The sequence below is a fragment of the Eleginops maclovinus genome, chromosome 13 (genome assembly GCF_036324505.1).
Source record: "Eleginops maclovinus isolate JMC-PN-2008 ecotype Puerto Natales chromosome 13, JC_Emac_rtc_rv5, whole genome shotgun sequence".
NCBI lineage: Eukaryota > Metazoa > Chordata > Actinopteri > Perciformes > Eleginopidae > Eleginops > Eleginops maclovinus.
This window is the reverse complement of record NC_086361.1, coordinates 9,447,072-9,732,132: the sequence shown is the minus strand read 5'-3', so window position 1 is coordinate 9,732,132 and position 285,061 is coordinate 9,447,072. Positions and strand designations below refer to the sequence as shown.

The 285,061-nt window shown below is 40.5% G+C and overlaps 8 protein-coding genes and 2 long non-coding RNA genes across 17 annotated transcripts; 3 read left to right on the top strand and 7 right to left on the bottom strand.

The window, feature by feature from the left end:
- Positions 1–59,994: 59,994 nt before the first annotated feature.
- Positions 59,995–102,733, bottom strand: sdc2 (syndecan 2). Its single transcript, XM_063899907.1, has 5 exons — positions 102,289–102,733; positions 67,882–67,996; positions 66,969–67,141; positions 64,800–64,929; positions 59,995–62,395 (listed from the first exon to the last, which is right to left on the bottom strand). Exons 1-5 carry the CDS (start codon positions 102,346–102,348, stop codon positions 62,232–62,234), a joined length of 642 nt encoding a protein of 213 aa, XP_063755977.1. The 5' UTR covers positions 102,349–102,733; the 3' UTR covers positions 59,995–62,231.
- A 3,015-nt stretch (positions 102,734–105,748) lies between these two features.
- LOC134875273 (protein phosphatase 1 regulatory subunit 36) lies at positions 105,749–119,801 on the bottom strand. Of its 3 annotated transcripts, none has more exons than XM_063899776.1 (11): positions 119,648–119,801; positions 119,356–119,420; positions 119,175–119,252; positions 118,313–118,449; positions 117,824–117,893; positions 117,636–117,734; positions 117,277–117,417; positions 115,160–115,202; positions 108,937–109,166; positions 107,292–107,492; positions 105,749–106,291 (listed from the first exon to the last, which is right to left on the bottom strand). In XM_063899776.1, exons 1-11 carry the CDS (start codon positions 119,675–119,677, stop codon positions 106,015–106,017), a joined length of 1,371 nt encoding a protein of 456 aa, XP_063755846.1. In that variant the 5' UTR covers positions 119,678–119,801; the 3' UTR covers positions 105,749–106,014. The 3 variants fall into 3 exon arrangements, with proteins under 3 accessions (XP_063755846.1, XP_063755847.1, XP_063755848.1); XM_063899777.1 differs by lacking the exon at positions 119,648–119,801 and adding an exon at positions 119,558–119,605; XM_063899778.1 differs by lacking the exons at positions 119,175–119,252; positions 119,356–119,420 and having other exon boundaries at positions 119,648–119,755.
- Positions 119,802–120,469: 668 nt separating this feature from the next.
- Positions 120,470–123,951, bottom strand: LOC134874994 (probable thiopurine S-methyltransferase). Its single transcript, XM_063899325.1, has 9 exons — positions 123,543–123,951; positions 122,750–122,876; positions 122,348–122,440; positions 122,046–122,178; positions 121,597–121,649; positions 121,437–121,511; positions 121,101–121,186; positions 120,947–120,991; positions 120,470–120,776 (listed from the first exon to the last, which is right to left on the bottom strand). The coding sequence occupies exons 2-9, from the start codon at positions 122,845–122,847 to the stop codon at positions 120,658–120,660; spliced, it is 702 nt and encodes a 233-aa protein (XP_063755395.1). The 5' UTR covers positions 122,848–122,876; positions 123,543–123,951; the 3' UTR covers positions 120,470–120,657.
- On the top strand, positions 122,864–207,460 carry LOC134874992 (exostosin-1c). 3 transcript variants are annotated; one of them, XM_063899324.1, is made up of 12 exons: positions 122,864–122,941; positions 137,130–138,515; positions 193,976–194,069; positions 196,485–196,592; positions 198,477–198,596; positions 200,687–200,819; positions 201,194–201,312; positions 201,737–201,832; positions 202,271–202,357; positions 202,454–202,614; positions 206,486–206,657; positions 206,755–207,460. In XM_063899324.1, the coding sequence occupies exons 2-12, from the start codon at positions 137,569–137,571 to the stop codon at positions 206,938–206,940; spliced, it is 2,223 nt and encodes a 740-aa protein (XP_063755394.1). In that variant the 5' UTR covers positions 122,864–122,941; positions 137,130–137,568; the 3' UTR covers positions 206,941–207,460. The 3 variants fall into 3 exon arrangements, with proteins under 3 accessions (XP_063755394.1, XP_063755392.1, XP_063755393.1); XM_063899322.1 differs by lacking the exon at positions 122,864–122,941 and adding an exon at positions 125,530–125,762; XM_063899323.1 differs by lacking the exon at positions 122,864–122,941 and adding an exon at positions 125,942–126,784.
- Positions 207,461–208,111: 651 nt separating this feature from the next.
- Positions 208,112–212,521, bottom strand: zgc:114119 (Mediator of RNA polymerase II transcription subunit 30-like). Its single transcript, XM_063898492.1, is given in 6 exon segments — positions 208,112–208,985; positions 209,760–209,794; positions 209,797–209,848; positions 210,011–210,169; positions 211,292–211,528; positions 212,399–212,521. Coding segments are annotated over 5 exon segments (567 nt in total). The 5' UTR covers positions 211,517–211,528; positions 212,399–212,521; the 3' UTR covers positions 208,112–208,889.
- Positions 212,522–219,111: 6,590 nt separating this feature from the next.
- LOC134874442 (uncharacterized) lies at positions 219,112–223,696 on the top strand. Of its 2 annotated transcripts, none has more exons than XR_010167062.1 (3): positions 219,112–219,202; positions 220,783–222,383; positions 222,740–223,696. It is a non-coding gene; the product is annotated as an uncharacterized LOC134874442 (long non-coding RNA). The 2 variants fall into 2 exon arrangements; XR_010167063.1 differs by having other exon boundaries at positions 219,119–219,202; positions 220,786–222,383.
- A 720-nt stretch (positions 223,697–224,416) lies between these two features.
- Positions 224,417–226,492, top strand: LOC134875054 (uncharacterized). Its single transcript, XR_010167161.1, has 2 exons — positions 224,417–224,584; positions 225,101–226,492. It is a non-coding gene; the product is annotated as an uncharacterized LOC134875054 (long non-coding RNA).
- anxa14 (annexin A14) lies at positions 226,481–232,817 on the bottom strand. Of its 3 annotated transcripts, XM_063899451.1 has the most exons (14): positions 232,713–232,731; positions 232,174–232,213; positions 231,667–231,902; positions 231,480–231,576; positions 231,254–231,342; positions 229,648–229,761; positions 229,466–229,556; positions 229,249–229,328; positions 228,162–228,200; positions 227,711–227,801; positions 227,503–227,598; positions 227,353–227,408; positions 226,819–226,926; positions 226,481–226,636 (listed from the first exon to the last, which is right to left on the bottom strand). In XM_063899451.1, the coding sequence occupies exons 4-14, from the start codon at positions 231,571–231,573 to the stop codon at positions 226,577–226,579; spliced, it is 918 nt and encodes a 305-aa protein (XP_063755521.1). In that variant the 5' UTR covers positions 231,574–231,576; positions 231,667–231,902; positions 232,174–232,213; positions 232,713–232,731; the 3' UTR covers positions 226,481–226,576. The 3 variants fall into 3 exon arrangements, with proteins under 3 accessions (XP_063755521.1, XP_063755520.1, XP_063755519.1); XM_063899450.1 differs by lacking the exon at positions 231,667–231,902 and having other exon boundaries at positions 231,254–231,336; positions 232,713–232,817; XM_063899449.1 differs by lacking the exon at positions 231,667–231,902 and having other exon boundaries at positions 232,713–232,816.
- Positions 232,818–242,417: 9,600 nt separating this feature from the next.
- On the bottom strand, positions 242,418–262,305 carry LOC134875130 (beta/gamma crystallin domain-containing protein 2-like). The gene is made up of 19 exons (XM_063899563.1): positions 261,606–262,305; positions 257,157–257,204; positions 255,054–255,172; positions 252,720–252,933; positions 249,838–249,977; positions 249,579–249,705; positions 249,420–249,455; positions 248,241–248,380; positions 247,977–248,103; positions 247,163–247,320; positions 246,941–247,067; positions 246,824–246,856; positions 246,112–246,224; positions 245,826–245,955; positions 245,604–245,743; positions 244,745–244,868; positions 243,950–244,108; positions 243,669–243,828; positions 242,418–243,459 (listed from the first exon to the last, which is right to left on the bottom strand). Exons 1-19 carry the CDS (start codon positions 262,101–262,103, stop codon positions 243,371–243,373), a joined length of 2,682 nt encoding a protein of 893 aa, XP_063755633.1. The 5' UTR covers positions 262,104–262,305; the 3' UTR covers positions 242,418–243,370.
- On the bottom strand, positions 262,093–284,790 carry LOC134875129 (uncharacterized). The gene is made up of 6 exons (XM_063899562.1): positions 284,466–284,790; positions 278,348–278,450; positions 273,475–273,627; positions 270,762–273,199; positions 262,642–263,797; positions 262,093–262,318 (listed from the first exon to the last, which is right to left on the bottom strand). The coding sequence occupies exons 1-6, from the start codon at positions 284,654–284,656 to the stop codon at positions 262,214–262,216; spliced, it is 4,146 nt and encodes a 1,381-aa protein (XP_063755632.1). The 5' UTR covers positions 284,657–284,790; the 3' UTR covers positions 262,093–262,213.
- Between the last annotated feature and the right edge of the window lie 271 nt (positions 284,791–285,061).

The window sequence follows — 285,061 nt, the reverse complement described above, 5'->3', positions numbered from 1 at the left end:
AACAAGTTGAAGGAAGAATGACAAAAGTAAAGCAGATGGAAGAGGCTGTGTTGAATGAACAGAGCAAAGGTTCAGCCCTGCTTGTTGATTTTCTTCCCGGCAGCAGAGACCACGCTATTGTCTCTTACAATGAGCACAGTTGGATTGTGACTGCTGCAACTTTTAAACCATACGTTCATTTAAAAGGCAAATTCTGCAGAATTGAATGTCATTGCTCCATACAAAACCTTGTCTTATTAGATTGCGCAGGCTTTGACTCACTTGCTCTGAGTATTTCACATGAAGTGCCATCATGTTGATAATATTGGGTAAATTAGGCTACGCTTTCAGATTGTGTCAACAAATACTGACTCTATTTGCTTATTAGAATAAAAATAATTGTGGGTTTTTTAAATGTTGAGCTATTGAACACGAAATAGTTTTGAGATGAAAACTCGGTTAAAGAAAGGAGGGTAAGGGTATGACAGTTTTATAATCTGTGTTCAATGTCGCTCCTTTTGTTTTAAACTCCATTACTTTGAATGAATGAGACTTGATGTGGTTTCAGCTGTTTTCTTAGAAACATACTGGCTATTTTTGGGTTGTTCTGTTGGTGTAATGCAGGAAACTTTGCATTTACATGCAAAGGATATAAACACACTGGTTCTAAAACTTTTATATGGGCAAATTATTAGTTTCAGTTTCTTAAATCTCTTATATTTTTATATTTCATGTATGCATGTTGAACTATTGGTTGGACAAACAAGCCAAGTAAAAGTGCCACTGTGGGCTCTAAATGATTACCCTCTGCATTTTACGCTATTTTAAGTTTTGTTATAAGAGAAAATTCAGTCCTCTAAAATATAAAATATTGAAGAAAAAAAAAACCTTTTCAGCCAACCATCCGAATACAAGAGTAAAATGCTTGATTGATATGATTATTCTAATAGTATTCTAATATATTTTTCATGTCATTACTCAAGTAAATATGCAATGCAGGACTTGCAATCATGTATTTGTAAAGCTTGTTATTAGTGCATTTATATACTGACACTTAAGTAAAGGTTCTTCCTCCAACACTAAGATCTCAGTCACAAATCTGCCATCCATATATAAAGCGCTTCACTGATTTTATTCCCTCCCTCCTGCAGGTGTAATGCTAATCATCACTTTATCAATTCAGTTGTTTAATATGTACTGCGGCAGAAGCTCCCTGAGGAGTGGTTTGCTTTCAAACAAGCCATCTGAAACTAACTTTCCTGTAATTTATATTCAGGCGCCGATGTTACCAAGTAGAGATCTACCTGAGATGACTCAGAGTAATTATGTAGCAATTATCTAGCCGGTGGAAGAGGCGGCACATTAAAACCATTATGAGACTTTGACAGCTTCTGTTAATTGATTGATGCACACCAACTAGCACGAGATTGCCATGCTGTGTGCTCACATGAAAATAAAATGCTCTATGCCACACATTGCACTTTAGAGAGCCGCTGGCATGACTATTTTCAAGTAGGTGGGATTATTAATGTACAGTATCCAAGAATGATGTAATATTATCATGACTGTGTGGGTGTGTATGCAGGTGTGTCTTTGTGAAAATTCTTGTCCTTAATGTACAATAACCACAGAGAGTCCTGTCGGTACATTTTCTGTCTTTGCTTGACTTCACACTATGACTATTTTATAAAGACATGCAATTTTCTTTGCGTTACTCTAAGAGGTTTTGTCTCGGAATACTGATTGAAGTGAGCTGAGCAGTAAATGATTACAGAGGCGCACCAAGCAAAGTTAAAATTGATGATTACATGCATAAAACAGGACATGACATGAAGATATTGCTTCAGAAGGTCCCCTCCTATTGCTGCTGAGTGTGCTATATCCCTTATAAGAGAATAAAATACGATTGTTTAAAATGTTATAAAATCTGACAAAAGGTCACAAGACTGTTTAAACTTTCGGAGGCCCGTCATCAGGATCCCCTACAGCTGACGGTTCAGCTTCAGTGCATGTGGTCAAACAGGTAAAAGTATCATCTGATACTGTGGCATTCTGCCGTTAAAGGAATAGTTCAACGAATAAAGTTACAGGCAGGAGATAGTTGGATCAATAAAAACAATAGATAGTGTTTCACGGGTAATAAGGTGCTTCTCTGCTGTACTTCTAGCTTTTTCCAGTCTTTATGCTGAGCTAGGCTAACATAGATGAGAGATGTAGCTTAAATCTTATACAATTCCTTTAAAAGCTGCAGAATAACATTTTATAACATAACAAATACACCATTTTGTGTTTGCAGTTCCTTAAAATGAAAAACCTGTAGGTCTAATAAATATTTATAGCCCATCAGGACAGAGTTAGATACAGCGGTGTACAGTAAGGAGCCATATCCCCGTCATTCATGTGCACTTTGTCCTACATATTTGTATGTTCCTCAGAAGACGCGGCTCCTCGGTGCTCAACTGTTTCCAGATGTGGAATGCCAGAGATAATCTGTCGCTTTGGATCTCAATGAGAGCAGGGTGTCTCGCAGAAGCTGGAGATCCTGCTCCCAGATTGTAGACATCCTACACGTGCATATGGCTAAGAAGAACACACACACACACACACACAGTCCCCAAACTCGGTTAGTATGTGAAAGTTATCAACTTTCTTTAACTTAATTAGGGGTTACCAAAAGAGGAACCATGGCTATTTACATTATCACAGGGATCTTGAAAATCCTCCAAAAAACGTCTTTTAAAATTGTATTTGTGATCATCAAGGTCTAAAAAAGATGTCTGAATTTGAGAAAGGACTTACACCAAATATTTTGATAAAGTACACAAACAAATAGTCATATAGGGACTGGGTCCAACTCACAGAAACATACACATACACATACGCATACACACTAAACACACACACACCAACATGGCATTCGTTCAGAACCAAACAAATGACTCCCTCGTGTTTTTCTTTGATAGCGAAAAAGCGAGACATTCTCCAAACACTGTCATGATGGTAAACAAGTATTCCTTTTCCCAGCTATTTTATGCTTTGATTGCTATTTATTCATTACAGTCTAAAGCTTTTGAAGTGTTGATGGTTAGCAGATGCTATGGGAAGGCCAGGGAAAGATAGGGAAGCTCTGGAAACTGGATTTGAAAATTCGAGATCACTGGCTGTTTAATGTGCATCATCAACACACACACATTACAGCCATGTCTCTGTGAGCGATGTGTTGGCCAGTGTTGTTCTACATTAAAGCAAACATCCAGAATGCAAAGTGACGCAGAGGAAGGATTTTTAGTTGTTTAATATTGACATACATTTTTACTTAATTTAAGGGGAAATATTTAGAGTAGCGTTTCATTACAGTTCCAGGGCCTGCCATGTCTCCCATAGCCTAAATAAACATCCAGTACTGTAAGTCGGGTGCCAGGCATCACAGCAACCCGAAATGTGTATGGCAACATAACAGAGCAAAGACCGAGCACTCGGGGCATCTCGTCATCCAATCAGAGTAACGGTTTCCAGACTGGAAAAAGTGTCCGAAACAATATTCGTAGTTTAGAGAAAAGCAATTTAGCAGCAAACTGAACAAGAATTCAAGAAAAAAAGTTCCTTTTGCAAACTTAAGCGAGGAGGGAATTAATGTCATTACTGTGTTTCTGCCCGCAAAAACAAAAGCTTGGCTTTGTATGAGGGATGTTTCATGTTCAAGTTTTCCCTGGCTCCAGAGCAGTCATTACAATATTTGGCAGCAGCCGGACTTTATGGACGAATGTTAAAGCAAGATCTAAAGATGGGAATACCACTCATCCCAAAAGAGCTGGAAACGTCCTAAAGTAGCTTCTCTAAAACAAGCTGTGCCTGAAAATGCATCTACGGCCTGGACCAGCTGTATACCTTTGAGGCTGCATGGGACGTTAGTTATTGAAAGGTTCTCTTGTGGTAGAGAAAGCAACGTGTCAATAGGACACCAGATTGCATAGCACAAACCATAATAATCTCACATTTCTCAAAACACTCTGCTCCTGCTCGAGGGGAAATGGAAGCGTTTAGAGACGGACGAAGGGGGAGAACATATTCTGTTGGATGTTGGATTCCAGACCTCATGGCTCATTGTTGTCTCTGCTAGAAAGCATAGCAAGTATGGGGCCCTGTTGCATAGTTACCTCCAAAAGACAAAGGCCAAATAGTTGGTGGGAAAGTGTGCAGAACCATACCAGAGTAGATGAGGTCTGACGTACAGTAAAAATTGCTTCCTTTACATTTTCCTGCAGTGAAGTTTACATGGTAGTTTTGACATGGCGCTTAGCAACTAACTCTCACCCTTCTTAGTTACCATTGCTATGCCTTTAATGCTTTCTCTTCTCCCAGGACACACTGTATGTTTTAAACAGTGGCAGATTAAACATTTACATTTGCATTTTTTTGCATTATCATTAATCATGCTGATTTCAGACCGATGGTAACACAGATGGCTTTGCATCAGCTGTAAACAGCTATTTAACCTTGATTAAACGCTTTGTTTTGTTGAATTTCTACTAATGCAAACTGAAACATGGGTTTTGGCTATACACTTGATTGCTCTATTATTATCTACATTAAATTGTGCTCAAAGACCAACGCTAAAGCTACATGTTAGAGACAAAATATCACCACAGCTGGTACACAGATGCTGAACCCATCAACCAGCCTTGTTGTTTCTCTAAAGCTGCTTGGTGTTATAAGTTATGGTAAGGAAAACAGAAATTACTTTATTCTATCAAATCTGTGTTTTGCTTCTCAGCTAGCTTTACAACTTCATTGTAAGTTTTGACTTTTAAAGAAGTCGTACATCAAAAAGACAACATTTTGGAAACTTTACACCATCTCGTAAACTTTACATTGTCCTTCCTGGTATTAATTCCCTGTTTTCACCCCCTTTCACCTTACTTATCCCTGCTGCAATATATTTCAAGCCGTCTTGTAGGTCTTCATATTTCCTCCCACTCTCCATGCAACCTCTCTTAGAACCCTTATCCTCAATCGTCCCTGCACTCTCACTTTATTTCCTCTTTTCTCGCTCCTGCCCTATATATTTCTTGTTCCCTCAACCCATTTTACATTCATGCTATCATGTCTAGTCTGGTCTCATTTCATTACTTGCTCTCCTCCCTTGCCTCCTTCTCTCTCGTCTCACAGAGATGTGAGGAGCGTTGCCCCGGGTTCTGGCCTTGGAACAAGCGGTTGCCTTGTGAGGCTCTGTTTGCTTTGCGAGGTGTTTTCTCACATAGCAGCGTTTCACCGCTGTGTGTGTGTGTGTGTGTGTGTGTGTGTGTGTGTGTGTGTGTGTGTGTGTGTGTGTGTGTGTGTGTGTGTGTGTGTGTGTGTGTGTGTGTGTGTGTGTGTGTGTGTGTGTGTGTGTGTGTGTGTGTGTGTGTGTGTGTGTGTGTGTGTGTGTGTGTGTGTGTGTGTGTGTGTGTGTGTGTGTGTGTGTGTGTGTGTGTGTGTGTGTGTGTGTGTGTGTGTTCCAAGCTGGTGAATTCATCTATAGTTTGTGCACATTCTTAACTGCCTCATGTGTGTGTGAGCATTTGTTTACCGTACTGAGTTGTGTATGTGCATTACCTAAAGCCTGGCTCAACGGGTAACTAATGAACCAAGGCATGCCAACATTCCTGTTTTCTTAATCAACAAACATTTAAGGGAAATCAACAGCTCTTTACAAGGCTTCATTAGAAAGACTGAGAGGAAAAACACCATCTACCTCTAAAGTGCTCTCACATGAATACCAGGAGAAAGTGCTCGGGGAGAGTGTGTGTGCTCCAAAAAGTGATCAAATCTCATGCTCTCAAAAACTGGCTTTTGTGCTAAAGACAGAACGAAATATTGGAATTGTTCTTTGCCATTGTAAATGAGTTTAGCTAGAGATGATAAATATATATTTCAAGCGGAGCTCCAGTGAATAGATAGGCTGCTACGTTTGGTCCTGCTGGAGTAGTTGATAAAGCTATGATTTAAAATTCAAAAATGAAAGAAATTCTCGCAGACCTCACAGCAGGAATTCAGTGAAGTCAGAAAAGTGTGGTTTTCACTCTGAGGTACAGCATGACCCCTGCTGTTCATGCTGAGGTGACCATTAATGATGTGAATAAGCATCATGAAAAGGTCTCTGGTATTAGACCATGTTCTTTAGTTGTACTATTTTCATTCTGTTTAATAAACTCATTTTCACAACGAAGTGCTGCAGGTCAAACAGACTTCTGTTAGCCACTGAGCAGCTCCACCTGAGCAATGGTGGGAGTTCTCATTTGACGTTACTGGACTCAAATGTTATTCTTGTTTTGATCATTCACCCTGAGCTTGTTGTTTGGTGAACTCATGGATAAGCCATAGTGTGTTGGGATTGACAAACACATTTTATTCTTTCTTACAGCCAGTTATAACACATATTCTGTCCCATATTTATTTAAATGTTTGGTCAGAGAGAGCTGTAACATTGATTTTGCTCTTTTTGCCAACCCCTGTCCAGTTGAAGGTCATGCTGCTCATTGATTGTGCCTCAAAATGTTGCCACAGGGTATTGAACAGTGACTCAGATGAAGATATACCGTGCTAATTATAAAAATTGACTTTTGTACTGTAAAGCACTGACCTCACCTTTGCCCTGGAATTGTGATAAAATGTAGATAATTCTTACAGGAAATTGAGGCTGTGTTTAACAGCAACAAGATTTCCATTTAAAATAAAATAAACTTCTTGGATATGAGCACTCATCTTGTGCAGTATAATACACTGTAGTAATTACACCACAAAACAGTATCGTTAAAATAGTAAAAGTGCATTGTTTTGGGAAGTAGTGAGCATATGAGAGAATAAATGACACTTGGATCATACTGCACAAGTTGTGTGAGAGTTTGAGTCCTGCGTGGGGTTATTAATTGATATACAAATGGTGACTTTGTTGGTGAAGTATTCCTTAATAGGCCACTGAAAAGGGTTGTCGAATCACAGACATTTTTCATCAGTCTGGACTACACATACCAGAGTCCCTGAGATAGACAGTCGTGTCAACAAACATATACTGTATATGTCTCATTGAGCATAAAGAATAACACATTACATCCTTCCCAAGTCAGGACTCGGCACCAAGGAGGCCTGTATCTGACAGAATAGCATTCCTATATTAAGTTTGTTTATCACACCTGAGCAATCGACAGCGCTGGCCTCTCCTGCGATGCATTCAGTGATGTTAGCATTCCCAGACTCCACTCAATCTCATGACGTTTAGCACGGAATGACCTGAGGGATGGGACTTCCCCAAGATAATTTTCGAAGCAGCAGTAGAGGATCCATGGAGGACCTCTACACCCAGCGGTGTAGGAAGAAGGCCGGTAGGATATTAAAGGACCCCCATCACCTCAGCAACAATCTGTTCTGTCTGCTACCTTCTGGCAGACGGTACCGCAGCATCCGGACCAAGACCACCAGACTCAGAGACAGTTTTATACCACAGGCTATAAGACTGCTGAACTCCTGAGCTCTGTGAATGTCTACTCACATCTGTTTATAGTACACGCATACATATATATATATATATATATATATATATTATACACATCTGCCATACATATCTGTTTATAATACACATATCTATATATTATACATATCTGCCATATACATCTGTTGATACGTAATATATGCATCTGTCCATACCTCCTCATTCAACAGTGTAAAGTATTTAAATACTCTCAATGTATTCCACATATGTATATATTTCACATCCTTAAATCTTTATTGTTGTTATTGTAAATATTCTTCTCTCTTTTTGCACTATTTTATTTATCTTATTTGCACCATGTATGTTGAGTTGTTGGAGGAGCATGGGATATAAGATTTCCATTGCCAACATATACGTTGTATATGCTGTGCATATGACCAATAAAACCTTGAAAGCTGAAACCTAGAAGAAAGTGCAAGGCTTTTGCTCATCTCCATAAATGTTAAACACCTCTTATGTCAAAACAATCCACTTACAAGTCTCAACTTAGATTTTTCTTATGGTAATCTTTCATAATTTTTGCATTTCAAAAGATCCAAATGGTTGTTCATCCCTGCACACAAAACCAGTTGCCCCCCCTAGACAATCCAGCAAGTTCTCCTCTGATGTTATCAGTGTAGCGGTAGAGTTCATTGAAAAAGATAAAATCACAGACACTCTGATGCAACTTGAATAACAGCACCTCACTACCACAACTTCCCTCACTCCTTTTCCATCTCCACAGAGAATGGCTAACCAGACAAAGAGGAATGTCAGCACTGCGTCAAAAATCTGAGACAGGAACAGAAATCACATTGTGTGTTTTTGAGCTTACGCCGATACCAGCTTCATGCTTAGTTGAAGGTTACAACAGATGGGCTAAAAAGTGCTTATGCAACGTGAAGTATAGACAACATTGACTGCAAACATTGACTGCTGCTCAAAGTCTGAGTACAAGCACTGTTGGTCATATTTCGAAAAGTTTGCATCATATATTAACCTTGTGTTTTGTCGATTTTGGCTTTACTTCCTCTCTGAGGAACCAGATAAAAAGGTTCTGACAGAACATGGGAATCCATTAAATCTAACGATGTTTACCAGCTGTCAATCCACAAAGTAAATTCCTATTTTCTTTAGCAGACCTTTTGAAAATACGTTTTTAAGCAAATTTCCATTGGAGAGGAGACATAGGCGTCTTTACAGAAACATCTCCAGCACATTTCTGATCCTGGCTCTGCACTGATCAACACATACACTAGATGTGACAGCCTACAGGTTCAGGCAGCACACGCTCCTGTTTTAGAAACTCCTGCCCACACATTTTCCTTCACCCCTTTTCCCACACCCTGAACCTCTGTTTTATGTCTCACACTCTTTCTGTCTGTCAGCTCTCTCCTTCAAGCCTCTCCCTCTCTTGAACACACTTATATACACAGGACTTTTCATGTACTCAACTCCCTTTCCCAGCAGAGTGATGCAGCTTTGCTTTTATGAGATACCAGAGTTGGAGCTTGCGGCAGGATGACTGACTGACTTGTAGAGGGGACAGAGGAACCATTTTGTGCCCGCCGCCCAGGGCTGAATCCCTTTTAAAATATTCATTCATAAACTCCAGGAGCCTTTTACTCCACATCAAACACTGGACCCATAGGAAAAACACTGAGCTGATGCATCCAGAGAGGAAAACTAAAATACAGGGTAAACAGGACAGAAATTATTCAAAATATATTCATGTGCTAAATATACTCTGATGTATTCATTGTGTTTTTAGGGAAATTGTTTTGATTAAAAGTGAGTCAACAGCATTTTAAATTGGGGCAAAACCTGTTAAAAACTGCATACTACATTTTTGAGTTAGCTACAGTCGTGTATGTGAAAGTGTCCCAAACAATAAGGTGTTTTCTTAGCAATAATTGTGTGCGTATCAAATAACCATATTGGTACACATACCTGCCCATCCTCCTTCTGGGTTGCTACAGTGTTTTATCAGCAAAAATAAGTTTAATTTGTGGTTTTCAACTAGTATTGCTGGTTGATTGGATAGAACTGGTAATGCTAACATTTAAGACCTGTTAAACTTAAAGAGGGTCAACTCTGTTGTGGCATTATTCCCTTCTCTGTATTTCAACTTCTGACGGACAAGGACACTTGCATAAATACATCAGGTTTTTGGGTACAATTTTTAATTATTAGATTATTATTATTATTATTTATTATTATTAGAACTAGTGGTTTGTTAAGATGGATTGTACCATTAAAAGTTGGGGAAAATCTTAGCTGCTGAAGACCCAGGTTTAGGGTTAGGGACTTTAGCATCACAACCTGAAGCATAACTTCCACAATGACGTTTCAGTGGGGGTAGGAAAAAAATGAACTACCAACACTTTGCAAACAGAAAAACCTTTATTTGTAAAGAGGAAAAAAATGTAATTAGTAATATTCATCCAGTTTCAAATGAGTGGGAAGTCTCAGATAATGCCACATTTAAAGTGTTATTTTGGTGAAATCAGTCGTCATCATTTTAGAGTACAGTGTTATCAAGTGTCTCCATATGAGCAGTTTTACTCCTTATTCTCGACCGATCATTTAGTAGCAGGTTTATAAATGTTTTGTCAATTGAGTCCACTGGCTCAGCAACACTTTGACATTTTATAAGCAAATGTTCCTGGGAAATAGTTTTCTTGGTGCTACTACATCATACAGCATTATGTGTATTACCTCTGGCTTCCCCGTTGTTTCAATTATTGATGCTAAACTATAAAATACTGGCTCCAACTTTACTGGTTTACTGTACCCATGATTAAGATTAGTGGTTAGATGATTTCACAGAAATTCCTTTTTATGCACCTGTGTATTGTGTATGTGCAGTCAATATAGCTACACCGTAGTAAATGTAGTCTCTGTAGACTCAAGCGTTTGTAAAATGAGAAAAGGAAAATATACAACAAATACAACCCACTCTTTTTTCTAAAATAGAACTACATCATTTAATCTACAGTGGGGAGAACAAGTATTTGATACACTGCCGATTTTGCAGGTTTTCCCACTTACAAATCATGTAGAGGTCTGTATTTTTTATCATAGGTACACTTCAACTGTGAGAGACGGAATCTAAAACAAAAATCCAGAAAATCCCATTGTATGATTTCTAAATAATACATTTGCATTTTATTGCATGACCTAAGTATTTGATCACCTACCAACTAGTAAGAATTACGGCTCTCACAGACCTGTTAGTTTTTCTTTAAGAAGCCCTCCTGTTCTCCACTCATAACCTGTATTAACTGCATCTGTTTGAACTTGTTACATGTATAAAAGACACCTGTCCACACACACTCAATCTAACAGACACCAACCTCTCCACAATGGCCAAGACCAGAGAGCTGTGTAAGGACATCAGGGATAAAATTGTAGACCTGCACAAGGCTGGGATGGGCTACAGGACAATAGGCAAGCAGCTTGGTGAGAAGGCAACAACTGTTGGCGCAATTATTAGAAAATGGAAGAAGTTCAAGATGACGGTCAATCTCCCTCGGTCTGGGGCTCCATACAAGATCTCACCTCGTGGGGCATCAATGATCATGAGGAAGGTGAGGGATCAGCCCAGAACTACACGGCAGGACCTGGTCAATGACCTGAAGAGAGCTGGGACCACAGTCTCAAAGAAAACCATTAGTAACACACTACGCCGTCATGGACCTCTACATGCTTTGTAAGTGGGAAAACCTGCAAAATCGGCAGTGTATCCAATACTTGTTCTCCCCACTGTATATCCATATTTTGGATACAGAAGCTTCTCTGACATCTCAATTGTCCCCAAACTATCTTCGCGGGTATGCAACTATAGCACCTGTGTGACAGTAGGACCTCTTCACTGGAAATATTACGATTTCTGTCCTGAATGTCACAACTAATAGACCTCGGCATGACAGATTTATGAGCATGAGAACGGGCCACAGAGAAAAGAAAGAAGGAAATGGAGAGGAAATTAGGAGTGATTGTAATTAAAGCAAGGCCTAAGATGAAAGGAAATAATGCATGAGTGAGGGGAGCACAGCAGGGTGGGCACTGAACCTGACTTTTAAAGCACATAAATTCAAGTGTGCATTAGCTAAATATGTTTTAAATTAACTGTGCATGTGATGGAGACTTGTTTAGAAGTAAATGTTACACTTTTATTATCGTGTAAGAAAGAAAAGTAGGATGCACCCTATATAAAATGTTCGATTTGGGGTTTTCTTACATTTCGTGTTCTTGAAAGCACCTTGGCCTATTTTTTTTATCCATGGCGTCAACAGAGTTTGTCACGGCAGGGGCACCAAACATGCAGGCTGCCAAAACATCCCATTCTGGATGGGGTGTTAGATGGCTCCCCCTCTCTGCACCCCTTCCTCATTCCATCCCCTCCCTCCTGCAGACACCATAAATCACTCTGCGAGGTTGACCTGCTGATGAACTATTCGCTTTTTTAAAAAGTCATTAAAATAGCTAAAGCTGGGGCCACACACACATATGTGCTGCACTTCTGAGACGTCTGAAGTTTAATATTTAATACCTTACTACTGTACACAATACTTAAATGGAATCAATTTAATGTGAAATTCTGGTAAAAGGGACAAAATGTATTAAGTCTAATTCACATTTCGATCATCATTCAGGCTTTGTTATGCAGACAATGTCTCGTAAAATGCTACATTATATCCATTCTTTTTTAATTTTGACTGTATTGTTGGTAGTCAGTAGGGATTAGAGAAGTTCAGCTGGGTCAGCATCAGTCTAAACAGGGAGCAGAGGAGTTACAAACAAAAAGTCAAAAAAGACACAGCAAGACACAGACAGAGAGCAACAAACACCAGAGTGACCAAGTGAGGAAAAGAGAAGGATTAGAAAACCAGAGGAGTGAAATAGCAGACATAAGTGTCCTGGGGCGAGGCCTGCAGGAAATGAAGTCAACAGTCTTAGAGAACTGAGAATGGGAAAAGCAGCTGTGGGGCCGCCATCCTCTGCTCCCCCAACCTGCAAGGCCTCGGAGGGCCAACTCCACTCACACCGCATAGGTAATGAGTAAAACCAAAAAATTCAACTATGGTGATGACAGACTGAAATTAAATTGTGATTAGAGTGTGATTCAGGCTCTCCTAGTGCTAAAAACTGCTATAGAAAGTCAACCATGTCAAGGACTGCAACATGTGACGTTTTCTAACAAACTATGGGAATGATTCTAAAAGAGAGGCTTTAAGGAATTTAAACAAGGTGTATATGTGTGGAACAAATAGATTTGTACACATTTCTGGATGGGATAATTGGAGTATTAGACTTTGTAGCTGTTAGTCCCTGTTTAGGAGTTTTCCTTAAACACATTCGGAGGCAAACACTTATGCAAAGTTCAAATGTTTTCCAATTAGATTAGAGAAAAATGGTCTGTCTCGTGATGTAAAGCAAACTTATTTATTATTGCAACATTCTCTGCCCTTGATTCAACATGTCCACAAGAGGATTTAAAAAAACAAGGTTTGTGACATGAAACTAAAAGCTGTAACAAAGAGTTGAGGGATGGCTGGATGGATGGATGGATGGATGGATGGATGGATGGATGGATGGATGGATGGATGGATGGATGGATGGATGGATGGATGGATGGATGGATGAATACGGTCTTTTTGGTTGAGGATGAGCACACCCAGGTGCTGGGACCGAGGGAGGACTGATTAATGATTAGTCTACCATGGCCACAACAGAGAAGATGCAAACATGGCACCGGAGGAGAGCCACTTCAAACTCTGGCAGAGAAAGGAGAAATACATCATTCAGCCTGCTCACTGGACCGTGTACACATTGTATCCTTAAGTGATGGACCAGTGAAAGAGAGAGCTATTTAAGGCTGTACAGAAACTGTGTGTGTGTGTGTGTGTGTGTGTGTGTGTGTGTGTGTGTGTGTGTGTGTGTGTGTGTGTGTGTGTGTGTGTGTGTGTGTGTGTGTGTGTGTGTGTGTGTGTGTGTGTGTGTGTGTGTGTGTGTGTGTGTGTGTGTGTGTGTGTGTGTGTGTGTGTGTGTGTGTGTGTGTGTGTGTGTGTGTCCGCCCGCCCAATGGGAACATGCATAACAGAGGAAAGTTGTGTTTTAATTATGCTTCCTCTGAGTTGCTTCCATTGATTTAGAGTCTGTAAATAAGACAATATTTTTAACGCCACTTTTAGATTTTAATGTGATAAAATGATACTCTACGGAATATCACATTTTAATTTTAATTGAAATAATACAACACTTATTATGTGCTTCTGTGGAGCTTTGTTATAATATAATCAATAAGAGTACATTAACACCCAGTAAACAAATATTCAATTACAATTAAAGGTCTGCATTCAAAACCCAACTTGCTCGCCTAATAGTAAAACTAATATAATATTGGAATATTATAATGGATGCATTTATATTTTCATCTCGTTGATGTTGCAGCTGGCATATGACCTTTGTATACTGCTGGATAGATTAACCTATTAATTATAATAAAATGTCTATGTGTTGAACCTTTTTAGTAGTATTAATCAATACATGCCAGTAACTGCTTGATAATCACCTAATGTCCCAGAGTAAAAAGTATAAAATATTGCTCAAAAGTGGCATAATATTGATATAATCACGTAAAGGAACATGTTTTTATTCAAGCTCCTCCCTCATCTCTTGTTTCTTGTTTGTGTAGTCGTTTGTAGTATCGTTGTAGTATTTGCTGCATTTCGTGGTCCACTAATATAACAATGGAATAAAATATAAGGCCTTTTGGAGTGTTGCAAGCTGTTGCTTTAGGTCAAGGTGCGGCCCTATAATATACTTTAATGTGCCCAGGTTGGCTCCTATTTCACCTGTAGGATAATCAAGCCACTGGTGCTATTTCCTGTTCCTGTATCACTCATCTGATCATGCTACTGCCGGGCAGAGGTGATATCCTGCCTTAGAGATGGACACAATCTGCAGATCATGTTGTGGCCCTGCCGGGTTAGGTTAGCAGCAGTGGGGAGTTGAGGGTGCTTTATGTGTGTGTTAACGCGGGGTGCCTCTACATGTGTGTTTATGTGAGGGCTGTGGCAGCAGGGGCTTTCATATAACAGATTAAAATCAAAACAGAAAGACATTCAAAATGAAGCCGAGAGGATCAGACTCCAGCGGGTGTTTGTGGTTTGATGGACTGTCAAAACATTTTTCGTGAGATTACCCACCTGTCACAGGAATCCTGTCATGGACATTACACAACACTGATAACATAATAGGATTCCTGTTATGAGTTATAGCTATTTCCTAAAAAAATAAAAGGATTTTCACCATTATTTAGGTCTCTGTTTGTGTGTTGAATGATACTGCCAGTGCAGCTCTTTCAGGACAAACAGCTAATGAGTCTCTCTGCTTACCTGCTTGAATGCCAACAAACTGCAGTCTATTCTTGCTGATTTATTGCACCTTTTAATTTATTAGATAACCACAGCTCTCAAAATATAACTGTAGCTTTTTTTCACCTTCTCCCTCTCCCTTTCCATCTGTTCTCACCAGTGGCTTTGATCAAACGGAGGGAAAAGCTGTTAAAACCAATATACTCGCTCCGTCAGCCCAGCGTTGAAAATGCCAGGAGCCAGCATCTCAACCCTCTATTAAGATAGCGTTGCAAGCAACTGTCACTCATAATAGTTTTACATCCTGACAGTAAAGGAGATGGATGTGAAACTGACGGATGTAAAAGTGGGACATTTTATGGTACTGAAAAAGATATAAACTGTGCTTGGTCGTCCCAAACAAACTAGAAAACATCTTTTTAAATTTTTGCTTTTGATTTATCATACTTATTCCCATAATCTGAATGTACAGCAGGGTCTGTAGCACATTTGTATTCCTTAACTTACAACTAAAAATGTTGCGTTCCTGCTAAGTAGAGAAATGTGTAATAAAAAGTGATGTGTGTTTTATTTTTTGTTCATGTTGTGGCCAAAACCCATCCGCTTAATAACGGCAGTTTCGACGATACATCCCTTAGAATCCCTTCTGTCATCTCAATCGGCTTTTCCAGCCTTCAGCAGGCCATTGCTAGTCTTCTGCTGCCTGGCATGTGCATTTCCTCCGGCTAGTATATTCCCAACCCACTCTACAACCCAACAAGCCGCTGGCATTTGGGCAACTAGCATAGGAACCAGACTATTCACACTATTCAGGCTCCATGTCAACCCGTCATCCCATGAGCTAAAAGATGCTATTAGGAGTATGAATAATAGTTTGAGGCTTCATTAATTACATTGTTATTGGCAGAGTTGCACACAGCGCCCCCTTTAACAAAAAGGTCAGATTCTGAGGCCTCAGCAGGTCCCTTTTCATTTCATCACTGCTCTGCATTTGAGATCCCCTACCTCTACCCTGTTAGCTGTTCTGCTTAACTTCTAATGATGTCCTACCTACATGAAAATGTTTGTTCACCACTTTGTCTAGGTCGTTATTTCAGCTGCCAGTAAGGGGTTATGGAAAACATTCTATATGGTGCATACATTATTTTTCTTTAGTCTGACCATCTCAGTCCTTATTTTTTCAGTGATTAATAAATAGAAAGAGCGCTAACTTAATTGAGTTGATATATTAACTATGAATACATGATGTGATCTTGAATCAGTTGCTTTCATTTTAAGTATTTTGTAAGCCATGGAGCACACTGGCCCTCATACAGTACTCCTGCTCGTCTGCAAGGTATCAGTAAGCAGACAGGATATTGGAAGTGACAGAAAGGTGTGTTTGAGTGTTTGCAGGACATTTTATCGATGTCAGACATGGAGCGAATAAATAGGGAGGCAGACATAGGCCCCTTGGGATCCATTTTTGGTGGTGTCGATTGAAGGAAGAGGAGAAATGGCAGATGTGTACACCAATACTGGAGTGTATGTGTGTGTGTGGTGGGGGGGGGTGTAGTAAACAGAAACTCTTAAGCCTCTAAACTCCCTTGGGGTCTAAAGGATCAAACAAAGGAAACCAATGGATACCAAGGATACACACACACACACACACACACACACACACACACACACACACACACACACACACAAACCTACAGTGACAGTACAGTTTCAGTTTTATTCCACAGATACAGACACACATGCACCTCCTCCTTTTCATGGCCATTGTAATATTGTCTTGATCAATAGCCTAATCCTCTATCTAGACTGTGCTCCTGCAACCAAGACAAAAATCCACGGTTTAATTTCAAACATTGTCTGCTGGTTTTAAAACCACTTTAATCAATAACTTTAGATTAACAATGGATCACATGACATGTCGGACCATGACCTTTTTGTTAAAGGGGGTGCTGTGTGCAACTGTGCCAATGACAGTGTTATGAATGAAGCCTCAAACTATTCCGTATAGTGCTAGTAGCATGTTGTTAACAGGCAGATGTTTTTAGTGAATACGTTCTCAAAACCCACGTCATGTTGGAAACCCAGAGCACAGCTAAAAAGAAAGAACATATTGGGTTTAAAGTTAATGAATAATTATGTGATAATGAAACCACATTTTGAAACATATTCTGCACCACTCATACTCGGCACATACCCTCGGAAGACCACCTCATATTATGTTTATGAAAAGACAAAAGCCTATTGAATTGCTTGAGGACAATACCCTCCATGTGGTGAACTCGTAAGCCAACCCCTGGCGGTGCAATAAGCCTACATCCAACTGTGGCACGAGTGGGTGGCATACAGATCAAATGGGGATTCTCCCTATTGAAATTCATAGATTCAATATCTTCTTTTCTCTCCATGCTGCACTAATAACAATACACTTTAATCATACTTTAGACACATTGTGCCACCCAGTGAGACATAAATAGAAGAAGAAAAATCAGATACAAAAAAGCTGTATTGGTGGTGAAGCAGCAAGTTGATGAGTCATGGGTCTGGGAGATTAGACAGGAGGTTCAGTGCCGCTCCAGAAGGGTTTATAGAGCATACATTATAAGTTAATGGTAAGAAACAAATGATCGTGAATAAAGCTACTAAGACAGGCCTCAGCACTCTCCGTCATGACCCTCGGAGCTGTTCGAAGTGTCACCTTCCTGACAGCATTCGCCTCTCCATGTGATTTACCTCACCCACCAAAACGTATTACACGGCAAAGTTCAGTTGGCGAAATTCAATCCTCCAAATCTCCCCTCTTCCTCAGCTGCGCAGGGACACCGATATGCATGTAGGACACGTATACAAACATCCATGTATGCACACATGCATGCACACAAATTTCACTTTCCAATCCCACACACATCTTTCACACAACTACTTATGCAAGCTAAGTGTTTGCGTCTGAAATTCAGATTAGCGTCGCTGCGAAATGTGCTACCACTGACCTATCACAGCTTATACTTGGTGGATGCCCCTCTCTGTTTTTAGCAACCAGCAGCACACCGACTGTAGACCGACAGCCCCGAGACAAAACAATCCCCTGTTATTAATGAGGACACTTTTCACCTCACTTCCAAAGGTAAATATACCCTCTGAGAGTTAAGCCATATGTGCTTCTTCAGAGAACTCAGACCAAAGAGGATTCAGTGATTCGGTTTGACATCAGGACAGCCCTAAAATAACAGCGAACTTGCAGAGAATAAACACCCACAAATTGTACTTGATTCAGTCTGCTCAACAGATTTCCCTTTGGCAGCTGCTAAACTATAACATTGTATTCATGGGAGTGTATGATTGTTTAAGGCAAACAAACTACAGTTCACATCGTCATGTCTTTAAATGTTCATGAACAGAATAAATGGTTCTTAGACCATTTACTCAGGCAATCTGGTGGGTTCTTAAAATGTAATGTACGTACTTTTATCATCATCGAGGACTTAGGATAATTGGTTTATATAATCTCATGAGATACCTTCTTATGATACCTGTGGTAATCCAATATTAAAAAGATTCTATTCTTTCTGGCTGAAGGTTGAGGGAGTATATTGTGAGAAAACCCCTCACAATATACTCTGACCTTTTGGTTTGTCCTGGGCTGACTGTCCTCTGTCTCATGGGACAGAAAGTAGAGAGCTCCAACATTTGACATTGCGTGAGGCCCTGACTGCACATTTGGATGCATCTGTTTTTTTCTGTTTAACCCAGAGACTCCAGTGCCGGGGCTACAGAGTTTCAAATTCAGGTCCCTTTATTGTATATTGTATTTCAATGAAATATGTCTCCCAGTAAAATATAAAATGTAGGCACCACGGGTAAAATGATACAAGAACTGAAATACAATATAAAAAGAGAAAAACATATTTTGCCAGAAGTCATAAGTTGACTGTGGACATTAAAGGCCCCAGACTCTGCAAGGAAAGGTGAAAATCTCCGGCAGAACAAGATGGTGATTGTTATCTATTCAGGACAAGTCACCCAATCTATTCTGAACATTTGCTTCACTGCACAACGTAGTAGAAAAAAGAAAAGATCGATTAAGAGTTGTCATACTTGTATTCTCTGAGGCTACTCCAAATGTTTTGCTGTTTGTCAAGGGCAGCACCACATTTAGCTAGCAAGTACCCTATTTTTCCTCTACTGAGTGTTTTAAAGGAAGCAAATTGCTCGAAGCACAATGCTCTATGAGAATGTGCCTTATGGAAAGAGCCAATATCATGTTTCAACAGAGCACAAAGGCATGATTGAAAAACTTTGATAGAATTGCTCATAAATCCACTTGTTATTTTTGATGAAACTAGTACATTTTATTGGCCTGTGAAATGAAAACAATATATGTACAAATAGTGTTGAGATACTTCTAGTGATGTCAGCTCCTAACTGTAGGTATAAGCTGAAGCTGAGAGCACAGTGTAGCTCCAGGCCACAGTGACATTTTCACAGACCAATGTAAGGAGACTATATTAACAGCACACATCAACCAGATCCATCTTTAACGCAGCCCACCATCCCCTCTAGCCCAAGGCCACATGGCTTCTCAACAATGAGACGCCTATTACAGCTGGGGACGGTAATAAAACCGTCATGGTTGTTAAATAGCTGGGCTAACAGAGAATACATGTTGGCTAAAAATCTGGTAATGATGATGGTTTTCACTGTTTTTATTATGTGCTCCGATAACTCCATGTAAATTGAATCAATTGAATTTGACAGTTGTGGACAATTACATCAATGAGTATTCCAGTGAAAATGCGGATGGAAAAATATGCAGACAAATTCTGTAAGGGGAGTTGGAGCCAGATCAGGAACAGACGATAACAGGCTTGTGTGTTAGGTCGCTTTGACATTTAAAATTGGAAAATGTAGATGGAGTTGAACTGCATTTGGATGCTTTGTGAAGAAAAGAAAGACACAACTTTAGGCGGCATATTTTTTCTTTTAGTTGAGGAATGTGTTCTTCTTTTGAGACAGCCTAACCCTTTGCCAAATTTTTTAATTTTCATTCAAAGCAAGTCCATGCTTAAAATAGGTCAGTTTTCATTGCCCTTCCAAATAACCCAAAACTGTTCCAAGGGTAACTTGTTCTCTTCTTATCTTATGTACCTTAACTGTTAAAAGGGCCCTATTATGCTCATTTTCAGGTTCATATATATATTTTGTGCCTCCACTTTGACCTGTTTACAGGCTTTAATGTTAAATAACAAGTGCTTCATTTTCCTCACACTGCCTCACACCTCTTTTTACCCTCTGTCTGAAACCAGAGCCCAGTCTGCTCTGATTGGTTACATGTACCGCCCCCTAGCGTATAACAAACTATGTGTTGGAGCAGTAGCGAATAGAAGTGCGCGTGTTACATAGTAATGTCACTAAGTTACAGAAGTTAAAGTGTGTGCGGTGGTGGCAAGTCCGTAGGGACTTGGCTTGGGAACTGAAAGGTCACCGTTTCAAATCCCCTAAAGACAAAGGTATACCGGTGTCCCTGAGCAAGGCTCCATTCCTTACACTGCTCACCGGTGGCCGTACATATGGCAGCCCACTACTCCTATAACTAGGATGGGTCAAATCCATTATGTAAATTTCCCCTCTGTGGGACGACTAATGGTTCCTTCTTCTTGTTCTAAACAAAGGAGTCCAATTGAGGCGGCTCAGGCGGGGTAGGGGGAGTGTGTGTGAGAGAAACTCCCTCTGTAGGGAACTTTGGGATTTTAGCCTTTGCAGACCATTCACATGCACAACAACTTGTATACCACAATACAGGAAAGGAAATAAAAACCCCAATAAGCATAATAGGGCCCCTTTGAAATGTGTAACTTTGTAGATCATTTTAAAGTCTTCCAGCTCATTGTTTTAGTTTTACAGCCGGTTTTGTTCCTAAACTGTGTTGAGTGCACATGCGGAGGGACTACTAATGCTTTTGTTTTTCTGGTTGGAGAAATCCAGTTAAGGATTTGTAATTCTTAGAGGCCAAAAATCTGACAGGATTTTACATCTCTGGAAAATGATCACAGCAGCAAATATTATATTTCCTATTTTAGATCAGAAATAAGAATTCTGCAGCGCCTTGCAGAATAACATCTTGTTGAGGGGGGGATCTACTTTTTCAGCAAAACCCCTGCTGGGTCATTGGACTTAGCTCATTTAAATACATTTCACGCAGCGTTAAGTCGGTCTGGAAGTGGCAGTCATGATGGCGACTGAGTAATGCGTTGCAACGACAGACACGTTCAAAGTAAATAACACTCTTCCTGTTCTCCGTCTCTGTCTCATGATCAAAAAGAATCCAACATCCTCTCATTGCTTGTGATGACTAATAAATATTTATACAAACAGCTGGTACCCACACAGAGTCAACCATGATGTCAAAGAGGTCAAAGTTCAAACCGGCTTGAGCCAAGAAGACACCCGGAGCCTGGGTCATCATTAGTCACAGCACAGGAAGGACTAATCCACATCAGCGAGTCATTTGTCAGTCTTCAGAGATGGGGTTATTGGAGGAAAAATGAGTTAAAGGCTTGTGTCAACACAATGATTTAATATGATGATAGATCACTCAGCCACACAATGACATCATTCCTCTAGTGTATCCAGGGGACAAAAAGATACAATTTGTTCTTAAGGCTTTTTTTCAAAGAGTGAACCATTTGCTTGTAATCATCTCAGGATTTCGCCTCGAACAGCTTTTGTAGTCAGATACCATTTCCGTGTTGCAATGATTTGTATGTATTTTGGGTTGTTTTAGTAAAAAAAATACCAGACACTACAGACACTCTCTTTTACTGTCTGAAGATGTGCCACGGCAAATCCAATAACCTAGTTTCTCCCAAGGCGCCACCCTGAGTTATGTTTAGATCATGAACTGAAGTCACTCAGAGGTCATGACCTCGGCAGACGGCGGGTCACAGCCTTTCGTGACCCGTCTTCATTTCCTCCATATACTTGTTATTATTCAGGTATGCGGAGAGGGGACGGCGTTCGGGTTACATTGGCCAGGCCATTCATCAAGACGGGCAGTGAAGAGAGAGAGAGTGAGACAGCTTTGGAGACAGAGAGACCACAGGATGATAAATATCAGCAGGAGCTATCCATAAACCACAACAGCAGTAGGGACCCAAAATACACAATATTAAACACACAGAGGAGAGGGAGGGAAGGACAAAAACAGGAGCTTGACAAGAAGTAAAAGGACATGAGAATGCGATGTGGTGAAACAAACACTGATACCCAGCAGAGAGCCTGTTGGACCTGAGACTTATTGGCACAAATCAGTGCTGTCAGCCTTGCACAAGACCTGCAAGCTAATTTATAGATCGGGTTGGGTTTCCTTCCATGCCTGGAACCTCAGTCTATTATAAATTCCTTTGGGAAGCAAGCAGTTGTGACTGGAAAGTTATCAGCCCACTTTTTTCTTCCGTTTGGGTTGAAGCCCTACATTGTTACAGGATTGTCCAAGCCACTATAGATGTACAAGTGATGAAACCCATGAAATAATCCTTAGAGTGGCAGCTTATCTTTAATGTTCATATGAAAATGCAATGAATTGAAGCAGTTTTTCTTCCTCTCCGACATTATTTCAGTGCCTTTGAAAAGCTCCCAAGCTGAAGATTTAGTTGCAGGTATATGAATATTCAAGATCTGAACAATAGAAGCACGAATAATGCTGGCTGGCTGACTCGCAGCCATTTGTCATACCCCCGCAAACCCCTCTGCATAGTGTTCTCTCCCTGCCTGCCTGTAGGGCAGATCCAGGGGACCGCTTCTTCAGGAAGAGAATAGACAGATTTAAACACCGCTCACTGTCCTGGCTCAGTGCCCAAGCCCCAGGATGACTTCAGGGGCTGGAATTCAAAATCCCATAATAAAGATAGAGAGCGAAAGGGAAGGGAGGAGGAATTAATTTCAGGTGCGAGATCAAGACAGGTGCGAGGCTTAAAACAAAAGGCTCTTAATGACACTTGTATTTTGACTGTAACAGTAGTTTCTAGTATAAGGAGGTGAATTTTGAATGCAGAGTTTTGGAGCACAGCAACACTTATGCTTGACTCTTTTTTTGTGAAAGACTTTGGTGAAAACTGACTAAGCTTAAAAAAAGGCAATAACGTCTTCTTCCTCTCTACTCAGTTTCATCTATCTCTGCATGAACAACGTGTAACAAATAACAATGCAACCATCTTTCTATTCTGAACCTTATTTCTCTTAACCTTTCTCTGCAGTTCATCCAAAACAATTGGAGTGGATGTAATAGAGTTTTGTTTCATTCAAAATTACCATTATTTTGTGGTTTTCTGAGGTTTTCCTCCCATGCTCAACTATGGTGTGGTGTGCTGTGAGCCTATCTTCAAAGTTCTCTAAACATTGCATTGTGGGGGAAAAGTATGTCCAGTAACACCAAATGTTCATTTTTGTACCTTTTCCATAGCAAACTCACAGATTCATAAGCTGCTTGGAACTGGTATATTGTTTGCTAGTACAGTAATGGTGTTACTTCATTTGAACGTCGTCCATGTTATTCTGGATAATCTCAAAACACATTCATTTTTATGGAATTTTTTATTTAGTCCAAAAATAGTTCGAAGTAGTTTGGCTGAACCAATACAGAAGGGAGCTCAGATGGATTTTATGACTCCACTTTTACATACTGCAGACAGAAACACTTCATGTGCATATGAATACATTACGAACTGTACTACAAACATAAACAGTCAAAAAAAATGACATGCTAGTGGAGACAGAGTTGCAGGGCTTTTTTACGTTGAACAAAAAGGATTACCCTACTATTTTCTTTAGAACAATATAAAGCACTTGAGATTGCAAGTGCTGCTTGATGTTCTTATTTATATGCTTAGCTCTGGGATGATAGTATTACGCTGTTTACACATGTGCTGTATGAATCCTATAGCAGCATACTTTGCACTACCTCTGTGCACAAGCGTTTCTATAGTGATGAGCATGCAGCGCCAAGTAATTATCCATTGGAGGAATTATGTAGGCCCTTAATGAACGTTTTTGTGTGTGTGTGTGTGTGTGTGTGTGTGTGTGTGTGTGTGTGTGTGTGTGTGTGTGTGTGTGTGTGTGTGTGTGTGTGTGTGTGTGTGTGTGTGTGTGTGTGTGTGTGTGTGTGTGTGTGCTGTCTCTCTAGGTACACTCTCTCTAGCGATTGGTCCCTTGCAGTCTCATTAAATGTGGTCTCTGGCATGGAGTGTAGTGCTGCACATTCTCAGGGTGTGGTGGTGCTGGCTTAAATTTCACATATCTCTGTGTGTGTGTGTGTGTGTGTGTGTGTGTGTGTGTGTGTGTGTGTGTGTGTGTGTGTGTGTGTGTGTGTGTGTGTGTGTGTGTGTGTGTGTGTGTGTGTGTGTGTGTGTGTGTGTGTGTGTGTGTGTGTGTGTGTGTGTGTGTGTGTGTGTGTGTGTGTGTGACTGCCGTAGATGCCATTCTAGGCTGTGATTGATTCCTTAATTGTCCACTGCTTGGCCTTTCACCAAACTCTGGTTTTAATAACATTCATTTGAAACTGACTGTGTGGATCTACAAGAGTGTGTCCAGCAAAGTGTTTATACAGTGTGGCAGGCACAGGTCTTTAGATAAAAATGTACAGCACAGTTAAAGGAAGCCAGGACATAAACGTGAAGCAATGCTGCCACAGTGAAATTGGAAAAGCAGCGAAGATAATTTGAGACTGGTGGCTTTGTGAAATGTTGGCAAGTGGGGAATTATTTAATACAATTCTCTTCCTGCTTGTGATCTCAATGCTTTCCTCTTCTGTTATTTTCCCACTTGTGTCTCGTAAAAACATTTCCCTCTTCTCTATGACTTTGTGTCCTCTCTTCATCTCTCCCTCTCCGCCTGGTGCACCTCAGTTGAAGTTTGTATTTCTTCATGTGTCGGTGTGGAGACTGCCACTCTGGCGCTACTTGTTGGGAGCATCTGACAAAATGGAGACACAGCTATGGGTGTCAACGTTCTGTGATGTCTGAAGCAGCAGAGTATAAAGCTCTCGGAGAGCAAGAAAATAGTTTGGCCTGTGACAGTGACACACTCAGATATACTCGGGTGGATAGGACAAAGTGACAAAGCTCATCCTGCTACAGCTGAATGAGAAAGTCAAAATGCACTTCTCCGAACACTTCGCTCAGTGTCTGCAAAAAGGTTTATAGCCATTCAGTCACTTAAGTCTGCAGGCACGAAGGTTAAAATGAGTGATTTAACAGGCAGCAGGGTTTTGTGCGATTTAGGTACTAAACCTCCCTTGTTAAGTATCATTGAGCAAGATGTTGAATCCCTGCCAGAGCCCTGTGCTGAAACCTCAAGCATGTATATGAATAATATGTTTTCTTTCCAATACAATAAAAAAAGTATCAAATGTCACAGAACTATGTTATTTTTGAAGCGTTTAACATCAACCAATTAAAACCAGTGTTCCATAGCACAGAATATCTTACCAATTACCTAACCTTTGTAAAAGAAGAAAAGCAAAACTTAACAAGCAGTGTATTTACATGGAAAACCAAATCATTAAATCTAAATATAGTCACAGTAATTTGTAATAGAATTCTGCATTGTGACTAGTGCAGATTTTCCCAAACTGTTTTTTGCAAAAAGCAATTTCCCACTGTGAGCCATTGTCATTAATTACTGAATTTCAGAGGGTTATGAACAGAATTTGTAAATAAAAAAATACAAAATCATTCTGTATTTCACAAGAAGGGAAGAAACTTTAAGAATAATAAATACAAAAAAGAATAAATCTGAATTCCAACCATGGTTTTAGAACCATAGATACAAACTTATCTATATATCATACATTAAAAAAATTGGCACTGAAAATAAAACATTACGGAATACACCAATAGTTAGTACTTTACACCCACTTAAATGTATCTACTATATAGATCTGAATATAACAACTTAGTGCTGTCCTTTCATTATACATTGCAATATATTTTTAACAACATGCTTTGTTTACAGTAAAAAACGACAACATATACAACTCTTATCTGTAATATTTCATTATAAGTCACTGTATATCCTGTGTACATCCGTGTGGGTGGTATGTACAGCTGTATATGTTTGCACCCTTGAACTAATATACACATATCTCATACATACCACGCATTCAATCCTTGGTTAATTAAGGCATAGCAGAGGGAGCATTCTCATTATGTAGGATGAAGCAGTTGAAAAAACACGTAAGAACAGGCTGGATTTGGTTCTGACCAAAGGAACAGCCAACGGCAAAAATTATTAAACGAGCAACTGCAAGCTCATTAGGTTGTCAAGGTCATATGTGAGTGAACCGTCTCTCTGTGTCTGGTACAAACTGATTTCTACGCAAATCAGTTTGTAACAGACACAGAGAGACTGGGTAGTCGACGGCAGGAGTGGTTTCAGTAGATTTACTTGACATTTATTCAAAATGACGGCCATGGTCTTTGAAGAAGCAACTTCTGTTTAAAACTTTAGAGGCAGATGTTTGGGGAGTGTCCCTATGAAAGGATTCCAAGTTGTGTTTATCAATCACCTCTATCTATAAGCACACTAAGTTGCAATTGTGTTAGTTACACTTAGCTAAACCTAATGCAGCCTAGCACACAGTGTTGCAACATTCATGAAGTCTCCCCTCATTGATATAAGTGGGGTCAAAATGTTACACTTCACATATAAAAGCAATGATCATACATTGAACATTGACAGTTCATGAAGGTAAGTCCTAATGCGCTTTTTCTGTTTAAACAAGGTGTACAATAAATGGCACTGTATGTTTTTTTCCTCAGTCTCTGTGCATCTATGGTATTATGACATTAAGACAGATACGGTGTCTGTGTGTGGCAGGAAATGCAGCACAGTTGAGTTGAGTAAGTACTGTACAGACAAGGTCAGTGAGCAGCTGTGGCCAAAAGCTAACATGTCTAAGAAGGTGAGGGAATGATGAGGTGAGACGACAGCATCAGGGCACATACACACAAATATAATTGGACACTCTAACCCTGAACAACCACACATACGTACACATGCTCATATCTGACGCGCACACTCACACACACATACCAGGTGTGCACTTGACACATGGTGATAATGGCGTGCAGGCATGACTAATACACAGAGCCATGCTGGTGAGAATAGGGCTAAGCCCGGGCATATGGAGATCATCAGTCACACCTACAGAGCTAGCGATAGAGGTGAGAGAAGATCTATGGTTTTCAATGAGGGCCTGGGGCACATCACAGGCAATCACTTACTTTAAATAAGCACACCAAGAGCTGATTAAAGGAGAGAGATTGGGAGGGAAAACTCTGATGGATATCTAAGAGCTAGAGGGAGTAAAACTCTGTGAGGATTGTTAGGAAAGAAACATCACTCCTTTCATTCGTGGCCGCTCACTCATCTGAACCAGGAATCGAAACGAAGCAGGTAGCGTCTGATGGGACCAGAGAGGTGTCGTCCCAATTTATTTGACAGCGCACAGAGTCACCAGCATTTTAAACTTGCCTTTTATCTTCGGATCCGTCCTTTTCACATTGAGGCCCTATCGCTCACGACCTCCCTGAATAAGATAAGCAAAGGAAGATCAGAGTCAGATGAACAAGGGAGAGGCGAGGATGAAAGGATTAAAGGAGGGGAAGCGTTGGATCTATCTGTATAGGAAAGGTGCTGTCACTACACAACAACCCCAGATAGGAATATTCAGGGAAGAGCGCTTTAACACCGCACTGACGTACAGGTCTAGCTTTGATTTCAAGGTATGAGATGTTATGAACTTTAACACAGCACTCAGCATACGAGCCCATTTTTGCATGCTCATCCTCACACACTGACATTATATCCCAAGAGGTCTGCTCATTTGTAAATATTTAGATCTGAGAAGATACGACACACACCCACTGTGTGAATGGTTTTAAAATAACCACTATCTGTGGTTACTGAGTTGGAGCTCATATTGATCGTATCCAGCAGTGTGGCTTTATGGATCTCCATCTCTCTCAGTACATCCATTACTTTGTTTAGACTGAGATATCTCAACAAGTATCAAATGGATTTCATATAATTATGATATATGGTACTATGATATACTTATGGTATATGGTAATGATTTCCTGACTCTTCCTCTTTTGCCATGAGCACATTTTGAGTAATTTTATATAATGCTTCAACATCTACTAAATGCTTTGGCACAAAATTGTATAAACCTATTGGTTTGTGAACTATGGTTTTGAAGTATCGAGTTTGTCATATTGTCCGTTGCCAGCTTGTTTTTTGAACAGACACGACAGAAGGGAGGTTAGAACAGAACAATAAATGGTAAATGGACTGCTGTTATATAGTTTTAGGACAAAAACACCCAGACCGGTAAATGCCATGCTAGTGACCTTTCAATCCCAATGTTGCCAGGCCCACCATCTTTTACACATTGAACATCAAGCTGTATTTAAAAAGACTAGATATTGCAATGCGTGGGTAAGTCCTCATAGACTTCTATACAATCGCCTGTTGGCTATTAGATAAAACTAACTAACTAACAAGGAGAGTGGGTGGGGAGCTCAATGTAATAGAAGGCTAATAGTGTCGTTCTGGTAAGTCAGACTACCATTCTTTTTTTTTGTCATGAGTTTTACAGGTGTGCAGGTTTGATTTTGAAATATGCTTAAAGTCAACGTGTTATGTTGACATTCTGAGCATGTGTTTGGGCAAGACAGTTCCGCATATGGACCACAAGGAAAGAGATGAGAGCTATAGAGAAAGCTAAAGTTTGTATTTATGATCATAATATCCCTGTTTTTATAGAATGAACTGCATCAAAGTTTTTTCAATACTGTACAAACACAATAGTTTCAACCAAAATAAGAACTCTTGAGTTAAGTTGAACACACAAAACACCACAGCCACTGCAAACAATGTGTGGGGGTACGTGTCTTGCCCAGGGGCCTAATGACTTAGATTTTCTGCAATAAGTTCAAAATGACATGGCATGTCATGACACCTCATGTCCTTACATAACTAAATCACATGCGTGTTCCTTAAAGTATACTGTAAATGATTGTATTAATAGCGGCCATGCTCCTGAGGGTTATAATGTGGGCGATTCACCATTTCCTCATTATCCGTTTAGCTTTCTGCTAGCCTTAATCTAATAGCACAGGCTTGTGAGTTTGTTCCGTACTAACTCCATTGCTTTAGTGTACATAACACATCATTCTTCGTTGTGACTCACAGTCTTGATTGGTGCCATAAACCAGATTTTAATTTGCAGGGTAAACCTGAGGTTGTCATGGCAGCAGCATAGGCCCTGAGACGACGGAGGTCTTAATAGGAAACATCATTCTCCATCCCCATGTTCAAGGGTATGGCCTTTGTAAGCCAGTAGGCTTTAATGGAGTAATTGCATTTCTCTGACTCTCTTAACAATCGACAAGTGAAATGGCAAACAAAAATCTGCTCTATTTGCTCTACTACTCACAGAACTACTGTTTGTTAGCAGTTGTGATTACACTTCTCATACTGTGAGTGAGTAGAGTATGAAAGAGAAATAATGGTAATGATAGTGCACTTATAGCTGCCAATTCCATCATTTTCAGTGACGTATTATTCAGACATCAATTGAGCTTATTCCAGTAACAGAAAATAGCAGCTGGTTTTTGTGTGTTTCATCTTGGCACATTATACAAATAATATACCTCATACTGTTTTTATCTCTGCACTCTTCCATGAGGCTGTAAATGGAATACTTCTAATGATGTCTGGGAGTGAGGATAAATAAAGTGTTTATTTTTTCACAGTGCACCCATTCAATGCAGTGTGTGTGAATATATATATATATATATACACACACAAAGACATATGCTTTACAACAGTTGTGTTCCAGTTGTAGCACTCTCTTCACTTTCTTTTTAGCCTGTTTTACTTGTTCACGTGTTGTCGTCCTGTCATGTTTCTCATAAACAACCTTTATGTGTTTGTTTCTGCTGTTACAATCTGTGCCACAATAACTAATTACAGGGGTTATGTTCTGTGTTTCTTGTAGAAGACTATTTCTGGCATTGCTACTATGGTAGCTGCACATCTCTTAGAGTCATGAGTGTATCACCAGGATAATTATAGAGTGTTTAATTATGAATAATCAGTAACATACAAAGACCAAATCTGAAATAAAACATTTAATTAAATCCAATTCTGTATCCTTAATTTCATTTTAAAATTAAATTGTGTTCTTACATGTTTTAACATTTGTCCAGCATGTAGTTCAGTGTTGACCCATCACTTCTCCTCTCAAAGTTGCTTTTCCAGTTTTTGCAGTATTGAGATTTAATATGAAAAACTAAGTAAATGAATAAAATGAGGCCTAACCCACAGAGTGAGTAATAATTCCAAAAATAGCATAACAAAAGTTTTGCATTTTAATATTCTACTATGTGTCTTATTGAATCTTTTAAACATGTTTAACTTGTGTAATGCTTGGCACTGCTGCTGGAACATAAATAATTTCCCAATTGGGGATAAATAAAGTATATATCTATCTAACCTGTTGACAGGAATTCTGAATTGTGTGTTTACCCACTGTATTGTTTCAAATGTTGAAGAAGTCAAATTCATAATAAGAAATGTAAGGAGAGTTTTTGATGTATACAAAACCACTCCTGATCAAACTCTAATTCCAGGTGATGGTCATGTCTATTCCTACAGGTTCATCACTGCAAACAGAGAGAGGGGCGCTGCTGGGGATTAATGTGCTCATTATGGGGAGGATTCACTTTATTACAGTTTTGACACTGATACATGTAATCCAGCATTCTGGTAATGAAGCTACAGCCATCCTGATTGGCTGTTTTTAATTGCTCTGACAACACTGTAAGTACATTGTGTCCTAAAGCCTGCTGCTGTGCGACAGCCCATATCTGGCATCTGTAAGAATTTAGCTATGAATTCAATGTGTATACTGTTGGCAAACCAAAAGACAATTATTGGGATTAGCTGCAGGAAATTATGAACCATAATGAACTAAATGGGGTAGATTCATGGTCAGAGTTTTTAGTTTAAGGAGAAAGAAAACACTTTATGGGTCAGTTGCTGATGGAGAAACTTTATTAGTCTAGGCAAGTTTATCATTGGTAACATAATAAACAAAAGGGCAATAGAAAAATGTACAATAAACACATATAAGATAACCTGTATGAGCAACGAGCAACCTTTGACAACATATTTTTAAATAAAACACCCCAAAAGGTGAGTTTTTTATGCAAAATATCTGTTGGAATTCGCTATAGACAAAAATAAGCTAATGCATGTTTAAGAAAAATGCGGTATTGAAGAAAAAGTCCAATACCGCACTGATTGTGCAGTTTAACAGCAGGGTGATAACAGGGTGACTGGTGAAGGGGAGAGCCAGCAGTAGTTTATCAAGGGTTGAGGGGGAACAGCGGCAGCGATACAGAGGTGGTGCTGAGATTTGGAAGACAGAGGAAGCAGTAGGAGTAAATGTACAACACGAGCACAAAGGCGAAGGAGGAGGAGTGTTGAGATAACAGCGGGGATGACGGTACGGTGGGAGCAGGACAAGAGTTTATCTGGGCTGCTGAATGTTCTCAATTGTTGGGCTCCTGGCTTTCTGGCCTCCGCATATGTGCCACGGAGAACAGAGTAGGGGGATAGGGGAGGAATTCAACAATCTGCAAAGCTATCTCTTAATCGTCCCGCAGCTGCTTCCAACCAGCAGCCCTCCTCCTGTCCTGTCACTCTCTGTGAGCCTGTGAAGCCATTTGAAGTGTCACTGCATTGATGTAGTTAAAACAAAGCAACCACCATAAAACTAAAAAACTATGGGTGCTCAGAGAGGTTAGAATTTCTTATTTCTATTAGCGTTTTTAAGAAATCTTTCTAATGTCAAAACATATTACATTCTTATAACCTGTTCACGCTACATGTGTTAAAATAAAGTGTTCATAAAGAGTTAGTTGAAAAACCTGCACTCCAAGCTAAAGAAGTAGGTTAGCGTATTACCATAACAAAGAAATAAAGTGCAACTCTGTAACTGCATCAATTTTGATTGTACAGGTTGTGTTTTATCTAGCTGTGTCCCCAGGCCTGGAGACGTGCTAAGCTAAGCTAATTCACAGTTGTAGCTGTAGCACCTACTTAAGACACAGACTTGAGAGTGGTTGTTTTTTCCTCCTTCGTTTGATTTCCAACATGAGCTTTTTGAAATGATAATATTTGTCAGCCAGCTGACATCTTGTCATTTTTGGGACTTCACACATGAACAAATCATATCCAAAATTATACAGTGATCAAAAAAATACTGCTGTTGTAAGATGCAGCATTATGTTGTCTTTGCTTTTTTAAGCTGAACCAAACAACTACGACATAACGGCAGGCATTCTGGGACCAAAGCAGCCAACATGTGCAACACAACAGCTTTATTTATAATTAATTTTTATAAAAAGCTTATTGTGTGTGTGTGTGTGTGTGTGTGTGTGTGTGTGTGTGTGTGTGTGTGTGTGTGTGTGTGTGTGTGTGTGTGTGTGTGTGTGTGTGTGTGTGTGTGTGTGTGTGTGTGTGTGTGTGTGTGTGTGTGTGTGTGTACCCACCCACCATGCTGTCTGTCTTAAACACAGACGTCAATTTGGATCTGTGACTACCTCCATTTTCGGCTTATCGATGCTGCAACTCTGTCCCTCCATTCTGTGCCTCTCTTGTATAAAGAATTACCTTGCAAAAGTCCTGCCATTAACATGTTTTGGAAAAGAGGATCATGAGTAAGCAGAAGTTTCAAAGAAACCACACAAAGTGAATATTCAAATATATTCAATATATGGTTGGTCTATTGTAGTTTCATTAACTAACAACCTTTGAAAACAACAATCCTCCTACTTTTGAGCACCAGGAAACAAATCATTTCTGTAAATGAAAAAAAAGAAAATTCAAATTTCCTAGAACTGGCAGCCTCAACCTCTGACTCCCTGTACCTCATATGCTGTCGACCTGTTTGGAAGAGGATATGACAAATCCCATTGAAAAACCACCTGCCAGCTGAGGCCCTGTCCTATAATGAGAGACGTATTTTGTCCAGTTGCTATGGACACAGATGGCAGAGAGCATGGCAATGGTAATAGACAGAAGAGGTTGGTGGGAATGTGAATCTATGTGTGGATAAAGGCCTCGCACTGTGACACTGCTGTGGTCACTGCTCTGCTAGCAAGAAGCAGGCTGGCTGCTACCAAACAACAAACACAGTGCTAGTCGAAGCTAGTCGAAAGACTCATTAAAAAGGAGAGGAGAGCTTGTTTGGCCAGCATCATAGTCAGAAAATAAATGTTTATTTAACAGAAAATGTAAACGTTGGGTCATGTGACATTAAAAGAAAAGTCACTGATAATTTACTACAAAAAAAGGAAATCATCAGACCTGATCATTTTAATGCAGATTTGTTACCAAAAGATTGTTATCATCACATTATTTGAACAAACCCCCAGTTCTCATTTTGCAAAAGAAGTTGAAGGAAAATAAAAATGATCCAAATGATGAATTGCCAATTTAACGGTAATTAGTAACACTTCCAGTAGTTTTCCCACCTATACCTACATTTGTTAGTTGGACTGGTATAGTATTTTACAAGAGTTTCTGTTCTGTGTTTGCATAGGAAGTATAATTTATTTAAATGTACAAAACAAAATACATTCATAGAAAGCTATTCCCTGCGCTACAAAACAATTCACTGTACAATAAGGGATTATCATCTACGTACAGTATTGGTTAGTTCACTTTGCAAATAAACTGATTAAGTAATCAGTTTGAACTGTTGACTTGTATGCAGCCTGTCTGGATGGCTTGCCTGTGTTCTGTCCCTTCAAGGACAAATGTGTGCACCCATCGGGAAATCATACTTTTAGCCCTATTCCACCTGCAATATCTGTGATTATTTGTAATTATGTTTAATTATCACAGGCTAAACTGTGTCACCCCCTGAGAAATTATAAATTCACCGCCTATGCTTTGTACCTTTTTTTTATTCTCTATTCTCTTCTCCTCTATTCTATTCTGAGCTTTATGTTAATTCACTCTGCATAGGAAACAGTGTGGTTGCAGCTGAACATTGTGTTCTCTGTACCATATTGTTGTTAACTGGAGGAAATGCTTGAAATGAATTGAGCATTTTGAGAAGTATGAGTGTTACCGAGTGTTATACTGCAGGGAGGATAGTGCCTCTCCTCTCTCTTATACATGTGAAGTGCTGCTGAGAGGATTGAGAGGAGGGAGCATAATGGCACAATGACAGAGTGTTGTTGTTTAATATTAACAAAAGTAATGAATATATACTAAAAATGTCAAGATTGTGTTTTCTTTTTCTATTTTTGCCTTTATGATCATTTTTACTGGTGAGAACAACTGCTCAAGGAGATAAAGAAAAAGAGGCATTGTTCTTGAACTAAGCAATGTGATTTAAATGTAAACCAGGAAGTGCTGGTGTTGCCTTGGTCCTGTGAGCCCGTCACATGGTGAGCACAGTTGTTCCGTTTACACGCTGTGGCCTCAGCGGAGGATTAGCTGTACAACAACAGACCCTGTGTTACGCACGCACATACACCCAGCAACACACACACACTGACATAGGCATATCCCATAATGAGAGGAAAGGACTGACAAAGCGTTGCCACCTGTTAAAGATAATTTCCAGTCACAGCCTCACTCTCCCAGCAGCCTCTCTTCCTTCTCTTTCTTCACATGGAGGAAAACAACTATTACCAAGTCACCTTGAGCTCTGACACTTTCATAGATTCTTCTCCTGTGATTTTAACGCTGACCTTGTGACAGCACAGCTACTGTTGAACAATCCACACAAGCAGGCACGCAGCGGCATACAGTACACATGCTGAAAATTGGAGAACGTGTTGCTTTCAGCTCCCAGCTGCTAAGCCTCGGTTTGTACACTACATTAGGGCTAAGCCATGTGAAGCATTATGTTTGTGTGTGAACATACATCCATGTGTGTGACGTGCCACTTGTTTTTAGCCATGTTGCCACAGCTTTCAGAAGCATTTGACTGCTACTATAGCATGTGAGAACATACACAAACTGACCACACGCACACAAAGTTAGAAAAACGAGAAATGGAGGACGATATGGGACAAAGAGAGGAGCAGATTGGGTGCATGAGGGGCTCGCTAAGCCTCGGCGTTCGGCTCTTTAAGGCATGTGGAAATGAATATGAGTCTGCCACGTAATCAGCTTATCCTGGGACCTTGCTCGGCGCCTCGCTTACGCAACGCTCACACCATCTGAGAGCCTTTCATTTAGTTTTCATTTAGCGGGCAGAGAGACTGATATACCACATCCACTGGCTGGCCCACCACAGCTGGGATCAGCCACATACATCCTGCTCTAATCACGCCCGCTGCTGTACAACTGTGCGTGTGTGGGAGGAATTGAGCCGGGCAGTGTGTGTGTGTGTGTGTGTGTGTGTGTGTGTGTGTGTGTGTGTGTGTGTGTGTGTGTGTGTGTGTGTGTGTGCGTGCGTGCGTGCGTGCGTGCGTGCGTGCGTGCGTGCGTGCGTGCGCTAAACTTTCCATCTTTTGTAAGGACTGAAGATACTACATGTTCCTTTGACTGCTTCACTGACTCGCTGTTTTAATAAATAACGAATCATTCATGCTCCTTATGTTTTTGTCTCTGCGTCTGCATTTATTCAGTTTAAAAATGTAATCATGTACCCCGTGCTTTGAATAAACAAAAAGTGAATCACAAGATAGCAAGTTAATTAAACACAGAAGACATCACATTTTCCCCAAATATTTGTTTTGGTGACAAGATGTCCCAAGACATTATAATCCTGCTTTAATTGTGTTGCTTATACCTTATTTAGAGCTGGCTATGCCAACTTTTTGACTGTCAGTCCATCGCTTCTTTTTGACAGCAGCCTGGGTAAAAGCGATCCTTTTGGGATCAGATTTATTCCTGGCTTCAGCTCCCTTTTTCACTTTATTTTTTAATGAATTTGCAGATACATGGTTTGCTCCTTAACCCACTGAGCCACCCTGATCTTTGCTTCTACTGCTTTTATGAAACTACTTTGAAGCTGTCTGGAGCCCTTTTTTCTCATCTCTATCTTTTATAAAATGTATCCCTCATAGCGCTGCCAACTCTGTAATTTCTACGGTTGAACAGAGGTAAAAATAGAGGAAGTACTTCAGCCAAACAACAGAGTGATGTTTATTTTGAAATTGGATTAAAATGTTTAGTCGTAAGGTTACAGTAAACAACTACACAATAAAATGCAGGCAGATGATGCGATGAATGTGCTCCGCCTCTTAGTTACAGTAGTGAAAACAAAGATGTTCCTGTTAGGCATAGGCCGTAACACAAGCCCTGAATTTGAGAGCCTCTTTTGTGGTAAATTCTGGAATGGATAGGCAGCATGCTGACATGGGGAAAACAAGTACCCTCGAACCTGTATTTATCCGGTTAAAATGTCTGAGTATATGCTCCTTCTTCACATTGCCCTGATTCATCAAATGCTGCCTCCTGCAAGCTCTGTGTTCTCCACTGCAGGAAATCATAATTTGTGCTTGGTTTGGTACCGTTACAGTGTGACCATGTGTCCTTCAAAATAAGTAGTAAAATAGTATTTCTCATACAAATGAAAAGTTAAATTGACATGCAACAATGTTTTGTTTCATTTCTTACTTGGCTGGTTTCAACACTAGCTAATGATTGCTAATTTTAGCAGCATCCAGATTTTTTGGGATTATATTCTGACAAAAAATTCAAGGATGGTAAATGAAAGGTCATCATGAAGGTTAAATGTTTCTAAATGCTTATTTTTCTCAAGGATCGATGGATTTTCATAACCTATTTAGGCCCTGCTGTGGTGCCCTTGAGCAAGGCACTGGACATCTCAAATCCCCCCTCCCCATTGCTCCCCGGGCGCTGCACAATAGCTGCCCACTGCTCCTAGTACTAGGATGGGTTAAATGCAGAGGACCAATTTCACTGTGTGTGCTCTGCTGTGTGCATGCATGTGACAAATAAAGAGGGTTTCATCCTCCGATTCTAACTCTAACCCCACCAGAAAATGTTGGCAAATATTGTATTTCAACATCAGATAAAACTACGGAAAACTAATATAAAAATACGACACTTTGTCGGTTACAGTTTACTGATATATTAACCATCAACGTTTTTGCATCTTGCCATATAAATCAAATAATTACATTAACATCTTAATTGGAAACATCCAGGCAGCATGATGTTTCCTTTAAAAGTTATTTTCTGCTGCAAATTAACTGTCTTTAAATGACAACTCCGAGACAGGGTTGTCATGTGTATGGAGGAGTGTGATGACACATATGAGACCATTAACTCTTTATTTAGAACATCCTGCCACTGACCGTTGGCTTCACTCCTCTCAAAACAAGCAACATTTTTAAACACTCAAGTCATACTTAATAATTATGGGAATTTTCCTGAAATAACAAAAACATGAAACAAATTCTCCGAACGAATCTGGTTGGTTTTGTTATAGTTTGAAAGTTACAGATTGTATTCACAAATAGAATAAGCTGCTATGTACGACCCATTTTGCATAATTTTTTCCCTTGATTTATTGTCCTTAAGAAAGGGGAGAAAACTTTTTATCAGACTAAACTTTTAGAGGAAAACTCCACTTCTAGGTACACCTACATACTTGTTTATGTATCTGCAATTTAAGATGCCGAGCACATTCCAGGACTTATTTTTGGATGTTCAAGTTAATCTTTCCCAGTACATCCACTTTTCTTTAACCCACCTCATTTTTCTCTCTACTTAAAGTTACATTTAGCAACATTTCCTTAAATGACTGTTCTGAGTCTCCAGAGACGGGGTGTGAACTCACTGCTTTCAATGAAACGTGGGTGTGAGTAAAACCAGCTTACCGCGCTCTTTCCTCAAAACATGTATACTATAGCTGCACAGCATTATGCTGTTTTGGCACTGCTGTCAGCAGATATTTTGGTCTCTGCTGCCACTAAAGTATGATGTACTTACAACAAGTGTAAAAGTGTAAAGCATTTGCTCTTTCTGTAATGAACTGAATCCTTCCTGCAGTATTTTAGATAAACAATGCAGCCCTTAATGCTAGAGAAGCACCTTCCAGTGCAACTGCAATGAAGATTTGTCTGCATGTGAGCCAGAAAAATACACCAAAACTACCCCAATAGATATAAAAATATGGGCAATAGTGCTAACAAATATATCTTTGGTATGAAAGAGTGAGGCGTAGATAGAAGTTCTTGCAGTATTTGAACATCCGCTGAAGTTACAAGACAACGAGGGAAAGGGATTATTATGGACATCCTGTGTTGTCACCTACAGTGTCCAGAAATAACCACACAGATTAGATTTTGCTGATGTCAGCCTTCATTAGTCTTTTATATTTCTATTTGATCCAAAGCGCGATCACATCCGTCCTCATTAGAAAGAGTCTCTCTGTGACATAACACATGTCACAAATCTGCTGCCCTAGCCCTGCCTGTCACACGCAGCAGTGATTATGAAACCCAGAGAGCCAACAGAGATATATGTGTGTATTTGTGAAGCACTGTGTCTGCTCACTATGTTTATCTTGATTAATGTGTGTCCCATCCTTGCATAGAGATATGAATACCAGCAATTCTCAATTACACACTTGAAGTCTTCCCTACCCTGGTGTGAAAACACAGCTGTTCTTCATGTGAAAGCACCCTGATAGATCAAGTAAACTGTTGTTCAGTCTGACACCTCCCCAACCACAGACCATTATAACACTTCTCTTCCAGTAAACAAAACTGCAACACTTACCAAAGGTGGTGTATACTGTACATAGGTTACTGCATTTTCAATTAGATAGTGATCTCCTCCTCTTACCACAAAGCGCCAACGCAAAACACAGATGAAAGAGGATTCATTTGAGTGGAATCTCCCTCTTGAAGCTAGAAAAAAGAAAAACCCAGACTCATCCTCCATCTTCCAAGTGTGTCTGAAACGTGCTCTCATGGTATGTTGATTGGGTGTAATTCAAAACCTGAGAGCTTTATTAGGGTCTGTTGGGTGTGCAGCCCAGACAAAGAGTGTTTCAAGTGATGACGGCGCACCCACGTCTCTTGTCTAGAGGAGAAACAAAGGCGCCTTTCTGTTTCTTGGGCAGTTTTTCCCCACTCTGGTAACAATAGCAACAACGCTCTTCATCTTTGTGTGTGTGTGTATATGAGGCCTGTTTCTCTACAGTGAGCCTCACAGCTGGTTGAAATGCATGAGGTAGTCTTGATGGAAGAATGGAGAGAGTAGGTATGACTCCAAAAGAAGCAACAAGAACACAAATTCATGCAGTCTAATAAATATGCAGTTCTATTTGTTTGTGTTATGATCCTGCTGGTGTGTTTGTGCATATGTATCAGGACGGAGGTTAACGAAGTACATTGTTGTTAGTGATCTACCCTAGAGGGGGTGAAAGCAAACCATCAAAGTACTGTTGACAGATTTTTTGAAATACCATCTGGAGTCAGATCAATATACGTATTTAATTAGGTTATCCATGAAAAATCATGTAGTTTTGTTCTGCTATTAGACGCCTTCAGTTATGATCAATCAAACCCAGTTTTTATCCTGTTTATGGATTCCAAATTAAGAAATTACCTGTCTTTATATTGGTATTGGGGCATTTCAAGTTGCCACACGCATAGGACTCCACTGGAAATGCTGCAGCATGTAATCCAGCATTACTGTTTCTTATGTTTTCTCATTGATAAATATGCCCCTAAAATTATGTGTCCTGTAGTATGAAATCACATTTTGGTTTGTTTAAATGTATTGTCACATCAAACAGAATTATTACTTGAAGCTTATTTTCATAATCAGTGAAATATCTGAAAGTAAAGCGCAAATGTATGAGCTGATTTTTGTCACGTTGACTTTTTTATTTTCACCCTAAACACCTTTTCAAATACAGATGCACAAATATATGTTGTTTAAAGAGTTTCCAATACAAATCAGGAGTTAAATTAGTTGACATAATCGAAAATACACAGTAAGGCATCCAAGACAAAACCAAACAGAAAAAAAACATTGATTTGAAAATGTGACGTTCTTTTGCGTGAAATAAAAAAGACCAGCACTCAAACAGATATAATATTTTGGGAGCAGATTTACACCATCACATTTTTTGAAGGCCTGCAGGCACATTTTGACAATATTTTTTAAACAAGCTTTTGTGTATGAATTGGGCTAGACAAGAATGGGCGTGAAGAGAAAATACCGTCAATGTGGTTGAATATCAATCACTGAAACACAATGGAGATGGGGAGAGAGAGCGAGAGCGAGAGCGAGAGAGAAAGAGAGGAAGGTTAAGAAGGATGAAAATAAAAAGAACAAGTTTCAGTGAAACACCAGTATGTTCTGTGACCACCATTTACCTGCCTAAATGTTGGCTTGCCATGCCAAAACTAAATAGGTGTACGGGACCCCCAATTTCACAACACTGTAAAAACCTAATTTGGTGCTAATAGGCCACTGTCTGTTTTTATAAGCAGTTGCAGGCAACCACTAAAACTTTACAAGGGCGTGGTTTTCTCTAAGTGCTTTTTGCAAGAAATGCAATTTTCTCTAAGAAGGGTATAGTTAGATGGGTGTGAGGGCGGTGGGGGTGAGGTGATTTGGTGCTACGGCTCAGGGTGGAGTCAAGGGCCAAACATAACAACTTAAGCGATTCTTGACTGAAAACAAACTGTAATCTGTAACTAGGCCCAAACATAACATTGAGAACATAAACAGAAATGCTGAACTCTTGATAGTCACTGTGTGAACTGACTTCAGCTTCGCAGTACTATGGAATTCTCCATTTCCGACACAACACTGGAACACATTGTCGGTGTGAGTAGTCCTGTATTTTTAGGGGGCCATATGTTTGGGGACTAAACTTTCCGAGCAACGAGCTTGGCATATTGGCCGTCGCCATCTTGTTATTTGTGTCTATACCTTGAGTGTGGAGCTAAGTACCATCTTATACTGAACAAGGCCTTTTTGTCTTGTTCAGTTATTCTGTAAAAAAAAATTCAACTGAACCAAACTGAATGACAATGTGCAAGGGTGAAGGGTGTAGGACCAAAACCTGGAAGGCACCCAAAACGAACATCATCCTGGTAGTGTCAATTGTCTATTTTACTCTAAATATAGTATGACCTTGATATACAAAATTAACATTTGAAGAAAATTTGGACTGGTGAATGAGAGTGTGTCTGATAACTAAATATTAACTTTGGTTAAAAAAAGATCATTTTATCATAGACTTCGATACAAACGGTTGTTTTTGGAACCAGTGTAGTACAACTGTCAAATTTAAGTCCAAGATTCACTCTTATTTAAGCTCTGTTTTGCCCAAGTCCAGAGGGATACATCCTACTTTTTAAGCTGCCAACTGCTCCATAATGTTCACCTGCTGTTTTAGGAGGTTTTTTTATGCTGGAAACAGCTGCCTTATATAGGGCCAAGAATGACGCTAAAGTTTTGGGCCGGAAAAACAAAACTCCATAAAGCCAAGGTTGAAATTCTCTGTGAGTTTTTCACAACTTGCCACTTATAATTTAAGTCATTTAATCCATTGTTAAAATGTATATATTCATTTTATCAGCTTTAAACATCAAAGAGGAATTTGTGAACTAAAAGCTACTCCACTTTTGAGAGACTTCTTAATAGTATGGTGAACCATTGATGATGAGGAAACGTCTGCAGTGTGATCACAAAATTATGCATCCATCACAGCGCTGTGATATCACACCAGCAGCTATTCCCCTGACAGCTCAGGCTGCTGTTTGAGGAATTATGGTAAACCAGTCTGTCAATGTTCTTCATGTATAGTGAGATGTTTTCTATATTTGGCCTCAAACAGATAATGCGAGATTATTACTTTCCATATCCATCTATGGTGGCATTCTTCAAACATTATGAGATGAAGAAAACAGAGTTTTACGACTCTAATATTGTTATTTAACTGCTTGAAAAACAACCTGGGATTTCTTTTATATTCTGAACCATGCCGCAAAATCCACTGCTAATAAAAGGACGACATCACTAGTCAGAGGTCTTTATAGTGCCGATCTTTTCTTTGAACAGCTTGGCTTCCTAAAATAGATTTGTTGAGTTTTAAACTTGCTCATTCTGCCTTGATTTTTCAACATAGAGAGAGAGAGAGAGAGAGAGAGAGAGAAAGAGAGAGAGAGGTTTTGAGGGAGACTGGGTAAGAAACAAAGAGTGAGGCAGACCATTAAAAGATAATCTGACATTCCTGTGAAATGAAAGAAAGAAAAAAATATTCATATTTTCACAGGAGTAGAGGAATAAAAGCGTATTCACATTTTACCACCCACTCTTTCTCACATCACAAATCTGATTTACAGTCAGTCGTTACCACTAGCGTCGGGTAATAAGAGAACTGGGGTGCTCAGAAACGCATTATCATAAATAGAAAAGCACTCGGTACCTGGAAACACCGAAAATGGCCATTAAAGAGCATGTAAAGTCTACTGCATATCTGAATAATTAGCATTACGGAAGCCAAAAGCACAATTAAGTCTCATTCTGTTTCGTTGTGAAATGTGTCCTTTGGTACCAATACTACTTCTCTTCAATGGAATTGTTGTAATAAAGAAGCAATGCACTTGGACACGAAGAGAAATGTGCAGGGCCCATCTTTAGCTCTCTGGATTATCAGCAGTCTTGGGCAAAAATGGACATATTTATATTTCATGATGTTTAGGAATTGAAAAGTACACTGCAAAGCAATACATCAAAACAGGAAAATAGCAGTGCTTGTGAGTGTGGGTTGGCCGTGTGGTTATGAGTGTAACAGTTTGTGTGTATGTGTGTGTGCTGGTAAGATGCTATATTTTCCGACTAGCCTCTACATTCTAAGATTTTGAAAAATCTATCTTACGCACCTTCTTCAACTTCAAAGACTAAACTAAAACAGGTTTGCCACTAAAAATAGGATCATATCCATATCTTTAATCATGACAGATGTTCTCTGCTCATTAGAAATTAAAGGTCTCCTATTATGCTCTTTTATGGCATATGCTATAGGTCTCAAATATATAGAAAAAACATGTCTCTGACGTGTTTTGCTCAAAATAGCAAACATCATGCATTTTAGCATGTCCTCTATCCCTCTGTTTCAGCCCCGTTTTCGAAAGTGCTGATTCTGTGACTTTCCCTTTCATGCAAATGAGCTGAAGCTGGCCACGCCCCTTTGAGCATCATGCAGCTCTCTCTCTGAAGAGAAGTTTCTAACGAAGACACTCAGCTAAACACTGCCATGATTAAACCCCAAATTATGTTCCAAACCACATCCAGCATTATTTCTGAAACACTTCTCGGTCTTTACCACTAGAACAGTGACATTATATGTATTATATTTACAACAACTCTAAGTCCCTCCTGCAGACATCCTGCTGAACACACAGACACACAGATGTGCTGTGGAGGGGAATCAGCTCGCGACTGTATATGGGGGACGATAGGTTGGGACGTGTCACGTGGGCGGGACGTTGCCAGGAGTGCAATGTAAAGCCAGCCCACATTTCGGTTATGACGTCATATCGGCAGCAAATCTGGATCAGCTCGTTTGTACCCCCGTTTTTAGAGATGTGGGTAAGGAGGAAAAGAGAGAGGGTTGTATTTTCTGACACTTTGTGAGTCTCCTTACACACCGGGGACACATAATGTATAAAAGACAGCAAAAAGTGAATTTTGCATATTAGGGGACCTTTAAAGTAAAGACAATGATGGTGTTTCAATGATAACATTGTAAAACTAAACTAAAACAGAACAAATTGAACAACTGATGTCGTTATCATCCTCATTGCTGCCCAGTGGTTCCTGAATCAAAAGTCTCATTTATTTTTCCCATTATGTGTTGTGTTTATCTGAGATGGTGCTGCACAGTTGAGATTGATGAAGAGAAGTTGTGCTCAAATCATCTAGTTTTAACAAACAAGCTCTGCAGTTTGTCAGCTATTCATTTGTTTCCTCATAATTGAAGCACTTCTATGGCTTGAATGGGGCATGCAACTCTCTGGGTTGAATCATCATTACAAAATATCAGCAACAAACATTTTGTTCTTTGTAGTGTAAATAAACTCTTGTACATAAAAAGTACAAGCTTTTGTTCATAAAACCTTAAAGAAGAAGTTAACGAAACCTCCCAAGGTGCATTTCAACATCCAATCACAGAGCATTATAGCAGTGTGCAATGCCAAACTGACTAACAAAACTCAAGGGCAAACTTTTACAGTATCAAACTATTGCAGACATCGTTAAAAGAAGATGTTAAAGAAAAACAGAATGGCTAAACAAACTTGAACCTGCAATTTGCAATTCTATTTAGCAGCAGTTAATCAATAAATAAAACTAGCTTTCTGACCTAGTAACATGTCATAAAAAGCAGGAAAGCTAAAAGCATTAGCTCCACTACAATACGAAACAACATTTCATTACAGCATCAATCTGACATTAAGCACTTTTAAACAGCTTGCATGTGCACTCAGGTCTAAGTTGTACTTTGGGAAACAGATGATAAAAACCCTGTAAACTTCTGAAATCAATTTGTATCAAGAAATGGCGCACAGGTACAATTTCAAAGACAGTAATGAACACAAAAGCTGAAAGCCCCAGCCTCTGTTTGGACAGGAAAGGTTCTTCGACAGTTCCTCTTCAACTAATCAATCTCTCATTGCACCATAATACCTTAGACATGAATGTCCTGCTGCCATTTTTTAAAAGACTGTTTAGATGTCAAATGTAACACCTGCCTCTTCAGAGTGAAACTCTCTAAACAAGAACACCTAACTTTTCCATCTATATCATGAGCCATACCTTTGTTTTTATTCACACAGACATCCATTCACAGAAAAAAATGTAAACTGAATGGCTTCGCTTTATCTTACGTGTCTACACATGTTCAGGTGTGTGTGCATCTGTGTGTGAAGCAGGTAATTGTGGTGTTTGTGCTGGAAGTCGTCCTTTTGACATCTGACTTCATTGTGGTCCATAGTTCTGGTGACAGGTACATTAGTGCCCACATACTGGCTCCTGGGTGGGAATCTAAACAAGTAACAGATCAATCGTTTGGCCTCTTTGTGTGCAGCTTTGGACAAATGGTGTTCCCCAGGTTGTCTTACCTTTGTAGATTACTCGATAAATCGCTCTATTCTTTGAAGTTTTCCTCAGAGAAACTTCCTGTCAAAAACAAGCCAACAATTATACAATGCGTCACGCAAGTTCTTTTCAACAAGGCCGAATATAATGCTGTACTACTACTGTCCCATTGAAAGCGAACAACTGGGCTTGCTAAGGTGAGCTAACGCAGCTTGCTAATGTTAGCACTGATCCCTTCATTACCTTCTCTATCAATTTATACATCTATTTATTAGTCATTTGCAGCCCGCACACACTCAATGTCAAGATGTTTCAGCTTTCTTCCATGGGTCCAGTTGTGATGATAGCAAATTATCAGACTTTTAAAAACTCAAAGCACTCAGAGATTTTCCCGTATTGTTGAAATTTGCCCTCGTGTCAAACAACACAGAACAACATTTTGAGAGATTTAATAAAAGATGGGACCACACAATGGCTAACATCAGCTATTAAGCTTGTTGAGTGCCCGTGCAAGTGATATTACAAACTATTTTTAGCTCCTTCCATTACCAACAATGCCAATAACCAAGATTACTCTTTGTCAACTATAGTCTTAAGAGAATCCAGTCAGAGATCGATACATAATACACAATAATAACATACAGATTCCTTCTTATACACCTCCTCCCTGCCAAAGTAAAGGATTATATATTCACCAAACAAAGGCAGTGAAAATAAATATTTGAAAACATTTTAAATCACCCAAAGTTAAAATCTCTTTGGTGGACACATTCATGCCATCTCGAATACGGACACATGCTGAACAGCTCACTTGATGAAGACATCATCCAAAATGACTCCAGTCTAAAAATATGAGTCATTGAATCATTTATGGTTTGACAATCAACGTTCTCTTCCAGGCATGTGGTAGCACGGCAGGACTCAAAACCTCAGACAACCGCCTGGGTGAGCAGCTGAGAGAGACGGAAAATAAAAAGGAGAAAAGCATTACAAAATATTTTGCTTAAGCCAGCCTGAAGATATTTTCACTAAATGGGCCATGTTTTTGCAATTTATGGTATTAGTGACCTGGTGTTTCATGATCTGAGACTTGTGAGGTGCCGGTGAGCCCGGATAACTGCTTAAAGTGGTTTTATTTGACTGATCTTCAGAAGTGGAAAGAGCTTTAATACTTTGCTGAATTTCTTGTGTATGGCACTTTCGCTTCATATTAAGACCTGGAGTGGTTGTGTCATTAAACTTCCTGCCTTGATCTCCTTCACACTGAAAGAGAGGTTCATCCAGGGTTGCTAACTTGAGTTAAAAGGAAAGATCAGAGGAGAGAAAAGAGCGAGGGTGGCACACTCGAGCAGGCAACAGCAGAGAGGTGAGCGTGAACCCTGGCGTTGCTGCGCTAATGTTTTCTTTCAACCCATTAATCTCTCGCTGGCCACACTGCAAAAACAGGGCCTAGATGAGAAGGCGGCTGTAATCACACAGACTAAGCTTGCCAGTGGCTGACTGACTGTCCCCGGCCTCCTGTCCGTTTCACCAATCCAGAATTAAATTCACGCATGCCACACTTGGACCCAACAATCACAAAAGCACATCTCAGTTGTGTCATGATATAATCCGTCACAACTTAAGCAATTTCAGAACTGTAAGTTCGATTTTTTTTTCAACCAAAACATTGTTTACATTCAGTGTTTCTGGTGGTGGATTTTAATTAAGTTTATCAACTCGTGTAGTGAATGTATAGTTGTGATGTACGTTCCTTGAGTATAGACATTACACTACATATCATACAGAAATATTGTACTTTTTCTCCACTACATTGTTGGAGTGTCTATCGTTACAAGTTTCTTTCCCGATTGATCATTTCAATATGAAGCCTGTGATCAGCTTGTAAGATGTTATGTATTCATAGGTTTGACAACCAAACCGTATACTATTAAACTACTTACAAGTTTTGCTCATATACAGGACCTTAGTACCTCAACTATAATGATTCATCGTATAATAATATACAGGGTTTTTTGGAGAAAAAAACAGTGTAAGTGCACTGATCTTGTATATAGGATACTATATCAATTCTCGCGAGAACATGAGGCCCGTATACAAGATGGCTGTCTATGCCGTGTGACGGTCTATGTCACCCGATTTTCATATTTTTTGAGTAATTATAACATTTTTGAAAAACAGAAATATTGTTTTCTGGCATCACTTTGAAATGTTACGGGGAAACTATGTATTTTTGGTATGATTGTGCAGAGTTAAGACAAAACCCTGATATAAGACTAATGTGGGCCATTCTGCATAAAGACTACTTTTAACATTAGACACTTCAGCAACTTGTAATAAATTATTTTCATAGTGTACTATTGCTTCACTTGTTAAGATTTCAACTGTAATGCAGCATCTTTCCAGGACTTTCACCCCGGACTATCAATATGTAAGACTGTATATTAAATAAATATTAGAATATTTTCATCAGCGACCCATAATCTCAGTCACCGTAGTTTTGCCTCCTTTGGCGATAGATGTAGACATTTGTTTTTAATAGAAAATCTTGGAGTGCAGCTTCAAGTAAATAATTATTTCACCACTCAGGAATTCCCAACAAACTCATCCTTGAGGCCACTTTTTGTTGTTGTTTACATCACTGTGTCCAAGCTAGTCATCTTTTCTTTTGTGCACATTGCTCTGTTTCTTGGCATAATTTTCACCACCAGCTGTCAACATGTTTGTGTGACTTCATATCAAAATAGTTTACATCACATTTCCTCTTATTCAAAATGCAAACCACGTGCAACGTAGTATATCGCTTTTGATAACACCTGACTCTTAATACATTGCTTCAGGCAGGCGTCATAATGTGTATGGCAGAGCCCACCACAGTGGAGTATAGATAAATTAGCCGGGGGAGGGGTAAATGGAAAGCCTCTGTAAAGGAGAAAGCATGAGATGAGGATGACCTGCAGAAAGAAGAGGAGGAAGAGCGTAGGAGTGTTGGATTGATGGGTGGACAGCGGCAAAAATCGCCCACGGAGCCACTTTGTTGAGATAACAGAGTAGTATCAGTGCTCGGGATGATGGGAGGGGGAATCTCTATCTCTTCCTGAATGCTGCAGGCACGCATGTGTGTTTCTGTATGAGTGTCTTTGATATATAAAGAAAGATACCACAACACACAGACACGCACACACACACACACACACACACACACACACACACACACACACACACACACACACACACACACACACACACACACACACACACACACACACACACACACACACACACACACACACACCAACACCACCCACTCTCAGTTTTTCTTTCAATACGTCCTTCAGTCACGGGCTTCAAAGTCCTGAAGCTAACGGGATGGGACCACCACGGTTAGTTCAGTAGAGACATGATCCATGTCCTGATCACAGAGGAGGACAGGAGGTGAAGGGGGGAGGTGGTAAAAGGAGGAAGTTGCAGGAGAGAGAGGAAAAAGAGGAGAAGGGGAATTGACAGAGAAAAAAGAAAGGAAATCAGGAGGGAGAGATGGAGGATGGGAAGAGAGAGGAAAGGACCGAAGGTCTTCGGAGAGATGTTGGTCCCTTTTGAAGAGGACACGGGTGCTGCTCAATCAAAGCAAAGTTCAAAGGCTCTTCAAGTCTTGCCTGGAGACGGCAGCCCTCCCCTCCTCTCTCCCCCCTCCATCCTCTTCCTCTTCATCCTTCTTTCCTTCACTGTCTGTCTGTCTGTCTCACTCCCTCTCTCCCCCTGCCTCCACTCAGCTGTTAAAAAACAGCAGGTAGAGAAGAGAGTGAATGAGAAGAAGACACAAAAGACGACGAAAAGGAGAAAGATCAGCCATGCAGGCGGCAGAAAGCCACGTCTGTCGAGTCGTATGGGCGATGTCTTTTCTTAGAATCTATCTTCTTTTGTTGTTGCTCATGATCAATCAGCGATGTTGTCTTGCTCTTTTTCTTCAAGGCTTGAATGGTTGAGTCAGAGACGGATGAAAAGGTGCGCACAGGCTTGAGTGAGGTATCAGAATAGAAACAGAGGCGAATGCTTCACTGTGTTTGAAGCCCACCGCGGCAGGGTGATGTGTCACATAACTTATCAGCTGTCACATGAAAAGGCCGTTCCCAAAAAGTCAATTTCAGGACGTAAATTAAAAAGATGATTACATAGATGATATCATATGTGTTTTTTGCTGATACGTTTGATTGTTTCCATTATACATTGAACACATCATGTCCAATCAATGTCATGACGGAATGTATACCATGCTGAGATGAAATTCAGTGAGCATCACAGCTGATCATTAGCAGGACTACATATATAGCACATCCTCCCCTGAGCACACACTTCAGATTGTGAAACAAAAGGAAAAAGAAAGCCTATCTTTTCTCTGACTGGTTATGGTGTCATGGACATCTGTCAGGTAAAATAACAAAAGAAATCAGGATTCCTTCACAGACGGAGATGCTGTCCGTCAAAAATGATTAAAACAAATCCATGATGGAAGCTCTGAGAGAGATGTAAGGAGAGATCATTTTTGCATCCCTAGATGAGTGTTTGCTCTGGCTCTGCTGTCACATGAGTGGCAATTTGGATTTATGATTCAAGAACTACAATAATCAGGAACATTGGCATCAAAGCTTGTGTCAACATATAATGTATAATTACAGTTTCTTCAAGGTGTATTCACTACAGCCACCCGTACTATCAGCTCGGGGCTACAAACCGAGCTTTACTGTGGGCAGGCACAGATCTAGTTTTATACTCATATGTTTCATTTAACATCTAATCAAATATGATCTCTAACATTAGGTAGTCAAGTGAATGTTTGGCAATCATTCAGGCTAGTCACTGAACCATTTATGCTATAAGCAAATGTAATTGAATCCACTTCAAATAGTTGTTTAGAGGTTTTTCAAGGTTAAATAAAAAGTCAAACTCCCTAACCCAAATGCTTCTGACTGTTTAAATAAATGCTTAAAACCAAATGCTATATATAACTTTTCATTAACCATATAACCCTGATAATAATATATTGCTTCTACAATTGTGAAGTAATTTGCTGTGCACATATATAATAACATGCCAAACTATTCATACAAAAGGTAAAAATGTATGTCCATGCATCAACATTATAGCTTGGACTGGCATAGATAATGTATAACACAAAGACACAAAGAGACATGACCAAATCAATGCACATTCTATCAAGAAAGGTTTGGGACAAAACTACCTCCAACCTTTATTTAAAGAGAGACAGGTGTGGGAATTCAGTTTGAGTCTTTCCAGCAGGTCCTTTGAAAAACCAAGGTTCATAATTAGACTCCTCACATGTGCCTTGTGGGTTATGGTTAGGGTTAGGGTCTAAAAGTGTAGGTATTTTGCACAATAACAAACTAAAAGCTTGTATACAGTGGTAACCAGTCTAAAGTGACCATGTACATTCAAATATAGCAGCGCTGCTTCCTGCACATTGCACAGATTGAACACTGCAGTGAAGAGTTCTATAGATGGAGTTTGAAATACATCTCAAAGCAGCATGATAATGTGGGTCAAGTAAGGCCAAAGTGCCAAGGCTAAGCTTTCATTTCTACGCTGAACTGAGAAAAAAGTTGGGACTACAGGAAAAGGCAAGGAATCAGCAAAGCACGGATTCATCGTGTGTGAATACAAATGGATATCTGTACAAACTTCATGTCGGTGTTGAGAAATGTCTGTGCGAACCAAAGTGTTGGACTGAAGGATTTCCTTCCATAGATCTGTGATAGTATGATGAACACAATTGACATATTTGCAAGTGTTCTCCTTGTGAGGTGCAAAAGCAAAAACACCTTTATTTTGATCCATAACATATCCACACTCCCACCCAAAATTTGGCTTATCACACCTGGATGCAGATGCTCATCGGATGCTAGTCTGTTTGCAGACATGACGTAAGCCGTGGTGCAACATGTTGCTTTTGACCACAGGGAGGGCTGGAGGGATCGTTAACACTTGGGAGGCTGCTGTTAATGATCTGTCCAGCCTGTCCTCACCAAACATCTCCTGCACCACTGTAGTGTCTTCAGTGTCGGACACGCATCACTGCATCCATCACCAGAAGATCAATGCGACGGAACTCCTCCGGAGCCCATCTGCCACCAACTGCTGTCGTCGCGACGGTTTCTTCACATCACTACAAATTTGTGATTAACTCAGTAATTTAAGCATGAACAAATATTTAGTCTGGCAGCTATGCTAGTGTACATCACCCCCTTCTGTTCTCCGTCCAGATGTGACTTCAAAGATGCATCCTCTTCCTTGCCCCCTGGTTTTAACATCCTGGAAAGATGATTTTTTTTTGGGAGATATGAAGCTTTCATCATAAGGCGCTGCAATGACTAAGAGAACAAAGGCAACAGTGCAAAGCCAGGTCTTCTAAAAGGTCCTCTGGAGTTCAGCAACAGAAAACTCTCCGCTTTCTGTGATGAATATATAATATAACAAAACAAAGGGCAAAATTAGATGGGATCAGCATGTTACGACTTCACTGAACTTCCTCATTGAGATGTATATGTGTTTCATTATAAAGGTAATCACGCATCTCAACATCAAACCTCAACTTTTCCTATCTGCTTTGATCTTTTACGACAACCTTATGGATGTGTCAGAACTCATCCACTATTCACTGTAAGGCGTATATATAGCCACACTGAATACTCAATGTAGCGAAACTTGAATGAATGCAGATGAAGTCTGTCACAGGGCCTTAACAATACTTAAAACCATAATTTAAACCATCACCAAAGTAAGTATTCCAGTCCCACAAAGCGGAGGGTTCCCATGGGCTCAGAGCACAAATCCATATGACTTTTCCTTCCCTAAGCTTCAGATCTAATTAGTATATAATGGTTATAAACGTTTCCATCATGGGCACTCTAATCAAAAACAAAACTTCCATTTCCCCTCAATGGACCTCCAACTAGCAGGCTGCATTTAAATGAAATGATGGTAATATCATGTTGCAGGCTATAGCTGGAAAAGATGAGAAGCTTTTGTGTGTGTGTGTGTGTGTGTGTGTGTGTGTGTGTGTGTGTGTGTGTGTGTGTGTGTGTGTGTGTGTGTGTGTGTGTGTGTGTGTGTGTGTGTGTGTGTGTGTGTGTGTGTGTGTTTGAGGGTGCTAAGGGAGTAGTTTGATTTCCAAATCCTATCAAGAGGAGGCAAGAGGAGGGGAGGCAAGGTGGCGCATTGGCATTCATTATCCGTCAGCGTTTAATCAAGAAACTCTGTGATTAAGTGGCAAAGTGAGCAGCTTGTCGTTTCTCTAAATTGAGTTTGTCGTGTGTGTGTGGAAGGTTATATTAGCCAATTCTACAGTTGCTTTTAGCAATCACCTTTTGTGTCTAGTAGTTTGTGAGAGCACATTTTCAGTGCTGGTCTATTGATTGATCCACAACTTGATCCAAAGTGGAATCTCTTAACAACTATGATTTGCCCAGAAAAATCAACCCTAATGGTTTTGGTGATACCTTGACTTTTACTCTAGCACCACCATAAGGTTTTTATTTTGGGTTTTAATTAAATATTCTCACTAACCATTGGATGGTTTGGAATACAATTTGATGCAGGAATTATAGTTCACAGGGAATAAATCCTACTGACAATGCCCTAACTTTTGATCATTTACGAATAGTTCAGCCACAATTCCAGTATCCAATGTATGCCCTGAATGTGTATAGACCTTCATGGTTCCCTTGTATCTTGATGACTTAATGATGTCCTGTTTTTTTTCTAGTGCAGCCATGAAGTTGAAGTTTGTGGTTTTGAGAGAAATATCTTTAAATTAGTGGGTGGATTGTCTTAACATTTGGTTCCAAAATACAAGTCCCTATTAGGATCAACTGTAATACCTTTAGTGACCATTGACCTTTACAATTAGGGCCACCATCAGGTCAAGAGTTTACTTTGTCCAATCTTTGTATTTAAAGCTAATTAGCAGTGCTGGGCAAAGATTCCAATGTAACTGCTATTTGCAGCATTAATGTTGTATCTAGTTTGCTACAGAAAAACGAGTTACCCTCAGAGTCCAGTGATAAGAAAATTCAATTTTGCAGTGGTTACAGATAACTCTGATTCTATCAATTCCGCCGTCTGGAAGATATTTAAAAATTCCACGTAAGAGTTCTGGTACATTTCTCCATTTTTCTGTCCCCTCCAGTTCTTTTCTGTTTCGGTTCCTGTGAGCGCTGAAAGAGTCTTAGCCCGCCCCAAATACTCTCATTGGCTGAGATGCATCGTGACGCCAATCCTTAGCTACTATTGATCAACCTCCCACCTGTCCTGTGACCCATGGTTTGTCTGTATGTGTATTCAGAGCCAGTGAGCAACGGACTTTCAAAATAATATTAATAATAAAATGAAACGGTTGAACACGCGATAAAATAATTATCACCTTTAATTAATTCATGCGTTAATGCAATAATGAGGCGTTAACTTGCCCAGTCCTACTCATTAGCAAATATTAGTATGATAACACCCAGAACTATGATAACTACCTTTAACATGCTACTTTTGCCATTGAGAGCATGTTAGCATGCAAAGCTTAGCCATAATACAGCCTCACAGAGCTGCTTGTTTGTGCCAAAATCTGATATTTAAGATGATTACAGGTTGAATTGGCTGTGTCTTCATTTAATGTTCTGCTATTAATGATAAATGGTGCAGGAGTCGAATATCTGTTGTGAGTTTTCCCATATTCATCAACATCGGCTGTGTACTTGCACCTCTGACTCATGCCAGTAACTCCAAACCATGTGAGAAAAAGTGGAGCAGCTGGAGGATTTGGAGCAGAATGTTTATATTTTATTGGCTCTCAATTTTATGAACATTGTTGAAAATAATACTCCTTCTTTGTTTTTTTAACCAAGCGAACATGTTTTGTCCTAGCTAGGGAGTGGTCATCCCTTGGGCTGATACATACTATCATATGATCGCAATTGGCTTTGTGAGCTCACAAGATGTAAAACTATAACGTTTAGCTTGATAAATGAATCTTAATCATTTCATTTGTCCTTATCAAAAGGCTGATTTAGTGTTTGGAGTCAACAAAGTACGAGGCTATTCAAATAAATCTGTGCTATCATGGAATTTAATCGAGCTGTGACGTGGGTGAAATTAGTTTAATTTGACAGAATGAGCTCAAAAGTACAATATAAAAAGAGGACATGAGGGCCAATCTTGTGAGCTCACAGCACCGTTTTGTTCCTTGCATCCTTCATCGTCCCTGTTAAATGACACTGACCTTCATGAAAGTGGACTAACAATTGAATGAAACTGAATCAAGATGTATTTTGCTCTTTGAAAAGGTTTCTTATGAATCACGATTTGGCTTACAGACACTAAGCCTTGATTGTTTTCAGCGCGTACAGTTTTTTTTAAATGAACAAAATTAACAATTATGTTTCAAACGGATGGAGGTGACTCACATATGATATTATATGGCTTTTAAGATATGATAAGATAAGAATGACTTTTATTAATCCCACACTGGGAAATGTATTATTATTATAAATGATTTCTGTATAATGTTAGCTTTCTATTTAACTTGAACCAAGTGCAGGTAAACCTCTTTTCTCATTATCTGAATGTGTTAGCAGTAGTCATTACACTCTTTTTCCATTCCAAATGTGTTGTTCTTTATGCAGCTGGGATGACTTAATTGCTTTAGGCTTGAAAAACTAGAAAAAATGAAAGTACAAAAGCAGCCAGGCATTGCACTCCTAACCTGGACCGGCTCTGTTTATACTTTCAACCAAGAAATTCAAATTATTCAAATTCCCCAGTGGATCATCCAAACTAAGCGGAATTGTTGCATAATTAGTTTATGCTTCCTTGCCTGATGTAAAAAGCATCATTAAGCTTTAAACATAAATTACCTTGTTTTTATACTTGACTCAAAGCTGTTACGGAATGATAATAGTGGAGATGGAGACTTAGCCCACACAAAATTGGTACAAATTCAACACATTGTAGCAGTTTCCTCCCAACAGTTAGACATGATTTACCTCCTAATCATCTTGGAGCACTAAAACCTCTGGTCCTAAGCAGTACTCAGCTGAGCTCATCTCCCTCACAGAGGTGAATTACATCAGCTCTGAGACTGCTTTGCTTTCAGGAAAGGTCAGGAAATGCTGTTCATGCCATTATTTCCTTTGCTCTCTGTCACCAGTCAAGTGTCTTAAAAGCAGAAACATTTATAATGAATTCATTTGCCAGCTTGAAATGTTTATATGCTAAGTGCACTTCCCTAACCTATACTGATCCATCCCATTTTGTGAGAACAGATCTATATTAAGTGATTCGACAGCTGGTATTTAGATTTAGCACGCTATAGGGATCGCAAGGCTAAATCGTATGGCTTACCCATCAACATCATCTGTAAGTGTTTAGTGCTACTCACCAAATATTAGCATGTTAACCCGCTAAACTAAGACCTCGAACTTGGCAAACATTAGAAATGCTAACCATCAGCATATTAGCGTTGAGAATTTAGCAAGTACCACCCCACAGAGCTGCTAGCATTTTTCTTCTTTGTTCAGTTAGTCTTTTTTTATTCTGTCAGAGCTTGTTTATGAATGAGAAGAAAATCCAAATGAAAATATATTTTGGTAATCATGTGTGAAAATGAGCAGCTTTTCTTGGGTATTATACACTAGCATGTTGCTATTTCCTCTTACCACATTGAGACGGATATAGCTTACTGTGCCTTATACAGGAAGTGAAACCCTATTTGATGTGACCTTGTACCGCTCTTCTCAGCCTGCTCTCTGCTCTGATACCGTCCTTCCACTCCCACTTCCACTTTACACATTTTAAGTGCAGTGCTACTGCTTTGTTGGAAGCTGTACTGCCTCGTTCAGAAGTGGCTGCAGCTGGTAGAGTTGAGACTGAGGCTTGTGGCCATGACAACTATGAACCCTAGGCAAAAATATAGACTTGAGGTCGGAGTTTGGACTGTAGACTTCAACTTCATCTTTCTATAATTATCACAGTTATGTTTGCCATGCTGGCTTGAGCTTGTGCATTGGCGGGGTGCGGTGCAGTGTTGTGTCTGCTAGCTTCGCTGCTGTACTCTGTGTTTGGGTCAGTGAGGTGCAACGTGTCCACTTTAGTCGGACCCAGGCTTAGTCTCCAGCCAGGAGATCTTATGGGGCCTGACAGCCTGTTTACCTTGGACGCCATTTCCTTGACGTTTCTGCATGGTTTGGCTCTGACTAGCAGTTGTGCCTGACAGCTTTATTGAATTAGCTCTGCTGCTACAAAGGAAAAGACAAAGAGAAAGAGAGAAAGAGAGTGAAAGAGGAGAATAGTAGTCTAAAAGCTGACCTTTATATTTAACTAAGTGTGGTTTACATTTCTTTCTCCTGCGTAAAAAGATACTGACCCCTCATATTAACCCAAACAATTCACAAACAGCATATCTTTCCTGGTTGCACTTTGACACAAACTGGAGACCAGAAGGGCTAACTCATGGAACATAGCTGCATAGAGCGGAGCAGACAGATTAGGAAATGGTGGTTACTGCATCAGCTTCAATATAAATGGCTTCTCCTATTGGTTCTCTGCCGCACCAGCCCCCTGAATGAGTCCTATCCTGGTGGGATGTCTTGTACAAACTGCCTCTGGGCAAATATCACATATGATATTCGAACATAGTGACCCGGATCCTTAGAAAAGAGTGGGAAGAGGTCTATTCACTTAAAACAACATATTAGGAAGCAGAGATAGCTTTATCCTGTCCCCAATTATCCGCTTCCCCTCAGGTTAGATACAAGACGTGATGCACATGGACACACACTCATGCACACACACACTTCTGATATATGCACCGATGCATGCATGTTGAGTTCCTCTCCTTCTTTCTCATCTTCAAAGAAAACATCACAAGGTGGTTTGTGCACACATGAAGGTCTTTCAGGGCTTTTGTTTTTGGTATGAATAACCCCATTGTGATGAAGCAGCCTGTGTAATCACGAGTCAGTATGGATCAAGTGTCAAAAAAGTGCAGATATATTATGCATGTTAGCTTTTCCTAACAAGCAGAGCCAAAACTCCTGAGAGGGAACACCACATTGTCTTTCTCAGCGCATTACGATACAAGCCCTGTGTTAAATGTGGTAACTCTAAATAAATAAACCTGTTAATGAGAATACACTTGGCCTCTTGGGAGTTTTGTGAGAGCTTCATTGCAGCCTCACCATAGACTGTATATATTGATGGACAGAGGTTCGTCCGTTAAAAGTGAAGCAAGCGCTAGTCCAGAGCCCCCTGGTGGCTGGCTGCAGTACAATGCGTAGCTCCGCCCATTCCCATGTATTTTCAATGGGCAAGTAACCAACTTTCTATGTCACTTTTCTCACCTAAAACAAATTTTGCATCCACAACTTTTTATTCGAAAAAATAGCTTTCAAGGTGCTTCACATCACACCATTTTTCTTTTTCCCGAGAAATTATTTTCTTTAATGTTATTTTAATAAATATAAAAGGGGCGTGGTTACACTTTGATTGACAGTGCAGCCGCTTGCAACCTCCTTAAACATTTCATTTCATTCAGAGTAGCTGTAGGCTCGGCTGTAGTGGTGTTCTTTTGTCAGGCAACTCATATTTGTTTTATTTGCTGTTATTACTTTACATTTATATATTGACAGTCATGTCGTGTTGTGCTGTTGATTGTACTAACAGGCCATCTCAGGGGAGCTCTGTGCAGTTTTTTCGGTAAGTGAATATTAACTTAATATTAGCTAGCAAACTCATTAAAATGACGGTAGCGATAGCTTAGCCGCTAACGTTAGAAAGTTAACTTAATTTGACAGTAATCTATAGATTTTCGGACATCCTTGAAAGGATTATGGTCATATACCAACGAAAAACAGATAGATTTGTATGTTGAAGACGATGTTGTATAGTTTCAGCCAGTTTAGCCCCAGAGAGTCGGACTCGGCCTGTGTGTGTGGTGGGGAACGGACGGAGAAGGGGGCGTGTTTCACTCGATAAGGGGCGTGTTTCACTCGATGAGTGGGCGGGGCTGATCGCGACCTCCTCTTCACTGCGCATGCTTCAGATTCTACTGCGCAAGCGTACTTCGAACTGGCTCCAAATTTTCAAAGATGGCGTCGCCTCGGTTGCTTCAATTCTATAGAACACAGCTGAATGGAGCCACTCTGTCCATCTATATATACAGTCTATGAGCCTCACCGATTCCTCATTCCACTCAAGATGTGCAATCCTGTGTGAGTTTAATCCCCACCCTTACTTTAATCTCTCTCTGTAACAGAGTGAGATTAGGGCACTAAAATGATATGGTGGAGCACATAACCACATAAAGATTACTCATCTGCACATTGATAATCCCCTTAGACTCAAAGTAATATCAAGAGAGCGTAAAATGCTGCAGAGTATTAATGGCAGCCCTACACTTTACATGTTGTATCTTCTATTTTTAGATATAGATACCCTTTTGAATGCAGTGTTGCTGCAGGGTGTTTTGGCTTTAGGGTAACCAAGAAAGGCTTACCTTAAAATAATTTACAGAATAAGCACTTTGTTGGAGACCACTTCTTTACAGCAGTTAATGAGCCGTAATGCAAGGCTCCCTGCTTTCAACGTTTTAGACAAAAGCACTTAGTATTGCATTAAATCCCAGGGGAGATCAATGTTTGAATGCGTCTTAATTGAATAGAAAATCATGTACGAAAGCCACACATTCCCTAGGTTTTTTCAAGTTCAAATTTCCTGAAATGCTCATTCACTTTCTGGTAGAGATCACGATGAAAAGATTGATACCACTCTCATGTCTGTTGGTGGAGTGTAGAGCTGGGGCCAGGAAGAGATTAGCTTAGTTTAGCATTCAGACTGGAAGCTACAGAAGCCAGCTGCCCAAAGCCAAACCTGCTTACCAGCATCTCTAAAGTTTAATTAACCTCGTTTTTTCAAAACAGAACAGTAAGAGTGAAGTTATTCATGAGACACGGAGCAAGAGGTCCCTGGACCTTAAATAAACTAAGAGCAGAACAGCATGACTGATACAGTTTTGAGAGTCATATTTATATGTTTAAGACATGTCGGGAAAAAAATGGATATGCTTTCTTGCTTGGAACTAACAAAGATGTGAAGAATGCTATCACTCTCATTTCTGAGCGGGCAACCCATAGCAGGAGATGAGAGTTGAGTGTAGCTTAGCCTCAGCCTATAGCATTAATACTGCAACTGCCTTCCAGCAACTGTAAATCTCATAATCTACATTTTTTTAGACTTTGTTTTTAGTCTGTATGCCAAAGCTTCAGCTATACCTTATGCACACACGTAAGGGTAAAATCAATCATCTCATTTCTCAGCATGAAAGCAAATAAGAATGTCCAAGCTACTTAACCAGTCAAATAAGGCTTGGAGGCTGAATAAAGTTTGATCTCATTTGTGCAAAACCAGTGATTTAAGTGATGCTAGAGCTGCTTCTATATATTGTATTCAATTCAGATCAAAATGTTGAATTTAGCAGTTATAGTATTTCCGAACATACTAACTTATAATTCCCTAAAGCCTATTGCAACACCTTAAAATTGCATGTTTTGTTTGACTGACAGATGAACATTTTGTAAGCGTATTTACAGTAAGAGAGAAACATACAGCGATCCCTCTCAGCTGCTACAAAGGAATAGATATTTCTAATCCATTGTAAAAACTATTGATTTATTACATTGATCTGGTCCCATATAGTAGCAGTTTTTTACTGGCTGGAAACAATAAACCACCAATGAGAGGTGAAATCACAGCAGAGGTTGCAAAAGGTTCAAGCTTTCTGCATCAGTGCCGATTCACCACGATACTTCATTGATTTCAAAGATCGACAGAGATAGGGAAACCAGGCGTGTTGATAAAAACATGACACAGGCGGCTGGATATTAGGCCACAATGTTTATTCAGTAGTGTTGTTTCAACTTATAGGTACAATACTGTCAGCTTTTGTAAGACTAAAAAAAAGTTACCATTACAGTCATCCATGCTCACAGAATGCCAGTCAAGTCGTTTACACCCCTCCTGTGTGTTCACACACCCGCCTCATGCTCACCTTGAGCAAGTACATTTCCAAATGGTAGGCACTTTGAAGGTTTAAAACATTTGTGAATATACATTTATATATATTTATATATCTTTTCATATACTAATAAGCAATTGGACTCAAAGGTCAGGTCTCCTACTAGAGAGAAAAACAACTAAAAGAGTGAAGAGAAAAAGAGGAAGAGGAAACAACATGATGTGGCCATGGTGGAGGGGCTGGGTCTGAGGGGATGGTGGGAGTAGAAATACTGTGAGTCTTTGGGTTTTTCAGTATAGTTCAGTACCATAGGTGCTAGGAGAAGAGCTGGAAACAGAACAGGAGAAGGGATAGTGGATGACAAGAGGATCACAGACAGATTTAAAGAAGAGAAGAAGAGATGAGATGAAGAGCTTCGTGTGGGAGATGTTAAGAGTTTAGACGTTTATGTGACACATCTACTTCACAAAACTGTACAGCTGAAAAAGGCAACTTCACAAACCTGCCGGACAACGCACGTGCGTCTCCTAAGAGCAAGTTCAAGTAGACGTAACATAAAAAAAACGACAGTAACTTGTTTTCAAGTGACCTTAACCCATGTGGTGTAGCTACGTGGCTATTTTGCAAGTAGCCTTATATGCGTTCAACCTCAGGTTTTAAACCTGGTAAACAAACTCTAAACAGAAGCTCTTTTGAAATGCTGCACTGACCACTAAATAAAAACACAGCCTTCAATGTGAGTGTCTTTTCAAAGACTATTCAGATGTAACACTGGAGTCTGTGTAGCCTTATTTATCAATCCCTGTGAGAGAAACTAGGTTTCTTGCACTGGGGGTGGGGGGGGGGGTGTTGTTTGCTGCAGAGGTATGTGCTCTGCATGTGGGGATTGGGCCCTGGCCGTGTGTGTTTGTGTCCAAGCAGGAGCAGGCCTACAGTGAGCAGATCTTTGGGCCTACAGCATCAACACTGGGACAGGGACAAAAAAACCAGGCTACACGGGTGGCTAAAGGAGAATGGGGGGAGAGTGGGGGGAATCAACTGGCCGTGCTCCAATCTGATTAAAAAGAAGGTGGTGGTGAAGGAGGCGAGGGTAAACAGAGAAGCAGGGGGAGATGTTAGGGTGCTAGCATGGTTTGGGTGCAGGGACTAAACTCAAGCGACAGATTGGGGAGGGAGGTGGCTATGGGCCAAAAACACCACAAGCCACAGAGAGAAAACGTCACCCCAAAACACTCCACATACACTCCAAGCTGCACGATAGCAGTGGGAAGCAGAAAGCAGTGAATGTGCGATCTGGGAGAGAATGCATTTAAATAGAAAAGAATTTCAGCGAGACATGAAACAGAAGCGAGAGTTGTGATTTTTCTCGAGCCTTGACACGCTTATTTTTATCTTTTAAAGACCTGTTCCTGGTTTGTAAATAAAACGCTGTTGAAAAAAAGAAGAGAAATAAAAGGCTACACTGAGAAGAGAACAAACAAAAAAAACAAGACAAAATGAAACGGTCACGGTTTGACTAAAAACTGATGTGAGAGCAAATAATAAACATTGTAACGTGAAGGGAGGACATTTACATTGACCGTTAACGGCGTTAATATGAAGACCAAAGAGCTTCATCAAAACTACAAAGGCATTTTTTTAACATCAGAGAAAAGATAAATTAATGTAATACACCTTTAGAGATCAACAACAGACATGCTAGGACAAAAGAAAAAGAAAAAAAGAAAGTTGGATTGACAGAATAATTCAATTCTATTATGTCCACGTTTACATTTTCTCCTTACAAATAACACACTGCTACAGTTAAAGTAGTCAGCGACCGGAAACCGCTCCTTTGACAGGAGACAGATGCGATACGTTTCCTCGCCTTTACAGATCCTGATTTTTTTGTTGTTTTTCAGCCTTTTCAAATAATACACAAAATGTTTAAATACACTTGAGATTTGCCATAAAATGAGAAATGCTTGGTTTTCATTTTTTTTTTAAGAACAAAGAAAAGGTCTTAATTACAATACTCTATGCCAAAGCTTTCCTTTATGCTATCTTTCCTTGATTTTCTTGTTTTTGTGTGAACAGGTTTGCTGAGGACTGTTGGTTGGTTTTATGCGTAAAACTCCTTGGTTGGGGCCTTCTGGTAGGCGGCGCCGGAGGGTTTCCTCTCCCCCAGATCGTAGCTGCCCTCGTCCTTCTTCCTCATGCGGTAGACCAGGAGGAGGATGAGGAAGATGGCGAACAGGAAGCCGATCACGCCGCCGGCAATAACAGCTGAGAGAGGAACAGACAGAAAGGTAAGGGAACTCTCAATGATCAGAAAGTCAAGATCAATGCATACTAAGGATGAGACTGTGAATAAACCCAGCCATCTCCTGATAGTCTAAAATAAACTCTGTGTTGTGCAATCGATTACCACACAGTTCATTTTAGCAACCGTCTCAATACTAACGCAATTCCCCGGCCAATTATCAAAATCGACGGGTTAAATGTTGTGAAACCAAGAGGCAATTGTCTGAGCTGAGTGTTGACATTAGTGCTGTTACTTCATGTCAGTGGGAAAACCCTTTCCTTCATCTTGCAAAGGTTCATTTCACTTCTTCCAGTGTGCGAGGGTATTAAGACTCCAATTCTTGATTGGTTCACAGAGCCAGGTTTTCCCAATGGTGGATGATTCAACTCAAGCTGTATTACAATAAGGGATTGGGTCTCAAGAGAAAGAAGCTAAAGGCTTGGTTCATTTGCTACATAGTCGGGCAAATAAAACCAATGGGGACAAACACACAGCAATCAGTCCACCATGTCATTAACTACATCCTAAAGTTGCTCATCAAATGGCTGATAATTCATCTCAAAACCTAAATATTGCCAAGGATCCAACCATAAGAAGACGTTGCACTAATTTACCTTATCTGATTTGTAATTTTCTAAGTGAATATTTGACATGTGACATTATTTGCATGATCTGTTGGCAAATTTACTTTCAACATTTTTCATGAAATGACCTGTTATAGTGATTTTACAGTGTTATAGCACGATAAGCCTTCTAGTTTGGATAATTCTCTTGTATTGGAAGAGATTGAAGCAGATTGTCACAGGAATGTGGGACAGGTGGGACTTGCTATTAGTTAATGATGCCACACCAGAGGAGCAAGTGTGAGATATTTGCTGTTTTGGACTCTTCTAACAATTGTGATGGTTATTTGAGATTTATGTGAGATTGAAATATTGTTGTACCCTACACTTTGTATCCAAACCTCCTGTTAAGAACACATTTTTTAACCAATAGGCCAACAGTGGTTTAACATGAGGTGTAATTTGAATAAAATGTGCCCCCCTGCTCCAGTTTCGACCCCCACTAATGCTCCTAATACGCCACATGGGCTTATTTCACTCTCCGTTTCCAATTATGCCCAGATCCTCGTCGCTTTCTAATCTGTTTAGGGTCTCTCCCGGTGCTACAATCCGCCCTCTGCTCCACTTTACGTTTCCACACACATGTTGACCGGCCCCATGGCCTCATGGGTAAACATCCTGGCAAACAACCAGCTGCTGAGCTACAAGAAGCAGTAATGCAATGCCGAGCAAATAAATGAAAATTAGATCAACGGCAATTCTTTTCATGGAAGTCATACAGGAGAGGAAGAGTAATGGTTATATAGTAAGAAGGGCAAAGAGAGCAGAGGAGAGATAATGGAGTTTAATTATTATACGTATTTACAGGCCATTATTTCACTGGCAATGCTCACTATCCTGGAACAATGTGCACTAAAACAAATGAGACTGTCAATAGGAGAGATGTTGTCTAACTGATGCTGTCCTGGTTTGTCCTCGCTGATGTTGTTCCTGCACGTTGCCAGCACCAGATGGATATCACAACAGTGAAAGTGAGGTGCCAATCAATGTTCTCCTCAGACACGTCGGGGAAGAGAGGCGGCACTACAGAGTCATCAGAGAGGAGTGTGATTTTCACTCGGATAATTTCCCTTCCTCCCTCTTTTATTTATTCAAAGCGACGCACACTTTAATTGCCCACAACACTGTGAACTCTGCCAGGTCCCGCAGAGGGACGCAGATGGAGTTTATTACAGATGATTATTTTGAGAAGTGTATAAGGTGGTAAACCTAAGGGGATTTATTGTGTTTGCCATTCACTCTAAATATGCTGACATTTTGTTACGAATAAGAATTTGAGAACGATAACATAGCAAGTTCAATAAACGCCCCCAAAATGCATCAAATAATGAATTGCTGGAACAGAAAAACACCTTAATTATGGGATAAAATATTAAGAAATAGTTTGACATTTTGGTAATAGGCTTTCTTGTTGAGTTAATTACACCCTGCTATGCAATAAATATAAAGCCAAGACTAATGTAGCTTAGCCTTAAGGCTGGAAACAGGAGAAACCTGGCTCTGACCACAATCATTTTGTCTGTTATAACTTAGCTATTCCCTCCTCCCTGGTGCTATCAATCATCCAATCAAAGTCATCAAATCTGTGCTCAGCTCCACATAAATCTGACCTGGGCATCGTCTCTGATGTAAACCTGATATACAATCTATTGTCCAAATGTTTAAAGAAATGCCTTTATTTAGAACACAAACCAGAGGCAAGCAAATAGTAGGAAATTCCCTACCTACTAAGGTACTTTTTGCGCTTCATTTTGACACATACCTGCCAACACCTCTGTCCTCTGGAAAAGGTTTTCAGTGCGGACCTCGACGGGCTCCTTGGGTGAGCCGGGGGCGCTAGTTGTACTAGTCATCTGGTTCCTCTGCACGTCCTCTGTAACTGGCACTGGTGCCTGAATGAGAACACATGGTTTAGTCTTCACTGGCAGCTGACGCTTATGTTCTGTGTTAAAAAGTGGACTTAGGTTTGCTGAAGTGTTATGGCATGATCCTTGAATTCCTGTAAGTATTTTAGAAATAGCTTGACATGTTTTGAAATATTCTTCTTTGCTTTTTAGTTTTTAAAGTAAGTTGATGCTACAATAAGCTCAGAAATGTACATCATATTGTAGTGATATGTAAGTTATATCTGGCCCGCATGTTTAATCTCTACAAATCTTACAGGAGGTTATATTGTGGACTATTTCTTAGCCGGGTTCAGTCATTTCTGTAATTGTTTTCTTCACCGCAAACTTAACAAGCAACCAGTGAAAGTTACGTTTCCCGCCAAGAAATATTCCCACAACAATAAATATATAAACAACAACATATAATGTGTCCAATACTAAGCTTTAGAGGTTAAGAGACATTTTAGGAGAAAAAAGCATTCACTTTTCAGTTTTTATGCTAAGCTAAGCTAACAGAACCCGGCCAGTAAATCCTATAGCGTCTGGTAAGGGAGAAAAAATGAAAAAAATCCAGATTGACAAAAATATCAGTTCAACACCTGAGTTTTTCTTGGGGTCAAGGAAAAGGAGCAAAGTATCTGGGCCCCTTGTGTCCTGTGGGCAGGGTGCAAAAGTCCCAAATGGAACTGGGCCAGTGTATTTGGCTAAGGAGGTAGTGGTGACAGAGGCAAGACGGGGAAAATGGAACTGGGCCAGTAAGGCTTGGCTTTGGGTTAGAGACCATGACGACTAATCCCGAACAGATGTACTATCCCGTACAGTGCAGTAAGAGTGCATCCCACAGAAGTGAGATCTAGGATGCTTCCAAAATATGTGATTATGTCGGAAAGGGATGTAATCCTCCACGATTTGCAATGGAGCGAAAACATTGAGAATTGACGTGACCACTTGATCTTTATTCTGAAAGCGACCTCATGGCTCTGTCATCACTGGGGATCTAATGACATACTGGGTCAGCTGAAGACACACTGAGTCGCTCTCTGCATTGTGTCTTAATACCTAAAGCATATGGCCAGAGGTAAACATGTTCCTTGATTCATGTAATGTTTCATATAATTTGAAAACGTTGCTCCTTTGCTTTGATAATCAATACAACCCTCATACGTTGATGCTAAAAACGAAACTAAAGCCAGGAGATGGTTATCCAAACTCGACATAAAGACTTATGCTAAGCTAACTTTCCCCTAGTTTCAGCTTCATATATAAGGGTTAGGGTTATTTTAAATAATTTAATGTTATCAATTGATTTCAAACTAGCTTTAACCAAAATCCTCAGCCATCTGATCGACCAAGCAGATAAAACAACAAACAATCTTTTCATTGACATCATATCTTCATCATTGTAGTTTTTAAAACGTATTTTTAACATGAGCCCTGCAAAAAACTTCAGTCAGCCTCATATCAGCTCATAACATATACAGCTCCGGAAAAAATCAAGAGACCAAATTGTTCTTAAATCTTATCTCTACATGTCTATAGTCTTTGAATTCCTTCCTGGTACTATTACAACTGTAAATATTTGAGAAATAACTTGATATGTTTTGAAATATTATTTTTTGCTTTTTAGTTTTTAGAGTTAGACAAGTAGTTAGGGTCCCCATTTAATAAGGACTTGCCACCAATTAGCTTAGCTTATCCTAAAGAGTGAAAATTGGGAAAAGATGAATAGACCATTTAAAAAAAACATCTATATCTCTACATGTATGGCAGCCATTCCAGTGTCTGTTGAATTCCAACAGAGAAACATTTTCAGTAGTTTATAGAATACAATAAAAAATAAACAACTCATTTAACTCAAAGACATATCTATAAATAATAAAACAAGTGAAACTGAGAATGCTGAAGTGGTCTGTAAATCATTATCAGGCTACAGAAATAAATGCTGACTACACGTTTGGAAACAAGTACATTTTTAAACTGTGGTCCCATTTGTTTTTGCTGGATCAGACTCAAAACTCCAGTATCAGTTGGGCTGTTCTCCTTACCTCTGTTCTGAACGGTTTCCTGGGTGTGAAGTCTCTTTCCCTGACCGTGGCTATCTCCACCCTGGGGGTGAAATCTTTGGTGGAGTCCTGGGTGGGTTCTGCTGCATTGGGCTCGATATAAACCATACTGACAGTCACTGTTTCCTCCTCTCTCACCACTTCTTCACCTCCACCTGGGAGAAAGAGGGGGACAGGGAAAACATTTCTCTTAATTTAAAGGCAAAGGGAAAAGTGTGTGTAGGGAGAGAATTTCAATAGATGCAAAAATTCAGTCAAAATGTAGAGATAATGTTGTGGATTTGTACAGATTGGCGTTCATGCTATCAAAATATAATACCAAACCTACTTTCAGAGTCTTTTGATCTAAATTTGATGCATTTTCTTTTTACAGTTTCATACTCATACATAATACAGAGTGGAGTACAAGGGGGATATTCACAGTAGTGGAAGGGCTATTGTCCTCTTTTTACCTAGCATGACCTTCTCTCAGTATAGTTACACAACTCTCTCAGAGAGCAGTTACATCTGACCAATGAATGACGGTTGTTAAGGTGCTTGAAGCCGGCACAGCAAAAGGAGCTAATAAAAAACGACATGTAAAATTTGCAGACTTCCCCATGGCAGTCTGGGTGACAAGGCAATCTCAATTAAAATCTAGTGAGAGAAAGACAGAGGCGGAGATGGAAAGAATAGACAAAGAGAATAAGAGACAGGGGAGAGATAAAGACGACGGAGGGGGGTAGTGACACTTCAGTCTGCTGCTGAAGGATGGAAAATTGCTACAGCTACCTGCAGTAGACTTGAAAATGAATGTCATAACGCTTCTGGGTAATTGCCTGCTGAGCTTGCAAATTTGTCTGTATCTTCACCCAAGACTGAGAGTATGTGCGAGTGTCCGGGGGATGGATCTTACCTGAGCCAGACCCTGAGTTAAAGTCATCGTCGTCTTCAGGGTAGTAACCTCCTGAGCCTGTGTCGTCAAGGTACAAGTCGTCAGCCTGAGAGGAAGTCTTGGCTGCGTCTGCTATCTGCGAAACCACAAGATAACAAGGAAGAGCGTGTTAATCCATAAGTCTGTTAACAGAAGGACTCGTGAAGTGTTTGATTCTGATCACATCCACTGAAGACCTTGACTATTTCCACTTCCAACGTCTGAATATTAATGAACAGTCTAGTGGTTAAGTTTGTATTTGTGCTACTAAATCCTTTATTGAAACATCTTTGCTTTCAGCAACACTTCACTACATGATTATCTTAAAAAACACTCTGTGTGTGGGTATGTCCTTTGCATATCTCAAGAACTGTTCTTCCAATATTTTTCACACTTGGCAGATTAATTGCTGACAATCCCAGAACTTGCAGATTCAAAGTTCACTTTCAGGTATTCATAATCAGTGCTCTGTGCAGCAGTTTCGACAGGCTTTGGGGCTCTGTTGATGCATGTTGTTCCCAGCTGGTCCGTTCAGGCTGCAGCTAATTGACAGCAGTTCATATCTGCTGCTGAAAGCTTGATAAAAGTACAACACAACTGTAGTTAAGATTCCTTTATTCAACTAGAACAAGCCTTCTGGAAAAAAGGCTGTTGGTGCAAAATGAAATGTCGTTGTGACTCAACGTGTAAATGTCACCTGCTGGTGCTGAAGAAACACCCAAGGGGGTTGAATACATTATATGGGGAATACAAATCAGATCAACAGAATTAATTCCAGAGCCACACAGCGCGTGGCTAAACACACCGTTTCATTTAATCTGACTTAAGTGATGCACAGCTCAGTGTTTTCTCTAAGCTGGGTAACGGGGGCGCTGTGCCCTCTTACTTTCGGCTTGGGCCCTCATACCAAAATGCAGATTTTCCCATATAATGCTCAAATGATGCCACTGATTATTTGTTGTTTGAGGTGCAATAAATGACTCAGCAGCTTCAAAACACGAAGGAAATATATTTTTTTGCGCTTCGCTCTAATAATGCATTATTTCCGTCTGGAAGTTGGCGGGGCTTTAATTTTGTCCGGAAGTGACGTAAGCACCTTCATATTATTCTAGTAAAAACCCTGCAGGTGACTGTCCAATCACAACATGTAACTCCTCCCACATCACTGTTGTCCAAACAACAAGCCTGAGTGGTGGGAATGTTTGTGTTCTGGCTCAATGGAGTGATTGGCTGAACAGCCCACCGTTTTAACAGAGCCTGTTTGTTTTAAAAACACTTCCTCTCACGGCGTGTAAGTCGAGACTTTAACGATAAATAAGATAAGAGCCGGATGTATGCTGGACACTAACGCATAGCAGCTGTTTTACTGAGTGTGTGTGGAGCATGTAACTATTTATATGTTGTGTTGAGTGTGTGTGAAGTTAGGCTGAGTGTGTGTGACCGGAATAGCTATAACGCATCCATGGCAACATCTATTCAACTCCTATTCACCAATCTGTAGCTGTACCCTTCTCTACTGATAGTCCTGCTTTAGAAAAAAAAGAGCATAAAGAGAGACCCCCCCCCCCCCCCCCCCCCCGCACACACAATATGTCATCCGTGTGTGTGTGTGTGTGTGTGTGTGTGTGTGTGTGGTGTGAGTGTGTGTGTGTGTGTGTGTGTGTGTGTGTTCCAGCTCTGTTTTGCAGATAAACCCCAGGCTGAATGAGGGTAGATTGGAGAAAGTAATCACTTGGCTTGACAGGAAATAAGAGGTTTTTTTTGTTGTTAAGGACAAGAAATACGCATCCTGTGAGAAAGCCAAGTAAACTGGAGAGTTAAGAAACATTATGGTTTGGGAATTCTTGTTTGGTATGGAAAAAAGAAGGTAAGGCTAACCATAAAATATATACTAACAAAATAAAATCCATCACACTTTTCAATAGCCTATAGATTCTTCTTAAAAGCGTGTTGTCTCAAAAATATCCAAATTAAAATCAAATCCATTTGTATAGAGCAGCTAATACTCTCAATACTAATACTTTTATACATGACTAAATAAATCAATTACGTTTGCAGGCAAGCTTCCTGTTAAATAATGTTAGCAATAAAATCAAAAACTGAGAAAAGGCCTCCCTGGTTTACGTCTCTGCCGCATTTCTGAAATGTAAATCACATTTGCTTTGTATTCTGATGTGAGTGTGTTCAGTCATTCTTTTAAGTCATTGTCTATGCATATGTGTGTTTGTCTGGAGTAATGAAAGAGAGGCCTTGCACTCTCCATTACAAAGAGGCAGGGAGAACACACAGCTAACAACAGAGTGAAAGAGCAAAAAAAAAAAAGGGAAGACAGAGGCGAGATGAAACAGAACAATACGCATCTCCAGCTCTGCTCTCCCAACTGCCTCTGACTTCTGGAAGAAAGGCCTTTCACCGCTGAACCCCCCTGATCAAAGGGAGAATTTGTTCAAAGCAACTTTATCTTAACCTCTGCTGCCTTCTTCTGCTCCAAACACAACCCCCCCCCCCCCACACACACACACACACTCCCCTGCCCCCCTTTCTATCATTGCAAACCAATTCACCGGTCCACAGGTCTTTATGCATTGGCGATACGAGGCACAATGGCCCGAAAGAAGGCAGGCCACAGATCAGCTGCTGACAAAGGACACTAATGAGATAGAGGCCACACACACGCATGCATGAGTGGATATGTTTTACAAATGTATGCAAGCATTCACTGATTCATTGATTATGCATACATTAGAGGGAGCAATTGAGCATGTAACAGGACACTGCGCGCACACACACACACACACACACACACACACACATATGCATGGAAACGTGTGAGGAAATGCTTAACGAGCTAAGGATTCACTATGAAGCTTCAACTCCCCTCTGGCCAATTTAACATAGATTAAATGAATAAATGAGGATACGCAAAATCAGGAAGCCAAACCTTTTTTGTTCTATAGCCAGGAATCCCTTAAGATAAAATATAAGATGTTCAAATTATTATTTATCTCATTATCGATTGATCTAGTGATTATTTTGTTGATGTAACAATGAATCATGTGTCCAAAAGTTAACAAAATGAGCCATGCTATCTGTTTCCAAACGTGTTCAGTCTTAATGCTAAGCTAAGCTAAGCTAAGCTAAGCTAACCGGCTACTTGTACTAAGGAGATGAACAATGTATCTAACCTATAACTCACTGCAACGGAAATGTGCAAATTCCCCACAATGTTTTAACCATTAAAATGAGGACTTATCAAACCAGAAGTCATGCTACTTTCAGATTAGCACCGAGGCACACCAGTGTCCACAGGCTGTTTATTTTAGACTTGCAAGTACACGGACTCACTGCAATCTTCACGTTTCAACACTTCGAACAAAGAGTTTGGATTAGAGAGGTTCAACTGCAAACACCAAATCAGTCCATATCTGAGAGGAGCAAATGGTCTGTTTGACCTCGATAAACTTTACTGACTTAACTTGCCACAAAGAGAAATCTAGCAAAGAGTTGTGTAAACTTGATAAAGTTGTCTTTTTTCTTCCACTTACACAGGTTTGTCTGTACACACAGCAGCTCCGATAAACTTCCTCTCCTTATCAATACATTGGCATTTACAGGTAGTCTCTGCCTTAGGCCCATATCGCAGAGTCTGAGCTGAACCAGACATCAGTCCAGCAACAAATAAAGCAGAGCGGCCGCCGGGAACCAGTCAGCTGACAGAGGCAGCCTCGCAGAAGTCCAGAGTTTGCATGGCCGATTGAGTCTAAGGAGCAATTATCTGGACAGATCCTGCGGTTCTCCATTCAGGGCAGTACGCTTGTAAGATTGATCCAGTTGGTCATTTTTAATCCAACAACTCATCTTTTTTTTCCCTCTGAATGTTGAATGAGAATCTCATCAATTCTACAACCACAATCTTTTGACTCTTCCCTCTTTAAGAAACACCAAAAAGGTATTTTTCTCCCTTCGTTGTCCGTCTAATGTCATATTTAAGTTTTGTGAGCCAGAGAAAATAGAACTTAATATCTGCAGCAACTTAATATTGAACCATAAACAGTTTTTTATAGCAGCAGGGATTAACAAACATTAACAAAGCTTTCTGAAGGATAGTAAAGTTACCTATTGCTGTATGACATTGGTGAGGGATGTATTCCGTTATATGTTATAATCACATTATGCACTCTTATTTTGGAAACATCTCTTGTATAACTAAACTGTATTAGTGAAACAAGCACACAGAACTCAATAATAATCCCGTTAGTTGCCTCCATGTTAAATCATCTAAAATAACACACTCCAGAGTAAAAGAGGTTGACTAATATTTCACTATGACAACCGGTAAAAAAAATGAAGAGCGTCTGCTGGGAATTTCACGCCTCAAAGACTCTCTCAGTATCTCTTAATAAATGAGGCGTAACTTTCCACTACTCTTGCTTTAACAAGTGTCATTTTTCGAGCTCAAGCTGCACACCTCGCAGTGGGTTCTGAAAAAACAGAGCATCGTTGAGAGGGAGGAGGCCTGGGAGCAGACCTGACTAACTGTGCATCAAACACACACAAAGGCACACATTCTCAATGGGACCACACACTGTAATCTGAACATCTTCTCCAGGTTAACTCACACCGTGTGCCAGGCTTCTGAGGCAATGTTCATATTTCACACTTAAGCTTTCTATGTGAAAACAAAGCGCATTCATTTGAATGAGGCCGCTGCCTGAGCGCTTGCCACAAAGCAATTCAATCTGTCAAAGCGCTGTGCTGGCCATCTCAGTTAATCACCATATTTCAAGAGCCATATTTACGCAGAAATTTGCACCAATGACATATAAGAAGATTTGGCAATGTGATACCTTTCCCTTCGCTTTGCGGATCATTCAGACTCATGGTTCTAATACCCACAGGGTTGTTTCTAAACCGGGTAACAGGGGCGCTGTGCTCTCTTACTGTCGGTGTGCGCCCTCATATCAAAATGCTGATTCTCTATGTAAAATGTTAAAGCAATGCCAGAAAACAATATTTCTGTTCGTCGAAAACTGTATAATTACTCCAAAAATATGAAAATCGTGTGAAATAGAGTGTCAGACGGCAGACACGGCTTCGTTTTTCTCCGAAGAAATAGGGGATGGATGTCCGGTGTGTCTGCCGGTGGACGAGAGGCAGTTAGCAGCCTTACACTGAAACTGAGATTTCTAAATTAGAAATTAGAATTCTTTTACTCTCCTTTTTTTCTGCAGAGGAAGTAAAGAAACCGTAACTCAGGATTCATTTGTTGTTTGAGGTACAATATATGACTCAGCAGCTTTAAGACATGAAGAAAGTATTGGATTTCATTTCGCTCTAATAATTTCCACCGGAAAAGTGGTCGGAAGTGACGTTAGTGCCCCCATACTATATATTCCCAGAGAAACCCTTGAATCATATGGGACATTCTGACCATATTAATGGTAGATGTTGTTTAACCCAGTTCCTTTCGTTTTTTATTTTGTGTTTTTATTCGTTCTGAATGTGCGGTGTGCTAATACAAACACATCATTGACCTTTTAAACCTCGAGCGCAAGTTAAATATGGGGTAATTTAACATCATGAAAGAATATTCTAGAGACCAAAGAGTGCTTGACCCCTATACTTTATTTGAAATGTGGATTCTAGTTACACTTAGAATTAGGGTGAATATATAGTGAATTCTCCCATGCACAGTCACACTCTGGGCACTTGCAGACACACCTACACACAGACACAGACACAGACACACACACAGACACAGACACACACACACACACACACACACACGGAAAAAGCCATTTTGACACCCTAACAAGCAGATCCTACATAGTCTGACTAAGCTCAGAGACAGTGAAAGGGACAGACACAGAGAGAGAAAGTGAGCAAGAAGGAGGGCGAGCTGCCATAATGAGCTAGTTGCTAGCCATGTATGCCCTCTATTAGCTGGGAGAAGAGCTGCTGTTACTGGCATGTCTGCCTGCTAATGAACTAATAAGAAGGGGGGGGGGGGTCTCTGTCTGTCCCTCTGGCACTGTCTCTGCTGGACATGTATCCTCGGAGAAGAGCTGCAGACCAGGACTGAACAAAACATCCATGGCAGAGAAGGATTGACTAAGAAGAGGAGAGTGTGAGATAAAGGAAAGAGTGGGGGTGGGCAAATAGTGTGAGAGGATGTAACAGAGAGAGGAGGGGAGGGGGGGAATAACCCACTGCTGCAGACAATCCCGTAGCCTGGAGGTTTCTCTGCTAAAAGCCTGTCAAAGTCTCACTGTCCGTGCAGCAGGGCTTGAAAAGCACTATGTTCAGTCAGGGCGAGTGTGTGTGTGTGTCAGGGTAGTGTTTGCGCACCTCCGTTCTTCCTGACAGAAGATGGATGGAGGTGACGAGGGGGATACGTTTGGAGGAAAATAGAGTCATCTGAACTAACCCTGGGCTCCTGACTTCCTCCTGTTGACACTCCGTTCTCCCTCTCTAACACAACAAATATTAGCTCAACTCCAAGTCACACCGAGGGGGGGGGGGGGGGTAGCGCTCCTCAAAAGGAGTGAAGACACACGAACATCTGCTTGGCCATGAAAGCACCCGCGGGATACATACTGTATGTGCCAACCTACACACACAAACACACGTGTGTGTGTGTGTACACACACACACACACACACACACACACACACACACACACACACACACACACACACACACACACACACAGCAACCGTTATCCAGCTCTCACATCTTAAGGCGTGAGATGAATACACATCATAACAGCAACTTCAGAGAGAGGGGAAATAAATGGGGGGGGGGGGCTGGCAAACAGACTGATCCTGCGTCGGCGGGCTGCCGTCGTCTACGGTTCTTAACCGTTTCCTTAAGCCTACCTCAGAAGTGCACTGTGCTAAGATAGAACAGAGAAATCTAAAACCACCCGTCTGTTTTTTAGGCATAGTGACTCACTGTATAAGTCGTGCTTCACTACCACCCTGCTTTATATTTAATAGTAATACATCTACAGTAGATTCACATTAGCCATTTTAATTCCAAAGATGCCACCTCTCTTTGATTCAAACAATCCTAGTAATTGATGCGATTAGTCCAAACGACACTGCAGTTTTTATAATTGCTTTATCATTCGACTCATTTATCAAGCAAAATGCCAAATATTCTTAAATAGATGCCAATATTTATGGACATTCTTTCGTCATGATAAGTTACATTAGGTGAGACGATTGCTACTGCTCTCATATCTGTACGCTAAAGCTACAGGACGGTTACTGAAAGCAAAGGGCTTTATTACTTGTAAATTCAAATGTTAAAGCAAAAACTTTAAAGAAGGGTTATTTGTCAACTTCTCTCGATTTCATTTTGCTTGGAATCGATTTTTCAGATGAATATAGCTGTTTGAAACTGTTATATAATATACAGAGGTACTTTAGTTTTTCCTGTTTCACTATCATTTATAATTGCATGTTATAGATTATTTTGCCTCTACTGTGTATGTGTTTTCAGTTTGCCAAAATCAAGGTTTTTGAAATGCATACTGTGAAAGCATTTGTCTGGATTGTCTGCCTTGCTCTGTCTTGAGAAATAAATTAGTTCTCATTATCACAATCAGGCAAACCTGCATCTATAAGAGAACTCAATATGTGAAGGGGTGTGTGTGTGTGTGTGTGTGTGTGTGTGAGAGAGAGAGAGCTTGTTAATCCCTAATTAACAAAGTAAAGGTGGCAGATTGGCCTGCTGTCCCTCACTTTATCTGTCCTACTTGGCGTGCTACGGATCCATACACAAGGTCAATACAGCGCCTGTGCTCGGCCCCTTCCCACTCTGCTGTCAACAAACCAAACTCCCTCTGCAGACCCATGCCGCCTCCTCCTCGACCTGGACTTTATCACTGCACCACAGACAGCACACTTAAAAACTGCAGAGAAGAGGAGGGGATATGGGCTGTGACAGGCATTAAAGATGTCCCCCCCCCCCTTACTCCAGAAGAAAAGGGATACAGTTTTCTAAAGTGGTGAACTGGAGTTGCCAAGTAGGCCAGGCTGTCCTGAAAGTATTTGTCCTCACTCTGAATTTCCTTTTTTTATTTCTTGGGTAATCCTAAAACATGTATTGTGTTGTTGTTACTGGATTCAATTAAGTGTAGTTTCTGAGATTTATGTCACATCCTTTTGCTATTGCTGAATTATAAGAAGTAGAGGTATGAAAAGCAGCTGGAAACATGATGGCGTTGTCATTAGAGACGGTGGAAATAAATCAGGATAGGAAGACATTCAAACATTAAATCTATGCCGGAACACCTGCTGATGGCTCTAGTGGCATGACAGAGAGAAAGAGAGGTCTCAGCATGTGTGTGGGGGGGGGAGTTGTTTGGAAAATGTAAATACGAGCAGAGCAGGCAGTAACAGCCACCTTGGAGAGGATGTCCAAACTGTAGGCCAGGGAAAAAAAGTCTGTGTGTGTCGGCCTTTGTGCTCTTTGAACCCACTCTAACTTTTATTGCCCTCCCAGGGATCATAATAAGGAACTAATTGATAGTCTTTGAGCCGTGGGCTAAGGACAGGGGGGAGTTCCTGCAGGAAGTCAACACAAATCAAACTCTCTCTCTGAGCCCTTAAGGTCTGGAGCTGCTCCAGACGAGTCGTGGTGGGTAACAATTGCTTGTGTGCAGAAGTGTGTGTGTGTTTATGTGTGTGTGGGTGGGACAGAGACAGACAGAGAGTAGGAGAGGAAGTGCAACGGAGAGAGAGACCAACTGAGACTGTGGTGTGGAGATTTACGGTTTAGACACCTGTAGGCTTCTACGCTATACAAAACATGAATACTCTCTACCTCACTTGTTAACGTAGAAATAGCTTACACTTATACTTCTCCAAACACTAGAAAACACTTTGCATGAAGTCAACACAAAACAGAGTTACAAACACTTACACCAAGATGGCAAGTTCCTTTTTTTCCAAGGCTCAACACTATACAATTACTTGGGAATGGGAATTTCATCCCGCCTCCCCCTGACTCTTGCCGTTTTCTCCTAAAGGATTAGATCACGTTGCCTCTGTAGGTGAACCCCCCCGGCTCCCCCCAGCTGAGCTTGTGGGTGTATTCGGCTCAGATTCATATCGTCTCCTATTCCAAAACAAACGGCCGTCTGACATCGAAAGGAATACGCCACATTCCAAAGGGCTCTAGCCCCCACCATAAGGCGGTTGGCAGGAGCTGGAGGGGTTTCCTGCTCAAACTTCCAGGGGTGCCTGCACCAACCTCTGCTGTGTGGCCCTTCTGAATCGGAGAGAGGACCAACATTAGACATGTAAATGATTTAAGGGTTCTAAATGTGTCTTATTGTCAGCAAATCCCGTCTATTTCTAAACACATAAATGAACCACACTTTCCAAAGAACATGGGATCTGTAGTTTATTCTGAGTCAATCCCACAAACACCATCCTGCTGCCGTAAATACTCTTAAGCACATCAAATGTGTATTTATCCGCAGCTTGAAATAGTCCCCAGCAAAAACACTGTTTACTACTGCTGGGAATTACAGCGCTGGGTTGTTTAGGGGAAGGCATTTAAAAATACATACAGTACATGAAGTATATATTCTTAGCCACTTTTAATGAGCTTGGGGTTCAGAACCACAGACGAGGGGGAGTCGGAGAACATTGAGAGACAGACATTGGTGGTTTGGGTCAGAAAAAAGTCACACCCTCTCATTATTAGATCAACTTATGAAATGATTTAGCATCCATGTTCACAAACACTTGCTACAGGATGTCTTGGTGACACTGAGCAACGAGGACTTCCCGTAGGAATCCTCTTTTACTTCCTGTCGAATGGAAGTCCAATTATAACTTGGCCCTAGTTTGATCTGCCAAAACCTGATGAAAAACATCTGGATCTCTTTGACGTGCTACTTTGGATGTCTTCACTACTAAGGTGCAGTCATGTGGTGTACGGTCAGTTGCATGCTGGAAGCTGTAGTTTTATATCATTGGGTCGGTGACGGACGCTATTGCTGAAACTGATATTAAATGCCGTCAAGTATTTCTCATAACAATTGAATGAACTCTTTACAATGATCCACAAAACTGATTTAGAGCTTTTCAAGATATGTTTTTACATGGGTTGAAGAAGAAAAGATGAGATATCCATTCGTTCCTCTGACACTGGCCTGCACACTATTAATAAAAGGATGGGAGCGGTCTTGAACGGGAACATTAGCACAACTTTATGTCCTAATAAAGATTAAGTAAACGGTCTGCAGGGCAATTAAATACAGCAGACCCTTCTACAACTGCTGCAGATCAAACGGACGTGCTGGCTCGCCAGCTCAGCCTTTCACTGTGCAGCTAACACATTGGCTTTCTGAAATGTGTATCGGATCATCAGCTTTCTCAATGTCAGAGCATTTTCTGCCCAAAGAACAATAACTCCAGGATTTAAGAGTTGATGGACAGAGCACAACAAAAAGTAGGACGTACAATGTTGAATCCACGTAATATTTTTGTTCGATTTTTGTGGCTCTGGGAATGACTACTATTTGAGGATTCTCGACAACTATTGGATGGATTATCAGTGCTCATCTCAATACTCCAAATTTAGCAATGTTTACGTTTATGACCAAAGGCTTTCAAATTAGCAAACAGTAGAATTGAAACTACATATAATACCTGCTTAAAATAAGCCACTGTCCTCGTTAGCATGTTAGCATTTAGCTCAAAGCGTTGCCTCACATGTATACTTATTTTAGCTTCTTGACACTTTTACTCGTTTTATCAGCTAAGAAGTAACTTAGTATAGCGTAAGAGGTGGTATCTGACTCCGCTCTAGTTGTATATTTCTTTAACTCCTATGTTAACAGTGTGCATGGGGCGATCCGTAACCCTGCCTACCGTAGCGTGCTGCTTTTGCACCAGCAGCACATGCTCCATTGTTTTTTGCTTCCCATAGGCCAGAAAGACACAACATGGAGTGTCTATGATTTCCTCCCATGCAGTATTGCTTCCCTACAGGATGAAAGTCAATTTCACGGTTTCCAAGAAAAGCAGATACATACTGACAGACCACTGACAGTGCCAGAGGGAACAATGGTGCTCGCCTCGCTCTCACCCCGACCTGTCTAGCTGTGTTTAGAAGCTAATGGAACAATAGGGAATGTTCAATTGAGTAAAATGACTGTGTAACGTTCTTATATCTTGCAGCAGCTTTGTGTTTTTCTAAGTAGGTCTCACGTGCTGCGAGACATAGCTGTTTTACTTCATCTGAGACCACGAAATATTTCACCGCTCTAATGAAAGGCTGTCTGCAGAGACTCTGTGGGGGCCCTGATCAGATTAAATGTAAAGTTAATGTAAACCTTCTCACTGTGAAGTTTTTCCTTGAGTGCAGCCAGGACTCATAAAGAGGGGAACAATGTGGAGCTCATGTGGCTCCAACATGGCCCTATTTAAAGAATACCTCAGAGCTGTGGTATCCAGCCCCGAAACTGGCTTTCTTTCTGAGTTAAGCACCAGAAGGAGCTCTGAAGATTCCTAGGCCGAGTCAACTCTGCTGCAGTCCCTCCATACGCCTCCATACGCCTCCCTGCTTGCCCCGTCCGCCGATCGGGAGCAAGGGGAAATTCCTCAGCACCGTTAAACTGCCTCTGATACGCTCGGGAAAGCCTAGATTCTTTGTCAGCTGTGAAACTCTAGACACTGGGAAATGGGCTACACCTTCTAGTCCTCTCTGAGGCTGACGAAGGGGGAAACAGGAAGATTTGGTGCAGCACGGTAGCTTTCTTCCCTCCAGACAGGGGAGAAATATGAAGCTTAAGAGAAACGCTGGAGCTGAGCAGTGTAGAGAGGAGCACACGCCGAAGGAGAGGGAGAGATTTAAGTGTGTTATATAAAACACGTTTCATATTCAGTATCTCAAAGACTTCAATAGCCTGAAAGCACTAAGGCGCAGCATGGGAACAATCTGGAGGTTCTCCATTTAGCTGGAAGTGATCAGCCCATATCATGAATACCACATATCAGAGGCTCAAAGCACTCGCAGTTACTCAAAATGGAGTCGAGTCGTGTACCCACAACTGGCAGCAGCTGTATGAATAACAAAAAGCGCTTGTTCAACAAGAGATGATAAACAGAAAGGAGTATCAACCTTCTGCTGGAGGAAGAGGAGATCCCTTACGATCCCCGACTGACCTATCACCTGTTGGATCTTAACTGTCCCTTCCTCTAGTCCACACCAGGTGTACTTAAGTCTAGAAAACTCTTCAACTCAACAAGTCATGTTCTTATCTCTTAATTGATGCCTCTTTAAACCTTAAATAACATGTATTGTCTAACAATGATATACAAGAAAGAGGGCTCACATTTCAGAAGCTTAAACCTGATAATATCTGGCTTTTTTGTCAAATTATTTTTGTATAAATCAATTAAATCAATTACTAAACGTATTGTATCAGCTCTAGTTTAGTTTTAAGAACAAAATGTAATGGCAGAATCCTAAAATATTGCTCAATTATTTTATGTAAACTATATTTTAAGGCCTTTTAATTACGTTTACAAAGACTTTGAGAGCCCAACAGTATATGGATGAGTGGAAGAAGAGAGCTAACAACAAAAGGAGTGGACGTATAAAAGCCTTAAGTAAGGCGATTACCGCTGATACAAACAGCAACTCTGGGAGACTGAATTGCCAACGACATCATTACTTTTCTCCTTTAATTAAAAGCCACCTCTGGCTCCCATGGCAACCTTTAGCTGCACTAAAAAAGCTCCTCTATTTCATTCCCTCTGGTGGCTGACAAATGACAAAGCCTGCAGTGCCCACTTAACCTGGGGAGAACATTAGCATTGTGACAAAAGCTTGTTCTGTCAAAAAGGTCTCGGTGACCCGCCGCCACTTCTAATAAAACATGAAACAAAGCGGGCATATGGCCCTTCATCGGGTCCACATTTTTACTTCTCTCCAGCCCCCAGAACAGCAGATTTTCAGCCCTTCACCTGTATCATATTAATACGCACTTAGCTTAACGTTAAGCCCACAGGTGCACATTATACAAGACCCCGGCCTTACGTCCATGCAAGAGCAGGAAATGAATAGTTGTGCTGCTAACTGAGGAAGGTATTCTCCCAGGAGCTGCAGTGCATATTAGAGAAGGTAGAATGAAGAGCCTGTATAACATCCCCCGTAGCTGCCTGAACAAGACTTCTCATCTTTCAGGCCTGCGATGTACTGCTCGGCTCAATGGGCAGGAATGTGTGCATGGACCCTCACCTCTAATTGAATGCATGTGTGACTGTTATCTACCTCTCTGCGCAAACAGGCCGCCCGCTCCCTTGATGCGAGGGGTTTGGTTGAGTAGCATGTGGCCAAGAACTGAAGCTCCGCTGTGCTCAGCTGCTGAACAGACAGACTCCTGGTTGAAAAAGCTGGGAAAGCGGAATACTAAGAGCGGGTGCCAAGACCATCTGTAAGGGAGTGTGAGAGAGAAAACAGGTCTCTCTTTATCTCATGTCCTTGGACCGGCCTGCTAAGAGGACAGGGGGCGGATGGATGGAAAAAAATCTTTCAACAATTATTTGTGGAAGCTTAACGTCAAGCTTATGGCACAGTCAGCTGTATATAATGAGTTTACACATAACTCACTGCCAACTATTTAATAATAAAGTCATCTTATAGGACACTCATCAGGCAAACGCCTCGAAGAAAAGCAATTTAAAGCGCCACTGGAATCTGGGAGGTATTGATGTATGTTTTTGGAGCAAAAATGAGTAAAGTGATGAAAAAAGAAAGACATTTACAGACAAATCAATATTAATATATCAAAATATACCTTATTAGTTGCGGCCCTTTGCTGACATCATTGGTGGATGATGTCAGCAAAGGTTAAGGGTATTTAAATAACCATGTGGAATTTTGCTTTGGCTTGTGTAAATATTGAATGCAGAAATACCAGGTGCATCATTGATATACTTTGAGCCACTGCACCTGCATAATATTGGGATGTTTTGTAAACAAAGTTGACAGTAAATGTGCATTCCTCTACGATACATTTGAGCCACGTATACAAACACTTCACCCTGGGACAAATATCCAGGCCTAGACAGTAATTTTGTTTCCGACAGAGCACATAAAAAAGATAAATGGCTAGTGAGATGTTTGTGAAAGACATGACGCAGTGATCTGTGTGCCTCCTGATGAGGAAGATGCCATTTATAGACACCAGACGCTCGTGTCCTCTGACCCCCCACCGGTGACATCGATGCTCTGCTGGTGGACGTGTCTGCACTTCTTGGTATTTGACTCTGATATCTGACCACTTCCTCTTCCTTTCTGGAAAGCTCCTGAAGCTGGCCGCACTGACTGTAACATACTGCCACCAGGACGCCTTAAAGGTCTCACCAGACCCACGGACACCAGAAATAACGCTTCCTGCCTCGACCTTATTCACACCCGGTTCCCTTTCTGGATTTGTGGTCTGACTTTTTGCTGCTTTGCAAGTAGATATTTTTGCAGTTTTATTTACAATTGTTAAAGCTAAGAAGCATAGCTTCAGTTTATGCAAAACATATCCTGTTCCGTGATATCCATCAAGTGCTTTGGAGGCTTTTCAAAATAAAGACATGTAGCGACAGATTAGGTGAATCATATTTTATTCGCGTTCCTTCTAAATAAATAGAGCGATCCATTATTTAACAGCTAATACTTCAAAGGCTTTTTTGGGGGGGGCTCCCACCTGAGATCCATCACGCTGTGTGTTATGTAAAGCTCTGCTGTGCATACATACACCTGTGCCACGGGCGAACACACATTTTCAGTGCCTTAGGTACACACACACACACACACACACACACACACACACACACACAAATGTGATATACATGTACAATTTAAATGCATGAGCTGCTCCCATTCACAAACACTCATTATAGAATGTGTTGCTATGACATGTGCATTGAACCGACCTCGTACACTGTGCACATACACAGCCTCCTCTCTGTCTCTCACACACACACACCCACCCACACACACACACACACACACACACACACACACACACACACACACACACACACACACACACACACACACACACACATACACACAGTTCCTCCATCAGGTTGTCAGTGTGTCAATCAGTTCGCTGGAAAGGGATGAATACAGTCTTTCAAGCCACAGAAGGCCTGCAATATCAACCATTCCTGCACTGCACACAGGTGCTCAATAGAAATGAATATCTGTGTGTGTGTGTGTGTGTGCATCAGATACACAAGTGTGTGTGTGTGTGTGTGTGTGTGTGTGTGTGTGTGTGTGTGTGTGTGGTTGTCCCTCTATGCTACACATTATATATACACACATACACTGTATCATTATCACCTGAGGCGCATGGGGTCAGTGAGAGTCCCGTGTTCGGCACCGCTGACTGAACTTTCATCAACAAAACACACACACACACACACACACACACACACACACACACACACACACACACACACACACACACACACACAGGAATGTGTTTGGTTTGAACCCTATCACTATAATTAGGCTCTGCGTATGTTTGTGCATTTGTTCCATGATGCCTGCGGATGCTTTGTACTTGCACTCTTTGTTCTTCAACTTAACCTTTGGTTCACGTACTGCCAAATGGCACTCACGTCAAAATGACATGCTGAAGGCTGCATTACACACCGTCGTGGTGCCCCCGAGTTCAGCTTGAGGGTAAAAAAAAAAAATACACCGTTTGGTCCTCAGGTTTGCCATTAGCAGCTCAAGATCAGGGGAACAGTGCCCATTACAAGGGTAAAATGTCTTGTGTGTGAGCATTCTGAAAAAGACGGTAAAAAGGGATTCAAACCTTGTGTCCTACACAAAGAAAGATACGCTTTTGGCAGGATTTTCTTTATGGCAGCGCCTTGTTGAACTGGACGAGGAGGGAGTCATGTGGATTCATTTTTGAAAATGGACAATAAGAGACACTATTTCTGTGTGGAAAAAGGACAATCTTTGTTTAGATTTGTTCATATTGATTTGTTTGAGTTTGTTATTTTGTTTACGTTCCTGAAATGATGTGTTTTTGTATATGGTAGTGTACTGTATTTGTTCTTATTTTATGTTTTGTCTGGTTTTCCCTGGTTTCAGGTTATGAAACTGTTAGGATTTGAATGTGTGTCTCCGTTTTGTGTTTGTGTATTTATGTGTGTGTGATACAATGTAAAATGTCTATTTTTGATAATAACATTTTTTTTTAAAAGCCGCTCTACCTCTGGCAGCACATTAGTCTAACATGAAGGGGAAGTGCTAAGTGTTTTAAACTCAGTGGCCTTAATCTTTGAAACAATGACATGCACATAGTTTAAGGCTCAAGAGGGGGACATTAATCATCGATCATGTGCTTCGGACTAAGAGCTAAGCTAATCAACACAGCCTTTAACAATCGAGATGCAGGGGCAGTTCACATTTAGATAGAGATTAAATAAAACATGTGTTGTCCAATACAAGAGAGGTCAATCGCTTTCTTTAAGTTCAACACCATATTTTTCTTCTTCTATTCTCAGTGGTCTCTGCTGTTAGGGGTCCCCTAGTGACCGGTGTCACATAACCAGTCTGTCACACCTCACAGAGTCTGGTTTTCTCTGTCACTTTGTCAATGGAATGGCATGGTTTCCATCCCCGCTGCCTTTTTAAAAGCCTGTTTTTTTCCTATGGCGAGGTGTGTGTGCGATGGTGTGTTCAGCATCACGTGTCTGCATTTGTGCTCACATACTGTATGAAAAAATACATGAAAGAGGGGGGGGCCTGCACGTTCGCTTGATGGATGAACTCAGTAACCAGTTATTAATGTAATAAAACCCAGCTTTTAGTCCACATTTAAGCGCCTCTGTGTCTCTGTATGCGTGTCTCTAACCAATCCAAAACCCAAAACCCTGAGCTCTTCATTCACAGATCATTAACACCACAACATGAAAGCTCTTAGGGACTATAGTGGTCAGAGTTCCCCCCCTCACCACATAAAATACAGCAGACATAGGATGGATTGGAGAAGGGAGAGGATTTGCTGGTTCTGAAAGCTTATAGGCCTACTTACTAAAAGGTCCACCAATACTTGATTGACCCTAATTTATACTTAATCTTTGGAGTTTTTGACCAATTGTTGTATCAATAAATGTCAGTTCAAGTTCAGAAAACATGTGGAACAGACAAACTTAAGCAAATGTATCTTTATAAATTCAACAAAGCAAAGGTTAGTGAATTTGGATGAGTTAACCATGCAGCTGGCGTCTTATAAACACTAACATTTTGCTCATGTTTGGTCTATTTGCATGTGTTTTCTTGAGTTAGTATATTAAGTGTTCAAAGCCACCATGAGAAAGACAAGCTAGGAGTTTAAATTCAGATAAATGTCTTTATTTTAATTCACCCAAAACATTTCCATTTTCAATCTGGTTTATGAATAGATAAACACTCTAAACGCAGAGTGGAAATCCAGATAACCAAAACAAATTTTCATGCCTGTAAAAACATGTGGCTATGTATGCACTTATCAGCGTGCAGGGGGGGGGAATATGATGTGCCACATTCCTCCATCCAGGACGCCAATCTCTCACTGCTGCAGCTCTGACAAATAGGCCTTTATCACCTGAGATGAAAGCTAGAGGGGAGAAAGAGGGGAGCAGATGGGGCTGAACTAAGAGAGGAGGGAGGGCGAGGAGGGAGGAGAGCGATTTTGACGCTCTGTTGGCTGATCTGGTTCAATCCTCGCGCTGCAGCGAATGAATTCCCATCCAAGCCTTTTCCTTAAGAGGATTTGGACTCAAGGGAGTGTGAGGGCAGTGTGAGGGCAGGATCCTGTGATGGGATGATGGAGGAAGAAAGACTGGGAAATTGCAGGAAAATAAATAAGGATGAAGAATAGAAAATAAAATGTCAGTAAGGTCAAGGACAAATCCTGCCTTCACTCGAGGAATATGTGTTATCACTTTGAGCAGGGTTAATGTGGAATAGCTATTTAAAGACAGGAAGAGAGCAGAGTTAATGAAAGAAGTCTAACCGTCAGAGAGCGAGGAAGCGTGAAAGAGAAAGGGGAGAGTAGCGGTTTAAGCGAAGAGGTAAACAGAAGGAATAGAGAGGCCTCGGATGGTAGGCGGAGGGAGAACGGCAGGTGGTGATCTCTGATCCCATTATCCAGGGCTAATCCTGACCAGCAGTGAGCCTGTTTGCATGTGCCGTAGTGTACATGTGTGTGTCGTTATTGTTGTTGGCATGCCACTCACTCACGCATTAGCGCTGTCTGTCAACCTGCAGCCGAATTGGAGGACGGAATGAGTGAGATGCTGCTGCCCTGGGTTCATTAAACATTTAAAATAGCACATGTGCAGAACGGATTAGACTATCCTTTGCTAAAGCATATTTTTATTATGTTTTAACAAGCTTTTCTGTCACTTCTTGCGTCTGTCTGCTCTCTGTCTCAGCACCAGACTTCAGACAGCTCGCTGCCTGTCACATGAAATAGAGTGCGTCTCAGCTTTCATCCGCAAAATAATAAAAAACCCGGGTATAAACTTTCCGGAGTTTGAGAAACAGCAGATAGAAATATGATTGGGTGAGTGAGAGTTGGCAACCTTGGAGTCCAAAGGGCCGTCACCTTCGGTACAGTATGCCCAGGGTTTATTAATAGGCAGCTAGACAGCATGTCTGGAGCACAATGTGTTTGTGTAACAAGATGTGCTGAGACTCATAAACACACTGGTGAAATGGGAATGGTTGCATAACGCACGTATGACTCAAATCGTCATAATTCAATTCTAGATACATTTGATCTTTTCTGACTCTGATCACAACCAAATAGTGTCAACATGAGAGCACGGATCTTTCTGCCCTTCTTACAGATGTGAAAATGCATCAAATAAAAATCCCAGTGACATTTATATTAATGCAAATGACTAAAGTCAAGCATTGGAACAGCTTTACTCATGTGGTTCACTTATTACATTGTAAAATAAACAAAAAAATCTAACCTTGAAGTATTATCTTTATTAATCCAGTCTTTCTGTATTGTAGCATGATTTCCCATAAGCCTTCGGAGAATAGCATACTGACAAAGAGGCAATTCCATGGGCCAGTTGTGTGTTTTTACAGAGGAAAAATAACTGCTTAAAAGTGAGAAAATACCATGAGAGGAGAGAGATGGTGGGATCCTTTTTTCGGAAGCAAACTGAATATTTAACCAATGCCAAACATGCTGGATGAGATTGAATTGAGTAGCAGATGCTAGTGAAAGCTAGCTGTGACGTCAGGACATCTGTGCAGTAGGACCTAAACACACAGTAGGTCACGAATCAACTGGCTTTAATACCGGTTCATAAACTCAGCAGTGTGTATTATTAGTTGAATGACCCCATGAGATCTGCTGCCATCGCTGCATCGTCATGTTTGGAGAGGGGTTTATCTTCCAGCTGCCTCTAATCCAGTCTGGGCCACCATGACCACATGACTTTCAGCTACAGATGTGCTGGTCATTATTGGTGTCATGTGAAGATGTTAAGCCTAAAAAAAAAACGGGTCTCTGCCGGGTAATCCGCCTTTTGTTCAAAGCAAAGACATCGTGTCATATGAAGCCCTGACAAATAAATTAGTGACGCATGATCCGAACAAACAGAGGCCTTCTATTCAGTGCCATAATGTAAGGAGCTGCCTTGAGTTTATTTTCTTGGGATAGTGAATCCTTTATTCATTCTTTATCACACTTTAAGTGTAGAGTGTATTTGGGGTGATGCTCAGAATAAGCATTGTGACTCCCCTAAAATAGTTTACACTTTATGATCCTCAAACTACAGGTATGCAGACCTCACGACTCTACAGCTCCAGAAAAAATTAAGAGACCACTTCAGCATTATCAGTTGAGTTAAAACATTATTTATTTTTGTATTGTATTCTATAAACTAAACAACAGAAACTGGAATTGCTGCTATTCAGAGATAAAGATTTAAGAAATATTTGGTCTCTTAATTCTTTCTGGAGCTGTGTAACTTATTTCAGGGTCTTCAAAACCATTTCATCCTTTCCAAATAAAAGCTCTCATGCTTTTAAAGAAAGAGCAAGCGGGCATGAGCATTTCAATGGCAGGGCATGTCTTTTCAAATGAGTTGAAAATCCTGACTTGCAGAAAAAGTGCAGCTCTCAGTGGGCTCCAGTATGACTACGCAACGTGGGCTAAGCATGAGTCATGTAATTGCACATTAATGATGTTAAATTATGGGGTGCATGAGCCTAGTTGTGTGCCAGATGCAGCGTAGGGTCCACACAACCAGACAGGCTTTTTAATCTCCAGTCTCCATCACTACATACACAAATATCTTTATTGTAATTCTCAGCAGTTTTATTACTGTAGGATTATTTCCTGAAGCAAGTTGTAACTAGTGTTAGGCCCACCATGATAGAACTAAATGTCTACTTACTGATTTTTGTCGTGATATTGCATACTATACATCTGTTGTAAACAGATACAACCTTGTAAAACCGTGCTTAGCTAAAAGGTCTCCTATTATGCTATATTTCAACAATATATTATAGGGCAATATCTATACAAAACTTGTCTGTGAAGTGCTTTGCTCAAAATACCAAACAGATCACCCATTGAAGCATGACTCATACCCCTCTATTTCAGCCCTGTTCCTGAAGTGCTGATTCTGTGACGATTTAAATTTGAGCTGAGCTGAAGCTGGCCACGCCCCTTTGAGCATCATGCAGCTCTGTCTCTGAAGAGAAGTTTCTAACGGAGACACTCAGCTAAACACTGCCTTGATTAAATGCCATATTATGTTCCAAACCACATTCAGCATTATTTCTGAAACACTTCTCGGTCTTTACCACTAGAACAGTGACATTATATGTATTATATTTACAACAACTCTAAGTCCCTCCTGCAGACATCCTGCTGAACACACAGACACACAGAGGTGCTGTGGAGGGGATTCAGCTCGCGACTGTATATGGGGGATGTTAGGTTGGGACGTGTCACGTGGGCGGGACGTTGCCAGGAGTGCAATGTAAAGCCAGCCCACATTTCGGTTATGACGTCATATCGGCAGCAAATCTGGATCAGCTCGTTTGTACCCCCGTTTTTAGAGATGTGGGTAAGGAGTCTCCTTACACACCGGGGACACATATATATGTATAAAAGACAGCAAAAAGTGCACTTTGCATAATAGGGGACCTTTAAACAATATAGTCATTGGCAATTTACGCACTGATTGTAGTCACACAAAAGTATCTGTATGTAGTGCATATCCAAAAACAAAAACCTCCAAGGGCGTTCCACAATAAACTGTTTACCTCTGTGGATTACCCGTGCTAAAGACTCACCTGAGGTTTAGCCAGCAGATGCTAAAGATTAGCCTGCTGTGGGCTACAGGGCGCTTCAGACTTCTTAGCAGTGTAGTTCAGACCTTAATTGAACCTGGCGCGGAAACACTCACTACAACAGGAGGTCTGTTTATTCAATGGAGGCCAGTTTAATTGCTTCTGTATTCCGAGAATTAGCTGATTAACATTCCACGGCGCCCGAATGAAAAAGCCATTGAGTCTTTAATGCGGTATCAATCATATCAAATCTGATCAAAATGTTGTACAACGCAGCGCGTATTAAATAGGAATCATGATTCTGTTACTGCCTCGTCTATTTGCAAAAATCAAATGTTTTCAAAACATGTTTAAGTATAGTACTGCGTGGCTGTAAAATAATCAAGCAACTGGCAGAAAACATCCCAATTTAAAAAGCTAAACACAGTATACTTTAAATATGTGTATTTTTTCTCGAAGCAACACCATCTGGAATCCGATTTGATCCATTCTGCCTAGTTTGACATAAGTGATTGACACTGGGTTAGAGACTCCTTGACTCTGATTGGTTGTTTTCTTTCTGTCAGGATGGAGTGAACGTTTTGTAAGTATAAAGTTACCAATCCTTTAATCAAATGAATCCCTGATTGTGTCTGTCACTTAAAAGAAAAAATGGTACAACCCCAACATTAACCACTCACAGATTTTGGTGTATACTGGTTTGGTGATCGGGGCATGATGGAGCCATCTAGGCACTTCCTTTTGTGCCCACCATTTCACCAGTGTGAAATAACAAATGTGATTTTGTTTGGAGAGTAAAGCCTGTGTTAGGGATGAAACACCAAATCTCTCAGAGGAAGCCGATGTGATCTGTGTATGAGTGCTGTTTGACGGAGACACCACAACCGTGTCGGCTCAGTTCCTGTGCTTACTGAGACAAACAACAAAATGAAAAATTGCCTCGTGTCTTCATATGGAGACCAGCTGCTTGATGCATTCTTCTCTTATCAACCAAACAACAGAGAACCCACAATAAGGCGCAAAAATATGAGCAAACAGCTCACATCATTCCAGATGAAATCCTCTGGGGTGCATTACATCCTGCTTTGATAAATGAAAAGACTCTTTGCTTTTTAAAAGCTGTTAATTATTTTAGATACATGCACTCTGTGCCCCTCATAAGGATGATGTGTGCATCTCTAATGTCAGAGCAAACTGTCATGCGTTGGTTTCCTGGGTTTGTGGGACTTGATTTTTTAAAGAAGTGTTCGAGACTCATCAGAAATGATGGGGCAATTCTTATTTATGCTCCTTCCAATGTAAATAATTGAATTCTGGCTACCAAAATAGGCCCAGCGCTCCAACCACAGCTAGGCTGCATTTTCAATCTTTAATGACTGTGTGGAACAGAATGCAAGGACTTTGAAAGAGTGCCAATTTCAAGACAAAAACAACGTTTCAACTGCAGGACCATACAATTAGAAAGAGCCCAGTCCTTCCTTTTTGTTGTTGGGCTGCTACCAACTTTAGCTGCAGGGCAAATATCACTAACAGAACTCCTGCAGCTAAAAATGGCTTTTATTGTGCCTGCCAAGCCCGTGGTCCTTTTCTCACTACGCAGCCTTTCCCCGATTCTTTCCCTGTGCAGTAATTCTACAAGAATGTGTGGTTTCTGAAGCGCGAACTCTGGCTTTCCTGAAAGGTCCTAAAACAACACATGAAGCTCGACGACTTGCGCTCCACCCTGTGCTTCAGGTTTTATTTTACCACCTTTTTAAATGATGCCTGTGTCTGCTGGGGTCTCAAGAGAGCCGTTTTTTTGTAAGAAAGTAAAAAATCAAAAGACACGTTAAGTGACGGCAAACAATGAGGGATGAAGCACTGAGAGTACTGATGGTAAGAACTATAAAAAGTCCTCCCTTGAGTAGAAACAGACTGAGATAAGCTGTGAAAGCTGAGGGGGGCAGAGGTTGTGGTGGTACATCCCACAGTAAAGAGGTGCCTCCATCAAAAACCCACCAAGCAACACATGTTTCCAGCAGCTTTTGCACTGCAGGTCTAACAAAACGTGTCATAAAAACCTCTCGTGGTCACAAAGTCACACACAGCAGGGTGCAACCAGAGCAGAGGCAAGCAGTCATCTTCAAAAGATGCTGCCAAGAGTGTTGATGCAGAGAATGTGTAGGCAGCTCTGTCTGCCACACGCAGATGTGGAGAGGTCGCTGGAGTTCATTAATGCTCGCTGTGGAATGGGATGTCACCATGAAGGGAGTCTCTGAAGTGGGAGAAAGCTCACCACAGTTTAGGAGGAAATTCAGCAAGTTGTGTATTCCCGTCATCAAGTCACAAAAAAAGCTTTGGTCCGGGGTGGAAGAGATACATTTTGAGCAGAGCATTAAGACCTTTCGTTCAATCAGGAACTTATTATAGCTGAACAAATTGTTGGGATAGCTTTAAAACGTAAAAAGATGAAGGTCGGTCGGTGTTTCCGGGGTTTTTCATCCCTCGATGTTACTCAGTAGCTCTATTTTTTACGGAATGATGACACTGAGAAAATGAAGAAATGTGTTTGTGCAACACCACTGGATATAGAAGAACGCTTAAGTTAGCCAAAATATTACAAGGCTCAAAGCTGTTTGAAGCTCCTGACGATCCCTCATTCTCTTTATATCCACTGTTTAATTCTTGACTGATGAATGTGGAAAGGAGACTCCCGCGCTGAGAGGATATCCTGCTGACTCCGGAGGACGGCGGTCATGCAGCCATTCCCCTCAGCCACCCAATCACTTGATTAAACAAATTATCATCATCAAAGTAATCAAGCTTTGCACCCTGCCGGCCTGATTACATTACACCATGAAACTCGGTTTAAGTGTAGCGCGGAAACCACGCAAATTATAAGTGAAGCTGTGACCTTGGCAGATGTCACTGTCAAAAGGGATTTTGTTTCTGTCGGGTGGAAGTAAGAGACGGAGGGAGAAATCCCAAAAGAGAGACGGACTTAAAGCTGTTTCATGTCTTCAGAAAAGTTTTTCCTTTGACACTTATAATGTGTTTTAAATCTCTTAGCACAATAGGGGGTGTGAACGCAAAGCTAAGAAATATATTTCCATTAAACGGGTCAAAGGTGGCATCATGTACCTGGCTGTGGACATGACACATTCTGACTGGCCGCCATTGTTTGTTTGGATACCTCTCCCTGAAGTTTTCCACCCACAAAAGAGCTGTGTGGTCTTCGCTCCATAAAGAGAGCACTGGCAATGAGCGTGTCAGCGGTATTTGCATTTAAAATCAAAATGGATTCCATCTGACATGCTTTTCCCTGGTCTAAAGCCTCTCCGGGCTGAATAATAAACCCAATCCCTCGGCGTAATGGAGGCCTTACTGCCGGGGCGCTGAGCGCGGCAGCATCCGGCTCCGCTGAAAGGCTTTGCAGTCGCAGTGCAGATCACAGATGGCTGTTAACAGAATGCATTAGTAAAGATTAACTCGCCTGGTAGAATCGACACATTACTGCCTGTGATCATGTTAACAGCTGAGGCAGAAACAGTGTGTGGTATAAGGCGTGCGGTTTGACCCCGAGCTGAGCATTTCATTGTGAACCTCACATTCACTGCCTGAAATGTGTTTTTATAGAGAATATTGGCAAAATCAAAATGTCACAATACAGGATATCCAACGGGGTTGCAAACAGCCAACCAGATGTTAGAGAACTGACAGTTGTAGTAGAGCTTGTGTCCTTAAATCCCGCACAATGTTCAATACTCATATTCCAATCCTGTAAGACAACATGGACTGGAACAATAAACTAATCTACCAGACGGAAATATAAAAAGGCTAATATTTTGACAGTGACATTTCTTTCAGAAGTTCTTTATGGTCTGTGCAGTTCTGCCATTTTTCTTGATCTTATATGACAGTAAAGTAAACCTGTTTATACATCTGAACAGGCCACTTTACAGGCTGTATAACTTCTTGACAGGAGTTTCTACTTTCATACAAAACATCAATTATTAAATTAATTAATTTGCCACTTGAATAAGTAACATGGGCTTACTTTAAAACTTTTCATACTAATTTTATACTTTTTGTGAGATAAAAAACACAGTTTAATTTTTAAATAAACAAGCAAAAAAACTAAAAGAAAATACTTTTATATGCAGGTATGTTGCTGATGATGTTCACTCTTAATGAGGTACTCTAAAAATGTTGAAGGACCAATCACTAGTACTAAAAATAAGCAGCAAAAAATCAATACAAATAAAATGAAGGTTACAGAGTTCTGGCCCCATTCACAGAGCACAGGACGACCTTTGTTTACAGCTTCTTTCCACTTCAAATCTTCTGTAAAATAAATAGTTTCATGTGCGTCAAAATGACAAGTGTTTTCTCAGATTACCGACTATAAATGAGTTTCAGACGTGGTGTGAAAGGCCCTCAGTTTGATCTTCAGGAGCAAATGGAACTCAACTCCAAGTGTTTTCTTTAATTTAGTACCCAGCTATGTCCCTTTATATATATATGCCCCCTTTTTCACCGCTGTTAGCTCATACAGTCTCACAGTGAGTCACTGTCTGGACCCGTTTGGTGATGCGGTCACAGTTTAGACTTTCAATCACCGGATGTCCACAACAGTACGCATGAACATCTGCATAGGGTCTTGATATCACGGTTTCTCCAAAACAAAATTTCAAAATGAAGCGGGAAAATCAGCTCTTTCCAATCGCCTTTAAAACTAAACTAGGTTTAAGAACTAGGACATAAAAGGACTGCTCAAGACTGTTTGTTTTTGCCAAGAATATGTAGTGTTGGAGCACATCCACATTTTTTCTAAGCATGCTATAAAAGTAGCCTATGATTGAATTACAGGTTATGTGCTCATGAGGAAATGATTAAAAGCTGGATGCATTCAGGGGTCTCCTGAGACTACCCACGTAGACACAGCGATGGAAACACTTCCTCTTTTTTAGGGATCCATTACAATGACGAACACATCTCAATAATGAATATTCATGAGTACTCAATTGCAGCCTTTAAAGTCACTGCTTTTCACTAAAAAAAGATGAGTTTACACACCAGCACGCACTCTGGGGGAGAAGTGTTTGTGCTATGTTGGGAGTTCACTAATGAATCCGCCTCTCCAGCTCATCACCCTCCCCAAATACCCTCCGGAGTCTTAGAGTTTTCTCATGAAAACAGCTCTAAATTAAGTGACTGCGTGGAGTATAATTTGCGGTTGGTAATACGCCCTGCATAGAAAGCATGATTTACATGCTTTAGCTCATTTGGTGCTGTTTTGATTCGAGACGGGGGGGGGGGGGACGGATAATGGAAACACCAGACATTAAAAGTACATTTTTCTGCTTGGAGGAACGCCAGTGCAGATATCAATTGGGCGCCTTTGAGAGACGATAAAGAGTGCTCGTAAATAGGGGTGAGCACAGATGTGTTAAATGTGCCGTGCCATTTTCCAAAGCAATCTCGGGAGTCAGACGGAAAAAACCTACAGGCGTCATTTTTTTGGGGATAGTGTACAGATGGAACACATTTGCCCCTAAGATCATTGTCTATTCAGCAGAAAGTTTCACAAGCAGCATTGATTTCATTCCATCTTCTGAACAGCCGACCAACAGAACCTGAACTGACCACAATCTGCACTATTGATATTTAATACGACTTTAAAGGATTTATTTTCTTAGTTGCAGTAGGGCGAGCTGTCTAATGTCTACCTCAGCTTTACAGTAAATTGCAGCGACCCAACACTGTACATTTATTATGAGGATTTTATGTGCTTTGACGTCCCTGGACAATACGAAATCCATCCAACAGCATCGCAATAAAGCGCCAGATTCAACAAAGCAAGGGCTGAATGTTTCGCACTGCTTGAAAAATGCGAACAGAATCAGAATACTTTATTTATCCCAGGGGAAATTGGGTATGGTGACAGTTGCTCCATTTTAGAAATAAATAAATAAAAACTGTCATAAAAATATTCATCAAATATCTAGTTCAAGTACAAAAAGTGTGATTAAAAGATGAAAAAAAATTAAGATATTTATAAAAAACATACAAAGTAAAATGTTCATTCAAAATAAATTAAATTAAATGTATAATTTATTTAAAGATAAGAAGTCAAAGTAAAACTGTACACGTTGTACTGTCTTTAACATTACAATATACTGAGTGTTGTATTAGTATTAAATAGATATTAATACATAAATGCCAAACATTTCCTATAAAAAATATATATGTATAGATTTATATTTAGTTAATTTCAATAGTGTTTAGTTGTCTGACAGTTTATGGATTATTTATCTTCATAGTCAACTGTATATCTTTTCTCCAGTTATTTATTTATATTTCTTCTTTTGTCTACACTTCTGCATTCTTTATTATTATTTATTCTAATTGTTTTCTACGCCTTGTATTGTATTATGCTGCTGCAACACAAACATTTCCCAAGTTAGGGATTAATAAAGTAATTCTTATCTTATCTCTCTTTCAAATGTGAGAATCTGGAATTTGAAAACATTGAAATGAATAAAAAGGTGAATGCACAAATGACCTCTTGCCATTATAACAAAGTAAGTTCTAAGAGTTGTTGACTTCTAAAACTCTTACAAACTGAAGTAAAAATGAAACCAGTCCCACACCATGTATCACTAGTATCACCCACCACCCCCCACCCCCCATCTCCCCCCACCCCCCAAGCTAGACAATTTTCACACCTCGGTCAGCAAACTGCAGACAGGTCCTGTCCTGGGAAAACCTGAGCAGCAAAAGGGAAGCAGGGATCACACTCTTCCCCCACTCCTTCTCCTTCATCTCCCTCCCAACTGGAACTGGAAGGCAGTAAAAAAAATAAAAACACACATGTCCCGACACAGGGTTTTCCCCATTTCTCTTTGTCACCACCACAATCCCCCTCCACTGCAGGCCGGCCAAGGAAGTTTCCATTTGCTAAGCCAATTAAGTAGAAGAAAGAGGCTGGGAACGGAGAAAAAAACTAATGTCCCAGATCTTCTATGTCTAAATATTACCACAAGCTCATGCAGAAAAGGCTTTTATTGTCCGATGTCCCAGCCTATGATGGTCTGCTGTAGCTAAGGTGGCTGTGGCCCAACATAAACCAGTTCTGCAGCAGCCACAGATCCCTAATGTGTTCTCCCCGTGCCGTGGTGGCAGCGATGACAGCGTATTTACAACACGTGGCTGTACCGGAGGGACACAAAAAGGCCCGGATGCACACACAAACACATGCACAGTCAACAGGGTTTGACTATAGAGTGGTGCAGGAACGAGTCCTAAATCCCAGAGTGAGTTAGCATTTTACCACTTCTGGTTCCATCCTCTCAGAGTCAATTGGATTTCTCCATAGGAAGTAATGTCACGTTTTGTTCTACGACATTCAATACATCAGCAGTGCAACACTGGTGATTTTAGAAGAGTTATGTGTCTGAAAAACGATGGTTGTTAACAAGTGGCTGAATAAGACTACAGAAGTGGTGGGGGACGATGTATGTCATCACGCCGAACACATAAACACTCCCGCTAAGTTTGTTTGCTCATCTTTGTAAAACAATATCAGCAATGACTTCTAGTTCATTCAGTGTGGCTAAGAAGAAAAGCTTTGTTAAAATATGCAAGCACGCAAAAGTCAGTTGAAAGGATCTTAAGTTGGCGTTGAAGTTGTGCGACCCTGCTGTACTCGTCTGTAGTTGGTTTACAGCATAACGTTAGCATTTTGCTTCTGGCGATTAGATTTATGATTCGAAAATGTTAAAAGTAGGGTAGACATACTTCCTGGTCGGCCTACAAAAATACGTCATCCCTGCACCACTCTATTTGAAAGTGTTCACAGTAGAGATGGGTCGTTCGCAAACGAATCAGTTCGAATGAACGAATCAGTTCGAACGAACGACTCTTTGAAACGAACGAACTGACCTGATTCGTCGATTCACCTTCCTCTCGTTCGTTCGTTCGTTCGTTCATTCGTTCATTCGTTCTCTCACGGACTAGTCGCTGAGCCAATCGTATGCTGTTGTCTGTTGAGTCTAGGACGCCCTCGTTGAATTTTAGCCAATGAGAGACAGGAATGCTTCTCGGTTATTCCTCTCGAGTCGTTCTCGTTCAGTCAGTCAGTCACTCAGTACCTACTGACTGAGTGAGTGACTGAACGAGAAACCTTTTCATCAATATAGTCTTTCTGCCAAGCTTTTAAACATGTTTGTCGGCATATTGAGTCGTTATTTCTTTATTTAGTAGCCCTTGATGAGAGAGAACAAAAAAAAGTAAGACAATAAATTCGCGGATCAAGCCGTAGTCTACTCTATTAGTATCAGACAACATAAGACCTGCAGATGTCGGCAAATTCAATGCAGGAACTTGACATCTTAAGGGGCAAAAAGGGGGGGGGGGGTGTATCTTGCGTGAAAGAAGTAAAAATATACTCTTGCCCCTTCATTGCTTCCAGATGCCTGAGAGGGAAATCTAACGCCACTGTTCTCCGCCTAATCCCAGACGCTGTGGTAATACCGCTGGCAGAGGGGCACAATTTACAGAGGGACGGAGAGAAACAACGCGGGGGAGGCAAGAGGCCATGTGTGTGCGAGTGTGTGTTGATCTACTTGTAGTGTGTGTGTGTGTGTGTGTGTGTGTGTGTGTGTGTGTGTGTGTGCCTGCATGGTGACAAAACAGGAGTTCATGCGTGGACACAGATGGATTCAGGGTAAAAGAGTGTGTGTGTGTGTGTGTGTGTGTGTGTGTGGGGGGGGGGGGGTTGTTGGTGGCGGTTGTGCTTTCAGTGGTCCAGCAGCCGCGGCCTTCTGTAGAGTCCATTAGTGATTGCATAATGCTTGGCAGGGCAGGGACCCATTGAACGCCCCCCCACCCCACCCCCGAAGGGACGCACATCAGCGAGGAGGCACAAGTCGGTCCGCAGAGGAAGAAACTCCGTACTCCCATGTGTGTCAGCGGCGGATTTATTTCGAAAATAAAATAAGAAAACACAGTTTATCCACAGTCAGACAAAACACAAGCATACAGGGGAAATAAAGAAGCATCATTAAGTATACAGCAGGAGAAGCTGCAGTCACTGCACAGCTTCTATGTGGCGCTACATTCTTTCATTTCTCAGGTTCCTTATAGAGTGGTGCAGGAACGAGTCCTAACACCCGGGAGTGAGTTAGCATTTTACCACTTCTGGTTCCCTCTTCTCAGAGTAAATTTCTCCATAGGATTTTGAAAAATAGCTCTAAATAATGTCTGTGGTTGACACAAATTAAAGACATGGATCAAGTTTTGTTCTACCACATTAAAAACATCAGCAGTGAAACACTGGTGATTTCAGCAGAGTTTACGTGTCTGAAAAACGATGTTAACAAGTGGCTGAAGAGAACAACAGAAGTGGTCGAGGACGTTGTACGTCATTACGCCGAACACGTAAACACTCCCTTCTAAGTTCGTTTGTCCTGTTCTGCTTGATAGCAAGTACCTGCGCTCCTGCAAACTCTGAAAACAGACGCTTCAACCTGTACAATTTTGAATCTGTATTCTTGAAAGTCAGTTGAAAGGATCTTAAGTTGGCGTTGAAGTCGTGCGACCCTGCTGTACTCGTCTGTAGTTGGTTAATAGCATAACGTTAGCATTTTGCTTCTGGTGATTAGATCTATGATTCGAAAATTATAAAAGTAGGGTAGACATGGAGATTATCCGGCTGAACAAAACGTGCATTTATCAAACATGTTTTCGTTTTCCACAGATCTTATTTTTTACAATATTCCAAAATCCTATGGAGAAATCACATTGCTTTTTTGTCGAGGGAACTCATGCGCAGCTTACTTCCGGGTCGGCCTACAAAAATACGTCATCCCTGCACCACTTTATTACCTCAACTTTTATTACATTCTTTATCTTTCTCAATTGTTTCCTTCCTTTTTTATATCTTTCTGCACTTCTCCCCTTGTTTTTCCCCTCTTGGTTACGGAATGGTAGAGGAAAAAGTGTGTAACTATTTTTTTCCACCCACGCCAGACAGGCATTTTTACTTATTCATTACTTTTAAAATGAAGTGCTGTAGAGGAAGCAGCCTGCTTTTATCGGTGGAGAATAAAGAGGAATTCATTCAGGTTCAACCCATAAAAAGAAGGTGATGGGTTGTGTTTAGCTCAGGCGAGGCAATAACATAATTTTCGGATTAATAAAGCCAACCTAGGCAAAAGGAAATAGAAGTGAGGGGTTGTTTTGTTCTTGGTGTATCTAGGTTGAATGACGTGAGCATGTTTTTGTGAATATTTGTCTGGGAAAATGCTCTTGCCAGCCTTAAGATGAGAGGAAGGTCAGCGTATGCGTCTGTGCTGATCTTTTCATTGCCAACAAATCGTCAGAAAACTTCCATTTTAAGCCAGAAAATGAGACTGGATTACTAGATAATACATCCCGCACAATACTCACTTTCCACTTTCATGAAAAGTAATCGAAGCTTTCAAGTTGAAGTCTTGCTGCCATGGCCTTTTTTTTAAAGACATTTTAAGCCAGAGGACAAATCCTGCATAGTATTTCAAGGGTGAGGCTTAAAATGACTTTTCTTTTCTAGCATTTGAGGATGGTTTATCAGTAATCTGACCTCACTTGCCCTATTTAGAAACAACTCAGACAGCTTTCACCCTGCATCATCTACATGAAGTCCATAATAAATGCCCATGAGAGAGAAAGTAAACAGATATGTGAAATCTTCAGAATCCCTTTGAACTTGAACAGAGACATTCCATGTCATTCCGAGTCTGTCTCCTCCATCCTCCCCATTTCCTTTTTCTCTCTGTTCCGCCATCCTGACACTAATTCCCGCCCTCTTCTGAAGTTATCCTTTAAATGCAGCATCAGAGAGCGAGACAGCACTCAGAACCCCCTTGTAAATCACAGATGTAAAAGGAGGTGAACAACACCCACGCTTCCCCACCGAAACATGACACAAATTACAGACCACAACATCTGGTGAGTGGCGCACACCAGAACACGACGAGGTGGCCTGAGCGCGTATTAGCCAAGCCAAACTGTTCCAAAAGTTTTTGAGAAAGAAATTGAGTAGAAGGTGACAAAAACAATGTGAGAGAAGAGAAGAAAGCACACAGTTCCACATTCACTTGGTTGACCTCATCTTATGAGAGATAGGATGATAACAACACACTCGCACAGCTCCAGTGAATCTTCCTTCAACATGTGCCGAGACCTCACATGTTGCATTACGATCAGAGTGTTACTGACCGAGGAAGCCAACACAAACAAAAACACAAGGGAGACACATAAATGGGTTTCTACACAAAAGAACAACTGTGTTAGCCCAGCAATGATTGTGGCTGATGAAAAAATTGGTCTCTCAACGGTGAAATAATTTGTTTTTTCAAAGCCAGGAGCAGTGAGGAGTTCTGTCTAAATGTTTTCAAAAGCAGCAGAGTGTCACACTGGGCCCCTGTGTGATGCGATGTGGTAATTAAACAGACAGATGTTCCTACAACACGTTATCAGACACTTGTGCCAATATTGAGAATCAATGTCATGTGTCCAGGGACAGTGAAGCCTTCAGGGGACTCAGATAAGGGAGGTAGATATCGATCATGTAAATGTGTGTTTGGTTTATGTTGTTTATAGTCATCTCAAACACAATAGTCAAGCATCCTGACATATTTTTGTGATTGATTACCTCATATTTTTGTAAAGATCTGTTGATTTGGGGTAGGAATTACAGTCTAAGAGAATATCCCCCTGTACATTGTACTGCAATCCAATGTAGTATTGCAATAAGTGCAACCTTGGTGAGACTTTTAATTGCCTTTGTCAAAAAAAGTACTGCACTCTCATATTTCCTTTTTTTACGGTCACTCTGTGCAAATTGGGCCCTTGCATACACAGGGTCGTTTTGAAGTTCAATGAGAACTTTAATTGCCGTGTCCAGAAAAACACAGCCCTGGTGTGGAAAACATGTAAAAAAAAAGCACTCTGAGGGTGACCACATGCAAAAACAATGAGTCATTAAAACAAGTGTCTGATTCAGCTAATCAGAGGCTCTAACAGGGGGCACTGCGCCAAGCGACAAGTCACAACCCACAGAGAAACAACAGGAGGGGACAATAATGACAGAGGCTGCACATGAAAGTGCCAAAATGTGTCATTCCAACAGTCCGGGCCAATTCTGCAGAGCCATGCACACACAGTGAGGAGGCTCGGCGCTGACTTAACCTGAAACTGGAACAAGGAAACAACAGGGATGAAAGGCAATATATGGGTTTGAGTAAACAAAAAAAAGGAAAGGACATTTGAGGATAGCATTGAGGTTATTCGATGCGTCAGACAATTGTCCAATGCTTGCCTCCAGAATGAAGACCCAGATACATAAGTTCATCTGTTTAGTAAGTGCCAATAATAATAAATCAGTGAGCATAGGAATCAAAGGCATACAAAAGCACTGCAACACAGCTGTAATGCTCATATAAAGGAGCTATCTGTTCCCTGACAGTGTGGTATATTTTATTTTAGATGTGTAATAGTTCCCATGTGATATTTTCAAAGCCCTTCTATAACATATGTCTTAATAGTTATTACCGTATTAATGTAAAAGAGTGTTTGTGGCAAAAATTAAAAGCATCCCTTTAAGTGTTGCTCCATGTTAAAATAAATAGGCTGAACACCTACAGGGAGGCTGTGAGAGAATCACATTGACCTCTACAGATTGTACTTAAGCTTCATGCATATTTCAGTATCTAATATGCTTTAAGGAAAATTGTCATGGGCTCGTGCAAAGTAGCAGCAATAAGCCTGTCTGCTTAGATGCCACGCTGAGATTCAATGGAAACTTCTCGGGAAATTACAAATGAAGCGTTGTTTTCATGTTTTAATCCTGCATAGTAAAGCAGTGCATTGCAAACACGATGAGTGGAAACGTGTAACTGTTTCCAAGGACCTGCCCAGATTTTTCTCAAACAAACTGTAAAAAAGAAGCAGCAAGTGGTAGGTAAAGTTGCCGTTCACCCCCACAGCTATCACCCCGTTCTAACAACTTACCCTTTCACCAGAGAGGAAGACGGTCAGCCCGAGAGTGAAAATTATCCAAACGTTCCTCATTATTCCTCTTTATGAATTAAAACGCGTTGTTGCGAGTGAAATGTCAAATCTTCCCCCCTCTGCTTCTGCTTCTGCTCCCTCTCGCTTTCTTTGCACCCTTCGCTCCAACTCCTGCCGCTTCTCTCTCTCAGGAGTGGATCCCACCGGATACGTGTTGCGTTTTGGTAATTCCTCCCCCCCTCTCTCTCCAGGCACTTCTTTTTTTTCCTCTCTTTTCTGTGTAAACCTGACAAAATATTTACAAATAAACACGGTTTCAATTGCAAAGTCCTCCCTGGCGCGTTGTGTTTGGTGAAATCCGCACGAGGAAGGTAGCTCGCTCTCCTCTCTCCTTCAGCGCTCACTTGAAATTACGACGACTAAATGCACGAGCCCGACTCACGCGCTACTGAGTGCGTGCGCTCTTTACGGCCATGTCACCGCGAGACAGAGAGAGAACTGGCGACAAAGTAGCTACAAAAACAGAGCCGATAATTAACTATGACTAGCATCATAGCAATCATGACAGACCAACCATGTTGTGCTCAGGGTTGCGAGAGTTACATAAATGTATTCTGTTACAGTAACTAAATACCAGTAAACATAAGTTTCATCACATAAAAGTATTGTAATCTGATTACTTTACGTCCACCGCTTTATACAAATGTTTTGATTTAGTCCTTGAGTTATCCCTTTATATGTAACCCCCACGCCTGATTTTGCTGTAAGTATATAGATTATCATCATTGTTAATTAATCTATTGTATTTTGTTTCTACTGGTGAGGTCGGATAACATACTAATTGAGCCATTTATTTCGAAGTCGAGATAACGATCTTTAATTGCACCCTAATGAGGATTCCATAATTTCACTCAGGCACTGCACTAAATTACAATCAATTCTGTTTATTATGCAGCATGTGGAATTATTAACATATCTGATTATTCCCTCATTGGTGCTGCAGGCATGTCGTGAAATGTATGCACCACTCTATATATTTGAATGAAAAGGTCCTCTACATCTGGTTAGATATACAACATACATGATACAGATTTAGTTTAACACTAAAGACAGTTACATCAGCTTGAAGTCCCCCTAGTTTCACAGTTCAGCCATGTATGGGCAAAGTCTCCCCCTGCTGGTATAGTGAACAACTTCTCCCTTAATATACAGAATAAAAAGTAAATCAACAAGTTTTGCCTGAAATACAATGAAGTCCGTAATCCTTGTTGTGTTTATTTTATTTTGCATCTTTAAACTGCAAACTTTATGTTCAGAAACATGCATAATTAGTTTAAACCTGAATAATCGTAATAATTCCCTTTTGTCTTTTTAAAGCGCTAAGTAACACAAGTGTGTTCAATTTAATTCATTCGCTTAGAATAAAAGTTCCATTTTTTTTTTCTACTGAGAACACATTTAATAGCTAAATCGTCCACCTCATAGTGAAATCTCATATAACTCAAATTCATTCAAAACAGCGCAAACAGCATTTCCGCAGTAACATTTAAAAACCTCTAGTCCCACCTGGAAACACTCTGCCCTTTGTGTAAACCCTACGACTCCCCCCCTCCCTTGATCACAAGTACTGCCAACCTAAATTCCTAAGGCACCAACTTAGCCACACATATTACCAGTGAGTTCTGCAGAGACAAGGAGAGGCCAGCAACATATAGATGTGTGAAACGCAGACGGTAGTAGAGAGGTCATTGTGAATTGTGTCAGTGTTACCTTAAAATCTCAAAATTACCCATAGTAATTTGGTTAAAATGTGAAACCACTCTGTTTGCCATTACCAGATGCAAGTATACAATAATACTGCAGAGCTTAATCACATGGTGTCACGTCCTTCACATGGCTACTCTTTATCACTCAGATGGAAATAATTGTGAGTCACAGACTAATTAGAAAACTTTACCAATTAGTGCCACTGCTGGTTCTTTTTTAGAAAACAGAAAAACTTTTGAAATGAATTTGAAAGGTCTTGAATCATTCTGACTGTTTACAAAGACTATTCTGGATGCAATGATTCATCAATTGCAGCTTTTATGTGAAGAATTAACTTGAAAGTTGTTTAACTTTAATTCAAAATCGACCAGAAATCCAGCCATTTTATCTTAATTATGAATCATCCTTTGTTGATTGTGATTTCCACAGCTAGAAGGAATGCAATCAAGAGATAATGACACTGATTTGGTTCAGTTTCCTGGAATATTTTGAAACCTAGCAGTTAAGTTTATAGCACCAGGTGGTACCTTTCAGGGAAAACATTGCTCTATTCAGAGTTTACTAGAATCCTGCTAAATCCTGCTGTATTTATGGATGAAGAATAGAGCAGTGCATTTTCTTTTGAGATCTTCACCGCTGATGTATGGAAGCATTTCTAATATATTCAAAAGGTCATTTAGTGCTTATTCTATTTTTCAGGAGATATAAATGAGAAGATAGATACCACTCTTAAATGTGTTCTGATGAGTTAAATATTCTTCTGGGAATGTATGTGGTGCTTAGCTTAGCTTAGCATTGAGACTGGCAGAAAGCTAGCCTGTCCAAAGGTAACAACAATATCAATAACACCACATCTTAGGCTCACTACACAATCTGAAGTGTAAAAGCAAATCCTGTTTTTATGAAGGATGTGTACAGGACCTTTTATTAGCACTGGTCAGTAATGCTATGGCATCCCAGCTGGATGCCTGACAAGTGGTTATGGCCAAGCTGCACCAAGTCCCTCTTAAAACTGTGAATTGTTGTTTTCCATTGAATTTTTTTTAACGGAGTAAACAAATGAGGTAAGCGTAACGAATTAGTATTTGTTGAACTGTTGGAAGGAGCCAGGTTAGCTTTTTAGTCTTTCTGCTGAACTAAGCTAACCGGCCGACTTTGATAAAACAGTGGAGCACTTTGATTAAAACCAGTGTAAACTTAAACCAAGAGCATTTAAAAAACCCAAAACTTTAGAATATAATTCGTCACCCATCCCCCACCGTGATGCACAAGATTCCCAGGCTGCCTCCTCCTCCTCCTCCTCCTCCTCCTCCTCCTCCTCCTCCTCAGAGGGCTCAACTTTACTCCTAGTGTCCAGGATTACGTAGCCAATTAGGGCAAAGGCAAAGCCCCTTCTGATAAAAAGCCTGGCTGATTGTAGTGTGCGCGTGTGTTTTTGTGTGTGTCAGTGTGTTGTGAGGAAGCACAAGGACACAGAATGACAAAACGGAAGCCTTCAAGTATCTAAAAGAAAAGTGAACACTGTTCTGGATGAACTCTGTGTGATAACTGTATAATTTGATTTCCCAAGTACACATTATCCAACGTGAATTATGCATACAATGTGCTGGACCTCCTTCATTTTCATATGTGAATTGAATATATTTCAGACTCTACAGAAATTGCAAACCGTCAAAGTTGTTATGGATTCCATTATATTTTATTCAACAGCACCTCCAGCTGGCAAATAAGAAACTGATATAAATTCAGGTGCAAATATGGGGTGTGTGTGTGTGTGTGTGTGTGTGTTGACAGTCCAGGGGTGTATTTCTGAAAATGAGCCACACACCCGCATAGCAGAAAGAAAACTTGAGTCATTCTCTTTTTGGACCCTGTAGGCTGTGCTGAGGAATGTCTTTGTTACACCAATAAAAATGCACGCTCGCACTCAAAACATTCTGCCACCTTCACACATACACATCATTCAGTATGTGAGGTCAGTGCCTCAACGGTAGCTGTAGAGCGTCTTGTGTTTGAGTGGGGGGTGCAGCCATATCTGGCACGGCCTGTGGACTTGGGTTCCATGAAGGATGACCTGCTACCTCCAACATGGATGACAGGCTGATCCTCACTGGTGTTACTAACATCACTCTCTGGTTCGTGGCTGTAATCCTCATCTGTGTTGTTCTCCTGCTCTCCATAGGGCATCAGGGTGCTGTGGCTGAACTCTCTCAAGGGCTTGCCGAGAATCCCAAAGCTGATTTAAGAAGGAAAGAAAGTCAGTTTCTGAAAGGTATATATGCACAAAACACACAGGAATTAAACTTAATATCTCCACATATGTGAAAAGTAATTTTCTATGAATAATTTCACTTTTTAGGTTGATTGATGATCTAGTCAGATGCCAATAAAGATTCCATTTACATATGAAATCAAAGCGCTTTTTAACACAATATGACCCCGGAGAGCTCTGATAATAGAGTCATGGGGAGTGGGTTTTCCGGCTCCTAATCACAAAAGGGTTTAGTTTTTCATACTACTTCCTAATTTCTAAAGGAGTTCAAACAAAACAGGCAGGAGAAAGGAAATACTTTTCTTATGAATAAAAAAAAAAGGAAGAAAATTAAAGCTCATTACAGCTAAATGTCCTTTAAACTAATCATTACTAGTATCCAAATAGAGCTACAAAGCTTCGCTATATTCTTTCATTTACACAGAATCAGATGAGTCCCTTTAATGCAACAAGAGTCACTGTTCACCCGCTGTGGCTTTATGAAAATGTAAGTGTATGTTTTTAGCCGCACATACATGGCTAATGGTATAAAATATTAAAACTTTGGAAACACTTGAAAGCAATCAAGAGACTGGTGAAAACAGTCAAGCATATAGTAGGGTGAAACACAGATCCTTCTTTTATGAGTTTTGTTGACCAAACCAGAATGCCAAATGCCAGATAAATGACACCGATAGCATCCACATGCAGATCTGCGTCCGCTGGATGACTGGTATTGCGTCTGGTGTGTACGCACCATAAGTGAATAAGTATTTGCTAACAAGTTTGCCACAAGCACTTGAGAAGGTAATGGCTTATCAGTGGTATGTATCCATGAGTTGTTTTGAAATATTTCAGGGCCAGTTGTGGTCTTTTATGCATCTGTACATATAGCAATAACCGTGATTTTACAAATATCCTTGATCAACCTACACAGATCACATCATGTGTTATATGGAGCATATTGGGTGATGTTGTGCACCACCTGAGAGTTGCCAGCTGCTGGTTGAGGTCCTCCATCAGGGCCTTCGTGTCACAGTGACCGGCCTGCAGCAGGATCTGCCTCCCGGCCCAGCTGCTGAGGAACAGATGGGGAGAGCGCTCTTTGGGCGAGGGCAGCAGAGACATCATCAGTGGGGATCGCTGATTAACTATACTGCTGAGGGCGGGACGCCTCTGTGGCACTCTGAGGGAACAAGTTTGTATATCAACAGTCAAACGGAAACATGCATAATGTAAAAAAGTTGTATCGGAAAACACACACAGGGCAACAAATGCATTCATACTGGCTTGACTGGTGGTAAGAGTGAGAAAAAACACTTGAACACCATTAAAGATCTGTCTGTGAGTAGTTCATTTACACAGCCAGCTGTATAAACATTAGACATTCCCCATGTCTTCCATTGTGTCATACAAACCCATAGTACTCATGGTTACGCTTAAGCAAATATCCCAAACTAATCAATCAGGTAAGCTTTAATGTGAGCCAAATTCTCAGAATCCAGGTGCAAACACCAAAATATATAGTGTATGTATTTTTTAGACCATTTTTTTTTTATGTCTGCAACATAGCTGGAAGCAGAGCTGATTCTGCTCCAAAATCCTTTTGTGTACAGCCACCCTCAGGAGGAGAGCGAGCTTCAAACTTAGCTTTTTGATCGTTTGGTCTCAACCTGACAGCAGGAGCGAGCTCTGATAGCTTACACTGCTGTCAATCTTGTTTCAGAAACAGCAGCAACATAAAACAGGCTGTCAGACATTCCCTCCGATCGGACAAAGCTATGAATCTGTCTACATCAATCATCAAGTTCCAGCTGGAGGTTCTGACAAGACATCCATCAGACAAAGACAACTTTACAGCCATGAAGATACTGTTCCATTAAATGTTGAATTTCTGAGGGACTGCTTACACAAATTGGTGATTAGACAATACATTGTATCCATTATAACTATATTTATATTAACAATGGATAATATGTTTACTTCTACAGTATAACAATATCATATCCAAATACTTGCATTATCCTGTGGGAAATCGGGTTTTATTGCAGTGTCTCCAGTTTAAAATAAAATAAAAGATACATAAATAATATATAAAATACAAAATATTATTATAAAGTTAATGGAATAAAATGTGAAATGCAATAAAAAGCTTATAAATATAGATACAAATATTTGTATAAACATAACAAGTCAATGAATAAAATATGAAATACATTAAAAATATGATTTATATATAATAGAAAAAATAAGAAGTTAAGAAGTTGTAGTAAAATGTTTAACAAAATGTACAATACATTGAATACAAATATTGATATAAACACATAAGAAGGTAAGGAAAAATGTGCACCTTGTAATAAAATATGCAACATGTATACTACAATAAAAACTATGGTGTGTAAGTAAAAATGCATGCTGTAACTCTCCAGTCACCTTCAGCTCTACAGGGTTCATACCTTTGTTGAAGCTTATTGATTTGGTGTTCAGGGCTGAAACTCTTTTGCTTCACCACTCTCATAAGAAATGTTATTGACAGCAGCAAGCAGCCGTTTTCAGCGACAAAAAAAAGCCATAAAAGCCCACAGCGTGTCACCTTTCCTTGACTCAACCTTTTCTTGGCTTTAACACACCTGTGCTTAAATGAGCTATTACATTCCGTCTCCTTGGGGTCAGCTTCTCCCGTCTCCACTGAACCATTAACGGCAGTGAAGGTCGTCCCTGAGTCCCCATCAGTCCTTTCTTGCACTGCCGTGTTAAAGGTGTCAGAGTACAGAAGACGCCCCACCTCCTCTTGGATGTCCCTCAGGTCCTTCCTGCCAAACGTCACCCATGCCGCATAACAGAAGAAGCTGTACAAGCACTAAAAACAAAGGGGGAGGGAAGAGTGGGGAAAAGATGAGGAGTTCTATACTCAAATAAATGTAGTCCTTAAACCAAAAGTTAGACAATCATGCCATTTCAACACCGCTTTTTCCTTCATTTGCCATGTATAAGACTGTGTCTGAAAAGGTCATAACAGCTTTGCCTGAAAAGGGGGTCATATACAGAGCACGCATTAAGCTGCTGCTGTTGTTTGTTTGATATTTCCCTCCCTGTCCACCCACCTGGTTACAGTAGAGAGCCTGTCAAAGCAAAGCACCTGTGTTGAGTCAACATCTCCTCCCTCTAACTAATTCATTAAGGCCAGCGGGCAGAACCGGCACTCAATGTCTGTCTGTTCTGCTCACTGCCGTCTGTATTCACAGATGGTGAGCCGGCCTCATGCTCACCAGCTGAAGGCTTCATTTATTTCCCTGTGCAGATGAGGCAATGCAGCTTCAGATGTTTCAACATGCTGGTTTGGGGAAGAGATTTCAGGTCGGTTACAAGTCAAATCAATCCTGGCATTAAGTTTTCATTTTTTCATTTGAGTTTCACATTTCCCTCTCTAACTGAGCAATTCAGCATTAATAATGTTATTGATATAGATAAACCACTGCATATATTGTATATTTACACATTATTTGTACATGTATTGTTACATATTATACCCTGGACACATTTTAAATGTAACTTCTTAGACCTTAGGTCCTAAGTGTTTTTGTAGCTTTTAAGGTTCTTTGTATATTTTAATTTCAATTTGGTGTAAATACTTGTCTTTAGCATTTTCTATTTTAATGCTAGAAAGTTCCTTAAAAATACTTCTTTTAATTATCTTTTTTTTTTTTTTTTTTTACCAATCTTTTTATTGCAAACAAGTCCTAATCCAGACAATGACAAAAAGTAAGAACAGTAATAGTCAATACAACACAGTACATGTGTATACAAATTACAAAATTAAGACAATGGGGAATCAAAATGATTTTAAAAAAAGGAGTGCATCATTTCAAAGGACCTCATTGAAAATAAAATAAGAAAGATGTTATGCTCCATAATCACTTCAGGGTCCGTAGAGAGTCCTTGTTTACAGTTTTATTTTTTATTTTTAACCCCCCAACCCCCCACCCACAGGTGTGGTTAGGCCACACATAATAAAATAACTGAATAAGTCAGATGAAATCATAAATATTTAAATTTTAAAAAATTAAATAAATAAAAAGAATAAAGTCAAGGCAAGCAAAAACAGTCTGTAAGAATCCGGTAAATCTCCATCTGAAGGCATTGTAAGACATCCCGTATCCACTGATTATGTGTTGGTGAGGAAACATGTATCCATTTAAAAAGAATACAGTGTCTAGCTAGTAGAGTGGGGAAGGCAATGACATGGCGTATAGTAGTGGGCACATTCTCAGATTGGGGGAGGCCGAACAATGCAGTCATAGGATTAAGGTCTATCTAAGGCCTGTTCAATGGTTCCAAATATGTCAGACGAAAATTTGTCCAGCTTCGGGCAAGTCCAGAACATGTGGAGATGATCAGCTGGGGATTGATGCATCAGTTACAGGCATCACTCTGATCCGGGAATATTTTAGCCAGCTTAGCGTTGGTAAAATGAGCTCTGTGGAGCACCTTGCACTGGAGTAGGCCATGTCTAGCACAGATAGATGATGTATGGACTAGGTTGAAAACATCACTCCATTGATCATCGGAAATGTTGCTACCTAGATCACGCTCCCAGAGCTCCTTAAGAGGTACCATAGGGTCCGGACTCAGAGAACAAATATGGCCATAGAGAACTGAAACCAAGCGGTTTTGATCAGGGTCGAGTGTGAGAAATGTATCAATTGGTTATTCGGGGGGGCGGTTAGGAAAATGGGGAAATTGCGTTTTGGATAAAGTGCCTGACTTGGAAAAAACGGAAGAGAAGACTGTTGGGCAGGTTGAATTTGACTGACAGGGACTCAAAGGATGAAAAGACTCCATCCTCGTAAAGGTCATCAAGCGTTGCGAGACCACTGTTCGACCAAACACGGAAGGCCGGGTCAGTACATGATGGGGAGAATAGGTAATTGTTTGAAATTGGGGCATGAACCGAAGCTCTATGTAACCTGTGCTGTTTCCTGAATTGGAGTCAAATGCTTATGGTGCTAGTAACAATCGGGTTACTCAAATTTGTATGGGTCGCTACAGGGAGCTGAGAGCAGATTATAGAGTTTAATGAAGCAGAAGTTGACAACTCGATATGTACCCAAGGTGGGCAGGGGCCTGAACGTTTACAGTTAGTCCAATAGAGGAATTTGTTAATGTTAGAGGCCCAGAAATAGTGGCGAAAGTTGGAGAGCACCAGGCCCCCCTTCTGATTTAGGGAGTTGGAGACACAACCTTCTAATACGCGCAGGCTTGTTGTTCCAGATGAACGCAGTCAACTGCTTATCAAGATCAGTGAAAAAAGATTTATTGATGCACACTGGGATGTGTTGGAAAAGGTAAAGAAACTTTGGCAGGATGACCATCTTTATAAGGTTGACGCAACCCGCAAGAGACAGGGGAAGGGAGGCCCACCTAGACATATCAGCTTTGCATTTATCTAGTAGTGGCTGAAAGTTTTTAGGGAAAAGGTCTTTAAAAGAGCTTGCAACACACACCCCCAGGTATATGAACCCCTCCACAACCCTTTTAAATGGGAATATGGATTGGGGAAGTGCCTTTGCCGTTTTATTTACAAAAAAATGCTTCGCTCTTTTGAATGTTTAGTTTGTAACCTGATACACGGTCAAATGGATCTAAAAATTGACAGTATGGGGGGGGGGGGGGGGGGGGGGGGATAAGGGGTTTGAGATCATAAGAAGAAGATCATCAGCGTAGAGAGACAGTTTATGAACCATGCCGTGACGCGTGATGCCTTCAAACCTATCATGGCTTCTGAGCCAGATAGCGAGAGGTTCAATGGCTATATTGAACAACAGCGGCAAAAGAGGACAGCCATGGCGCGTACCACGTTGGAGAGAGAAAGGGGAAAATCGAATGCCATTAGTGTGTACAGAGGCAGATGGAGAGGCATATAGGAGTTTAATCCAGGAAATAAATTGGGAATCAAAACCAATTTTATCAAGAATAAAAAATAAGTAACCCCACTCAACCTTATCGAAGGCCTTCTCTGCGTCAAGTGTCACTATGACATCGGAGATGTTAGTGGAAGGAGAGAAAATGATATTGAGCAACCTCCTTGTGTTAAAAGATGAGTGTCTCCCCACCATAAAGTCATTGGTCCAACAAAATTATATCTGGCAGTACACGTTGGAGGCAGATAGCCAGTATTTTGGCCAGTATCTGACAGTCCAAATTTAACAGTGAGATTGGTCTGTAACTGCCACATGAAGTAAGATCGTTGTCTTTCTTGAGAAGCAAGGATATAGAGGCAATGGACAATGTTTCCGGCAATCGGCCAGTCTGGAGAGTCATTGTACATTCTAGCCAAAATCGGTGCTAACTTGGAAGAATATGCCTCATAAAATTCGACTGTATAGCCGTCGGGCCCAGGAGACTTCCCACATTTTATTGCATCATGTATCTCAAGGGTGGAGATGGGGCTTCCCAATTAGCTAGTGATGTTCTCGTTGATTTTGGGGTATGTTAAGGAGTCGAGAGGATTGGGGGTCATGGCGGGGATCGGGGGACATTCGGAAGTGTAGAGATTGGTGTAAAATTCCAAGAAAGACCTGTTAATATCAGCTGGGTTAGAAGTAAGGTTGCCATCGGACAATCTGATTTGGGAATTCAATCTTATAGAGAGAAGGAGAGGGAGAGGAGGAGTATGTTTCATCGAGTAAGCGAAGCTCATCGCAGATTTCTGAAAGCCTTTTCTCTTACGTGCAGTGTACGAAATGACCTGTGTCCGCACAGTGGCCTTAAGAGCCTCCCAAAGAATACCTCAACTAACATCGGAAGTGTCATTAATTTCAATGTAGGAAGAAATCTGAGTGGAAACATAGTCTCTAATTTCACGGTCTGACAGCAGGGGAGAACTGAATTTCCATAATGGAGGGGGGGACATACCAAGAGGGAAATTAATGTCAACCGAGGTGGGAGAATGATCTGAGATGGCTATAGGATCGTATTCGCATGAATTGACCAGATGAATCAAATTGTTATCGAGTAAAAAGAAATCAATTCGTGAAAAAGTGTGGTGCCTGTGCGAGAAGAAGGGAAAGGCTCTACTTTGTGGGTTAATAAGTCTCCAGGGGTCTAAGAGTCCTAATTGTGATGCATTGTGCAGTGCTACCTTGGCCGATTTGGAGAGAGTAGATTGTGTGAGCGATGACCTGTCGAGACTCACGTTCTGGAACCAAATTCCAGTCCCCGGCCACAATAATACGATGGTTGTCGGCATTGGGAATTCGAGCGAAGAGGTTCACAAAAAAATGATCATCATCCCAGTTGGGAGCGTAGATAGAAGCTAGTATTACTGGTGTGTTCTGTAGCATGCCCGAAACTATGACATAGCAACCATTAGGATCTGATATTGAATTTGTCAATTCAAATCTGACATTCTTGTGAATAATAATTGCTGCCCCTCTGGCTTTGCTGGAGAATTTTGAGTGGAACAAGTGGCTCATCCATGCCCTCTTAATACGAAAGGATTTAAGATGAGTTTCCTGTAGTAATACTATATCTCCATTAAGATGTTGCAGCTGTCTCATTACCTTACCAATTTTAGTAGCGTTGTTCATGCCCTTAGTATTCCAGGAAACCAGGCGCACTCCTCTACCTGTCGTTGTCATGGCGGAAACCAGCTAGGAAGTTCCGGTACCAGAACAGTTGGCTGCAATAAAATCCTTGGCCTCAGAAACGGAGGAGAGTCTCTTCCTGGCTCCTTAAGTGTGATGTTAAACCTCGCAGGGAAAAGCAGTGCTGGCCTGAAGCCCCGTTGATAAAGTTCAGACATCACCTCTGGGTACTCCCTTGGTACTTCAACAGTGTAAAGTATTTAAATTTCTGTACAGTGTATTTAAATACTTCCCATGTATTCCACATATGTATATATTTCACATCCTTAAATCTTTATTGTTGTTATTGTAAATATTCTTCTCTCTTTTTGTGCTATTTTATTTATCTTATTCGCATCATGTGTGTTGAGTTGTTGGAGGAGCATGGGATATAAGATTTTCATTGCCAACATATACGTTGTATATGCTGTGCATATGACCAATAAAACCTTGAAAACCTGCGCTGCTCCACTATTTCAGAAGGATAATCCTCGTATATTGCAATGGGGGTCCCACGGTACTGAAGCTTGCCTCTCTCACAGATGATCTTATCTTTCTGCTGGAATCTGTGGAGCCTGATGACCACGGGTCTCGGTCTCTGACCCGGTCCTGGCTTGTTGGAGAGTGTACAGTGTGCTCTGTTGCACTCCGGTGGTGGCTCAAGAGCGCCGTCACCAAGGACCTCAGACAGAAGCTCAGAGAAGAAGATGGAGGGTTGAGGCCCTTAGATGGACTCAGGTAGGCCAACGATCCTGATATTGTTATGGCGGCTGCGAGACTCGAGGTCTGTGAGCTTAGCTTGTAGCTTGGTATTATGCTCAGCTAGCTTTGCACACGATTCAGAACGTTGTATGCGTCTGTCTTGTTCGTTAGCGTTGGATTCAAGCGAATTAATTGAGTGGGTATGGTCGGAGACTGTGGTTTGAATGCAGTCTAGTTTGGCTTCGAGCGTAGATATAGTAAGTAAGGAAGTCCTTCTTTTAATTATCTTTATATTTTTCTTAGATTGTTTATGTTCGCACCATCAGACACCAAAGCCAATTCCTTGTATGTGTTACGTACCTGGCAATAAACCTGATTCAGATTCTAATTGATTATATCCTAAAATGGAGTAACCCAATTTCTCCCCGGGATAAAAATAAAGTATTCAATCTATCTATTCAGATTCTGATTGAATTAAGGTGATTAGCACATTTTCAGCACATTGTTGGATTCTTATTGCACTTACCGCATGCAGCAGCCAGTCTGTGCTGTTTGATATCATCCGGCCCCTGCAGAAACATAAAAAGGGTTGGTATGTTGTGGTGAACTGTGATTGTTTGAGTTTTTTTGTGGTTGATGTGATGTTTTTAGGCACCGGGTCCCGTATCTGGTTTCGAATATGTTTGTTTTGCATGATTATGTGACTATATATATATATACAGTGGTATGCAAAAGTTTGGGCACCCCTTAGGAAAACCACTGCATCAGTTTGTCACTTGCTGAGCTTTTGAAGCAGCAACTTCATTTTAACATATGTTATACCTTATGGTAACAGAAACATCTCAGTAGTGAAATAACTTTTATTGGTCAAACAGAAACATGTTTATGTGCATTCAAACAAAAATAGGCATGTGCATAAATTTGGGCACCCCTAAGAAATAATTCCATTAATATTTAGTATTGCCTCCTTTTGCTGCAATAACGGCCTGTAGACGCCTCCTGTAGCCACAGACAAGTCCCTTAAGCCTGGCAGGTGGTATTTTGGCCCATTCTTCCACACAAAACGTCTCCAGTTCAGTCAGGTTTCTTGGCCTCCGTGCATGGACAGCCTTCTTCAAATAAATCCATACATTTTCAATGATGTTAAGGTCTGGGGACTGGGATGGCCATTCCAGAACATTGTACCTGTGCTTCTGCATGAATTCCTTGGTGGATTTTGATCGGTGCTTAGGATCATTGTCCTGCTGAAAAATCCAACCCCGGCGTAGCTTCAACTTTGTGACTGACTCTAGAACATTCTTGTCAAGAATCTCCTGGTACTGTAAGGAATTCATGTGGCCCTCAACTTTAACAAGTTTTCCAGTACCTGTGCTAGCCACACAGCCCCATAACATGATAGATCCTCCACCAAATTTTACAGTGGGCAACAAGTTCTTTTCATTGAATGCAGTGTGTTTTTTTCGCCATGCATACCTGTTCATGTTATGACCAAATAACTCAATCTTGGTCTCATCTGACCACAGTATTTTGTTCCAAAATGCTTCTGGCTTGTCCAGATGTGCTTTTGCATACCTCATGCGACTCTTCTTGTGATTAACACTCAGGAAAGGCTTTTTGCACATCACCCTTCCAATGAGCTCTTCCTGGTGCAAAGTACGCTGGATTGTGGAACGGTGAACAACTACACCATCAGCAGCCAGATGTTGTTGTAGTTCTCTGGAGGTGGTCTGTGGCTTCTCTGTGACCATTTTCACCATCCTTCGCCTGTGCCTTTCCCCTATTTTTGTCGGCCTACCACATCTTTCCTTCACACGGACTGTTCCTGTGGCCTTCCATTTCACAACTACGTTTCTGACTGTGGAGACAGACAGTTTAAACCTGTCAGATAATTTTTTGTACCCTTCTCCTAATTTATAATGTTGGATTATCTTAGCTTTCAGGTCAGTGGAGAGTTGTTTTGAGGTCCCCATCTTGCCACTCCCTAAGAAAGAACCTAGGCCAGGCACAGCCAGCTATTACCTATGTTAAATAGCCTTTTTCATGATTGGTTCCACCTGTCTTTGTAATTGAAGGTCTAATGAGCTAATCAAAGCAATTTTGTGCAGCAACCTGTCAGCTATAAATCCGTACAGGTGTTGAAATGAATGCTATTTATAAGGGTGCCCAAACTTTTGCACATCCCATTTTTTGCATTTTATTTTATTATAATAAAACTATGTAATGCTACCCTAAGAATTTTGGTCTGGAAAACACTAAAACGTCTACATCTTTGTAGGAAAACAAATGTTGTTGCTGTGATCTTCTATTATAAAGGAAAAGCAAATTGTCATGAAATCTCAGAGGGGTGCCCAAACTTTTGCATACCACTGTATATATATATATATATATATATTTTTTTGAATCCTCTGTGTTGTTGGAAACAATATTTCGATCTCTCTGTCTGTACACACAAACTGAAAGATTGACAAAAAAGTTGTGTTTGACTTGACCACAGAAGCCTGAGCAGAGCTTCTCAGTTATTTAGGTTTACTTTGGCTATGCATTGGTACCTAGAAGGTATTACGAGGGATGCACCCTGGTATCAATACAGTGAAAACATTGCAAAAGGGAATAGTTATTTTCTCAATCTGAACAAACACTCACTTTTGATATGCTGTGTGTAGATGCTGTTCCATCTCCAGGTCCATTATTAGGCTGAAGTAGCAGACTGCCAGCTTCTTTTTTGCCATCTCCTGTTTGGCCACAGCCTCTGCCATCATCTTGTGCTCTGTGATGAGGTCTACACTGGCAGATTGGTAAGAAAGAAGGGGTGAGGGTGTAAACATACAGGACAGATACAAAAGAAAAGTGAATATATAAAGAACATTGGTCAGAGGCACTGGTGGATAAAGAGAGGGAAAACCACAGATAGAGACACATACATTACAATACAGGCAATAAACACCAGCCTGTAGGACACATGATGGCAATATACCAAACAGACAACTTATTGTCACACGTACGCCATTGAAGACTTGGGTGTATTCTGCAGAGACTTGTGTTCAAAGAAACAGGATAGGTAAAGGAGAAGGGCAGTCAGGACGTCATCAAGAGCTTTGCACCTATAGGGCACAGTCAAGCAAATAGTATCAGTAAACAACTTATCTTGAAATCATAAATACAAAAATGATCATGTCTTTGTATTCCTTACTTTAATACAGCCATGAAGCTGAATGGAATTGGAAGCAAGTAATTCTCCTGTAGCAAACCCACAGCCACCTCTACAACACAGAGAGTAATGTCAGTAAAGGGTTAAAGGTCATCCAGCATGCAATGAGTATAAAAATATGTCACCTTTTAGCCGAATAACTCCATCATAGGGCAACGTTAGGTATAGTTTTGCATTAGATAGTAAGATCAATAATTCATAGATCAAACTTGATGTTGGATTACTAAATGTATTGTTTAAAAACGATGAGCAAATCTAGCAAAAAATATATATTTGTGTCCCCCAAAACTTCAACGTTCTTTGAGGGTTACTGTTGGGATAAAAGCACAAGCTCTGAGAGAAATGGAGCAAGTGATCTAATGCAAATCTGCATCTGTTCAGCAAATTACCAATGCTTTACACGAGAGAAGCGTAGCTGACCCAAATCATACAGTTTTATTGTTATGATTTCAACAACATATTGAAACTTGCGTTTAACATCATCAGTTGTAATGCAGTCTCCTCGCCGCTTCATCACAGAGGACCTGTATGCATACAGATGAGCAGGGCGCAGGCTCTTTCTAATGCTCTGGCGCCCTCTGTGGTTCAACGTGCAGATCTCAGCCAGCCTGAGCAATAAGAACATGAGCAAATGAGTGATGAACATGTGCAGGTTAGACTGTGAAAGTTAAAAGCAAAACATTGTATGCAGTTAACGATAGGTTATTATAAGGCTTCTTTTATTTTGCCTTTTGAACAACCATAAACAGTTATATAATGTAGGCAAATACTTATATTTATAAAGAGAAACTTTTGAAAGCTGCTTGTTGTTGACCAGTGGTGTCAACACTACGGTCAGGGGGCCAACTTCGGCCCTGGTTCAATTTTTAATTGGCCCTCAGTTAAGTATAACGGAATATGGCCCACTCCTGAAGCTTGTCTTATACTGTGCTTCTTAAATATATGTAAAACAAATATTACAGTGTCCATGTGTTAAGAAGCCTAATTGTCAATTAAATTCATTTAAAGTTGAAAACATTTTCTAACAAACTGTAGTTGATCAAAATAAAAGGCCAATAAGCAATCTGAGGTTTCTGTTTCAAGGGATAAGCAGTCAACACAATGTTTTGTAACAAAGTTAAAATAAGTCAACGTTCTTATGGAAAGCTGTGATGTAGCCTATTTAACCATGTTCAATTATAAAGAATAATTGATCTTAATTTGTTGATGTTGCTAACCCATAACTTAATTTATGAGGCGATATACCTCACCTCTAGTGAGTAGCCCAGCCCATCATATTTTTGTTTGTTGCCCTTAGTGAAAAAAGTTTGGCCACCCCTGTTGAAAACCTTACCACTCTGCTCGCTGTTGAAGCTCTTTGAAATTGACATTAGTTTGCTTCCTTTTTCTCAAAACACGCTCCGCTGCTGGACTGCAACAAAGAGAGAGATGTGCACGTTACAGTTCAATGACGTCTTGTGACTGTTAGCACGTGCATGCTACTGTAGCTAGTAATTAGGCCCCGCTGCACTCACTTGACAAACTCCACTGTTCGACTTTCATCCCTCCACACCCAGCGGCCTGAAGGCTGCACACTCACCTGAAAGGTATTTCCCAAAAGTCAGACCTTTAATATGCCACACATAATATGAATTGTAAATATTGACTATTGACATTACAATAAGATACTTTGACATGTTGGACGGTTAACGTGAAATAAAACTGAAGCACACACACCGGTAGGTAGTAGGGTTAGCTAGTTGTTGAGAGAGTTGCCTGCAAACGTGTAAACTGTTTAAGTGTGTCCATCTCAATGCGGCTACTTACGCTTTGTAGCTCCTCGGATTGTTTCGGCATTTTTGTGTGTCCCAAACTTTTTACAGGTTAGCTAGCATTTCTTCCTTAGCGTTTGCTAATGTTAGGTACTGTTTCCAGGCAACAACCAATCGTGGAAGAGGCTGCACTCTGACGTAATGTTACATGTTACCTTAAAACAAATGCTCAACATGAGCTTGATACCGAATGACTGTCTCATTTTATAAGTTTCTTACATGTTCTTCTGCAGTATGTGAAACATGACTTCTGTCTTGTGGGACTCACACATCACAGCTGTAGAGCATGGTTGAAAAACAATACAATGTCATGTGTGATTTTTATTTTTTTTTACATTTTGCAGCTCTACAACTCTAAGATCCCAAATAACTCTTACTACAAGTGATGATACTGGAGTTTTTATAACAAGGATTAAGTTTATAAAATTACAAATGTTTTTGTCTTTACTGAAATTTGATACTTTTTTGTAGAAGGTAATACTTTAATTCATCTTTTGTCTGTACCTACAATGAAATATTTGAGACTCATAACTCTTGATTTAAGCAAAGACTGTGTTATCATTGTGCATTATTAATGAATAATGCCTATGAATTAAAAACTGCATCATATCTGTTCCAGGATATTTTTAAACCAACTTCATTTATACTTAATATGTAAAACACTGTCTAATTCAATCTGTGACCCCCATCATCCCTTTTCCCCTTGCTTTGATTGGAGTTACATTCATAGCCTTTATAAAACATGCTATTTTGAACTGTTAATATAGTCAATAATACACAACAGCTACACAACTGCTTTAAATAAAGTCACAACATCTTGTCACAAAATATGTTTTATTTGATGAGGCATTCAAAATACTTTCTTGACATTATATTTCCTTGCAGCTTGATTCCCCCACCAAAATGGAATTTTATCAAAAAGGCGTGCAAGCATTAAAAAAAGTAACGGCTTTTGCAATTAAATGCCTTTGCCTTTCTAAGCTTTATGATCTAGCAAGTTAGTGTTTAAATGCTCTTTGGAGTGATGATGTGTACATGTTCATTCAGGTAGTCCAGCCCCCAGTCTCGCTGTCTGTCTGTCAGTGAATCGAAAGACTGCAGCCGTTCCACATCACAGCTGTTTCCTGAGGAAAAGAAAAGCACCATTAAAAGCTGCAAATTAATTTTGTCCGCAAAGTCTAACATGCATCAAATTAAGTACCACTTTTTACTGCACCTCTTTAATTGGCTAATTTATTTTGTGTTTAGTGATAGTACAGACACACTAAGCCTGATTGCTATTAATAATACTTACCAAACAGGCTGTTCACCTGCTCGTCAGGCACCAAAAAGGGAGGACCTGAAAGACGAACAAATGTATTTTTTTTTTTTCACCAAACGCATCCAAAACTTCATTTAAACATGAATCTATACACCGCCTGATGTTCAGACACAATGTGGACATTTACCTTTGTACAATTCAGGATTGTACAACAGAGTATCCAAAAGGTATCTGCAGTCTTTGGCCATAAGAGAAATGATGAGTGCAGCATACCTGTGTTATTGTGAGAGAGAATATAGTCAGACAACACTGAGCGTGTTCAGTTTTATTCAACATTTTAACAAACTATGTTTTCTATAATAAACTACCTGAGGTTTTATACATTTTTATTTGTGTAGAGTTATGTAAATTATAAAGTGATTTTAATGGGTTTCCAATTTAAAAGATCATAAGCTGTCACATTTTTCAAATACACAAACATTTTTTTAATAAATACAATCTGTTTTGTTTTGACTTAGCGTACTTTTCTCTGTCTCTTGGGTTGATGGCCACTAGAGCTCCCCTGTCCCAAATGGCCCCGAACTGACCTCCGATGGAACTGTACAATGGGGGGGAAAAAACATGTTAAATATTCACATTTACATACCATCTAACATCTTTAAATGTGACAAACACATACTAACCTTGAGAAGTTGTACAGGTCACATTGATACAGGGAGATGTTTTTCTCTGAGCCCTGTGGAAAAAGAAAGGTGGATTACTAATGTTGTCAATTTGTGTCGATAGAACATGTTTTTTTTCCCGGCAATGCTCCTACATTTTGGTCCTATAACTTGATTTGTACTGCCATGTGTCTTAGGCAAACACAAGATTATGAATTACTACATCTGCAAACACAATGGCTGCATTTTTTATGTCCCATATGCTTTTATTCTGTCAAAGTAACATTACTTTTTGTCCTTATGAAGCGCATAATTTTGTCAATGAATCTGTTCTTATTTCCCATGTGACAATAATGCACATTTTACCACATTAAAAGAAGACATGATGAATTGTAAATGCAGAGCTGTAATTAAATCCATTATTCTCTAACAATGTTTCAAAGAAATATGGATGTTTATTGAGACCCTACCTTGAAAACCTTTGCTCCAGGTATGGCAGGAACAGGCTCCTCGCTGTAGGTCATATTGTTGTCCTCAAAGAACTGTTTTATAGCCTTTTCAGATATCTCTACCCCTACCACTGAATGGCCCATGTCTGCTAGCCTGGGATTCAAACAGCAGAAGGAATTTAGGGTCATGCTGAGCAAAAGGTTTTCACTATAGTGTGTATGTACATTTTTAATAGGAGCTGCCTTTTTAATTTTTTTGCAAAAATGATAACCGAAAACACCATCTGTGATCTTTCTTATTGGATAGTACATTTGTTTCATACCACTTCATATCTACAGCTTTCCCACAGAGAGGAAAGAAGAAGCGAACTCCAGTTCGTCCTGCAAGGACTCTTTCGATGTTGCTCTCCAGCATCCTGTCAGAAGATAAACAACAGCTGTAAAGCCATACACAAGTCATTCCTGCATATGTCGTTTTTTAATAGTTAGGGTTACATCATCACTTGCTTTTATAAAAACAGAGATGTAATCTATGTAGGGATGGCGTGTTTGGACTAAATAAGCCTAGTTCATAGACCGTATGTGCTTCGGTGCAATCATCTTTATGGGATCAGTGAAATTGTGCATTTGCCAGTATATGTCATTTTGTAAAAACACATAAGCATTTAGAAGACTTGTGTTTTCCCTTATCCCACCAAATGGACAGATCAAAGTGTGGACTTTACTTGTGTACATGAGGCTGATGGAAACCAATTCTGTCATTCTGCCAGCGCTCCTCCCATTCTCCAAGTGCCATGACCCGATCCGCCTGTGGTGCCAGCATGATGCTTACGTGTGACAGACCACAACTAACTACATGGAGCACAGAGAGGGCAAAGAATGGAGAGAAACACATTAATATGTGGCTGGAGACAGGGGTGAGTGCCCATGATTCATACAGTCATATGTTCATGCACATAAATGCATTCCAAACAGGTGCACTGTGAATGCATGAGTGAAAACTGAAAATAACCAAGGTATTTGAGCAGTAAACAAGCTTGTAGGGTAATACAAGTCTGACCCTTCTGGTAAATAATACCAGCTGTAGTCAGAGCAGTTGGTTAAAGGTCATATTGGCTATAGAAGAACATGTTCCCTATAATGTGCTAACACATTGTAAAAATGAAAGGTTTCATCTTTTAGCAGGCCTAATTACATCTCAAAATGTGTTGATCCAGCTTCTTGCAATACAATCATGTTTAATATTCACGTGGCTTTTCAATCTGACGTCATGGGTGTCTTACAAAACATCCTGCATTACAGAAGTCTAATGTAAAAACATTGGAGTGCAATACTTTGGACCGATGAGTTGAGTCCATCCAATATGACTATGAGCAGAAGCGATATCATTGTAATGCATAACAATGTCATGCTAGTCCTCGCTTACCTAACAACAGCCTGATATAACACAAAACAAATAACTTTTTTTTTTAAAAGAACCTGAATCCCTCATTGTTGCAAGTTATAATGAAAGCGTACCTTTTGTTAATGAAGGCAGCTAATATTTGCACAGCAGCACACCAGCGATTCAACGATCGTGAGACTGATTCAATCAACACACGGCTATCTGTGTGGCAGATTTCCTGAGTAAGGTCTGTCAGGTGAGCCTTTGTCTCACTGCTCGGTCGACAGCCGTTGAGAAAATTACAGGATAGTTAAGTAAAAATGGTCTGACAAGCGAAGCCGTATACATCCAGTTCTTATAATACATCCATATGAGAAGCTCGTGGATTTCAAGTGCAAAATTCAACTGGTTTCACTTCTGGTTTGGGAGGAGCTTTATGATGCATTCAGGTACAGGGGACATATTGGATATCACAGTATGCGACTTGAAATCATTATCTCACTTTTGAATGCTTGCCCCAGGGCACATCAATATTGTTTATGATCACAATAATCACCAGGAGTTATTTCCTGTTGATGATATCCTCCTTGTATGTGCTTTGTTGTTCTCTATTGTTTTGTTTATGGATAGAATAACCTGCAAAATGCACTCATCCTCACAAGGCTTATAACCTCATATGTATAACTAACTACAAGGCTATGTATATTTGTTCATATTGTCTGAAGAGGACATCTGGGGCTGTTAGAGCTTGAGATATTAATTATTGACATTGGGAACTGTGTTATATTTAAAAATAAATCCTTACTCAGAGTACCTAAGTTATTATTTATCTCTCCTGTTCATACAAGAGAACTTTAACCAAAAGTAAACTAACAATGAGGCAAACAAAAACAAATAGTACAACATTAGAGGAACAAGAGGGATTTATAGTATACAGTGCCTCACGCAAAAAGTGTGTGTCTGATCTGTATAGGAGGAACAAAGGTTTCTTAATACTCACAGGGCTGCTGTGGAGATGCACGATGAAATGGATGCCCACTTGATACCAATTAATTCCAGAAATGTGTTTAGTAGAGCTGAACATATTGGCTATTTTTTCCATACAGAAAATAAAATAAAATCCAAAAGATATTATTTATTATTATTATTATTATTATTATTATTATTATTATTATTATTATTATTATTATTATTATTATTATTATTATTATTATAGGCAGACCTAAGCCTACTGTGTATGTAGCCCTCATTTATGTTGTCATGGATTGAAATGACTCATTTAATAATTAACAGTTGTGTCATCATGATTCTTATTCCACCGGGGTTTTCCCCCCCCCTTTCGCTTCTCTGTACTCTGCATGCTGAAAGCACACAGACTCTGACAGCTGTCACTAATCCTCGGAGAGCCTCTGTGCTGGTGCTCAGTGATCAGCCTCTTCTTCACTCTTGATTCGGTTCAGTGCTGAGCTGGAGCCAGGAGGCAAATCCACAGATAAGATATTCTTCCAAAGTTAGACAAAGTGAAATCTGGGGGAAGGAAAGAAAGGAGGATGACTTAATCCGCACACAGGGCGGCGCAAGAGTCTCAGACAGGTTTCACTGTTAGGCGCTCAGTCACCCTCCTCTGTTTCCCGTGGTGTACGTATATATGTTGTACGTATATATACAGTATATGGTTGTACCCCAGGTTGGCAGTTACACATTTAAAAAACTCTCACTACAAAAATATAAAATTGATTCCTAACATTCTTTTTGACTTGTTCAAATCTTTAATGTGGTGTTTGGGGCTTAATTGTAAGTTATATTAGATGAATAATGTGTTAAACTACGTATGCCTATCTATTGCCACCCCATAAGTGTGATCTTATAATCAAACTGCTAACAAACAAAACTCTCCCACATTGGTCTCCCTGATAGTAATCATATTCATGGCCCAGTGTTTACACTGATGTTATTGATTTGTTTCCGCAAAGGTGACACGATTTCTATCTTTAATCCAGCCGAATGAATATGCTACATTTTAAAGGGGCCATGAATGTGACGCCCATCCATTTCGGTTTAACTGTGCGTAATTCGGTGTTTCCAGAGCGGGTTGCGCGGGGTCGCATCCAGATGTGTGTGTGTTTTTCTTCACGCTGCAACGAAGACGTCGAGCAGCCTCTGGGCCAATCGCTGCCTCCCGGGGGCGGGTCGTGTTTGGACGGTTGTGGATATGGAAAATGGACAATTTAACCCGCACATTCATCATTCATATCCCGACGGGGAGACCTGCACGCTGAATTGATTCGCAAATGCCCGGCCGTGGTGTGAAAAGGAAAATTACCAGAGAGGGGAAGAGGCTGGTTCGCCACCCGGTAAGAGCGAGCTCTGTCGGGGGGAAGTCGGTGCGCATCGGGGATCGTAGCCTGCTGTGTTAATTCTGCTGTCTGTGTTTGGATTCTGTGTTTCTTGTAGATGTATATGATAAAGGAAATGATGAGCCTGCTGACATTATAGATTGTGTTTTTGTATTTATAGTTAAAGAGCATTCTAAAGGCATCAATAACAAGCATGCTCATAAAAATACAACTAAACGCTGAACTGCCGGCTGACACATGTCACAGGTTACTATTATAACATTAGAAATACAGTGCGTTTTCCCACCATAGGGTAACCTTAGGTGCTTCCATCTCCTGTTGTATTGTTTGCCTGTCCCCCAGCAGCAGCGCACCATGGTCACTCACGCTGCTCGGATGTTGAGGTGGAATTGCAAATGTTGGAGGCAGCCCTCGCGAACATACAAAGAGGCAAAACAAGAAAGAACCTTTTGTTATTATGTTGCTTGGCAAATAGATGGAATACTAAATATATAAGGTCACCATAACCTGAACTCAGTGTAGGTTCAACAGGGATACTTTAATTCGCCACTGGTTTATTTATCGTGAGGACTACGAAGTGACTGTTGGAGCAGCAGGGAGTGATGATTTGCGATTCATTGGGCTCTGAGGGAGAGAGGTGCATGCTGGATAATAAAAGAGAACCCGAAATATCTGCAAATGCGAGATCTGGGAAATGTTGATAACAGACACGAGGGGGCGGTGGGACTATCTGCCTCATTAGTTGTTGTAGACGCGCCCGGACAGTGGGTATATGTTTGCGCTTGGTCAGCCTTGTAGGATCGTAAATCGAGAGTGTAGGGGTCGCCCCATGAGGAGGAGAAGTTGGTGTTTTGATCCTCTGCAGCTGGTGTCAGCGGCGAAGTGAGCGGTCGCAGCTCAACAGATCAGTGCGCAACTGTTCTGCTTCAGCGGGACTGGAGGGCCGGAACCTCCCTGCCCACAGCTCCATGAACCTGCTGCCGCCACCTGCATCGGAACTTTCTAGCATTTTGTAACAGGTAGGCTGAACAGCTTGACAGAGAGACTGTCACATATGTAACGTCCAAAGACTGTGGTTGTGTTCATTCATGGACCTAACATTACTGTTATTCTAATGCTATTCGAGATAATTATTCATTATCTGGGTCCGTTCAAAGCCTCACATCTACTCTCTGAGCTTTTGGAAAATATTCAGAACACGTTTGAATCTTTTGGCAGAGGATCATCTTCTCCCACTGCTCAGATGGGCTGTGGGCTGCACATTACTCTGCCACATCGAAGAATATTAAATAATGTTGCCACTTGTTCAGCTGTCATGCTGTTTCTGAGTGCAACCAACTGAATTTAACGTTAACTGAATGGAAAGTCTACTTTGCAGAGATATGTACTGATGAATATGGTGAACAGAAGACAGAGGTACTGACAGTATATGGCATCCAGGGAACATATGGATTGTATACAAAGTGTCATGGCTTCGCTTTAAAGTCAGTCAGAGCAGTAGGGAATTCCATTTACAGGAAAGTATTTGGAAACACCTGACTTAATAGCTTAGTTTCATGTAACAAAAGAAACACACCACAGGGCTATATCTCCACGCAGTCCAAATAAAGACTGCTTTGTTCTGGCTTCTGTTGGTCTTGGATGCCTCTCTTGCTTTCAATACATTAGCCACTAGCTCAGGGAAGAGACAAACATTACATTATTTCCTACTAAGTGCTCCATGTATTAATAAATCCCAAAATAAACAAACAAGGCTTTGAGGGTTCACTGCTGCAATTAATTACAGCTCTCTAGTTATATTCTTTTGATAGAAAAAGACTGCAACTTCATTCAGTGATCCTAAATAAAGTGTTGCTATTATCAGGGATGCGGGGAAAAGGCTCTCTGGGGAGGCTGAATCCTGATGGCGAGCAGTACATGGATCTCATCTGATTTATGAAATGACTTTATTGTAATGGCGACCCCCTCGTCTTAATAGGATTTTGCATTCGTGACGGTTCTCTAATACCCTCCCCGGTGATTAAGAGAAGCACCAATCTTATCTTGTCAAAGCATTTGGCCAGTACAGAGAATATTCATAACCCAGATGTGGTGGGCACTTCCATTATCAAGGCTTTTAATAAGTGGGTGAGGATGTCAGTGTGTGACCTTTTAAAAGCTATTAACCTTGATGGGTCAATGTGCATAGTGATTATCTATTTGCATGCAGTTTTGTGTAATAATCAAGATTGGGAGGAAAGACGTGGTGTTAAGGACAAAATAAGACAGTGTAAGTATACAGTATAGTAGTATATAGTATAGTAGTATGGATATATACATACAGTGATATGTCAAGAGGGAGAAATAAGAGTGTGAAATCCATTATTTTCCTGAATCTTTTAAAGCCAGATTCTGCAAAAACTCCTGTTTTAATCTCCCATGTCAGAGATACTCTACTAATTAAGCACCGGTCTGGAATGTGCACCTTCTTCCTTATCCCAGGGTCAGATCATATATCATCCCCTTGTTGTCAAGGTCGGATTGTTTACAGGTCGATCTGTTCCGAGTCCTGCGATAGGAATGCCTTCAGCCCGATGCTCCGGAGATAAGATGAGTTGCAGGGTGCATGCACTGCGAGCAGGAACAGTTAATAAGGCAGATGGATTTCACTACATGCTGTGTGTGTTGTCAGGTGCACAGCCGGGCACCCTGAACACAGAGAGGTCCACTTACTGTATCAGAAGATTTCTCACTCCATAAGCTCGGAGCTTTGTGCCACTGTTTTGTGTCATGTATTCTGGTCTGCCTTTTATCACACTTTTATGGGAATATACACTCCTTTGCCAAATTCCGAGCCCCCCCTAATAACGGTTCCTACCCATCTTGTTCATTCTGTTAATTAGCCCTTGTGGCATTGGAGTGCAGCATATTGTTGAGACATAATTAATCAACCCGGCTTGTAATTATGCTGGGTTTGGAATGTGAGCGCGGTTGGGAGGCCGGTTGCATCGCAGGGCGTTCAGCTTGAGGTAAACATCTTATTAACCGTGTCAGAGTCCCTCTGCCCACACGGAGCAAGTATTTTTATGGTGCTTTATTAAGGTGAAGGAGAATGTGCTGTTATACACATTATGAAAATGGCCTCGTTAAAGAACCACTTTTATGGTCATTGTGGTTCTGAGGTGGTCGATCTAATGGAAATATGCTCCAGTAGGTGGACAGAGAGTGTTTTTTTTTTATCCAGTAAAAGGCAATTTCATAAGCAAAGACCAAAATGCACATATGGGCTTGTGTATGCTTCTGCTTATATATGCATATGCTGTGTGGGAGTGTAAAGAGCATCTCAATTTCAAAGGGCAACTAGTAGGTGAGGACAGAAAATAGAACATGGATCACAAACCGGTTGTAAGTCTTTAATGCAGATCTGTCAGCACGGACAGAACTTTTATTTTGATGCCTACAGGCTTCATTGGCAGTCAGTGACTCCTGCACAGGATCTACTCTAAGATAGAAATGCAACCCTGCTTTAATGATGGCATTCACACTCGCACTAAAAACACACATACATTCTTCAATAGCCTTGCCACTAAGGTCACTAAAACAAGAGTGCAATAGTTTCCAAGCTGAGGAATCAAAACCTAGCATTAGATTTCAGCTGGGGATGTAGATTATTCTCTTTTAAACTTTTAAAGTGAGGATCTATAAGATATTCATAAATCAAGTCCACATTTACCACAATGTCCTTCACATGCATAACATAAAAATGCAGCATGGAACCCGTTGTAATTTCATCTTATTGATAACCCTGATCATCTCTTTAAACCTAATTGGAGCTGTATTAAGATATCGCTAATGCAATCCCCACATTTCTTACTGCTGCTGCTTTTCATTATAAGCATTCAACTGGAAAATCATGGAGTGGCTCCATTAAAACAATGTGAGTTTGTTTGGCTGCACAGACACACCAGTGACTCTTGTTGTCTTTCTGTGTAGCAGCTCTCTCAGCGTTTACTGCTTCAATAAACCTGGGACCTGTAATAACAAACTGCACTTGACTGTACGAACTTCCTTCCAATCAGAGACATATTCCACCTAAATTGAGGGGGTCACAACTAGAAAAAGATTCATTTTGAGGGGTCGCAAGCGAAAAAGATTTGGAACTGCAATAACACAAAAAATGCAATGCAGCTATCTTCTGGTCCCAGGTCACGCTGTCACATCTCTCAGGCCCGTAATGACAGAGTCCGGGATTTAATTTTAGCCTGACTGAGGCTTTCACCTCACCACGAAATTTGTGTTTTTCTTCAGAACACTTCATTTTACTGAACTAATATGTCGCCAGCAAAAACACACATGCCAGATGTGTGTATAAGTATAGTGCAGACACACTCAAGCACACTCGGCCATAAAAAGTCACTGAAAGGCCTTGCTACCACCAAACAATGGTAATTGTAAATGCAGGGCATCACCCAGGAGTTATCAGCGTATCAGCTTCCGTCATTCTTTACAAGCTAAATTTGAATTGAGAAGGAAAACGGATACATCGTTTTACCAGACATTTGGCCCATCCAGTGTCAATTTACAACCTGCTCTATGATACTACCCAAACAATTTCAGACATAGTAATGCTGTTGCTGCTGCTTCTCATGCAGTATCAGTAGCTCAAACCGGAAAAATGACTTCAATAGCAGTGGATTTTATTTTGAGCATTAACCATATTATGCTCAGAACTGGTGCTGTGGCCAGAAAACCGCCAATTGAACAAATAAGAGGAAAGACAATCTGTCTCCGAAAGGCAAAATCTCGTAATAAAAAATATCCCATTTGGTAGAAGAGAAATGCAAATTGACAAATACTGAATTTGCTGCAGAACGCCATCGCCGGTGACATCCATTTCAAAACACGTCAGTTTTCATTTGCTGTCAAAGCCTGCCTAACCACAGTTGAATAAGCTGCTGTGTAAACACGATTCGGGGGAGACAGATGGGATGACAAAATTCTATTCCATATCCCCAAATGGCTTTAATAGTGTAGTTCTGTGGTAAACTCGCAGCAGGTAGAAACAGTTGAGGGAAGTCCTTGGTGCCCACAGAGAGGAAAAGATCTAGGGCAGGAAGTGAAGGGACTGGGTCCAGCTGTCATCCATGAAATAAGGATCATTAATTCCCTCTCTTGTCATTCTCTCCCTCCATGCCTCTTAAATGTCCTTCATCCTCACCTTTTTTTCCCCTTGACTTCTTCCTTTCCTTTCCTTTAATTAATGACTCTCCGTTGCTTGATTTGGGACACTCGCGGTTACTAGTGGCTACGGAAAGAACGTTTTAATACTACACCTTTACAGCAAAACAAACACTGTATTATAATAAAATGAGTCAATAGTAATAGTACCTGTGATCTGATTTACACTATACAAGGTGTAAGTAGCTTCCATACAAGAGGTCAACAGAGGATGCCATTTCCACAGCACTCCACTCTGCACTGACCCAACTGGACAGCCCCAACTCATACGTCAAAATGCTGACATTGACTTCAGTTCTGCATTCAACACCGTGATTCCCTCCAAACTGATCTCCAAGCTTAGCCAGCTTGGTATCAACCCATCCCTCTGCAACTGGACGCTGCACTTTCTGACTAACAGACCCCAGTCTCTTAGGATAGACAACCTGTCCTCTGCCACTATCACCCTGAACACCGGTGTGCCACAAGGCTGCATGCTGAGTCCCCTCCTGTATTCCCTGTTCACCCACGACTGTGTACCTGTTTATGGCTCCAACACCATAATCAAGTTCACAGATGACACTACGGTGGTAGGCCTGATCAGAGGCGATGACGAGACGGCCTACAGGGAAGTACGGCACCTGGCTACGTGGTGTGCTGATAACAACCTGGCGCTCAACACCGAGAAGACCAAGGAGATTATCGTGGACTTCAGGCGGGCTGGGAGCCATGCACACCCCCCTATCTGCATCAACGGAGCTGCAGTGGCGCGTGTGTCTAGCTTCAAGTTCCTTGGCATCCACATCTCCGATGATCTCACCTGGGCCCTAAACTCCTCCACCCTGGTCAAAAGGCGCAGCAGCGACTGTACTTTCTAAGAAGCCTTAAGAAAGCTCACCTCTGTCCCAGGATACTGGTGGACTTCTACCGCTGTACCATTGAGAGCATACTTACAAACTGCATCACAGTATGGTACGGCAACTGCTCCGCATCAGACCGCAAAGCACTCCAGCGGGTGGTGAAAACCGCCCAACGGATCACCGGTACACAGCTAACCACCATTGAGAACATTTTTTCGAAAACGCTGTCTGGGCAAGACCAGAGGCATCATTAAGGATGCCTCACACCCTAACAACAGACTTTTCACCTTACTCCCATCCGGTTGGCGTTACAGAAGCCTCCGCTCCCGCACCAGTAGGCAGAGAAAAGCTTCTTTCATGAGGCTGTGCCCCTGTTGAACTCCACTCCCTCACTCCATTAGCATCATTGCACTCACTACTGTACTGTTTGCTACTTGTAGAACTCATTAATTGCACTATTCATATCTCCATTGACTGAATAACTTCACTGCTCATATGTTACTGTACACATAACCATCTGTACATGTTGCTTAAACTGTTTACACTGCTTATACTGTTTATACTGTTTACTGTTGCTGGTTGCACATATAATCCATATCGCATCATGTGTATGCTGTCTATACTGTGCATATACAATCTGTAGATACTGCATATACAATCCTTGAATACTTACTGGTATAACATATGTATATAGTAATTTATTTTTTCTCTGTATATATTATAGTACATCTTTGCAATTCTGGTTGGATGCTAACTGCATTTCATTGGCTTGTACGTCGACTTTGCACAATGACAATAAAGTTGAATCTAGTCTAAAGTTGTTCAAATGCTATTGATATTGGGGTGTGCAGCATGTTTGTTTTTTTTTAAATAAAATAATGCTTACCCTACATATCATCGAAAATTGAGCTTGAGTTCGTGAACATTGGGGATTCTAATTTAAATCCAGTGTGTTCACTAGGAGCGATTATCCAAATGGAACCATTTTAGAGAGGTAAAGTGAGCAAGCAATCTGAGAGGTTCCGCCCATTGCAGTAAGATTGTGAAACACTCTCCTGCTCTGCTTGTACAGTACATGATTCACCTGCCACTTTCAAATGTAGCTGATTTGAATGCAGCATGCATTATTGGCTCTCCATTTGCAGTGTTCACACATTTTCATTGCTTGCTCAGTAAACTCGAAATGAACCTGCCTGGAAGTTTCTTTGCACCGAAGGTAAACGTAGGATCAAAGAATTGTTGGCCTTGCTGAGGGTGTTCCTCATGTCTGCTAAGTGTTTGGTGCTCACCTCCCCCAGCCCTATTTGAAGCAGGAATAATTAAAACAGGAAAACAAAATGCTATTGTTTCTAAAAACCCTCCAGACAGGTTAGGTAAGAAAGGAAAAGGAGGGTAAAGGACTGGAATGCAGGAAAAATAATAGAAGAAGTTATAGAGGGGAAACACATGAAGAACAGTGGAATTGTAGAGCTCTGAATCCTGCTCTCACCTTTCCTTGAACCCTTTCCTCAGGCACCTCAATTCAATGAGCCTTGTGGCTTTTTCCAGTGCTAGTCACCCAACCATAATGATCCATCATTGATCCATGACAGAGGGACTTCTCTCACCACTTAAAGCCACTTATGTGTGTGTGTGTGTGTGTGTATGTGTGCATCCATACAAGTGTGTCACCTTGCTGATTTGTATCTCCAAGGTTGTTGTCAAGTCGAGGCATGCCCGAGAGTTTCTCTGAGTTACATTTATCATTATCGCTTGTTGTTAACGGCCACACACGAACCATTGTACAGGCTGTCCTTGCACACACAAATTAGGATGGCAGGGATCAGCTCAACAGTTTTAAACAGGAGCTGTTGAGAAGTGAGAGAAGGGTATTAAAACATATATTTTCATTGCTCAATTGATGTGTTCTTTTGCTTCAATGATAATGTTGATTTCACATATTATCCTCCTCTAAGCCTGAAATGCTTCATGGCCTCGGAAATATCTGTATAATTTTGAAATCAATTCAAATTTGAGCTGCTATTATTCGATAAATTAAGTCGAATAAAGCCTGTAAAGTGAAGGTGTTTAAAAAGATTGTGTCTTATGGTGTTATTGCAGCTTAAGTGTGGAAATGGAAGCTCCTATTGTTGATCCTGCAGTAATGGAGAGACCTCGGTACTCTCAAATCAATGAGGATATCTATACAGGACAACTGCGGGAGGACGAACAAAAGCAAAGGATTGCAATGGCATTGGATTAGACAGAATAAATTCTGCATGCCCATCATCATTACTATCATCATAATGATACCCTCCATCACTTCTGTATTACACCTTCTTGCCAACACCATCAATTATCCCCACAACCACAAATCATCAGGACCCAGCTCGTACTGATCACATACCAGAGTGTTCCCTGAAGAACATTGAGGTATAATTGTGCGCGTTGGTGGCAGGGGATATAAAGCATGAAAAGAAATTAAGAAAGGAAAAAAATCAATGCCTTAACTAAAGGAGCAAGTGAATTATTGATGAGCAGTATGTAATGGGATCCCAAGTGTCTATTTCTCCCCAACTTGGACTGCTTGCTGCTCAGGCTGCTACAGTCACAGCCAGAGAAGCAGAAACAAGAAAAGTGCCAAAACCACCCACTTACATCTCCTCTGGCAGATTAGCTAGCCTGAAGTATCTGGTCCGGTTTGGCTGACACTACCAGCTGTATTGTTCACAATCTGGCAGTGTAAGAAGCTCATGTACCTAGATGCTTCTGCTACAGCCAACCTACTGTACAGTCAAGTTAAGCGCCTGTCACTTTTTGAATAAATCTGAACGAGCATGTCTTCGAATGCTGCCCACGTTGCCTAAACATAACCTCTGTAGAGTGACTGTTGCTCCATTTATTTGTAGTGACTCCTCTGCGGTTCTGTAAGGCAGTTGCATTTCAATTCAGCATTACCCATGATTTTTTTCCTATCAATGGGATCAAATCGAGAGTCCTTCCACACTTGAATTCTCAGTTGTTTTGTTGACAGGATTATCTGTTTAGCACAGCTTGCTAGTTTTTCTCCGTTTTGCGTTAGCGAAGAGAACAACAACATATCAGAGTGTGAGAACATTGAGGGATGAATGCACAATGAATGCATGGCAGCCGCGGTCATTATCAGGAATTGCACATCATTGCAACAGCAATATGACCTGTCTTGAGTTCCTATTGTTAAAATGAAGCTAATGAAACACAGCCATAAGGTTCTGCAGCTGAGTCCCCTTTTTGTTTTGCATGTGACTGCATGTGGCAAAAAATAAATACGCTTGAGGCCTTTATGTTGGTTATGAGGGTCAGAGCAAGCCTGAGATAGAGTTCTTGTTAGGAGACTCACTTCCCAAAGCATAAAGAGAGAGACAACAAAAAAGTAACTTCAACTAGGAGCAATAATATCTTTGAGTTTTGCAATCAGGCTCATTAGAGATGGGCTGCTTTTGTGCCTAATGCATTTTACGTTATTTTAATTCATTCAAATAGCAAAAGATTTTTTCGAATTGCAGTAAGGGATGTTAGAGAATGAAGCAGTTCTGGAAACGCTTAGCGGCCACAAAATCAAATTATTTATTTGTGAATTCCGCCCTAGAATGATGAGTTGATAAAAGAAGATAATAACAGTCTGAGTATTTTTTTTTTATGGTGATCCATTTGTCTGACTTTCAAAAAGTTACAGCCAAAAGCTCTTCTTTTACTGATAAATCAGTAACCTTTTAAGTTTAAGGGATTCTGTTTGAAACCAGTTATAGTAGTAGTAGTGTTCATGCTGTTTGTCTTAATTTCTCTGAAGCTGAGGTTTTCACTATACAAACCAAAGTATAAACCTTACAATCATGAGTACAAGCCGTTCAATTCACACGTTAATCCTCATTTCCTGTAACCCTATCAGGCGGGAAAATCCGAATGTGCATTGTTTACACACATTGCTGGTGTGCTGTTTGTTTTATTGCAAGCAGAGAAGGCAGGCATCACTTCTGCTTGGCTGGAGAAGAGGCAGACACGGGGAATGTGAATGAGAGGTAGAGAGCGAGAGCGGCCAGGTGAGACCTGAAAGCTGCCTTTGTTTGGCAGCTGGCAGCACAAACATTGCCCTTCACTGTGAGACGATCTCCCCCTACACACACTACGGTATACTGTACATGTTGGGGAGTTATAGGGGGGATGTTTGGCAGAAAATACGAGGCTGAAAAACCGTTACAAGTTTTGGAGATATAACACAGAAAGCCTTTACTCTCCAAGGTGAACGGACGTTTTATAGCCATAAAGTTGCTCTGTTTTCACTTTTCCAACATCTCCATTTTAGATGCTGAACACTCTCTTATTTTCTCCTTCACTTCACCTCAACTGTATCTGTCTTGGTTGAACTGGAGCTTGAAGAGCATAATAATATCTAGTTCTGTCTACATACGTATACATCTTTTTACTGGAATGTGGAGGCCAGAGAGAGACGGAGATAGGGAAAAGTTGGAAGAAATTAATCTGAGTAATACTTTTTCTCTTTATGAGCTCGAGATGTGGGATTTTAACAGTTTTTCATTCTCTGCTGCATGTTGAACATTACCCAAATGTTCTGATTTGTTGCTATTCGATTACATGTATTGGGCAATGCAGCCCGAAATGAAAAACAAATTAAATCTAATACCCATTGGACAAGGTGTAAGTTGTTAGGGAATACTTTGCTTAGGTATTTAACCTTTGAAACACTTCATCATTTCCCCATTCCTTTGTCTTATTTCCCAGGGCATAGGTCTATCCGGCCTTGGGGTTGCTGTAATCTCCCTTAAAGAGGGGCAGCTTGGCCGCTTTGTTGATGCCAGTTTCTGACTGAGCACAAGCTGACATGAGATAGTTTATGGTTCAGGGATGTCTAGAAGCCCTTCTTATCCGGAAACATAGGTTCCCTGGCGTACATTCTTTTGCCATGGCCGACAGCTTTAGCTATATTTAGGATCCATACTTGTTTAGTCTCGCTAATGAGGAATGTTGATAATACACTCTGAACTAGGTAAACCCTGGGACTGCAGAAGAGATGTTCAGAAATGGTCAGGCAACCGATGTGTCATCTCAAATGTCTTGTCAATTCTCTGGCCGTTAACTTCATAATAAACCTTCAGTGTTTGCCATCCAGCTCTCCCATGTCTCTCTGAGTTGCGTCTCCATTGCTTCAGAAAGTTTCTATCAAATAAGTTATGGTATCTCTCGAAACAGCAGTTTTATGATGTACGTCTCCGTGTTTGTTGAGGGGCAGCAACTGTACTGATCTGTATTGTTTTTGTTTACTTCTCCCAAGGAGGGGCCCTGCAGAAAGCGCCAGGCACCATGAGGCAGCAAGCTTGGCCCGAGAGAGTGCAGAAATCACCCTTCATGACTCTCAACCCGGCTGGGCAGCGGAGGAAGTGCACACAGGAGCAGCAGCGCATGCCACAACAGACACAGGCTAATTCACAAATCTGAGAGGACAGTGGAGAGTAAATGGGGGAGGCAGGAAGAGACTGAGAGAGGGGAGTCAGTTACTCGGATTGCGTCATCCTAAATGGCAAAGTGGACTGGGCCACCCTCAGAGGCAGTAATGTCCTTGTTAACACATTGTCCTTCGTTAGACCCTCCTTGTTAAAAAAATCACAAGTCAGTCCCCCCCCCGCCCCTGTGAGGCTACAGAGCTGAGGGGCAGAGAAAATCAGAGGACGAGAGAGAGACAGAGCGGAATAAAGAGACAGTGACAGGCCCCCATGCAGGCCCGTAAGAAGTATGTTCTGCTGGGCTTGTGTGCGTGCTGCTGGCTGGTCCTCTTTTACTGCGGTGGAGGAGTCCAGCTACGTGTGCTCCGGCTGCTGACACGCCAGCGGGGTGAAGTGGTGCGCCCTTGGCCCAACTGGACTGACAGGGCCTTCCTGCCCAGCTATGCCCACCTGGATGAGCTCCAGATGGACCCCGGGACGGCTGAGTCGCCCCGCCAGCGCCGCCAGTCGTGGTCGGCCATTTATAAGGACAGTCGTTGCCGTATGGAGACCTGTTTTGACTTCTCGCGGTGTCGGCGTAGAGGAAGAGAAGGGTTCAGGGTGTATATATATCCGACAGAGAAAAATGATCATGTGTCAGAAAGCTACAGGAAGATCCTGACATCCATAGGTGAGTCCCGGTATTTCACATCAGACCCCAGAGAAGCATGCCTGTTCGTGCTCGGGATAGACACCTTAGATAGGGACCAGCTATCAGGACAGTTTGTGCCCAATGTGGACGAACGTATCCGGGGTTACCCGCTCTGGAATGACGGTAGGAACCACCTTATCTTCAACCTGTACTCAGGCACGTGGCCTAACTACACAGAGGACCTGGGCTTCAACATCGGCCAGGCCATCTTAGCCAAAGCCAGCCTCAACACGGAACATTTCAGGCCAGGCTTCGATGTGTCCATCCCGCTGTTCTCAAAGGAACACCCGCAGAAAGGTGGAGAGCGAGGCTGGCTGGTGAGGAACGCCACACCGCCACGAAGGAAGTACCTGCTGATGTTCAAGGGGAAGCGTTATCTGACGGGCATCGGTTCAGACACCAGAAACGCTCTTCATCACATCCACAACGGAAAGGACATTGTGTCGTTGACGACGTGCCGCCATGGGAAGGACTGGGAGAAGCATAAGGATGCCCGTTGTGACCATGACAACCTGGAATATGAAAGGTAAGACATGGGGCTACACGTCCAGCAGGGTGGGCAGTACTGAGGATTAAATGAGAAGGAAGGCATGAGTGAGGCTCTGTACTACACAGGGAGGTATGGGAAAAGTGTTATTCTTTTATAGGAAATTCACAGTGGTGTTTTTCCTTTTGACTTTGAATTTGAACTTTTTATGCTGTTTTATTGGTCTTTTATTACTGTGTATACCACTGGTCTTTTGTCCCAGGGGTCATTTTCATGACGGCAAAAGTTTGACTCTTTAAGTTTATGATGTTTGTGAAGATCTAAGGTTTTGGAGAAAGACTCAAGTCTCTGGACATTAACATTCAGGTCACTATATACAGCAATAATTGTATTAAATGTACATAATAATTGCTCAGCTTGTAGTAACTGACCTTGAGCTGCTCCATTATTCTAAGTGTTAAACATTTTACCGGATGATAGATGAATAAACAACACACTCACACATTTTGAATTTGGGTGTGTACTTCTATACGACACATAGATTAACAGCCACAGCTAATTTATAACAACTGAAATTACATTGCGTAAAGAGCCAAAGCAAAGGTCACCACAAAGAATGGCTTTGTGAAATCTGTGATTACCTCAGAGAATAACCGCTGCTGGCTGTTAAGTGTGAATAATTATTCTTTCTTTAACTCAGCCCCTTGTTTCTCCAGGTTTTCTCGCTGTTGTTATTGCGTGGGGAGATAGCCTTGCCATTTCAACTTTGGTTTTAAATTAGCTTACTGATTAGACGGGGGTTGAAGTGGATAAAAAAGAACTGGAAAATTCTCCAGCAACATCTGCAAAACTTAGAGCGATGATTTATTATTTAAAGCAACTCGTTTAAGCCTTATGACCTTAGCTGCCGTTTGAAAACATTTTGTATAAAGGCACATATATATTTCCGCTTCAGCCCTATGTGCTTTACAGGCTTTTTTACTGAGTGGTTTTCAAGTATGTGAGCGCCATTGTTGAGTTAATAATGAAAAGCTTTATGAAACACACCCATCTGCCTATTACATGTCGCAGCAGCAGCTTGGTAAACATGTCTCATCCTCCCAGCACTTTTCTGCTGCTGGCTTATTCGAGCTCAGACAGTGATTTAAAAAACAGATTGAAATGGACGCATGACCTCGAAACACTCAAACCATTTGATTGTACAATTGTCTTTTCAATTCTCAGAGGATTAATATAAGTAGTACAATATCTCTTTAATCTTTTATCTAATTGCAAATGTTAAGAGATTGTTAAAGGGGTCGAGGTAGTGAGAAAAGGGATGTGAGAGGAAGTAAAATTTTCAGGCAAAGTTATCATCTATAGTATAGTTTTTACAGAGCAGCCCCTCTGTACTTGCTTAACTTACACTTTGCAATAAAACTCTCTGAAGCTGAAGTGCTGACAGAGCTCCTCATTATGGAGTCAGTGTCTGTCCATTCAGACACCGTTACCAAGGATAGTCATGGTGCAGAACATCCTCACAGAGGACAAGATGCATATCAGGGAAAGAGAGATTGGCTGGGTTCCAATACTAACGTACTGCACACTAACATTCTACCTACTTACGACATACTCAATTTATATATTGAATACTACCTACTAAATAAAGGTTTAAATCGCATGTCATAATTTCTGTCTGTCAATCTAGCTTCCTACCTATCGCCCATCCATCCACCCATCCGTTGTAGGTTAGCAAGCTGGTTTGCCCGGTCGCTAACGCCACAATAACTTTAAAAAGACATATTATAATTACTATTGTCTTAAAGGTTTCAAATTAACTTGGGCTCTGATTTTCTTTTACTAACAATTAATTTGCTATTTTTACTTGTCCAGTCTTTGTCAAGCTAAGGCCGTAACCACAACATTTTATGTCCAAAGTGATTCAAATGATAATTGGATTATAGTTCAAGATTCATTTTGTCAGTCCATTAATTCATTAATTGAATAGATATTTCAGTCCTACTAAGCAAAGTTACTTGTCAGGACTCATGGAATACTTCTAAGTGAAATAAAAGCTAGAAATGTTAAGTTAAATAAATAGAAATGTGTTTAATGATGGTAGAGCAGTTCGTTTTTGATAAATTCCTGTACAATATTTAGCAGAGCACTCGTTCTGAACCACCTGCATCATTGAATCGCCTTTCCTCTGTTGGACTGACCCAACGGCCTAACCACATTTAAATCTAAAGCAGCAGGAGTTGGAAGTTGTTTTCATTTGAATGAATGCTCAAAGCGAGTATCTATACAATAGGACTTTTCAAATATCATTTTCCCCGGGAGCAGCAGTTAGATGATGGTTCTGATCCAGACACACTCCTTGCTCCTGTGGCGGATGACTGGCCACCTCAGGCTTGTTTACATTGGGCCGGGCAGCTATGGGATGGAGCTGCTCAACACTGTATGAATGAGCTCATTTATTCCAAACAGCCCGCTACTCACATACCCGGGTGGGCAAGGGGTGTTTGGGGTTGGGGAGGATAGCGGGGGAGGTCCCATGTGTTATTTCTCGGTAGGTATGGCTACAGCAACGGCTCTGAGGGTGTAAGGGTGTGAATGGGGGAGGCAACGTGAGAGACAGCTGCCGTTTGTAAGAAAAACACAAAAAGCTGGATGTTTTTTTTCCCCTCGCTCCCCTAGTGTATGACATTTCTTTCTCTGGAAATAGGAGGCCTATAGCCTTGGAGATAGAGGTGTGAAGCAGCATTGTGGGGAGGGAAGGTGAGGGACTCTTTTTGCATCCTTTGAACCTTCCTTTGTGGGGAGAACAAGGGGACTTCAGAGGAGACACAGCCTCACCTCTCCATCTGTCTGCTGGTATATCCCCCCTGTGTCTGTTCTTCCATCTTTCTATCCTTTTCTTTCCCTCATTCCTCTTGTCTTTCTGCCAAAAACCTTGCACCTGAAGTATGCTAATAATAATACCGCCCTGTGTCTATCTGGGTGTGACCGTCCCGGCTATATATGCATGAGATTGTTTCTGTGTTTTAGACTGTGGCACGGTCTGTGAGGCTCTTAGAAGGTGGCATGAGGTTAATGAGCGCATGCATCTGGTACACCAGCAGATTAGCCCGGAGGGACCCCGACAAGCCGACAACAAACGGACAAAGGGCACGAGGAGGAGGAAGAGGAGGAGGAGGAGGAGGAGAAGGAGGAGGGGGAGGGGGGAGGGGGGGAGGGGCAGCAGGAGCAAGGTGGAGGAAGACGGACAAATCAATAGACCGTCGTGACATCATTTTTCTCCCCAAGTAAAACCCTTAACACTCCCTCACCCATAATAAATGAATTGTGTGTAGGGTGATTTCTCCAAGTTGGACAATAATAATAATAACTTTCGTGAGTTTAATGTCAGAATCAGAATCAGAATATTTTTATTCGTCCCACAGAGGGGACATTTTCATTAGTTACAGCAAAAAGAGCCAAAGACAGCTTAATATTACACCCAAGATACAAAATATATACAAGAAGTACACAATTTCACAAAATACACAAAAATACAAATATACAAAAACAGACCTATGCAATAAAAGAAATATTAGAACCCACTTGTATATGTATTGCACATAATTGGTTTATTACAACAAGGGGTTTTATAGTTTGTGTTGTTATATGTGTGGGGGTCTACCGGGGGCCATGATGGTTATAGAGTCTGACCACTGCAGGAAGGAAGGACCTATCTCTCTGTGAGACACCACGGGTGCAGCAGCCTGTCACTGAAGGAGCTGCACAGCGTGGGAAGGGTGTCCTGGAGGCGGTGGTACAATAAAATAAAGTATAAAGTAAATAAAAATAAGCTGTTTAACTAATAAAATACTAATTCACCAATCATCAAAATAGTTTTTAATGAGGATGCATTAAAGTAACTTATACTGCAACTCAAAACAACATCATCCAGCATCCTCTGTCCAATCAAAAATGAGCAAGCGCACTCCTGCTTTATGCTGAAAACAGCCAATTCCTGATTTTACCTGTGCAGTGTCAGATACGCCTTCAGAAACTGGTGTTCTGTCCTTGTTCTTGGGATGACAGACATTGATCCAAAAACACATTTTCTTCCCTTTGGTTGTATCTAGCCAGATACACACATGCAGAAAGTGATGGGTTTATTTGCAGAGGTTTTGATGTATTTTATACCTCGCATTTCTGCCTGTATTTCAAAACAACGCATGAGAATGGGACCTTGTCACAGCATTGAAGAAAATAAATAAATAACTAAGAAACAGCATCCCGGTTGCTGTATCACACCATGCTATCAGCAGGCTTCCTTGTCCGTATTTCTTTGGGGGAAAAAGATCAAATATCTTTCTCAGTGGGGTCTCTGGATGATCCTGAATCATCTTTAACAAAGACGCCTGTTCACGAAAAGAAAATATTCTGCAACTTGTGTTACTATCTGTTGGCAGGAAGACAGACATTCACCCATTTAGACTGACGGTTGCAGGTTCAGACCACATGACTGCCACAGTGTAAAGCATTGTGACTGCTGCAGTACGAATACTCTGATCTATGAAACAATGATAATACCTCTATGGTTATCATCAGAATGTATTTCTTTTTTACAGATTAAGTTTAAATACTTTTGTCCCCGCGCCATTTCTATTAACTTAATTTTACTCTTTTAAAACATGGAATGATTGGTAAAGGGCACGCGAAAAATCCCATTAAAATACGCCAAAGGGAAAAAGAAATCTGAATAGGAACAGAAGGTGCCTGGAAATACTTTTCTCGGGTCTATTGAATTTGGTGTGTAATTTCTGTGTGTGTGTGTGTGTGTGTGTGTGTGTGTGTGTGTGTGTGTGTGTGTGTGTGTGTGTGTGTGTGTGTGTGTGTGTGTGTGTGTGTGTGTGTGTGTGTGTGTGTGTGTGTGTGTGTGTGTGTGTGTGTGTGTGTGTGTGTGTGTGTGTGTGTGTGTGTGCGTGTGCATGGATTATGTATGATAGGGGAGTAAAACAAAACAAAGTAGCAAAGAGCCAAGTTGGAGGTAAGACACAGTGGTACCAAAGGCAATAAGAGCAGCAAGACAGAAAGGAAGAAAAGGCGAATGTCATGTGATAAAGATTACAAAAAATGGAGGAAAAGAGCGAAGGATACCGCAGGCAACTTTAGGAAAGAGCGCGAACGAAACAGGGGCAGGAAGGAGGGTGACAAAGTGGGAGAGAAAGACAGAGCAGGGAAAGAAAGAGTCGGGAGAGAGGGGATACTTGAAGCAAAGGAGAAGCTGTGCTGCAGCCTAATGGCCTAGTTTCCCTCACTTTAGAGAATTCTCTAAGAAAGGGAAGAGAAACGTACATTGTACAGTGAATGTAAATGAGCAAGAGTGTGAAAAACAGAAAGGGGGTGGAAAAAAGAGAGGGATACTTAGGAGATACAAAGATACCAAAGAAAACGTTCTCAGTTCTCAGGTTCCTTTCCACCACGAACCGAGAGTGTTTGTTCATAGAGATGGACAGGATGGGAGGGAGGGTTTGAAGTGACAGGGAGGACGTGTAATGGCCAAACGCTTTTCCTCTCTGTTTATCTGAAATGGCCTCGGCCTCGGTGTATTAGGGCCGGTGCAGGAAACCGATGGGTCATTATTCATGACCCTCCTTGAAGGAACTCAAGGTTGCTGAAAGAGAAAGCAAACCTGGGTAACAGTTCAGGATGAAGGCAGCATACTAATCAGAGAAAAAACAACTGCAACAGAGACCTGCTTTAATAATATATTGGATAAGTAAAAGTTTGAAGGAATTGCTTTTGAAATGCTCTCATGCATATGTTATTCCAACAGGAAATTTGCAGACTTTTTTGCCGTCCAAAATTTGTTTAGTAATTCAGATTTTAATTTGGGTTGGAAAGGAAAACAGCTCATTGTTATCAGCTGGCAGACATAAAAAAAAGCCCCCCCCCCCCATTGGTGTGTACTCTGCTTCCGCACATGCACGGTTTGTTTTAGTTTGTGTGTGTTTGTGTGTGTGTCTGTCTCTGTAATAGCTGTACGAGTGTGTGTGCGACTTGAAATTTTGGCAAACCAAGTAAGAAAACTGCAGCCCACGGTAATTAGGGCCTGTGCAATTGTACCTCTGAAGATGCTGTGGTGTGTGTGTGTGTGTGTGTGTGTGTGTGTGTGTGTGTGTGTGTGTGTGTGTGTGTGTATGTGTGTGGTTTGAGAGGCCTGTCTCTGCTGTCTCTGTTTAGAATACTTAGAAAAAAAGAGGCGGCCTTCTCTGTCCATTTTACACTTCGCTCTTTTTCCTCCTCTCCTCGTATCTTTCCGCTGTATTTCTACACATCAGTAAATCTCATTTCCACTGCTCCAACGTATCAAACATATTCATAAAGTCACAGAGTGCTCCAACAGTTCTTCAGAGGTTGAACCGAGGGCATGAAATCAACCTGATTTCTCACCAGCCTGTGTAGCTGATTGATTTAGTTCTTCTTTAAAGTTGCTCTTATCAAAAACGTTATATCAGCAATGGGTCAAACCAAAGCATGCATTGTGGAGGGGGCGCTCATCGTGATAAACCCTCTGATGAATATCACGCTATTATCGGTTCCTCTCAGCCATTTGAAGCTGTCATTTCAGAGCACATTTGTATCAGTTTTACATCAAGATCCAGACCACAGTTTTATGTTGCTTTGGTGTTGCTGACTTCTAGGAATTCTGGTTGAAGAAAGATACTCGGGCCAAGGAATTTTGGGTTTGCCTTTATCTGAAATTCCAAGTTTTCCATTATTGTTTTAACCGCAACAACGACAGAGACTTGATTTACAATCCCAAAGTTGTATTTTCAAGGTCACAAAATAAATGTTATCTTCACTTCAACTGGGAATGATTACTTTGGACGAAACATTCTTCTTCTGTAGGCAAATAAAGGAGTGAACAGAGTTGGCAGAGGGTTCTTACAATCTCTGTGAGTCCTCCCTGCAGCTTCTCAGACTGCAACAGCTTCATTCCTTAGTCTTGAGAAACACAATATTCTTAGTAAAAAAACAAAACCAGTGGCAACCCACTCATCATTCTTATTATATGGTTGTGGTCAAATCTCCATTCCTTCAGTGTTCTCTCAACCTTCTTACTGTTCGAAAGCTACAGTCATATTTGAGGGCCTCCCACTGCCTAGATTCTTCTTTTCAGTTACTCGTCAGTCTTGTTCATCTATTTAAAATAAAGAAAAGTCTGTTGGCATCTAGAGGGACAAAAGTTTACAAGTCACACGACCTAATGAGTCAATAAAGGTCTCAACGGCTTTTTTATTTTGAACAGACTCCAGACAGTGTTTGTCCCACTGGAACTAAATTGGAAAATGCGACATGACAAAAAGCCTGCTTGACACACCCAGGCTTAACTACATTAAGGATGTCTTAACTCTAATCCCTGCATTGAAAACAACTGCAAATCTAATTGCTGTAGTAGATGCACAGCACAGCTTCCAATATTTATTGTTTTTCAACTCGCCCATTAGCATGTTTCTCTCCACAACCCTGTAACTCTTCTTGTCCACCTCCTACTTGCACTTTTTTTAATACGGTACTTTCCATTCCTACAGTTGAGTGCAAGCCTCCTACCATTTTTCAGTGCTCCAGTATGCATAATGGTATGCATAATTTATCTACATGTCCCTGCTTCTACATAAAGACAAACTTTTTTAGACAGCACAGCTTTGTCTGTAGTGTTGCAACACAATTGTCTGGCACGCCATTGTGGGATGCACATATGCCTTCTCACAGTCCCTTCCCTGCTCTCACCTGTTAATCTACAGATCACTGCTCTGACAACGCCTCTCCCCTCCTCCCAGCGCTCACCCTTCACGCGTGTTTTGATCAGCCGGACAGCATGCGGAAGGTGAAAAGATTTTAGGCTCAGAGTGTTAAATAAGGTTACATCTAATCCAGTCCGTAAGAAGTGATAAATTAGGAGTCCTGACCACTGGCTTTGCCAAAGCATGTTAGGCTCGATAATCACCTGCACTTTTGATCTAGTCTCACACTGTTTAGGGATGGATTGATGGCGTAACCATAACATTTGAACAATTGCCAATAAGGCGCCTTAGAAGAGGACGTGATAAAGTTACATAAATCATTTTATAAAACGTCAAATAGATCTGTAATAAAAGTACTTCCGATTTGCAGTTTGTGAAAAAATGATTTGACTGTTTGACCTTTCGGCACTTGGTCTCTGGAGAAGTGTTGCAGAGGATCTGGATGAAATATGGTTATGACAAATGTCATTTTAATCAATTTAACAAACCTTTATAACTGCCTTTTGCAAACAGAACAGATGGAGACATGCCAAGAGGATTATGTTGATGATTTTGGCAATATATTAATTAATGCTTTAAGGGTTAGATTGACGTGTTGGCAAATATCGAACAATTTCTTGTCTTTGAGCAGTTTCCAGGCAACCAGCAGAGACTCCAGGAAGTTAATACACAGAGGCAAATATTTTGCCACATTACCAATTCAAAAACCATCACTTTTCATTTTAAACAAAAACTATTAATGAGTGACCTTGAAAGGGTGGAGGTAGCTGGTTAGTGTTCCCGCTTGTTTTTCTGTTCAAGGCTATGCTCCCATGCTGGTATTTGTTCTGTATTGAATGGACCATTATAAAACACATTTCAATCTTCCTCTCTCAAAAAGAAAGGTATAAAGCTTAGTTGTAGTAGTTTTATTTTAGCGTTTGTAGAACTATTTATTTAAAAGTCTGCAATAAAAGAAATATTAGAACTCACTTGTTTCTTATGAGTAGCTTTTTACTGACTTTTAACAATGCATTCACCACTCACAAAGCCATTAGTTACAATTTATAAGGCCAGTATAAAAGTGTTCCTATTAGCAAGTGGCATCCTTAGCCAGAATCCTCAGTGCTTAAACTAGACCCAACCATTTTCAGTATTCAGTGCGTGATGTATTATTTTGAGATGAGACATTTGATTTGCCAGGAGAGTCCGACCTTCATTTTTGAATTCTTTCCATTCTAAATAAAAATCATAAAATCTAGTCATACAGCGAAGCTAATGCAGTCCAGCTGCTTCAAAGGAGATCACCTTCCCTGTAATATCCTCTGTCTGTCGGTTGACCTTGCCGTGTTCACTTATGACAGACATATGTGAAAACAGTGATGATTTAAAAATACATATTTTTCGACTGATCTTCTCAAGGAATGTAGAGGCAATGGCCACTCAAAGGTCACAGAAGTACAAACCAAGTAACACGGCAGGCAAAAAAAAGACAATCTAAATGGTGCCGTGCAGTAACAGTAGGGTATTAGCGTGTCACTGATAACGTGGGAGATTTGGTTCAAAGTTATGACGGTTGTCATGGCGTTATGTGTGAGTATTAGCAATTTTCACCAGAAAGAGTGTTGGAAATCTAACAAGAGCCAAATGTAATAACACACAGGACAAGGTCTTTATAAAAGCTTGGAGATTGAATCAATTTCCCAGGATTTTATCATTTTTGGGATCAAATGCAGACACCATATTGACATAAAAGTATGACTTTTGTGTTCTGAGATTTTTCAGTAAAGGAAAAGTTGTGATGGTCCAAATTTGGTTTGTGAGCTTGTGAGGAAATTCTGAAAATAAATATGCAATCTGTCCCCGGCTCATGGTCTGTGGGGTCAGGTTGGGTTCATGTTGTGGGTTTACAGTGAATATAAAAGAAATGGTGCCAGTAATAGTTGCCAGTCTATCAGGGTCTGGGTGTTCTGTTCTTCTCCGTGAAGATTTGCAGTACAGTTTGTGAACTTCCTCTTCATTGTGTTCTTGTCACATCCGTGTAAAGTGATAAGTCAATTTTGATGACTGATTGATTGTTTAGAACGCAAAAAAATATTGGCTTAAGGCCGGCTAGCTTTGGGCCAAGAAATTGTGTTAGCAATGACTCAGGCATGAATCCCTCCTTCTGGTGTTGGAATCGGGGGGGCCTGCTTTGGAAAATGTACAACCGACAACCTGACACCCACTTTACAAAGCAATTGGCCAGGTGTGCGGATCATGTGAAATTCCCTCTCCGGAGCTCCTTTATTTGTTTTTTTTTTAACATCACATCTTCTTTCCTGGCTAATATTTCGGCCACACACAGTATTATTGAAAAATATGTTGAAAATAATTAAATATAGGGTTTGGGTCATCATTTCACAGACCTCACACTCTGAACAGTGTTCAGTCACATTCAGCATGTTTGGGTTTCTGAGGATAAGATAAGGTTTCAGCGTACTATTTGCTGACTGCACTGTTTCATACGGGTGAAAGCCAGCTCCTATCTGTCCTTTGTTTTCTCTTTTTAAAATATGGGCGGCTCCAGTCCGTCAGGTGCTTATCAGTTTTCCTAGGAAGGCCGTTTGGCCCTGGGGCTCTCTCAGTCGTGTGGATGTCCTCTTAATGGGTGCCCATTCAGCGCCCTAATGGGCCCTTTATGAACCCAGCTAACACCACAGCGATCATAGCAGGAAAAGCCTCTGGCGACCTTGCTTGCTATTGTCCAGGCCAACTGGAGCGTAAACGCTTTGACAATGACAATGAATGAGAGAAACATAGAGAGGAGGGGGGAGACATTTCCCATACCTTATGCAGTTAAGGAGCTGGCCTGGATTTCAACTGTTTACTGGTTTTTGATAGTATCTAGTTCACCTTTGACCTCCCCACATGCTGTAAGAAGAGGTTTAGAGATTATGGAGCTGAGAAAGATGAGAGATTAGTGTTATCTCTGCACCTTTCTTGAGATAATACATTCAGGGGGAAAGTGGAAGGCTTGACTGTTAACGGATAATTAACTTTTTGGATATTTTTTTATCTAATGCCCTACCTTATCAGAAGGAAAGAAATGCATAAACTTAGAAGTTCAAAGCATTAATGTGGAGACAAATCCAGAAGCCAGACACACAGCACTCTTCAATTGCTTCAATTAGGCTGTCCCAAACACATTCCCGAGATGTTTCTCTAGACCTCCTCACAGGACCCCCAATTTGCCTGCGATTTATGGGGTAAAATTAGGTCACAAAATATTGTGTAGTAAGTTTGCAATAAGATGAAAAGGCTTTTTAATAATGGCTTTTTTTTACTCTCTTTGATGTACAAAGGAGCCCTCCGATTGGCCAATCTTCAGATGAATGACTGATACATATTGATAATCCCCACCACTGCAGGGTTCAAAGGATTCACTAATATATGCTGCACTATCAGCATTACATTGATCTACGTACCCTGGTTTTTAATATCGCAGTGGGTATTGGGGTTAAACTGGGATTTGGATCAGAGCACGTCTAAGCAACCTCAAGTATTTTTTAAATGCAAACTATTTAATAACCTTCCATGTATGTTGCTTCATTATTACCTTCATACATTCTTCTTTTATGGAGTTTCTGTGCGATGAATGTGTGTGTTTCTCTCATTTGTGAAGCACGTATCTTTATGTATAATAACCCTGATTGAGGTTTTTGGGGCATTAAAAAAAAAAGCTGGTGTACCTTTTCAGAATCTGTGTTCTGCTTTCTCAGAGTCCCACTTCATCGCACTTCAGGTGTTTGAAATGGCATTAATGATGGTTAGCAGGTTGCTCAGAGACTTTTTTGGAGCCTGTTTTCCGTGCCATTATTAAAGAGTATTTATTGTGCTACTTATTTTAGTATAAGCCTGGGAAGGGCACCTGTTGTAGCAAACATGGAGCACACACTTTTTCTGAGTTGTGCAATGTCAGAAAGGTTTTTAAATCAGACCTATTGTGTTATCTTCTGCTGTGCTTTTAAGCCAACACCTCTTGATCCAATAGGGTTGCTTAGAGAGGGTGGAAACAACTGCCTGAACTGAACAAAGTGGACCTAACAAATAACAAAATCCTCATCCTGTTTATCTTGTAGTTTTGCCTACGTGTCTGGCAGAGAAACAGTAATTCTTGATTTCTCCAGGAACCCCACCTTATTTCTTGTTTCATTTGAAATGTTATACCCTCATCAAGAGCTGGAAAGTTTGTGCAAGTGTGTGTATGTGTGCGTCACTGTTGCCCAGCCCAACAGCAGAAAATATGATATGTGTGTCCCAGATAAGGGGCTTTTATTGTTCTACCTAGCAAATGAAGAATGTGTGGAAGATCATGAATTACTCATGAGCTCTGGTGTCGAACTCTTATTTAATGATAGCTGTGCCGGGACCGCTCTGTACCTCGCGCCTGTCTCCCTTTCTCATCACCTTTGATGAATGAGAAACAAGTTGAGTGGGAAAGAGGGAGTCAAAATTTCCCCCTTAGTTGCTCTCAAAATGTATTTCGCTGTAGTCTCTTTGAAAGTGCTCCATAGACACAAACCTGAGCGGCCACAGACGCACTTCAGAGTGTATGATGTATGGCCTGCTGCACTGCCTTGTCAGATGGCCTACTACACCCAACTCACCTACAACACGCTACAAAACAGCTTTCCTCAAAATGGAACTGCACCAAATATACACACACTGGCAGGTCTGTGTGTTGTGTGAAAAATGGGCTCTATGTTGCATCCGCCTGCTCAGCCTAAAAGTCTCCTCTCTAGATTAAAACCTCAGCAAGCCGAGCTCCTTCACTCTACAGCAGGCCCTGATTCATTCCAATCCAGCACTCATTTCAGTCCTCATTTCCTTTACATTTTACACACCATTAGGCATATTAAGTTCATGCCGTTGCGCTGTTCCTTGCTTATAATGATGAAGCTGTCTGTGTGCATCTCTGATCCTCAGCTAGATGGTACGTCAGGGCAGGTGAGTGTGAAAAATGGCACGGTTCAATAGTTTAGAATGTAATGTGATTTAAAAAGATTACAATAAATGAGTCTACACTGCCAATGCTAAGCAGCTCTGTGAAGCACAGCGGTGCTAAATGCTAACATCAGCAACATGCTCAAAGCTGAGACGCTAATAAGCTGATGTTTAGCTTAGTGTGGTAGCATGCTGAAGCTGGCTAACAAACAAAAAGTACAGTCAACTCTGATGAGAAAGTCCTTGGTTTTGCAGATTTGAGACAAAAAAATCTAGATGAAAAGTTAGGGATCATCCCCGTTTTGACTTATCCTGGTAGTGTGGAGATGTGTTCAGCTTGTTCCCCCTCAACCTCTTTTTTTGTATTTCTATGACCAATACCAATACAGCACTGAATGGGCTCCTTGCAAAAGAAGAAAGGTTTATACAACATTTTATTCAATTTCACTCACACATTAAAATAGGTCACATACTATTTCAAAACCTGCTGTCCGGGATGGTAGATATGAAGTAAGGAGTATCACCAAAGCCTTTAGGGTAAATCATCTGGGAACCATACATGTCAGTACCAAAGTTTATATGAAAATATCCAATGAAAGTTGAGATGTATAAAAGTGAAAGTTTTGACCAACTAGGGGTGCCAGATGAAAGTAAGTCTAAATAAATCTAAGTCTAGATAAATGTCTGTATAAACTTTAATCGCAATATAGCTTAGAGATCCAATACGGACCAGAGTGGTGGACTTACAGTAATTCCTATATCCTTGCTGCGTCTCCCCCATGTTGTAGCTTTCATTCTGCCAATACCAAGGAGTCGTCGATCCTTAGCCTGGTTTATTTATTGCCTGCAGTGATATCCTTATACCATAACTACTATTAGCTGCTGTTGGCATCTACTATAACGACCTCTAAGAGTCCAGTATTGGCATCCAGCGACACTTCCAACCTTTCACCCAGTGCCAACACACATACCCAACCCTCATATGTCCCTACGATCTCTTCCTCTATTTCCTGTCTCCGCTGCTCATCTTTCGTCGACTCTCAACACGATGCATGTAGGCACACACGCCCCTGCTCATGTTTCCCGCCGTGTGCCCGGCCAGGAGTGCCCTGTGCTGTCAGCCCTGCTGCTGTGTTTCCAGCTGTCCCCTGGTTCTCACTCTCTCTGTCCACTGGCTGCCAGTAACCAGAGCGCTCTGTCTCTGTCCCCATGTATTGACCTTCCCTTACTGTAAGACGAGTCTTCACGTACTTCCTTCCCTTTGTTGCCTCACCCCCCCCCCCCCCACTCTCTACTTCTGTTTTATATCCTTAAGGAAAAGTGATTTACTTTCTCTGCCTCTTTTACATTTATTCCTAGGATTTATTCTTTTGCTCCTCTGTTGTCTTTTATTCAGCTGCTTCCCCGTCCCTCTTGCCTCTCTGCCCAAAAGGATGTAATGTGATCAGGTGCAGTGTGAGTGTGAACCCTCTTGGTTATATTCACTTCAAAAAGTAGACATCTCCCTTTTTCCCTATTCCCTCATGTAATTTTCTCAATCTTCCACTGCTGGAAGGAAAACAGTCAAGTGGTGGAAGCAGTATTCAGATCCTGTACCGTGTAAAAGTATCCTATAGAGGTAAAACTTCAGCATTCACACTGTCATAATTTATTAGTGTATCATATACAGCTCCGGAAAAGAGATCACTCCAAAGTTTTCTTAAATCTTTATCTCTACATGTATGGCAGCCATTCCAGTGTCTGTTGAAATTGTCAGTAGTTTATACAATACAATAAAAAAAATCATTTAACTCAAAGACATATAAATAATAAAGAAAATTATAATGCTGAAGTGGTCTCTTAATTTTTTCCACGGTTGTATTTTCCATCTGGTTCTGTAAAGCAACCTGTAACTAGAGCTGCCAAATTTAATGGAATTAAAAGTATGATATTTCATCTAAAATGTAGTGAAGTAAAAATGTAAAGTAGTAAAACAGAAATTCTCAAGTACAAAAGTAGGGTAAGTTAGCAAGAACAAAGTTTGATTAAATGTACTTTCTTACCAACCTTGTTCGCCTCCATGATGCAAGGAGGGTGAATCCAGGTAAAACCGTATTGATCTCGCAGTAACAATAAGAGCAGTTGAGTGCATGTACTTTAGACATGTCGGATACTAAAAAGCAATTCCAGCAAATCTAATATTTTTCATTCTACTTCCTCCACCCAGCCTCTGCTCACTTACTATGCACATGCAAGCACTTACACACTGTGTCACACTCCATCATGGCCTCTAATAGGGTATGGGCTGATGGAGCAGCCAGGCCTGCGCAGCAGACAGTGGAAAAGTGAATCTATATTCAGTCTCTGCACTTCCTCCTCCTCCTCTGGAGCCTGATGAACTCAAGGGAATCCATGGAGCCAATAAACGCGCTGTGATCTATTGAGGCATCGTCCCTCGAATGCAATCTACACTTCACGGGGCATGGACGGTTTTCTGCGTAGAGAGTCTGTATGCGGTCATTTTTTATTTCTGTGTCTGGTGGTGAATAAGGTCTAGTGGTTTAGAGGATGTTTAGCGCATGTGTGCACGCATTAGTGCAACGGAGAGAGACAGTCGGAGAGAGAAAAAGAGGGAATGGATTAGCTAATGAGTCTCTGCTTTCTCCGTGTTGTGCCTATCGCTTTAGAACAGGGCGACTGCAGCAGATGAGCAAGAGGGAATGATCACGTTAGTGTCCCATAAAATGCAACTTTCCCTGAGAGGGCCCTCACTGTCACATTGCCTATTAGCTTAACGCAATGATCGTTAAACAAGGGGGGGCTTTATTGATCCCCACAGAAACATTCTCTTCCTTCAGAGGTCAGGGAGAGCTAAAGAATGATGTGTCCAAGCTGGCGGTATCCAGTGTCTTACTTAAGCATGGTGATCACTTTTTTACATCGTTCACAAATAAGTACTTCAATTCCACTTACATTTCACTCTAACTGCTTCTTCTAACAATTTTAGATGTGGTTTGGCTTTACCAGTGCTACTAGTATCATTCTCTGTGTTATTTTTGCACATTTTATTTATTGAATTCTTTACCAACCAAAGAGGATGTGTTTAAATTGAAACAGGGCCTAAATTAAAGAAGTAATGTGTAATGTTAAGGACTTGAAAATTTGAGACTTTCTTCCATATCATGAACACCTACCACTAATGTCGGTGGCTGGTTAAGAAAGTGTTGGATTTACTGTTTTAAGGTCAATACAGATAGGTGACAAAATGAATATAATAAAACATTAGTCTAACATCGTCTCTAATCTCTGTGGAGTAAAGATGAACAGTCTCTGTTGCTTTCCAAACACTACTGGCCAAATGTGTGTCGAATCAAAATCCTTTATTTAACTTTTCTCAAGAACATTGGTGTGTAGCTCAGCTAACAGACAGCATTCTCATCCTTAAAGGCTTTTGATCGCAGTTTGGACACAACATTACCGGATTTTCCTTTCATCGTTATTGTCGAAAAACCATATTTGATTTTGTGTGTATGTGTGGGCTAGTGTGCCGTTGGTGCACAAATAGTGGTAATAGCAATTTGTACCCTCTTTATGCATTATGCCTATAATCATTTGTTTTGAAACGGCCTTGCTCTTTGGTGATAGGCTGGAAACCTGCCATAGTGGTGCTGTGATCTCCCTATTTGATTGGAGATATAACAATTTGGTTGGAACTGAAAGTGAAAGAGACATAGAGAAAGGAAACATGCTCATGGCAGAGACAACTATTACTTTGTGACTTGCTCTCTATCTCTCCTAGTCTTTTTCCTTTCCTCTTTCCATCTCCCCCTCCTGTCTTACGGTAATGCTCCATTGATCTATGCTGGGAAGAGATATTTCTAATCCACTGAACCCTGCTCAGCCTCTGCTTTGCCTTTGGCTGATTGCACTAGTTCATCCCTAATGTTCCCTTTCTCTTTGAGCTTTCTCTCCGCTTCCAACCAGCGTTCCAACCGGACATGTTTTAACCCCTTCAGCCTGCGAGTGCTGTGGGGGGGCTGCTAGCTCGTGTCGAGGCAGACTAGTCTCTGCAGCAAGTAGTGCTAATGATGACAGCGCCGGAGTACAAGTGTCAAGTGAACTGAGTTTGTAAAAAGAGATGATTTGATGAGCCGTGCTCCGAGCAGCGTGTGCACACTGGGAAAGTTGTGGGAAAAAAAAAACTTTTGGCTAGAGTTTAGACTCTAGTAACTTTAACTTTCTAACCACAGACACATTCAATTTAACGATGACTCCAAACTTGTGCTGCTTCTTTCTCCCACTCTTCTCATTCTTTGGTGCTTTCATCCAGGGAACCGTATAAGTGTATAAATATTAAATGAGGCCCATCAATCATTTGGCTGCTCATTAAGTCATAGGTAGTTCTTGAGTAGAATCCTTCAGCTGCAACAAAGCTGTGAATGATGCAGAAGTCATGAAGCTGTTACAGAAATATAGAACGGAGGTTATTTTAGATATAACGTTGGATACCAACAGCTCCCAGGCAAATGGAAAAGTTGCCAACAAGACAGCAATTACAGGAAAAAAGAATAGGAAGAACAAAAAGGAATGTTGTATATATAAAGAAAGGATCCAATGAATGTCAAGGGGTGAAAACATATATATTTTGAAGTGAAATATTAGCCCCCTGATCTGTATGTATTTTACTGCAATGAGGTATCTTGGTTTCTCACAAACACACAGGCTCTCACCCTCATATCCCCTGTGCCCTGCTTCCTTACTGCAACATAAGGATGCGCACTTTTTCCCTCATCCATCATCTGAATGCCAGGTGGAGCAACCTCTTAAGCACAGTGGATACAATTAAACTGAACACATTGTAATTGTGCCTGAGTTAACTTTGCAGAAGGTAGAAACTTGTAAAAAAGCAGCTCACATCTCAATGCAGTTTATTTATTGAAATGACAGGTGTTTGTCTCAAGAAAGAAATAAAAAAGGACGTTTTTATATAGATATTAAAGCTTTCTATCTGTGTTTTTGTATCAAAATTCTTTTTAAAGAGACATTTAATTTTGCGCTTAAAGGACTGGGGGATAAACAAAATATTAAGACTGAAATGTTTTCTCCATCTGCCCTCATGTTCTGAACTCCAAAGTATACTTAAAAAAGGAGAGATTTGTGAAATATTTTTGGCATTTTTGAGGGAAAATAGAAGAAAGAATGCCCTTTGAGTGAGAAGTTTGATACTACCTTAATTTCTCTGTGCTAAATATTAAGCTACAGCCCGGAGACAGTTAGCTTAGCTTAGCACAAAGACTGATAACAGTTAGATAGAATTGGAGGATGAAACCCTCTTTATTAGTCACATACATGCACACAGCAGAGCACACACAGTGAAATTGGTCCTCTGCATTTAACCCATCCTAGTACTAGGAGCAGTGGGCAGCTATTGTGCAGTGCCCGGGGAGCAATGGGGAGGGGGGATTGGAGGTGTCCGGTGCCTTGCTCAAGGGCACCACAGCAGGGCATAGGAGGTGAACTGGGACCTCTCCAAGTAGCAGTCCACTTTCCATACCGGCGACCCTACGATTCCCAGTCCAAGCCCCTACTTACTGAGCCACTGCTGGGCTCGGTCCAAGAGTAACAAAATTACTTTTTGGTTTCCTTTCCCAAAAACATTTTGTGTTTTGGGCGTACAACATAAGTCAACCATAGAGCTATTTGAAAATATTTTCATCATCATGACCTTGCCTTGAGCAAAACTCCTCTTGCCCATGCAATTTCCATGATCTCTTTGATGCTTTTGAGGGGTTATTTACATGAGTTTCAAAAGCAGAAAGTTCGCTTTGATGGATCTATCAAAGGGGAAGGCTGTTGTCTTTATGTGAAAAGGTCTGTGTGTGTGGTGGAACGTCTGTCCCCTACCGCAGAAATACTGAGGTGTGTGTGGCGAGGTCGGAGAATGGTGTATGGTCCTACTGAGGCGTGACATTTAAAAAATGCTCCATGCAAATCTCTTTTCCCCTGTCTGTCTTTCGTCTCCTCTTTCAGTCTGCAGTCTCGAGTGTCACATCGTGCAACCCTCCCCTCTTCTCGTTTCCTCATTTTTGCATTCTTCTGCACCTTAACATTTTAATTTACGTAGCTTTAAATATGCACATTGCACACACGGTTTCAATAACCATTCTGTTTTCATTACATGTTCCTTATCTAGCCTTTCCAGATGTGTGAGAGGGAAGACGAACTTGGGAGTAAGGAAGTATTCATGCTGCTTTTAGCTTCAGTTTAGTTTCTCCCAGTGAGCTCTCCCCAGAGGCTACTGTAGTTCTGCTCTGTTTTCTGAGCAAGCGAAAACTCTGATTGGCTCGAGGGCTGTTCCCCGCATGCCAGTCAACTCTCCCGAGTTAATTAACCACTGATCTCTCAACTGTCAGCATCTGAGGCGGGAGCTGGATTGACTTCAATCTCCAGCTCCTCTCTGTACCTTTTCCCATGAGCTTAGGGTCCCTGTTGTGAGAACCCCAACGTGGACCGCCACGCTGAAACCAGAGAACTCCAACATCAAATACCCGGCGTTAACCCCGCTTCGACAGCCAGCAGACGTCAGCCACCCACAGGAAATTGAAAGCCGGGTTGGAGAGGGTGAAAATAACTGTAATTTTTCGCTAACGTTAGAGAAAATAATGCAAGGCGAGTCAACCCTGCCAGGAAGGATTGGTTGATAGGACAGCGGGAAAAGACAAGTAATGAATTTCTCTCTGAAGCAATGATGGAGGGGAGGAGGGGTATTGATGTCAGCATTTGTTACAGAAGCAGGATAGTTAGTCTACATGTAATCTGAAACCTGAATCCATGACTTTCCTGTCATTCTACGTCATGTAGCCATCAGCAGTTTATTTCTTTCTTTCCCCTAAAGGTTTCTGTTCTTATAGATTTTCCATTGAGTAAATGTTCAATAATGTTTAACTAGCTGAATGAAGGCATAGCACCATTGTAAACGTGTAGCTCTCGGACAAAAAGCAATATCCGTCGGTTCAATTATTCTGCTTTGTTTGCCATCGTCATGATGGCACAATGGATGCACCCACATTCTTTGGCCTCCAAATCAACTCTCTCCATCAACTCAGACTTAACTGCCCCTGAGGGGACAACTTGTCTGGTAATTGGGGGAGAAATAGACAAAACCACAGATCTTAACACAAGATACTGTACATAAAACATAGCAAGATAGAAATAATAAAAGGAAGGTAAAAATCTACTCAAGTGACAGCAGAAACCCCGGAGAACATCCAGCCATCATCATCATCATCCGGTGGTTGGAACAACTTCACGATCACCTGCTGCTGCTGTGCCAGTTTAAGTTTCCGCAGTAAACTAATCATTCGCTCACAAGGTCTGTTTCAAACTGCTGTCTCTGAGACAGGAAGACGCCTCACACCTCAAACCACAGACTGACGGTTGTCAGCACTTGCACTGATTTAAGAAGGCCACATTTAGAGCAAAACATTTCCACCACTTGTATTTACCGTACACAGCAATGCCACTCTTTGTTTCCAGTAAAAATCTGCATGAGTTCATTCCATGCATTCGCTTCCTTTTTTTTTGTCCATTTCCTACCTGACTTTGATCTTAGCGTTGGTATTAGTCCTCTTGCTTCGAGCAATTCCCAAACGATGCTCTGCATATTTTAGAAATATGCCCTTTTATGTATGATTGTACATAACGTCTGCACCTATGAGCCCACTAGGCGAGTTCAGTGGGAATGTTAGCTTCAATATGTTGCTCTAATTAGATGCAATGTGTCGTTTTCAGGGAGCTCAGCAGGGAGCGGTATGAGGACTTTTGTAGTGCAAGGCCAAACATAGTGCACAAGTCTTGTTGTTTAATTACTGGATCACTTCCCCCGAGCTCCCTTTGCTGCTTCTTAATTCCTCTTTCATCCCCCCTTCTTCAGTCCTATCCTTGATATTCTCTCCCCCACCCTCACTTTCTTCCTCTTCTTAACTTCCTCTATCCATTCTTCCTTCAAACCCTATAGACCGCTTATCATTTCTCCTCTGCAGCTATTCCCTATCTCCTTCCCTCCTTTCATGCTCGTCTCCTCCCTCCTTCTAAAAAATCTGTTATCTGAGATGGCCGCTGGCTCATCTGTGGCCCAATTAGGCATAAACAAACATTTGGACATCTCCCTCCTGAGCCACTCCCCTGTTGCTACGTTCTTTTTCTTCAATGTTTCTCCTCGCTCAAGGACAACGCAAGCATTTCTTTCTCTCCTATAATCGGTGTTCTCAGTGACCCTGACCAACTGAACATAGACAAAATGAGTGGCATTGAAATACAATTTGACAGTTGAAAGACACAAATGAAGAGATGGAACCAGTGAGAATATGCAGTTTTATAGCAGAGAAGGAATAAAGTAGGAAACAGAAGGATTAAATGGAAGGGAAGGATTTATCAGCAGAAAGTGCTCAGGAGCAGATGGCAACTTATGCGTCACAAGTTGTTGTTTTTTCCTCCTTATTGTATTTTTCTTGCTCTATATACTGCAGTTTCATAAACCACTTTGTTGTTGCGATACCTTTCAATGTGTACTCATACTGTGTGTGTGTGTGTGTGTGTGTGTGTGTGTGTGTGTGTGTGTTTTTGCCTGTGTGTTTTTGCCTGTGTGTGTGTGTGTGTGTGTGTGTGTGTGTGTGTGTGTGTGTGTGTGTGTGTGTGTGTGTGTGTGTGTGTGTGTGTGTGTGTGTGTGTGTGTGTTTTTGCCTGTGTGTGTGGGCCAACCTGTGCTGGATGTTCATGCGATTCGAATATGTGCTACTTACTGTGTAGATCACGGGCGAGAAACAGCAAGCGTTTTCATTTTTTTGTTATTGTCATTGAATCCCATGTGAAAAACAACTTTGATTTAGTTTTTCACTCAGAACCTTTTAGCTTCCCCAGTCAGGCTGTGGCGCATTACCCTATTCAGTTTTACCAAAGCAAACATCAACAACTGGGAGCTGTAGTTTTTAGCAAACATTACTCCAACAAGAGCAAATAGTGTTTGTTTGCTCTTGTTTGGGAATATCTTCAGCTTTGGATTTATAAATATTTGGTTAGTTATTGAGTATTTATGGCAGCAGGATGGGATATTTAGGATTCAATGGATTCATTTGTGACTTACTAAAATAAAATGTGTAATGTAGAGTAATTGCTAAAAGATGATTCTAAATATCATGGAGGAAAATATATATTATTACTTATTGACCATTAGTATAAATACCAATGATCACCAGCCCTATCCTTAGCCTTTTATCTCTCCTTGCATTATGTATTATCTTTAAACAAATAATGTTTACAATGCTCTTTCAGAAACATTGACCTTTTTTATTTTGAGTTGACAGTAGGGGCGGGCGATATACCGGTATGATAGTGAAACCCGGTATTGTGCTGCGCCATGATATGAATTTTGAGATATCGTTGATACCGCGGTATTCATAAATTCATAAATTGGCGTTCATGTTGGGTCGCATTGTCGAACATTCTTTGTCTTCTGAAGTAAGTTCAAACGGGCTTCGGAAGATTAACCTAACAACAGATCTCCGCTGGATTAATGAATGCATTAAAACAGCTGTGCACAGAGTTCTCGTGCACCTAATTTCCATACAAAAATGCTCCACGAGCTCCTTATAAGGGCATGCAAGACGTGTGAACAATCCAGACTCCACAGGCAACGCGAAAGCCACTTTAAACGATCAAAATCATGACATTATTTTAGGACATCACGATGTCTAGTAGAATCATGAATGTAGATGTGAAACGGAATTTTTTAGTCCGCGATAAGCATAATATCGTCTTTAGAACAAAGTTTTGGAAAATCTTTTCCCCCGTGACTGATTTCGTAACTTCTAGCAAGCAGGGGCTGGTTTGAGCGGAATGGTTTTTCAGTGAGGAGACGCACAACGCTAAATGCATATGCAGTGAATGATATTAGCCTACTGTAATTATGCCCATTATTTGATTTAAGTAATACATACAACAGAAGGTAAGCAAGAAATAAAGGCCTGGTCCATATACAAGCCTGCCCCAAATAAAGGCCAGTGCGATGTGCAGCCTAAGTAAATAAAAGCACTCGGCCACAATTTGAGGATTCACGGTGTAGACCTATTTTTGTGAGCGGACGTTGCAATCATTTTTTGCTGCGCGGAAGTAGTGCTAGCAATATTGGATCCAAAACAAGAAGAAGAAGACGAAGAAGATTTTAGATTTTTAAAAACCACTTTGTCTTTTCCCACAACAAAAGTCAGAAAATAACAATACATTCCATTAAAATCATCAGTTTTTCAGGAATAAATAAATATTATTTAAACATTGTTACCATAAAAGAGCACACACACTACTACAAACTACATCTTTTAAAAAGTCAGCACTAAAGAGTTGTTCTCCCAAAGTGAGCACAGAACCTGCCCAACAGCCCACACATCCAAAAAACCCTGCAGATTATTGGTCAGTTTGTAGTATGCATGCTCCACCCTCAGACGCGCTGCCACCAGCCCCCTCAGACAGAGCACTACATCTGTCCATCCTACTCCAGCAAGTTGATTTTTCCGACTTTTCCAGATTGCTAACTTAGCATTAGCAAACAAGAAATGTACCAAAGCTAGAGGTTTACTCTTTTTCAGGGTGTATTTGGGGGCCATGGACAAATAGTGGTATGGTGAAAACCTCCCCTAACCCCTCCACCGACTCCTGTACCATTTGTTTTACACCAGCCAATCGGGGACAGGACACTACCAAATGTTCCAATGTTTCTGCCATGAAACAGAACAGGCAGCCCCCCCTTGTGCCTGGATCAAAATGTGCTCTATATTTATTTGTGGCAATTGCTCCATGTATAATTCTCCATTGGATGTCAGCCATCCGTTTCTCGACTGGAGACTTATACAGGATACGCCAGCTGCCCTGAGGGGAAAAACCCAAGCCAAACACATCTGTCCACCTCGACTCCTTGACGCCTGCAAGTGAACTGATGTTGAGCACCTTTACACAGCAAGAGTATAGCTGCTTCCCACTGCAGGAGCTGAAAGTTCCAAGTGTCAAAGTCCTCAGGGACAGCAGGAGACCTTCCTCTTCTCTCCATTCCCCCACCGCAGGACCCACACTCAAGGGAGGGAAGAGGTACTCGTATCCCTTTCTCCACTGGTCAGCTAGATCCGTATTCAGAGCGAAAGTCCGGTGGGATGGCGACAGCGAATGCCACACCTCATCTACCAAGTTTTGTAAAACTCGGGTTGACCGAACACCTGTCACTTCAGCCAGTCTTTCTGTAGAGATCCCTGTCAAATGGCCCAGTTTTACCACTCCTGCTTTGATGAAACCGCTCCTTAGGGTGGCCGAAGAGAAGGGGGTTCCAGAAAGAAAACCACTATCAAACAGTGGCTCCTCAAACAGCCACATCCCAGGACGGGCGTCAGGTGGTCTGGAAAAACTCAGGATCTTCCAGGCACTGATGACTGAACTGTAAAAAGGTGCAATTCCAGTTATCTTGTACGCAGGGGCTTTGAGCAGAAACAGGTGTTTATCAAAACCAAAACCCCCTGCCTTCCAAAGCAACAGTCGGGCCATAGCCAGCCAGCAGGGAGATGACCCATACAGCAGCCGCTGAGCTGCCTGTAGTCGAAAAGCAGCAGTCCTAGCCGTGATGTCCACAAGGCCCTGCCCCCCCTCTGCCACAGGTAGGTACAGGACCGATGCTGGCACCCAGTGATGTCCCGACCAGAAGAAATCCACAAGGAGCCGCTGCAGTTGTTTCATGAGGTCCGGCGGTGGGGTTATTACCTGGAGTCTGTGCCACAGAGATGAGGCGACCAGATTGTTGGCTATGAGAACTCTTCCCCTGTAGGACAGCTGGGGTAGCAGCCATTTCCATTTGGATAATTTAGCTTGCACCTTTCCCAGCACTCCCTCCCAGTTCTGTGCCACCATGTCCCCAGTCCCCAACCAAACTCCCAGGACCTTTAAACCCTTGTTTCCCCACCTGAGGTTACCAGGAAGACTGGGCCTATTCTCTACACCCCACTGACCTACCAAACAAGCCTCGCTCTTCTCCCAGTTAACTTTGGCTGAAGCAGCCTTGCCATACAGAACTAGACTGTCTTGTAGCTCCTGGATGTCTTGCTGACCCTGGATAAATACACTGACATCATCAGCATAAGCTGATACAACCACAGGGGGGCCCTGAGCTGACTCTGGCATACACAGGCCCCTCAGCCGGTTCCTAAGCCTGTTCAAAAGGGGCTCGATGGCAATACTGTATAATAGGCCTGAGATGGGCAGCCCTGCCTGATCCCCCTTTTAACTGGTACAGGTCTGCTCAGCCCTCCCCCCACCTTCACAATACAACATGCATCACTGTACAGCAACTTCACCCAGGAAAAAAAATTCTCCCCAACACCAAAAGCCTGCAATGTGGCAAACAGAAAGGAGTGATCAACACGATCAAACGCCTTCTCCTGGTCAATAGAAATGATACCAACATTTAGGTTATACAGCTCACAGACGTCAAAAGTGTCTCTCATCAAAAACAAATTGTCCACAATTGATCTGCCAGGAATGCAATATGTCTGATCAGTTCCAATAAGAAGTTCAATAAAACACTTCAGCCTGTTGGCTAAAACCTTTGACAGTATCTTATAGTCTGTACATAACAGGGCCACAGGTCTCCAGTTCTTCAGCAGGGTTAAATCTCCTTTCTTAGGTAACAGTGAAATCACCGCACGCCTACAGGAAGCTGGAAGAGCCCCTTTTCCAAAGGACTCCTTAACCACGTCAACAAGTCATGTCCTAAAATACTCCAGAAGTGTTTGAAAAAGTCTGCAGGTAAGCCATCTATGCCTGGAGCCTTGCCAGAGGCCATCTGTGTCACTGCAGAGGTCAGTTCCTCCAGAGTAATGTCAGAACCCAGGGTGTCACTTTCTGCTGAACTCAACTGTGGAAGACCCTGAAGAAGTTCATCAGCAGCTTCCACATCGTAACCTTCGGCTTTGAACAGGTCTGTGTAGAAGGACACTGCGTGTCTCCTCATCTCAGCAGGTTCAGAGGTTACTTGTCCATCTCGAAGACGTAAACATACCATCTGCTTCCTTTGGCCCACAGACCTCTCCAGAAAAAGGTGGTTGGTGCATCAATGTCTCTCATGGAAGTAAAGCGGGCTCTGATCAGAGCTCCTTTGGCTTTCTCCTGAAGAAAACAGTTAAGCTGTTGTTTTTTTTAGGAGGGACTGTTCTATGTTTTCAACAGACACCCTCTCTAACTCACTGATCTCCCTCTCTAACTGCTCTATAGCCCTTCTAATGTTTGCAGTGGAGTAGGATGTGTACTGTTGGCAGAAAACTCTAATCTGAGCCTTTCCTACCTCCCACCACTGACTCAGGGAAGGAAAAGAGTTTCTCTCTGATTTCCAGTTAATCCAGAACAATTTAAAATTGTCACAGAAATTGAAATCTTGTAAAATTTTAACATTAAAGTGCCAGAACGATCTAGGTTTTCCTGCAGTGGATAAAACCAAATCTAAGGAAATTAGATGATGATCTGTGAAACCAACAGGTTGGATGTGACAGTTCACTGCTCGAGCGATAAAAGAGGCAGACATGTAAAATCTATCTAACCTGGCTGCACTAACGCCTCCAACTAGCATTCTCACCCAGGTGTATTGTTTAACTGAGGGATGTTTCATCCTCCACACATCCACTAAGTCAGCCTCTCTGATCACCTGTGACAATAAAAGGGAAGACTGAGGATGAGGCTCTTGTCCTATTCTGTCTAAAGTGACATTGGTGCAAGCGTTCCAGTCCCCCCCCAGTATAACACACTCCCCCTGTGCACTTGTGTCTAGCTTGTCTTTTAGAACCTGAAACAAAGATAAGCGTTCAGGGCCTTGATTGGGTGCGTAAATATTAATAAAAGTGAAAATAAACTGTAGAAGTTCCACTTTCACCATCAAGACTCTACCTGCCACTATCTCCGTGCTTGAAACAAGCTTAACATTTAAAGAGGGGGAGAATAAAACAGCTACCCCAGCACTAAGGTTAGAGCCATGACTGAGTACATACTGACCCCCCCACCACATTCCCCAGTCTGTCTCATTCAGGCTATCACTGTGAGTTTCCTGCAGTAAGATCACATCTAATTTTTTCTGATCGAAAACCTCTGACACTAAAGCCCTTTTCTGTGCACTTCTACCCCTGTTAATGTTTAAAGAAGCAACCCTCAAAGATATCGTTTCTTTTCATCCAACAGATCCATCCCTACAATTTTCTGGAGAGTGCTCACTGTCTGAAAACTTATTAGTGTCAGGAAAAAAATCCCTCACTTCCACTGACTTGCCAAAAGACTCATTCAAAAAGACATTAATCTCTTCCAAAGAATATAAATCCGTATTCTGAGAGACACTATCTGCAACCGAAACACTGTCAGAATCCCCCTCACCGTCTGTGTCCATCTCTGCTACCTCACTGTTTTCTGGAGCCTGTATCAGCTCTTCTTGCTGATCAGAGCCAGCCGGCAGCTCCTGCTGTGTCAACAGCCTCCACCTGTCTCACAGCACCTGTCCTGCTATAGTATCCTCCACCCTTTTACCTGTACCCACATTTTTAGCTCCACTCACCACACTCTCCACCGTCCCGGTTTCTTCTCTCGCAACACTCGTCTGTACTAAGTCCGCAGCACCCGCGGCATTGGTTCCCGCACCAGGGCCCGTGTCGGGCTCAGCCGCCCTGGGATCAGCTTCCCCAGACGCACCAGGTGGAGCGGTGTGCCTTCTATGTGGACATGCAATGCGTTTGTGTCCCAACTCCCCACACTCAAAACACTTAACGTTCCCAGAGCTGGCATAGCCTACACCATGTAGAAACCATCTTCGTGTCTCACACGGAAAGACACATCGAGTGTCTGAGTGGGACAATTCAGAAACATGAACACTTGTCTCCGCAGAGATTGAACATGTTTCAGTTTTTCGTCTTTACACCCCAGAGCAACAGTGCGGAGATTAACTGGCAAACTTACCAAACCGCTTCAACTCCCGTTCCAGCGCTTTTCGGGACAAACGGAGGAACGCCGGAAACGGTGATCCGCGTGGACGGTGTCGCCAGCGGTGAAACCTGAATACATTCCTCATTTAGGGTTAATCCGCTCTCGATGAGTTCCGTGACGTATTTCTGGTCTTTTAGAAAGACCACGACCGCTTTATTCATGCGGGAAGCATAACAAATGTTTTCATGACCGACCTGATCCCCCACAGCCAGCAGCACCTGCTCCACGGTGCTGGAGGCCTGAGCCACCAACCGCACTCAGAGACACCGATGGCGTCCCAGAGGGCGTCATCCCCGCCACGAGGCACGGGAAAACCAACCGTGAAAACCAACTAACCTACTTTACAAAACTACAAATAACCCAACAAATGATCATACAATCAAACACAGCAGAAAGAAGAACGAAATAACGTTCCAAAAACAAAGTTTCAAAAACCCCTCTTCCCTCTTACAACACACCACCACCGAAAGAAGAAGAAGAAGAAGAAGAAGACATGAAGAAGACATGAAGAAGACATTGAAGAAAAAGAAGACATTGAAAATTAAAGATGAGTCAACAGGCAGAAAAGAATACCCAGGTGCAGGATGACGAATTGGTGAAAAAGAAAGGGGGCACCTCTGTCGTGTGGAACTGGTTCGGTTTTAAGATCTCCGACCTCGAACAAAAAAATGTCTTATGTAAATTGTGTCGCCGTGCTGTTTCAGCGAAAGGTGGAAACACCACCAATTTATTAAATCACCTTAAAACGATGCATGTACGAGAATATGCAGATTGCATCAAAATGCGAGAAGCAATCAGCCCAGGAGCTCGACCAAAGACAAGCCAGACTTCCTCTCAATCGCTTCAGCAATCACTACAACATCATTCGCTGCCGGTACTCGCTATGAGCGGACAAGCAAGAAATGGAGAGACATCACGGAGGCTATAACCCATCACATTGCAAAGGACATGGTACCCATCCAAACTGTGGAGAAAGTGGGTTACAAAAAGTTACTTCAAACTCTGGACCCAAGGTACGAGATCCCGAGCCACAAGTAGCTTCTAGCCAGAAATGCCTGCCTCAACTTTACTTGGAATGTCGGGAGAGAGTTTACGGCGAAGTAAGCCAAGTCGATTTATGATGTTAAAATACATATTTTGCCTCAACTAATGTCATTTAACTAAGAAGGGCTATTCAAATGTGATTCAGATTTTCCCCCCTCATATATCGTGATATAATATCGATATCGTCTGGACAGTGAAAAATATCGTGATATGAATTTTACCTCATATCGCCCACCCCTAGTTGACAGTGAGGGATCGGTTTGCAGCAACCTTTTCTTTAGTTCTTCAACTGAAATATGAGGACTGTTTTTCCATGACCATTATTTTTGAAAAAAAAGGTGCAGTTGAATTTTTCAAAGGAAAATGTTCAATGCTTGGTGTAGCATAAATGAAAGTCCATTCACCTCCACTGTTGTGGGTTGCAGGCAAGAATCTCAGACACACAAACTTCAAATCACCCTTTCCCCTGTCTTACTCTTTGACATTGAGGATCCAGACAGACACACATACACAAACACACAAAGGTGTTGTGGACTAAAAGAAGCTGCTCTGAATTCAAAGCATGGCCGGGCTCAGGCTCAGCTGGGAAGAGCAGGGTAAACAAAGCAAGATCACTAGATGTGTATGTGCACGGTCATGCTCACATCCAACCAGGACAAACCTGCCGTGGGCTCTCTTCACCTTGATCCAAAGACAGACAGAAGGGGTCGAAAAAGGAGTAGGTAGAGAAAACATTCTGAGAAATGTGTCTTCAAAGCAATGTTAAAGCATCATCTGAGAGCAGTTTATGATGTCTGAAAGCTGGGATTACTTAGTCTCAAAGTATTAAACTTAATATCTTTGGTTTCCCCTTTGTGTGTCTATATCTGTCTATACCAATGCATATCTTGTGTGTTCTACATGCATTTATTTTTGTGTTTAGATGTACATACGCAGGTGTGGGGGTGTACTTGTGTGTATATTAAGGCACAACTACAAATACTGCCGACCCCTCTCTCCCCTAGAGGTGCTGGAAAGATGATTGTGTCGCAGCAGGAAGAGGCTCTCTCTCAGCTCCATGTCTAATTAACTTTACGCCTCATTTTGTGTGTGTTTGTGTTCAGCGCGTGTGTGGGCTCGGATGCACACTGTGGCTTTTGCCAGTACTAAAAATGAAAGCGAATTATTTAAAAAAGAACGTGAAATATTTAAAAGGAGACTGTAATATTGGCTTGGTATTGCCGCAGAAGGTGGGAGGCAGAGGATTGAGGGGAAAAAGAAGCAGTGACTGAGCGGTAAGGTGTGAACCTCTGGGTTCAGAGAGACGAGGAGGAGAGACAACTGCGGGGTTTTTTTTTTTTTTTGTGGGATGTTGGTTTGAATCTCAATATGCAGTTGCAGAGATTCAGTGATGAGAGACGCTGTCACTGTGTGCTTTTTCTGGGTTGTTCCAGATGTGTTTGTCTTGGTAACAAAGGACAGTCCATATGGTTCACTAATAGTCCTTGTGAAGTCCAAAACAGAGAGCTATTCTGTGACTAAACCGGTCAGTTATCATGCGTTTGTTGGCCCACTTTATATTTCCGTTCAGGCATGCAACCAAGAGATACAGTCGCGGAAAAAACTAAATTAAGAGATCACTTCAGCATTATCCTTTTCTCTTGTTTCATTATTTATAGACATTTCTTCAAGTTTTTTTTATTGTACTCTATAAAGTACGGAGAATGTTTCCCTGCAGACTTACTTCAATGTGCATTATAATGTGAACATTATAAAACAGCTTTTAACAGTTGAGCACATTTATCTCATCCAAGTATTTGGTCGTAAACCACAGAAGGTGGGTACACGATTGTGAGCAAAAATATCGTATTGAACCAGAATGTTTCCTTGTCCAAGTTTGGCTATCCTTGAGGTTTCCTACTCCATTAAACTACTTTTTTTCTGATGGTGCCGCCAAGATCTCAGCAATAAACTATCTGTCACTATGACCAATACAACCATTGGCAAATTACTGTATGAAAAACAATATCCAATTTGTGGTTAATTAAGATTTGTCCTTTAATAGCGTATGTCAACAATACACTTTGTTGGATCTTGTGGCCATAGCTGAGCTGTCTGACTTCAGAAGGGACAGATGTTTGAGGGGCGATAACAAGAAGGCAGTGTTAGTGTGATCATTGCGGGGAATGTGTGTGGGGGGGTTTGTGGTAGCGAAAGTGGGAGGTCTGTCGATATAGGGCTCACACTGAGTGGGATTATATCCTGAGTATGACTCACTGAGACACACACACACAGGCTTAATATTAACTACAGCAAACTCAGTGGGGTTCAATCATTCACAGGGCCTCCTGTTGTCACTGGTGAGTTTACTCATTAATCACATGGCCATTATGAATTCACTGTGCACCTCAGACCCCTTCTCTGCCGCACAGCACCACGGTGGGTAATAGACACATCTAACCGGACATATTCATAGTAATAAAGACAAATGATCACTCATACAAATATGCATAAGAATAAGTATTTAAATGCATTTATGCAGAACATACATTCTAATGCACACACATTTTATGAGAAACAATGAAATCCAAGTATCTAAAACCCTAGCGGAATATAATTTCCAATGACAACTCTATTATTGTAATGTATGTGCATACTCACAAACTCACACAGACGCCACACATTAACATGCACCTCACTTCTCCGACACAGATGCTGGTGAATCAATAAAGTAAGATTCAATCCCTCTTAACTTGCTATTGATGTTTCATCTCTCAGTGTTTTCTGCAGCAGACGCCTGACGCAGCGGCAGCTTGGCAGCAGGCTTTCAGCCCGACATGCCGGCTGTACACAAATGCCGTTTAGCCACAACGCAGGAAAACAACACATTAAGACACAGTCAGTCATAGCTGCGTGTCATCTGGTCCACCCACCCTGTACAGTGTATTATTAACCAGTACTTTATTATCGGTATTAATGTGTCAGACGTTTGCATAATGCGTACAAATATTGATTAAAGGCAAAGGATTACAATGTTTTAGTCCAGGAATACCTAAGTTAAACAACTTTTTTTTACTGTCTTTCTAGGACCAAGAAGGTTGAAAACAAACTCATGTCCATACATTGAATTAAAAACCTAATGCCAACCACCATTAAGCTTAGCGTAGCATAACGCCTGGAAACAGGGGAAAACAGTTAGCCTGGCCTGGGAAGCCAACCAAAATAGTAACTCCAAATTTCAGCCTCAGAACTAATAAAAACAATCTAGCATTGCTGTTTATTTAATGTTTAGGTTTTAGTAGCCTATAAAGAACTGCATTTAACATAAGCCCTATAGGTGTTTGTACCGTGTAAACTAATGAGTTACAGTATGACTAAGCTAAATAGCTGCTAGCTATACCTTCATATTAAATGTGCAGAAATGAAAGTCTTATCATCTAACGCCCAAAACAAAAGAGCCATAAAAGTATAGCCCAATATTACACAATATTTATTTAATAAGAAAATAAATGTAAATATAGTGAACAATCCGGACTAAAACATGCAGTTTAACAGTGTATATCATTTAAATTGTATCTTTAATTTGTTATCGTTATTGGAATCGGTACTGTTCTGTTTTTCAATCTCACACTGTTGCTGCTTTAACTCCTGAATATCCCCACAGGGATTATTAAGGTACATCTTATCTTATCTTAAATATAAATTCCCATTTATTAGAAATCACCTTTGATCTCGTTTGCCTCCTTGTTTCTCTTGTCTGTAACAATACCTTTGAATTAACCCTACCAGTATTTCTACAGTAAACGGTCATGGTAACCAAAGTGTTTCTTTTTACTAAAGTGCACAGCTATTTAGACACATCATCTATCTGTCTGTCAGTGATTTCCTCCCAATCATGACATGATTGATGTGGGTTGACTCTAGAGTTGTGGACTAGCAGTGGTTGGTGTGGAGCTCCAGTCGATCAGATGCTGTCAATCATGCAGAGGTCAGCTAAACTCAAAATGACTGGGCACGTCTTTGTCGGATGAGTTCAATCAATTGAGATTTAGTGGGAAATGTGCACTACACAAAAACAACAGGCCATTACTTACATGAAGTCATTTTTGAAGTCAATGAATGACTGCTCATCAAGTCCTTTTAACGCTATTTGAATCGGCATTTGTCACAAAGCTGTCATTATTGCAGGCTGCTGTGAATCCCCGCTAAGTCAGAGCCTGCCACATAACGATTCCTCGTTTAACCCCTGTTGCTACATCATCAAGTTATCAAACAGATTTGCATGAATTGCTTTCATTTAAAAAACAAAAAACGTAATATTAACAAAGAAGCAGATTGCAGGAAAATCGGATGCTGTATGGTAGACAGCTGGCGCTCATGGAGTACACGGATAATTCATTATTTTAGTGGCGGCGTTAAACAGTATTTTTGGACTGGAATACAGCTGTATTGTGTATTGTGCCACTATAGGGAAAATCCAGTAGGTAGAGGAGGTTTCACATTCAAACAAGCATAGTAGTCATTACAGTGCTTACGGTTGGGAACCATAAAATGAACACTTATCCTGACAGAATTATCCCAAATAGTGTTATAGATTCAGCAGAGCTGCTCTCCACTGATTGCATAATCGAGCCTTGGAGAGCATGCCTTTATTTAAATGTACAAATTGTCAGAGATCACATGAATAATATGCGACGGGTTAATCGCATTTCAGAGTGGATTTTTTTCTCCCTCTGTAGGAATTACGTAGAGCCGGTGCTGGTGTTTGTTGTTTAGCTTGTTTACCAGCAACCATCCAGCCTGCCAGCCAGCGCTCTCTCAAAGGAATGTTCTGGAGAGTTACTGGAGTGAGGCCAGTCCCTCCACACTGCGCCCACTGTCTCCTCATCTCGCTGCACTCAGAGCTGCTCAGGCTGAGGATGGTACGGCCAATAAGGAAGCCTCACAGTGTGGGCATGAGTGTGTGGCTCTCATGAAGTGGCAGTGCCTTTTTAACCGCTGCTCTTTCAAACCCATCGACCAAAAGTTTACACTTGCTTTGCATGTGTGTATTTAGTTTATCAGGCAGAAAGAAATACTCAGGTACTCTAAGGCTTCATTTTAATTGAGAGTGCACCTTTACATGTAAGCCCCATTCAAATGGCTACTTAATTTAAAAGGCATCCATCAAACCCTAAGACTCCTCTGTTAAGTTCATATCTAAGCGTTTTTAGTCCATTTAGAAATAATAAATAAAATCCCATGTTAGAACTGCTCATGTCCAAACTAAATCATTTGCAGTGATATTGTTACCTTTAAGGGGTTAGACATTAGACATTAAATTAAGTGTCAAAATATTTCTGACTCCATAAAAGAGATACTTTTTGGGTTAACTAAAATGAGTATGCAGTAAGTAGAGGAAGTGAATTCCTAAATATTTAGTGAGGACTGGCTGACCCTGTCTGAGCGTGCAGTGGCAGAGTGCTGGTATTTTTTTATGAATGGAGACTTTGAGTGCAGGTGAAAAACGAAGGCCTGCAGTTTGATGCACAAATTGTTGCACTGCGACATGACAGTTGTTTATCTTTCTTCACTTAAATCATTTATTACTTATGACGGCCAGTTAAAAAAAACATATTTTACTGCTATCTTTCAACGTATCCATGTCAGGGGTGAGCTTCATACTTCTTATCAGTAACACAATACAGAAATGCAAACTTAGAATGGATTGAATTCTAAAATGCATTGCCGAAAATAAATTTTCACCCCAAAAACTCCTTGTCTTGGCCATAAATCACCTCTGGCTTGAAATGTCTTCCGCTAGCAAGTCTTAAAAAAACATTAATATTGATTATCATTTTAGACTGTCAATCTATAAAAATGCACCTCATACTTTTAAATGTTTACAAGCAAACTCAACTTTTGTAAAAAAAAAAGTAGTACTACATTTGTGTGACAGTTAGCACTATACAAACGACTACATGAGGTAATCTACAGAATGCAAGAGCAACCCGTGTTGTTGCTATTCTCAGAGGTCCGGGGGTGGAAAGGGGAGCATATGTTTGTGTTAGCACCAGGCTCAGCGTACGTCCAGGGATCTGACCTTTATGCGTCCTTCAGGGGACAACATGCTCACACCCAACTTCAAAGGTGGAGTGAACCTGCACAACCAGGGATCTAGTTAACCTTCCTGGGTTCTCACCAAGGGTGCTGACAGTTTATATTGAGGAGAAAGACCACTATGAAACTATATTTACATTACCCCCGTGATCACAGATGGTTCATCAGAGGTCTGTGTCAAAGAGATTTTGGTCTCTACAAAGGGTTGGTGCTAGACCCTGGAGCAAAGGGTCAGCTGGCAGAAGGTGACCCCTAACTTCAAAGTGATGTGACTGGAAATAGCATACTGTACATATGTAAGGCCTCCAAACATCATGTGTGTTGACAGATTGGGGACTGCATGAACATTATTGGGGGTTTGTAAAAGCAGAAATGCTATTGCTTAAAGGCAGTGGTTCCCAACCTGCTTTTGGTATTTCACCTATTTAAGTAAATCCATGTCTACTGTAGATTTGTCTAGGGGTTATGACTGAAACAGACAACAAGTGATGTGTCTGGGTCATTTTACAGACATAAAGATGATAATTTTGAGATTAAAAATGCCTTTAATCTTGTGATACAGCATATGTATTTTTGTAGCTCTTTGGAAAATACACGTATTAGTTTTTTTGCCAAGAAGTCAATGAAAGAATCTAACTTCAAATGTATCGGAGAGGCATGGAAATGGGTATTGATCCTAACTCTTGGAAAACAACAATATCATTTCCCTAAATGTCCTATCATTCCTTTAAATTATCTTCGTTTTCTCAGGGGGAGAAACACGTTCCACATTTGAGTTTCCTTAAAAACCAGTTAGGTACAACCTTTAACAGAAAACACAATCATGAAGACAGGAAAGACAATGCATTGGACACACATTCACAGGGATTTGATGAGGAATTCCACAGAAATGCCAATTGCTGGCAAATGCTTAACATTCTTTAAATGTCTCCCGCAGAAACGTGAGTGTGTTTGTGTCTTTGTGTTTGTTTAGAGGCTGGTGATATATGGGGGGGGGGGGGGGGGGGGGGTCAATGAAAAACAAGTGAGGTCTCAGAGTCAGACTGTGTGTCCAGCCCAATTGAGGTCATATGCTGTGTGGCTCACTTCATGATGTGTGTGGTCAGGTTGTTTTGAGCGTGTGTTTTGTTGTGATCGAGATAAGCCGGCCACTCCGTAAGGGTCAGCAGTCGATAGTGTTTGTGCCTGGAAGCAGTAAAACTGTCTGAGGGAGCATGAATGCCATTAGACACATGCACATACCTATCACGGTTGCCCTGCAGCACACACACACACACACACACACACACACACACACACACACACACACACACACACACACACACACACACACACACACACACACACACACACACACACACACACACACACACACACACACACACACACACACACACACACACACACACACACAGTTAAAAGGCTACTGGCTCCACTGACTTAACTTCTTGTGTCTGCTATATATCTGAGCCATCTGTGTTTAGGCAGGTGTCACATACACAGCCACCACACACACATACATAGTATAAATAGGGACTTCTATCATTCTTCCTTGGTTCCAAAGAATGCCTATATTTCATTCTGATGGACATGCATGAAGATAAACTGCTTTCTCTCCTGATAAAATGCAACACTGGATTTTACGTTTACTGACAATAATGTGCTTTTAGTGGTTTCCAAATTGGGGTCAGGACTCCCACAATGGGTCACGATATAAATCAGAGGGGTCACAAAACACATACTGGGATAGAAAAGAAGAAAAAAAGTAACGCTGAATCAAAAGTTGTATTTGTCAGACCATTTCTTTAATCTTTGCTCTTTTTTCTTCTGCATTTTACCTCTTTTGGGAAAAAAACACTCTGAACCCACATAACCCCAAATACACACATCCACTGTTGCAATCAGAGTAATTGAAAAGCCTGGCGGTCAGCTCGCTCTTCTCACCTCATACTGAGCTGCTCCTTAAAGGCCACGGCCTCCTTCAATCCCTGAAGAACCAGAGGTAATCACCTCCTTACCTGCTGTCTGGCTCTGGAAACGCACACATGGACCAGTGTTCATGCACACATAGGTACTTGAATTATTAATGTTCGCTCTTGTTTGCTCTGCTTAACAGTGCGAGACAGAGCTCAACTGACAACGTTCTGAATGTCACAACTCTGAAAAGGATAGAAGATCCAAACGCTGGAACTTAGGTTGAATTAAAGACTTTACTTTTCTGGAATCTATGGTCAATGAACAGGCTTACAGTTGACAACTGGGGGGCTTTCAGAATTAGGAGAGGACTTATTCCAAAAGGGGAAAGTAGGAAGGCAGGTGACGACAGGTTTCAAGATTTAGGAGGCAGGATTAAGGATTCAGGATGGAACGCTATGGCAACAGACGAAGAAGACTGTGTGAAACTTTGCCATCCCTAACTTCCATCCCATTGACTTCAACGTGAATTTAGACATGTTTTTTAAAATCTTATATACAATACAATTTATAGAAAGTAGCCCATATATGGAGGAAGAAGTTCTATGAAGGAGTGTCTTGGCACTTTGACACTGCCCAGGAAATCAGATTTATATCTTATGATGTTTCTGATTAGTTCTGCTAGTTGGGTTTCTGGACCGGTTAGATAGAACGGAGCAATAATACATGTAGCTTTAACCTTGTAGCCATGCTTTTGCATTCAGATAACAAGACAAACAATAATCTATTTTCAGTAGTTATCGCGCTGTTGTTACACAGAATTAAAAGTTGCCACATTTGCTCTTTAAACACATACATCTTTGCTACAAAGTCTTTGTTTTTTTTCTAAGCTGTAACTTTGCAGTTTTGCCTTGCCACCGCTTGTGTTTGTGGCCAAAATAAACACCCCTGGGAGATCCTGTGGGAAATATATCTGCTGTCCTCAGAGCATGAAGAATTAGTGTTTGAAATACAAACTGCTAGAAGCTGCAAGGCCTGCGCCACGGAGGAAAATCTAATCTGCCACATCAGAGAACAAAACAAAAACCCTCGATTGCCTCGCACTGGGGTTCTTATGTAGATTACTTGAGTATTTTAAGGATTTAATCAGGGGCCGACAATGCTGCTGTTTCGCGCTTTTCCCCTCCACAGTAGCATCTAGCTCGCTAATCTGTAAAATATCAGCATCACTCACAACACAGGGACATACAGGTAGAAACAATCCAGTGTGAGCTCGCACACACACACACACACACACACACACACACACACACACTCTCAGATATGCAGATGCACCGATCTCCTCGCCCACACATCCGCCTGTTCATGTGCGACTCCCTGGGGTGGTGTCAGGGCCCTGACTGATGAAAACACAGCAGCGGTGGCGGTGTCAACGCCGTAAAACAAAGGCTGCAGTGTAGATGAGCTGCCATCCAGTGATGGATTTCACCGCAAGCGCATTTGCTGCTAAAAAAAAGACCATTTAGTCCTCTTTTTCCTTCCCTTCCTGCTAACTTTAATTCATCCACTTCTGCGTCACAGAGGGCTTTGTTTGTCTGTCGCATTCGCCAGCTTCCTGTTGCCGATCTCAGATTTTTCCCTCTACCTCCTGTCCGCACGCTTTTCTTTGATATTGTCAGTGCCCTTCAGCCATCTTCAAAGTTGAATGAGTCATGTTTACGACCTTAACAAAGGAACACATCTGTTACCTGCCAATCCCACGCTGTCTGTTTCCCTGCTGTTGGTCCTTTTTTCCTCTCCGCTCCACTTGTCTGCACACGTCTGCAGCCGACCTGCCTCAGACTCTCTTTTGTCCATTCAATATCCTTCACAGGAGCAAGGGTCACCGCTAGCCCCGATATCTTCGAAGCCCTTTCTGAAATAAGGGCAGTAGGCATCCAGCAAATATCCGCCACAGGTGAAAAGTGTCAGCCAGAGGTTTGTCACATTTGTGCTTTATTTCAACAGAAATGTGATTGTCGTGTGGCTTTAATATCCACTTTGGAGAAGGTCATTTTAAGTTGTCGCTATCCTGGTGAAGATTGTGTCAGTTATTTACTGTTTTTAAATCTCAATTTCACGCTTGTGCATTGGGCAGATTGCTTAGCAGGAACAGTCCACATGGATGGATTCTTGCTAACCCAGGCTTGATCATGACTCAGAGATTTTCGATGGTTTTTGGGTGCAGAACGCAGCTCTGTGAAATATGTAAAAGCTCCTAAACCGTGTGACTATTAATAGAAGATGATGAATATCACGGAGACATATTATGTTCACACCAGGGAGTTCCAGCAGGGAATTTTGCTCAACAGTCGTTTGTAGCCCCACTCAACAAAGCATTACAATCTTCCAACAACAATCTAGGTTAATATCATGCAATTACACTGCATATGTTTCATTTTGATGTTTTCTTAGCAGAGGATCATGGAGGATGAGTATTAAGTAAGCACATCAGGAGGTTTCTGACCTATCCCTCAATTGTGCACAAACAAACATACAACACTTGCTTTGATGAGAAATATCTTGACAACTAGGCCACCGAAGCTCACATGTATTTCCTTTTGCATTTTTCAGTCTCCATCAACATGTTGAGCTTTTTAGGTGCTGAATGTGCAACTATGTTCCCAAACTATTATCTAGCGCTACCTGTATGCCGTGTAATGCTGGTTTTTTTGAGTGGTTACTTGAGATGTTTTGCTGATAACAGCTGCTTTCTGTGTCTGGAAACCACAGAGGGTGAACCAAAACAGTGAAATAACAATCCATAAATTGAAAACAATGAACTAAAAGATCCTCTTACGCTCCACAGACCAGAAGCAAACTGGATCATTTTTCTGTGTTTTCACCACATCACACATAGTCATTTGAGTTGTTCTTCATAAAGATTTTTGATTAAGGCACATTTACAGATGTGTTTTGTTACTCATTGAAAATTCCCATTAATGGTATGGAGGAAAGCTCCCAAATTAAACACATTTCCTTCTGCGCCACCAAAAAAAACGTCTTTGCAGGACACCAACCAGTGACATTCAATCATAAGTTAAGTTAGGCCAAGACTCAACCCCACTCATTTGACCGTGAAGGTTTATGATAAACGAGCACCCTTTATGAATAGCGGCTCTATTTAGAGATGTCTCCATAAAACAAGCGGCCGTCCACTGTTTTTATGTTTCATCGTAAAACCTAAGGTCAGTGCCTTTTGAAGTCCCAAAGAGAGATTTATACTCTATTATCTCAGAGTGGTAGTGAATATCTTATGACATAATGTTAATTAAGGTAGAAAATAAGTGTTTAACCTGAGTCTGGAAACGTTTGTGGTTGGGATCTTTTAATAGTGCATTTGAGCAGAGAACATGCATAGCCTTTATGTTAACAGAGGAGCTATTTGGGGCTTTGTACAGACATAAAAGGTGGGGTTATATACATATGACTAATGATCCTAGAGTCTATGCAAACTGTGTCTCTGACTTTCCCTTTCCTTTGACTTCAAAAGGAGCTGCCACATGACAGCCATACCTATTGTGGCACCACCTGTGTCTGGGCGTTTCAACCACGGCTATTAGTACAGCTGCCTGTCTATATGTGGCAGTATTTGTTTAGGGCTAAAAAAGCTTTAATGGCAGTGTGTGTTCTTAAAAAACAGCCTCTTTTTCAATGATATAATGCCTGTTGTCTGGCTCAAAGGCCTATAGGTGGTCCGGCAATGACAGTGGTGCAGTTGATTGGATTTGTCTGTGTGTGGGTTTTGTTGGTAACAGACATACCCGGTGAGCTGCCAGTTGGCTTGCCTCGTCACAAGGAGCAAAATCTGTCTATTCCCAGACAGTCAGGAAATGAACAAAAGCATTGGTTGGAGCTGTCCGGGTGTGAGACAATTAAAGGCACAGAAAGACACATTAACACGCGCTCCTTTTGTCTGTTTCTCTGTCATACACACACATGTGCCTGCTCACAAATGCTGGATTGATCATCTGTACGACTCCCAAACAAGTTTTATTTCAGCATGCAGCAGAGAAATCATAGGGGGGAGAAAACTGTCATTGATGTGTAAATTCACTATGAATAATTCCTCTCCCGCCTCACCCAAAAGACCGTCTTGGCGCGTGTTCCCTGCTCCTGCTTTCAGCTTACGTCTATCTCTCTTACCCTGCCTACCGTATCCATCCCCACCAGCATCATTACTGATGAAGCACAATAATGAAAGACTCTCATTTCCAGTGTTTTTCTGAAAACCCTTCCTCGCTGGGATGGGCATATTGGATAAAGTATCCAGCCGTAATGGAAAATGAAAGCAGGGTTATGGCCTACACACTGGTGCGGTGTGAAAAACAGGGGAAGAGGAAGAGTCCTCGCCTTGCTCAGCTCTATATTTGTAGGCAGAAAACCTGATTTCAGATCAGTCACGCTCGACTCGCAGCAGACACCTACTGCACGCCGGGGAGGTAGGCAGATAGAGTGAGCCTTTTTTCAGTTCCTTCTATCTGTTGCAAAGAGTGCGTGCAGTGTTTTCTTTCTGTCCCTCATACCTTTTGCGTTCTCTCTCTCTGTTGCTGCACATCCTCATTTACCTCTTGCTCTATTGATATTCCTCATCAAACACACAGACAAGGCACCATCTGTATACTGCAAAAGTATATTCAGTCATTTCTTCTACTGTCTAACAGTCTCATTTTATTGAGATAATTTCAATCTGAAAGTTTTGTAGATAATGTCTCAATTATTGATCATGCCGCAGCAGTCTCCCCTTATTGTGTCTTTCTTCTATGATACTGATGCTCCTATAAAACAGATTGCTTCCTGCACAACATCCTCATACAGCAGCAAACAAACAAACATAAGTGATTAATAGCTTCTTGTTTTTTTTACCCCTTTAATATTTGTCTTAAAACTACACCCAGTAGCCTGTTAGCATAGCCTAAAGACCTCGCTCTGTCCTGTCCACCTGCCAACACCTCTAAAGCTCATATAATTACCAATATAAGTCTAATTTGATTTATCCATTTGAAAGATTTTGATTTTGCTAATCGGCCCCCTCTGCAGCTTTGTATCTCCTCCAATACTAATTGGTTTAATATCTGCAAGAAAGAAAATAAGCAAACATGGAACTATTCCTTTACACTACGTGTGTGTCCCTCTTCAACACACAGATTAAGATTAGATTAAGTAGTAATACTGGACTGGCTTTAAGAAATGTGAAATTAATGAAATGAACTAATACCAGCTGACATGCACAGAGAATTCATTCTTGGGGCCTCAGGGATGTGGGCCCCTGTGGCACTTTGCACTAATTCCAAGTTCTTTGTGTTGAGTCAGTTTAGGCTATTTTCTTGGTTAATACTTTCATATTTACGAGCTTGCTTTAAACTCGATGCAGAATTGTGTTGTGTTGATCCCCTTTTCCTCGGACACTTTACATCCAGCTTCTTCTTCTTCAGGTTTTACACATTTGCCTGCAGTAATTCAAAACAAACCCAGCTCTTGTCATTGTGCTTTGCTTGTTTATTCACTCCGTCTCTTATCATTTATGTTAAGATTTCCTGTCCCCTCCTTTTTGCTCCTGGTCTCCTACAGAGGCCATTGACTGCAGGGTCGTGTTCTGGCACTTCTGTGCTTTTAGCCTAATGGACAGACAGCTGTGCTCCCATTTCTATATATAACCACACATGATGAATTCTGTCACACCCCCGTCCTATATCTGACCGCTATGTTAATGTACAACAGATACTGCACGGGTAGGAATGTGTTTTCATATGGGTTCGTAGTGATGAGGCTTTAAATACGCAAATATAATCTGTCTTTTTGAGGCTTTTTGCCAAGAATCAACACTTTTACCCTGCTTTTTATTTCATAATTTTAGCCAAACATGAAAATTGTGTATTTCAAAAAATAAAATAAAGCTACATTAAATAGATTTAGTGAAAAAGCACTTTGATAAGCCTAGCTGGAACTAAAATACAGTATTTAACGTAGCTTAATCTGGATAAAAAGCCTTTTGATGCTCTGAAATTTCAGCAGATTGCCCACTTTACTTGGGGGGAAAGAAGCAGAAAATGCAATCATACTTTACATCTTTTTGTCTGAATCACTTCGTATCATCTTTGAATCTGAGGCTGTTTACAGGCACACGCTGAATCTTGTTTTGGCACCTTCACCTTTCTGCCTTTCATTTTGTGTAATCATTTGAACATGATTATGGATATAAATCCCCCTTTTATTCATTTGATATTTGCATGCTGTTTAGCTGTCGAGTGTGTATCTGTGTTTATGAGAGATGGATTGAGGTATAAGTAACAGTTTAAGGGATCATCTGCTGCTGGGGTCATATACGTTCAGATTAGAGAGCTTAGTCCTCCCGTCTCTGTGTAATTAACGAGAGACGGAGAGAGAAAGAAACAGATAAAGACAAAGAGGCAGAGAGAAGAGTAAGTACTCATGCAGAGTGGTATTTAGAGAAACCGGCGCACACTCACAGGAGCACGCTCAGCGCAGGAGGGATTGTGTGTAATTATAGGGTCTCCGGCGGTCAGTGTATTTGTGTGCATGATGAGCGTGTGTGCAGCAGAGCACCAAGTCCAGAAACAACAACAGATAGGATATAAAAGGGATGGCCTGGATTTGTGGCTTGTCTAGCAGAGTTCAGGACCTCTATAAAGAGAACAGGGATAATAACTGCAGGATGGCAGGAATGCAGCCACAAAAATCTGCATGTACAGTACGCAAACACACACAGCACTAACAATAACGGTAAGAGTTGTTTTTCATAGCAGGGCTCGATGGTTTTGTAGTTGGTGTTACTTTAGATTAGATGAGGCTTTCCACCCCTAAAGAAATGTCTAATATCAACCATGGATATGAATATTTTTTAAATGTGACCTGAGTTCTGTCACTGAAATGTTTTTATACATTTTGCTAAGCAGAAGATTATTCTTCAGATACTTTCTCCTTGAGCATATTATGCCACATTTTTTACTTCATCAGTGCCATGTTCAAATGAGAACAGTCACTTGCCTTTCTTGCCTATTAGATGAACGGGGTTTATGACAAAGACATTAACTGTAGAATACAGCAACAAAATAAAGTTTAATAACAAGTAAAGTTTGTTAGAAAAAAGTGTATTTGTAGCGCATCATTTAACAACCAGGCAATGTAATGTGCCTACCACAATACAAAAAGACTAATGTATTTCATGACAAGATATAGAAGAAAGATGAAGAAATATAAAACTTCACTAACAAATACAATAAAATAAGGACAGAAAAAGCTTATGACTTGATTATCAAGGCTTGTGACAAGACGAGCCTTCACTTCCAGCGGCATGTTGGCCGATTCTGGTGTTATTTATGCTGTGAAGGCCATTAATAAAATAACTGTGGATTTAAAAAGGTGAAAATTAGAGAATTAGAGTGGCTGCCAGCCTTAATGACTCTGTTAACAGATACAATACCACAGAGATACACATGTAGGGACATTGCTGGAACGTTATCCTGTCTGCTTGTTAAAATCTGAACGTGTGCAAATTGCACATTTTTGGCTAATGAACAGTGTTTGTTTTCTCTCATTATGAACACTTATATTTTTAATTAGGTTATACAGCATTTTTAACATCTCTTTAGGGAACAGTGGTAAAGAAAAGGGCTGTCAATGCAGGTTATAAAAGGGAAATATGCACAGATTTATTATTATAACAGAAGAGTTTAATTGACGCTCCTAAGGAAACAATGACTCACTGTCACGAAGGGAAGACAATTGCACCCAAATGCAAAGGGAGAACCAAAACATCACTTCTCTTTAGCTCAAAGTTCCAGCTCTCTGCTATAATGACTCTTGGTAATTGAGGAAGACAAAGCAGCGTGGTAGAAAATCCATTAGTGAGTCTGCTGCTAGAGAGCAAAGACACACAGAGGAAAGCTGGCTTTTGATACTGCAAGGCCAACGGCAACGAGGGCAACTGCTTCATCTTTTTGTCTGCGAAAGTCTGAGAAGTTCGCCCCCATGTCTGAGTTAAAAAGACTTTTGCGGAGCCCAGGTGTGTGTTTGGTTCGGGGCATGGCTGGTGCGTGGAACAGAAGGAAGAAAGGGTTTAGAGAGAAAAACAATTTAATGAAATATTGGGATTTCACCTGCGCCGCAAGTCAAACTCCGAGACTGTATGAAAGAAGTCACTGTGACGTCCCTATTTTGAGGGGTCATGTGGTGCTGTTTACCATTAGCAACTAACGCTTACGCTCTCTAGTTCTAGCTTGATCAGCAGAGTGCATCTGTATTTCACAATAACTATGATATTATCTGAGTCGCTAGTTTTGAAATGCCCAAAACACGGACAGCCGACCCCTTACTTAGAGTGTATTTTAGTATCACCGAACATTGAACAACAACCTAGTAGCGACTTGTCAATCAAAAAGCCATGCCTTTAAAGCCTTTTTAATATTCCATTCTACTCTAAATGAGACCTGCGTTGACAAAATCAAAACCATTAACCAGGGGTTTCCAAACTTTGTTCCCTGAGGGCCACACACAGAAAGACATACCAAGGGCTGGGCCCCTCAATAGGGGTGAAGTATATTAGATAGAATCGGAGGATGAAACCCTCTTGATTAGTCACATACATGCACACAGCAGAGCACACACAGTGAAATTGGTCCTCTGCATTTAACCCATCCTAGTACTAGGAGCAGTGCCTTATAGGTTAAGTCATGAATGAGCAAAATCAATCAAATGTATAGTTCATTATGGTTAATACTTGAATATGCCTACATCATAGCATTTCATAGGCTTTCATTTATTGAGTTGGCAGCTCATTCCTTAAAACAGGCGCCTCAGATTGCTTATGATAAGGGGAATATGAAGGGTCTATGTAAAGGTTCTTATGAATACGTTATTGGGTTTCTAAGATGATCAACTAAGATTTGTCATAAAAGGTTTTCAACTCTAAATGATGAATTTATTTGACATTGTGCTTATTAACACATGAATAATTCTGTGTAATATATGTTTATATATATATATTTAAGAAGTACAATATGAGACAAGCACAAGTTTCATGTGTGGCCCATATTCCATCATACTTTTTGAATTTGCTGAGGGCCGATTCAAAATGGACCACGGACCACATTTTGTCCCCGGGGCATAGTTTGGACACCCCTGCCACAAACCCTTCATGCATATTCTACAGAGGTCAATAATAAAGTGCGAAGTAGGTTCATTTTCTCATAAACTTCTATACAACTAGACTTCTGTTTGCAACCCGTGGAGCCTCCCCCTGCTGGCCATTAATAAGGTTTATGGCAAATGTTTTCCAATACCAGAATGTTTTCTGTAGTGCTCTTTCGGTCTCTGACCTTTTTAAAGCCTCTGCTGAATCTGTAAGCAGAAATGCTCCTTATTTTTTCTACTAAATATAATTCAGTTTTACCAGTTCAGTTGCCCAGAGATTCAATTCAAGATGTCAAGCTGGCTCCTGTGCTTACCACTGCTCTGTCCATTTTGATCCTTCCCAGGTTGCTTTGATATTTTTCCTGGCACTATCTGCACATATAGTATTCTGCACCCCGTAAAGATGTCTTCTCATCATTTGTCATTTGCTTTTAGTTTTTTTGATAGTCACATTAGATTGCCATCAAATTGCTGAAAGAGGAGGAAAAGGAAACAGAGGAAGAAAGGCGAGGGCGCAGAAGATGAATAAGAAGGAGGGATAGAAGGAAATGGCTTATCTGTCCATCCGCTATTAAGACAGTCGGTGAGGCTTAGAAGTGTATGTGTGTGTGTTGGGGTAGGAAAGACAGTTGTAGCAACAGCTGCAGGATAGGGTTTAACATCTGGATACACCTTCTCTTTCTCCTGTCATACACACACAAGTACACACGAACACCAGTCCATTTTCATTCTCGACACAGAGATTACTGAAATGAAGACCGAAGGGATGATGGTGAGGAGAACAGAAGTGAAGATTATGGGCACAGTTGCTCCCATGTGACATCCTCAAGACATCCTTCACACTCGTCTCTCCCTCCCTCCTTCTGTTTAATGTAAACGGATACTAGAAGACCTCATTCCTCTGCAAACTGAAACCTGAACTGTCTGTTTAGCCTCGTGCCTTTCCCTGTCTCTTTTCGAATTCTCTGAATTTGTGTTCCCTCTCCATGACCCATTTTCGTTATGATAAGGATATAAGTTGCTATTTTGTCTTTAAAAAACATAATGTATTTGTTTCCTCTGCTTCTGTTGTATTAATTGTAATAGCCCATTGCCTGACCTATTGCCTGCAGATAGAGTTGTAGTTTTGTGACTCTATCTCCTCCAACCCCTCACGAGTCCCAAAGGCTGCAGCAGCTGGCTACATACACATTACTCTCCCTCTATGTCTTTATCATTTTCTGTCCCTTCTCTCCCTCGTACAGATATTTTATAGCTGGGAGGAAACCCACAATATGCGCATTATGTGGCCTCGAAGAGTCATAGAACTAACTCTGTGTACGTTTCTCTGGATAATAGCATCAGCAAAATATGAGTCATTTAAAATAAAAAGGAGATAAAGTTAGGCTGCCCGCATGCACCATATTTCCAACAGTAGTCAGTACCATATAAAGCAGTTAAGATCACTTCCCTATGTATTTAATTCACATTTTGTGTGTTATTCCAAAAATATGCAATAAAATGATAATAATTATACTTTTTGTTAATGAAGAGGGTTACAGCATAAGGGTGATGCAGTGCTTCCATACAAAACTGGCCAGTGGAAAACCAAATGAAAGCTCTTTTTCTGATTTCTGATGCCTCGATCCATCTTTAAACGTCGATCTTGACTCTCATTGATAAACAATATTATTTTTGAATAGCGCTTGTTTCTTGTTACTCTTAAGTTGTGCACTTTGAAAGCAAAACTATCAAACATTTTTCGTTCAATGCACCTTACACAGTGCAATTTAACGTCATTGTACAGAAGCAGTGATTGTTATCGTTGAGGCTTATTGCTTTGTCCATGATTACCCCTAAGATGGATGTGTGTGTGCTGACATTACAGAGACGGTTGCTTCTCTCATTCAGGTCTCTTTGTGCTTGATGAGGTATACATGACAATAAAATATATTGACAGCAGCTTGTTAGCGCTGTGGCAGCTAATCTATAACCTTAGTCAACCACACATTTGTATGCGTCAACAGACACACACACACACACACACACACACACATACACACACTGGAGCGCACACTGCATCGACACCTGACCTTTACAGGAAGCAGGGCGAAGATCAACCAACCAGAAGCTGCTGTCAATCAAGGAGCATCCACCCTTCCTTCCCTCCTCTCACCTCTCCGATTTCACTCAATACTCATACAATTGTCGGTGTTTAGTATACATGAGGATTGAGTGTACACGAGGGAATGAGGCAGAAAAAGAAGGAGGGAGTTGTGTTTAGAGAACCAAATAAATAAGACTTAGAGGGAAAAAGGAAGGTGAGAATAGATGTACTGAGGGAGGGAGTGTGAGAAAAGGACTTGAGAGATGATAGGGTCGAGGAGAAACAGATTTGCTTATCAGACAATACAAAACACACACACACACACACACACACACACACACACACACACACACACACACACACACACACACACACACACACACACACACACACACACACACACACAGAAATGAACACTGATGGCATGAAGAGTGCAAACATATACAGTATATCACTTTTAATTGCAATCAGCTGCAGTTTGGCTGGGGTCCTCCCTCACTGCTAGCTTCTCTTTGGCAGCAAACAACATAACTCTACATACCGTACTACAGCGGCATGGATATAATACAGTCTGTATGAGTTCAGTCCCAGCTGCTTGGCACCGTGACATCCCAGGAGGAGCATACAATGTGATCAATACCATTGTGTGTAGATGTATGTGCAGCTGAGTGTGTGTAAGACCCCTAAACAGTGGCTGCAATGAGTTATAACTCCTATCTCTCCTTTCCCAGGAAGCCCTAGAGGTTGCACTGCCACTCATACACATGCAACCACAGATGTGGCTGACTCCTTATGTACTAATTAGGAACAACCACTGAGGGGGAATATATGCGGAGAGCAGGGTAAACTGAAAGAAAGAAAGAGTAGGATGATGGTGCCATTTTAGTAAACACAGCTTTGATGATAGTGCTGTCACACTGAGCCCAATGCCTCGACATAAAGAGAGAGAGACTGCTCCATTTGTGTGTGTGTGTGTGTGTGTGTGTGTGTGTGTGTGTGTGTGTGTTTATATATACTGTGGCTTTCTTTAAATATGAAAAATAGTATAGCAATATAAAGAAATCAAATCCTTGATCCAGATTTGTTCCATATAGGATGTTTAATATTCAACTACATCTATCCTCTTAGGGGACCGCAAGATTAGATAAAAGGTGGGAGGGAAGCAGTGTGTGCATGGACTAAACCTAACAAACACACACACAGATTAGTGCTGAATTAAAAGTGTAGCCCCATCACTCTTTCATCAGAAAGGCCCAAACAGAATGTGCAATCAAGAGCCTACAAATGAGATGAAAATGTATTCAGACAATGTCTTGTGTCAAACATTCGGTGCAACTTGTTTTCTGCAGATTGTACCCTTGCCCAAACATCACAAGCTGAAACAATATCTAATACTAGAATAGCTGACTGATAATCACATCATATCATCATATTAATCATTATCACTTTAAGAAGAATTGCTTAATGTTCTTAAACCTACATTCACTGTTTTTGGCCAGAGAAGCTGTAAACACAGAAGTAGCATATTTGATATGGTGACCTTGTTATGAAGTTGTTTACACATATAGCAGACAAGCAGCAGTATTAACATTAATTACGAGATGTGTTTGGTGTTGAACAGATAGTGTTTTGTTTTGGGGGGGGGGGTGGGTTTTAAAGCTTATTTTGTTACTTCTACAGTATTTGTATAGAAACAATAAAGAGAAACGGATGCAAGTGAACCAAAACAATAACATTAAAGGCTCTCAAACCAAAACAATGAGCTGAAAGACTCTAAATACACTGCCCGGCCAAAAGAAAAGGTCACAAGCCTGTGGGGGCAGTGCTATGATCTGGGGTTGCTGCAGTTGGTCTGGTCTAGGTTCAGCAACGTGATGTGCCCAAAGACTGAGGTCAGCTGACTACCTGAATATACTGAATGACCAGGTTATTCCATCAATCGAGTTTTTTTCCCTGATGCCACGGGCATGTTCCAAGATGACAATGCCAGGATCCATCGGGCTTAAATTGTGATAGAGTGGTTCAGGGAGCATGAGACATCATTTTCCCACATGGATTGGACCCCACAGATTCCAGACCTGAACCTGATTGAGAATCTTTGGGATGTGCTGGAGAATACTTTGCACAGCGGTCCGAATCTCCCGTCATCAATACAAGAAAAAAATAAAATAAACGCAAGACAGAAATAAATGTTGTGACATTGCAGAAGCTTGTGGAAACGATGCCACAGCGAATGCGTGCCATAATCAAAGCTAAAGGCGGTCCAACGAATATTAGAGTGTGTGACCTTTTTTTTGGCCAGGCAGTGTAGTTCCATAGACATGAGATCATCATTTTAACATACAAATAGTCATTTTGTCCGTTGTCACTATAACAATATTCGTTACAGTTTCTTAAAATGTAAGGAATTGCTTCTTTTTATACTATGGTATAATTGGGTCTTAAACTACTGGTTGAGAAAAAATAATCAACATAAAAATGTGCTGTTTGCCTTTGAAAGTTATTACTATTTTCTAAAATCTGTAGATTTATCAATATTGAACACAATCCTTTCTCAGTCCAAAGTATATTGCATTTCTATTGGCATGCTTACACAGGAAACCGCTGTATTCATTCAAGTGTGCACTTTGACACAACCATAATCTACTATCCGTTTAATAATGCAATCTAATGTAATCCACATCCACAAACAACAGATCAGAGGCTTCCAGATCACAATCATGCAAACTGCCATCCAGTGCACACAGCATTTATTTAAACTTCATTATCCTGTAAGAGCAGGCACATGCATGTACATTACAGTGCTGCTACTGTATGCATGCTTTCTCTCATTAACATGCAGGGAAGCTAGTGGGGAACATTCCCTGCCATGCACGATATGAAATGACATGCATGCAATCACACACACACATGAATACACAGTGAGTCATTGTTATTTAGCTGGGTTTTACCTACAAGCCGACCCCCAATCAAAGACACACTGACTCAGTTATTCACTCATGCACATGCACAAGATCTTTTTTTTTTCTTGTCTGTATAATAAGCCAAATTAGCATTTAAAGTGTCAGTTAACCCACATAAGCTTGCAAAGCCCTAGATAGCATTTTCAGAATGCAATGTTAAAAGTGTAAAATTTAGTTTGCTATCAACAAAATCAGTATTTTTTTAAATGGGAAAGGCTGGAACATACACATTCTTGGCATTTTCCTTGAAAAATCACTTAGAAATCAAAAGGGCTGCTAATTAACTGTACTGGCTACAGCTCTCATGTGGGCGATCCATTCCTCTAACACAAAGACACACATTCACACACATTTGGCATAGTGTAAAGATCCAGGGCATATGCATTAACACACATACACTATAACTTTTAATGTTTTCCTGTGCAATCCTTCTGACAACAAACATTTCAGACTTAAAGACAAGAAGACAACAAGGAGGGAAACAGCAGGCCTGCTCTTTAGTTGTTGGAAACAAAGTGCTGTTAAATGATTTACTTGTTCCGTGCATTTAAGTTCATTCCCTCATTAAAGAACAGCAGTCCACAGACAGGCAGGCTAGACAGACTAACTCGTGCACATACATATTCTAATTCATGCACAAGCTGACTCCCAGTTATGCATCATCAAACTGAGACAAATGCATATGCACAAACACACACAAACAGCAGAAGTGGGTCAAGCTAACCAGTTCAGTCTCACTATGTTTGCAACATAAAAGAGGTCTCACTGTCTCACACTAGATACTATATATGCGAACAGACACACCATAATGTACAGCACTTACTCAAACACATAACAAGGAAAACACAAGTGCATTCTCACACCAACGTGCTCAAGCAAAATCCATTTACTCTAGGAGATTAAATATATTTACTTTTTGCAATTCAGCCCACATCCTCAGTTACACATCCATTTACTCCCCACACACACAAATACAGTTCTTCTAGATGCAATCTACAAATTAATTTACTCATGCATATCTAAAGGAATGTGTTTACGTAAATCCCTAACTCAGAACAAGATTTGGACACAAAATCTGTCAGAAATACATTTTGTAAATCTCTTTAGCCGTAATGACTGGTATTTTGGCTCGTGAGATTCATTCCAAATGTACATCACAGCTGCACGTCATGCTGCTGCAGATGCATAAAGTTCCATCGCACGCCCACACGTGGATATACAGTGGGGCAAAAAAGTATTTAGTCAGCCACCAATTGTGCAAGTTCTCCCATTTAAAAAGATGAGAGATGCCTGTAATTTTCATCATAGGTACACTTCAACTATGAGAGACAGAATGGGGGGAAAAATCCAGGAAATCACATTGTAGGATTTTTAATGAATTAATTGGTAAATTCCTCGGTAAAATAAGTATTTGGTCACCTACAAACAAGCAAGATTTCTGGCTCTCACAGACCTGTAACTTCTTCTTTAAGAGGCTCCTCTGTCCTCCACTCGTTACCTGTATTAATGGCACCTTTTTGAACTCGTTATCAGTATAAAAGACACCTGTCCACAACCTCAAACAGTCATACTCCAAACTCCACTATGGCCAAGACCAAAGAGCTGTCAAAGGAGACCAGAGACTAAATTGTAGACCTGCACAAGGCTGGGAAAACTGAATCTGCAATAGGTAAGCAGCTTGGTGTGAAGAAATCAACTGTGGGAGCAATTATTAGAAAATGGAAGACATACAAGACCACTGCTAATCTCCCTCGATCTGGGGCTCCACGCAAGATCTCACCCCGTGGGGTCAAAATGATCACAAGAACGGTGAGCAAAAATCCCAGAACCACACGGGGGGACCTAGTGAATGACCTGCAGAGAGCTGGGACCAAAGTAACAGAGGCTACCATCAGTAACACACTACGCCGCCAGGGACTTAAATCCTGCAGTTCCAGACGTGTCCCCCTGCTTAAGCCAGTACATGTCCAGGCCCGTCTGAAGTTTGCTAGAGGGCATTTGGATGATCCAGAAGAGGATTGGGAGAATGTCATATGGTCAGATGAAACCAAAATAGAACTTTTTGGTAAAAACTCAACTCGTCGTGTTTGGAGGAGAAAGAATGCAGAGTTGCATCCAAAGAACACCATACCTACTGTGAAGCATGGGGGTGGAAACATCATGCTTTGGGGCTGTTTTTCTGCAAAGGGACCAGGACGACTGATCCGTGTAAAGGAAAGAATGAATGGGGCCATGCATCGTGAGATTTTGAGTCAAAACCTCCTTCCATCAGCAAGGGCACTGAAGATGAAGCGTGGCTGGGTCTTTCAGCATGACAATGATCCCAAACACACCGCCAGGGCAACGAAGGAGTGGCTTCGTAAGAAGCATTTCAAGGTCCTGGAGTGGCCTAGCCAGTCTCCAGATCTCAACCCCATAGAAAATCTTTGGAGGGAGTTGAAAGTCCGTGTTGCCCAGCGACAGCCCCAAAACATCACTGCTTTAGAGGAGATCTGCATGGAGGAATGGGCCAAAATACCAGCAACAGTGTGTGAAAACCTTGTGAAGACTTACAGAAAACGTTTGACCTCTGTCATTGCCAACAAAGGGTATATAACAAAGTATTGAGATGAACTTTTGTTATTGACCAAATACTTATTTTCCACAATCATTTGAAAATAAATTCATTAAAAATCCTACAATGTGATTTCCTGGATTTTCATTTCTCATTTTGTCTCTCATAGTTGAGGTATACCTATGATAAAAATTACAGGCCTCTCTCATCTTTTTAAATGGGAGAACTTGCACAATTGGTGGCTGACTAAATACTTTTTTGCCCCACTGTACATGTACAGAAAAGGGGATAGCAAAGCTCTTTTTTGGGTAAATAATGCTGACCAGAGCAATGAGAGCTCAGGAAACCATTGGCATTGAAGGTTCTAAAACCAAAATAATGAGCTGAAAGTCTCTTAAAAGCGCCCTAGAGCGGAGATCAACCTTTTTTAAATAGACATGGTCATTTTAAATACATATGCAAAGCTTTTTTTACACAGGTATAATATTAGATCAAAACTGTATTGTAGTTAATGCCAAACCAGGTTGCATTTCAGTAAACCGACGCTTGTGTTCGTGTGTGTATGTGAATGTCCATTTGCACATTCCTGTTGAATACACATGCCTCAGTGACACACATTCAGATTTTGATGTGCATGAATGAGTGTAGCCTTGTTAATTGATGCCAACATAAGCAATTAAATGTCCTGTTGTAAAGCAAAAATTGAGGGTTAAATACATGGCTAAGCAAGTGAGAAGATTAATGGCAGGAACTTTTACACCGAGGTCCCTTTTGCAAATAAACAAGCAGGGAGCTGGATGCAGAAACAAGGGAGGGCTGAGGAAGATGTTGGAGTGTAGAGTGTAGAGTGAACTCTCCCATAAGAGCCGGTCTTTTTACTCCACTGTGCAGTCCTTTACTATGAGACCGTTACACCACCCCGGCCGCTGCTGTTCCACTCAGTGGATGAAGGCGAGCATTGATGCAGAGGTTTCCATTTGGCTTCTCTTTCACAGCGCGTGTATGAAATATGAGTATGAAGTGGTGGAGCCCTCCCAGGCAACGTACTGTGGCAGTAGTGGCACCAGTTCAAAACCTCTTGTCTGCAACACAAATCAATGGAGAACAGAGATTAGGGCATATTTAGTTATGAGCTCAGTGATGGATATATTTCCAACATACAGAAGCTATGTGTAGTGCTGCCAGCATGTCAGTGGAGGTGGGGGGGACTAGATTTATTACCGCACATAATCTGAGCCATTATGACTAAATATCCCAAATGAAAAGCCGTATAAATCCTGGTTTATTTTACGTGTGACGGATGTTTAATATCATATATCAACAGAGGCATGTGGACGCTGGAGAGGTTATTTATTATTATTATTTATAGATTTGTTTGCTATCATTTAGTTTGTTGACATGTCAGTAGAGAAGGTTTTACATCTTCTGGGGTTTTTTTTGTGAAAATGATTTTAAAGTACACAAATTTTGAATTTGTTGACTTCATTTAAGTTACCATTTTAACTCTCTTCTATATTCAATTAATTATTGAACTCCTTATTATTTAATTGGGTTTAGACACACCATCTGACTATACATCTTGATAAAGAAACAGTCAATAAAATGAATGTTTTTATCCTCTTAGACAAAAATGTGTTTGTTTTAGTTCCTCATTTTACCAACCAGAGGATCACTGATTTCAGGACTTTTAAATATCTTGACACACACAAAGTGCCTATTCAGAGACATATAAAAAAGTTGCACAGGAAAATATATCTTTGCAGACAAACCTTTATATCCAGTTAAACTTATATATGTCTATCCTATTGGATCCTAAGCTTGGACCCCATGCTGTTTTAAAAGCTGCTCAAATAAAAAATAATAAGTTAATGTTTAGTAATTGTTCTTCTCTTTGTCAGGTTTGATTACCAAGAGCTCCTCCACAACTCCACCTTCTGTCTGGTGCCTCGAGGGCGACGCCTGGGCTCGTTTCGCTTCCTAGAGTCACTCCAGGTAAATATTATGCTATGTAATGAACACCATCGATGATATTCATTAATGGAGTCTGGTTCGCCATATGACCGTGCTGAGACTTGCATTCTGCGTCAAGTACATAACACTGAAGTAATGTTGATGTATATTCTTTGTAAAAACGGTGTGGTTTATCCTGCCTGTTCAATCAAACAAACAGCAGAAATCTCCACATGCCAACAAAGCAATTATCTGAACAACATAGCTGCAGCATTTCCTTCCGGATAACGCTGTTTGAGTGACCAAATTACACTCTTCCAGGAAACTGCTTCAATCCAGCTCATGTACTGTTCAGTCAACAAGGAAGTGCACAGTATGCTGCATGTCTAAGTTCCAGAGCCTTGGTTTAGGTAGTCTTTTCGTTATTGGCACCTTAATGGTCACATCTGCAAGTGTTTTCCCCAGACTGCTGTGTTGTGTTGAGAGCAGATCTAACCATAAAGGCTTATTTGCTATTTGCTGGGCCTTTTAAACTCAAATGGGTCCATTAATTCACCCACACACACGTACAGAAACAATGAATTCGTTAATTTAAGTCCATCAGTGAAATGTGCAAAGTACAAACAATGAAGAAACCACAAAGGCAGCGAAGTGAACAGAACCGTTTAAACCAGAGCGTCTGTTCTCTCTCTGCCACCCAAGTCGACAGTCTCACACCATCACAGGAAGCAATAGTGGCTGTTTTTAGATTTGCCGTACACTGAACTCTCTGGCTGCTAGTGTTCCCTGGCCACACTGCTCTCTGGGGTGTGTGTGTGCATGAGTGCTCCGGAAGCATCCATAGAAGTGGCAGCCTGCCCCACCGCTGATGCCTGCTGAATGGACAAATCCACAACCCACTTGGCTTGGCAGCATTCATGTTCTTCTTTCTTTGTCCTCTCTTTCTCCTTCTTAGTCTTTCCCTCCCTTCAGTCCTCTCTCTTGTCCATTCCAGGCACTTTTTGAGATTATTCAGTTGTGTTTTTTTTTTTTCTGACAACCAATCCCACAACAGAACTGGCAATTACACGTACTAGTGTGGTAGGAAACTTGCTCCCAGCTTTCCAATATACAGACAGACACATATTTCTAAATACACACCTTCTCAAAACCTCCCTCCTCTCTATCTCCCAATGCAAACAAACCAAAAACAACTACACAGCCTTTGATATTAACCTTCCTCCAGGCAGGGGGGGCTTGAGATGTTTAAAACTCATCTCTTGGGGAGCAGACTGAGGCGAGCCTGGGGCTGCATTTCAAATTTAAAGGCCTTGGATTATCACTCTGGGAGTCTTCGTGTGACCTTGTTGTAACCTGGGGCTCATTCTGACACATACACACGCCTACAAGCCTCCTTATTTGTTCGAGTGTCCTTCAGCAGGTTTATTCTCGGTGAAATGCAAGAGCATGGAAGCCCCGTTGGGCCAGAGAGAGCGTTTGATCTCCACCAATTGCGCCTGCTGCTGCTGCTGTTGCTGTTCTCTGGTGGTTTAATTAGAAAAAAAAGTGGGGGGGAAAATAACACCCAGACCTTTCAACACTCCAGACCACAGAGAGAGAGAGAGAGAAAGAGAGAGAGAGAGAGAGAGAGAGAGAGCGAGAGCAGGATGGGATGGGATGGGATGAGAGTGCAGTGGAAATGGAAAAAGCAGTACAGAGAGGGAAAGTGAGATGGGGAGACCAAAGGAGGGCTTGGAAAGCAATAGAAAAAAGCGGAACATCAAAAACCTGTCAGTGAACAAAAATCGACTTTAATAAAGCATGATGTCTCCACGTATCAACCAGCTCTTTCTAATCCCCTCCCATACCATCATCCTACTCTTTTTTTCTTTCAGTTTACCGTGCATGTATTCCCCCTCAGTGGTTTTTTCCTAATTAGTAAATAAGGAGTCAGCCACATCTGTGTTTGCATGTGTATGAGTGGCAGAGCAACCTCTAGGGCTTCCTGGAAAGGCGAGATAGGAGTTATAACTCATTGCAGCCACGGTTTAGGGGTCTTACACACACTTAGCTGCACATACATCTACACACAAGGGTATTGATCACATTGTCTGCTCCTCCTGGGATGTCACGGTGCCAAGCAGCTGGGACTGAACTCATACAGACTGTATTATATCCATGCAGCTGTAGTACGGTATGTAGAGTTATGTTGTTTGCTGCCAAAGAGAAGCTGGCAGTGAGGGAGGACCCCTCTCAAACTGCAGCTGATTGCAATTAAAAGTCATATACTGTATATGTTTGCATTCTTCATGCCATCAGTGTTCATTTCTGTGTGTGTGTGTGTGTGTGTGTGTGTGTGTGTGTGTGTGTGTGTGTGTGTGTGTGTGTGTGTGTGTGTGTGTGTGTGTGTGTGTGTGTGTGTGTGTGTGTGTGTGTGTGTGTGTGTGTGTGTGTGTGTGTGTGTGTGTGTGTGTCCAGGCGGCGTGTATTCCAGTGCTGCTGAGTAACGGTTGGGAGCTGCCGTTCTCTGATGTCATACAGTGGAACCAGGCAGTCATTGAGGGAGATGAGAGATTACTACTACAGGTAACACACACAGGAGACTTAATGTCAAGGTCGGATTTAACTTTAGGGTGCCCGTGGGTCCCCTTTTCAAACTAACAAAAGTTGAAAATCATTCAATTGTCCCTCCCTGCTCTATTACAGTAAAGACAATGACGGTGAAAATAACATAATTACTGATTTTTTTTCGCCTCGTAGTGTGCCTAATTTAAGTGGATTGCAACATATCGGGCATGGTAGTAGAACATTTCTTCTATGATGCCCTAAAATGTCTAATGTCTAAAATAAGACCGGCTGATCCAGTAGTAGGCGATATTAGCTACGGAGAGACACTAACAGCCAGACAGACAGACGCACGCACACACAACTGAACCTTCAGAATCAGAAATCCTTTATTTCAGTGGGGAAATGTACATTTGTTACAGAAAAAGTGGCATAGCAGGTAAAAAGAAAGGCATGAAATAACACAGAACAAGCATAGAAGAAAAGCCAGAAAAGTTATACGAGAATTTAAAAAAAAGATACGAGTAAAGAAAAAAGACCCTGAGGTAATAACAATCAACTAGTAAATAAAAATGACCAGCAATCCAACAGCACAGAACAACTAGGACAGCAGGTATCTTATGGCAAGTCCGAGAGTTTCAGTTCCCTATAGCCACTGCTTTAGTCGTGGTAGAAAACAGAAAAATATATTTTTTTAGAGACCAATAAAGAAACAAATGCCGAATGAGAGATTGCATTGAAGAACAGACGCTAGTTGAACAGAGGTTAGCCCTGGCGAGGCTTCCTCACTGCTCTCTGTTACCTGTATCAAGGAGTGTGGTTACAGGTTCAGGCCCCTTGACGTTACACACACACACAGAGACCTTAATCCAGCTTCAGTTCAAACGCTCTCGCTCGCTCATCCTGTGTATGTCTCTTCTCATACATTCACAAACACAATGAGAAAGCAAAGCCGGCTCACCCTCAGCTACAACCTTTATCTCTCTCCCTCACACAAAGCACACCATGTCTGCTCTGCATTGATCTTGCCCAGGAGAGGACACAAATTGGCATTCAGCTAATGAACACGAACAAGACCCCGAGAGTTCGGAGCAAGGGAGACATTTTCGAATCAGGGCAGAAATGGACTGAATGAGCCGACCTCATCACTGGCATTTCTGCACACCTGCAAAACTATGTAATACGCACACAAATATTCTCCCTGTCTATGATCTGAGGGTAAGCAGTGTCAGGTTTTTGCAGAAGAGGCAGATTGAGGGCAGACACTTCAGACAAACTCTAGCGCAGCCGTCCTTCAGATCTACTTTGGCAGAAAAAAGAAGAAGGATAGGGAGAAAGTGGGAGCAACGTGAAGTCTAGAGAAAGGGAGGTATGTGAAGAGAAAATGTGAGTGTTAAGAACAAGGACAAGAATGTGTGAATAAGAGAGAAAAAATAAAAATGTGCGGCCTCCCGGCTTCCTTAACTGGTGCTCATTAGGAAATGTGTTAGCTGTGTGGAGACAAAAGGGTTTAAAGAAGACAAGAGCTCCCACTTTCCTCAGTTCAACATGGCTTTTTTTCACTTTGATTGAACCGCCGAGTTAAACTCTCTAAGTGATTTAATCAATTTTGGGGATTCACTTCAAAATGAATGTCGTCTTTACTAATTAGGGTCTGATTATCTGAACAACAAACCCAAATCGGCTCTGATTAAAAAAGTGTTTTTAGTGGGCCAGATTAACCAACTACTCAATTAAGTTCACAGTTTGGATCACTTAAATGCTATTTCCTCCTTTTTCTTTTCTCTGGTCTATATTAAGAGACACGATTTACTTTAAAAACCAAGTCAAATTCTTCTCTGTACTTCTTTTCCATTTTCTTTCTCACTGTCTGGATGTTTTACTCTTCTCATCTTTTGTCTTCAGGTGCCATCCACAGTGAGAGCCGTAGGGAATGAGAGAGTCATGGCCCTCAGACAGAGGACCCAGATGCTATGGGAAGCCTACTTTTCCTCTGTGGACAAGATAGTCCTCACCACACTGGAGGTGAGCCTCAGTCTTCACACACTCAAAAATAAAGGCCCGATGTGACAGAAGTCTTTGTAAAATATGTGGTTACAGAAACTCACTGACATTGAAAACTGCAAGGACTTGTTGGTAAACTACTGACAAGCTAGGCTAACAGGAACATGTTATCGCTATGTTTACTGTACTAGGTCATACATGTTTTTGGATTGTATATTTTCTACTCATATGAGAGGGGGAAAAGCTTACTAAGCCATTAATCTTGCTGTAAGTTACCAAAAAACAACTGCATCTAGATTACAGGACAATAACATATGAGCCACCAATGTGGAACAAATTTTCACCTCAGGCCTCTATTTATAATTTCAAGTCTGAGATATTCTGAATTTCTGACAGCAACAATATTGCCCGCTTAAGGACTGAAACTTTAAAGAGTTAACAGATCTATGGTGAACTGTCACTATTGCACTGTTCAGACCGTTTGCTTTTAGTCACAAATCTGCTTTTCAGAGTGATCAAAACTGAACTGAATGCAAAAAATCTAAATCAAAACTGGGTTTATCACAGAGGCTTACTACAAATTTGCTTTTTTTGATTGTTGAAATTTCCATATTATGTTGATTTGATCTTGCTTCACAATGTAGCGGTTTTAAATGCTAGTCTTAGTAGAGTTATAATCCAACAACTTTAAACGATCATATCGAAACTTAGCTTTGCCCCTTTTTTGCCTCCAACAGGATTTCTTGCTCCCACAAATGCTTTTGGATAATATTGCTTTTGGCTGCTGAGCATTGCCTAAAAACCAAATGTTAAAACACTGACAGTTTCTGCTACCATACAATTCTGTTTGGGAATGTGAGAAGACATCCAGTGAAAACATCTACAAACGCAGCCACTGCAGTAAACACAGGTTTCCTGTTGAACAAACAGCCATAGTTGCTACCTCTCTGTGGTTTACTGCCTGTGTGCTATCATCAGTCCTCTTTCAGAAGATCTTTTCACTTTTGAATCAAACCACCCTTCTATCATTATGATTACGGGGTTGGACCTTGGCCTGTGCTCTATAGTTCTACCCTTTTACTATCTGTGTGGCACCAAAGGTTTAAGGGAGCATTTCAAAGCAGCCCACATCCAATCTGCCTGAAGTCTCAGAGAAATCCCCCCGATGTATAGAAATGATATATCATTACTTTGCAAATATCAGTCTCAACCTGCCAGTTTCTGCCTCACTGCTTTACATTATCAAACTGTGAGAAATTTCACTTTTTCACCAGTACAGTTCAGCTTCAGATTGTATTGATATTTCATTCAGTCATGGCAATATTTACTGAAGAAACAAAGAGCTGCTTGGGATATTTTCTGTGATTTTCACAGTTCTACAAGTTTTGTTTTGGCCTTCTATCTTTGAATACGCTAAGTGTACTTCAAAGGTAGTTGCTTCAGCTAAGTTAATGTCATTTGAAGGTTAGCCTAAGGGTTAGATGATGAAATGAAAGTAAAAACACCTCCTCTTATAAATAGCTTTTCCAGACACTGCCAGTTTGAATTTTAAGCAAATAAAAAAAATGGTGGAACAACAGATTTAACCCCTCCGAAATCTGAAGAAAAAACACACCGAGTGGCAGGATTTGCACCGGGTTGTGTATAAAGGCAAGTCTGGCAGCCTCCTAGTGTATTTGCTTCTGGGGATTTATGCTAGAGATAATAAAGGAGAGGTTCTGGAGGTTGGTGATAAGCTGCTTATATACATACAGCATGCAGAGGGGAACCTCTCCCCATGGGAGACAGCTGTGCAGTCAGCCTGAGGTCAGCGAGGCATAGGGCTTTAGAGCAGCGGCCGGTGTTGCAGTGTGGACACCTCCTATTGGTGTGGCATAGGAAGTACACTGAGTATTCATTTGGGTTGCTATAATTTGCAAACACAAGTGTGTCAGGTCTCAAATTGCAGTGGAGTTTACATTAAGCGCTAAAACTCTCATCAACCAGCTTAGAGGGAGAAAAACCTGTGTTGCAGGATTATACCAGAGCAGCCACTTTAACAACGCAAAGGAAACTCTCTGCTTCTCACATTGCAACCCTTCTGGAACATTGTGCTTTTTTCCCCTCCACAGATTATTAAGGACCGGGTTTTCTCTCACATATCGAGAAACAAGTACATGTGGAACTCCCTGCCAGGAGGCCTGCTGGTGCTGCCAGAGTACTCCACTCACCTCGCACATTTCCCTTTCTACTACCTGGGATTAGGTAAACACACTCTTCATTTAAATGGGTGTGCACAACATGCAAATCTTGATTTCACATGAATGATGTTGATGAGACTATTATGTCAGAGCTATGGAGGTGTGAGTGGAGCAATCAACACACTGTATTTACTGAAGTACTTTTCTGTGTTAGTTTGAATGTTCTTTAAATCATGCAAAATATATGTTACAAATATAGGGTACGATTATTTCAACTGATTAAAGTGTACATGTGTACATGTGTAAGATTATTCGTTATATAACTCTTTGCCTAGCAGCAGCATGTGTTACTCTCTTACACAATGTCTTTTTTGACACCACCAATGGGTGCGCCAAACACTCTCTTACCCTTTGTATTTTTTCCGTGACCTTACTCAGGGGTCAGTCCAGGTCAAGAGTTTACCGCTGTCATCAATGCCGTGTCCCCATTGGTCTCCCAATCCCAGCCAATCATGAAGCTGCTTCAAGTTGTCTCCAAGTCCAAATACTGCTCGCAGGTACAGAATTAAATGTAATGTAGCCATAAATAAGCAAGAAAAGAAGGAAAGGGATTTAAAAAATATATATAGTTGGTTTATATCTCTGGAATTTATTAATGTATGTGAATTAATTAATTATTAACTATATGAAACTGTAATTGTTAGTTTTGGATCATTTTTTTAGGATATATATCTATTATTTTTTTAATCTGACGTGATAAGGGCACAGTAAAATCCTGAACATAAGCTGTAATAAGAGCCGTTACTCTCTGCAATAATCATAGTATGAAATAACCATATGTCAATTATCATTAGTAAGAGGTCAGTTTAATTAATGATAGAAAAGAGGTCAACTATGGCAAGAAAATGGGAATCACTGATCTAATACCTCTTTCCCTAAACAGTATGTGTGATATTAAATTCCTTCCCCCTTCTACTCCAGATCATCATCCTGTGGAACAGCGAGAAGCCCCCACCCAGTCGCAGCAAATGGCCTCCCATGCCCGTCCCCCTCACTGTGACAGACGGCAGGAGGAAGGTGAGAGCCAAAGCCCCCTCTCAGCTCACACTGAAGCCCACCCTGACGTCTGAGTGACAAACTGTCTGCCGCTCAGTCGGTTTCCGTCTTTCTTTTTTTCTGTTACCCCTATTTCTCTGTCCCCTCTCCTTGATGTCTCTTTTTCGCTGTTTTTCATCCTATCCATGTATATCTGACATGTCCACTGATCCGTGTAGCATTCGGTTTCATAAATGTCACTCATCCTCAATATTTCTTCTCCGTCTCACTTTCACTGTCTCCCTTTTTCTTTCTCCCCAAAGGCAGGATCTGTAGTGATTCAATCATCTCAGTCACTCCACATGATTAACTGTTACATGATCATCTCTCACTCACTCTCATAATCTCCCTGAGCAAAGACCAGACAACACAAAGCCCACTGTACCAGAACTACAACTCACTGCTGTATTTCTCTCTCAGACCACCAGTCGGTTCCTACCTCATGTTGCCATAGAGACAGAAGCAGTGCTGAGCCTGGACGAGGATACAGTCCTGCTGACCAGTGAGGTGCGTGTACAGACCTTCAGAAATGCACACATATAGAAATCAATATTCCTGATAAAATTGCAGCAATCTTTACAAATTCCATGTCTGTTCTTTTAGGTGAACTTTGCCTTCTTGGTATGGCGGAGCTTCCCTGAACGCATCGTGGGCTACCCTCCCAGGAGCCACTTCTGGGACCCCCTGAAGCGTGCCTGGGGCTACACCTCTAAATGGACCAATGACTACTCTATCGTCCTGACTGGAGCTGCCTTCTACCACAGGTACACCAACAGACTGAATATATAGAAAATAACATTTGGAGCTTGTTTTTATTTTCATTTTCTCCCTAAAAATGGCTTATCTGAGACTACATCTGCCTCGCTCAGTTAGTTTTGTTGTACCAGATTCACCAAATTCACACAATAACAAAACGATTTAACCCATCATGGCAGTGGTAGATAAGCAACTGCCTTGTTCCTTAAAGGTCTCCTATTATGCTATATGTGAACAATATATTGTAGGGCAATATTTATACAAAACTTGTCTGTGAAGTGTTTTGCTCAAAGTACCAAACAGCCTCATACCCCTCTATTTCAGCCCTGTTCCTGAAGTGCTGATTCTGTGACTGTCGCTTTACATTTGAGCTGAGCTGAAGCTGGCCACGCCCCTTTGAGCATCATGCAGCTCTCTCTGAAGAGAACTTTCTAACGGAGACCCTCCAGCTAAACGCTGCCGTTATTAAATCACATATTATGTTCCAAACCACATCCAGCATTATTTCTGAAACACTTCTCGGTCTTTACCTCTAGAACAGAGACATTATATGTATTATATTTACAACAACTCTAAGTCCCTCCTGCAGACATCCTGCTGAATACACAGACACACAGAGGTGCTGCGGAGGGGATTCAGCTCGCGACTGTATATGGGGGACGATAGGTTGGGACGTGTCACGTGGGCGGGACATTGCCAGGAGTTCAATGTAAAGCCAGTCAACATTTCCATTATGACGTCATATCGGCAGCAAAACTGGATCAGCTTGTTTGTAGAGATGTGGGTAAGGAGGAAAAGAGAGAGGATTGTATTTTCTGACACTGTGTGAGTCTCCTTACACCCCGGGGACACATATAAAAGACAGTCAAAAGTGCATTTTGCATAATAGGAGACCTTTAAAGTGGAATTAAGCGGTTTTTTTCCAGCGATTGTCATTGAAGAGATCATAGATAACCGCTTGAGTTCAACCTGGAGGTATAAAGCTAAGTATTGTTTTTGAGGTAAATGCTAGGGTCATTCTAATCAGGAAAAAATATTTACTATCTTTAGCATGCTACGATTAATAATTAGCACCTACCTCAAAATGCAGCTAAATGCAGTGAATGTCAGTAGCTTTGCAGGTATTTGTTTACAATTCACGTGACTGATAATGGTGTTTGAATTCAAGTCAGGAGAAACTAGAGTCATTTAGGATTATTATGCATCCATAGTGATCAATTCAACAGTACCGGTAGTTGAGATATTTCAGTCCGGAGCACATGGTGGATTTACCGAAATCATATTTGTCACATCGCCAGCCTTTCAAACTACATATGCTTTGTTTTGAATATTTCTTCAGATAATTAACACATTTACTTCTAACAAGTTCAATGTGCACACACCTTCATTTAGACACACACATTCAGACTTGTAACCGAGATCAAAGAAAATGACCTGTCAGAGATCAACGACAAAACAAGGGACAACTTTATGGATTGCAGCAGCAGACATCATAATGACATAAGTCTAGACACGAAAAGCAAATAGGGAGAATCAAACAGAAGGAATAGTATTGAGGGTAATTATGTGTATATCACAGCGTGAGAGAAGGAGGGAGAATGTTTGACTCTTCTATACTTCAAGATGCTTGGTTTAATTTGAAAAGCCTGAAGTCGATATGTGCGACGGCAGAGGGATGCAGTGAGCTCTTATACATTATGAATGATTATGAATGTAATAACTCCAAAGGCAGGGCACTTTAACAGCTGTTGAAACGTTGACACATGTTCACAAAGTGGTCCTTTTTGTCAGCAGTTTAATGAAAATACACTTTTGTCATTCTAATTTGAATCCATAAAGCCACTGACAGTTGCAAGGCACATTTGCATTACCCCAAATGCCTGTTTCATTATTTAATCATCACACAAAGGAAAATGAGACGTCAGTAAAAACTAACTTTTTTCATTCTGAAAATGCTTAGTCTTTTTTTTGTCAATTTAGGCAAATTACCAAATCACTTTTCCTATATTGTGTTGGTGAAGTGACGGCACCAAATGGCTGTTTCTCTAAAAGGCTGCTTTATTGATTATTATTTTCACTCCCTAAGCAAAATCAAAACTAATTTAAAAGTGAACAATGACATGTACTACGTCACACAAATGTAATGCAAATTTACCAACAAAAATAGTCTGGTATTATGTAGAACATATGCATTGAAACACTGTTTTTTTTTTTTGCTCTATTAATATCAAATCCCACTTGCAGGGAAAGGGTTAACTTGTCCCAGATACATATCCTCAACATACATCACACCATCTTCACATTTCTGTCAAGCTACCGTGCCAATTACCATACAGGTGCCTCTTGCCCGGCCCCCACCTGCGATAAATCACATTGCAAAGATCTCTTTTTGTCTGTGTGATACATATTTATTTTAGGTGCTTAGCTGAGGAGTTGTCTAAAGGGATTTGCTGTGCAAGTATAAGAAACAGAAATTGTGATTACAGACTACAAATAGTGAGACAGAACTGGCAACAGATGTGACCAAATATTCCTGCAAGATTAATAATACGTCAAGGTGTAGAAATTCTACATTTTTACAGTTTAAATTCCTGTTGATATTTATTTAAATGGGTGCCATGAACCCTTTTTAAAACCAAATGCGTCCCAAACCGAGACCATATGCATTGAATCGGCCCTACCTGCAACACTTTGCTCAATCACCATGAAGTAGAAATCATGGAGACCTATAAGACAGTCAGTTCATTATATCAACAATATTTATGAGAAAATGTGACCCAGTAGTGTCTTTTTAGTCTTTGATGTCATTCTAGACTTTTTATTTTATCAGTACTAGTTTTTGTATCAGTCTCTTGTTGTCAAACTGAGAGCGGCTGTTAAGTGTCTGCAGCAATATCAACAGCAAAGTCTGTTCAGCAATATAAACAATTGAAAAGAAAACAGAAAAAAACATTTACACTCATCATTTAGCCAACATTATTGACAGTGTTTAAGCGTATGTCATTTTTATACCATTCAATATCTATTTTGTATTCGTTCAATGAAATCGTGTTTCCAAATTGTGTTTTTGCGGACTTGGTGTTTTTGGGGAATTTAACCTGTGATGTCCACTTAGTTATTAAAAGACATTAGTTTACAATATCCACTTTATCTCCAAGGTACCATAACCTGCCCTTATTAAAAATACCCTCACTACAAATGTGAAGTTCTTCTGGGTTTTTGGCCTATATTCAGTGTTTGCCCGAACTTGATAGGCTTGAAGGCAACAGAGGACACATGGACAACTCAAATTCCTTCTTGTCTTTAATTTCTGTTCACCAGTTTTTTTTCACAAGGTTTCAAGGTTTCAAGGCTTTATTGGTCATATGCACAGCATATACAACGTATATGTTGGCAATGAAAATCTTATGTCGCGTGCTCAAGACACTTTGGGTTAAGGTTGAAAAGCAAAGGCGTCTCTGAAGCCTCCCACACGCTGTCGCCAACTTCTCCCTCCGCTTTAGGAACAAAGAGGGCGGCCGCCTAGTTCCTGCGTCTTTTGTTATCGTGTTACCGGAAGCGGCATTAATATTTCCAATAACTAACGCGCCTATCACTACCAAAAAATAGATTACGCTATTTTAAAAAAATGGAATACCCCTTTTTGTATTGAACAACTAATAATCTAAATGAAAATACATGAATATAATTATTTATCCAAATGTTTTTATCAATTATTTTTTTATTTGAATATTGACTTTTGTCTTAACACCTCCTAATTGAGCTCCCGTCTATTAACCCAACAAGGTCACACTAGTTTTTCAACTCATGGCTGTCCTGTCCTATCCACTCTGATAACATGACACACATGTCTGTATAACACTTCCCCCTGCCCCACAGGTACTACCACTACCTGTTCACACACTACCTGCCCCAGTCTCTGCGCAATCTGGTGGATCGCACCTCCAACTGTGAGGACATCCTGATGAACTTCCTGGTCTCTGCGGTAACCCACCTGCCGCCAATCAAAGTGGCCCAAAGGAAGCAGTACAAAGAGTTGCCCAGCACACAGGTACGCAGCTATTTGTCTTCCTCACTTGTGTTTATTGCTGTTGACTCTAATGTCAGGTCGGTACGGGATGATTAATGTGTCTGGTACTACCTCTCAGGGCACAAAGACCGTCCCCTGGGCCAACCCGGAGCACTTCAACCAGCGGCAGGAGTGTGTCAACGCCTTCACCAACTGGTTTGGCTACATGCCTCTGGTCCACTCTCAATTTCGCCTGGACCCCGTGCTCTTCAAAGATCAAGTGTCTGTCCTCCGCAAGAAGTACAAAGACCTGGAGAGGGCATGAAAATGAAGGACAGAAGCTGGGAAGCATTGAGGTCTGGTTTAGAAGCCTTTTGGAAAGACAGATGGACCAATCAGAGGTGGAGTGTGGGGGATTCTGCCCATTTCTGACATGGACAAAGTACAATCATCCAACAGACCCTGGTGGACTGTTAATAAACATATGAAGAGAAATGGCCTATAAAAGTTTGATAGGAACTATAAACGATTCTCCCTGTCTGGTAAAGACAACAAAGGAGGACATGTCTTGGCCTTGAAAGAGGCCCTGTGATTGGGCCTCCAACCGAGGACCATATCGATTGGACAGCAGAAAAAGGAAGAGTGTGTGCTCTTCAGATGTCAGTGCTATTGCTTCGACATTGGGAAGGAAAAGGCTATTTCATGCCAGAAGGGACTGGTATTGGTGCCATGCACTCCAGCTGTCAATGTGTATTTCAGCAATCAGTGAAGGGACTGTTGCCATGGAAACAGATCATTTCCCATCAAAATGCTAACTAATCAATAAAATGATTTATAAATGCAAATTCTGGCATCATGCTGCATACTTTAAGTTTTCTTCTACGCTAACTTGGCACACCCTTTTTATTCATAGGAGTCTAGGACATGTTTTTTCAGAGATGAAATCTGTAAAACACATTTTTAGTGAACAGACAAAAAAATACTTTACACTGGTCCTGTGTACATTATTGAACATCATATAACCATCCTTATCGCTCAGTCTTAACGCGGCAGCTGACCAATAATTAGATTTCCAATTTAAATTAGCCATCACACAATACTGAGCTCTTAAAAGTCTCCTCTAAGAAGCAGGTACAATTTTCCCCCAAAACATTAATAAAACAAGTCTTTCAGTTTTCAAAAATATTCGCTGATATATCTTCTGTTAAATGACAAATAGTTGTAATTAAATAACTATCAACTAAGCATACTAAGAGAAGAATATACCCTTAATGATCCCACAGAGGGGAAACGTAGATTCTCCATTTGACCCACCTAGTGCTGTTGAAGACAGCAGAATACAAACGGTCCGGCTCAGAATATGCATCATGTTGTGTCGGTGGATGTGCCTTCATACTTATATATAATCTCAATTGTGAAGGAGATCATGTGTTCCCACGTCTGCCCTCAGGGTTGGAATTGAAAACAATGACACACTGAAGCAGGACATAAAAGTATATGTTTAAAAAAAAAGTTTATTTCATAGAAAACACAGATCACCCCTTTAGGCCTACCTTTATCCCAGTTTACAAAAATAAATTCACAAGCAAGTCTGCACACCCTCAGGGTAAACAGGTGTGTAGCACTCAGGAAGCTAATCTCATTAAGCACATGCACACACACACACACACACTCACTTATGTACAAAGCACCTGAGATACATAGCTGCCAAGAGGCTAATTTAAATTCTGAACTCACTGTGTTTCTACAACTGACAGAGCATAATAAGGGGAAATTGTTCCTTTTGTAAACACAGTCATCAGATCGGCTCCGGCACTCTCTGGAAGAATCACCAGCAGTGAATTCAAGTCTGTCTGCCGCTCTGTCAGCACCCGGGGGACACACACTATGAAGACAGTGTTGTTACCTGAGACAATGCAGGTTTCAAATGATGTCTTAAATAGTATGAAAACATTAGTCCATTTGAAACAGTACTTGGCAAACCTAAACCTGGCAGCTGCCTTGTAAAAAGAGAATGTTGAGTAGACCCAAAAAAAAGCGTATCCCTTTGTGCTCTCATTAATCCTATCTAAATCATATTCCCCCCCTAACAGCTTAAATATAATTCACTATTACCAGCAGAAGCTCTTGGTCGAAACTGTGAGTGTTTCAGTGATGAAGTGCCAACGCTAAGGTCCTGTATTCCAAATCCGCCTAAATGTTCCCCTGCTCTTCGCCGTTATGGGGTCCATAGGTCTCCAGAGGAAAGCTTCTCTTCACGAGAGAGTGAATGTATCATTTCCTGTGCGTCAGCATGGCATTGACGTCCCACAGCAGGTTCCTCATCTGATCCATCAGCACCTTCATCTCCTGGTTCTTCTGGCGTACCTTCTGCAGAGAAGACGTCCATCAGTAAAACTCTTTAACAAGCATCAGAAAGACCCTAATTTACCCACCAAAAAATGTGTCAATCAGTGAGGCTTGATTAGATTCTTGCTGGAGGATTTAAAAAGTCAGAATTAAAAATAGAGTTATTTTAATAAAACAAACATTCTCACAAGCCTCAGGCAAACTTTCCCCCTTATTTTGCCTATGGCGGCCTGGTGGCAATTTCCAAACCTACCTGAAATCTTCCTCCCAATGGAACATCTAGAATGTCTCTAATGTTGACAAAAACACTAACCGAAATTTAAATGTATGTTAGCTGCTCACAATTCTTGGCTTTCTTTTATTTCACCCACAAGACCAATGTGTAGCCTGTGTCTGCACTGCCACCTAGAGGATGTTGCAGGGGACTCTGAAAGCTAAATATTTCGGTTAAATTCTGTGTTAATTAAAATTCCAATGAGAAGCCCACTGAAGTCAGAAATGACACACAAAAAAAGTATAACAACGTCAGACTTTACCATTTTGGATTGATCTACAAGTTGTAGCAGCTGATTTATTTTGCTTGACCAAGTGGAACTGAAATATCTGGCAATACGTGGGACTTTCTCCCAACTTGAAATCACCTTACAGCATGAATTGTATGTTACAGAGCAGGATAACTACTAATGGCAATCTGACAGCAGCATAGGAAGGTGTAGCTGCCACACTACTACAGCAAATACGTGTGAAGTGACTGCTGATTAATACTTGTGATAAAAACAAAGAACAGGAACACACCTCCAGAACTTCTTTCCTTTCCTGGTTGACAGCAGACTGCAGGGCTCCACTTTGACAGAAAGGAGCTCCTCTCCAACATATGGCAGAATCTACGGACACAGAGTACATGTGTTTCCCTCCTGAATGCATTGGGTTTCGATGCTGACGGAAAAGAGGTTTGACAAAAGGCTACACGGACCATTTTATGGATATATATGGGAAAATACACATCACACTAATATCCAGGCAGAAATTAATGGTCCCTTCCTGACCTCTGCTGGTCCTTCCTGCAGGTCAGAGGTCATCTCCACACAGCGTTCGTACAGGAGCCGCAGCTTTCTGAAGAGCAGGGCGAGCTGCCGGAGGTGTTCCTGCAGCTTCCCAAAGCGGTCCTGGTACATCGCCTGGCTCTGGGTCACACCGTTAGGAAGCTGAAGAAACAAAACAGTACAGCATCTGTTGTCAGTTTCACCATCGTTTACATTTTTTTGCTGATTCTGCAGCAGTGTAATATCTCAAATCTAAAATCCGAAGAGCCTAAAAACAGAATACAATTCAAATGCGTACTCTTAGTTTCCTGTGTGGTTAAAGGCTGACACTGTAAGACTTTGTCAAGAATCCAACGTTTTTTCAATGTCGTAACAGCGTATTTCATGTGGTAAAATGTGTATGGTGTTGTGTCGTGTCTGAAATGCATGAAAACTAAATGTACGATTACATGGTCCTTTGATGTTGGGAGTTTCATCAGAGAAAATAAAACTTGCTCAGTTTGAATGGATAAGGACAAGCTGGAAGAGGTGAGAGAAACACAGTGAGAGACAATCAGTAACAGAGATGAGGTGGAGATGGAAGACTTAGTAAGGCTGATGCTGAAGAGCTTACTAAGCAGATACAGCAGGAGAGAAGGATAATGCAGACTGACAGACGAAAAAGTATTCCTGTAAGCAAACCACAGCCATAAGGTTAACCTCCACACACCATACAGGAAGAGCAGAGCGTAGTATACTCTGAAGTGAAACTATAAGTTTAAACCAATTATTGATTCCTCCATTCTCAATCACAGGAAAACTTTCTTCTATAGCAACTGTTTGATCGTCATATACTGTATATGAGCTTTTGCTGCTATTAGAACTTTAAACCTTCATGTTTTAATTATTGTTCATACAAAATAAGCAACAGCAACCCCTTAGAAAACCCTAAACCACACCTTATAGGCTCTTTAAAATTATTGAATTCTCAAAAGTCATTCATTGTATTTCACTGTACAATATTTAACCTTACATTCTGTTGTTGTATATTTTATTCTATTTACATGTTCATAGTAGCCTGCATCTACTTGGTCACTTTCAATTCATCATTTGGCTTATTGTATTTATTTATTTTCTGATATAGTTAACTTCATCACTACTTGTAGACTGGTCTTGCAACATAACCTGCACTATTTTAATCTAATTTATCCTACTCCGTTTCATTTGCACTATTTTCTGTTGTCTTACGTCCTATAAATACAAATTCAAATAATGATCTTCAGCTCACAGTGTCATATCCAGTACCTGCGTCGCTCGTGTGATCTGGAAAATCTCCATGGTGCGAGTGACAATGTCCTGGACAGTCTCCTGTCCGATCCTACAGAGGAACACAGGGGAGATCTCCCTCAGGGCTCCCTGGGGAGGCATGGGCTGTTGCCCTGCGGCTGAGGCAGCAGGGGGGGGCAGGTGGGGCTGCTGCTGAGGGGGCATCCCTGCCATCCCTGGCTTTTGCGGTAATGAGGCTGCCATCACTTAGCAAGTCTGTAGGAAAGGGATGTGAGGGAGATTGTAAAGCACAACACACAGTATTGAAAAGTACCTACGTAGATTTGATAAAGTTGAGACACTTCATTTTTTGCTACTTTGTTCTTCTACTCCACCACAATTCTGAGGTAAATGGTGTGCATTTCACTCCACTACCCTATTTAATACCTTTAATTACTAGGCAGATTTGGATTAATGATGTCAAAAATAATAATAACTTAAATCAGACTTTAGTTTCACAAGGAGTAAAAAATACCAACACTTTTGTACTTTTACTTGATTAACATTTTGATTCCAGGACTTTTACTTGTAACAGATGGTATTCCTACACTCTGGTACTTCTACTTTTACTTAAATACAATATCGGAGTACTTTTCCCACCTCTGGCAAGACATAATTTGATTTTAGTATTCAGAACTCACTTGATGTCAAGGATGGGACTAACGTACTAACGTTACTCATAAACCCGGGCTAGTTCATTAGAATAACCGGGAGTTTCAAAATATACTTTTGCACAAAGTCCTGACGTTGTACGTATGTCTACAGTATCGACTACTATACTTACGCTGTTACGATAACACATACTAAAAGGTATATGAATGAACCCACTAAACCAAAGGTACTACATCAACAACGGCTAATATATGTGGCTAAATAGGCTAGCCGAAACAATGTAACGTTGATGTAAAGACACTGAGGCTAGCTAGTTAGCCGCTAGTCAGCTATCTACCTGGCGGCGAGTGCAAATAACCCCTTACCTCAATGATCTTCTTTCAGATAAGTGCTGTCCAAATATCTCCCCCCCTTGCTCAAGTAATGGCGAAAAATAGTTTGAGTTTTATTATTTTAAATAAAACATAGTGAGACCTTTCCAGTGATCTTCTCAGAGAGCGCTGCACGTTACTGTTGTCATTACGTCACTTCCCGTTACGGAAGTACATATGTTTCACCACTAGATGGAGACAGAAGTTGTCATTGTCAATACCAACCTTACAGTAAAAGCTCTTGGAGCCTTTTTTAGTGCTAACATCCTGTTTGACGAGTCAACAATAAAGCAGATCGGTGTTTATGGTCATTTGGCGTTTGTATTTGTTAATTGGTTCATGTGTGTAGGCAGTGTATCATTTTTATTGGCAGTGTTTTGAAAATGACCTATATTGATTTTTTCATGTTATCTATTAAAATGTTTCATTTTTTCCACATAATTCATTAGATAGATAGATAGATAGATAGATAGATAGATAGATAGATAGATAGATAGATAGATAGATAGATAGATAGATACATACATACATACATACATACATACATACATACATACATACATACATACATACATACATACATACATACATACATACATACATACATATACATACATTACTGATTCTTGAAATTAGGGAGAAAACATGTCTCCCGTCTAAATGTTGCAATTTTCCTTAAAAATCAATAAATTATTTCATTTTAAAAGGCTTTAAACGTTGGATATGAAAGATCTGTGAGTGTTTACACACTTAGTTTTGTATGTATTTATATTATTTCATAATAATTCATAAAATACCGGCACTGTACAATGAAAGTCCATGCAAATGAACTTGTCCTCCGTTAGAGGTCACAGTATCAAACTGCAAAAATAAGTGTTAAAAAATGGCAAAAATGTGTTTGAAGTTAATTGGATGGCTTAATAAGAGATCACAAAATGCTTAAAGTGAACATTGCATTATTTTATCCATTAACAACAGCCTTTCAAAGTAGTGTCCTCACTTCATGTCAACTCCATCAGATTTGTTTCAAATTTGAAATAAATCAGGCATATCTTGGTCAGTTATAACCCTGAGGACCCCCTTTTTGACTTCTTTCTCTTGATGGATTCAGCAGTACACCACATGGTCCCGTAAATTTACATTTTTTGTTAAATATTCAGAAAACAAGTTGAAATCCCTGTGGTCATAGCTTTTATGTGTCAACACTGTCTTCAAATTAGGGATTATTTCAATCAAGAATTTTGAAATAGAAGTTAGCATTTTAGTTTAGTTTGTAGTGGCAGTCGGCAACTGAGGGAAATCAAAATGGCTACCATGTACTAGACATGATTAGATTGAAAAAACATGTAGTTTCGTCAACTCCGTCAGGCGTCAACTCCTTCAGATATTTTGTCTGACGGTGTTGACATGTAAGCTGACGGAGTTGAAAAGTGCTCTAAATACTCAAGTTATTCAAATAATCCTTATACTAAAGTAATGCAAAATAACTGCATAACTTGATTATGATCTAATAACTACATGTTAATTGACTGAAAATATCTAAAATGCCAAATTGCAGCTAAAATGCATGCTTTTATCTGTACCGTAGGCAAACATGGCTAGAAAAAAACTATCAGTTGAAGATCAAAGGAAAAGAAACAGAGAATACCAGAGAAAAAGGAGAGAAAGGTTAAACAGCAACCCAGAGAGCAGAAGGGAGAATTTAGAAAAGGAGAGAGAAAGGTGGAAAGAGAGGGTCCTAAAGAAAACTGTCAAACAGTAGACAATTAGGACCAAGAGAAAAGCGTCATCGCAGAAAATATTGGAGGAAAGCACAGAGAAAGTCTAGGAGGTCCAGAGCTTTGCAGGAAAAAGATACCCCACCAGATAGTCCAGAGCAGAATGAGGAGCCAACTACCAGCAGGCATACTGTTGCAGCCATGAGGGAGAGGAGAAAAACCAGAAAACGGCACTCGAGGGAGGTGAAAGCATTGAAAGAAAAGATTGGGAAATTGACAAAAGAGAGAAACAGGCTAAAAAAACAGAAATGGCGGATAAAGAAAAAGGCTCAAATTGACAAATCAAATGACAAAGTGATAAATTGATAGTAGATTCTCCACGAACAGCAACAGACAGGATGATAGCAGGAAGCCAACTTAGGAACCCTAACATTAGGAAATCTCTTCTTTTCCACAATGTTCTCTGCCGAGAGCTGAAAATGAATAAAGCAACGCCTGTGGCACGGAGACATGCCATTGCTAAATCTGGTCACCCACAACTGGCATTATCAGGCAAGGTTTTAAAGAAGTATCGGCTTCTTCATAGGGTTCGCCAGTTTGGTGTTAGCTACAAGTTAATGAATGACAAAAAACAGACAACAAAGAAGGCGGCAACATATCTCCAACGTATCAGCCATACTGTTAAGGAGTTCATTGTAAACTCATCTTGCATGACAACTGATAAGACAGACACCATCACAAGGAACAAGATGAAACATCAACGGATGATTTTAACAGACTCAATGCTGAACCTCCATAGTGACTTTCTCAAGAAGACACCCGAGCGTGAAGCTGAGTTACTCCTCCTTCTGTGCTCTGCGGCCCTACTATGTTACAGCACCGAAGGCATCTGACAGAAGTACTTGTCTGTGTCGTCATCATGAAAATGATGCTTCAGGTTCTAAGGTCATCGGGTGTACTAAAATCAAACAAACTGGAGGATAGTTTTCACTTAGTTTGTTGCACTCCAGCAAATGAGGCCTGCCTTCTTCGCAATTGCTTACGGTGCAAAACCAAGCATACAGCTCTGGCTCCAGAAATAAGTGGAATCAGTGTTCACTGGCGGCAGTGGGAGCGAGTTCAAGACCAAACAGCCAGTGGAATCCACTTCAACATGAAACTGAACATGCATAGTGGGAGTCTTTCAGAGTTACTTCATCTGTATGAGGAGAATTGTGTCATATTGTGTCCTCAGTTCAGTTAGATATACAGTGTAGTTAAAATACTGTAGATCACCTATAGAGGACCTCCAGATGGTCTACATTTGTTTTCTCTTTTGAGACCAGGAACATTTTGTTCTTTTCATCTGTGCCTTAAATATCCTGTCACCAGGTGTTCTTAAGCTTGACATTCTTTCCCTTGATACTCTCTACCTTTTTCATGTCAAAAGTAGAGAAATATCTTTAATAAGTTTAATTTTCCATTAGTTTGTCAACACCGTCAGTAATGTGTCAACACCGTCAGTTGTGTGTCAACACCGTAAGATGAAGGTTTTTCCTTTTTTAAAAGAAATTCTTTTGGCTTTTGTTCAATTGAGAGTGTTCATGTATTAAAACTCCAAATGATCTACATGCATTAGTGTCTTGTTTGTGCAAAGCCACTGATTTTATATGGTTAAAGTTAAAAAATGAGTAAACTAAATGAAGATAATTTGAAATGGCTTGTTCCAAAACAATGAAAAATAATATTAAAAGTCTATGCAATGTACATTTATCACTTAACTTTGCTGAGGCACACCAGTTCTACATGCTTAAAGATGTTTCAGTGTTTTTGAATTGATCAAACTAAAAAAAAAACATATTTTCATGTGTCAGACGGAGTTGACAATTGTCAAGTTACTAAGTAAGTAAAAGTATTTTTTTATGAAAAGTGGTTCAATAAAAAACCTGTTCCTTTTCATGGCATGATAGATAACACCCGTGTTTATAAAGATATCCAATTAAAATGACTGTAATGTAAATTATTTTTTTTTACTTTTCGAAAGTAGTTTTGTCCCGAATCTCAAGAATCAGTGACACATACACACACGCACGCACGCACGCACGCACGCACGCACGCACGCACACACACACACACACACACACACAAACACACACACACACACACACACACACACACACACACACACACACACACACACACACACACACACATACATACATACATACATACATATAGTTACATAAATGAGCCTGCACCAATGGGCAATAATATTGACTCGTTTGGATAAATGAAGGTCATTTGAGGGAGACTTAAACCAAAGCCAGACAAGGGAGATTCAGTAAAGGCAAATCATTTATCGTGTGTGTGCTGACCTGATTTCTTTATTTGTTTAATCAGTGTGCCTGACTTTCCCCGTGGTTTACATAAGATCAGAGGTTGTAGCCATTGTGACGGACCAGAATTGTTAAGGAAGTACATTATGTTTTTCTCATGCGTTGTTTGAAGTTTAAAGCAGAAAATAATGTAGGTATTCATTAACTGATTAAACCAAAAGGCTCTCAAGTTTAGGTTAAATCGTTTTATTGTTTCCAAGAAAAATTATATATCTCTAATTGCACAAAGTTTTAATGTCCTCCATGGTTAGGTGGACACAACTAAGCAGTCTGCAAAAGACACTGGCAAGAACAGAAAAAATGAAAAGAATAAAACCCTACAAAACCGATTGCAATGTTGAAAGCTTCTCTGTGAAACTGCATCATTTTGTCTGTACCAAGGCTTTACAGCTCTGATCTGTTGGGAGGTTTATTTCTGCTTCCTTTCTTTTGTTTATGTACTTCACTATTTTCATAAAGGCTGTGTAAGTTAATTGAGGTGATTTAACTTAATAGTATCTTGAGGCAAATGTGCTTTGCAGAAAGGCATTAAAGACAGAAGTCACTGGAAGCCACTGATGACAAGGGAAAGCAAGGACAGTGAATAATCCATCAGTAGAACCTTTTCATGCATCCTATTTCAGTTTATGGTCTTTAAAACATTTTATGCTGTTCTTCTTTTTTTTTAAATCATCCATTGCAATAAACTGCACTCCTACTTCTTATGCATTCTTTCAGATTGTAGCTGAATTCCACCAAAGCAATGAACAATTACTTGAAGAAACCCATAACTCTGATTATCATACATAACATGCAATACAATAGAAGTCAAAAGCATATTAATCATCAGAACGAGACAAAGAACAATGACTTGATTCTGATCAAATCCTGTAAGAAGATAAACATCACCACAAATTAACTACACGGTAGCACTGATGACAGCATTCGCTTATCTGAAGGGGTATTTGAATATTTGATACAGGGAAGTAGCAGTACAGCGATAACACAACTGATAAAACATTACAAAGACGTGGCTCAGCTGTATATCAGAATATCCGTTACACTGACAGGTGTGTTTCCCTCTCTATCCTTCAGGTTGTGTGGCAGTGATCAGATTAAAGTGGGTTGTTGACCGAAGTAGTTGAAGGACTGAAAAAGTCAATTTTTAGGTTGCATTCGTGGACAATCAATTTTAATATTGAAGATCAACTAATGACACACAGAGTGTAAGAATTGTGTAACTTCACCTTAAACCTCTCTGTCACACCTTTCCTTCTTTCATCTTTAACCCAGTACCGTCAAAATGGAGGGGAATGGCTGTTTGCTTTTGGTAAAAATATATATGTTTATGTTTAATCGAGGTGAAACAAAGACCAAAATGTTATTCATGAACAAACGCGTTGAGGCTGTCAGTGCTCTGTTTCTCACAAAGTGATACGGTGCAACGTTAGCCTCAAGTATTTTTGTGCAAACTTGATATCAAAAACTAAACATCACAGGGGAACTCTCCCTTTCGGCTTTCTTCAGTTATCTAACATTGGCTGCTAGTCAACAGGCAAGGTTAAATGAGACATGCCTTATTCAACACATTTTTATCTGAATTATTTTAGGCAAGCAGGTTTAAATTCAAATGTATGAACAATGATTAATTTCCAGGGGTGGGAAGTAACTAAGTACATTTACTCAAGTACATTACTTAAGTACAATTTTGAGATACTTGTACTTTTCCATTATATGCTTAATTGTACTTTTACCCCACTACAATTTAGAGGTTAATTGTGTACTTCTACTCCACTACATTTATTTAATACATATAGTTTCTTTGCAGATGTATAATACTTTAGTTACATCTGGAGTAAATTCACAAGCTATCCTACACAAAGTCATTAAAACCAGCTTTGCTAACACTTTAATGCATCAATAATTACAATCAAAACATCTCATATGCATATTATTCTGAAATGGGTCAATCTGCAGAATGACTACTTTTACTTATGGTACTTTAAGTGTATTTTGATGCCAAAACGTTTGTACTTTTACTTGAGTAACATTATGAATGCAGGACTTTTACTTACTGCTCGACACAAGAAAATGGTTTGTATTACTAATAGTATATTAACGATTAACGAGTCGGTTGAATATTATTAGCTTATCATTAACAACATTGCAAACAATTGCTATACGAGCAGCGGTATTGAAACAAACAGAAGGTTTAGGGACTTGAAAACAAAATGAAACAGAATATAAAACATGAGGTAGGACCAATTCAAGCCCGACAAATGTTAACATAAGGTAATGTGGTAAAGTCATTCTTTTTGAGTTTGTTGCCTTTGAAATGTGAGTTTTTAAAATGTTTTCTTTATTTCAACCGTGTGGCACAAAGGATACACGTAACTCTTAAGGGCAAACCTTTATAACTATATGAAAAAACGACCTAAGCTGGGATAAATACATAGTGTTAAGGGTTGGACATGTTTTAATAGTTATATGCCCCAGCTTTAAAAACAAAATGTAAATCCATCTATAGTAATTTTGAATATCTGCTTTGATCAAATTCATTGTAAGATTTATTCTCATGCCCTACAGCATTTCACTTTACCTCGTTCAGTTTTAAAACTGCAAGGCAAAATGGAAAAGCTTCAGAGTCAAGTTCATAATAGTTTCTCTCTCTATGACGACTTACTGTTATCAGCATCAGCTATGGAAAGCTGGTAGGTATAAAAGGACAGATAAAAGGGGGGGGACTGTAAAACACACCTGAAGGCCGAGATGGAGAACACAAAGATGCTGGTCCTCTCCGCCTGTTTGAGCTCCATGTTGCAGTGCTGCATTCAGGTAAGGGACTCTTTGATGGAACTGATTTTGTGTCCACTTACAGACGGCTGTGATAGGCAGGGATGGCCTAACAGTTCTGCCTCAGATTGTTGACACTGTTTGGAAAGGGAATTCATGGGGATGTCAAGAACACCGCACAGCAGACCCTTTTTTTGTGTGATCAGTCAAATTAGCCAGAGGTGAATGCAACATGTAAATCCATCTCGAAGTCTACGCAAATGGAGGTAAATGGAAACACTGAAATTGATTTATTTTTTGTACAAAAAGACAAACTTTTTTTTTCTCCAGGATTCTATATTTAACTTGTGCAAAATATATTTCTCAGGCAAATTATCCGGTTCAGTTGATTTGGCTCTTGACTTATTTCATGTCTCTAATTCATCTTTAAAAAGTGCAAAGGTTATGAGGGTTAATCATTGACTTTGATTAACCTTTTGTACAAATTCCTCTGAGAACTCAGCCTTGACTTTTAGTGTTAAATTTCAAATGTTCCTCATCTACGTAATTATGACCAAGGAATGTATAAATCCTCCACTGCTATATGTCAGTGAAACTGAATAAATAAACCTACATTACTTTGCCAACCTCATTAATCCTTTTTTTATGCCAGAGGGAGCTTTTTGGAGTCAGCCACTGGAGTTATAGATTAACTGCATATTGGGAAAAATAAAGCATAGGTCTAGGCTACGGGGAGGAAAAACAACCAAGACACAGATGCAGATATACTATGTGCAGTGAATGGCAGAGATGTACTGCAGGGCTATTCAAACCATAGCACATGCAAATTGTGGTTAATCTCCTCTTGCAGCCACCTGGGGCAGGTTCTTGACCTTTCCACAGTGCAGAATCATTTGTCGTTGACACAGAGACACAGTGCTGAAGCTGCATGTATGTCATCGGCTGAAAGTAAAACACAGGCCGGAAAGAATAGCAGAAGTCATTGTTAATAGGGGAAAGATAAGTCAAGTGATAAGTGCTGTTACAATGCAGTCTTTTTGGTACTGTTATTAGAAGATTGTCATGCCTTTTTTGTATTGTCTGCTTCTGGAAACAATTTTTTAAGTTGTTAATTCACCCAAATTACCTGTTTACCATATCTACCATATGTTCAGATTTTATTTGCACAGACTTTTGCCTCTACCCTTGTGCAATGGAGGAATTTAATGTATTTTAGGGCTCATCAAAAAGTCAACACAAGCATGTAGTTTACTGGAACAGCTTAACATTTGCGGAAGAATTGAATGTGTAGTTCCATATCAATGTCACGGTTGTGCGATTTTAGACAGCTTTTAGTCAGGACAGGTTACCACACATTAGCCTAAGTAAAGACAATTTGTGGTTTTAGAGGAAGTCACATGCTCGAACTATAACCGATTTCCAGTTACCCTTAATACCATTCTTTTTATGAGATAAGTTTTTAACTTGTACCTTTTGTACTAAACATCTTCCCTTAAACTCATGACATGTCCCCCCCCCCCCCCCCCCCCCCCCCCCCCCCCCCGTATTATAAAATATAAAGTGACTCTGGATTTATCATATCTATGTATTATGCAATGCTAACTGTTGTTTTCTTTTGATAGCAGCAACTTATAACACCTTGTACCTCCTGCACTAATACAACAGTGACCGGCGACAACACCACCACACTGCCTGGTCACACCTCTGGTCTTGTTCTCTCCAACAACTTGTCAACAGCTATCACCCCAGCTTTCAACCACTCCAGCACTACCACCCCCACCACTTCATCACGGCAGCCCATAAATTCCTCTACAGCCATGCCACCGGCTCACACTTGCCATCATCACAGTTCAGCTGTGACATCAGCCTCTTTGTTCGGGCCCTGCAGCCATGTACTGGTGACCATTCTGATAGTGTTTGCATTGCACTAAAAATGTAAAACAAATCACAGATTCATCATTTCATCATTTCATTTCAACTCATTTTATTGGGTCTTTGTGTGATTGCCATTTATGTTTCATAATAATGCTGTTCAGTGCTCTGTTTACACTGTGCCTTTTCCCACTTTTGATCAAGAATGTTCCACACAATGTCAATAATTGGTGTATAACTCGACGCTTCAGATATGTTGCTAAAATTGCCAAATCTTGTGTTCATGTTTGCTATTTTTGATTAAAATTCTTTTTTATATTAGCATCTGGTATGAACATGATGGGAGTTTTTTGGGGAGCACTGGTCAATAAAACTAAACATGGTACTGTCCCAGCTGCCACTGTATTTGCATCTTGCTTTTAATATTAAGACCATAACCAATTGTGTTCAAACAACATCACAATGCAGGCTGCTCGTCTTGTGCTACATGTAAATGGCTGTTTTTGTTTTCTTATAACTCTGTTTTTGGGTCATTGAAAGACTGCATTTCAGTTTATCTGAAGATTTTTGCAAACTGATGTCTGTTAAAGTATGAGGATGACTTACACTGTGGCTCAGGTTAGTGAAGGTAAAATTGATTGATTGCATACCAAGATTGTTGTTTAAATGCAGGAAATGTATGAATTTGCACATTACCAAGGTCTGATATTATATGTTTATCATTGAACTTAATAAAGTAACAAATGTTTTCCTGAGCAATTTAAATAAAGAATTTGGTATATATTACTCTTCATTCAAGGTGAGGCTTTTATAGATATTATCTTCAAGTGCCTGTAGCCTTTTGGTCTGTGATTTGCTCACTTCTAGATTGATTCTACTGATAAATGTATTAAAAAAAAAAAAAAAAACGATATGAAAAGATACAAATCACTGCGGGTATTTAGATAAAGAAAGTGACAAGATATGTCTTACATCAATATCTTTGTCCTTTTCAACTGGCTCAGTGTGAGGTTTTGCATTTGTTGTCGATAGCTGGGGTGGAGACTAAGGGAAAGCATCCTGGAGGGAAAAAGGCATCAGGTGAAATCTGAATACCTTATAAAAGGCTACTCTCTGGTAAAACACTTCTTACAAAGCTCTCAGCAAGGATACACAAGTGTATGACCGGCCCTGGCCTTGAAAGGAAAGGAAAAGATAAACATTATACTAACTGTTAAAACAACAGCAAGGCTTTCAAAAGATATCTCCAGCTGTCTTTTTGTCCTTGAGAGGAAACCATCCCTTATCCAACATGAAGTACCTCGTCCTTGGGCTGTTTTCACTGACTCTGCTGGGATTCATCTGCACAGAGGTAAAAATACTTTTCACTGCCTGTAAAGCATAGATAGAGGGTAGAAGATGAGCCTGGAAAAAATTACATGTAAAAGAGGAAACTTATTTTCAGTTGAAAGATGAAACAGCACAATTTCTACAAAAAGAGAATAAATAAAACAAATTCACTCCACAACTTGTTTATCAAAGTGAAATGTCAAAAAAACGGTTCAATACTCTCCACCTGTGTTCCTCATTATCAATGCAATTGTGTCATTTGAATCAATTTGAAACAACATTTATAATAGACATATTAGGCTACTTAATATTGACTGCCCTGTTATATCTTAAATCTTTGTCTCCTTCTCTATCCTTAACTCACGCTTAAATGGGAAGTCTGGGAAGAATACGGAAACAATGGCAGTAAAAAAACCCTCCAATTCAACCCAGTCATTCAAAAACACCTCCAATTCAACCCAGTCATTCCAAAACAGCACCACTAACAACATTGACAGCAACGGCAACAACAACAACGACAACACCATGTCCACAATACCCTCTCTGGTTGGCAAGACTACAAGGAACGGACAGAACCTCTTCACGTCTGTCAGTCTGATGTTCGCATCATTTCTTCTTCACACTCTTTAGCAATGAGCTCCTTCGTGAGGCTCAGAGCTGGAGGGAGTCTTAGTCTACAATACTGCAGAAAAATCATTGCAAATCTGATCTTATTTTAGAAAATGTGCTACAGAGGATATATGATTTAAGTTGTGTGTGTTTAAAAAGATGGTGGAAAATGAGGTTAGGAAATGGTTAGCAAATCAAAGTCACATAGCCAGCTTATAAATTAACAAACAGATGTAAACTTTGACAGACTGTGGTTTAGATTTTGCACTCATATGTGATAGAAAGAGCCGATATGAAGTATAATAAATCATGAATCATAATAAGTCCAAACATGTTCATTTGATTTTAAGGATGATAGCTGCTTGATCTGCATTCAAGGGTGGCGTATCCTAAATCCAATTCACACTTTGTTATATTCAGTGGCATATTCAAATATCAATACCACACATTGTTTGGTAAAATGCCCTGAAGTTCACGATAGAAGCAACGCAGGTTGAATCTAGATCGCATGTGCAGTGACAAAGATTGTTTCACTATGTCATTCATTCATTCATTCAAGTGTGGTTCATGCTACCGGACTACTCCCAATGGAGGCTCCAGATGGTTTGATTTACTGTATGTTATCATTAGCAATGCATGTCTGCTGCAAACATGTAAAAGAAGTGTGATTTATGTACTGTAGATAGTTAGAAACATAAATAAAAAGAGAAAAACTGATAAAAACAACTAACTGTCACTGTCTCCCTCTGCAGGCTCAAATGATTTTGTCCAAAATGCGAAGGAGTTGTGGCTTTCGCAAATACTTTCACACATTTGAAAGAGTTGGCGAGATGATACCAGAACAAGTCTGTCGGCATTGTATGTGATGTACAGAGAATATTGGTACTGTCTTTGGGCAATAGCATGAAACGACATGAAAGCTATCGAGTACTGATTTCAGTCTCTCGGAGAGCAGATTTTGGGCCGGAAACATGAGATATTTAAACTTGACAATGACCTTATCCTGCAACCTAAGCTGTCACGCATGAGGAAATAATATTGTAACCTGTTTGTTGGTCAGTTAGTCAATTATACAGCAGGATGAGGAAGGAAAAATTCAAAAAATATTCTATGACTAGTTATCTCTATCTATCAATTGATTTCAACTGCAACAATAAATGTCTAATACATAAAGGTACATAAGGAAGTATATATAAAAGTGATACTAAACACACACGCATGCACGCACACACACACACACACACACACACACACACACACACACACACACACACACACACACACACACACACACACACACACACACACACACACACACACACACACACACACACACACACACACACACACACACCTCCTAAGCCAACTTCTTGGATAATGGTGTATTTCATAAATTCACACCTACCCCTCCTGATCTGTGATGCTGTTGTATAAAGGGTCAGCTGAGCAGAAGTACACCAGATTACAGTGGGTAACTTCACTGCACTATAAACCCTTCAGCCTGCCGTCCTTGGATCAGGACATTTTCAGCAACATTTCTGATACATCTTTGCCTCCTCTCCACTCTTCACCATGAAGATATTTTGCTTTCTGGCTCTGCTGACATTGTTAAAGGTAACATTTTTGATGTCAACATACTTCAATATGGCTGTAATTATATATATATATATATGTATATGTATATATACATGTACATATATATATATATATATACATATGTATATGTTTTGCACTTGCATTATGAATTAAAAGATATAACCAACAAATAAAACATACATTCAATCAAGATATAACTTAATAGATCTTGACTAGCCATTAAACATTTTCTATAATGTATTTTTAGCTGTAATAGCTTACAAGATAATTATTGTAATTGATTGATCATTAGGAGTTTCCGAGAAAAAGCAGGTCTTTAAGTTTTATTCTTTTTGGCATGTTTTGAGTGGTGATGGTATCAGATAAATGTACGCAAAAATCTTATAATGAAAAGAGAGCTAATGTCTGTTAATAACAGGACAAAAAAACTCGTTTAGAAACAGTAAAAAGCAAGTATGAAAGCATCGTTGCTACACAATGAACTGATTGAATGTTATTATTCATTTTATTTTTCTCCACTATATTTCAAATCAGGCTGAAGTTTTCTCTAACGGAAACACTACCACCGCTACGCCAACAAATACAACCAACTTCTCAACCACTTTTACAACTGTTGCCCCAAGTTCTACGACTAGTGGTGGGACCACAGCTACGCCAACAGCTACAACCAACTTCTCAACCACTTCTACAACTGTTGCCCCAATTTCTACGACTAGTGGTGGGACCACCGTAACACCAACAACTACAACCAAATCCTCAACCACTTCTACAACTGTTGCCCCAAGTTCTACGACTAGTGGTGGGACCACAGCTACGCCAACAACTACAACCAACTTCTCAACCACTTCTACAACTGTTGCCCCAAGTTCTACGACTAGTGGTTGGACCACCGTAACACCAACAACTACAACCAAATCCTCAACCACTTCTACAACTGTTGCCCCAAGTTCTACGACTAGTGGTGGGACCACAGCTACGCCAACAACTACAACCAACTTCTCAACCACTTCTACAACTGTTGCCCCAAGTTCTACGACTAGTGGTGGGACCACCGTAACACCAACAACTACAACCAAATCCTCAACCACTTTTACAACTGTTGCCCCAAGTTCTACGACTAGTGGTTGGAATACCTCTATGCCAACGAATCCAACCAACTCCTCAACAAATTCTCCTGTTACTGTTACCCCTAACATTTCTGTGACTGCTACAATCAACCCTACCAACACGAGAACAAGTTCCTCTCCAACCACCAGAGCAATCACAACAAAGACTTCAACAACACAAACCACCACCAACACAGGCAGTGGAGGCTCCGACGTCGAAGCCTCTCTGCTGTTTTCTGTTGTGCCATTGTTGCTCTACACAAATCTCACCTGAGGGATGTTAAGATTCTTGTTCCTTGTTTCTAAGTGTATAAAGGTGAGTTGTAATGAATGCTGCTCCACTGAATGACCAAGCAGGTTAACAATTAACATTTAATATAATGGATCTAAACTATATGTGGCCTTAACTAAGAAAATCATTGGAGGCTATTTGTCAAGGTGTGTTTAGTCTATGATTAGGAACTCCCTATTGAAATGTTTAGTCTGATGACAAGCATGAGAATAATATTAGACAGAGTAAGCAAAGTAAATATATTACTGGGTCTGTATTACCAAATGTATTAATTTGCTGTACTAAACATTAATTCTAAATTTATAACATTAACAAAAAAGAGAAAAATGGGTGCCATTGTGACTTTTTGAACACATTTTTATATGTTGATAAAACATTCAGGGTGAAAAGAGGTATTGAGGCAGATATACAGTACAAAGTAATAAAAGCAAATAACCAAACATAAAAAGAATAACATGTATACACCATTTAAAAAGCATAAGCAAAGCGTGCAATTAAATGAGATTCAATAAAGTCTTCTTTACATTACGTTTATTTTTACATTGCCTTGTACTGATTCAGGGGGAAAAACAACTATGTAAATGACATTCTAAAAAATGTAGTAGCTTGTGTTTAATCTTCAGATCGACAGATGGCCAGCAGAGCCTGTAGATGATCTCCTTTGAACTGTTTCTGTTGGAGAAACATCACACATGTAAGACATGACTATTCTTTTCATTTAATAACACAAAAACTTGACCTACATTTCAAAATGTCACTGTTCTGACTGAAATGTATAACTTGAGAACATTATCATGTCAAGTATTCAGGTCTTGTATTATAATGTGTAATACAGTGTAGTGTGTGGGACCCACCTGTAGAGCGGTGTAGAGGGACGTGCCTGTTAACTTGAGGTAGGCTGCTCTGATACACAGCAGATTTTCCTCAGAGTGAGACACCATTATCCTCTGCAATATTGGTGTCTGCAAGATGGAAATGTTTTCTGTGTGAACCTTTTGTGCGTTTTAATAATATTAGATTTGAAAGGATTTTTTTTTATTGTATAAAAGTGAATAAAAGGTCTGCCTTCAATGGGAGTGATCGTTTGACTTGATCTGAGGCAAAAATTAACTTTCATATATACAACGTAATTCATAAATGAAGTGTTTTTCAGAAATTAAAACATAAAAAGTGGTTGGGAACTAACAAACCCGTGTACTATATTGCATACAAGAAAACATTACCATTCTTTGTTTTTACGAGTATATAAATGGCTTTAAAAAAATGATATCATAAACAGTATTAATATTATATAAAGAAATGACAGAATGATTCATTCAGTGTGTGCAATAAAAAGGGCAATGATTAGTCACTTACAAAAGAGACAATTCATTATGAGGGCATTTTACCTTGGAGGTAGCTAGTCTCTTGGCGAGGTAGCCTTCAGGGCTTTGAATGCATTCTACTGTAATAACACAGATATAAAAAAAATGTGAGAAATCAGCATAGACATCATAGTCAGCACTAAATACCCAGAGAGTATCTCAAACTATATTTACCCAAAACTTTCAAACCCAGTCGAATGTCTCCTGAAAACTTTTTCTCCAGGGCTTGATCCACCATCTGCCCAATATCCAGCTCCAGCCCCATCAGCACTGTCAGTCACATACAAGGTCAGGGGAATGGACTCAACAGTTTCTTACATACAGAAACAAATGAACAAGAAAGTCACACTATAGGTTAGATATATGTATTCTACAGCCTCACCTTTATTAAGATGGTCTGCGTCTCGAGAGGTTAGTATGTCAATCCATGGTCCTGCATCTGCTTTTTTCCCATTCAGTGTGGCTGAGAGAGCCTGGAGGAATAAAACACAATCACAAATTGGGTAACATATCAGAATTCTGATGTAACATGTTACAACTACTACTATCTATTCAAAGACCACATGTTATATGTCAGTTTAGGAACCACATTTTCACAGGAAGCAAACGGCAGGTGTGATACTGAGTCAGAGTTCTAAGGAATGTAATCTTTAACACAGTAGGTTAGTGGTTTTGGTCCTGACCAAAATTAGTGATGATCTGGATAACTTGATTTAGATGACTGAGATGTTCACTCCCTAATCTCAGGTTCAGTAAAGTTATAATTGCTACTAGCTATCATAGTAAAGATAGACTCAAATATTTGTATATAAAAATATCATGGGAAAAATTACCTCAATATCTCTTTGAACCCCTCCAGCAAGCTCTTCTTTCTGTTGGGAGAGAAGTGAGAGCACATCTTTAACTTCTTTATAAGGGTAATATCTTAAATGATCCCACACAAAGTGCACACTTTCCTGCAGAAGAACCTGTCACAGATATCATTCCTTCTGTAAAACCACTAATATTTCATACCCAAGATTCATCATTAAAATGATATAAAAGGTGGGGGATCAACGCCCACTACTGAAGCCTTGGTGACTGTCACAACTAGTATCAAAGGGACAGTTGGGATTTTTTGACTGGGGGTTGTACAGTTGTATGAGGTATTTATCCAGAGACTGCATATTACCTACAGTAGAAGATGGTTGACACAGCCCAAATTTGGAGAAACACACAGGAAATAAAACATGAAAGCAAAGCAATATTGCAATGATGTTAACGGGAGGGAGAGCAAGATTTACTTTAGCCACCTCAAATGAATGGCCCACAAAGAAATCCATATCAGTGTTAGCTACGTATATTTAGAAGGCTTTCCCCAATTTACTGTACCATGGCGTGATACAGCAGCCTATGTCCCAAAAGAGAACTGAAACCATTATCAATGCTTTCACTCAAATGACCAGACTTCATCAAAAACAAAAAGTAGGAGATTACTGCTGTATCAAAAGTACTTTGTTGTATGTAGTTTTGTACTTTGCCAAATCTAGACTATAAGCAAAGTCTCATAGTGCAATCTACCGGATGGTCTGGAGGTTTTAAAGAGAGCATAGATGAATATAACAGCTTCTGGTCCCTGTCTGACGGGAGGGTAATACTGTTCAAATATACTCAATATAGCGTTAACTTAGACTCATAAGGATTTTTTGGATGGGACTTTCTTTTAAGTGTATGAAATATGTTTTGGTGCAGGTCCACAGCAGTACATTGCTTAGCTTCCTTGCGAAAACTCCTGTGTTTCTCTAAACTAGGGGTGTGCAGAATGCCATCTACTGACTATGGATAGGTATCGAAAACAACCCCAGCTCAAACAAAGAAAAGTATCCCAATGAAGGTTTTACGAAAAAATGAATGGTAAAATAAAAATAAAAATAGGATTACATTCAACAAAGCCATAAGAAGCTTGGCAAAGTCTCCACTGGATTCTCCTTTCAGTTCCTTATCCAGGTCCTTCTTATAAACTAAATAGGGAGCGAAAACAAACAATGTCACAGATACCAGGCAACCAGATATTATAGGAATAGGGATAAGGGTTTAAATGTCCATGATAATCAACCAACAACTTTAAGGGAAAAACTTTGAAAGACCTGTGACTTACTTTCTTTGTATGCAGCACTGATTTCTTGAAGCACCATCCCAGATCGTGTACAGAGGATCTCCAGTAGTGTTTCCTCATCTGTTCCTATACCCTGCATACATACCACCACCATGCTATTATTTTACCCTGGGATATGACAGGCAGGAAAAATATGTTAACACACACCAAAGAAAGCCACTCACCACCATGGCCTGTTGCAGGCAATAGGCCTCGTACTGCAGAGGAGGCATCAGCAGCTCCAGCAGGAGATCCTCAAGCTCTCCAGACAGAGCCTTCTTCAAAGCCGCTGCGAGGTCCTGAGACAGAGTCACAGTCAACACACATGCTTTCTCATTTCTTAGACACTTCTTCTTATGAATATCAATCTATCAGCTCAGACGAAAATAACTATAGGTTTCTGTAGGTCTTGCTATGCTATCGTAAGACTTTTAAAGGGATGTCCTTCATTTGAAATCTTACTTAAGTAGAAGTACACCAGTATTAGAATAAAACTGTATAATACATTTCTGGGCTATAATTAATGTGTGAGTTTTGAATTTTACATGTTGCATTAATAAAGCGAATCTGTAAAGTTGTCAACACTTAATCATTGGATAAAATTAAATTAAAAGTAAAATGTTGGTTGCCAAACTCTAGTAAAGAACTTTAAAGTAGAATAAAACATATACATATATACGTATACAGCTCCGGAAAAATTAAGAGACCACTCCAAATTGTTCTTAAATCTTTATCTCTACATGTATGGCAGCCATTTCAGTGTCTGTTGAATTCCAACACAGAGAAAAACTCTCAGTAGTTTATGGAATACAATTCAGTCAGACATCTCACGTGTTTTCATTAATATGTTTATTAGAAACAGTATATAGTTTGAGTTTGGCGTCTACGCTCGGGCCTCATCACTCCACATATTAACCTAGAACATTGAGTGATGATCAGATAACTAACCCCCGAGCCTACAGATGGAAGTTGGGGAGGAAGCAGGGGTGGTGGTGGGGCAGGCAAGCATCACCAATGTGAACGCAGCAGCAGCAGCGAGGTGAACACATTAGCAGCATGGAAATAGCAGTAGTAGTAGCAGCAGCAGCAGCAGCATTAGCGAGGCAGAGGTAGGCGGATCCAACAGCTTAAATAGAGCGCCGGATTAGGAGGCTATGTTTGGTTGGTTGCAAGAGTGACGAGGGGCGTTATGTGCGAATGTATCATTGGTACTCGAGTTGACTGCCTGAACTAACTCGCAGGCTTCGCCCCATTAAATAAAATAAAAAATCATTTAACTCAAAGACATACCTATAAATAATAAAACAAGAGAAAATGATAATGCTGAAGTGGTCTCTTAATTTATTCCGGAGCTGTATATATATATAATAAAATAGTCAAGTTTTATTATCTTAAAATGTTGTAACAATGTTGTTAGTAGATAAACATTGACACTCCAGCATCATATTCATCCTCTAACATCATCTGACATGACTTTATACCACTCCTTCTGTAAACAAGGGTGAGTTCCAATCCTTTAAAACCAGTTTACGTCATGTTTGTACAGCACACACTCGGAAGTGACAGATGGGCAAACACACACATTTGCAACAAACAGTCATTGCAACTCTCTATTTTTTTTGTATTGCATAACACACATTTTTGTGGATATTTCACTTTGGGAGGCTGCTGTGGATTTGAAAATTAAAACAACAAAAGTATGTTTTGAATTGTTCTGAACGTGTTTCTTTAGCCTATTTTGTCTTGTTACATTTCTTATTCTATGTGTTGTCAGGCTCTTTGTTTCCTTACCTTTTGTGTCAATTCCTCAAAGGCCTTGGCAATCTCTTGTCTCTGAGCGTTGGTCCGATTGGTCAGGATTCTGACCAGAGTCCCTGCATCTGAGGAAGGAACAACATGTATGGATACTAATATTTAATGATGGGGAGAGGCATTATATGAGGCAAAAGAAAAGTAGAATTGCTTACAGCTTTTATGATCAACCAATTCAGAGCAATTGTTCAAATCAATACCGTACCTTTCTTTTCCAACGATTTCTGGATCTCCATGGCATCCACGTCAGAGTGGAAATTGGAGAAGGGTCGCACCGTTCCAAGGGTGCCCCAGCACATATCCTGTATGGTAGGGATAGTAGAAATTGAAACTTAAATTAAGGGAATAAATGCAATGATCAATGAAAAGAAAGATTGAGCACAAATCCTGACGTTGGATATTGATTCTGTCTGGTTCGCTGTTGTAGTTTAATAGGAGGTCATCAGGAAACAAAGTGGAATGTGTGACAGGAAGCTATGTAGGTGTCAGCAGAAGATGAGCAAAGACAAGTCTTGTATCTTTACTCATCTTCTGCTGAGCAGAATTTCAAATATTCTATAGTCCTGCTCTGAGGAGTGCAGGTGTGTGGGGGTGAATGAGGGTGGTGTTAGGGTTGACAGCAGAAGTGCTACAGGAAACACAATGAAAGATTGCATTTTAATTTATTCATTATTTCATAACATTTTACATTATTACCTAGCCAAAAACATGATGAACTCATTCCAGCATTCCAATAAACATGTTATGTGCATAGTGACTTTTGTAGATAACGTTAAAAAGTATGCAGATAATCAGAGAAGTGTGGACAGCTGATTTCATCATCTGGAAAAGAGGCATCTTGGCAAACAGAGTCTAAATGCAAAGGCAGAAAAAGATAAAGGAAGAACAAGTCTACTTACATAACATTGGAAATACTCGGGGTCCATGGCTGTGTTTTAACTGCAAGAAAGAATGTGAGTAAGTTGGTCCATTCAGTACAAATACAGAAATATGCAGACAGTTACACACACATGGACAAAGTGTAAAAGGCATCCAATGTGATGGTGTCGATAGAAGGAGGTGTACAATTGAAATAACCACATTCTGAGTTTGATTTTTTTTTTTTTTCACTGAATCTCTTTATGACAATTTATTCATGACTTATTCAAACAAAACTGAACAAATAATTCTGTACTGGTATAAAATAACTGACAAGCCTTCACAAACAGCTTACAGGAAGAATAAAACACAATCACAAATTGGGTAACATATCAGAATTCTGATGTAACATGTTACAACTACTACTATCTATGCAAAGACCACATGTAGTAGGTCAGTTTAGGAACCACATTTTCACAGGAAGCAAACGGCAGGTGAGATACTGAGTCAGAGTTCTAAGGAATGTAATCTTTTTTCTTATAAGAAAAGAACATTTTTCTTATAATGTTATTTTCCTTACCTGTAACAGGATATAGTGGCAGCTGTAGAAAGGTAAGAATGAAGTGGAGTCTTTATTTTACAACCTCCTGTAATCAGTTCTGTATCAGCGTCCCACCCTCACTGTGCCACACCTACTGCAGTAACCAACCTGACTGTAGATCCGACAGCTGACCAATCACTGCTCAGTTTATTACAGCTGTGTCAACACTATTGTTCTCTAGAAATACTGAGACAGCCCACCTCTAAAATACTGACATTCCTTTCAGAGAAGGGATCCAGTTAGTCAGGTTTGTTTACAGCTTGCCTTTGTTGTGAAATGACCACTACCTGTAGTTCTTGTGGCAGATTCATAAATAAAATTAAAAAAAGTATTGTTGTTTTAGGCTATATAATTAACACTTGCAATGAAGAATGTTTGGTTTTGAGGTTTCTAAAGTACAGAACAGCTTTACTATTTTGCAGCTGAAATACAAACCCACCGGACAACATGCCTGACAGTGAGTGAGGGGTGTACTCTGGTTTCAGGGTAAAACAATAATTCCTAAGACTGGTGTGCTCATTAATAATCTGTCTTTATGATAATGTATTTTGGTTCTGAAACTTTAAAACTGAATTGTGTTTCGAAGAAAACAAAGGTCTTTTTAGTACCAGTAGTTTTGGTTGTTACTGACAACAATCTAAAACTCCAAAAAGCTTATTTACCCTTTTCCCTCAGTCATGAAAGAGGGTCAAGAGTGTAAGAGTCTAAGACAGGCATATCATGTTCACTTTCAAACTCAACAGGTACAAATTATAGGATATATAAGTTACAGAAAAATCAAGTAGAACGCCGCTAGTTTGTAAGGTAATGTTTAACAGAGAAAAACTACTTTAGCATGACAAAACCATTAAAAAGGTGTTTTCCTTGTATCACTTCAATCTCTCCAATTCCTGTGCTGCTTCACTTAAACCTGCCGAAACATGACACCTGTGTGAATATTACAAACTGATGATCAACAGAAACCTCCTCCGCCTTTTGGAAATAAAAACTTAAAGTATGATGTGCTCAACATGCATTTCAAAAGGAGAAATTTAAGTTTAAGCTCATGTTTAAACAATGAATGAGCTTTAAGTGTCTTTCATGTGGGTTGACAACTGTATGTTTAAAAAGATAACAGGAAAGAAATAATGTCCTTTTTTTTAGCACTGCTCTACCACTGTATCGAACCCTCTTTAACTACTGACTGTACAAGTCAGATGTTGATGAGTTAGTCTAGACGGATTTCAGAAAAAAGGCCTTTTATAAGAAGTAAGGAGCATTTATGGGTACAAGTCGGGAACCGGCCTACCTTACATATTTCAAGGGTGCTGAGTCCAAAAAAAACCGGTACCCGGGTGAAATTTTGAGGTTTTGACCTTCTAATTTGCATATTAAAATGGCCGCCAAATTGCCCATCTTGCACAGTTATTGGACCATTTCCTCCTAGTTTTTTTTGTAAGTAGGCAATCAAGATGAGGAAATTAAGTTTCTAGATCGATAGTCAAGGGTCAAACAAGGATATAGTGGAGGCTCAGTGCCTTTTTTATGTATATATATATGCAAAATACCAACTTTTAAGGTGAAATTAAGCATTATTTGTGTCATTTTTTAAGGCCGACATAAATATTAAATAAAAGTTACTCTGAAATTTTCCCTGTTGATATGACATATGATGTACACCATATTATATGATAACAAAGAAAAAAATCCATTGCAAGTTGTCTGAGATTTCATGTTTTTTTTTTTTGTTTTTTTTTGCAAATTAAGCATTTGTTCTCTAAATTCTAAGACGGGAAAAACCCAGGTGAATAGGGAAAAATATTCAAAAAGAGACCACCATGAAACGTACCAAGTTGAATATTTAGATCAGTACATAGCATGGTCAGTCCCATCGCTGAGGACCCTTTGCCTGAGGTGAATTAACAGCAAAGAGGATCGTAACAGTTTCACACGCTTTGGTAAGTTTCCTGCTTTTTGATTTTTTTAGACAAAAAATGTCAATATTCCTTAGTTATTGATTGAGCTTGTTAACCCTATTTATCCAAAATGATACTTTTTCAACCATAGTGGGTCAAAATTGTGTATTTCAATGATATTGAGATGGCTAGCAACTGGGAGAAAACTAGCTAACAGTTAGCTAACAGTTTTGGAGGGGAAAAAAACAGCTAGCTAGTTTTTTTTTCTTCCAGTTGTGCCCTAAAGATGACCACCTCTGTTGATACAAGTTTATTTCTTATAATTCCAACCCAAACATAGCCCTGTGGCAGCATAAATCCCCCTACTTTCTAGCTAGCTAGCTAGCTAACAAGCTATCATAGGGCAATGGATGCTGGGGAGTGACTGCTGTGACAGGGCTAGATTTGGGGGGAGGAATTATCAAAAATACACGTGTCAACAGAGGTGGTATATCCTCAAAGGGCCATACCAGTTATGAAACATTCATGTAACATTAGGGGTGGGAGAAAAAATCGATTCACATATACATCACGATATCTTTTTTGACGATTTTTAAATAGATCTTTTTCTTCTTTATTGTGCAATGTGCATTTGTTCGCCTTTTTTACATACAGAGAGTACAGGTTTTGAAAAGGGTTTAAGTTCACTTTATAATGGAGTATGTTAATTTGGCTCCTACAGTATTTGTGTGCAGATAAATGTTAAAAATGCAGACTAAAAATCGAGAGAATCGGCAATATCGTAGAATCGTAATTTAAATCGAATCGCCATCCAAAAAAATCGTAGAAGAATCGAATCGGGAGAAAAGCATATCGTCCCAGCCCTATGTAACATTTCTTCATTTTCCAATCTACAGCTGGGATGGAGCCATTCAAAAGGAGGCTTTCACATGTCTGAAGCATTGGGAGTGTAAGCTGTGACTTTTATTGTCTTTAAGAGAAACATTCTCAAACGCCTTGTTACGGCCTATGAGGCAGGTCGTCCAGTTGACTTACCAGCTGTCCTAAAACACGAGCTTCTGCCAGTTCCCATATCCCTTGCTGAAATGAATGGGACACTTCGCACTGGAAACAAGTCTGTATTAGTAAATAAGTTAACTGAAGACATAGTCTGTCCTGAGGCTATTGAACTTCCCGACATGTCATCTTGTCTCATCATAGATGGACAGGCACTTGTGGTTGCCCTTGGAAAGCCAGACAAAGCAGTAACATTTGGGGATCTGGCCGACACATTTGTCAGAGCAGTGTTGAAAGCAGGATGTTACTATAAAAGGATAGACGTTGTGTTTGACAGATACAGAGAAGAGACCATCAAGGGTGCTACCAGGACACGACGCACAAAAGCAGCTCAACCAATCAGACGACTTGTTGAGGGTCGTGATGTGCCTCTTCCAAAAAACTGGACCAATTTCCTGTCCCTCCCTGACAACAAAGCTGATCTTGCCAATCTACTCTCTGAAGAACTATGTGCTCAGGCACCGGATGATAAAGAGATAGTAGTTGCTGGTGGGTTCAGAGACGAAGAGACGGAGGTTAGGTCATCAAAAGCAACAACCAACCTGACTCATCTGAGAGCCACACACGAAGAGGCAGATACCCGATTGGTATTACATGCAGTGCACTGCCAGTCAGACACAGTAGTCGTGTCATCTAGAGACACTGATGTACTTGTGATTCTCGTTTCCCATTTCCCACACGTAGCATGTAAAAAACTCTGGCTGTTGTCTGGTACCACAAGGAAGCCACAATATATACCAATTGATGCTGTTTTTAACAAACTGCCAAAGGATTCAGCACCAAGCCTTGTAGCATTTCATGCACTAACTGGTTGTGATACCACATCATACATTGCAAGTCACACCAAAAGTACATCATGGAAAGTCTGGAAAATGCACCATCAATTGCTCAGCAACCTCGGAATTGGTGATCTCACGGAGGAGACTCAAAGATCTTCAGAGGCTTTTGTCTGCAGAATATATGATGTGCATAAAACAGACTCTGTTGATGCAGCAAGGCATATACTTTTCTCCAGGACAGGTAAACCAGAAGCAATGCCGCCTACAAGCGATGCGCTCCACTTCCATCTGCTGAGAGTACACTACCAGGCAATGGTTTGGAGAAATGCTCACTATGCCACACCTGAGCTTCCTTCACCCTTGGACATGGGATGGAAAGATGGTGATTCAGGACTACAGCCCATTCTTATGTCACAGAACCCAATACCTGAAAGTTGCCTGGAAATGATCAGGTGTGCCTGTAAAAAACAATGCACAACACGCCAGTGCAAATGCCGAAAATCGGGGCTGTTATGCACTGCAATGTGTACATGTCAGAGTGATGACCAATGTCCTTGTTTAAATGTGGAGTTGTAGTCCTCAAGCATACCAAGGCAATGGGTAACCAAAGAACTTGGAAAAGGACTGCAGAAAGAAATACTAATCAAAATGAAATTCCAAAGACAAATGGCACACAAGCAAACTAGAAAGGTATAAAAACAATTTACCAAAACAAGTGACCTATGGAACTTACAGAAGACAGATGAAAGCAAAGCAATTCAGCTAGAAACATGAAAGAAAATATACAGAAACAAGATGTGATCTGTAGAACTGTTCAAGGGAAGTTTCATGTTTTTTTTTCTCCCTATTCACTTGGGTTTTTCGATGTTTGAATTAAGAGCATTATGCTTTGTTTGCATAAAAAAATGAATTCTCAGACAACTTGCAATGGTGTTTTTCTTAGTTATTATGTAATATGGAATACATCACATATCATATATACACTGGGAACATTTAAGAGTGATATTGACTGAATATTTATGTCGGCCTTAAAAAATGACACAAATAATGCTTAATTTCACCTTAAAAGTTGGTATTTTGCATATATATATACATAAAAAAGGCACTGAGCCTCCACTATATCCTTGCTCTGACCCCAGACTATAGATCTAGACACTTAATTCATCATCTTTGATTGCCTACTTACAAAAAAACTTGGGGAAAATGGTCCAACGACTGAGCAAGATAGGGAGTTTGGCGGCCATTTTGATATGCAAATTAGAAGGTCAAAAACTCAAAATTTCGCTCGGGTACCGGTTTTTTTGGATTCAGCACCCTTGAAATATGTAAAGTAGGCCGGTTCCCAACTTGTACCCATAAATGCTCCTTACATTCACTTTTTGGGTACATCCCGTCTAGTCTAAGTTACACAACAGGCCTTAACTGTCTGAAGAAGTGGTTTATTGTCCTAATTTATTCACCTGTGGACAAGTGGGCACTTTAAAAACTAAACTAAAATTAGTTGCATTATTGCTGGCAAGTGACTCTTTTGTATGCAGTGTTGGGGTAGTTACTCAAAAAAAGTAATTAGTTACTTATTACTAGGTAAGCATGTCTTCTACAATGAACCCTGCAACCAGCCTGTTAATGGCTGTGTTACCTGCTTCTGCGCTCCAACAAAAAAGCTTTGCCTGTTTAGGCGGGGTCGGCTGCTGATTGACTCCTTCAGATTACGGGAGAGCAGGATCTTTCGCCACAAGTTTTGTATTGCCGTGCAGGGTTGACAAATGCTTGGACAGGTTGCTCATTGAGTTGGCAGCAGTTGAAAGACACCTGTCGCCTGGGCATAGAGTGCATTTCACTCGAATATGTTTGTCCTTTCGAGCTATAAATTGAAAGTAATGAGAATATCGCCACTGGCCGAAACCCCCTCCGTCTCATTTCCCTCTTTCCGTCGCACCAGCAGCTACGTCACTCAAATCGATCGCTATGGCAACGCGCCAATGCAAGCAGCACACACACAGGCAGCACGCATGCACGCACCACTTAAACAGATCAGAACTTTACACATAGGCAAACACGGCTTGGGTAACGCAGGAAATCACGTTCCTATAGTCTAGTAAAGTAGTGTAGTTACCGATATTTTTAGTGTAATGCCTTACTTTACTTCGTTACCAAAAAAAGTAATGTCGTTACTGTAATCCGTTACTTTGTAACTCGTTACCCCCAACACTGATTATATGTTTGTGTTAGTGCAGTTTAAGGTAACCTTCATTTATTCCGAGGGTAGCTTTGCTGGAGCAATTTATTCCAGTTCAATGAAATGGTAAGCTTGAAACGCTTTGCTTTCCCCTAACACTCAGAATAACTGTCATTTGCAGAGTTCAAGGTTTCAAGGTTTCAAGGTTTTATTTGTCATATGCACAGCATATACAACGTATATGTTGGCAATGAAAATCTTATATCCCATGTTCCTCCAACAACTCAACATACATGGTGCAAATAAGATAAATAAAATAGTGCAAAAAGAGAGAAGAATATTTACAATAACAACAATAAAGATTTAAGGATGTGAAATATATACATATGTGGAATACATTGAAAGTATTTAAATACTTTACACTGTTGAATGAGGAGGTATGGACAGATATGTATAATACGTATAACAGATGTATATGGCAGATATGTATAATATATAGATATGGGTATTATAAACAGATATGTATGGCAGATGTGTATAATATATATATACAGTGGGGCAAAAAAGTATTTAGTCAGCCACCAATTGTGCAAGTTCTCCCATTTAAAAAGATGAGAGAGGCCTGTAATTTTTATCATAGGTATACCTCAACTATGAGAGACAGAATGAGAAAAGAAAATCCAGGAAATCACATTGTAGGATTTTTAATGAATTAATTGGTAAATTCCTCGGTAAAATAAGTATTTGGTCACCTACAAACAAGCAAGATTTCTGGCTCTCACAGACCTGTAACTTCTTCTTTAAGAGGCTCCTCTGTCCTCCACTCGTTACCTGTATTAATGGCACCTTTTTGAACTCGTTATCAGTATAAAAGACACCTGTCCACAACCTCAAACAGTCATACTCCAAACTCCACTATGGCCAAGACCAAAGAGCTGTCAAAGGAGACCAGAGACAAAATTGTAGACCTGCACCAGGCTGGCAAAACTGAATCTGCAATAGGTAAGCAGCTTGGTGTGAAGAAATCAACTGTGGGAGCAATTATTAGAAAATGGAAGACATACAAGACCACTGCTAATCTCCCTCGATCTGGGGCTCCACACAAGATCTCACCCCGTGGGGTCAAAATGATCACAAGAACGGTGAGCAAAAATCCCAGAACCACACAGGGGGACCTAGTGAATGACCTGCAGAGAGCTGGGACCAAAGTAACAGAGGCTACCATCAGTAACACACTACGCCGCCAGGGACTTAAATCCTGCAGTTCCAGACGTGTCCCCCTGCTTAAGCCAGTACATGTCCAGGCCCGTCTGAAGTTTGCTAGAGGGCATTTGGATGATCCAGAAGAGGATTGGGAGAATGTCATATGGTCAGATGAAACCAAAATAGAACCTTTTGGTAAAAACTCAACTCGTCGTGTTTGGAGGAGAAAGAGTGCAGAGTTGCATCCAAAGAACACCATACCTACTGTGAAGCATGGGGGTGGAAACATCATGCTTTGGGGCTGTTTTTCTGCAAAGGGACCAGGACGACTGATCCGTGTAAAGGAAAGAATGAATGGGGCCATGTATCGTGAGATTTTGAGTGAAAACCTCCTTCCATCAGCAAGGGCACTGAAGATGAAGCGTGGCTGGGTCTTTCAGCATGACAATGATCCCAAACACACCGCCAGGGCAATGAAGGAGTGGCTTCGTAAGAAGCATTTCAAGGTCCTGGAGTGGCCTAGCCAGTCTCCAGATCTCAACCCCATAGAAAATCTTTGGAGGGAGTTGAAAGTCCGCGATGCCCAGTGACAGCCCCAAAACATCACTGCTTTAGAGGAGATCTGCATGGAGGAATGGGCCAAAATACCAGCAACAGTGTGTGGAAACCTTGTGAAGACTTACAGAAAACGTTTGACCTCTGTCATTGCCAACAAAGGGTATATAACAAAGTATTGAGATGAACTTTTGTTATTGACCAAATACTTATTTTCCACAATAATTTGAAATTAATTCATTAAAAATCCTACAATGTGATTTCCTGGATTTTTTTTTCTCATTCTGTCTCTCATAGTTGAAGTATACCTATGATAAAAATTACAGGCCTCTCTCATCTTTTTAAATGGGAGAACTTGCACAATTGGTGGTTGACTAAATACTTTTTTGCCCCACTGTATATATATATATATATATATATATATATGTATGTGTGTACTATAAACAGATGTGAGTAGACATTCACAGAGCTCAGGAGTTCAGCAGTCTTATAGCCTGTGGTATAAAACTGTCTCTGAGTCTGGTGGTCTTGGTCCGGATGCTGCGGTACCGTCGGCAGCAAACAGAACAGATTGTTGCTGGGGTGATGGGGGTCCTTTAATATCCTACCGGCCGTCTTCCTACACCGCTGGGTGTAGAGGTCCTCCATGGATGGCAGCTCCGTCTTGGTGATGTGCTGAGCAGTTTTCACCACCCTCTGTAGAGTCTTACGGTTGAGGGCAGTGCAACTGCCATACCAGGCAGTGATGCAGCCAGTCGGGATACTCTCGATGGTGCACCTATAGAAGTTGCAGAGTATCCTGGAGTCCATGTTGAGCTTCCGCAGCCTGCGGAGGAAGAAGAGCCGCTGTCGAGCTGTCTTGGATATGACCCTGGTGTGATGTGTCCATGTCAGGTCCTCACTGATGTTTACCCCGAGGAACCTGAAGCTGCTGACTCTCGCCACAGGAGTCCCGTCGATGGTGATGGGTGTGTGTGCCTCTTTATGCCTCTTTCTGTAGTCCACAATCAGCTCCTTTGTTTTGCTGACGTTGAGATGGAGGTTGTTGTCCTGGCACCAAGATGTCAGGGCTCTGACCTCCTCTCTGTACGCCATCTCGTCGCCGTCTGTGATCAGGCCGATGGCGGTCGTGTCGTCAGCAAACTTGATGATGGTGTTGGAGCTGTGTGTGGCGACTCAGTCGTGCCTGAACAGGGAGTAGAGGAGAGGGCTGAGCACACAACCCTGAGGGGCTCCGGTGTTGAGGGTCAAGGTGGAGGATGTGATGTTCCCCATCCGCACTGCCTGGGATCTGCCCATTAGGAAGCTCATGATCCAGTCACAGAAGGCGCTGTTGAGCCCAAGGTCCCTGAGCTTAATGATGAGCTTGGAGGGCACAATGGTGTTGAATGCTGAACTGTAGTCAATGAACAGCATTCTCACATAAGTGTTCTCACGCAGAGTGAATCACACATCAATTGTCAGAGGATGTGCAAGTCTAAGGATAAATACATGTGTTCATTGTTAGGTGTCAAATGACAGGTGATAACAGTTGAACCGTCATTTAGAGTGTTAGTGAAACCATGGAACGGTGTACAGTATATTTCTGTTAATGTATTAGCATTTTCTTCCTATTTTGGTCATTCATCATTTAATGATTGTGATTATTTGTAATGCTGCACATCAACAGGAATCAGAGAAAAAAACGAATGTCGTCAACCAGATCATTAACAGACTCTTAGACATATGCAAAGTTGAAAAAAAAAGTTTTTTATAACCCCTTTGATAAGGAAGATTTTGTAACAAAAAAATAAAAATGTACAGATCAATCCGCAAAAGAACCATTTTTATAAAAAGTGTATTTATAGCAAGATAATATTAAGTTGAGATGATGTTATGAAAGTTAATGAATAATAAAAAGAAGAAAAGGGAAACTTAATTTAATAAAATACCAAGAATGTTGTAGGTTTTCTGAATATGGATTAAGTGTGTATTTAAAGAATACACTTGATAATTGTTTTGAAATTAACAACACAGCTTTGTTTCAATAAACAGGGTTTCCTTTTTATTTGATATTTAAAAACCACTCCCTCTTTCATAAAATCTGACATCACAACTTCAGCATCAAATATGAATATACAGCTGATGCATATAAAATGTAATATGTAACAATTTAAACATTTAAAAATACAACAAATACATGATAACTTGACATCTCCTTGCCCTGAAAAACTCGATGTGATATACTGCAACATGAGTGCAACATGTCCCACAAAACAAACATTCAAACATACATAAAATAAAACACCGTAAAAAACCTACACATGCGTTTCCTGCACACTATGCTTTTGTTTGGCTTCATTTGTCCACAATCTGTGTAATGCACTGGTTGCCTCTTGTCTTTACAGCAGGAAAACCATGTCTTAGCCCCTCTAAGACATGGTTTTCCTGCTGTTCCTCTGTTTGCTTCTCCTTAAAAAAGGATAAACAGTACATCAACCTTCCACAGTCAGAGAATTTACATGAGCACTAATCAGGGGGATTCAAGGTTAAATACTTTCATTATAAACAAGGTTAAAAGTCAATTTGTTCTGAAAATGCAGTGTATGTTCAAAGTAGTTCACAACATCCTCAAAAATACATTTTATTCCATTTAATTCGTGATGAACCTCTGCAGCAGGAGAAGGCACTTTTTTCCTCGTTTCCTCCTTGCATACAGAAATCCTTACTTGACTTAGGAAAAATAATTATTGGAATGACAGATAAAAGAAAACTACAAAACTCTGCAAAGCACTACAATGTTTGGTGCAGCTTTTCAGTGCGTTGTTGAATTCTTGCTCTCACAGTGTTCATACTAGTTACATTATTCATGGAGTTTGGAAAAATAAAACAGTGACAGTGAATCCCAGGCTATGTTATCATGGGTGGAGTAGAGATGAACTGCGGAGGAAAGTAAAAACAAAAAGGGACATGGGAGGTTTTTAAAGCTGGTTACAGCAGCTCTATCTCCCACTGTTGGCTTGGCCTCTCATCATCCTCCGGCATAATGACCACATGTTCCTTGTCGTAACTTTTGCCACCTAAGAAAAAAAAAAAAAAACGTAATGAAATTAAGTACTTATTCCAAGTTCTATATATAATATTATGCTATCATCAATCTAGATTAAATCTATCCATCCATCCATCCATCCAACACTAATTAGGGGAAAAATAAATTATCCTAATATACTTTTTGCATAAATGATTGTGCAATAAGCCAATGCCAATGTTGTTCTCTTTTATTTCATACCTTTGACATCCAGGACGAAGCCAGGGAAATTTAGGCTCGTGATGAGGCCTCTCATGTTGGCTGTCCAGTTCTGGATGGGCTGCCGGGTCTCTGACCACAGAACCACCTTGGCTGCCGGCTCTACGTTGCCCATGACCTGCAGGCTCATGACTTGGGACAACTACAGCACACAAACACAAGGGTATGATTAGACTGGTTCAGGGTTACCATGGTCAGATGACAGGTTCAGGTTTTAGTTTGCAACTTGCTGTCAATCCTATCAAATATTATGTATTGATTACCTTGCTCTTGATGAAGCCGTCCTGATAGAACCAGATGTCACTCGTGGGCTCACACTCTGGTGTCACCACCACTCGTCCTGATTTCAACTCCTCCACGGCTCCCTGGACCGACATGTAGTGACCCGTCTCTTTGTTCTTGATGCGTAAAAAGTGGCGCTTCTGCAGGAGGCCAAATATCAGAAAAATATTTTAGTAAGAGATCACTGGAGCTCTGTTTTGACCCCACACAAATAAATCATGTTAATAAATACCAAAGTAATAGCATAAGAAATATTACATTATGTTTGAATAGTTTACATATTTTCAACCCCATCAAGGAAGGTTTATTATGGGAAGCTTCATCTAGTAATGCTAGAGATGTTGTTGTCCTTTACACACTTATAACTTTTTCACGACTGCCTACAAGGCTCCTAACGCTGACACGTTGTTGAATGTCACAGTTTGAGGATATTTCATTCCAATTTCTTTCTATTTTGGGTCAACATTTTTATTTTTTCTACTATTGATACAGGTCTTAGGAACACCGGACCAGTGCAGCCAGTATATCATAGTATATAAGGATTATTCATGATTGTTTTAAAACATTTAATAAATTATCTTTACATTTTGTCATTGTTAAAGTACAATATTGGTCACAATAAATTATATTCTTTAACCATTCAGTGTATTAATGCTTCAGAAAACTGCTTTTCACATAGCGTCAGTCTAGTGATCAGATTTCACTAGTGGTGGCTGGGACGCGTATTTTCAAACATGTAAATTATAAGAATGTTGTTAAAAATCGGGGCAACAAACCTGTCTGACTGGGAACATTGAGCCAATAGTCTGTAGCGAGCTGTACTTCAGCCAGTTGGTGATCTCAATTGGTTCCAGGAGGAATTGGCGCCCCCTGTAGTTACTGTATTGACATATCACCCAACTGCAAAGGAAGAGACATTGCACTCAAAACGTTACTCTAGTACTAGTACAAAAATATGTAAAAAAAGTCAAAAGACACATTTTGAGTATATGTTATATGTAAATGATATATTATTAAATCATATATTTTTTAAATGTATACTCTGTTTCAACAATATATTATAGGTCACCGATATATACAAAACATGTCTCTGAAATATTTGGCTTGAAATACCAAACAGATCATTGTAGCATGCCATAAGCTGAGTCTGTAGCTTTAAATGCAATGAGCTGCTGCTGGGCATGCCCCTCTGCGTGTTTGGATAAAATCCCAGTGGTGCTCTACGAGGAGATTCAGGTGATAACGTTGGTGTTACCTTGATTGATTATTGGCTAATGGTCACACAACCCAAAAAAACATTGTGAAACTTTCCAAATCTCTTTACACAGAGGGGACACATATTTCTGTATAAAAAGACGTAAAGAAGTGGATTTTGCATAATAGGTGACCTTTAAAGCTACAATGTATTCATCACTTTGATGTTGCAGCTGGGATCAATAACGTTATCTAAAGTTCTAATAAAGTAAGATCAATTATTTGTTGATTTATTTGTATTTATTTATTCTGAAGTATAGAAGTATAAAATAGCAAGAAATATGTAAAGATCAAGTATCTCAACCTGTACTTAAGTCCAATACTTGAGTAATTGTACTTCCACCACTGCTTTGTGCTACCAACATTGTGTGAAACACGTACCAGCCACTGTTGACTCTGACGGACAGGATGTGGTTGTTGAAGCCCTCTTCAATCATGTTGGGGATCTCTGAGTCCATGGTGATCTCTCGGCCCTCCAGACACTCGAGGCCAAACAGAGAGATGGAAGGAACTGAGAATGTCTAGACAGGGAGAGATGGAGGTTTAGAGCAAGACAAAAGGAGAGAATCCAGAGCATTTTTCTTCACATGAGGGCTTTCTCACCAATGGGATGACCTTGGCAGAACGGATGTAGGAGCCGGGCGGACATCCCATGCTGGTTAAGTTGGGGTATTCTCCTTCAGATAAGACGAACAAGTTCCCAGTGTACTTTTTATCCTCGTAGAGCACCCAGCTGAAACACAGACAAATGTATCGTTATGTTTGATCCTTCCTCTATCTCACCCTCACTACTGCAACATCATGCATATTATGTTGTTCTCCCATGGACTTGAACCCTCTTGTTTTTTTCCGCTGTGATTATTGTAATGTTTTGGTAGAGGCTCCTCACCTTCCCCCTGACACTCTGCACGAGTTGGTCATTACTCTTTCTGGGATTTCTTCCTGGTTGCGGTCAAAGATGTGACACTGGCCCTTGAAGTCTGCCTCAGAGTACAGTATCAGCTGTCAGGTAGAGGAAAGTAATTAGATAAACACATTTATAACCTGAGGCGTTTTTTTCTTATAACAATTTTGAACTTGTAAGCACTGAATGCAAACCTGCTATGAATAAAATGTTGCTCTGACCCTGTAAAATAATTATGCATCTTATTTCCTCATGTTTATGCTGGACTTTTTATTACAGTTTGTGCTAAGGAAACCTTGTGCTCTGAAGCAAATTAGTTTCAAGCAACATAAAAGGGATTTACCCTTCAAGGAGCAAAGTTTGCAACATATGATCCAGCTTGTGCCAAAAAAAAAAAAAAGGTTGATGATTTGCAGCCTTCTGGCACAAAAAGGAGGAAAGGGATGCAGGCTATATTCAGTTTGTTTAATCACAATCTGTAGCCCTATGGACATAAAATACAAGTGTTCATCTGTTTAAAAAATCCTACATTACATCTTTTTCTTGTGTCCAAAAGTCAAGCTATGCTTCCTATAAACGAATGGGCAACTATCCTATCTAGGAGTAACATAACACTGCAGATACATTGCCAACAATTTCAGATAAAAGAATGATATGCATAAAACAACATAAAGCTGAGAAAATCAAGACATAATACCTCATTCCTTGACCTTGTGCTGTCCGTTAGAGCCTTAAATTATACAGAAAATGCATCAGCAACATCAGAATATCAGATATTTTATTTATCATTTGAAGACTTTGTGGTGGTCCTCACCAGTAGGATGGGCTGCACAGAGCAGATGCGGTTGTCTTGAGAGCCCCAGTCAGCACAGTTGTTATACAAACCTTTCTCCAAGATGTACTGGTTACCAGAGAAGTCCACATGAGAGTAGGCTATCCATCTGTAAGGAGGAGGAAACAATCACCGCATTAATGTGATACATTCCCACTTCAATGGGGGAGGATGTAAATACAATAATACAATAATTCAACTTACGCCCCGCTGAATACTTGGATGGAGCGCGTGGAGGTTTTGTACTCGAACAGCTCAACGTCAGGAATGGCCTCAGTCACCTCGAAGGTGTTGTCCTCCGCCATTCCCTCCTGGTCTTCCTCTGGCTGCTCAAACATCACCATCAAGGGCTCTGTCAGGTCCTGGGGAAGAGAAGGTTAACTTTTTATTTAGCCCAATGCTAGGATGTGCAGTGAAAACTAGGAATCAGTACTGACCAATTGAAACCATCCCTGCATGGTTAATATAATTACAAATCTGCTCAAGCTGAATGAATATATAGGGTCCATCATCCATCCATCGTATTCGTGGTTTGTAAACTGCACCATATTAAGGTGATCCTGACCTAATAAATCTGAATTTGAATCATAATGCTGATGTCCCAAGATGCCGTTTCATGCCATTCACCTTGTGGCACAGGACTATAATGGCCATTTATCAGAGTGCAAAGCCACTGTTATATTAAATAAGACTTAGTACGTAAATTATAAGATCAACCAAGGAAAACAAACACACAAAGATGAATATATAAACATAATACAAAGTGAATAATGCAGAAAGAGGTTAAGCACAGTTTGACTGCAGGTAAAACATATGTAGTTACTCAAATAAAATGCAAATGTTATGCTGTAATGTGGATTATATAACCTATAATCGAATGCATGTCTGACTTGAGTACATAAAAATCCTTCCATTACAAAATAATGTACTTGTTAGTTAAATCAAGGTTAAACGGTTCACCTTTTTTAAATTCAGACAATTTTATCTTTTTAACAAACAAATATTCCTTGTTACTTACTGCTCGTATCACCCTGACGGAGCGCAGCTCAGCATCACTGCCTCCCCACACCCTCCAGTCGTGGTAATCCCCCTCCTCCAACAGGTACTGGCGACCCCGGAAGCCCTCCTTCTCGTAGCCCACCCAGCTGCAGAAACACACATAATATTTTCATCTTTTTCTAGTAGCTCTCAGCCCACCTGAGTTGTGCGACTTAATTATTAATGATCACTAAGAAGTCTTTTCAAGGTTCAATGGATACAAACATTGCAAGGCAGCACTCACATTCCTCCCTGTACTTTAAGGGAGCCCACATTGTGCATAAAGGCCGTCTGCTGCCGGTCTTCTCTGGTCATGAAGTTCTTCGTCTCGGTGTTAATGGTCCTCGATTTCCCAGTGAAGTATGGCTTTTCATATAACACCATCTAGGAACCAAGGGTGTCATTTACATTTTGAGCAATGATAACTTCTTCAGTGTCGGTGATCATACTGTGGCTGACCGTATATCAACTCTGGTAGGAGAAGTACTCAATCAAATACTCATGTGAAAGTAGATCATCTACAGTGTACAAATGCTGTTTAAAATAATAGCCCTGAATTCAGTTAGTTACTCAAGTAAAAAAGTATTTATTTTGCCAAATAACCCATTTCATAATAATATAACATTATTGGACTATAATCTAGACTTTGATAAATAAATGAAATATTGGAGATTGTAAAGGTGGTGCTAGTTTTTAATTTTTAATATACAGCTGAGTTGCTTTATTTATAATAATAGAATATCATGAAATGTTTGCTGAAATAACGTTTGTAAACTAACCCAGTGGTTTCCAACCAGGGGTACAGGGACCCCTATTGGTACTTGAGGGGATTGCAAGGGATACGTAGAAAGAATAGGGATTGCAATTTTTTTCCACACATAAAAACATTATAAAATCATAAACATAAACCTGGTGTCCTGTCCCTAGACCCACCAAAGCTTATAGAACACAAGCAAGCCCAAGTGTCTCATTAAAAGTTAAAGTCTTAAAAAAAGATGTTGAAACTGCTAGAAATGAGTCTTAATATTATTAGTTTTCACTGATAATAAGTTTAAATGACCAGTTTAAATGTATTTGTATTAATGGTGAGTTATACAAGTGATTTTGATCTAAGGAGCAGTTGGGTTAAATATGATTACAAAGGGTTTAATACAAGAAAAAATGTAGGCTAATTCTCACAGATGAGTGAGATGTTACTAATGGAGATCAGCTCAAGGGGTACACGAGACAAAAAAGGTTGGGAACCACTGAGCTAACCTATAACACATACTAGCAAATGCATGTAGAGGATTACAAGGTACAATATTTGCCTATGGGATGTAAGAAAAGTACTTGAGTAAGTGTAATTAGTTACTTTACACCACAGCATATCACAGCTGAAGTATTATTTGATTTAGCATACATTTTTGGCATTCTTTCTTACCTTTGGTTCACTTATATTCTCCACTCTTGGTTCACCCTGTGATAAAAAAAAAAAAATACATTTAACTTAATAAAACAAGCAGTGGATGTTATTTCATACAGAAGCATACAGACTCAGTAAAGAACAGGGCTTGTGATAGCTTCTAACAGGGCCACTTACGACTTTGAGTGGATGCAGGGATCCCACATAGGGCTGTTCCACTCCCCATGCAGCGGGGTTGGAGAACCCCCCCACCTCCAGGACACGTGGTAAGCCCTGGAAGAAGGGATGTGCGTACACGAGCCATCTGAGCAGGAGAAAAGACAGAAAACAAGATTAAATTAACCATAATGGCAAATTATACATTATTATATACCATATTATGATGTAATTTCACTAGGATCACACTTGTTATCATAATGTATCATTGTGCACTCACAGCCCAGCATTAATGATAATAGAGTTGGCCTTGATGGGGAAGCCAAAAATCCTGGCATCTTCCGATGTATCTCTGAAGGTGACTTTCTTCCCTTCGGCGTTCTCCTCTGGGAAGAGACAAATTTCTGGGACGCTGTAGTCCTGAGGGAGGACAGAAAGCATTTTTGGGTGTTTAGATTCTCTGATGCCGTTTTAAGTTTGTTTCAAAGCCCAATCAGGACCAGGTCTTTATGATTGATACAAAAACAATCAACACATAACATAAACAACATTTTTTAAAAGGATGCGTTTGCTTTTCACAGAAACATGAACAAGATATGTACTGAGCTGGACCTTTTACAAATAACTTACTGGTCGACAAATGTTGGATTATATGATGCTGTCTTCATTTTTTAACAACTCGAACATAGCCTCAAATCTATAAACTAAAATGTTATAATTTATAGCTTTATGGTTTTGTAATTCTTGTAATTGAGCTTTCTGCTTTGGTTTGTGTTGTGACATTGAAAAATCTGGGATTATAAAAAGTATGACGTCTACAGTGGCTGAGCAGCTGCACAAGTGCATTGCTAAAATGGTAAATTACAGTTGGAAAAAAAAATCTGAACAATTTGAGGAATAAATCAATCATTAACTTGAGTTTATTCAACAGGTTTCTCCTTCAAATATTAAAGACACAAAACAACAACAGGTGCTTTCTCCTACTTTGGACACTAGATGGTGCTACTGAGTTAAAAACCGCATCATAATTGAAAAGCTACCATACAACGAGTGGTGCTGAGGAAGTGTCTGCATCTCTCCCAGATGAACTGAACACATTTTATGCACGCTTTGAGAAGCCCCCGGCTGTGGAGGCACCAAAGGCCCAGGATCCCTGCTCACTGGTTTTAACCAGTGCAGATGTGTGTAGATCTCTGAAAAGGATCAACGCACACAGGGCTCCAGGACCTGATGGCATCCCTGGCCGTGCTCTCAAGGTGTGTGCAGTTCAGCTGGCAGATGTGTTCACAGACATTTTCAATAGGTCACTGCTCCAGTCTGTAGTCCCCACATGCTTTAAAGAGTCCATCATTGTCCCTGTCCCCAAAAAGACAAAACCCATCTGCCTCAATGACTACCGCCCAGTTGCACTCACCTCCATCATCATGAAGTGCTTTGAGCGGTTAGTCAAAACTTTTATCACCTCCTCCCTCCCTGACTCACTGGACCCCCTGCAGTTTGCCTACAGAGCAAACAGGTCCACGGATGATGCCATCTCCCTCACCCTCCACACTGCCCTCTCCCACCTGGACCAGAGGAACACTTATGTGAGAATGCTGTTCATTGACTACAGTTCAGCATTCAACACCATTGTGCCCTCCAAGCTCATCATTAAGCTCAGGGACCTTGGGCTCAACAGCGCCCTCTGTGACTGGATCATGAGCTTCCTGACGGGCAGATCTCAGGCAGTGCGGATGGGGAACATCACATCCTCCACCTTGACCCTCAACACCGGAGCCCCTCAGGGTTGTGTGCTCAGCCCTCTCCTCTACTCCCTGTTCACGCACGACTGCGTGGCCACACACAGCTCCAACACCATCATCAAGTTTGCTGACGACACGACCGTCATCGGCCTGATCACAGACGGCGACGAGACGGCGTACAGAGAGGAGGTCAGAGCCCTGACATCTTGGTGCCAGGACAACAACCTCCATCTCAACGTCAGCAAAACAAAGGAGCTGATTGTGGACTACAGGAAGAGGCAGAGAGAAGCACACACACCCTCACCATCGGGGGACTCCTGTGGAGAGAGTCAGCAGCTTCAGGTTCCTGGGGGGTTAAACATGTGGGCCTGACTGGAACTCACCCGGGTATACCCAAAGAGGCTCGACAGCGGCTTTTTTCCCTCCGCAGGTGCGGAAGTTCAACAGGGGACCCAGGATACTCTGCAACTTCTACGGTGCACCATCGAGATATCCTGATGGCTGATCACCGCCTGGTATGGCAGTTGCACCGCCCTCAACCGTAAGGACTCTAAGAGGTGGTGATATAATGTCATCCAGATCACACATTGTATCATATGATCCATGTGCACCTACAGCCCAGCGTATGATAATAGAGGGCCTTGAGGGAAGCCAAAACTCCGGCATCTTCCCCGATTACTCTGAAGGTGACTTTCTGCCCTTCTGCGTCTCCTTGGGAGAGTACAGATTTCTGGACCAGAGATCCCTGAGGGAGGACAAGAACAGCATTTTTGGGTTTAAGATTCTGATCGTTATTAAGTATGTTTCAAAGCCATCGACCATCTTATGATTGATACAAAAACATCAACAATAACATAAACAATTTTTAAAAGGATGTGTATGCTTATCACAGAAACTGAACAAGAATGTACTGAGCTGATTATATACAAATATCTTACAGGTCGACAATTGTTGATTAATTGGTTCTTCATTTATTAAACAACTCGAACATAGCCTCAAATCTATAAACTAAGTATAATTTATAGCTTCTAAGGTTTGTATTCCTTGTTAATTGAGCTTCTGCTTTGGTTTGTGTTGTGACATTGAAAAGTCTGATTATAAAAATATAGTCTACATGCTGAGCTTTGCACTATGCTTGCTAAATAGTAAATACGTTTGCAAAAAAAAATCTGAAAAATTTGAGGAATAATTCAATCATTACCTGAGTTTATCAACAGGTTTCTCTTCAAAATTAAGACACAAAACAACAACAGGTGCTTTCTCCTACTTTGGACATAAGGTGGTACTAGATTAAACCGCATCATAATTGAAAAGCTACCATACAAACTATCTTTGAGAACAAGTCAGCCTTTTAAGCATCAGATAACAATGTTAACGAGATAACACCACAACAGAAAATATTTCCTGTGAATGAACTCACCCTGACTGCTCTTCGAACCGACCCGATGATGAACTTCCTTTCAGGCTTAGTATCAGTCTGCTCTTCCCTTGATTCTCCGTTCTGTTTTTCACCCTCTATTTGTTCGCTCTGCAGCTCCTCCTCTGGAGGGTTGAAGGGGCAGGTGAGCTCTATGTCTCCCTCGTCAAGAGCGATCTTCTCCCCTTTGAAGTTAGGCTTCTCATACAGGACCCATCTAAGAGGGGGGAAAAGGGCACGGGTTATAACCTCTCAATGTTATATCAGCAGTTCTGCAGTTCTCCTGGTGTGTTGGTATAACATGCAAAATCCAGAAATGTACATAAAAAAAAGAGATATGAATTGATTTGCATTTAATTGGGGGAAATAAGCACTTGATCCCCTTGCAACCAAAGACTGTAGACCTGCACAAGTCTGGAATAGGCTACAAGACCATCAGCAAGCAGCTTGGTGAGAAAGAGACAACTGGTGTGATTATTAGAAAATGGAAGAAGCACAAAATGACCATCAATCGCCCCCGGTCTGGGTCTCCACCATCTAAGATCTCGCCTCTTGGGGCATCAATGATCATGAGAAAGGTGAGGGGGTCAGCCAATAACTACACAGGAGGGACTTGTTAATGATCTCAAGTCAGCTGGGACCAGTCACCAAGAACACTATTGATAACACAGTATGCTGTAATGGATTAAAATCCTGCAGCGCCCCTGCTCAAGAAGGCACATGTAAAGGCCGTCTGAAGTCTGCCAGTGAACCTCTGAATGATTCAGAGAAGGCTTATGAGAAGGTGATGTGGTCAGATGAGACCAAAATCAAGATATTAGGCATCAACTCCACATGCCGTGTTTGGAGGAAGAGAAATGCTGCCTATTACCCCAAGAACACCATCCCCAGCATCAAGCACGGAGGTGGAAACATTATGCTTTGGGGGGGTTTCTCTGCTAAGGGGACAGGGTGATTCACCGCATCGAGGGGATGATGGAGGGGCCATGTATCCTAGAATATTGGCTGATAACCTCCTTCCCCCAAGGCATGTTTTGCAAGGGGATCAAATACGTATTTCCTCCAAATAAATGCATATTAATTTATATCTTTTTTTCTAATGTTCATTTCTGGATTTTTTTTAATATTCTGTCTCTCACTGAAAATAAACCTACCATAACAATTACAGACTGTTCAGTTCTTTGTAAGTGGGTAAACTAACTAAATTGGTAGGGGATCAAATACTTATTTCCTCCACTGTAACTAAGTTGCTGCTTATAATCTTTAGCCATGGAAGTGTACTTACAAACATGTTTGTTTTTATGGTTTATTCTCTTCCTTCTCTACACTTAACAAGCTTATTCTTTATTATTGCATGCCTTTTTCCCCCTACTATGCCACTTTTTGTTGTTACTCTGTACATTTCCCAACTGTGGGACCTATACAGGATTTCTGATTCTGATTTTAAAAAATACTGTAAGGAAACTAAATGATATAGGGAAACTGTATTAGGATAAACACGTCCTTCTCATTTATCTTTTTTAATTAGAGAATTAGCTGTGGTTTGGTCAGCAATTCTGGGCATGATGCTTCAGATGAAAGCATAATTATCTCTTTGTAGCAGGTGTTAGCCTGGTGTTACAGGTCGGATCAGTGTTGTTTCAGCAGAACAGTGTTGGCTAGGTTTAATAAAACATTCCACTGTGAGGCATGTGTGTGTTTAAGCATGTTTGTGGGTGTCTTAAGTATTTAAGGCATTTGCATTACCACAGAGCTTCAATAGCTGGTTTGTTTTGAAGTGAACCTATATGAGTGTATCCGGAGAAAGTTCAGGGTTTTATTACACACCTAACAATTTGAGAAAAACAAGGACTGGAAGTGTAATCCTATCTATTCATGCAATTTTGAAGATCTACGGAAGCTGAAGGATCACTGTTTTTTATCTGCAATTATTTGAAAAAGTTCAACTCTTGCTGCATCGGATTGTTAAGAAACTACAAACTACAACACGAGTTAGACAAGAAAAACGTCAGAAATGTGTGCAGTGGTATTTGCTTTTTGTCTCAGATTTTCTTATAGGTTACATGTGTTACAACTCCACACTACATAGTTATTTTAAGCAGATTTTAAATTGTGTTTTGCATTCACTTTGCAAAGTGACAAAATAAAGTATACTCAAAGCAGTGTCAAAAATGAAGCCTTAATATTTTAGCTTGCCGCTAACGTCCCTTAATGCAATGCACAAGTATATGTAGGAGACTGCAAAAAATGAACTATGATGGGAAAACATTTAACACAAAATAACACCTAAAAGAATTTGGCACAATGGAAATGCTGTTATGCTGTTCAGTCACTCACCCTCCTCTGACGACCCTGATGGAGATGGTCTCCTGCAGCTCCCATGACGTGGCATCGATGATATCACTTTGCACCTCGATCCTCTGCCCGCACATTCCAGGTCGGTCAAAGATATACAACTAGAGCAAACGTGGAGAGATTTCGAAAAAGATAATAAATCTGATTTACATGGTGTTACTTGTTTCCACAGGGTGGACTTTTGCCAACACAGGTGTGATGTCTGTAACTGCGGCTGCGGGGCAATTCCCTGCTCATGATGCAGCTCCGCAGCCTGTGTAAGATTTATTTTTTTAATCTGTTTGGCAGAAAAGTAGCATGTAATGCTTTGCAAAGGGAGTCATTTATCATTTACTGTATGTCAGAATAACAAAATGGCTCACCGGATGAAATGACAGTAATGATAAAGAGTTACTGAAAGCAAGAGTCTAACCTGTATGGCCCAAAAATCCTTTATTTGGTTATGGAAAATTAAAGAAGGGAGCCAATATCATCTTGTCTATCTCAAGTTTCATGTCGAAGCATGAATCTTACATTTCACGCTTAGCCCTTTTAGACATCGGATACAACACGGTAGAATGTAACAGTATAGGAGTAAAGTTGCACACTTGTCCAAATTATTTAATAGTTACATTTGGTCAGTGAAAAAGCAGTGAGTGTGTGAGAAAAAAGAAAAAGAAAATAAAGTTATTTCGAGACGGATCAATGCTAAAATCAGTCTAGATAAGAACAGAATAGCTTTAAGAGGTTCTTTGTTTCTTGATCTTGACTTTGTTCACAGTTGCTTTCTAAATAACCTCTTCCCTTTCTAGAGTACAGACATGTTTGGTCCGTTCAAGGTCTGAGGCCCTGGAGCGTGGAAGAATACCCAGAAGCTGATCCTAAATGTCAGCTCCACCTCTGGTTCTCAGGAAGGCTCATATACAGAGTGTGCTACATGCAGCAGCAGGCCTGACATTCAAAAGTTAATAACGCATGTGGCTTGGAAGTTTTGCATTTTAACGGCATCAATCACAGCCTGAAATGCTAGAAATGATGCCTGGGATATTTGTGATTCTCTGGTAAAGAACCAACAGTGAATGAATGTGTTACAGCCCAATGCCAGACCACAATCACATCTCACACCTATAATCACAATGAATCCTCTGTAAAAAACAGTTGTCTTTGCAGTTTGTTAATATCAAGCAAACTTTGTTATGTACCAGCGCAGCTTAAACAAAGGGTGAATTATACTCGCCTCTAATAACCATTTTTGCTATTATTTATATCATATTTTTCTTACTGTTATTTTAAAACATTTGTCAGTTTTTCTAATAATGTAATGTTGCTGCAGAAACATTGTATTTCCTTATATCTGTAAAGTAAATCTGTCATAAGTAATTGATATAAGTTAAATGAACATTGAGCTATAGTAAAGGCTTCTACCACATTCTAACCTGATGTCAAAAGACACTGACATCATGGCTATGCAGGCATAATGTTTAAAGGGGCCCTATTTTCAGGTTCATATTTGTATTTTGTGCCTTTACTGGGACATTTCTCCATGCATGAATGTTTTAAAAGCACTTTTTTTTGTTTCATACTGCCTGTGCTGCAGCACCTCTTTTCCCCCTCTGTCTGAAACCAGAGCCCAGTCTGCTCTGATTGGTTAGCGGGCCGGCTTTGTTGTGATTGGTCAATCGCTTAAAGATGTCCTGCTCCTTAGCGTATCAAGCACAATGTGTTGGAGTGCTAGGGAATAGAAGCGCAAGTGTAACATAGTGATGTCACTTAGTTACAGAACTAAATAAAGGAGTCCAATGGAGGCGTTTCAGGAGTTAGATTTAATATACTACAGGAAAGGGAAAACACCAGCAAGCATAGTAGGGCCCCTTTAACATATTCACCATAGTTTTGTGTGTTAGCATGCTAACATTTGCCAATCAGCACGGTACCCAAATTAACAGCACAATCAAAGACAATTCAACAGAAGTACAGCATTTATGTTAATATTACTCCCCCGCCCCAGACGATAGGTCACAGGTCAAGCTTTTAACATGAATTTGCTCATGTATCTCACTGGCATTCAGTTGAATGGATTGTAAACTATGTTGTGTGGAGACTCACCTTTCCAGGACGAGGATTGAGCTTCCCATGCTGCTTCTCTTTTGTGAGCTACCGACAAAAGAAAAACACATTTATTTTAGAAAGCTTTGCAATATATTTAGTATTAAGCGGTGCATTGTCTTTTGTTTTATACAAGGTCAAGATAAAAGCCAAGAGTAAGTACAGTGCTGTATACAAATAAGAGGACTACTTTCATTAATATTATCAAATGAATAAATGTGAAAATAAAGACTGTACTCCCGCAGCAGATGAGCACTATTACACATTTTAAGGTAAGACCCCATGTCTGCAAACATTTAAGACTGCACCCAGTTTCTTTACACATGCCAGACAATCCATACATATTTTTATGTTTAAGTCACTCTGTTTAACACCTTCTGGTGGTGCCGGGGAGGCAGAAAGAGGACAGAGGACATGCTCCATGACAAAATAGGCACCTCCATGACAGATGTGAATACTTAACATTCCTCCCTGGTAACTATAAACCGGACACTCTAGTACTACTCCTATTGCTAACAAGAGATCTGAAATGACACAAGGATTGAGTGAGTGTGTGTGTGTGTGTGTGTGTGTGTGTGTGTGTGTGTGTGTGTGTGTGTGTGTGTGTGTGTGTGTGTGTGTGTGTGTGTGTGTGTGTGTGTGTGTGTGTGTGTGTGTGCATGCATTTAAGGGCAGTTTAATCTGTGCTGCTATGCTGCTTGAATGTTTAAGGTGTTTGATTGTGCAACTTGGATTGCTGTTGCAGATGAGAGCCATGCAATTATCAAACAAAATGTTCAGGGAGAGCAGTGTTTGGTCTCAGGTATCACTTAGCCTCCACTCTCTGGAAGCCCAGTAGGAAACAGGGTATGATCTGGATCAGGTTACAGACCAAAGCGGATCCTCCTACACAAGCCCTCATTTCAACAGGCCCATTACTGTCCTACCTTACCCTAATTTACTTTAGACACCATTTTAATTAAATGCATTCTGAGGAAAAATAACCAAACTGATTTTTTTTCCTAAACTTTTTACATTTTCAGTTTAAGCAAGGTGAGGGGATGAATGGTACTTGTTCTTATTGACCTAGTGAATAAAAGAAGTTATTCACTTTTCACAAATATACAACAAAACAAACGTTTCCAACCATAAAGCCTAATTAAAACATCTCCTCCCTTTCATCTGTCAATTCCCTCCAATGGATCTTGCATTTTGAGCCAAGATGATTAAATGCTTAGCAGATGGTGATCTCTTATTTCAAACTAAATATATTAGTTCCACTTGTATCGTGCTTGACATAAAACGAGGAATAAGTGTTCAACCAAAGATTATTAAAGGCAGAGATTCAAGACACCATTATCAACTAAAAACTTGTATATAAAGACATTTTCTCAAAGCGAATATTTAGAGAAAATGTTTTCCCATTTCTTATAGTTTTACATAATCAACAAAGACTCAAGTTCAATGTATTTGTTCATGTTTTTGAGTAGAAAAACGTTATCTTTACAGCTGAGTGACAAACTCTGAGACAATGGAGGAGTAGTTGTCGTATCATAACCTGTCTGACTACGACACTTGAGTCGGTCTCACAGGTTTTCTTTACAGATAATTTGAGGAACAGTCATGCTTCTTAGAGGGATTATTGCTTTACTCATCTGACAACCATCGGAAAAGGCCACCGGGACTTAAAGTCTAAGGGTGGAAGGATTTAAGTTGGCCTGACAAATTAAGTGATTGTAATTTATTTTGTTATAATAATCTATAAAGGCAAGTTTATTTATATAGCACCTTTCAACCAGCAAGTGCTTTACAAAGTTAAGTCCAAGAATTTGTTGGTTGTCTATTGTTTGCATTTTGTACCAAAATAATCCATCTAGTCTCTACATGGAGAATCAGTTAAACAAATGATTCTGTTCTTTGCATTTTAAAGCAACGTGTTATATAAAAACATTATTATTATTATTATTATTATTATTACACTATGTGGCTAAAAACAAGATAAAAAAACCTTGGCATCATTCATTTGGAGTTCATTGTTTACTGCTGCTTTAATGCATTAGTATATCTAAAATATAACCTACAACACACATTTTTCCCCTCTCGAGCCTTTCACTCCCAGCAACATGGCACACGATCTGCTCTCCCATAAAATTAATAACCGCATGGTGGAATGTGCCGTTTCAGCAAATAACATAATAAAAGAAGATGCACAAACATGTGCAACGAAACTGACGATCAGTGCAAATGAACACTAATAGGAGGAAACAAATCATCTGTGTCATCTTCTCTCACCCTGCCAACTTCACATTTCTCCCTGTCAACTTTATTCAATCAAATGTCAAGAAAACAAGAAGAGAGATATGTGTATGAAAACAAAAGACGAGGTGTGGCAGTGTCTCTGCAGGATCCGACAGATAACTTGAATGAGTGGATGGCCCAGTGGAGATAAAAAATTAGGAAGCAGACAATGTTCTGCAGGAATAGAATGATTTAGAGGCCTCAGACCCACCAGCTGATGGTTTACATGCATTGAGGAGTTTAAAGCATGTGCTTGACAAAACGAGATAAACACTCATCCTGCAGCGTGTTGCATTTTGGAACAGGTGCCATTAAAAAAGGCACCTGTTCCAAATTCCCTTTCTCTAGTAGTTGGTTCAATACCATAGTTTTTAAAAATGTCTTCTTATTCTTAATTGACGTAGCCCAAGCAGGATGCAGCTGTAAAATATATCCCTGTTCCCAGCCACTGCATAACAGGACACTAACACATTACTTAAACTGATAGAAGCCGGTTCATTGTCTGGATCCCTTAAGTATCACTACATAGTACTTTAGACTTTCGTTTGCAGAGCTATATGTAATATTGTATAAAACCGAATTCTATACTTCTACATTATAGTACATTATTAGCATTATCACTAGCAGTAAAACAAGTTAAAGGGCCGCTTTAGGTTTACTACTAGTGGATTGACATCCAGATCAAACAAACTAGTGCTAGGTGACTACGTATACTTTGCTGCTTCTGTAGTAACATCTGAAATGCTTGTTCTACTGCAGAAATATTTCCCTGTACAGTTTTCAGAGGGCCCCCTCTCTAAAGCATTAGTCCGTAATATGAGCTGTGGTCCGGCTGCATGCTTTAGCCAGGAAAAAAGAGCTGCCCCAATCATACGACTGCTGCAGCCCAGGCCAACTATGTATTGTATGAACATGAACAAACATCATGTGCAAACATTTGTATTACAACGAGACAGGATAGCTGTAGAGCAATGAGTACTTACATCCCTAGTATCCAGCTGATACTTTTTTGTTATTGCACGGACAGAAATGACTGTACACGTGGTATGCATGGTAGATCAACAAAGGATATTTTGAAGGGAACAGTCATTAAAAAGCACAATGTTGGGATATGGTTTTCCTGCTTGTCACTGTTGGCATAATACATTTATGATTTAATATACGGGTTAGTATTAGGGTGTGAGATAAACAGTTTGAGGTGTGAAATAGGAAGAACCTATAGGTAGAAACACAAGTAGAGAGAGTGTGTGTACACACAATTGTGAGAATATGTTCTTTCACATTTAATGACTTGTCCTAATCAGTTAAGCACTTCAACTGAATGGGTGCATCGGAGAGCGAGTGCATACATGCATGAGCACAAGACCGCATACACACCCTTTTTCTGTTTCTTCGTGGGGAGTGCATGTCCCTGACAGGTGGGGGTTAACAGTTTTGGTCTAATGCACTTTTATTTTTTTAAGGAGTATTTTCACACTACTGATGCACTAGGTTTTACTGGAACCAGCCATTTCCAATTGCTATACACATTTAAAGAGCTCTATTAATGTTTCATGATGCAGTATCTGAAGCCACATGAAGAGTGTTTTTTCCTGTGTGCATAACAACCTACATTTGAAGTCATCCCTCTCACCTATTATAACCTGGCATGCTACTTTTCTTTTTCACAACCCAGAGTTAAAACAGATCTGGGGTGATGGCTCAGAGCCAACATAATAAAAGACAGGCATCATACAAAAGCAGACTTATGTGTAGAAGATCTTCTTTCGAATGTTGTTACTGTAGATTAAGCTACCATATTAAGCCACACACAACCTTCAATTTTGCAGATGCACTGAATTTGCATAGGGTGCGTGGACATTTTTGGAAGTATGAAGAATGATGTCAGACGAACATAACTGCTTCTTTTACAGCATTCTCCAACTAACCTTTGCCTGGGGTTGTATAAAAATGCACGACTCTGTTCCAACAGACATCATAGGGTTGCTAATATACTTCCACATTTTTCGACTGGTGTTAACAAATGAAGTTGATCCTTCTGAAAGAAACGTGATGCAAATTTCTGCTTACTTAGCCTACAATGATAAGTTATCCCTGCACCGAATGTATATGTCTTTTAAGCAAAAACACCAAGTAAGACTTTATTATTTTATTACTATTAGGAATACTCACATAGGCATCAGGAAAGGCCCTGTATTTTGAGGCTAAGATCTTCTCAGGCTCCATTTGTTGCCTGGTCTGGTAGCCCCCAATGCCGCCATCATTACTGAAGCTCCTCTGCAGAATCGGATTCCCCAGTGCCCCAGTACCTACACTCATCCCCGGTGTCTGGCTGAACATGGATAAGGTGGGGTTTGTGGTGTTGTAAGGCCTCTGGAGGTCTATGGAGCCAGTGGGGCTTAGGAGGCGGGTGGGACTGTTGCTGGAGGTTGGTGAACCGATGCCCAGCATTGGGGGCAGACTCATACGACTGTTGGTGTCTTCGGCCCTGGACAAGGAGCTCGATGAGGAGTTCAAAAGAAAGGAGAGGCGCTCGAAGCGAGACCCCGTTGCTTCTGTTCCCGGTTCACCAAGGTCCTTGTGTCCCACACTGATGCTATTGTTTGAAAGCCCTGTTTCAGGTAGCGAGCCAGTGCGGAAAAGCGGGCGATGGGCCTTTCCGTTTTCCATGGTCTGATCTATGGATGCTGACCTATGGTTTTTAAAGATGACACTGTTTTCTAGACGTGAGCCAATGCTGGAAGCTGAATGAAAGTCATTTCCATTGAGCACTGGGGATTTTAATTCTCAGAGGAAGAGTCAAAGGATGTTCTCATTACTAAACTGTTGGTAGCAGATGCTCTCAGGGGCAAGTTCAAGATGTTGGATCCAGGCTGCTGCTGCTCCTAAAGGTGAGTAAAGCAAGTTAAAGGGTTGATTCGACAAAGTTCCAAAACACAACAAAACAGGACACCTGTTACATCAGAAAAAACACTGATGAATAACTGAAAAATATCAGGTTCTTTTTTACCATTTAATGAACTTGAAAACAGCCATTAAACCATTTCTACCAGCTTAATATATTTATATAAATAGCATTGGAATGTCATGAGCCTAGATGTAGAATTTCATGCTACACACAATAAGATGCAAGGTTAAAAAACTGCCAACAGTCTAACCCTGATTTATATTGCAATTTTTGCATTTACATTGTCTGAATTTACTCTACCTGCTGGCTCTGTTTTAATAGTTCCAGTGGTGAGCGAGTGTCTCGGGCGATGTTCCTCTTCAGTCCCAGGTCAGCGGGCAGAGTGTACATCCCTTTGAGGGACTCTGCAGGGTTGCCTATTGCCGCAATCTTTTTTGTGGGGCTGCCAATGGAGTCAGGGATGTCAAAGTTGTTGTGGCTGGGAGTATCCTCAACGATTGGTGGCAGGGAGGAGACGAGAACCGGAGGAGGCCCACGAAGTCCCATGTTCCTGGGTCTTAAGGCAGGTCCCATGTTCTTCAGGGTATCCACCAGGCTATCCATGTCCAACTGGTAAGGGGAGTCTTGGTCTGGGGAGGCAGGGGGAGTGGAGGGGCGAGCTGCAGGTTCGGAAACCAGCTCCACGAGTGTTGCCTTGAACACTCCAGTAAAGCGGGATGAGTCGTCGCCTTTGTCTTGGAAATTGTCGAAGGTGTCCTCGCTGGATTGTTGTGTTGACGTGAAGCCGGATGAAGGTAGCTGCTGTGAGTCCCAGCCTGACTTTATCCTCTCTGACTCTGCCTCTGCCTCTCCCTGCCTCTCCATGGCAGGTGCAGCAGGCTCCTCCTGCTCCACTAAACTCCTCCTCCACTCATCCTTTGGTGCCTCTGCTGGCTCGCTTTCATAGCTCTGATATATTTTGCTCCTGTCAGTCAGTCTGCTGCCATACCGCTCCTCTAAAGAGAGGGATGGGGAGGTGTCGCTCAGGTGTTTGTATGCTGCAGCCTCTGGGAGATCAGAGGAGGAGTAGATACTTGAGTAGGAGCTTGACATTCTGTCACTCAGAGGATCAGAATAGGAGGAATCCTCTCTTGTGTACGGTGTGTACTGAGAAACCCCATCAAATTTGTTCCTCCATCTGTACTCCGAGCCCATGTCTGTTCCGTTTGGATCAGTGAAAGTGGTGCTTGTTTTGCTGGAGTCAACTGTGTCCTTGCTATCCTCAGTGGCCTCAGTGATCAGAGACACTTTACGGTAACGATATTTGGTATCATCCTCTTCAGGGAGAGAGGTCTTCTTTAACGAAAGTTTGGTGTTCAGGCTGCTGTAGCCTGAGCTCATTTCGCCCACAGATTCCTTTTCGACTTTAGCCAGCTGATTCTCTAAAACAAAGACTCCTGAAGCTACTGTTAGGGATCTGGATGGATAAAGAAAAAAAGGACAAAGATGAGAAACACAGAATAAACAGCAAGAGAGTGTGATAGTAACTGGTCAACAGTGTAGCAGAAGCTGCAGTGCCTTCAGGGAGTGGTGGTCATGCAATGCAAACAATGCAAATTATACAAAGCAACTTTCATTATTTTCATTTGCATGCAATGTCAAATAAAATTAACCAAAGGCTTTTGCCAAACCTGGTGCACTAGATTGCTATCTCCACATCCTGACATTTCATTTTTGAAGAATTTGAATTTCTTGTAGAAACAAAATGAGTTTCTAAAATGCAGTTAGTTTTAGGACACTAAAACTAACTGCATTTTAACTAACAATAAGTTCATGATGGGAGGATCGTCTGCACATAAGCAAAAAACTGTCAGCTGACAATTCAGGGTTGCTCAAAGTCAACACTATATTTATAGTATATCAACAGTGGTAAACAAACTATTTAGCAATGTCAGTAATGTGCGTCTTTTTCTGCTACATTCAGTAATTGTGTGGTTCAGTTTTATAGAGGCTTGATAATAAGAGTGGTTGGCATGCTGTGTATTTACAGGTATTTACATGGCATAAAGTTAAAAAGACGATTTTGTTAATGATATGTACGAGTCTTGTTTCCAAGCACTTTAAATGTTCTGATGATCAAACATGTTTTTGCAAACCTTTCTAACCGGAATAAAAAGGGAAGCTAGGACTTATTCATGCCATTGTGAAAGCCCTGAAATCTTATTGTATAAGTTGTGAAAATTGCGGTTTGTATTGATATTTGGAGTCTTGCAAGTGTATGCACGCTTCACATAATTGCACGACAAGACAATAGTAAATACTTAATCAACATGAGAATTGTTAATTAAATGTCAAAAAGCTTTCACAAGTCAAGGAGTAAACCTGAATTAAGCCCAGTGAATCATTTGACCTTATGTTATAATAATAGTTTTGTGCTGTTCTCACAGACTGTGGTAAAGGTCAAAAAGGTTGCAATACTACACAAATCATGCACATTGTGACTAACTCTCACCATGCACAGGGTGGATTATACAAAGGTCAAGAGAATTAAAAAGGTCACAATTATACAGGTATTTTGGTATTGTATTGCCACATTTGAGGCAGGCATTTCAGCACTCTAACAGAAAAGGAACAGAGGTAGTAAATTGTTTCACATTAAAATGTCATAAAAATATTAAGAAATACATGAAGAGCAACAGGAATGCCCACAAGTGTTGAGGAATTTTAATCATGATAGAATCATTGTGTGCAACACATTTGGGTTTTTCCGTAGTCTCTGTATTTCTGGGGGGGTTCTGCAGATCCAGCTAAATGGTTCTAGAGGTCTAAAATAGATGCTGTTTACAATCAAATTAACCTTGACATTAACAAGGAATCACTGAATCTAAATAACAAATACACACTTAAATACACAACTCAGTGTACTAATCTTTCCATGGTTAATTGGCTCATTCTAGACCAAAGTTAGCTGTTCTTTATTGTTTAAAAATCCTCCTTGATAAAAATAGAAAAACCACACTGACATTTTTTTTCAGAAGTGCAATGGAGTAAATTGATTTCAATCCAACAAATAATATAAGGTTTAAAACTGAGAAAAATGGAGACAAGGATTTTGAATAATGGCGTCTTCCCCAGTAGAAACCCTAGCCCCCTCAATCCCCCAGGTGGATACATTTTGCTCCTGGGACATGTGGAGTACATTTCTGCTGTAACCACAGAACCACACCTATCCCAGAGGGGACCTGCACATTCTGGCGTTAATACAGAATGTCTTCATAGACTTTGCTTCTTTCATGCTCATAACTATATGTCACACCTTACTAAATTCCTCAAGGAGTCAGATAGATAGGAACATTAGTATATAAAGTTGAATGTCCAGGAACATTATGTGTTAAGCCTTAACAGACACACCCATAATTGGAATTCTATGCACTGATATGCACTGTAACATGTATCAGCCTCAACAGGGACTCCGAGTCCATGTGTAGTATAAGGACACTAGGGGAATGAGAGTTGCACATGAAAGGAAGGCATAACATGCAATTATGTTTGAGCATTATATTTGAATTCTTTTTCACACACAGCTATGCAAAACCGAGGATCAAAGAGTTACAAAACTAAACTCCTCTTAACAGTGCATACTGCTCTTTCTGTACTGATTAACATTCTCAAAAAACTGCTCTATTATCTCTAAAAGGGGAGTCACCGTACAAACTGTAGTCAAACATGCAAAACAATGGTAAACAAGAGACTTGTGATGGGATCACTCAAGCTGCAATGACCTTGGTTGGCTGGGGTTGCAATTACCCAACCAGGTCATAAAAAATACTAGCATCGCTGTCAAGACTGGTGGAAAAATGTGCATACCAAAAAGGTACAGCTAGATGCTTAGGATATTTAACTCTTTTGCACATTGAAACATTGCTGCAAAACAAAAACTAGACAAAGTATATCTCGGGTGGAGTCTTTAACATTTTTGATTTTGAATGGTTGCCAGCTGAAGTTATGTGCAAAGATGAAATCAAGCATGCAGAAACGTGAATGCAATGGGTTTCCTTCCATAGTTACAGGATGAAAACAAACTTTTTATATCTGCTTGAGTTTGCATGTCTGAAAATAGGATTTCCCTCAATAAATCTATGAGTGGCAAAAGAGCATGTGTGTTTGTCTTGCCCTTCTTCTCTTTACATATTTTTAGGGGATTTAAGAATAGTCTACTGAGTATAAAGAAGCGTGATTAATTTCCATCTTCTGTCTTCCATAGCTGTCAATCAACAGGCAAGTCCAGCAGCTTTAATAAGCTCAAGGAGGAATGGTTAGTGTTGAGGGATCATCAATCACTGTGTTAAAGGTAACTGCAACCATTATTCACAAGTGATGTCTGCTGCCCTGTGTTTAATGGAGTTTGTATGTCTCCTCGTAAAACATGAATCCTTAGCATAGGATGTCGCGTCCAGACAGTCATATAACGAACTGCACAGTAGCTGCCTCAAGTGAAGTCACATGAGTCAGCATCAGTTTGAGCTGAAGACTATATATTAAAAATAAATAAAATCTAGAGATATGGGGACTTGTATTGCCCCATTAGTTATTCTGCTTGCTGTCCCATTAAAACTGTGTTGCATTGTGGGTTTTGTAGGCACCAGGTTACTTTAAGGAAGAAGAATCTGAGATATAAATAAAACACTATCTCTGGTTCTGCTGCAATTGTCTTCAAAATATTCTACACAAGAACAAGAGCACTGTTTACTGAAATGCTGTTAATAAAAAACTGGCATTTAAGCCAATTCAGAATCAGGAATACTATATACTTGAAACCTTGAAATTTATCCCAAACTGGGATTTTTTTTTTTCTTCCTTCATACAAAATAGCAAGACAAGGTGGGAACTTGTTATTGTCATTTCCCCAAAGTATCAAATATTAACTTGGTACTCTTCAACATTTAATTTACAGAGTAATTGAAACAAATGTAATTTTCCGCAAATGTGTGGATTTTAATAATTGCCTACGCAGTCAGCATCATAGTAGTAATAAGTTAGAAATTGTTTTTTCCTGACCATATGAAATACATATAGTCTAGATTTTATATCAGTGGGAAGTGGTCAAATGACACCACTCTTTTCTGTTGACCTATCAATTGTCAAACAGTAGGAAAGAAAGCCTCTAAGAAGTTACTTGTACAGATCGTAGGCGTAAAACTTCAGTCTGTGGGGCCAAGTGTCAAGAGCCAGGATTTTCAGAAGATGTATTTTGTAACAGGATGATTTACAACACTGATCATTCTCCACGAGTTTGTCATTCTACAAATTATGTTCAAGGAAGCTGTCAGACAAAAGCCAGTCTGTCACACTTGCAAGGAAAACAAAGGACAAACCTCAGTGGCAGAATTCTGACTAAACACCAACAAGTGGCTCAACTGGCTTTAGATCTTATGCTGGCAGAAGCATCTTCACACTCATGTGTTTCTATAGAAAGAAAACACCCAAGAATGTAATCTGCTAGATTACAATTCTTAAGATCAGTATCTATATCTTCAATCAACACCTTGGATTATAGGGTCACAATATGTCTTGTTTGGATGCCTGGTGTTTCTCCTCATGACAACACTACAGGAGCCCTGTTAGAGCAATGGGGCTGGCAGAATGCCTCATCTTTCATTAAGCATCAACATGTGTGCTCACCAGAGGCTGTGTTGTTTTAAGTGTGGGAGTTGGTTGGCAGGTTATGGAAAATGAAATACAGACACACGCTCTGTGTTGAGAAGAGCAGCAACAACTTCTTCTGTGTTTAATTTATATTCTTACACTATTGACCACAATGTATCTTCTATATTTCATTTGTATTTACAGTTAAACCCAAGACGTACTTGTTTTCCGAAGCAGACAACTATTTTGCATATACATTTTTTTTAAATTCATGAACAAAAAAGGCAGAAAATAGGGGTAGCTCTACTATGTATACAATGAATGCACTTTTCTTACCACTGCATTGCAAAGAGCCTAGTCCTATTTCTGTGTTGGTTTTGGCAAGTGTTGGTTTCAGCCTTCCACTCAAGTAAAAGACGTCTTTGCTGCCATCTTGTGATTTGTAAATGCAAAACTATGGTGCAGCTTGTTGGGAGGGATCTGTGTTTACTTCTGGCCTCAGACACATAGGTACCTTTTGAGTTATTACTCAAAACTATCTCAATGTAAAGCATTTTTCTTTGTTTTAATGTTCAATTGTGTTTATCCCTTTTATTATGGAGCACTTTGTGTATGAAAGGTGCTACACAAATAAGGTGTATTGATATTATTAAGCCACTAAATCCCTTTACATTGTACATAGAGGGTAGAAGATTAAAGTTTTTCTTTGCGGCTTGGAGGTTTACGTAATGAACTGTCGCTGAAAACAGTAAATCTGCACCTGTCATCATGTGCCACACATTGCTCAGGAATCTCATCTATCTCAGAAACCTTCTGTCTGAAAAAGGAAGCTGTGGTATCTGCTTGCAACTGTTTTGAACAATGCAAACCAAAACAAAATAGCACAAGATAAAACATCACAGCTCCAGTCCTGCTCTGCCTGTTTGACTGTGTCACATAGTTTCCTGTGGAGTCAAATTCTTGATCAAAAGGACAAATTGATTAAACATTGTGGGGATGCCAAAACTTGATTACATAAAAGGTAAACCTGTGAGTAATGTGTGGCACTTCTCCTGTGATACTCCTTCTTATACCCTACGATCGGGCTTGGCGAGTTAACCTACTATTCTGATTGTGTCAACCTAAGGGTGACTGCAGGGAGAGGCTGGGCAGTTAAAGGCAGGTGATACTGCTGAAAACAGTGACAACATCTGTTTGTATGGACTGCTCAACTCTTCAGGTCCACAATTATATGGAAACATTTATCAAAGTGATTTTCTTGAAGTGTGTTTAGTTAGTTTAGTAAATTGATCAAAATCCCGAAAGACACTTATCTTTTATTATAATTCACTCTAGTATGTTTTATGACAGTTGATGTAATGGATCTGAAGGCATTATGTGTGTTTTTTGAGTGTAGTATTTTAATTTATGATGATTTCCCTCCTGATCCTCTACAAATGTGGTCTTTAAAGGAAGTATATTTAATGCATTGTATGCTTTGGGAGTGTAAAGTAAAGAATCATTTACCACAGCCTGCTTCCAGGCATAGATAACCCGAGCTCAAGGCCCAGGGTTCTGCGCAAAGGGCAATGATAATGCTGCTACATTGTTAACTACAAATTCATGTTGAAATTGGAAAGTGAGAAAATCTAGTCAACGTTAGCTTTTAGCTGTAAGCAGTTGGTTGGCCGCATTGTCCTGCTCCTTGCTAACCACTGACGTGTTGCGTTATGTGACATAACAAAACGTTGAGACTCTAATCAGTAAAAAAAATGATGTATTAAAACATTAAAAGATGTTTAAATGTAACCTTATAGAATTAATTTGTTCGAGAAAACTGAATAAATACAGTTGTTTGAAAGAAATGCCTTCAATATAAAAGAGAAAATAGAGATGTAATTATGATCTGTTTAACTCATACAAACTCTATGAGTTGTCCTGCAAACAAATATCTGAAAAAACTAATACAACAATTTATTTTCATTCATTCATCATCGGCATTTTGCGTTTTTATGTAAATAACTACAGTTGTTTTTCAGGAGGGGTCAGAAGTTAGTCCTGAGCCTTGAATGAGGGGGGTCCTTCTCTCCATTGGCCTGATTTACTACCACTTCTCTTTAAAGTTTTGTTTAAAAAAAAAAGGAGTCTATTGAACTGTGAAGAATATATTTTGTATTGTACTTTGTGTGCTAACATTACTCACAGTGAACTAACTGAGTGATGTCTCTCAGTTGTACAAACGGAGTAACTTTGTAGATGATGACAGGTGATCTGTTGACTGTAGATGCTTCATAGATTAGTCAGTCAATCATTAAAGGCACTGACCTGGAGGAATGCAACAGTGCTCCTGTGTTATCTCACAGCTATGTGTTCAGCTATGTTGGTAAACAGGACCGTTCATCCACTTCTGAATTTTTTTTTTTTTTAAATCACTGGAAAAGTTGATGCATGGTACATTTCAAGGCCTTATCTGATGACAACCGGTGAAGTTACTCAAGGTGTATCTCGTTGAACAAGTATATTGATTTACACACAAGATGAAATCAACGCTTGCTTATGTTTTTAACACCCCCATTTACGCTACATGTACAACATTCCAGCGCAGAAGCTATAGGGCAACAATTTCCTTAATGACAGCAATCACCTTTAAAACAACTCTCTGTTTTTGCCTTTTAGAATAAATTTCAAAACTGTAAGCAGTCAATTACCCAAGGAAATATCATGTTATTTCACATACTTCATATATGTTTGGCTTTAAACCCAGACGGCACACATGTACTCAACCTTCTTGAAAGATGATAAGGCTCTCCACTTACCCCTGATTCAGGTCGGGTTGCACTTCTTCCGGATGCCCGTATCTCTCTGATGTATGTATCGGTGTCTCTGCAGCAGGACGTTGTGCGTCTACGTTAGGGGCTGACAACTCGACTGCCACCTGTTCTTGCACTGTCCTGGTTCTGTATGTGCTCTGAGTAATTGTATCTACCCACTCACTACTCTTTAGGACCCTATTGTGTTCAACCTCCGTGGCATCTGATTGCAGCTCAGCACTGCGAGTCAAACTACCTGAGACAACCTCCACCCTAGCAGGCGTATCTGTGACTGCATTTGCTGTAGTGACACTGCTGCTTTCTATGCTTTCTTTGCTCACTTCAACTATTTTGTGTGCCACCCCAGTCAGTGAAACTAGCTCTTCGGCCTCTCTCAATCTGGGTGTGAACATGTCTTCCTCTCTTGTGATACTGGAATCAGCATTTACAAGCACAGAGTTCATGATGCCTTTATGAGTCAGATACTGTATCACCTCGCTCGGGAGTTGGGTGTCCCCATTAGAGTGGTCTTCTTTCTCCAATTCCTCAGTCCAGTTTCCCCTGGACCCCTCCCCCTGTCCATGCAGCTCAGTGGAGGGTGGAGCAAAGTTGCATACCATCAGTGTTTTCACCTGCTGAACCGGTGTGGCCAGTAACTCCTTCTCTCGCTCCTCCTCCCCCTCCCCCTCTTCTTTCACCTGTGGCAACACTTTGGTTGCTACTCCGTTCTCCTGACTCCTTGCATCACTGCTTACAAGAAACATAGATGTTTCAGTGTCCTGCACTTGAACCTGAGGCCTCTGACCTGCCACTTTTTTCTCCACTACACTTTGGCTTTCGACATCCTCTTTCCTTTCTTCATTGCCTATCATGCCTACCTCATTTTGCACTTTAACAATCACCCCCCGAAATTCTCCCTCATCTCTCTTTCTTATCCATCTTTCTGCAATCTCCTCTTGCTGTTGAAACTCAGCCTCTGTCCCCCCATCTACCATTGACATTTCTCCCCTTTCATCCATCGTGTACATTTCTTCTTCCCCGCTCTCTTCTGCGTTGTCCTCTTCAGCACTGTAGTAGATCTCCATGACACTACCTTCATCTGATCCCACGCTCAGGTATGCAGGACTTAAAGGCCCTTCAGAGCCATCTGTCGTTCCAGAAGGAGCAAAAAAAGTCTCTCTTGTTTCAATTCTTATCTCAAGGCGCTTTGCTGAGCTCATCTTTTCAGGCACGGGACTGACAGGACCGGTGATGGCTTCGTCCTCGACTAACTGTTTCACTAGGATCACTCTCTGTTTGGAGGCAGTAACCTGAGTGTCTGCCACTTGGGATGTTACACATTCAGAAATGGGAGGGGCAGAGCACTCAACCTTGGGGACTGAACTGGCATTGTCTTGAACAGGGCTAAAACTGTCTGATTTCACTTCTAAAAGTAGGTGGGTCATATCTGTGTAAGGAAAGTTAACTGGTGAAGAACCTGAACTGAGAGAGGAATGTGGATATCTGTGGTTAATATCATTAGTTTCTGTGTGATATTCATTAAGCGTTTTTACCACTACCGGCTTCGATTTGGTGTTAAGATGAATAATCTCGGTATGGACCTTAGGTGGAGGGTTTGAGAGGGACGACAATATCTCCGAGGTAAAACTCTGGGGGAAAAGTGAGTCATACAGTGCCCCATAGACGGCATATTCACTGACAGGCTGAGAACTTTTTTCCCTGCAAACAGCTGAAGTTGTGGTTACACTCGTGGCAGTTTCAGGAGTAAATTTCTCAGATCCAGAAATTGAGACTTCTTGGTGGATAGAAGTACAATCTGTGACTAGATTTGAGTATTTAGGGTGAGGAACGGGGATTGAGTCGGTAATTGCTGCATCAACACTTGCTAGGGAGTGTGTGCCGTGTTGCGTTAAAGCTATGTCAGGGGCATCAGGTTGATTATGTGGTAATGTAACTCCGGGGGATTCAGTGAAAGGGATTTCTGTTTTTGTGTTGGACTGCTGCAGAATATCATTGTCACTCATGTCGTTGCTTGTGGGGTTACCAGCGACAGCTTTGTGATCCAAGCTTGGGGGCTGGCTAGCTAGTTGGCTAGGTACAGTTTGGTTTTCGACATCAGAGGTGGTTTCTGTTAGAGTCTGAGGGGCCGATAGATTGGAGTTATAATGAAAAGGAATATTCTCTTTTTCCTCCAATGAGCCCAGATTATCTATCTCAGGGATGCTAGCAATCGGTACTTTTTGTGGTTCCTTATGTACGTCAAAAATACTTGAAACTGATGACTGCGGTTGGTTTTGGAAAGTAAAATATGATTCTGAGTGGTTTGTGGCCACAGGGGGAGGAGAGGGGATGTCGAATGTATCAAAGGTGTCGAGCTCTGGTTGAGACATGCTGAACCTTTTGTTGGCCTGATCCAACTCCATCTGACTGATGTCCGAAGGGGTCTAGAAGATAAGAATATAATAGTCCAATAATCACACACATTCATTGAAAGATCATCCCAGGTGTATCAGAAAAACAAATGTTTAACCCTCTAATAATAATAATAATAATAATACAGACAATAACATAAATATAATGATGTTGCATAAACTAGGGCTTTGGATAAACCAGACAAAATAAATATAATTATAAAGCTACATAAGTTATAGTTGATGCACTACATTTGAAAATGTATATGTCACACGTTTAGGTTAAAACAATCAGGGAACGGGTTTACCTCCTCTTGCTCTTCAATCTCAGGTCTACGAAGGCCAAATACGCTCTTAGAGATTCCCTCTTCATTCTTCTTTCTCTTTTTAAAACCAAAGGAGAAGGTAGCAAACCTTTTTGGCTTTCGCAGGTCCAGATCTGAGTAGCTCAACTCTTTGCTCTGAGAGGATAAAGGAAAAATGAAGCGAAGTAGAGTAAAAAAGGGAGAGATGGAGAAAGAAATTCAAAATGTGTTTAATCTCAAGACAATCAACATGACGTGTCTCTAAAAGCATCCTGCATTAACCAATACTGAAGAAAGCAAATAACAAGAAGTAGTAACAGCAGCTTTTATGACATCCCATTCTAAATTCTTAGGCGTTAATATGAAGTTGCTCCAACCTTTGCAGCTATAACAGTTTCCACTCTTCTGGGAAGGCTTTCTACAAGATTTTGGAGTGTGTCTGTGGGAATTTATGCCCATTCATCCAGCAGATCATTTGTGAGGTCAGACACTGATGTTGGCCGAGAGAGCCTGGCTCGCAATCTCCGTTCTAGTTCAACCCAAAGGTGTTCAGTGGGGTTGAGGTCAGGGCTCTGTGCGGGCCAGTCAAGTTCTTCCACACCAAATTCATCCAACCAGGTCTTTGTGGACCTTGCTTTGTGCACTGGGGCACAGTCAAGCTGGAACAGAAAAGGGCCTTCCCCAAACTATTTCCACAAAGTTGGAAGCATAGAATTGTTCAAAATGACTTGGTAAATTACGCATTAAGGATCCCCTTCACTGGAACTAAGTGGGTCTAGGCCAACCCCAGAAAAACAACTCCATAGCATTATCCCTGCTCCACCAAACTTTACAGTTGGCACATTGCAGTCAGGCAGGTAGCGTTCTCCTGGCATTCGCCAAACCCAGACTCCTCCATCAGACTGCCAGATAGAGAAGCGTGAGTGGTCACTCCACAGAACACTTTTTTTTTTCACTACGCCAGAGTCCATTGGCGGCGTGCTTTACACCACTCCATCCGACGCTTGGCATCGTGCTTGGTGATGTAAGGCTTGCATGCAGCTCCTCCGCCATGGAATCTCATGCCATGAATCTCCCGGCGCACAGTTGTGGTGCTGATGTTAATGCCAGAGCTGGTTTGGAACACTGCAGTTATTGAGTCAGTAGAGCTTCGGCGACTTTTATGCACTATGCGCCTCGTTTAGAACGACCCATTCTTTCGTTAATGGTTGTGAAGGCAAACTGCATGGCGTGCAAGTGCTTGATTTTATAAATCTATGGCAATGGGACTGAATGAAACTTGACCGAATAGTTGACATATTTTTATTGCTAATAAACCTAGTTCAGTATAATTAAAACTTCATTCCAAGCAGGTAAAAGAGCTCCACCCTATGAAAAAAAAACTAGATGAACACAATGGACTTGGCACTGGTAGCTCATGGCTCCAATACAGATAATTGGATTGGCTTGGTTAAGGTTAAACTAAATAAATGCAACTTAATGACCTTTTAAATAACCCTAATATACTGTTGCATGGCCTGAATCAGCATATTAATATGTCTAAGGCAAATGATATCTGCAGTCAGTCTATCACCGAACTGTTCCAAACCGTTGCTGATTGAGATAAATGTCAATCTAGCAGGAAAAAAGTTCAAGCTCTTTTTTTGCGAGCGCACCAAGTATTTTGCATGTGTTCCTTATCAGATATTTTTAAATAATACACTTCTAGTGCATGAACATTTTTGTTGACACGCAATGACAAAGGAGAATGGAACCTGCCATCAGCCAGGTTTTTACCTGGGTGTGACCGTCAAATTCTTCCTTCTGTGCGTTAGTTTAGAAAGTATGAAGACAAACACAAAAAAAAAAAAAAACTGTGGAATCTTAGCTTAGGCTATAGTGGGTGGATTGATTTTGTATATCTACCACTGTGATTCAGTAATCCAATATGCCATCTACTGTAATAATCCTACCGTAAAACTAGTTTTTTGATCTTAATATCAAATACAGTTAAGTAGAACTTTAAAATCAAGTGTTGATTGGAAACATTGGTCATAGGTGCTAAAAAAAAAAAGCAAAGTTATAAAAGAAGTTTAAAAAAATGCTAAACTACTTCATACTGAATCAGTGCAAACTATTTAGTATGCCATTAGCAGGAGACCTTTCACAGTGAAAGAAAGTAAAGCAAGCTTCCATTGACTTAAAATAGTTTATCACAAGGGTAAATCAAAGGCGGCCTCAGAAATGTTGATATCAAATAGATGTGTTTTGCTGGTATTCAAACGCAGGTCTCAGCTACACAAAGGAGTCAGATCAGTATTGAGAGTTACCACAACGCTTCTGTTAGGCAGTTGCTTTTAGTTAAGCACTGGCGCCCTCGGCTGGACGGAATAAACAGTACACAGTTTCCTACTTTGGTTAATCTCACACTGTCATTGCAACTGCAATGTCTTCGTCACACAGAAAGGTGTTAGACAATATGCATTGTGGTCTCATGACTTTCTGTCCCAAATGCCCATGTGGAAATTGAAACGGAAATGTTTTATCGTTTCTGCTTTTGCCATTCTTAGCAAAGTCTCGATTGAAAAAAAGATTCACAACCTAATGGACCTTCTCAGGTTAAATATTTTAAAACCTTAGAGTAATATCGAAATTAAACAATAAAATTATGCACATAAAGTATTATTTATTCAGTAGTGATCTTAAACTTGACACAGGCATACTGTGCTGTATTCTTTTTTTTGTGGGCATGGTGCCCTCTAGAGTAGAGTTCTACATGTAGATCACCTGTAGCCAATTGTACTTTACAGTATGTATTTCTGCCAATGTAAACCAATTAGGATTAAGGTTATTAAGGTTATTAAGTCTTAAAGTGATCAAATAACAATGGATGAATAAAGCAATATAATAAAGACTGTGCTTTATTTTTCCAGGTGCATTAGTTTTTCCAGGTACTGTGCGGTATTGTTTTTTTGTGGGCATGGTGCCCTCTAGAGTAGAGTTCTAGAGGTAGATCACCTGCAGGCAATTGTACTTAACAGTATGTATTTCTGCAGATTTAAACCAATTGGGATTAAGGTTATTAAGTCTAAGAATGATCAAATAACAATGGATGAATTTAGCAATATAAAAAAGACTGTGCTTTGTTTTTCCAGGTGCATTAGAGTGACCACTAAGTATGCGCTTTGGAGTGTAAGGGGATCAGGATTATGTAAGCAAGACCATGAGAGACATTCAGCAAACCGTCGAATGCCGTTAAAGTTGATAAGGGGAGTCATGAAGTTACCCAACAGGGGGACATTTTAATCAATTCCCCTCCCAAGAATATTTTTGTTTCAACAAGTATACAGTATGCATGTATACATTTTACTGATGATTGGGGGAAGAAACCAGCATCTAAATGTCCTATTTATTCATGCAAGGAAGAGAGGATCGGTTAAAGCAAATAATAATAATAATAATAATAATAATAATACACCATCATTACTTTTACTTACCTAAATAATACATATAGAGGAATTTCTCTTATTCAACATACATTTTTTTTTAACTTGTCAAATCATGTTTCATTCTAAACATAGCCAGAGGGACTAACATATCAAGTTTTAACTGAATATTATGCCGTTAGCATCTAAGGCAGCAGAGGACAAGTTTCCCAGATGTTGTTGCTTCATTCACATACAGAGGTGAACGTTTGACGTAACATCATAAAAGGCAAAGTTTAAAATTGAATCATTCAATAAATCTGTTGAACATTTTGTTCTAAAGATACATTTTAAGGGTTTGGAGTGCAGAGGAAATCAATTCAGATTCCGAATGTAAAGGAATTATCCAAAGTGTAGCAACAAAAGTATAATAAGATGAGGGAATTGGTACTACATACATTTTGGTAAAGTCAGGGCAGGGCAGAGCTGAAGTTTAAAATGGTTTTCCGTCTGTCAGCAGCTGCTCGACTGAATACTTGACATATTTTCGTTGATTATAATTGGGGACCTGTGTAATTAAAAGGCATTTTATTGGTGAATGACTATACCCAAGATGATGAACCTATTTTTATAAAAAACAAATGTGTATCTCTCTTTTTCGCTGCCACAGCCTGTAGAGATCTTACCCAGGACGTTTAATGGTAGAATGGTTAATGCTGAATGTGAAAACCAAAAGTCACAGAGGGCAGATCTCTCTTGCAGCTGTGCCTTTATTTTAGCTTTTTTTTCTTTAAGCTCTTTTTTAGAAGTGTTTATATCATGGCCTTTGCTGAAAGCCCTTTAGTGTCTAATAGGAGTCAATAAATACTATAACCAATGTATTTTGAATTTAAAATGCAAAAAAATCCATTGCTTAGTTTTGCACTAAGACACTTCGAACTAAGGCAACGTTATTAATTAATAGAAGCAAACTTTCTTGAAAGCTTTAACTAATGTAGTGCCTGTTGCTGCAAAACAAATGCATATCCCTAACATTGACACAAATTTATATTATTAGTCCGAAAAAACTGCCCATAAAGAAACAACGAGACTATAGTAAAAATGTCATTTTTTGTTATTGGTGAACTTCAATGTTTACTGTAAAATAACATACTTGGAGTGACTGTGAAACCTAAACGCAATCTTGTTAAACAAAAAGGTTTATTACTCATGTCAAGTCACAAACCTTGCTGATGCTATTTCAAATGTATGGCCTTGTGGGCATTTGACTTGTTAGGAAACTTTTAGACTAACACACAAACACACACCTATAAAAACATAAAGCACACACCCCTTTACATAATCCTGTCAAAAATGTTTCCTGTTGTTTTGCACTGTCTTTAAACAAACTTTAAAAAAAAGAAAAGTGGGCTGATGGTGATTTTCAACAAACTACGTGTGAACAATGTACACAATGAATATTGTGGACTGACCTTTGACCTGGGTGCGGTGCCGTAGAGAGAAGATCTCTTGTTGTCTGAGGTGATGTCAGCCATCGCCTCTCCATCCTCAACAGTGTGACTGGGCTCAGCAGCACTGAGGGATACACAGTTAAAATGTGAAATTAGTAAGTTCTATAACTGAAACCCACATGAAATTATTACAGCTAAAATGGCATTTTATAATTGTTCAAATAGCAAACAGAACATGTCAATAATGTAAGTGCCGTTTCGTCCAACATCTGACATTTTCTGGTTATTTTTTATTATATGAACATTGGCAGACCTTTTATGTTAAATGACTGTGTTGAGGTAGTATAGTGAGGACTATATATATGTCATCCTGTCTGAGCAGCATAAGCAGTGGTTTGAAAAAGACAGACAAATATGCTGCTTACAAAAATAAAGCAATGAATCATTGCTTTGGGAGTGATGAATAGAAACTGGCTGAGCAGGGAGTGAGTTTATGTTTCAGCCTTGCTTGGTAAGTATGACTGTTATAGAAACCAAATGTCATTAGGATAAAATGAATTATTTAGTTATACAATTGGGATATTTTCCATACTCTATTCTGAAACAACATGTTTCTTGTTATTCATAAAAAATGTTTACTGACTCTTGGGGACATCAATGAGGTGGCAGGGGCTTCAAAGTAAAAAGCGAGGCTCCATCAATAATCATGAGCTGTCATCACAACAAACAAATCATACAAAGGTCGCTTTAAAAAGGAAGTTCTCCTTTGTACAACTGGATGCAACAGGAAGACAATTTATAGCCCACTTTGACATTAAACCTCTTGTATTTTTACCTTTACCTTTTTACCCTAAAGCAGCTTCAACAGTCAAATGCTTACACTCTTATATGCTTGGACAGGCTCGCATGGACACAAATTCATGCAACAAGACAGAGAGAGAAACACACTCACATGTGTTTAAACAGCTACAAATGTGTGTGTATTTGTTTCTTTCACAACATGCAGGCCACCAATCAGGCAGGTATTTGGCAACAGCAAAGTGTGAGGTAAATAAGCCGTTTAGGGGTCAGAAAAGATATCCAGAGATACGAATATTTGTCATATCCTTGATCCAAGGCGATGTGTGTTTACATGTCAACTCAAAGGAACTATGTTAACTTACAATGCCAACAACAAAAAAGAATCCTGATTTGGACGAAGTTCAACAGGATGTAGCTGAGAGAATAACTTTCGTTCTGTGCCAGTCCAGTATTGTGTGGATATGCTTGTTTGCATAAAAACCAGACTGATAGAAAGAGAGGGAACTAAGGTGAGGCTTTCAGCAGTGAACCTCAAACATTTGCATTTGTATCTTCAAACTGGCACACTTGCTACAGCCAAGCCATATGTTTTCTGTATGCACACAGACTGAAAAAAGGCATCAACTGGCGATAATTCAGAGTGATTATTATTGTGTTTTCAATTGGGCGATGTCACGAGCAGATGCAGATACACACATTTGTCTTCCAAATTCGACAAACAAGCATATTCAATTTTAAATATGTATCTGGACAAGCAGCTAGTTATCTTAGCATCTTACTGGAAACAGCTAGTCTGGCTCGGTCCAAAGGTAACTAACCCTGGTGCAAAGTTGTTATTTCGACCATGACAAATGTTTCCACTGTTTCCAGTCTTTGTGCTAAGCTAAGCTTACCCACCTGTTAGCTTCAGTTTCCCATTTTCGGAGAAGACAAAATGGGTATCGTCAAATAACTCTCGGAAAAAAACACAAGTCCTGTTAGAAGCAAAAATTACTTTTGGAAAGCCAAGTTTACCTTTTCTTTCCTCTCCAGAGGCTAAAAATATATGGGCATGACTCTGCATGTTGGCACATTTCAGCAGGTAAGACATGCGTACCCAGGACCTGAAGGAGATGACAGGTAGCTTTGTAGGTCGTCATAGCCCTACTATGTGTTGTAGTTACAGTCAATTTGGAAAAGTATGTCATGTCTGCTTCACCACACAATGGCACTTTGATTAGGCCTTGAAAACAACGTTAATTGAAGATTCTTCAGCGTCAACATTTTGCTGTCATCTTCAGAGGGCCCACATGAGCTATATCATCACACCACCAAATCGCCCTGAAATTAATGTATTATTTTCATTGTTCATAGCACACAGCCATCACTTTCTGAGGACTGACTAGCAATCATTTGGGGAGTGATGTCATTTGAAGTCAATTTTTCCTATTTAACCAATAACAACAGATTCAATGGAACAGATACAAAATAATCTCGACAGCATAATCATACAGCCCAACATTGTTTTTGACAAGGCCATCTTTTATTTAACTGAATCCTGCTCTATTTATTCCACTACTCCTCTTTAAACTGGCCTTTCAATAATGGCCAAGGAAGAAAAAAGATAAATGCAACCTGAGGTTGAAATCAAGACAAAACATATGACAAGCAGAAATGTCCTGGGCGCATATACAGTATGGTCCACAATGACAGTAGAGAAATGTCAAAATGTTACTAGAGACCATCTTGTGATGGGATTACACTAGCCCAGCGCCAAATTGGGCCAGGAGGGTAAAGTGGGGGGGGGGGGGGGGGGGCGGGGTTCCTACACCCCTTCTGTTGCACTCACTAGGTCCACACCTATTTTCAAACTCAAGTTGATTTAAACCACTCATCTGTTTTTCGTATTGTTTTTCTGCAGCTTCCTCAGTTAATTCTATGGTCTATTTCAAAGAAGGTCAAAAATACAGACAGAATAACATTGGCAGGTGGTGATTATAGTTTGTCAATTAGAAAGCACTAATACATTTATTTTCAGTAGAATTATGTGAGGATGATCATGAGGTGTTCAACAAACTCGCTCTATATAACCATCACAGTTCATACTAAAAAAAACAGGTTCCAGGATGGATGACTCATAATGACCTCTATTGTTCGGAATAAGGTCTGCTGTATTATCCTCGCTGCAGTGAGACATCTAAGCTTCAACTGAGACTAAAATGTTGCCAAAGTATCCCTTGGCACATGATGGTGTGTGTGTTTATTTGTGTTGTGCTAAAATAGTAGTTTCACCACAATGCAGTAGGCATGTGGAGTGGCTGGTTTCTCTGGAGGGCTTGTGTATTCATAATTCCGTTCTGAAATCCGCCTAACCTTAACAGATAATACAACTTTGGTTGTGTTTGACTTGTTTGCAAATGCAATTTGAGTGTTTTCTGTCATTTCATAAAGGGAATGTTAAGTTGAAAAAATATTTATGATGACTTTGACTTCCCCTTGAACTGTAGGAAATGACAAAACAAACACAATACAGATATATTTCTTAGACCATGAAATCCTCAAGTCTTGGTGGGATTAAACCCTGGATATGGATTAAAACTAAATCCTTAAATAACAACAAAAACAGATTCAGCCTTTGTCTGGAATTAACACTGCTCTAGGACATACATCTACAATGTCAACAATTAAGGAATGCACTAATACAATGCAAATCACTTGAAGAGAAAAATAAAGCTAATTTCAAGAAGTAACGTTATTAAGAATCTGCAAGTGAGAGGCTTTATATATACATTTGTCCTCAAAATTCATATTAACATGGAACTTGTTGTTGGTTACTTTTGCATTTTTACTGATTGTGTTGGCTGTTAAACTTTACCCTTGCGTAACCCTTGTATGCAGCTCTTGTGTGCTAAGGCGGTTCTCGCAGTGTCAGGCCATCATTTTCCCCCCCTTGTTCAAACACAAGCTGTCACTAAGTCTGATCTACCAGCACATGGACAACATGATTACATTGTCCTGTCTCATGACTTGTGGCTCAACCACGGCCTCACCTGTGTGTATCTTCACACCCCCTGCTAATTTATTTTGCGAGATTCAAACGGAGCGCTACATTCTGTATCTTTCGAGGACATTTAAGGATGCTACTGTAAATTCGACAGGCTTCAAAACTGACTTTTAAAACTGCAGTTAGAAAAATAGAATAGAAGGAACCCTTAATCGTCCCACAGAGGGGAACTTTTATATTCTGCATTTGACCCATCGTAGTGTTAGAAGCAGTGGGCTGCCATGTGTACGGCGCCCGGGGAGCAGTGTAGGGAACGGTGCCTTGCTCAGGGACACCACGTTAGCACTTGGTCTTTTGGGGACTTGAACTGGTGAACTGAGTTTTCAAGGTGCCTGCGTCTCTCACCTCAGTTCCTTTGTGAACCCAACTACAAGAGGTGAAAATGTATTATCTCACAGAGACATTGCTTTACATTCTATTGTCTTGTGTGTACTTATGTACAATTGGAGATACTTGTACTTTACTTCAGTATTTCAATTTTATGCTACTTTGTAAATTGTGTACTTTTAATCCACAAAATGTATTTAATACCTTTAGCTACATTACAGATTTGGATTAATGATGTGAAATATAAACAACACTTAAATCAGACTTTAGTTTAACCTCGAGTAAACTCACAAGCTACCCTGCAGTATACAAAGTCAATAAATCTAACTACACCTTTACCAGGTTTAGTAACACTTTAAGGGATCAATATTATAATTATAATCAATATGTATCATTTATATATTATTCTGAAATGGACCAATCTGCAGAATGAGCACTTTTACTTGTGGCACTTTAAGTATATTTTGATAACAATTCGTTTTTACTTTTACTTGAGTTACATTTTTAAGCAAGACTTTAACTTGTATTCCTACACTCTGGTACTTTTACTTTTACTCAACTACAAGGTCTGAGTAACTCTATTACCTCTGGTCTCATGTTTTAAAGTGTTACAGATGACCAGGAATAAAAGAAAATAGCTCATTTGTGGTTTTGAAAGTGTAAAGGTATCAATATTGTGTCCACTGATAGTAACATAGATTAACTCAAGCAGCTTGCTGGTTTAGACTGTTGGACCCAACTATATGTCAATATTGGCTGATCACATATGCATTGGTAGTAATTCAGAAACCCTGATCCTTGTTTGAGAATCATACGTTGAGCATCATGTTTGTCTACCTTGTTTGCGATTGAGCAGATGTTGTTTCTATCTCTTTTTACAATCATTACTTTATTGCTCAGCTGTAAAAAAAGAAAATATTCTACTATCAATCAACCTCCAGCATCAATGATTAATGTAATGACTACAAGTACTTCAGGTAAAATTGAAGGATCCTGACTTGCATCTTTTTCACCTTTCTTTGTAAGTAGATAACAGAATCAGACCGCCTCTTTAACACAAGTGTGTGTTTTGCTATTTTGTTTACAATAACTTTTCCAAAAGATTCAATTCGTATACACAACTGAGACGTTAGAGCCAGAGGTTTTTAACTTAAAAATTAATGGAACACATTATCAAAATACTTGCTAATTGATATTCTGTTGGAGATCTCAATAACAGGCTCAACAGTTCCAACTTAATAGTTAGAATGATGTAAGTTTACCAAATTCATGCCCAATAGGGCTTTTTATACTTTTGGTTTTTCTAGGTCAGACCATGAGCTATTTTACAGTATGTCCCCTGACGAATTCTGCAAGCTTTCAGAGAACTAAAGGAGGTTTAATTTCTCCACATCGCATTTGATCTTTTGCACAATTGCACAACATCTGACAGAATGGACTGCAATTTGATGGATTTCACAGTTCAACAATCCTGTCCAGACAAAAGTGTGCTTGGGGACTATCTTCATAATTTTTAACTCGATCTTCTACAAAATCATGGTAATTCAAAGGAAATGGATTTGGCATGGTGCAGGAAAACCCTTTTAAGCTATAATTAACCTCATTAAATACTCTATTGCCTGATACATTTCAGCACTGACTGTAGGACCGCCTACTCTTTAATGAGATCTGAATTAACCATGGCACTAATGTCTCATTCAACACAAGTGTGTGGAAGGCTTAACAGGGAATGTATCAACTAAAGACAAACACTTCATGATACACACAGTTTTTGCATTATTGGAGGTTAATGAAGACTACAACTTAGTGTGGGTCAATTTTAAGCAAAACATTGGAATGTCTGAAACAAGTTTATTCAGACGTTTTAGCCCACAGGAGAACTTTATGCTAACTGCTATTAGAACATATGACACATGCACAGGTATGAAAACCAGGCAATGAAAATTCACGATGATTCTACAAGCATACCTGTGCAGATGCTGGCTCTCATTAGCCGGCTTCACGGGGGCAGGGACACTCTTCGGTTTTGTTTTGAACTTTAAGAACTTGTACCTCTTCTTCTCTCCCTCATTATTGTCCTTCTCCACTGACTCTGGCAGGTTGGCTTCACTCCTGGAGAACAAACTTTTGAGAGACTTTCTGGAGGAACTCTTCGCCATCTCTGCCGCTGTGCGTAAAGCCACCGACGATAGGGCAGGGTATTTGTCCTTACACGAGTCACAACTACTTCTCCGCTTATGTTAGGTTTATTAAAAGCTGATCTGCGAAGTGGGGAAAGTGCACGGATGGCACTTGTTGACAGATGGCATATAGTGCTGCTGCCTCATTTTCTGTGCAGTATGCAGATATCAGGTGTGGCGACACGCCTCTTAGGAGAAACACCCAGCTGCCAGACAGCCCTCCTGACTCCCGATGGCCCCATACCATACTATTATGCAAAACATTGTTTCGAACGTACTTTTTAAAATTTAGCCTACTTTAGTACTTTCATAAGTTAAGGATTTACTACTGCTTTCCCAAGTTACATTAAATAATTCCCAAGTTTAAATAATTATTGGTTATCA

What these genes read in the sequence shown, in the direction of transcription:
- sdc2 (XM_063899907.1), bottom strand. Translation starts at nt 102,348, where the DNA reads ATGAGGAACGTTTGGATAATTTTCACTCTCGGGCTGACCGTCTTCCTC. An exon ending in TCTTCCTCTCTGGTGAAAGG is followed by an intron (nt 67,997 to 102,288) that starts GTAAGTTGTTAG and finishes GTGGTTTCGCAG; the next exon opens with ATAGCAGACGCAGCCAAGAC. An exon ending in GAGGACAGAGGTGTTGGCAG is followed by an intron (nt 62,396 to 64,799) that starts GTATGTGTCAAA and finishes TTCCTCTCTCAG; the next exon opens with CTGTTATTGCCGGCGGCGTG.
- LOC134874992 (XM_063899324.1), top strand. Translation starts at nt 137,569, where the DNA reads ATGCAGGCCCGTAAGAAGTATGTTCTGCTGGGCTTGTGTGCGTGCTGC. An exon ending in GCTTCCTAGAGTCACTCCAG is followed by an intron (nt 194,070 to 196,484) that starts GTAAATATTATG and finishes GTGTGTGTCCAG; the next exon opens with GCGGCGTGTATTCCAGTGCT. An exon ending in ATGAGAGATTACTACTACAG is followed by an intron (nt 196,593 to 198,476) that starts GTAACACACACA and finishes TTTTGTCTTCAG; the next exon opens with GTGCCATCCACAGTGAGAGC.
- LOC134875129 (XM_063899562.1), bottom strand. Translation starts at nt 284,656, where the DNA reads ATGGCGAAGAGTTCCTCCAGAAAGTCTCTCAAAAGTTTGTTCTCCAGG. An exon ending in CAACCCGACCTGAATCAGGG is followed by an intron (nt 263,798 to 270,761) that starts GTAAGTGGAGAG and finishes TTATCCATCCAG; the next exon opens with ATCCCTAACAGTAGCTTCAG. An exon ending in TATTAAAACAGAGCCAGCAG is followed by an intron (nt 262,319 to 262,641) that starts GTAGAGTAAATT and finishes ACTCACCTTTAG; the next exon opens with GAGCAGCAGCAGCCTGGATC.
- LOC134875130 (XM_063899563.1), bottom strand. Translation starts at nt 262,103, where the DNA reads ATGGAAAACGGAAAGGCCCATCGCCCGCTTTTCCGCACTGGCTCGCTA. An exon ending in CTGTGCAGCCCATCCTACTG is followed by an intron (nt 246,857 to 246,940) that starts GTGAGGACCACC and finishes GTATAATTTAAG; the next exon opens with GCTCTAACGGACAGCACAAG. An exon ending in GTCAGAGTCAACAGTGGCTG is followed by an intron (nt 244,869 to 245,603) that starts GTACGTGTTTCA and finishes CTTCCTTTGCAG; the next exon opens with TTGGGTGATATGTCAATACA.
- LOC134874994 (XM_063899325.1), bottom strand. Translation starts at nt 122,847, where the DNA reads ATGCTGGCACCACAGGCGGATCGGGTCATGGCACTTGGAGAATGGGAG. An exon ending in CATCAGCCTCATGTACACAA is followed by an intron (nt 122,441 to 122,749) that starts GTAAAGTCCACA and finishes ATCTTCTGACAG; the next exon opens with GATGCTGGAGAGCAACATCG. An exon ending in GCAGGTGAACAGCCTGTTTG is followed by an intron (nt 120,777 to 120,946) that starts GTAAGTATTATT and finishes TCTTTTCCTCAG; the next exon opens with GAAACAGCTGTGATGTGGAA.
- LOC134875273 (XM_063899776.1), bottom strand. Translation starts at nt 119,677, where the DNA reads ATGCCGAAACAATCCGAGGAGCTACAAAGC. An exon ending in CGAACAGTGGAGTTTGTCAA is followed by an intron (nt 119,253 to 119,355) that starts GTGAGTGCAGCG and finishes TCTTTGTTGCAG; the next exon opens with TCCAGCAGCGGAGCGTGTTT. An exon ending in CTTCAACAGCGAGCAGAGTG is followed by an intron (nt 118,450 to 119,174) that starts GTAAGGTTTTCA and finishes CTTATTGCTCAG; the next exon opens with GCTGGCTGAGATCTGCACGT.
- anxa14 (XM_063899449.1), bottom strand. Translation starts at nt 232,200, where the DNA reads ATGGACCCCGAGTATTTCCAATGTTAT. An exon ending in GCCTGCAACAGGCCATGGTG is followed by an intron (nt 229,557 to 229,647) that starts GTGAGTGGCTTT and finishes GTATGTATGCAG; the next exon opens with GGTATAGGAACAGATGAGGA. An exon ending in GGGTTCAAAGAGATATTGAG is followed by an intron (nt 227,802 to 228,161) that starts GTAATTTTTCCC and finishes TTATTCCTCCAG; the next exon opens with GCTCTCTCAGCCACACTGAA.